The following is a 245,415-nucleotide window of genomic DNA, read 5'->3' as shown; positions in this document are numbered from 1 at the left end:
CACTAAATAATTGCGTGAATTTATATAATATTAGATAGATTTTAATATTCCTACAGAAGAAATCTTTTTTTAAATTTTGACATACAATTACTTAGATAATTCTTATGAATTAACTCGCAACATTTCCTGAACTTGTAGATAATAAAAGCTTTACCTTTAAATAAACCATCGATTTAGAATGTAAACGCGGCACGATTTATAGCTTATGAGTTACGATCCAAATACACATAACAACAAATATACGACTACAACATCCATTCATATAAAAATATTTTGATACGTGCTGAAATATTAAATAGTAGGTCATGAAAATACATTCTGTCTTCAGATAATCTTATAAACTAGGTAGTCATATTTATTCATTTAGTTCGAATGATAAGCTTTGACGATATTGGAAATAGTGCTTAGAGTGGAAATAATGAGAAATGGACGATAAAGTACCTACCTAATTAAAGAAAAGGCAATTTGAACAACATGTAGGTAATGATCTTCGAAACTCACTGGTACGGGGTTCTATAACAAAATATGAAGTTTTCTACCGCCTTCACAAAAAATGTACCGAGACGTGATTTGGGGACTGTCCAGACTGATATTCGGTCGTTGGTTTTCTAAGGAGGTTAACGTTCATAGTTTAAAATAGTATGCGCTTGCAATCTATTCCTTCGGTAGGCACGGCAATCCGATACAACTGCAGGATCAACGGCTTAATGTAGCCTTCGAGACATGCGTGTATCGCTTCCAACTTTCAAACTCAGGGTTACTTTGTGAAAGTTTTACAAACCCTTAAAGCCGGGGCGATTCCGGGGCGACCTCGGAATGGAACCCGAGATCTCTTCTACAATAGTAGCGTTTGGGACTCGAAGTGGTAAAATATTTATGTTCTTTCAGTCCTACGAACTCTTTGGACAAATTTACAGTAGGTATATTTATATGATTGGGTCATTTCATATACACACAATCAGTCATGTAATAACGTATTTCCTCAAAATTAATTAATTAATCTGATAATAGAGTCTACTTGGATTAACTTGCCTATGCAAATTGCAAGGCAGGCAAACATTAATATCGTTCTAATTCAATTACATTAAGTAATTGATTTTTGATAGAAACACATTCATGACACATTTGTTTGTTCGTAAGTACCTATATTAAATAGGTCATTAAGAAAGATTAAGTTACAAAAGCCTTAAACCCCTTTTGGGCCGAAATTAAAAGATTATTTTGTCTCAGCCTGCGGTTCTTCTAAAATACTCAAAATTAACTTTCACAGATCAAAGATGTTTCCCCATTTCCTGTGTTAACGATTGTAACATCTTTATAAACATCAGAAAAAAGTTCTTACAAATAAAGATTTTATAATTTTACCAGCAGTATGGTCTGTAGAGTAACAGAGGTTTAATAAATTGGTACCTACATTATGGTTTTCCAACATTGTTCCCGATACGTAAAGCCTTACATGCCACCCTATCGTCAGCTGTTTCTTCCCATGGTACTTTGTTATCGAATGTAGACAAAACATGTAATAACGAAAATTTTCATTAATGTTGCACAGGTAATAATATCCAATAGCAACAAGTCGATCGATCGATCTTTGCCCTCATCAATTTATTATCTGCTTATGGGCTTATCGGTCTCTCTTTTAAATGGATAGGTATTTTATTACAGCTATTTACCTTGAACGAGAGATTCGGTATTTTATGTGATGAAATATTAAAAGCTATACGGAGATTATCTGTTAATCTACTTGGGTATATCACAAATATTAAATTGTATTGGGAAGGTATCGTTGTCTTATGAATATAAGTGGGTAAGGAAGACTTATAGTCGCCTCATCATCTACCGAGCCTTTTTCCAACTTATAGTCGCCTATTTACTTAGTCTTATTTTAGCTCTTAGTTAATAGGTAAGTACATAGGCAACTACTAACCTGTCAAGTTACCTATGATATAATCGCAAGATCATAATTAGGTACTTAAGTATAACGGTAATAAGTGCATGTAATCTGTACTCGCATACCTGGCTATCGGTTACCTCAGAATGACCTTCGGCTTACAGCCAACTATAGTTTTGCACTGGCATTTATATCCAATACGGACGACTTAACAACGGCCGGGAGTAGGCGCTGAATTCAGGCAAAATTAACTGGTCCTTCTGAAAAACGTAGGAGGAGTTTTTTGTTGCCATCTGTTGAGTATCATGCTATGGCCCTCAGGAATAGGTACTTTTACCGCAGAAGATATGTATCAAGTCTTAGGTCCAAAATTAAATAGCTATACTGAAAGTGCCGAGATGGGCAATTTTTCAGGAAGACGAAGAACGAGAAACACCCCGTAATGAACAGAGTACCGTTTAAATCGTTTCAACTCGAAAACCTCTACGCACTTACTAAAGTCATGTTCTTGGTTATTGACGACTTTGAACTGTAGTTTGACCAGGGCCCCGATTCTCCTAATTTTACTTAAGCGACATAGGATTCACATTCGACTGCGATTCAATCCCGACTCGATTACGATTGAAGCGTATGTGGCATTCCGCTATTTTATGTCTGAAATAAACGTTTTTATCCTTTTCTCTTCTTCAATAATGAATCATTTTGGCTACAAATGATTTACGATTGCAATATGATTGTGGAACAAACTACCATATAGACCAAAATTACCAAAATAGCAGACCAATCGCAAACCAATCGAATGTCGTTGGAATACGATTGGTCTTATATTCGTAGCAGAATGCCCGATATGGTTAAAACTGCTATTACGATCATATTGCGATTCGATTTCTATTCAATTTTGACATTATTAACTTAGGAGAATCGGGCCCCAGCAAGTACCTAACATAAAACTGTGTGCTCAATGCCTACCATCAGTAGCGGCGTAAGTTGGCGGTCCGCCCCGGGTGCCACATCTCGGGGGGTGCCATCTTGGTCGACACATATCTGCACGACCAGGATGGCGCGGGCAGAAGGGACAAGTCACTAAGGGTGACATTCTTATCTGCGAAGCCTAGGTTCACTACCATTTACTGTTTCATTTTATTTAATAACAAAGCTCAAAAGGAACTAAACATCATTGGCCTCCCAAGGTTCAAACTGAAACATACAGTAATAGAATGGTTGTTGAAACAAAATTATAGTAAAACGGAATCACTTTTGACATACCTAACCTAATAACCACACTATGTGATCAAGAGTTGTTTTCACACATTGTTGGGGACTCCAACTTCTACAACACACTACAAATGTACACTTATTGCAATCTGTTTTTTACATAACAAACTCACAAACATACTATCACACACAAACGTATTACTCACAAACTCACTCACACATCACACTAAAACAAAGGTTTACCACAACTTGAAACTTCACCCTTTTGACACAGTCCACTTGCACTCCTACAGCAATACATTTATTTTATAAACGTACCTGTATAGCCGGATACTGCCCCCTAAGATACAGGTCTAGCCTAGTTTAGGGGACAGGGTCGACCTAATTGTATTTTAGCCTAGCTTAAATTATTATTAAGAACTTTATTTGTAAGAATGTGCAATGTACCTAAATTCTTGTGGTAATAAATACATTTATTATTATCATTTGTATGTCTCTTTCTGACCTCGGGACTACAGAGTCCCGGATTTTTGGAAGGCGAACGTGGGGCCGAAGCCAACACGCTGAAGCCCTTTTGAGACAACTTTAATGAAATGGTAACACAAAACCGACGATTATCCCTATAGTATACACTAGTAGTAGTAGTATACACTATAGAAATGTACCCAAGGACAATCCCCGGTTCTGTGCTAAACTATTGCTAACTATGGATGAAAACTACTTAGGCTATTGTGATGGGATGCTAATGGACTAGGAATGGGGAAACTACGGGAACTATGGCACCTGCCGATGACAATGTATTAAATACATGTTAAAATGGCAGGTGGAGACTCGCCAACTCACTTACTGGGCCCCCGGGAATCAGTCACTGAAAAGCAACAAGAGGGCAACAGGGACATGAGCGGCTGAGAAGGGTGAGGATACCTCGGCGGACTTTAAACACAGATCACGCGCTCCCTGTGGGTCCAGCATCACCGGCCCACTCGCCACTTACCACGAGGCACCTACCCTCCGAGCAGGACTAACCTTGCTCTAGCGACTCCACTCTGACCGGCCGATGAAGGCAAGCCAAGAGGCGGGAGACCTATCCCCCGTCATGCTTCACTCCGGCAAGCCGGAGGTGGGGGACAGTATACTCTCCCTGGAGCACTCGGATATATAGCCCCGCGGGGTCGCTACTCCCCGTCATCCGCCTCAGATGCCCTGCGGGGCATTATTATTATTCTCTACCAGACCTCGGGACTATAGAGTCCCGGATTTTTGGGAGGCGAACGTGGGGCCGAAGCCAACACGCTGAAGCCCTTTTGAGACAACTTTAATGAAATGGTGACACAAAACCGACGATTATCCCTGTATACACTATAGAAATGTACCCAAGGACAATCCCCGGTTCTGTGCTAAACTATTGCTAACTATGGATGAAAACTACTTGGGCTATTGTGATGGGATGCTAGTGGACTAGGAATGGGGAAACTACGGGAACTATGGCACCTGCCGATAACAATGTAATAAATACACGTAAAAATGGCAGGTGGCGACTCGCCAACTCACTTACTGGGCCCCCGGGAATCAGTCGCTAAATCGCAACAAGGGGGCAACAGGTACATGAGCGGCTGAAGGGTGAGGATACCTCGGCGGACTTTAAACGCAGATCACGCGCTCCCTGTGGGTCCAGCATCACCGGCCCACTCGCCACTTACCACGAGGCACCTACCCTCCGAGTGGGCTGTTAACCCTGCTCTAGCGACTCCACTCTGACCGGCCGATGAAGGCAAGCCAAGAGGCGGGAGACCTATCCCCCGTCATGCTTCACTCCGGCAGGCCGGAGATGGGGGACAGTATACTCTCCCTGGAGCACTCGGATATATAGCCCCGCGGGGTCGCTACTCCCCGTCATCCGCCTCAGATGCCCTGCGGGGCTTATTATTATTATTTATATTCAAATTTTAAACTTGTGCTTTCTAAGTATGTCTTGGACACCAATGGCTGATAAAAAGGTGAAGGAAAACATCTTGAGGAAACCTGGACTATATATAGTCTGAAATCACCAACCCGCATTGAGCAAGCGTGGTGATTAATGCTCAATCCTTCTCCGTGTGAGAGGAGGCCTGTGCCCAGCAGTGGGACGATAAAAAGGCTGTAACAGTAACAGTAAATTTTAAACAAACAACAACAAAACTACGACAGTGTATGCGCGAGACATCGAGGCGGTCACCCCTCTCTGATTACTTAAATTAATTCCTCAAAGTTAGAAAAAAAAAATTCGCTCGCTTCGCTCGCGGTTCTTTCTTAATTTCTATTTTGTTCTGCCCTTGCTTTTTAAATCCTCAATCTAACAAAAATTTAAAGCACCGAAGTAGCAAAAACAACTGTCGCTCGCTTGAGTCACGGTTTCTTTTTATTTGTGCTTAATTCAGAGTTAAATGAGAGTCCTCAAAAATAACAATTAAAAAAAATCACTTTACTGTGGTTATTTTTAAGTTGTTCAGGCGCTATTTGTAAGCGGAGGTGGAGGACTTTTGTGTCCCACATCTCAAACAATTTTGAGCTCGCTACGCTCGCAGCTGCTTCACTTTCCGGTGGTTTTTCTTCAAACTTGTTTGAGTACTTTTGTGTTCCAAAACTCTAAAATTTCGCGCTCGCTGCGCTCGCGCCTTACTCTTTACACTAGTTTTCTCGCATTACTTTAGATATCTTTTTGCGTCCCAAAAATCAAAAATTTCGCGCTCGCTACGCTCGCGGCTTCTTCACTGTACAGTGCCTTTTTCAAACTTGTGTGGGTACTTTTGCGTTAACAAACTAAAAATTTCGCGTCCGCTATGCTCGCGGATTAATTTACCGTTTCTTTTTTTTAAATTTGGGTTCTTTTGTGTCCTTAATCTCGAAAATTTCTGGGCTCACTGTAGGATTTTGTTTACTACGTGATTATATTCTGTCGTTTTTTTTGGGGTGCTCAATAAGTAGGACTGTCCGCCCCGGGTGCCATCCGATGCTACGCCGCCACTGCTTACAATTTTAGATTAGAAAAACAGATAACTACCTATAAATAAAAATTTGACCGCAATTGTTAGTGGGTGTCTTCCTATATTTAAAAATGATCTCTTGATCTTTGTTTCCGAGAAAGCGGTAGGTGTTTAAGCCCGTTCCTGACGCCTTTGTACACTTCTTGGTATTAATAAGATGAGACAAGTGTCGCACAATTATATTCACGGATCAATGAACCATCACATTCGATTTGATAAAGCTACGTAGGTTAGCATGGTTTACAAACAAAATTATGTTATTTTGTATGTCATCATAATTAAGATAAATTCTGAATAGAAATTGTTGATATTTACTTAACGAAAATATTCAATTAGCTATTGTTTGAATGTGGGTGTAGGGTTTCCTAATATCGCTTTTAATATGGTCATCGTCGCTAGATAAATTAATAATAAATATGAATACATCTAATATAGCTTGTTTTTTACATTAATTGTTTTCTTAATTTCAGACATGATCCTACATTACTTACCTACTTATAATACTTATCCGTTATGTAGTTTAACGCATACAATTATGTAGGTATGTTTGGATTATAAAAGAGACTATGACCCTTGAGTTTGTTTCAGTGTTTCGTCTCTAAAATGAACGTTTGAAAGTGTTGTTATTTGCTACTTGCTAAATAAATATCATTTATCATTTGATGAAACATGGCATGGCAGTAAATCAGCAGCATTAAGTCGCATAGCCCGTCTGCTGTGCACGAGGTTCTATTCCAGGGTCAGGCCGAAATGGCTTTGAGGTTTTAGAAACTAGGTAACAAAGCAGGCCGGAGTCTTAAAGTCGGCGGTATTATATCTTCATTCCTGGAAAGGCACGTATAGCCGGCGTCGCCGAATTCCTACGCGGCCTCTTCAGTAGCAGTCGTTGTTCTTATGTAATAATTCCAGGTCAGAGGCCATCAGGCATCTGAACTTGAAAATTCGTACTAAACAGTTGTTATAAGATAACTGATGTTAATGTTATCGGTGAACTTGGGCCTAAGTCGATTAAAACCTGCAGATCACGCGATGAGAGGAAGAATAGGCAGTAATTGATATTGCTTAATAAATAATACATAATGTGGGTATAATCGCTATTATTTATATTTTAGGTAGATACCTAGGATACATTTTGAATATTTTCGTCGTTACGGGTAGTCAGAAGCCAGTAAGTCTGACACCAGTCTAACCAAGGGGTATCGGGTTGCCCGGGTAACTGGGTTGAGGAGGTCAGATAGGCAGTCGCTTCTTGTAAAGCACTGGTACTCAGCTGAATCCGGTTAGACTGGAAGCCGACCCCAACAGGATTGGGAAAAGGCTCGGAGGATGATGACCTAGGATACATTTTCCATACAGAACTATGATAGAAAAGCATAGTTACAGTCATTTTGTTGCCACGGCTGACTGAGGGGCTAACACCACCATTATCTGCTTAGTCTTTAGTCCTTACTTAACTCTTGCTAAAATGGAACGTATTATAATTTCACGTCAACGTCAGTAGTGACAGTGACAGAAGTGACTGCCACTCTGACATTGACACTGCACAGCTCAGCTGCGATTTTTTTGTGAACGTTGATGAACGTTCACGTTTAGAGTATAAATAAATAGAAATTGGTTATAAAATTAAGATGACGCCGGAGGAAACTATAGAGAGATTTAAGCTTTTAGGCCTTAATGAACAAAAGGCAAAAGAAACATTGAAAAACGCCAACGTAACCAAGTATTTACTTGCCGCATTAAATGAGGTTAGAACTTTCAAATTCTTTACTATTACAATACTTTTACTTTTAACGACGATGAATGATAATTAAGTTAATCTTCGTCAGTTAAACGTTTACATGCACAAGTGAAGCTATGTTAATTGATTTCTTAGGTGGACGTAGCGAAATTGCCAGCTGGCGCCGGAATGTTGATATACCATCTGGCAACGAAGATTAAGCCGCAAGTTGCTGATAAACTAGCATTTGTTTGCGACTTCATCGCTAAAGGCAAGCTTGACTCGACTCTAAGAGTTGATGCAGCCTTAGAGTACCTGATCAGTCATGTGAACGAGGGCAATGTAGACATCAGTGCGTTTGAACAAGCCTGCGGTGTTGGTGTCGTGGTCACGCCGGAGCAAGTCGAGCAGGCTGTGGAGAAGCACATGGCTCAGTACAAAGCAGAGTTGTTGGAGAAAAGGTACAGGTTTAACTCTGGTATTATTATGCAAGCAGTGCGAGCAGACCTACCTTGGGCTGATGGAAAAGCCATAAAGAATGAAGTTGATGTTCAGGTGAGATAAATAAATTCAAAGTATGTCCTTAAATATTAAAAAATAATTAATTAAGTCTTAATTATTTCCTTAATTATAAAGTATAGAGTAAAATGAATTGTAAATTGTTTAAAGATTTTAGATCTGTTGGGCCCTAAAACAGAAGCAGATCTAGCTCCTCCACCAAAAGCAGAAAAGAAACCTAAAGGTGATGCCAAGAAATCCGCCAAGAAAACAGATGATAAAGGTATGTTTCTTTTGTGTATTATTATTATAAATGCTAGATAAACTCAATCTTTATTTAATTCATGATGAAATAAGATTTTGTCATGTATTTTCTTGTGTTGAACAAGGTAGTGGCATCTGTGATATATACCTATTAGAAAGATGCTTAGTGTAGGTAATCTAAGCCTAAAATATTATAGCATTAAATACTGATGGTTACCTCCCTCTAAATCCAGCAACAAAATCAGCAGAAAAACCTGAATCATTGGATGACATTGGTGGTGCTACATCTATCTCAGAGTTGATGAAAAAGCTGCCCTTCCATGCTCCTGGCGAGAACTTCAAGTCTGATGGCTATGTAGTTACAAATGATACTAAACGATTACTTGAGGAGCACCTTAAAATCACTGGTGGAAAAGTGAGGACTAGGTTCCCTCCGGAACCAAATGGTATTTTACATATTGGACATGCGAAAGCGATTAATATAAATTTTGGTTATGCGGCTGCTCATGATGGTATCTGCTTCTTAAGGTATGATGATACCAACCCTGAGAAAGAGGAAGAAAAGTTCTTTGTGGGCATCAAAGACATGGTGGAGTGGTTAGGTAAGTAATTCAATATTAAAGTTTTTAGTTGATATGACCAATTAAAAGTAGCCTATGTGTTTATATTGAGGGTACCACTTATCTACATACCAAAGGAGATGGCCAAATTTTCATAGTAAAAAAACCCAGAATCGACAGCAACGAAAGGGGTACCAATGGGTTCATTATGATAGACCTTTGATGGTACCAAAAAATCCAGCCTGAAATCCATGGGGTATAGGAGCTATATCATATTTTCACAAAATAGGTTATGTTGAATTTATGTTGATTTTGAGGATCATTTACATCAAGGCACATAAAAACAAGGTATACTAACATTATACAAGCCAATATTAATATCTCCATAGTTACAGACTTTGCCTGGAGATTAAAAGATCTTGATTTTGACCCCTACCCATTGCACTATTGACATGAACCACTCCAGAAAAGATTAAACACCGACCTTATCTACTTGGAGAGGTTTCCCAGCTATGTGCAACCTTCATAAACTGGCAAAGGTAAATAATAAAAATTAAAAAAAAACTATTATTAGGTGCATCGGCCCAGAAGTCAGTGTTTTTATAAAAAGTAGTTTAGCATATTCAGTCATTGAGTTCCCTCGATCTTCTCTTCTCTCCATCATCAAGTCAACTTAAAACCTCCACTCTTGTATAGTGCTTATAGACATACAGCTGAGTGACAAGTTTTTACCCTATGCACGCCTACAACTTCGTAAGTTGTCCTCGATTTCTCAGGGTTTCCATCATCAGATCCTGACCTGACGACTATGGGAACATCTGGGAAGTATACCCTATCAAACAAAAAAATAATTTTGCAAATCCCAAACGTCTAAAGAACAGCAAATAGTAAAGGCAAACTTTTTCATAACCTAAATTCTTGATCGAAAAACCGTTATAAAAAGAGAACCCCATGGTTTTCGGATGATATGAAATACTTTTTTAAATCCACACATTATACTGAATCCAATGATACATGTAAAGTTTCTGTTGACTCTGGGTTTTTTTTGGCCATCTCCTTTCAACCATGAAAGAATAAGAAACATACATTCATACATTCTCCTCTCAAAATTTCACATTTTATAATATTAGTAGGATTAAACTTTGTCTTTATGATGGTGTTTCCAGGTTACACCCCATACAAAATCACCCACTCATCAGACTACTTTGACCAGCTGTATGAATGGGCGGTCCAGTTGATTACCAAGGATCTTGCCTATGTGTGCCATCAAAAGTCTGAGGAGATCAAGGGTTTCAATCCACCACCTTCACCATGGAGGAACAGGCCTGTTGAAGAAAGTTTGCAGCTGTTTGAGGTATGTTATACATACAATATTAAGTTTTAAACATTTGAATCATAATGTTGTTCTATGCAATATGCAAGCGCAGCGTAGGACGTCCACCAAGGTGGGCAGATGACCTTATAAAGGTCGCCGGAAGACGCTGGATGCAGGTCGCCTCCAACAGGTATCTGTGGAGATCTAAGGGGGAGGCCTATGTTCAGCAGTGGACGTCCTATGGCTGAGATGATGATGATGCAATATGTATGTGATACCTAACACTTTTCTTTGAAAAAAAATTGATTCTGATGGAATGTTTAATAACACATAAGTTTGCAGAGATGAGGCGTCATAAATGCATACAATTTAGGTATCACATTTATAGCGCCTAAATGGTTAACATTTATATCTAAATGGTAAATATTACTTTTTTCTAGGATATGAAAAATGGTAAAATTGATGAAGGAGATGCTACCTTACGAATGAAGATTACTCTTGAAGAAGGTAAACAAGACCCTGTGGCCTACAGGATAAGGTTCAAGCCTCATCACCGTACTGGGAACAAGTGGTGCATTTACCCCACCTATGACTACACCCACTGTTTATGTGACAGTATAGAGCATATCACCCATTCTTTGTGCACCAAGGAGTTCCAATCAAGGAGGTTAGTAGTATTAATATTATTCATCCTTTCTTAATTCAAAATCTTAACCAGCTAAACTAAAACAATAGTATTCATAGAAAGGTGTACATACATAGATGGTCTAAGCTGAAATGATATGCCCCACTGCAGCATTGTAAGAGCGTCGAGCACTGTAAATATGGTAGGTAGGTATAGTAAGTTCAACTCAGTCTTGCGCGCGGCCTTATGTGTGGGTAACCCTTGTACATACACAGTGACTTTGTGTGCGTGACAAGAGGTACAGTCGGGTACAAATACAGTTATTTAGGGGTTACGGCTGTTTAAAGAAAAACAGTTATTACGTAATTTAATGTTTATTTATTTATAATGATTCTGAATCGCTACTTGAAAAATCAAATGATGAATTTTCGGATTCGCTACTCTCACCGAGATAAATTATAAATTTTGACTCCATGTCAAAATGTCTATAGTATTTTTCTTTTTTCTTTTGTACATGTCGACAAGTATTACCCAACATCCCTTCATCAATATGACTTAAACGTTCATTTATGAGTTTCATTATTTCCGTCTTATTTTGGTCGACATTATGCGAAGCAATATTATTTTTTAAAATTCCCCACACATTTTGTTTACATTATTATACTAGATTATACGTCTTTTTACATTCTTAGTCCACACTTTTATTTATTGTCCGCGTACCCCGAGATCTAGAAAATATGTAAGGAGTATTTAATTCATCTTAGATATTTCACCTCATTTATTTCTTAGATACTGTCAACGTCAATTTGAAAAACTTATGAGAAAATAATGAAAAACTGTAAAATGTAATAATAAAAAGCTTTGAATGTTGTTTCATTTTTTGAAACGCTACCTGACTCCTTAAACATTTTCTCCGTGAAGAACTAGACATTTTCGTAAACGACTGTACCCATAACAAAAAGCGATAAGAACACGTCATGCTCGGACGACGTCACTGTCACACGAATGAAAGTTGTATATTTACAAGCCGACGCACACATAGGGCCGCGCGCAAATCTGAGTTAAACTATCTAGTCATTTCAGCTATATAGGTAGTTTAATGGATTTCAGATTGTTTTAGTTTTTTCTGCCTAACCCTTGACAAACATGGTCTTGACAATAAATAAAATAAAAAAAATAACACATAGTTTATTTCTAAACCTCTTTTACAGATCATCCTATTACTGGTTGTGCAATGCTTTGGGCATCTACTGCCCTGTGCAATGGGAGTACGGCCGTCTCAACGTAAACTACACTGTGGTATCTAAGAGGAAAATTGCTAAACTTATTGATGAAAAGATTGTTAACGGTAATTGTATTTATTTGCATTCTATTTTACTTGTGATATTTCTGAGAATGTTATAGTAGAATCATGCCATTGTGTCCTAGACCAGTGATTCCATAGTTGTTAAGGCGCCTGCAATAAAATAATAGTTCCCACTCGATAACTTGCAGTTACTAATTTGACTAGCATTAGTAATTTCGAAGTTTTCGCTCGGAGCGCAGTCTGTTTATTGTGGATAATGTATTGCAAATCTATTTGATCCGCAATACCTTTCGACAACATGCGTTGTACAACTATGGTTACAGCTCCACAATATAAGATGTATTACTCTATAATACAATTTGTATAGTTCTCTCAAATATTTTTTTATATTTTGACATGTAGGTATTATTAGGTGACCAGTTTGAGTGCGTTTGAGATTCAGAGAACTCAAGATTTTTAATCCTTTTGCTTTTCTTGTGTAGACTGGGACGACCCAAGACTGTACACTCTGACGGCGCTGCGTCGCCGCGGTGTGCCGGCGTCGGCCATCAACTCGTTCTGCGCCGCGCTGGGCGTGACGGGCGCGGTGGGCGCGGTGGACCCCGCCATGCTGGACGCCAGCATTAGAGATGTGCTTAATAGTACCGCGCCTAGGTAAGTTATTAATATTTTGAAATGCCATGTATAATTAATGCATAATGGCTCTACAGGCTTGTATCTAACTATAGCATTGGGTCCACTTTATCAATGGTTAAACAATGTAAAGCAAGTGTACAAATTGGACATATCGTTGGCAGTTTTAACGGCTGTTATAATCCAGAAAGTCGTACAAATAGTCTCACCAAGGCGTATTGTGTGTTACCCGGGTAACTTAGTACCTAAAGAGGAGGCGGGACCAACAGTCGTCCGTCCAAAAAAAGCATACTTATATTTAGATTAAAATGTTTCGAAAGGGTAGGCTGTACAAATTACAATGATGATTTATTTTTGTAAAGAACTTAACTAATCCTAAAAACAGCTGACTATGAACAAATGAATTCATCTATCTATTTAGGTCATCGATGCTATTTTGTAGTTTTCATGAATATAGCCGGACACGCCCACGTACTGCAGAAGACTCATGTGCACTGACATTTACGTAACACAAAGTCATTTTAAAAGGACCGACATAAATATTCCATTATCCTTGCAATGTTATCGCGAACACGCGAACAGTTTTACATGTCATTCAATTTCAAGGGTAGCTGATAAAATGTTGCAGTACTCTAGTTGTACCAAAGGTTTAGAATATTTAGGATGTCATTAAGGCGTGCAATACACGTGACATCTTTCTGCTTTGTGCTTTTATTTAGTTTAACAAAGTAACTTACGAACAGTAAGTAACAAAGTATGCAATGTCCACTTACAATGTTACTTATTCTTTGTTCCTAGAATTTAGTTGTACGTAAATGTGTCATGGCAATTGCTTGACAAGGTATTACTTATATTTGCTTCGGGGAAAGCGAATAGGTATTGGTTTTTTTTTTTCAAATTATGGGGTAGACCCCGGAATACTTATCTGATAAGCACAAACCTTTACATAATTATCTAGACACACGGCAGTGTGTCCGCCAAGTTCGAGCAAAAAAAGCGACACACCAGCCGTGGGTTATATTACACGAACCATTTCGGGCCAAATTCGACCCCCCTGTAACTCAAAATCTATTTTATTTACGCATATCAAATTTCTAGTATCTGTTGAGACCCCCTCACTTATCTAAAATACAAAATTTCATTAATATACCTATTGTAGGTCTTGAGATATTGACGTCAGAAAATCGCTATTTTTACTATACACTCACTGATTGACTGACTGACTCACTGACTCACTCATCAAAAACCTAGACCACTTCCAATGGTCGTATTGACTTGAAATTTGGCATGGAGGTAGGTCTTTATGTCAAGGTAAAGGGAAAAATCTGAAAATGGCAAAGTGTGAGTCGGTTTCAAAATAATGAAGGTGTAAATTTATACCCCGCGTAAATTTATACCCCTAAGGAACTAAAACGAACTAAATTTATCTATATTTATATAATATATCTTCATTTCTTTGTAAGAAGCATAGTGCATATTCAAAAATCTGAAAGATAGTATAAATGAGACATTTCCTTAACTAACTTAATAATAAGAAAAAAATAAAATAAACAACCTTACAAAAATAAATGAAATCCCACCCAAAACAAAAACGTGAAAGACTGCCAAGTTCGATAATATGGGAATGCTTCGCCTATAAAAGAAGTGAGATCTGAATAAGTACCAAGTTCCATACACATACCTCAGTTAAAAATAGTTACTTTTTAATGATGTTACTTGGCAAGTTTTAATATAAAATTAAATAATTTATAACAAGGTGTGTGAAAACTTGCCAAGTAACATCACTAAAAAGTAACTATTTTTAACTGAGGTATGTGTACCCACTGAAATAACTTGGCAGTCTTTCACATTTTTGTTTTGGGTGGGATTCCTACTTACTATATTAGATTTTATTTTTTTTACTCTAACTAATATAACAAAAGTGAGGTAATCGATAGTTTGTATAATTTATCTGTGGAGGCTTGTAATTAGCAATCTGACTATCTAGTTTAAGTTTAAATAAGAAAATGTTATTAGTATGTAAGCCTTTTCTAAGAAAAAATAAAAAAGGCAAAAAACAAAACAATTTCAATTGTGATTTTGTTTCAGAGTCATGGTAACATTAGAGCCGTTGAAAATAACAATAACGAACTTCCCAAGCGACAAACCCATACAAGTAACAGTACCAGACTTCCCCAACGAGCCTGACAAAGGCACTCACACAGTGACACTTAGTAAAGTCCTTTACATTGAGGCCACGGACTTTAAGGAAGAACCCGAGAAGGGGTACCGGCGACTCACGCCGAAACAAACGGTCGGGTTGCGACATGCAGGCTATGTTATTAAGGTAAAATAAACAACATTTTCTAATATCTACATTTATGTTTAATTTTTTTTTAACTCTGCTAAATAGGTAAAATTAAAAATACCTACATTTACCTCTCGCTCATACACTATAGCACATGAGCGAGAGTTGAATACAGCTGTCGCAATTTCTAATCCCATTCTTTATCGGCACGGGTTGTACATTTATATTTTAGAAAATGTTTTAACTTTAGCATAAGATGTTACGCAAAATGTTACTTTTAAAGTACGCAAAATGTTCTGCTGACGTAGCCAAAAGTAGGTAGCTTCTATTTTCGTTTCGGAAAAATTTACGCAACAGAAGTTGACTAAAGCGAAAACTTGTCCCTAGTTAGGTTTTAATTTAAATTAACCTAAATACTACCTAAAACTTTGAAAGTGCTAATGGAAATGTCAAGTAATTCAAAATAATATTTTTTCTTTATTTAGGTGTCTAAAGTAATCAAGAGCGCAGACGGAAAGGTTACCGAAGTAGAATGTACCGCGGAAACGTCTGAATCAGCTGAGAAACCGAAAGCTTTCATTCACTGGGTGTCCGAACCAGTCACCGTCGAAGTCAGATTATATGAACCTCTGTAAGTATATTACATGTATTTTATGTTATCAGTTTAAATGAACAAAGCATTTCGTCCGTCCGTCCATATAAGAAAGATAAGAATATTTTCTTTGAAATATATTCGTTGTCATTCTAAAAACGGTCCACTGCTGGATAGAGGCATCCCCTGAGCTAGGAGATTTCGGGATTTGCCCATATTCACCGCGCTGGGCATGCAGTTTACAATAGCTGGAATGGGGACAAATGGAAAGTTGAAATTTTTTATTGAAAACTACGACCTAACCCTTAACAGACACGATTTCGACGCTCATACGTCAAATCATAATAGTAGTTTCCAAAAATAAATCCAAATGTTTTGTATCTAGATTCAAACATAAAAACCCGGAGGATCCAAGCGAGGTGCCGGGCGGGTTCCTGTCAGATTGCCGTGAAGACACGCTGAAGATCGTCAACGCCTATGCCGATGCCTCTCTCAAAGGAGCCAAGGTCTACGACAAGTTCCAGTTCGAGAGGATCGGCTTTTTCTCCGTAGACCCTGATACTACTGCTAATCATGTGAGTCTTTATACATATAACTACATAATTATGTTCATCATTTTGAGATTTTGAGTTCGCATTTTTTAATTATGTTGTATTTAGCAGTTCCTTCCATATTCACCCGGTTCCCAGCAGTAGCACTTGCCGTAACTACTTAGATAAAAACTGCTTTTAGAGTAACACTCAGCTGTATACTTACTAAAATTCGTCACAATCGGTTCACCAGTTTTACCGTGAATCATTAAATATCCATCCATCCAAACAAACTTTCGCGTTTATAATAAATGTTTGTGTGATAATTGTTTTCCCTATTCAACAAACAAGAAACGTAATAAGCTGTCTTAATTTGATTGATGTTGCCCTCAAACAAAATAATGAAGTTGGGACTGTCGATTAACACTAAATACCCTCACCCCACAAATAGCCAGGGACAGTATTGATCAATTTTATTTGCCAATTAATAGTTACATCACCAACAAGAAAGTCGCCAGTGTACTAGTAAGTACCTATTTCGGTACCATTTATGTAAGATACATTTCATTGTAGGTAGATCTTATTTTTTCTGTTTAACATCCGTATTTTTATGAACAAATTCAACATCAATTTTTTTTTCTTATTTGTTACAGATGGTGTTCAACAGAACCGTTTCCCTCAAAGAAGATACAGGAAAATAAATGTTTTTAAATCTAATGAAATTATTAACCATTTTCTATTTAATAAATTTTTAATATTGATTAAGAAACTTGTTTCATTAAAAAATACTCTAAAATTGAATCATCCAATTAGCTAAACATTAACTAGCTAAGCTAACACCTGAAATCTACAAGTGTCTCATAAAATACGATAAATGTCATCAGCTGCAATAGTCGACCAACCGTAACCAATCCCTTCGACATTACATACCCGTACACATAGCTAAACCTGAAAAGACATTTTCTTAATAGATTAAACTACATTGAATTTTCCGACACACTACCCGTGAAAAATTGCCGTTGTTGTTCAAAGTGGTGGCGCAATGGATTGTTAAGTTATTGTGAGAGTAGTATGAGGTAGCGAGTAGACGGGTGGGCAGGACCGCGCAAGTCGGCGCGGCGGGCGACGGCGCGGCGCGTATCGAGCGTGGGCGGCCGCGCATGGCACTCCACTCGCCTCCGCCATCCCGCGATATGCACTACTACGCGGTTACATCTCGTACTCAAAACCGACACGCACGATATCACGTTATTGCGCGCGACGTGCTTACCATGTAGAAACTATACAACCTCACGTAAACTTAAGGTAAGCCCTAGTTTCACTACTGCTTCCATAGTTTTGTGTTCCCCTTTACAACCCCGAGATTTTCTGGTTTGCTTAACGATGTTCATTACCACTGACCGGTGGAAAGTGGTTCAAGTGCGTCATGTTGACGTGTGTCTGACGTAACCCACTGAAATAACTACTGAAAAAAATTAATCTATATTGTGATTGTACTGCACTCATCACTTTTACATATAATGGGTAGGTGAAGTTACTGGTCACCTTGAGTAACGTACTACCTTACAATGCTTATGTATGTTCGCTATTTTCCTTGATTTTGCTATTGTATGTCTTTAAATTCTTCATGAGGTACTCGGTAACTTGTAGTAGTATAGCATCCTTTGCCAGTGTAGTAGGTATACTCAATGTTTATATAAGTACGTATAGGTAGGTATGTCAGTTTCGATCTGAAGGAGCGGTCTTTCATACATAACAATGATGTGTATAGGTTTAAAAGGTACCTACAATACTTAGGTTTGCTTTAGATATATAACTGCTAGTGAATCGAGGATATAACCATGTCTCGTTAACTCGTATTTGAATTAGGAACATACTAATTGTCAATTAGATCTTTAGACAAGCCTTTTCAGTTTGAACGTCCGTGTTCCTATTTATTTCATTTCTGATCGAATCATAAAATGTTAACACTTTATAATATGTGATTACAAATTTTTGACCACAATTTCGCAGCAGAAATATAATTAAAGTTTTTAATTATATCAGTACAACGCACACAATTTTATATATTATTTCCTCTTCGACTTATTTCCAAAAGAGTAAATTAACAGTGACAGTAAAACCTCTGTATATATACATTGGTACTTAGGTACAAACAAGTACTATAGTACGACAACTACTGTATAGTAGTAACAAAAACTAAAATACAACATCCCACAACTATATTATTGTTTGCGTCGCGAGCCACCAGAGCTTATCTCGCGTTATCAGCTGTAACAGCATTCGCTTGAAAACCGAAATGCTGGTGCGATTACTTAAATGGAGCGCGATTTGCATATCTACGAGTACTATATGGAACATACGTTACACACCATCGATTGTTTAAAAACGCCGTATTTCACAACCAGGTAATGCGATACGGGCAATACCATTAACTACATATTTAATGGCCGGTTCCAAGAACGATTCATTTTAGTTAGTTAGTAGGTATTTGGTAGATTTTTTGAAAAAGGCTCATAGAATAAACTCCAAAAGAAAGCAAAACATTTTTTTATATTAACCTGGTATAAAACTACTCCAGTTACGATAAATACATGGGTAAATAGATGGAGTTAGCGTGTTCCCAGCTAGCTTGTCAAGTATGTATTCATTGAATACCAGTTATTTCTAATGAAACGTCGGCATCGTATTGTTTCATGGAAGCCAAGCCACAATGAATCTGCGAAATGCACCCCTCTCAAAGAGAATTAGGTTTGATGCACTTCTGTGTATATTCTGTAGCTTTTACAGTTAACTTGGTAATGTAAAGTAAAAGCCACGCTTAACTGCTTTGTTAAGAGCTTTCAAGGTTCAAAGTAAATGGGTAGATGCATGTTTGTTACGTTAAAATCTTCTGTCTCGTGTTTTGATATTACTTTAACATAACCTATTTATAACGTCTTACTATAAAGCAGAGAATAAATTGGTTGGAAGAATGTTTTGGGTATTGCGTAGTTACTTTAAATCCACAGACGCCAATAAATATCAAAATATTGGCGTAAACAGGAATAAAATAATAGCTATACACGTATGTACTGGTTATACAATTGCTTGAATCTTTTACCTTATTGATCTGTGCGATCCGACCCTACTCAATTACGATCGTGGCAGGCGTCCTAGAATAATAAAAGACGATACATTTTAATGTTATCTTGATTAAGTAACACTGAAATGGCTACAAAATCATAATACGTAGTAATATATTTATTGGCCTCGTAGTAGACGATTAATAATTAATCTATTAAATTGACTCTAATAGGGATGACAAACAAATTTCTCAAATTCAACTGACTATCGATCACTTAAAGACAACTTGGCACAATAAGGGACAAGATATTGCCTATCTTATCAAATCAATGCACAAATACATATACCGGTTACGACGCCTACGCCGTAGCAGCTCTATGACGTAGCAATTGTCTAGTTTACGTAGCATTTTTGTTGGCGTAGTATTTTCGTAGTCCTCTGCCGTTTGCACGCGTGGCTTTATTTGGTATGCCATGGTAGGAGAAAATTTAATTCATTTGCACAGTTGGGCCCGTTTCACAGGAAGGAATAATTTAATTATGAACGCTTTTAAGTCTTTTACGCCTGCTGCTGTGTAGGTACTTTATTTAAACAGGCGGAAGTAGAAAATAAGTATGATATATCACTATCTCTAAAATACTTAATTTTAAATTAGGTATCACTGGTATTAATAATTTGAATAGTATTAGTAACTTGAAATAGCTTTTTTTATTAATACTACAATAATTTCAAAGGTTGTGCAAGTGTCAAAGTGGCGCAACGTTGCGTCACTCGCAATTCCAATTACGGAATCGAGCGGCTTAGAAAAATATTTCCAGAATAGGTCTCTTGATTAGTTCCATTCAATGAAAGTCCTCCGTCCTACTCTCATTTATCGTGCAATACCCTTTCACAATAGCCTGAGCCCTTCCCTTTCAAATGTAGGAAATTATATTTTGCGTAGTACCTACCCTGATAATATTATTTTTTCCGCAAATTATTATCTTAGGAAAAGGTTGCAAAATGAAATGAAAGGCTTAGTTTTTAATTAAGACCTTTTGGCTGTACTGAAGTTGATTAAAAAACGTTAATGTTAGCTAAAGTGTTAAACATCATAAACGTCACATTAAAACTAATTTATGAACATTTCTGGCTTAATTTATGATCTTTGAAGGGAACTGTTAATTCATTAAAGCCAATGTAGCCTTATTTCCATGAAAATATGTGTGGGGTGTGGTCCCAAGAGAATCGCCTGTCGTAGAGACGACCCTTATCGCAAACTGTGGCGTATTGTAACCTCGCTTTAATTTAGGGATCAAGGGCGCACGTGATGGTCGTAATAATATGACAGATGATGAATGTGTCCAATCCCATGTTGTTTTTGCAGTTGCGTTAATACGAAATCTTGATGGATTTTTACAATTGTGGGCGATTTACGAACTTGTTGTGAATGACCGCAGATGGGGTCACTATTAAGTTTAGGTTTTAAGTAAAGATCGTAAAGATAAGATTCCCACCTTCTGAAAACTTGCTAGAAAACAACAATAGTTAGATGTATAAGGTAGATATAAACGCGTAGTTCAAACATTCTTTTCATTTCATTACTTAATATTGAGCAATAAGAAACCGTAATCGATGTTCCTAGCCCAGTTGGCCGAGTTCCCCGAAAATTAATCTAGATGCTGAAATATTCCGCTCGTCGGAACAGCGCTTATAGATATTATATTGGCACAACCCCAATTAGGTTTTATATCTGCTCGAGGGAAGCCTACTTCTTATATTTCAGTATGTACACTTATGTACTTGGAAATGCCATTCTGTTTGTTAACAGGCAAATTAAAAAAAAATACAATATATAATAGGTACTCATTCGCCCATTGGCCATTTAAGGAACGCTCAACATTTCGTTTTGGAAATATGTACAATGTTTGTATAAATAGGCTGTTTGGAGGACTGCTTTAGTCCAAGCAAAGCGCGGGAAAAGAAAAACAAAATTCAGCCATAGTTTATAGCCATAGCTTCATTGTAAATTATTATTATTTATTGTTGAAGTTGCCAAATGAAATCGGATTTATCTGGTATGCCTACTTATCTTGTTTCTTAGTAATTTTATTGAAATTAATAGCTGGTTCTTGTTTAGGTCAATCATTAGGTACTTTTCTTAAAGTTTGATCATATTTGAGGCAAAAAGTTTATTATCCGTATTTTAGATTGGTGAGTTAGCAAGTTGTTTGCCGTTTGCGATAAGTTATAGGTAATCATAAAATTGAGGATTTTCAACATTAATTTCTTCATCCATTCTTATTCTACTCATCTAAATAATTTTGCGTCTAATTTGTTGTCTTACGATTACGCCTGAAAATATCGATATCATCCAGTATTTTACACGACGCACAGAAATTATTATGTTCTTATGATACATTTGTGGTCATGAAACAGCGACTATTTCGTATTTATAGACCATTTTATTATAAGCAGTAAATGTATCTAAGCGTATTTTATTACTTGTTGTTTAATATCAAAGGCCACAGGGTATTAACCCCGTAGTGCAAACAACAAAGTTCGTCCTTCTTGTATCCAATTTGTTTCATGAGCATTTTATTTAATTGTCTTTTGCCAAAGTTTTGGTGCCCTTTAAATCTCGTTAAGCTATTTTACTCGTAGCAAACACAAACTTTCGTTAGTTTATCCCTTAAGTTACGTTTAATCAGAAAGAATTTAAGTTGGGTTGTATACTTTTAACGTTGTTGATAATTTGTAGTAGTTTGGCGGCTTAGCTGCTGTGACCCTTCCAAAATAAAGTCCGAGTGACATTATTATCTTTATGCGTAGGTTTATACATATTGTGATACGTATATTTATCGTGATTGCCACCTACGACTGCCGCCGATGACGTAACATGATACGCAGACGGAGCCGCAATTATCCGAGCTCGTTATGTCAATGCATTAAATGGATTCCCGGAGCACAAGTTACTTGAATGATTGAAGTGCACATTTAAATGGGCTGACGTAACTGAAATCAATATGCAGTAGGTTTCTGAAGCGTTTAGAGAAATTATGTAAAAGTTATCACGCGTATGTTGACCATGTAGTCACATTTTAAACTCATAATAGATAGAATTTACATTAAAATTGGTTAGGCCAAAATCCTCCCCTATACATTTGGGAAAGTAATATTTAAGAGCAAAAACGGAACAGAAATAACCTTTACAAAAATTGGTAAAATAAAGTTAGGGCATGACCTTTCTAGCTCATCCCTCGAACGATTATCCCCATATACAGGCAGATAAATTTGTGAAGCGTAACAACATGTTTAGCGTGTTTGATCATAAAGTATGTGCCCTGAATAACATCAAATACCTGACATATAACAACAGGGAAGCTCGGTGTTACATAAAGTAAATGGAGCTCGGAAAATATTCCAATACGTTAAAAGCTATTTCTGCATTATACCGCGATGCTTTCAAGGCTTCATCTACCCACACGTTAGAGTACTCGCGTCCTTGATTTAACTATCATACTGTGCACTATATAGCATTGTGTTTGTACCTCTATATTATGAACTGCATATTGTTACTAATAAACTTAGGATTTCATAGAGCAATAACATTTTACCGCTTGTGTGATATTTTATGGCGGTTGTTTGCACTTATATATTATCTGCATTTTTATGGGATGAACAAATTGTGGTTATAAAAGCTACGATATTATGTAGCATCCGAAACAAGCTTTGTTATTTTTTAACTGCTGGGCAAACTTGCTTTTATTTATTTAGCTTATACCTAAGATCTACTACGGATATAGAGGATATAACAAAGGCCACCACACTTGGGTACCAATAACATATTGTGACCAGCTTGATAACAATCCTATTTTATTTCGGAACCTAGATATAACACTCATCTATGTACCTTTCTACCGGGTACTTTCATGCGTGTAACCTCGCTCCCTCTTATATTAATCTTCCTGTTCATTAAGTCTTTTGATGAACAAACTTTATGAAGGCTCTTAAGTGATGTGGTTTATAGGCAACTGGGATTGTAAAGTTTTGCTACCTGCCATCAGGCTGCGAGCGAGCGTCCCTCAGAAGCGTGTCAAGGCAATAAATGGGTCAAGGGGGCCTGAGCTCACAACGCCGCTACATACAGGCTATCTTAAATCAATAAGTGTACGTTGAATCGGATTGTGTTTTAAGGGGATTGAATTCAATCTGTGATTGTAGATATTAGTCGTGTGAAACATTAGGTTCTTCGTTGGATAAGTACTTTTTTGTGCGTTTAGTATTTAGGGCAGGTACCTAATCATTTTCAGAACATGTGTTTTGTAATCGATAAGTAAAAATAGAATTTGTAAGTGGATTTTATTGTGACAGAAAATTGAGAAATTATTTTCTTTCCTCCAAACTGGAAATCTTACTCTTCGTAATCGGACCCTCGAAGTTCGAAGGTCTTACCTGTTGATATCTTTCGGCTTAATTTTAAGTACCTTCGTGAGTACAGGCATAAATATAACAAACAAAGGGTTTACAAGAAATTGTAGTTTTGTTACTACTTTGTTGATATTAAGACATTATTCAATTTTTGTTTCAGACATATTAATAAAAAGTGATAATTATGACAAGCAATATATTTTTTAATTATAATGGGTTCGAAAAGGCTCTCTTATAAAAGAAATCGATTGAGCCCCCTACCAATATGGACATTCAGAAGCAACACTTGTGTCCGCGACTGGTGGATTATTTGACTATCGTCGGAGCAAAACCGTACACTTCGGGAAAAGGCCTCGCTCCCGTACAGGTATGAAGTTATTTTTTAAACTTTATTTATTTATTTATAAATAGTAATTCATTACAAGAAAAAAGTCTTCCTACTATTTGACGAATAAAGGAAGCAATCATTCTTCTTAATATTATTCCGACCCCCAGATATCTTTCCCAAAAACGGATTTACCCGTGTTTGTGGACATAATGGATGACTCAAGGGATTTACGAAGGGCGAAGATTTTGATAGCCTTGAGGCGTCCTTTATTAACTTGATAAGGGATCTATTATATGAAACGATTGTGTTAGGAAGTATATTTGGTATGTTTTTATTTTGTTTAGGCTCCTGAGCTGCTCCGACGCTATCCGTTGACCAATCACGATGATTTTCCCCTGCCGTTGGACATGGTGTATTTCTGCCAGCCGGAGGGGTGCGTGTCCGTGGGGCCTCGCCGGGCCCCTGGGCACCTCGCCTCCAGAGATACCACCTCTTTTGTCTTTCAACTCACCGATAAAGACTCAGGTGAATAAAAATAAAACTATATTATAAAGCTTTTATTTTGCTCATTTACCATTGCTTATATCAGTAAATCAGTTTCGAATATCAGTGACTATTAATCTTAACGTTGTCTCAGGCAAGACTCGTTTCGGCATCTGCGTCAACTTCTACAGAGCGGTGGAGCGTGCTCAAGTGCCGGGCCCTCGGGAACGAAGCATGCTGCGCCGCGAGTCATGGCGCAAGTCCATGGAGAAAAGTTCCGACTCCGCATTTTCCAGGTGAACATAAACTACTTCTGTTGTCTGTGTAAATAGAAAATCTCCTTTTTATTATTTACTAGCTTCCGCCTGCGGCTTCGTCCGCGTCGAGTTCGGTTACTTATATCGCGTTTCCAAGAGGACTCTTCAAAAGTACAGGATAAAAACTATCCTACGTTCTTTCTCAAGGTCAACTCTATCTCTGTACCAAATTTTATTAAAATCAGTTCAGTGGTTTAGAAGTGAAAGCATAACAGTGACAGAGTTACTTTCGCATTTATTATGTACTAGCTTCCGCCAGCGGCTTCGCCCGCGTGGTGTGTCGATAAAAAGTAGCCTATGTGTTAATCCGGGGTTTCACCTATCTACATACCAAATTTCAATCAAATCGGTCCAGCCGTTTTTGCGTGATTGAATAACAAACATACATCCATACATTCTCACAAACTTTCACATTTATAATATATGTAGGATGTAGGATATTAATAATATAGTAACAATTTTCAAAATTCAATTTTTTTTTATTCTTGTGGAGTGTTTCATTAGCTCCAGTACTTAGACTAAGACGTAGCGAATGTTCCAGTGACTATAGGAGCAGTAACGTGGCGCCGAGTGACTCGGAGCGCGACTGCAGCGCGACGCTGGCGCCGCGACTTGCGCCCGCGCCGGACTCCGAGAGCGGCGGCTCGCATTCCCATTCACCTAGCCCTAGGGCTACGAGGAAGCGGCAGGTATGAAACCAAAGCTTTTATCAGGTACCTAGTGTTACTGTTTCTCATATAGAGGAAGAGGACCACCGAAGAAACGATGGATGGATTGTGTGAAAGTAGATATGATTAAAACGAATGTTACTTGCGAGATGACGGCAGATAGAGGAGTATGGAAGGAGAAAACATGCTGCGCCGACCCCAAATAAAATTGGGATAAAATAAGGGCAGAAGGATGATGTTACTGTTTCTCATAAAAAAATAGTCCTAAGCGGCACATCCGTAAGTTAGACTTACTAAAAACGTTAAGTAGGTACTGTTTAAAGCACATGTATTGTTATGCTTTTTAGGTGGTACGATAATTTTAATTGAAAGTAATATTTTTCATTTAAACTCCTTGTGCACACATTAATGACGGATTTTCTTCTTTTTTTTGTTACAGAGAGTTCGGAACCATTCCCTAACCTCCCTCTGCCTGCTTTCACATCACCCATTCTTCTCCACATTCCGAGAGTGCCTATTTATCCTAAAGAAATTGATAGATGCATGCAACGAGTCTTCCAGTCCACGGCGCGTAGGCGCTTCAAGACAAATCCTTAGGTAAGTTACTTGTAGGTACTAATGGCTTATTGGTAATGTTGGTTTGAGAATTTTGAATCTCACAGGTTATGTGTAGTTAATATAGGTGTAATGTTTGTTAGCACATTCGCTCACTATAAATATCACAATTATTTTCAACAAAGAATGTAGGTATTTTAATATTCTCCTAGTATAGTATGTGCCCTTGGCTACCTAAATATTTCAAGCAAAGTATAGCATTAATGAAATAATTTTAACTTATTATATAAATATAAATTAAATTAAAATTTTCCTCTCCTTTGATCCAAACATTGCCTCTAGCATTATTATAATTCTTTAACTTAATTGTGTACTTTATTCAGAACCAGTGCCCTTCACAAGCTTTTTAACAAGCTCCTTTACCATTTAAATATTTTTTAACCTTTACTATTAGGCCTTTATTTACTATTTAAAAACATACACAATATTACGTAAACTCGTTTTTTTTTATTACAATTTTTTATAAAAAAAATGTATTTTTATTTATTTTATTAATATTGTAGAGATACAGTATGGTCAGTGTTAACCGGGCAAGCTTACGACAACACCCCTACGATCGTATTGCACGACGTCAAAGAGATCGAGACGTGGATACTGCGACTTCTGTCCGCGCCTGTACCCGTGCCCGGCAAGACGAGGCTCGAGTTAGAAGTACTGTCGCCGACAGCGCACTCACCGCTGCTCTTCGCGTTGCCCGATCATACGAGATTCACACTCGTTGATTTTCCTCTGCATCTGCCTTTGGAACTTTTAGGCAAGTATCTTTCTTATTTGGGTAAAAAATACATCGGTTAGGTTTGATTAGGTTTGATTAGGTTAGGTTTGAACAGAAAAGTGCTCTTTTAGTTTTCTTAATTTAGAGTGTACCTATAATTTTATATCCATAAAGGCAACAGGAGGAACGCTGCAATCCAAAAAAAAACCATAAGAGCCTGTGCAAACACGACTTATTCTTTTTATAGGACAAACAATAAAGCTTTTGAGCTTTCACACACTAAACTATTGACAGCTTTAAATTTTTGTCTAAATATTGCAATGAATCTAAGGTCCACTATTTTCCTACAGGTGTGGACACCTGCCTCAAAGTCCTGACGCTGATCCTACTGGAGAACAAAGTAGTGGTGCAGTCACGTGACTACAACGCGCTGTCCATGTCCGTAATGGCGCTGGTCGCCATGTTGTACCCTCTCGAGTACATGTTCCCCGCGATACCTCTGCTGCCCAGTTGTATGAGCTGTGCCGAACAACTGCTCCTAGCTCCGACGCCTTTCCTTATTGGAATACCAGCCACTTTCCTCACTTATAAGAAGAATTTTAGGTAAGTTTTAGACTTAGGCCCTGTTTCATTGCTAATAATTTCTTCCAAATATTGCTATCTAAGGCTGTCATTTGAACATTTTTGGCAGTCGTTTCGGGTAGTCAGAAGCCAGTAAGTCAGATAATCAGTCTTACCTAGGGGTAAATGGGCGGAGGAGGTTAGATAGGCAGTTGCTCCTTGTAAAACACTGTTACTTAGCTGCAACCAGTTGGACTGGACGCCGACCCCAGCATAGTTGGGAAAAAGCAAGGCACATGATGAGGTTGCTATCCGAGACCTGTGAAACCAAAAGTTATAGTTTATCTGTCAGACTTTATCAGTAACCGGTAAAACTACTGAAACTGGTCATTAGTGTTTTGTCCCTCGTTTCTATAATACTGTTGTTTGGTAATCCGGGTCAAGGCTGACCCGTGTATCGAATATCGATATCCGCTTAGCCGTTAAGGCTTGATTGATTGACAAACATCCGTGTACTCAATCGTTAGGGAAGTTGACAGTTATATTTATGTCATATTTTTCCTAGAATGCCCGACGACATATGGCTTGTGGATCTCGATGCCACTAAATTGATCTGCCCATCGGGGACTGACCAAGATTTACCGCCGCTACCCGAGCCAGAAGGATCTGTCCTTAAGAACCATCTAAAACAGGTATTTATGACTCATATATTTTTTTTTATATTTACACGTTTTTCTATGAATGTTTTCTTCCATGTCTACATAGTACATTTTCTCCTATCACCTAAACTTTTCTAATACTTTGCACTTGTGAGCGCATTTCTATCGATGTCGCTAAGCTGTTGTGACTATTCATTGTTATTGTTTTATGATGATGTTTCTAAATGTGATACACTATTCCTCAAAACTTCTCAATATTATAATGTTTTCGTCTCTCAATTTAGACATAAGATATTAATTTCAATAAATATAATAAAAAAAAACAACACTCAAACTTTGAAAGCATGTTTGTGTTTTAAAACATCAAAAAAAAATGGAATACAATAAAATAGAAACGATATGCAATACTGTACTAATTTGTGTTTCAGTATGTTTGTGACACTTGTGTCGTTCGATCTATCACTAACACGCACTCACTTCTTCTTCACATTAGGCCGTGCAACTCATGTCCAGTGCCGGGAGTGGTGTAAATATCTATACTCTTTTTACATTGCACACTTTGACTTATTCACAACATATTTACTATATCATATTTATGTATGTGCCGATACAGTATTTTACAGCTAACTTGCACATGACACAGAAGTTAGTATGTATTTGTTATATAATTTATGAAATATTAAGTTATCTACTTAAGTTGAGGGTCAGTTTTTCTTATCTTTGTCATTAGATCAGAATTCACATGATTACAGGCTGAAAACTACAATAATCATCCACTACATCTCCCCAGCTCTTCTCTTTATTCAAGAATTCATTTTTGGAAACCCAACAAAATAATTAGATAAGAAAAGCTGCTGAAAATAGAGGCACACATAAATATTCGACTGAAATACGTGTTACTGTCTATAACTAAACACTGCTCACAAAAGTTCGGAATATAAAATTCATTTCTGTTTCAAATCTGACATCACCTAGAATGGGCTGGTTGTTTTAACACACTACAGATTATACTTTATTTATTTTTTCCCGACCACATAACATTAAGGGTACTTCCGTTTCGCACTTCTGCGGTTTTTTAGACTGTAACACTGTTTCAGCGTGTTGTGTTCGTGTGCGGCATGTTTTGTCTGACTTGTTGTGATTGTGCTAACGCCGATTGTGAAACAGTGCAGCTTCTAATAAATACACATTATTATCTATCTATAACGTAGTGTTTGAATGATAAAACCACTAAGCTAAATTGTAGCTATGATAAAATTTACAATCCGAGTAGATGAACTGCAAATGAATTAACATGATTTTTGGTTTGTGCTACTTAACGAACAAGATTTTGCTTAGATTTCGAACACTAACGATTTTGAACTAATCTGCTATTTATTACAGCCCACAAGTTTTTGAGGCGGCATTTGCTTTTTAATTTATTTTAACTTTTGTACAGAAATTGAGTGATTTTGTTTGGTAAGATGAAATTATTGGCAGTTCATTTGACGCATATATTTCTCGACAGGCCCTCAACAGCTTGACTAGTAGTACGGCTGAACAGGCAGCCGCCCCCCTCCTACCTTCAAGACGAGACAGCGTGGGCGGGGCCACACTCAAGTAAGCTATACTTATTTGAGTACATACCTAATTACATACATACATATCTATATTTATGTAAATATAGATTTAGTTCTTTTTAAATGTTATGTACAGGTTTAAAATTGTAAATAACGTTCCAGTATTTAATATGGAAAAAAAAGTACATACCCTCTTTCTTTGTTATTTTAGAAAATTTTGAGTACCCTTTGACCAATTTCTTTTAAGTCATCTGTCTGCATCACTGTCATGATACAACGTTACTATAGCTAAGGTTGCTTACCAAATGCAATTGAAATAAATTGTCTGCGCTATCTAATAACATCTTACGAATTTCTGTAACTTATCTTTGCGGTAAGAGACTGAGTTTTCACAAAACCTCCATATAAATTATGTCCCATCTCTAATCGCAACAGGAATTTTATATACCTTTATGCTATTGACGTCGCGGTTAGTTGTGTACCTATATAAAGTCTACAAATACCTCATGATATGTCCAGGGTCCAACCCGCCTCGTACCGTTACGGCGACGGTGCTCAGTCAGCGCCGCACAGCACGCCGGAGTCGCGGCGCGTGTCGGTGTCAGGCGCGGCGAGCGCGGGACACACGCCGCAGCGACACTCCCTCGCCTCGCCGCACACGCAGCAGCCCTTCAACCCGCTCATATACGGACATGATGTCGACTCTGTTGATGTCGCTACTAGAGTCGCTATGGTAAGTACGACCCGCCTCGTACCGTTACGGCGACCATGTAGTTTTCTGAGACTGCTGAGGTCGCCTTACCACAAGCACATTAATACGCATCTACATATGTATAACAACACAACGATCTTGAAGTCTCGGCTAAGGACTTTGAGTGGAAATTCAAACAAACACTTTATTGAAATCTAATTAACATTACTTTCATTGCGTCTACCTTATTGGATCTTACATTTAAAATAAATTGTCCTTACAGGTTCGATTTTTCAATTCGCAAAACATCCTGGCGAACTTTATGGAGCATACACGAACGTTACGTCTATACCCGAGGCCAGTCGTGGCCTTCCAGATCAACAGCTTTCTTCGTTCGCGACCTAGAACCACATCCTTCTTGAACAAATTTGCCAGAACACAGGTAAGTTGACCACAAAGCTTTCTTGAAATATACATATAGTTTTTTTTTAATGACTTACTAATTTTCCTCGTGTTTCTTTAGGCAGTAGAATTCCTAGCAGAGTGGTCGCTAACTCCAGGCAACGTGGCATTCCTTCGGGTACAGACAGGGTTGTTCGATCCGAGGCAAGTCGGCGACAAACCCAAGTGGTTCGCAGAACAACTGCAGCCCATCCGCTTTCCAGTGTGGGATGACGGTAGCTCCCTCAACGGTGCACTCCGACAGTTACAGCGACAGGAAAATCAACCCACAGGTTGGTAACACCTGCCTTTTGAAATGACATACATACTCATTAAAATACACCCTTATGTCACCATTAAGCAGAAGGTTATTGTAGCCAGTGGCCAAATAATGTAATTGTTTAAATTGGTAATTTCTTTGTAGATGAGAGTGGATCCGATTCTGAGGCTGCGGAAAGTACGAGTTCGTCATACTCATCATTGAGTGACTTTGTGTCAGAAATGGCTTCATCTGACTTGTCTCCAGGTAAACCACTTTCATGTAGCAATTTATATTATTTATTTATTTCACCTTTCAATCTTAACATGTATTTTATATATTTTCATTATGTATCTTAGGTGGAAACCCGCATCAACAGCACGTCATTGGAGAGACTTACAGCGCCGTAGTGCAAGTTCCGATGACTCTTTCGTCGTCTTTAGATCCTAAAACGGTAAAAAGTACAATTATTAGAAACACTTCCCTTACATGTGATTGAAGTGAAAATCCTCTTTTTTGCCCCCTATTCGATCAATTAAATATTCCTATGTGCAAAATTACAGACCGCTATATGTTAAGAACTATCAAACTAGTGCAGTTACTTCACACGTCACGTCGAATTTAATTTACTAACCACCCTTTTTACCGACATCAGGTATACAGCCCCCCATCATCACTAATGTTCGGTAACGTGGACGAAGCCCCAGATCGGGAGCCGGGACGTGCTTCCACGTCACCCTCAGCGTCCAGCTCCGACCACTCCGACTTGTCGGACGACGAGCCCGCCGGTGACGTCATCGCGGAGCCTGATGCAGCTCATGCACCGCCTGTTAAGAAGAGCGTAAGTTTTGAATTTGGAATAGTGTTGGTTTCTTCTAGGGGTTTTGTGAGTGTGTGTGTGTGTGTGTGTGAATTGTGGAGTCTTTGAGATGGGCACCATCACTTGCAAGTCAATTTAGTACCTACAATGTAGTGCGTGATGTCACAAAGAAATATTGCAAAATGGCGGATATCGGAAGAGATAATTTTTGCATAGTTATTTCAATAAATAATAGGGATACATGATCGTGATAGATGCTCTTCTTTAAGTTCCCCCATATGTGCACCAGCTGTTAGAATGAACATCAGTAGAGAAGATAGCAGTAGGATATTAGTAGAATAGTTTATAGTAAGCTAAATTAGGAACTATTCTTCGATATCACATCACCGATGTTAGAAATCATCTTAGCACTTACACTCCGACAACGGCAGCTACGATTCAAGTCCAAAAAGTAATGGTGTTGATCAACGAGGACAGTCTCGGTTAAGAGGGAAAAAATCATATAAGCTACGGCCTTTAGAAGTTCCTGTAGTGAGGTATATTTCATTAGGAAATTAATTTAGAAGCTAGAAACCCCACCGTAGCTAACACCACACGTTATTAGGACACGGATAGCGGCAGTTTCGGCCGCGAGTCGGACTCGAACTCGACGACGACGAAGACGGTGGTGAGCCGGCAGCGCGCGGCCGACAGCGCGTCCACCAGCGACTCCGAGCGGGCCCTCACGCCCTCGCACCACTCGCACCGCGACCTGCCGCCTCCGCACGCTAAAGTACGCACCTAGCTCCTACACAAATATAGTGTTGATGACCCCATACAATAATGACGGGCTTTTTACACGCAAATTAACACAAGACACACTCAATTCTGTTGTTATGTCATGAAAAAATAAGACATCCTTACATCTAGGAAAATTTATTACAGGCGAAAATTCACAAGCCTAGCACTTTATTTAAGTAGAGTGATTGACTTTTTTACTTTTTGCTTTTTTAAAGAAGACATCTTTCGCCGCACTTACATACGCTTCACAATATTGCAAAAACGTAGCTACACCAGTAGCGTGAGAGCTGGATCTAACCCTGAACAATTTACATATTCATTTATATAAAAAAACGACTTATTTAATTTGTTTTTGTTAATGAAATGACGCAATTATAACCTTTAGGAAATAAATCATATTTTTACATTTTAGAGCGTAAGTAGCGGTGTATCGCGACAAGCGTCACAATCATCCCTCTTGGAGCAATTTGCCGCACAAGCGAAAGAGTTGGTGAGGGAGACCACACGGCAAAGCAGTCAGGAAGGACTTCTCGCACACATGGATAAGGTAACGCAAAAATATAGAAAACATTTAATATTTAATGCACCTTTTAGTTTATTAATTTCTGTGTTTATTAACGTTTATAATTTATTTATGACAATATGTGTTACTTACTCAAACCAATAAAGAAGAAAGGAAAAGTAGCAGATGGAGAGGATAAGAAAATATTTGCGCCATTCGGTCAGGTACAGATCACCGTGTGGAGATAAACATCGACAACTTGTAGAAGCCGCATAGCATACACACTTTGTAGTCAGTAATATTTAGTAGCTTAGCCGGTCATTAAAATTTACTTAAAATTGCAGAACGCTAGTGAGAAAAAGTCACGTCATTTATTAAATCATTGCCTAGAATACTCCCTTATTCATTTACCAAAAAACCTGAGCTTGATTTGAGCTAGAAGTCGCTAACCGAATCTACATTTTATAGCATAGTGTGACAAGTTATCGAACTCACTACTTACAATAAAAACTGCTTGCTCATTCTATCACGGATACTTCTGATTAAACCAACAATATTTTTCATAGCTGAGTTTTTAACCATATTTGGAAATAAGTAACACCTGTAGTATAGAAACAATTCTTAAAAATTATTTTGGTTATCGACAGCTAACATTGCACGCGAAAAAGGCGGCAGAGGAAGCTTCGAAGAGTATGCATGAGGCATCTAAATCTGCGTTAGAAGCCAGTAAAACGGCCACTGCTGTGAGCAAGAACACTTTCGAAGACCTCACCTATGTCGGCAAGTCGACGTTGGGAGATCTTACTAAGAGTGCGAAGGAAGCTGCCGCTAAAAAAGGATTGTTGATGAAGGTTGGAACTCCATTTTCTTTATTTTTCAACACTAGAATTAAAAAAATATATAAAATAGTATTATTTGTTTTTTAAGTCTCTTCAGACCACTGCAGAACACTACATAATTGTTTTGTATGACTATATTTTCCATGTTTTTGCAAACAGGGTGAAAGCCAAGACTCGAACGGTAGCTCGAGTGCTCGCCGTGACTCCACAGCACTACAGACCACCAACTTGCTGACCGCTACGCATCGAGACTTCTTCTCTAACATTAGTTCTGATCTCAATGGGTTGGCTGCTTCCACTTCTAGCATGTTTAGCGACTTCTTTGGGAATAAAGGTAAGAAAATCAGAAATTGTTACCCAAATGGAAGTGAATTGATAACAACAAAAATTTTACAATTGTTGTAATATCCTGCTTAATTTGTGATTTCATTAGTAACTGTTCATCCGAAACACCCCATGTAGTTTAATTAATGGCGTCTTGGCCGATTGTCGGCCACTGCTGCTGTTCTCACAGCGTTTGTACAGACACAGGTGCACTCCCTTTTCCTTCACTGTCGTAGCCCGATGGGGCAGCGAGCCGAAACCGATCGACCGGAGAGAGATCAGGTGCAGGACCGACATTAACGTGCACTTCCTAGTCGTATATAATCTAAACAGTAACATAATCATTGACAAGAAGATCAATCTACTCCGCTATAAAACTGTTCCCATTCACCAGGCACCAAGCAACCTAAACCAGGCGAACAGGGTCGTGGTCCCGTCGGGTCAGGTGGGGCGGGTGGGGCGAGCGGGGCGACTGGGGGCGCGGCACTGGGGGCGTCGTTCGGTCCGTTCTCGCAGGGGGCGCGGGGGCTGGTGGCGCGGTCGCCGCTCATCCGCCACGCGCCGCCTGCGCCGCCGCCCGCGCCTCCGCATTCTCGGCCCTCTGCCAACACTGAGAACCAGGCCTTCCTTAATGATGTACGTATTGCAACACCACTGACTTTCAGGCCCAACTGCACGAATAGCATAAACTTCAGTCTTTCATAATACAACTTTTTACTTAACTTATGTACGTTGTACAGTTTCTTTGCAAACTTACTTTTTATGTAATTAACCAAGTTATTAATTTGTAACGGCGCAAGTTCACACTTGGTTAAATACTTTATGGAAACACAATTATGTCGGTAACACATAAGTTTCCAAGTTGAAAAATTGTCTTAAAGTAAACGACTTATAGGACTCAACGGCCTATAGGAATCTAGTTATAAGATTTAATATCCTATAGGAGAAATCCAATAGACGCTTTGATTAAGATTACTGGTCTCATAGCAGAATCTCCTAAGATCTTCTGCGCTAGAAGTATTTTCGATCCTATTATCTCTTTTTGTAAACAGGATAACTAGATACAATATCAATAACCTTTCAATGAACAATTGGGTATTACAGTTGGTTCAACACGTCCTGGAAGGCGAGGGCGTAGGGTGGCTGAAGTTAAACCGCCTCAAGAAGTTGATGGAAGACGAGTCCTACAGGAACATGGTGCTCAGCAAACTGAACAGGAACTTTAATAGGAAGGCCACTCCCAACGACAAAGTCGATGATGTGGTAAGTTTTTTATGTCTGCAGAAAAAATAAAATTTTATTTTTTCCACTTCGAATAGTATGTGTTATAAAAATTACAAACTCATATAGCAAAGGCATACTTTTTGACACCAAAGATAATATTATTCCAATTTTCCTTGTAGTTCGTGAGCAAGCCAGTGTGGAAAGGCATGCTGAAAGTGCTACAGGCAGTCGTCCACGGTCTCGAGCACACATACTCGAACTTCGGCCTCGGCGGTATGGCTTCAGTGTTCCAACTAGCTGAGATGGCACACACACACTACTGGAGCAAGGAGATCGCGGGCCTAGAACATGGGGGCATGGCTGGCTCCGCACTTATGGACCACTATGGACGACAAGACCTGGAAACCCCATCTTCCTCACCATCATCAAGGAAAAGCTCACAATCGGGTGCGTCCCAAAATTATCAGATTTTGTTCTGTCACTAAACCTGTCAAATTGTCTCTGGTCCTTTTATCCGCAAAGTAATTTCGTGTCTTGTTGTCATTAGATGTCCCGGTGGTAAACTATCCTGAAATGGATTCTTCTGAAGCGCAGAGTACTACAGAAATGTTTAAAGATATGCTGAACCAAAAGAGGAATTTACTTTTCAGTAAATTAACGTCGTTTGACTCAGATGTAAGTGTTTAATCGATGTTGGTGTTTTAATAAGTGTTGCTAAACTGTTGCATGTTCTTGTCGCTCTCAACTTAACTATGTCAAAACTATATCTATCTATTTGCATACAAAGAAGAAATACATAAAAACTCTTCAGCATGTCAGCAGTCAATGGTGTTATATAAAATCCCTTTGGTACTTATGTTTGATTTAAAATTATAAACTTCACCTTGTTTATGCTTAGAGCGATGGTGTGTTGCTATACTTCTATTTTCAGCTCCAGTGTTACTTCATACAAAATATACTTTTATTCATTATATAAATATTTGATACACTTACACAATCATCCCAATATAATTTTCTTGTACCAACTGGTCTTTAACTGACTTAAATGAGCAAGGTATGTTACTTCCAGCATGATTGTGATACGTATACTAAACTACTGTATTTATGTCGTAGAATAATGTAAATACAAATTGTTAGTAAATATTAAGCTAGTCTGTTGGAGTTGTAAGTAAAATGTAACATGTTTCTCGTCACCTCACTTCTAATCAAACAGCAGGCCCAAATTATTTTTTGCGCACGATATTTTTGCGAGTATTAGAAGAGAATTCAATTATTCAATTATCGAGGCCTTCTTGCTCGAGTTAGTCGGTTAGTCGGCAGCTGTTGATTAGTGTGCGTGTGCCATGCGACATGGTACAGGCGGGTTGTTTGTGTGCGTGGCAGGCCCCTCCCTCGTCGGACTGCTCGGCCGACGAGAGCGGCTCGATCACCACCAACCGAGCCAATATCTACGACCATCGCGCCTCCTTTAAGTCCAACCTCTCTGACACTGACGTCATGTTCCTCAATGTAAGTCCTAGAGCGATTTGTAGTGACCCGTCTTACACGCTTACTGAGCTTCAATACAGCGAACAAATAGCCGAAATATTGGAACATTTTACTCGAAATTTAATGAAACGGCTATCAAAGCTGCAGTATTTAGATTTGCATGATACGTGTCTATTAAAAGTATAATAAGTTGGTAGACATTTCGTATTCTTCGAAACCTAACTCAGACTACTAGTCAGTCTACTTAGAAATTAGTATATATCATTTCCTCATATTTTATTTTTAGGTGCAGAAATTAAGTACTAGCTGAATTTCTTACACTAGGCCTAATACTAGGCTAAGAGTATCAGATGAACATTTATACGCACAGTGTTAGATTGTTAAAACTGTAGAATCACTGCGCCACGGAATAATATAAATGGAGAGTGCCAATATTAGAAACATGCGGCTAGATGACAAAAACGAACAGAGATTTGACGGACATCTTTTAAATCGATGCATGCGCATTTTTTTATTACGAATATATTAGAAGTGTTATCGAAAGCTATAAGATTGTGGTCTGATATAGGTGAACCGTGGTACGAGTGGGCAGGCGTCGGGCAAGCCCCGCGCGGCTAGCGTGTTCTCGTCCAAGTCGTCCGTGAGCGGCTACCGGCCGCCCGTCGGTGTGCCCGTCACCTCGCCCATCACGTCGCCCGATACCACCCGCACGTACCTCTACCAGGGACTTATTGGTAAATCTACATTATCTATTAATAGTAACGCTGCTATGGCAATGATAAACTATCGGCTGATCTGTCCTTAGTTGACACCATCACCTAAATGGAAGTTTTTCGAACACGGGGAGTGTTCGAAACACAATTTAACAAGCAATGTGTTCGTTGAAAAGTAAATGCAAAAATACCTAAATTCTTCAAATTTTTTGTATAACATAATAATTGCAATCTAATAGCTATCTTCTTCATTCAAGGCAAAGAAAGATCAAATCTCTGGGACCAAATGCAATTCTGGGAGGACGCGTTCTTAGACGCGGTCAGCCAGGAACGCGACATGATCGGCATGGACCAAGGTGCTAACGAGATGATGGAACGCTACAAATGCTTGAGTGAAACGGAACGCAAGAGACTCGAACATGAGGAAGATCGACTTCTGTCAACAGCACTTTATAATCTTACGGCAGCAATGGTATTGTTAGGCGTGGTGCCTGATACCGTGCGCGGGAAAGTGCGCCGTCTACTCGCAAAGAGTCACATTGGACTCGTGTACAGCCAGGAGGTTAATCATCTACTCGACGTCGTACATACACTGGTGAGTATGTTTTACTGTTATTCTTTAGGATTTTAAGGCAAATAGGTGTGGCATAAACAATTTTGAAAATTGCTCTCAATTATTGCTCAGCCTGAGTGCACAGAGATTCATTCCGATTTTCAAAAACAACCCTATTCTGTCATTTAGCGAGTACTGGCAATAAACATATCGATTCACCAAAATTTGAAATAGGAACGCACACATTGTAGATGATTTTTTTACAATGATATAGCACGGCAACGACATCGAACTGAAGCCGCTGGGGTCGCGGCTGCTGCGGCGCGCGTCGTTCACCGTGCACGAGGCCGACGCCGCCGGCGAGCTGCGCTTCATGGAGGTGCGGGACGACGGGCTCGTACTGCGCTCCACGCAAGGTAACTCAGTCCGTGATAGCACTCATCGCATAACTAAGTAGTAAGAAAGTCCCTCAGAAGTAAGTCAGGAACCTCGCGCTTGCGCAGTAGTGTTTTGTACGTCACTATATGTTAACATGTGCAAACGTTGTTGGGGCAAGTTATTTAAGGCAGTGTCGCGGTTCTCGAGAAGTGTCGGAAGACTCTTGAGGCGCGAGACTTTAGCTACTCTTCATTTGTGAGATGACCTCACAAGTACCTACCCCCTGAATATAAACTGCAGCCTACTTCTCAACGAAATAATGCCGTCTTCCAAAAATTTTTTTTTTCTTCTTACAACATACATTTTTATTCATACACATTTGTATATAAATAAACACACATACCAACAGATAAATACTTCGTTTTCAGGTACCATCGTGGAGAGATGGTGGTATGAGAGGCTGGTCAACATGACCTACAGTCCGAAGATACGAGTCTTGTGCCTTTGGAGGAAGAACGGCGGTCAGACGCAGCTACATAAGTACTACACCAAGAAGGTATGTGAATCTATATATATATGCAATTTGAAGATACTCTACCAAAGTATTGTAGAGTTAAACTTAATTGATCTTAGCACGAAGTTTGCCATATATTATAAAATATAAGTAAAAAGAAATCACAATTTTTTTCGGTGGGTGGTATGGTACACTATATTAAATAACTCTACCAGTATACATTATGAAATACATATATGTGTATACGGAATGGGCCCATTATTTTACATGTTCTAACATAGAACGAACGTTATATTTGCAGTGCAAAGCGCTGTACTACTGCATCAAAGAAGCGATGGAGAAGAGCGGTCGGCGACAGGACGCAGCCGAGTTAGGTGGCGAATTCCCCATACAGGACTGCGCCACCGGGGAGGGCGGCCTTATACAGGTGACGTCACTATACTGAACACACGTTTTTGGTATCCCTAGTTTTTTTATTTCTTGGTAAAAATTCTAGCTCCTTTTTGTAAGTGCTTAGTCAGTACCCTTAAAAAGTTAAGGACCGACGGTTTTGATCACATTAATTAAGAGGATATTCTAAATACGTTACAATGAAATCAAAGCCAAATAACAGCCAATGTCAACCAACTTCATAAGTATAAGGGGACGAAGTAAAACTCTTCAATATATTAAAAATCTGTATTTTTATAATAATTTTTGATTGCAAGGTGTGCATGGAAGGCGTCGGGCTTCTGTTCCACCACAGCAAGGTACGTATCTACGCTTTTTGTGTGTCCGTCTCTTTTTGTCAGCTTATTTATGTTATAATCATATATAAGTCAATGATAATGTACCAAAACCTCCGAGTCGGAGTATTTGCAACTAGTTTTGGTTATTATCATGTTTGTTCGACCAGGTAAGATATTTGTCAGTGTGTATGCTTGAATTGGGAAGTGTCGATACAACTGAGTGATTACGACATAGAATGTTGTACAAGCCGCTGTACGACAGTCTATAGTACATCAGCGTGCGCCAATGCTTCATTGTATCAATATTGTATCGGTGCCGTTAGCGCGTTGTTTATCGTACCTTATTATGAAGCTTCTCTATCCAACAAGACAAGTTTACCTTCTAGTATTATACAGGCACAGAACGAGTTAATAGTAGAATTAATATTTACTAAAAGTATCGTAAAAGAACTTAATCCATCATTTTTCAGTCGATGCCCCACATAATTATGCCTAGTTTTAAAGTTCTCATCCTCATAAAACTTATCCGAACGCAAGGACCACTCAAACTTTCCTATTTGAATTTCACTTCGTTTTTTTCTCTGAATATTTTTTCTCATAATATATTTATATAATATCTATATATCTATTTTATTTGAAATTCAGGTGATTTTGCATTTACTAATTCCGTATTATTGTCGACAAAGCTTAGGTCTAATTAAGACCCAGTATTTTTGCCCTTAAATATCCTTATCTACTATTCGATGTAATAGTTTAGATTATTTTTTTACATTTAAGAGTTCCCGTTGTCCATCTGATATACGTTCTATACGTCCATACGACTTGTGCATGTGCTATTTGTCTGCAACACCCGTACATCGCTGGAGTGTGGGCCGGCGTCGCTCCGCTAGGAACTTTTGAGATGGTCCTTGACACGCGCTCGGCCTCAACTAATCTCATGTTTTTGTCTGTTCTACTCTCTCCGGACACCGAACACGCGCCGCTGCGCAAAAGGATTTCGAGGTACACAGTGGTTCATTCATAGTAATGGCTGGCTCTTACGATGATCGACACGACCTTTATGACCTTAAACATTTAGTCACGGTCACGTGAGAATCGCATCTAGCGATGATCGTTCGAGGTCGTAGGGCTTTACTTGTAGTTTTGAGGCTTACAGATTGTTTTTAGCCGTTGTTAGCGTTGTATTAGTTCTCCCGAGTGCGGCGAGCGCCGAAGCGCTGTCGTGCATGCACATAGACGCCCTTTGTTTATTATCTGTTTATATTAACGCACCCGACAGCTTGCATTCGTATCGTGGATCGTCCGGCGAGCGGTCTCGATCTTTCGCTCTCGCACATTGTGTCGAGATTTAGTTCGTTCGTCCCCTATCACCCGGAACCATAGCGAGCGTCCCGTCAGCGCTAAAGCTTAACGGACGCGAGTCACGAGGTCAGTCGTAGAGCATTCGCCATCTCACAAGTTCCGGTGCGGCCCGGGCTGCCTGCACCCGCACCCGCCCGCACCCGCCCGCACCCGCCCGCACCCGCCCTCACCGCACCTGACCTCGCACCGCACTCCCGCCGCCTCCCGACCCTCGCTCTGCTCGATGTCTCTACCTGCAGGAACTTACTCAAGCCACTTCCATTCCGCATTACTAGATTGTCACGCCATGTTTGTGCTCCAGATCAGCTGCGGGACAATTTAGTAATAAGGAATCGATGAAGATGCATGCGTTATAGTATTTTACGACCAATATATACGATACACTAACCGTTTGGTAGACGAAGTCAGGTTTAATTATCGACGTTAGTGTATTGGTCTCCGATCCGCGTATTGCATGGATGCGCGCATGTTTTGTTTTTCCTTTGAAGATATTTTCTTTTACGATTAATCAATGTATCCTAAAAATCCAAAGGAAAAGCATATGCTTCTTTATTTTATCGAGATGTAGATGATGCTTGTAAGCAATGTGTTTACCCAATGCATGTTTGATTTAAGTTTATTTTACTGTTGTGTAGATTTGCATTGATTGTGTGTGATAGTTATGTAATTAATAGAAGTTTGTTTGGAGATAGTGTAGGTTTTTAAACCGGAATGAAAGGAAAATAATTATAATAAATAAATAATATTACAAGCTGATATGACTTATGCATCGTGATTTTCATACCACTCGCGTTACCTAATCAGAAGGGTAGTTGCATAAAAATGTAGGTATTACCTACTAATAAATTAAGAAAAAAATCATAACAATGTTCACCTTACCTAGACGACCTTATAATAAACTCCCTTGGTAAGTTCAATAGCCATGGTTTTAAGTGAAATGCCATGAAACAATGAATAAAGTGTGTGAAGGAAGAACTGTGCCAAGAACTAAAATTGTATAAAACTATTGCTCATCACTATATCGCTTTCCTTAGCCTTACGCCACCTAGATGTGCACGACTGTTCCAACGTTTGATATATCTCATAGGTTATTGCAAAAGTTTTTATAACACTGGGAATATCTGTGTTGCAGTTTTTCGTGCGGCTGGATCACATTCGCAAGTGCTTCACTCAGAATGGCGGTATCTTCGTTTTAGAAGAATTTAGTAAGTTTCTAGTAGTTTATACAAGCTGTTGATATGCATCCGTGCCATAGTCAAGGACGTAATTATACTAATGATTCTCAACCCAAATCAACAAAAAAATTGGTACGAAAATTTTTGATTTTAATTTTTTTTTCGGAAATTCGTCAATGCCACCTACCCGTTTTCAAACTCGGCGCGTGTGTTACTGGTCTCAAAACTGTGCTGCGCCCTCACACAAACGCAAACACAAAGCATACCTACGCAACGATCACTCGTGAATTTCATTCATAAAATTGGATTATTTCTGAAATACTATGACATTACAATGACATAAAAAGCAGCGCATATTAACTATTTCCCGTTAACTGTAATTCCAATCGATTATTTCTGTATTTTATGTCCTCCTCCTGAAGTATGGCACAAATGCAAATCAACACCTTGTATAGTACTTAATAAGCATTCTTTAAAATTATTTATGTTCTAATCTCATGCATAAATAGCATCTTAAGAAATAGAACTGGCTCTTGGTAATTGTGCTGAAGAATGTTAAATATATTTTTGCTATTCAGTATATTTATCACTCTCAGTATTGACTTGTACGTATACACTACCCATAGGTAACGATTTATTAAATAACTTTCCTCTTAGTTACTTAAAATCAAAATTCCTAACAGTGATAAGTATTGGTATAATTTGTACCAATGTCAATAAGTTTTTCTTATTTGTGCTGAAGACATACTCTTTACGTTTCAGATCCCAAAACAAGGCAAATTATACAAAGGAAATATAAATCAGTAATGGTAAGCACGTTTCAGTATTATGTATTTATTGAGTAGTTATTGTTCTTCAATCCACTTTCCGTTTGTTTTTATTCATTGATTATGTTTGTGTTGATGTTATGTTTTAGGCTGAAAAAGTAGTGCTTGATCTTCATCGTTTCTTCTCCTTGTGGCTTTCCCGTTACTTTGTTGAGAGCAGTGGATATGAATTAAATGTTACACCTTGCGTCTCATAGCTCATACCTACCGTTCACAATCACCGATGTACGTACCAACGACACGTGTTTGTTTTTTTATTTGAAACTATTTTTTTTCCGCACATCATTGTTTTAACCTCGCACGCTATATCGGTAAGGCTATGCATGCAAATTATAACTTAATTATATTTCAGGGCCGTACCAAGTGTAGGTAAGTATTTACTTGCTATACATTAACTTGCCTTGCCAGTACCGCTACACTCTCTCCGCTATAAATGACACCCTTTGGCTCAAGAGTAGGTGGCTCAGCAACACTTCAGTATTAATTCTGCAATGACAAGTGCTGACCACTCAATGCCCATAGATTACAAAGCTGCTCTTAGGATATGCAACTCCGATTTATCCGGGCATATTATCAATTTATCAAGTTATTTTTTTCAGTGTGATAAGTATGATAACTTAATAAAATTGTTTGCTATATAATTACAGGCGGATCAAATATGTTACGCGGTGCTTTGTGTATTCTCGTACTTCGCGGCGGGTCAGGAACAAAAGAAAGCGATATTAGAGCAAGCGGCCCGCGTGCCGCCCGCCGCGCACGAGTGCCTCGCGCCCGCCGCCGCCACTAAGCATGACGCCGACGCGCGGAGGAAAACCAGCCCACAGGTTACTGTTTAAGTCTTATTTTATTATGCACCAATGTTTTAAAAATACATATATAGTTACAGTTTATATTATTATGTAAGTATTCATACATCTTTATGACTCTTTCAGGCGGAGAAACGTTCTCCAGTGAGACGAGCTGGTGAGGCCAGGTCTCCGGGTAAGGCCGAGCCTACCGATTTTAGAGAAATGGCAGAGCGGCAGCAGATTCGAAGTGGAGGTGCTGTTCCTCATTCCACTGATCGCGTGGGAACGGAGAAGGGTCCAGGAGAGCGTGCCGGTGGCGAGCGCGGGGCTGACGCGCGGCCCACCCGCGCCGACACGTCGCCCGCGCCGCGCCGGCCGCCGCCGCCCGCGCTGCCCGCGCCGGCCGCGCCGCCGCCGCGCCTCGCCCGCGCGCACTCGCACGCGGCGCCGGCGCGACCGCCCGACCCGCCACTCGTCAGTATCATTATAACTTTTCAACTATTTCATGGCGAGACTTTTCCGTATGTTAAACGATAAAATTTAAAAACAAAAAAACACGCTTTAAAAAATTACAAAATAATTCGGATATTTAGCTTGATGATAGAAAGCGAGGAGCGTATTCTGTTTACGTGTTTTTTAGTTTTTCAACTATTATTTTAATACTTTTGTAGATTTAAGTCACGTGGCACGTGGAGAGTAAACCCTTTCTTTTGATACCCACATCATGCGGGTGCATTTCACACAGCCAGTCCGCCATCTTGGGGAGGCCGCCATATTGGATTTGTAGTGACATTTCTTAGCTAGTCATGTATTGTCATCAGAACACAGAGCGTGTGCAAAATTTTATCCTAATCGAAGACCGAGAAGTAGGTCAAATTAAGAATCCAAGATTTTCTTACCTAATGGATATAAGCGCGTTTAAAAATAGAAGTACCTACAATATTTAAATTTACCATTACCATTTTGGAATTTGCACATTGCTCTAGTTCTGTGGTCATGTCGTCAGTGTGTCCCTGTGTAAAGAAAATGAAAACTGAAAAAGATTTCGAGAGTTAACTGAGATTTAGGACTGTTTTTCCTAAGCCATTTCATATTAGTTATGTGCGAAGCGTGTTAGCGTGTGATAGACGAAGATCGCAGCGCGGAACGTGGCAAAAAATTTAAGTTAATCTGGATGAATTGTCTTGCACAGTGTAAAAATAACAAACATAAAATAATAAAGCATACCTACATGCAATAATACATAGTTGATAGTCTCCAAAAAATTCCAATGCCTCCATTCGTAGATTTAGCTCAATAATGGTTGAATACAAAATTTACTCACTTTTACTGTTTGTTTACAGATTCCACCTCGTGTTGGAACAACGGGTACGCGGCCTGTGGGCCCGCCGCCGGCTCTGCCGCCGCGCCAGCTGTCTGCAGCAGCAGACGTTGGTTCTGCGCCAAGGTGAGCGTCCTCGCTCCTTCAGTTACGTACGGAGACCTGTACTCGTCTGCCGTACAGCGATATTATCTTTTAGTACTAGAAAGGATTCGTGCGGACCTAAAAGCGCTGATCACGCTTGTCGCAGAGGCGCAGCGCGTGGGAGCGAGCCGGCGGGAATGAGCAGCGGGGCGGGCGGCGGGGCTGGTGGCGCGGGCGGCGGCAGCGGGGCTGGTGGCGCGGGCGGCGGCGGCGGGACGCGGCGAGCCCCGCCTCAGAGACAGGGCTCAGTGACGGCACCTTTCGCGTCGACGAATCCTTTCACTTCCCCGCGCCACGCCGAGTTCGTGATACCGCAGCGGAACAACGTGCGACGCTCCTCTACTACTGATAAAAGTTAACTACATCAGAGGATCCGTTGTTTTGTCCTTAGAAGTGTGTCCGTACTAAAAACCCATCCTTCCCTGTTTCAAACTAGCCAGTAGCATTTCGTGTATAGCCCGCTGTTGTACTACGTCAGTGACTTTATGTAAACTGGTAGAGCTTGAAAAATATATGTATTAAAAACCGACACGAAGCAATAATTTGTATTTCTCAGGATTTGTAAATATTAACCGTTTTTTGGTACCCGCAAAATCAAAAGTCCTAATAAAGAAAAGAGTAATTGGCGGGAAAGTGCTGTGAGATGTACAAAGTTATTATTATATTGCGTTGTAATGCCGCTTATTAAAGCTGTCCTGATATGAATGATAACCATATCTATATATTGTTACTAAAATATTGAGTCATTGTTACTCGATACAGATATATAAAATTAAAATAAATTTAATTATGCACGGCAAACTTTGTTTCTTTTCCCTATAATAATGTGGATTAATTAACACAGTAGTCACATGCTTCTTTGTAAATATGGAAGGCTTCTAAACCGTAGAGCCTTCTTAGAAAAAAAAAACAGAATTGTCAAGTTTTGCTTCGCTTAAGCCTTTACAATCTTGTGACTTATTATGAATGTCAGAAATAATTAATGCCGCAAAAACAGCTGTAGGTATGTATATTCCGTATAAGTAATCAGAAAGGAACGGATAAGTGAAGGAAATGAAACTGCGATTAACAGCGAGTGTAGTTTTGTATTCTGCATTTAACACTAGATACTTTAAGGTACAATCATTATCGACATTTACCTAATTAGCAGATAGGTATCAATGATTTAATAAGGTACAAAATCGCTTCAGACTTTCAGGAAATAAAAGCAACTCCTTCGCTCCAAGTTGTTAATTTTGTATTATCACAGATAAATAATTAGTATTCTTAGCAATAACAAAATAAGACATTTAACTACGACCTTATTCTAGTATGACAATTATTTGGTCACGAATAGTTAAAACTGTTGAATTTATTCTTTAGGTACCTATTCTTTGACCCATATCGATAAAAGGTCCTTTTCTTATTACCATTATGTACAACCTTATTTTTAGCGCACATGACGACATAAACTAGCACTGAACGATAAAGGACAATAACCATAATTTTGAGTTATTCGTCAAGTCGCCACACTAGACTTACCACGAATGTGTCCAGTTGGTGAAACTTAAAATTTGTACATTTATCATTTCGCCAACCGGATTTTTAGCATTTTACCCGAATTAAAAATAAAAGTACAGTCGAGCACATTGATTTTTTGTGTCACACATTCGTGAAGAGTCTAGCGTGGCGAGATGACGAATAACCCATATTTTCAAGCACACCTACCGATACTTTAATAAGTCTTATCATAAAACATTTGTAACTAAACTAGTCTAGCTATTTACTTAGAATCTAAACATTTGGGTAAGCAGGTATAACTATAAATCGGATAGGTTACCATTTACCTAACTATAGTAACAAGAAAAGAATACGCTGTGAGCACAAGGCTCTGATAAGGTGGTATATTTGCGTTTGGTACCCACAAAAAAGATAATAAATTACACAATGACAGTTTCTACAATAGTAGAATTTAGTGAAACTATAGGTAGGTAGGTAGGTACTGAGCAAATAGGCAGTAGCCACTTAGGCAGCAGATAATCTGCAGCTAGGTACTTACATTTAAATCACGAAATTTTAACAATATTTTCTTAACTGAAACGAAGTAAGTCAGTACCTAGGTAGGGTAGGTAAGTATAAAAAATACAACTTATCGTTATGATAGATAATCTAAATAAAACTACTTACAGAAATCAGTCATGTTTCAATTTGTGTGTTGGTACCTAACAAGGTACTTTGTTACAAAATAAAATGTTTTATTCAAACAACCTTCAATTATTTTAGCTCGAGCAGGAATGTCAAAACGCATTCGGGTGTTAAGTTAATGATGAACTTCGCCTGTCTTCCTGGGTTCTTCGATTTGTTTCAACAAGTTAATCTAAAAATAATAATTATCATTTAGTATTAAGAGAAATAAAACCGCAAACCGAGGCATCCCAATACCACATATCACCAATAAGCACATCCACCAACCATCACCAATAAATAGCTGGTAACGCGCCAAAAGTTAGTTTACATGAGCGCAAAACGGTTAGTAGAGCTTTCAATTTTGAAAATTTACCGATCTCAATTGTTAGTCACGTGCACGACTTATGAACTAGATTAGTACCTAGTTAAATTCGATTATAGTTCGAAGCTGAAAGCGTGAGACGGGATGATTGTTGATATGTAATACCTTGCCGATTTCACTCGGGGATGCGGAACCACGAGCGTTGCCCTTCAAATTTGTTTTGGAATAGGTTTTAAGATTGTCCTTATTACTTTTTATTATATCACTGGTGTGCAACAGCCCTTCTTGTGTAAGTATCTGAAGAAAATGTGATTCGTTAATAAAATAGCCATCAATTTTATTACAGTAGAGTTGTGTGGCTATAAAACACAGTTCTTATGTAGAAAATGGCTGTGAGTGGAACTGGTGTTCCTATATAATAGGTATTTCAATATAAAATCAGACCATGAAAGGATCTTTAACATAACCGTTGTGTTAAGTATGCCATAAAACCTGACGTTTTGGCAGTCAAATGGGGATCTCTGACAGTTCTTGTTTGTCCATTAGTTGATTTGGGGAGTTATAATAACACTGACCAACAGCATTTTTGTTTAAAAGTGAAATATACAGTTTCTTGTAGAATATTAGATAGGCAATCGAAGTCCAGAACATAAAGTTGCGCTAGCACGTCGGGATTGAAAGATATAGCCGTCTTAAAATACTAAAAACGCGATTTTTAACGCTATTTGCCAATTTTTTTAAGGACAGCATTTTTTTTGGTAATTTCTAAGGATTACATAGTACTACTCCTCTTCCCGATTCGAATGCATTTTTAACCGACTTCCCAAAAAGGAGGAGGTTCTTAATTTTCATTTTCATGAAATATGTTTTCTGCTACGGTGGTAGTTCGATCTTCCCTATATTTAATTTGCCTGTTAGTATGAACAAACTCCATATAACTGTAGAATGGTGTATCTTGAGAAAGAACTCGCAAAAATATAACTTTTAGAACGGGGCACACGGGCCACCGGCCACAGCCACAAAACGCTGCCACTGGCATATTTCCTATAATTTTTATACATCTTATATGGACTAGCCGCACACGATCGGCGCCGGTGGCTGCCACACGCTACAAATCGCCGCAGCTTGCTTCTTGTGGCCCGCACCGACCACTATACGGCTGTAAACACTAAACAAGTGGCTGTCGCGTGCTTCAGCTTCTTCTGTGGCCGTTTCTTGCCTCTTGTGGCGGCCTTTGTAGCTGTCGCGTGTGGCCCATGTGCGGCAACACAAAATGGGTTTAATGCGGGGAAAGAGTACCTACTATATGATGCTTTAGTTAGAAATTATCAGATAGTTGTGCCGTCCTCAAAAAAATATTTTATAGAAGATCGCATTTTAGAACTTATTAATAGGAGTATATCTTGAAATCCCGACGTGCTAGTGCAATTTTATGTTCTGGACTTCGATTACGTATCAAATATATACTACAAAAACCTTTGTAACAAAAAAAAATATAATAATTTGTAGACCAGTGTATAGTATATACATACGAAGTTGGGCAAGGCAGGTGATCACATAGACATAAAATCATGTGCGCGTCATCACTTATCACTCTACTTCCCACTTTCTTGCTTGAGTCGCACACTTCAATGATCATAAAGTTGAAATAAGACTGTACCCATAATTATGTTTAAGGTGCATAATCTCTACTTACATAATCTGGATACAAATGCTCAGGGTTAATTTCGGTTCCTTCAAATTTGTCACTTGACTCGTTAACTTTCCATTGCAATGTTATATTCATTGAAGTATTTATCCTTTTAGACAATTCTCTGAAATAAAATTAGAAAAACAAAATAATATCTAATTATATTCGTATATTTCACGACTCGACATGATGAGGTAAGTTTGTATCTTTATTAATAGATTCTTGTGATTTCAAATTTTTGGTTTAATGGTTGACTATTTAATTGAAAAAAACTAATTTCTGAATTATTGATAGCTGTGATAAATAGGGGCAAATATCATGAAATTGTCGTGTCACAAATTCGTCGTGTCAACGTGTCACATAATGTATAATGTCCAAAAGTGAAAATATGGAATGTACTTACAAGTTTATTTCGGCAAAAGCTTTTTCTTCCGGATAAAATTCTGAATATTCAGATCCAGGTAATTTAAAGCTGAGTAAATTATGAAAATTCTTTATTCCTGGTATCCAGCCTAGGCTTGGAACATTTGTACATTCTATGCAAACGTCCGTCCATAGTTGTCCGTTATCTTCAGTTTCACACTGATCTATAGTTTCACTAGTTCTTTCATTTTCTTCATCTGATAAGACGTATACATTAACATCATCGGCATTCCAATCTGTTGACTCGGACATTATGTTATAATTATTCGAATCCAAGAATATACTCTTAGACTTATTATTGAATTCATACTTATTCCTAGAAGCCGATGTCACTTCAGCCATCAATTCATTTTGTATAACTTTTCTATTTATTTCTTCAGGTTTTAAAATAAACATTCCTCTATCTTTACTGGTGACTGGTGGTTTAATGGGATTAGAAACAGAAGGTTCATTTTGTGTTGAATATACGGAGGATATTTTTATTTGAGAGATTGCTTCAGTAACCGGCTCTTGTGAAGTTGTCAATAATGAAGTCACTTCATTAACATTATTATCAATGCCTGTTTTACATATTTGTATCAATGATCTGGTACTATCCATAACACAATCTCCCACATTTATACGTGTGATAACAGGTTTTGGTGCGATTTTAGGGTATTTTAAAGATATTTTTTTTAAAACGCCGTCGGATGCCAGGTGGTAGAAGCCATTCGTTTTGCGTATTTTTATTGGTTTCACAACTTTTATATCTCTTTTGCTAGGAGAACACTCTTTTGATTCTTCATTTTGATTTGTCTCTACACTTTCCGGTAATTTAGTATTCTCTTGTTGGTTTATATTAGTTTCGAGATTGGTACAAAGATGCGCTTCTAAAGGAATTTCACTATTATTTTGGGTATTCGTTGGAGGAACAAATGATAAAGGATTTTCTACAACTTTCAGATTATCGATCTTGTTTGTTGTAATCCAAAACCCTCTTGTTCTTTTCACCCTTACGTTTCTTACGTCTAAAATAGTCTTAATAGTTTCTATCCCCAAAGTATCTTCGATTTCATACGGTCCAACAAAAACACAATATTCGTTGTTGTTGGGAATTGCATATATGCCGAACTGGGGAACTTCAGGTTGTTCCATACATTTCTTAGAAGATAGTCGAACAGTTTTACCGGATAGACGTGCAACGCTAATGGCATTTATAATGCTTTCATATTTAACAAAAAATCCTTTTCTAAAAAATCTTATTTCACTAAAATCATTTTCTATTGTCATAACAAACCATTTTGATGACCCAACATAGTCCACACAGCTTTTACTTTCAGACTCTTTTCTTTGCAAAGGCGAAGTTTGTATTTCGGTTTGTTCCGTATTTTCTGTCAACGATTCCTCAGACACTGCATTGTTTTGATTAAAATCAGCTGACATGTCCGTGTCGCTTTCATCTTGCGGATTCATATTTATTTTTGGGGAAGCATCATGTTCCGCACCTGATCCATCACTCTCGCTTACTTTAGTCACAGAGCCTATTAATTCCCAGCAAAAAGACAAACCTCGTAAAATACAAAAATTGTCTTTTAGATCAGTTGCATTTATAAGTAAGTTTTTTACGGTTTGGGGATATTTGTGTAACTCCGCAAATCGGATATCATTTATATTAATGCAATTTGCAAAAAAAGAATTGTTGGTATTTACTGCCATAAAAATTCGGAAAGGCTTTTGACGTGATACTAAAAATAGGTTTTTGCGTTCTCGATATCTGGTTAGAATAAATTCCCAGGAGTGTAACGCTACTTTACCTAATTGTGGCGGTTCTAAGGCATTTTTTAAAAAACCTCGATCGTTTCGCTGTTTATATATTTTGTAGTTCGATTCTAACCACGACACGAGTTTGGTCTCACTTAGTAAACGCTTTCTGCTTTTTTTATCAATTTCTGACAGATTTTCTGAGTCATTGGCAGTTTTAACAGTTGTTTTAGTCTTTTCACTATCAATTTTTAAATTAATTGAATCCAATCTCTCTTGAAGTTTTTTATCGTGCTTTTCCATTTCCAATATTTTACTATTTGTATTTTTATAATATCCATTAGTGTATTTTCTTCCAACGTATGCACTCGTCCTTGAACATGTATTTGTTTCTTCATCCATAAAATCCAAAGAATTGCTATCATCAGAATAAAATGATTTTTCACTGCTTTTGTCCGTATCTCTATTGAAATTTGTCATTTTTAATTGTCTTAGAGTATATCTTGAGTTCTTATTCCTTTGTATACCCGTTGTCTCTGCATTACTTTGACTTTTAATTTCATTCTCAGAGTCGTAATTATTTTCTTCAGTATTACTGTAATATTTAAGTTTATCAAAACTTCTTGATTTGTTTACTTTCTTTGGTATACTTTCAAAAATTTTCGATTTTCTGACTGAATTTGTCCATTCTGTAGGTTTCTGTTGCTCTTTCATTCGTGCTGAAGGACATTCCTCGATTCCAGTATCATCATTCGCTCCTTTAAGGTTTTCTAAATCCTCAACATCATTAGTTGTTTCTTTGGACAGTGATTCTTTACCGATGTCCTCACTTATATTTGTTTCGGTAAATTTGCCTTTACAAAAACACTTATATAGGTTATGAACCATACACCATGGTTCTATATTATTACAATCAAATTTTATTGCTACAACCGAAGCATCTAGTCTTTTGTGCTGTTCTTGTTTTGAGGTCACATTGCTGTAAAAATCGGCATATTTTTTGGATGGTTTGCTATTCCTTTTTTCTGTCTTTAATAAAATTCTTTTTTTTCCAGCTACTATAACAGTTTGATGAAATTTTTGCTCTTCTTTCGCTAAATGTAAATCAAACTCATTATTTAGTTTTATGAGTCCAGGAAGCAGATCTGAGCATTCTGCATGTAATGGATCATCTTTGTACATGTCATAGCCACATTTGCAATCAAAAATGCATTCGATACGACCACAATGCTGCCTCAAATTGTATTTGCCTTGCAATGAAGCGCAAACACAACCCAAAGAACAGTGCTTATTGTTGCAGCTTTTTGTTATTTGTGGTTCTTCAATTTCAGGAAGTGTTATCACCCTAACAGCAAGTCTGTCTAGTTCGCCAAATTTTCTTTTGAGCTTGTCTTTTGCGTTTGTTACATCCATGGAGTTCAAATCAGTTAATGGTTCCGTCTCTTTTTCTTGAGTAAATAATGTATCTTGAGTTAAGTTTATTTCTACAGAATCTATCATTTTATTTATAATATCTAGTATTTCAGTTTTTAATCCTGTTCTTGCTGTTCGCCTGTCTCTCTCTGTAGCTCTCAATCCAGAATATTCGGAGGTGTTCAAAATATTATCAGCACCACGGCGCATTAGTAATTTATTTTGATTATATTTGTAAGCTAAATCAAATGTAATGCAATCTTTGTTTATTTGTACAGCATTTGATTTTTTAATAGTACCTAAAACAGAAACTGCAAATTCAGCCCATTTTCCGGTTATAGTGCCATCCCCAGGACGGAGATTATTAAGATACTGTGTTATTATAGGCTCTGAAGCAGTACCATAAGTAGGTTTGATGTCCAGTCCTGGTTTTGGAAGATGTATGAGTTCGGTATTACCTATGTGGTATTTTTGAGGCGAATCATCAAGAAATTGTTTCTTACAAAGAGGGCCTGGTTTAAATTGAACGACTAACGAATTTCTTAATAGTCCTCTTTTTCTTATTCCAAAATTGTTCTTTAATATGTGTTTCTTTGTATTTTGTTGTGGTGGTGACTTAAATGATAAATCATAGTTATTTATTATTTGCTTCCTACCACCTAAACTTCCGTTCACTTGAATATATTTCCCATTCCATTTAACAAATTGGCGTGGATTTTTGTGATGTTCTGGATTCAGATTAATTAACATCTGCCAAGTTGACCTTGTAATAGGAGAGTCACCTCTTAACAGCTTTGTAGCCAAATTTTTCGTTATCTCATCACTTGAAGAACCATGTCGTATTTTTTTTAATAAAGTATTTTGCTGCGTTTCCAGTTCATTCAATAAATAAGAAAATGTATCTAGTTCAAACAATTTTCTGATATCTCGAACAGTTTTCACTTTCAGTCGCGATTTTCTTTTCGGTGTATAATATTTACCAGTTTTTGGGATGTAATCGCAAGTGTACTTCTTTGTTTCATTAACTTTAAGAGGTTTAGCGGGAACAATGTTCAAAAGGTCGTATAAATTATTTTTGTGGTGATTCCCAACCCTCGTTATTTTGGAGGTAAAAACAGTAGTGCTGCTGTCCATCTTTAAATATCTGCAACAAAATTAGAATATTTTTCATTGGGTTGGACGTTGGACATCTGTCGGATCAGATATATTTAACTATTAGCACAGATACCTTAATAGTATTATGACTGGGCCACACATTGAAGATACCCAAACAACCACCAACCAACGTAACCACCACCACACGTTGGTTTTGCACCAACGCCAACGTAACGTTTTGCGCCCACCAATGTGTGTATCGGTACTTTGACACAATGTAGACGGATGTGATGGATGCAATGCCAATCACTGTCCAATGCCCAAAACCGACGCGCTCAGTGTCAGTTTTTGATACAAGTTCAAAGGAGAGAGGAATTAAAGGGGAGTGCGCGGGGACATCTTGGACACAACGCTACGCTCGCACCACACAATGGTGTCTGTCACTTGTCTTCTTGAGATGTTATGTGATGTATATGTGAGACTCTACAGAAATGTTTTTAGCTTACCCACCTATACGACGTCACTAATGCTGAAAAAGCAGTCGTTAATGACGTTATCGCTCCTCTGCAGCTGGGGCTGGCCCAATGAGCTCGTCCGTTTCTGTTGTTTGGTTACAAAGTTTTTCATTGAAGCCAATGTACTATGCAGTAGTTTGCATTATTTCAAATTATAGCTAATATTGGACGCAAAGTTGAATCCAATCGCTTTACACAGATAAACCACTCCATACAAAAAAAATACATACCTCTCTAATGTTATAAGAACGTACAAATTCCGCAAGTTATATGTATAGGATAGCTACGTTAGAAACTGAACCTAAAAAGCTCGAGCGCTCGATTAGTGTTCCAATGCGAAAGCAATGCAATAACGCACAGAGCAGTGTCCGCGACCGTGCCGCGACCGTGCCGTGGCCGTGCGTAGGGAAGGGTTGCTTCTTATAATATTTTAAGTTACACTTATTTTAAGATATATTTTTTATTACAAAAACTAATATCATGATTATTTTCTTTAGATAGGTCTTACTCAAATGAAGTATAGGCACAGATTACTAAATATTAAGTAATACGTAAGTATAGATACTTTTTTTTATCGACGCCAAAAATCATCCAATTACCCCGAAAAGTTGCATTGATACTTGCCTGACCTGGGATCAAACCCGCGCCCTCATACTTGAGAGGTTAGGTAGAGAGTTTATGTAAAGAAGCGCTAAAAATAATTTTAATAATTCTAGAATGAAAAAATTAATTAAAATCTTCTCATAATGCCAGAGTTATTAGCTTCTAAAATTCGAGGGGATATCGCTATCCTTTTCTCGCTAGAAGTTTGACGGTACTGAGACGCCACGGCAAAATAATGCCTCCATTTTCATTTTTTTTTCATTCGATATTTTTTTTTGCATATTAAATATTTCGATGCTTACCCTATTCGGTTCATTTCCGTGCGATCTATTTCATAAAAAGTGTAACTATCGGTACCTAGGTAGGTATACTTTTTGTGAAATACATTTCTTGATGATGAGAGACTTTGAGCTTGTGAGGTAAAGACTAATTATTTTGTTTTTTTTTAGTTACTTATGAATATTTAAGACCGCACCGCGGATTTTTTGATTTTAGATAGCTCCGCCCACTACACTTCCGCGTCTATCGCGTCGCGCAAGCTATACTCTTCACTCAATGTGTAAAATTTGAATTTCGCGCCAATCGCACACGCCGAGGTCAGCGCGGGGTCAGGAGAACCGAACAGGGAAGATAGGGAGCCGCAACTTACCTAAGTTTTTTATTTTTTGATCGGATTTTTTTTTTGTTGTACTTACAAAAATTATTTGTAATGAAAACTTTTTATGAAGAGTAATATGATAATTTGGACGCGTATGGTTGTGTGTATGTATGTGTGGTGTGTCGTGTATGTGTGTTTGTATATCCAGAACGGATGAATCGATATGTATTTAGGTTTTTTTGTTTGAAATGAAATTAATCGGGAGTGTTCCTAGCTTTATTTGGTGAATATCGGCCCAAGATGGCCGCCGCCACAAAATGGCGAATAAAATATTTTTTTTACAATTCCTTCAGTATGGATATCAAATGAAAGGGCTTGATTAGTATGTAGAATCATGTATAATATTATTTAAAGTCCAAGATAGCCACCGCCAGAAAATGCTGAATTGCATTGTTTTTTTATAGGTCTCTCAATATGGGTATCAAATGAAAGCGTTTGACCAGTGTTAAATAATTTATACTAATGTTATAAAGAGGGAAGATTTGACTGTTTGTTTCTGTGGATTGTATAAGCTCTGAAACTGCTTAACTGATTTGATTTGCTTTCACAATTAGAGATTTACACTATCCCCAGTGAATGTAGGCCATATTTTATCCGGGCACAGGAAGAAGTTCCCCGGGAATGCGGCTAAAATCGCGTTAAACAGCTAGTAAAAATTAAGTGGTTAAGGAATAAAAGCGTCGCAGATCTTGTGTGTTATGTATGCTATAAATGTATGTAGTGAAGCTGTAAGGTATCAAAGAAGTAATGAAGCTAAGTAATTCATTTTTAAACATATTTATTAAAACTGAAATATAAATAATAATATAATGTAAAAAAAAAGAATTTATAGTATAACACGGTCTCATAGATTTTTTGTTCTCAGAGTGCTTATAGTAAGTTCAACTCAGTCTTGCGCGCGGTTATGTGTGGGTAACCCTTGTATATATACAGTGACTTTGTGTGCGTGACAAGAGGTACAGTCGGGTACAAATACAGTTATTTAGGGGTTACGGCTGTTTAAGGAAAAACAGTTATTACGTAATTTAATGTTTATTTATCTGTGTAAATATCTATTGAAATTATTAAGTTAGTTTTTGATTTGTTTAATACCCAATAAAAATATTTATTTATTTATAATGATTCTGAATCGCTACTTGAAAAATCAAGTCCACACTTTTATTTATTGTCCTCGTACCCCGAGCTAGAAAATATGTAAGGAGTATTTAATTCATCTTAGATATTTCACCTCATTTATTTCTTAGATACTGTCAATGTCAATTTGAAAAAACTTATGAGAAAATAATGAAAAACTGTAAGATGTAATAATAAAAAGCTTTGGATGTTGTTTCATTTTTTGAAACGCTACCTGACTCCTTAAACATTTTCTTCGTGAACAACTAGACATTTTTGTAAACGACTGTACCCATAACAAAAAGCGATAAGAACACGTCATGCTCGGACGACGTCACTGTCACACGAGCGAAAGTTGTATATTTACAAGCCGACGCACACATAGGGCCGCGCGCAAATCTGAGTTATCGTCACAAATTATTATACCTACGGCCGGAGCGACAACATGCGCAGGTCCGACCTCGACGAGGGCTATCGCCGGACTGGCTCGTCTCCGTACACATTGTGTATCAATCGCTAGAGCACGGACATAAGGTTCAGAATTGCGTAGCGTCTATCATGATCGCTGCCGCTCAAAAAATCCAATATCTTAAAACTTTAATTAAAAATGTTTGGTAATAGTTATGGAAAAATGACTTTGACAGAACGTTAATATTGATGTTAAGAATATATCAGAGTAATTTTGAAACATAAAGATAGTGTAACTTCCTTGTAATTTCAAAAATAGTACTTTTTTAGACGTGTTTTCGGAATTAATTATGATCGAGTAAAATTATCAGTATCGTGTTTTCGTTCTGGCAGAATCTAGATAAAGATATCAATTTACCTATATCAAAATTTCAGATCCATTGGTAAGCGGGTAGTCCTATAATTTGGCATGGCAAACGGCTATCAAAATCACGGTGGCGTCTTAATTTTGTTTTGTTTAGTTATCAGATTTCTTTAGTTGATTTAAAAATCTCAAACACAATTACGAGTACTTGCGATTGATTTGACTTAATAAACCACTTTGTACCTAAAAATGTTTTATTTCCTGACTTTAGAAATGTATCTAATGAGGCAACCCTGGCACTTTTAAATTGCTATAGGTACAGCGATTGTATGGAGAAGGGAAAAATATCAGGGTAAGATTGCCCATCCACGTTAATAGGAAAATATTCATGATATGGCGTAACTTTCTTTAGCTATCGCTTGTTTACATTGCCAGAAAGCTTAAGCTAGTTTTTATGGCATTGAAATAAAGGTTATAATTCCACTAAAATCATGGTGGGTAAAAGTCCAGATAATATTGCCCGCCTCAAAAATTGTTTATATGATCAAGAAAGCGATGTTAGATTTTAATTTATTGGCTAACCAACGCATGCGTTTAATCTTAGCGTTGCCACAGATAAAAAATATGTATAAAAAAATGGGGATAATGTTGGCGTATTTCACGGTAAGTGTTCTTCTTTTTTAAAATAACTTTAGAATGAAAATTAAATCATCATCACTACATAGTTGATAGGTATAACTGTAGTAGGGTGCGTCTACACGGTCCAAGTAGCTTGCGCAATGCGCATGTTGAGGCACATGCACAGGTTACATGCATTTCAAAAGCGGGCATCATCTGCTGGGAGCGCGGTGGTCACATGCACTATGTAGACCCTTAGACAAAGTCGCTTTCTCTGTCCCCCTATCCGTATGTATCTTTAAAAATACGCAACGGTTTTTGATGCGGTTTTTTAATAGATATAGAGTTATTGCAGAGGAAGGTTTATAATGTATTTAGTATCGGCTTAGACCCGTGCGAAGCCGAGGCGGATTGCTAGTAAAAGTTTAAATGCGGTACCTATATTGTTAGTAAATAAGTAATATTTTGTTCGTTGCATATTTAATCTAATTTAAATATGGGAGATAGGTACATCATTTAATTCGAAATTTACATCATAGATGGACTGCAACGTCTGCAACTGCAATTTTGTAACATTTTTATTGTTTACCTAGAAAAGTATGTTTGGGACTTTTCATACTTACTGGTAATGGGAAATGTGCAATGGGCTGAGGAATATTAGGTTAGGTTATCCATTATAACCAAACAAACAAAGTTTTCCTCTTTGTAATATTAGTATAGATATAAATCTTTATTTAATTCAGGCATCAAGGTCCATATCAATATATCGGGAGTGGCGTACCTAATCATATGAAAAAAAAAATACGTTAATATACTGGTTAATATAATGTCGATTAGCACAAAGAAAAAAATAAATAAAATACGTAAAAACAAAAAAAAATATTTTTTAAACAAAGTAAATATAATAAAAATATGCGAGAATTAGAACACGGTGTGTCGTTCACAATCACATTAAATCCTATCGCATATACTTTATGATATGGTTAGTCATTAGAAATTCTCCCTTGAAAACTGAGCTGTCAACTAGTCAAAACATTGAATGCTCCTATCTATATGGATCTCTCATTACTCCTCTTTACATTTATGATGTTGTAAATTATGAAAACAAAAAATGACTCCTGTGGCTGTACCACTGAATGGATTAGGTTAACTTTTTACAATTCACCATAGAATATCATAGAGTACATGTATCATAGAGTACAAGATAGGATTTAATGTGATTATTAGGTACAACACACCCGATATACTTACAATACTATTTATCTACCTATAAAAAACTTAAACATACTATAAATATAAAACCTAAATATTCTTACAATTAATGCACACGAAGTGTCGGCGTTTTGTTTCGCTGACTAGTGTCACGTAGCCGGCCACGTAATAGGGTATTTTAGTCTAGATGAGAAAAAAATTAAAAGTGTATTACAATGATTGTTTAGAGGAAAAGCAATCGGGAAATGTTAGTTTCACTTCGTAAGGTACATAAATATATTTTTTATTGCTGTTTAAAGTTTTTAGGTTTTTTTATCTGTCTTTGAACACTACGAAATGTCGCCGCCATGCTAATGACGTCATTACGGTAGGTACTCATTATTAAAATTTTCAATACATATCAAAATATGTATTACTGACAGCTGTAGTACTAACGTAATGACGTCATGACCAAAAAACAATCATGGCGTCCGTTGTGTGCCGCGTTTTCGCGAAATACGCGCGAAATTTGAAATTATGATAAAACAATTAATTTATATTCGTACATAACGTGAGAAAAAAAATATTTTTAATTTTTTAGAGATATATTAAGACTAAAGAATTTATTTAAGATATATTTCAAAAATGCATGTAATACCCTATTGGCGGTACACTAACACAACACCTTTAGGCCAGAAATCTTCCTTGAGGACCCTTTCAATTTCAAGACTTGTCTCGGCACATGCACCACGAAAGTCTTAAAATTAGTGTTGCGGTGCAGTTACCACCTCTCGACTCTCAAGTTCCAGCCGGTCTTGACGCGCAGATATTCCACGACCTCATCAACCTTCGTGGAATGGTGCAGTCTGGGGCCCGATTCTCCTAAGTTACCTAATAATGTCAAAATTGAATAGAAATCGAATAGCAATATGATCGCAATAGCAGTTTTAACCATATCGGGCATTCTGCTACTAATATAAGACCAATCGTATTCCAACGACATTCGATTGGTTTGAGATTGGTCTGCTATTTTGGTGATTTTGGTATATACTGTAGTTTGCTCTACAATCATATTTCAATCGTAAATCATTTGCAGACAAATGATTTATTATTGAATGACAGAAAAGGATAAAAACGTTTATTTTAATGAAAAAATAGCGGAATGCCATATACGCTTCAATCGTAATCGAGTCGTGATTGGATCGCACTCAAATGTGAATCATATGTCGCTTAAGTAAAATTAGGAGAATCGGGCCCCTGGACACGTACAGAAGCGTCGGCAGCAGAATATTGGGCCCTGCCAGCGCTGCGCTAAATACGACAAGGTTTTTTATTCTTCCTTTTCTCCACCTTGACGAAATCAGCCCAGTCTTCTTTAATAAACCTGCATCGCGGTGTTTAGAGTTTCCGACATCTGATTTTCTCGGTTTTCGGGGAATTGGGGATTTCGTATTTATTTCAATAGTGTTTCTTCGTATTAAATTGCGTTAAAGTCCCGATTGTTTATAAATGTGTATGTGTACAAATCGCGAAAGTTTAAAAATATTGGCATTATATGCATTAAAGGTAAAGCTTATGAAGATGATGCCTATAGGTGATATCCTGTAAACGATTATACGTTATTTTCTATCCTAGTTAGAAGTTCCCTTAACGCAAGGGTAAAAAATCTGAGCTTTGTACTCAACTAAAGGTTTTTAACTAAACTTCCGCAACTTGTGCAAATATAGATAGGTACCTTATCGGGATTTCATCGGGATGTGTTGCGGTCCTGGGGCCCGATTCTCCTAAGTTAATAATGTCAAAATCGAATCGCAATATGATCGCAATAGCAGTTTTAACCATATCGGGCATTCTACTACTAATAAAAGACCAACCGTATTCGATTGACATTTGATTGGTGTGCGATTGGTCTGCTATTTTGGTGATTTTGGTCTATACGGTAGTTTGCTCTACAATCATATTGCAATCGTAAATCATTTGCAGACAAAATTATTCATTATTGAATGACAGAAAAGGATAAAAACGTTTATTTCAAAGAAAAAATAGCGGAATGCCACATACGCTTCAATCGAAATCGAGTCGGGATTAGATATCAGTCGAATCGAGCCGAACGTGAATCGTATGTTGCTTAAGTAAAATTAGGAGAATCGGGCCCCAGGACGATAAAAAGGCTGTAACAGTGTTGCGGTGTAGTTCAGCCCCAATGTCGGGTAAAGGAAAAGGTATCTTTATAGTACATCGCTCATGGTGCTGATTATGTAAAAATATTTGTACTTTATTGTACTTTAACTTTGTTTGGCCGTAGTCTATCTCGTCAAAGCCGCTGCGGATCGATCGATCATAAGGTTAGGTTAGGTTAGGTTGGTCCGTGGATTGGTTTCACTCATCGACTCTTGCGAATACCACGGCGGCAAGCGAATTACGTGGCGGTTTTCCGCGCTGTCAGCTGGAGTTTGCGTTATAGATTTCATCGCGGTTGGTGTTAAAGCATCTCATATTTTTCTAACATAAGATTGGCTTTACCGACCGCGGCGGTGCCCGGTACCGTGTTTGAATATCTTTACGGATAGTCGGATTATAGAGCCAAAATATGACAAATACTGGGCCCATTTGGATGGTATGGTATCCTGTTATACACTGAAAAATACTCGGATATTCGGAAAAAGATAAGGTGGATGATGATTAAATACTTAAGTTCATAATTTAACAGTACCTACTACTCTGTATATAATTTAACTTAACTAGTTCTTAGTATGTATCTTGTTTGACATTTGAAAGTTGGATAAAATTACTATCTTTAAAGTATTTGTGTGTTTTGGTTTTCTTGTGTACCAATGTCGGTAAATCACTCATTAAACCTTACCATAAGGTTTGATGGTTTGTTTGAACTCGCTAGTCTCAGAAATCGCTGGTTCGATTTGAAAAATAGTAATATTTTAGTGATAAATATAGCCCATATATCAAGGGAGGATATTGGCTAGATTATTTTTACGTGCGTGCGTGCATAAGTATATTCATGGGCCGGGGGGAAACAGAAGCTATTTAAAAGATATTAATTGGCTAGGCCTCAGTAGTTAAGGCTTTTTTTGTAGGAATTCATTGGCTATGTTTTTGTATTCATTCTTAATGTTATTTGCTACGTGGTAACGGTAACACGTGTTAAACAACAAGTACCTGGATACTTAATCGATGCACACAGGTGCCTTCTTATGCAACCTGCCACGTGCTCCCGCCCGCGCGCACTTCACACGAGCGTAGTGTTTGTGCTAAGAATTTAGTAACCTGCCGCCAATAAGTTTGGCGAGAGAGTCAATTTTAAGACATCAACGTTCGGTGCGAAATATTTATTGAATTCCATAGCCATGCGACTCATATTCAGGTAATTAACGTAACAAGGATCAGTCTGGCAAATCTACACCAGAGATTTAACTCATCAGAATAGGTATGTCCCACTTGGCTACCCGTAGATGCCTAGTACCTCGCCTTAAGCCATTTTCTTGGAACTTCCACACATATATGTACTACACATATATGTATACATGTGATAAAAAGATAAGGCAGTTTACATTTTTGTACCTAGGTATGTATAATTCTTAAACGAGCAGTAGAGATTTACTATGTGGTAGGGGTTTTAAATGGTATGTATAAAATAATAATAACATACCTCTAAATGGAGTCCGTAGACACGCACTTTAACAAGATGGCCGCCGTTGCACCTTGTATATAAGAAAATACTAACTTGTTAAAATCATCGGAATCTCAGTAGTCGGTATATTGTTTTGGTGTTCTTTTTGCTCTTACTTGATTCAATTTTATGAAAAAACTAATATTTTAATATAAATTTGTCTCATTTTAGGTTATGTTATCAGGAGTCACTCGCACAAATTGACCACAGATTATTAAGAAAACCAGTTTGTGCAACGTTCAGAAATATGCTGATTAGTTAAGTGATCCAACTTTTTATTTTCAAATAAATACTAGTAATTGTAACATATTAAGAGCATTGTTATTTTGCATTTCTGCTGTGATATTATTTTAAAGCATGAAACAAGTGAATAAATAGGTATTAAAAGGTAAGTGGTAACCTTCACCCATAAGTGATGAATAGCTTGTAACGTTCTTTTATAGTAAGGACACAGGTTTTTCAGATTTTCTTTCACTTTACAAGTTTAATTTCTTTAAAATTCTAAAAAACTATCAACCTAACCTCAAATCGTTCAGCTACCATTACTAATACAACAAAGATTGAAGTGATTAGGTACGTTATTGGCACAGACATATTTATTATTTTAAATTACTAGGTATAAGTATTTTTGATTACCTACTTAAGGATCGAAAATATTAAAAAAATAAAATTTGCTCTAAATAAATAATAGGTAGGTAATACCTACATTATGAAACACCTGCGTTCCAAATCTGTCATTTGTATACTTAACCTCTTGCAGACTCGGACTTGCTAAAACTTTTTCTACAATGACGAAATTTTGTACCTGAAGTGATGGAGAAGGTAGTCAGGTATATGTGACGAATTTTCGAATTCATTGACTGATTAATGATTAATGTTCGCTCAATGGATAGGTATGTGCAAGTAAAATATGTAGGTAAACTTAATTTCGGAAGGCATGATAAGCTGTCATTTGAACATCTTTGGCACTCGTTACGGGTAGTCAGAAGCTAGAAAGTCTGACAACCAACCTTACCCAAGGGTATCGGGTTGCCCAGGTAACTGGGTCAGATAGGAAGTCGCTCCAAGTAAGACAATGGTACTCAGCTGTATCTGGTTAGACTAGAAGCCGACCCCAACGTAGCTGAGAAAAGGCTAGGCATATGATGATTGCTTTTGCATGAGAAATCAAGACACGGCCGAGAGTGTATTGATTTGTTTTCTACATGGAAATAGTAGGTACTTACCAAACATTTTACCTACTGACTAACTTGAGAACCACACCAAGTGCAGGAAGGTAGGTAGGTACTTATTTACTTACTAGTTTTTTAAATATTTATCTTCTTAGAGGCGGTCATCCGTCAGCTTAGTTAATTCCGTTCTTGAACGTTAGAGCGCTTTCAAACCGCTCACGATACATTCAAAAAAACAGAAGCCTGTCGCGCGGTTTCTTGTATCGTTGTTTGAACCAGTAGTTGTCAATTGTTTATTATCGCGCGATATACGTACGATCCGCTTGGAAAATTTCTTGACAGGGCTGTTGTCTCTTCTTCATCTTATTTTTATAGTAACCGTGTCTAAATCTCGGATGTTGTACTGCAGCCTTGATATCTTGCGCCCTATTCACGTATAACGCGTACTTTACCTTTAAAACGAATTAAGGTTCTGTATCAGGTACATACATACTTACGTTACTAGTCTCATACGAACCTATCCCCTTCATAAGCATTAGTACCTGTCTAGGTATTATTCAGATTCATTTTCATTCAGCGAAGCTATAACTCGTGGCAGGTTAACTTATAGTTACCAGTACAAATTCTGTAGATTGATTCCATCCGGATATATCGTTGACGTAGACATCTTACCTAAGTGGAGTCATGAATCAAGGTTCCTCAATAACAGGGGCTTGATTCTGCTTATGTAATGTGACACTTGGATAACAATTTGATTCTCAATAGCAGTTTTAACATTAGCGGCAATTCTGGTCCTAATATAAGACCAATGAAATTCCATTGGTTTGCCATTGGTCTATCTATAGGGTAGTCTGCTCTACAATCGTAAATAATTTGCAGACAATATGATTCATTATTGAATCACAGAAAAGGATAAAAACGTTCTTTGAAAACAAAATAATAGTTCATATTAGCGGGATGCCCCATAAGCTTTAATCGTAATTGAATTTTAGTTGGATATCAATCTTGCCCCAGGGGCCCTTGAATTTTGGATTCAATAAAGTTTTTCTTCACTTTTTACAGACTTGAGATGTCCCCGATATGAATAATTTTAGTTTAAGCGCATTTTATATTTATATAAATGCGTTGATCCTTGCTTAAATAATAATGTACAGTTTGTTGTGTCTAAATAAAACTAAAGAGTTGTTTAATATTTTATTCTTAATGAAATCGTACCACAATTTTATTCTCATCTTCAATCCTTTTGTTTGCGTCGGTATTTATCTTCTTATTTTTGATTCATTCGATCGTCTAGTAAACATGTGTTAAGGCAATCCAATTTATGTAATAATGTAGAATATTATAATAAAAAAAAAGGATGAAGCCCTTTGGAAAGGGAAAAGAATACGACAAAAATGATAGAAAAAATAATTTACGATTAAAAAATATATATATATATCACAAAGGGTAATAGTGATATCGCTGGCGGAAGTTAGTGTTGATAATTAGATTTGAATACAGTTACCTATATGCACATTATGAACTTCATTTTAAAATAAAGTTACTGTTGTTACCTCAAGGAACATAAATCAGTTTTTGTTAATTCTACAGCCAACTAAATATACATGAAGTTGCTGCATGTGTAGTCGGCAGTTAGGTTTCAAAACTTACCTTAAGTAGGTACCGAAATTTGTAGCAAAAAGTGTTTTAAAACTATTAAAAAGGATATTGTTTATTATCTCTTGGTTCTTCGTGTGAACGATCTCGGAAGGGTGATTTCTCCTGTGGATACAGAATACACAATTATTTATATCCAGATACTACCCGTGCAGATGAAGAATGGGATTAGAGAATCGCCTGATCTATTTACTTCTCACTCGCACGCTATTGGGTCTATATTTACACATGTCTGTACTGACCGCGGAACAAGGAAGGATGAACGAAGATGCCATAATGCAGGTGGGTCAGGTACCTTCTCCCAGGTCAAATACATACGGTGGGCAGGACCAAAACGATCAAATCAAACATAGAACCCCCCCTATATTGGAAGTGGGTTGATAACTAAATGTTATCACATGTGTGTAGCTCACTGCATCTGTCTGTTCTATCGTAGCTCCAAAATGGATAAGTGTTTGCACTGATGATACAGACTTTACGGACAGATGACATTGACAGATATAGTAATGGATTTACTGTAGTGGGCACTGAGGACAAGCCCACCTGCCTGAAACTTAGCACTAGTGCCTTCTCCTGATGAGCTGTTGCGGTATTGTGGTGAAACTAATGAAAATAAAAGTTAGAAAGAAAGTGGAAAAGTTGTTTTGAATTTTGATTTTGATTAGTAGTGTTGTTACATTAATCCCTACTAATATTATAAATGTGAAAATAACTCTGCCTGTCTGTCTGTTACGCTTTCACGTCTAAAAGACTGAACTGATTTTAATGAAATTTGGTACAGAGATAGAGTTGACCTTGAGAAGAACAAAGGATAGTTTTTATCCCGGACTTTTGAAGAATTCTCTTGGAAACGCGATATAATCGAACTCAAGGGCGGATCCAGCTTCGGCACCAGGGGGGGGTCACACAGTCGTGGTCAAGTCACAAAAAATATTATATTGTAGCGTATAGATCTGTTAATATTAAAAGTAGTAGTATAAATACAATAAGCGCGATCGTAGCGAGCTCGAAATTTTTACGAATGTGAAGAAAAGTGTTTTCATGTAGAAAATGGCCCGAGCAGAATGAGCGCAATTTCTCGTATTTATAGTACACACACGTGCTAAACAAAAAAGCGCGAGCGAAGCGAGCGCGAAAATTTTTGTTCAGGTCGAGGACTAAGGTTAAAAAAGTGTTTTTATGTAGAAAATGGTTCGAGCTGAGCGAACGCGATTTCTTGGATAGAATCACAGACGTGAAATTGAAAAAAGCGCGAGCAAAGCGAGCGCGAAAATTTTTTTTTCAGTTCGAGGACTAAAAGTAGATGAAAACGCTTTCTTGCTGTATAACAAATAGACAGCACAAATACAAGAAAGTGCGATCATAGCAAGCGCGAGAATTTTTTCAGGTTGAAGACTAAACATTTGCAAAGTATTGTGTACGTAGAAAAGGGCGCGTACGTTTTTTTTATTGCAGCAACAGTAAAACATTTTCTGTGAAAACTTCAATTGTCTTACTATTGGTAAGGGTTCATGAGATCAGGGCCGTCTCTAGCTCATGTAGCGCCTCGGTGCAATCATCACCCAAGCGCCACCTATGTATCTATTGAAAGGAATATAAATAAGAACGTTCGAACGAAAGTCACTTTTTTGGTAGGTAAAGGACTTATAAAAATGTTTCCGAATCATTGTAGGCTCAAACTGTTGGCCAGATTTAAGTTATGAAAGTCGAGACAGGACTACGTTATTGTAAAAATTAGCGCGAGCGAAGCGAGCGCGCAAATTTTTTAATTTTGGGACACAAAAAGTTCATAAGTTTTAAAAAGCGCTGTAAAGTAACAAGCAGTCGGAAGCGCAAACTGTTTTGTTTTTGAGGACTCCATTAATATTTTTTTTTGTTATATTTGACTTATGAAGTTATCATGGCAAGGTATATATGATATTGCGCGAGCGAAGCGAGCGCGAAATTTTTTGAGCCTACGACACAAAAGCACCTGATTAAATACATTGTAAAGCAACAAGTAGCCGCGACCGCAGCGAGCGCTCTTTTAAATTATTTTTTTAACTTTTTTAAATTATTTGTTTGAAGACTCACAAATCAGACTGGGAATTACGTACAAATAAAAAGGAACCGTGATTAGAGCGAGTGCCATTTATGTTGGTTGATTCGGTGCGTCATTAAAAATAATAAATAATCAGAAATACAGTACAGACATAGTCATTTACTCGCGAGCGTAGCGAGCTAGAATTTTTTCACTTAGTTGGAGGATGTTAAAAGTTAAAAATAATCAAAATGATCGATCCAACAAATCGAAGGCGACTTTTTTGTCAGTATCATGATACAATGTGGAACTTCCTTATCAAACGGGTGTAATTTCTTCGAAATTTCCTGGTGGTGGGGCGTCCCGCGGCGCCCCTGAGACTGAGGCGCCCGGGTTATTCGCACACCCTGCACCATAGGTTAAGACGGCCCTGCATGAGATACAGCATGTAATGTAGACAACCCGGACAGCGGATTCTTAGTAACAGGGTCCCGTTTCCTCCTTTTGGGTACGGATAAAGAGTAAATAAAGAATAGAGAGCGAGCGTTGCGAGCACGAATTCTTCAGCAAAACTACTCTACCTGTAACTATGTAGGTATCTACCTATTCACTCGGAATAAAAATTATCTTATACTTATAACTAAAACTGAAAACATCGTGTTTAACCATTTCAATTATTGGTCCTCTTAGGTCCTGAACCTGGCCCAGGGGGGGGTCATGACCTTGTGACCTACCCCCTGGATCCGCCGTTGATCGAACTCTACGTGGGCGAAGCCGCGGGCGGGAGCTAGCAATTAATAATCGTAAAAAAGATTAAATTTGCCATGCACAACACAAACACGTCTTACCCTTTTGTGGTATTTCTCATAGTGATGATCTTCTTGAGAACCATTTTGATGGCTTCCCATTTTGATGACTGCTAAAATAACATCAGTTTATTAGTATCTGGTTTTATCACGACATTATTGACTAAGCTATCGATAGATATTGCCCATAAAATGCTGTGTTAAATATGAAAAAAGTCTATAAAGCAACATACCTTTCTGTTCATCACGCCGCCTTTTTTGCTCCAAAATCACGGATTCCTCTGCTCTATCCTGCAAGATAATATCATATCTTTTAAACCATTTTTATCTGATATGTAAGTAAGTAGAACCGTTTCGTAAAACTTTTTAGAGGTACATAAACATACGATCATTCTTATGAATGCGTGCTAATATTTGGGTCGTATCTAGTTTTTATCTTATACGTTTGTGTGTATTGAGCCTTATACATACATCAGAATAACATATAGGCTAGTTTTGCTGCGAGAAGAAGTTACCTCAATAAGCGGCTGAAACCGCCGACGGAATATAAATAAATGAACCGAACTAGAATATTACAAACTTTCACCCACTTCCCAAAATTAACATTAGTAATAGCTCCTCTGATAAATTCTGAATGACTTCTAGTTTACATTTCAAGTCAGATAATCAAAATCATAGTAGAAGCTAGCAGAATATTAAGTCTCCAAAGATATATTGGCATTCATAGCAGTGTGGACTAAAACAATAAAAAATAGGTACTTGATTCATCTGCAAGCAGCACAAAAATTAAGTAATAGTCGGTGAGTGTATGTGATCAAAGTTTAATAATTAGAAAAGGTATATTTTTATTAGTTTTTGCGTTACTTACCCTTTTGCGATTCATCTTACGTTCTTTGCGTTCATCACCCCTTAATTTGGCCTTTCGTTTTTCCTTCTCTGGAGAACGTTCTTCTATCTCTTTGCTACCCTGCTTTTGCAGAAAATTAATATTATAGTTCGGCCATTCAGAGAATGCGTTCCTGACACGTCGCGATTGAACTGACGACGTAACTTTGCAATGGCGTTGCAGTTACGATAAAAATATTTTTGCTGGTTGTTTACCGTTTTAACAATTGAGGAGCATTAAAACAACATTATTATATCAATAATCAATGAATGTTATTACGTCGTCAGTTCAATCGCGACGTGTCAGGAACGCATTCTCTGAATGGCCGAACTATAACTTTTGACACAGTAGACAAAAATGAGTACTAAAATACAATCTGCACTTCGATTTACTTTACAAAGCTTTATTATAATTAGTTATTTCTAAAATAATATTGTCAGTCAAAAGGGACTATGAATAAAGAAATCTTCCACTCTCTTTCACTGCAACTCCAGCGTGATCTTAATCCTTTTCAACACGTTCCGTTTTATTTATTTATGTCCAGTTTGGCAGCAACAGGAGTTTATAACTACTAAGAGTTCTTTGCTTCAAATCTTTCAATTGGTGAGATTCTTCATTGTTCTGCGTAATCATGATCCATTCATTAGATGTTATCCATTGAACTGTTTTCTTGGTTTCAACTTGTACTTGGGAAGGTGAAGTACAGTCCTTAAATTTTTTTGTGTTTACGATGATTTCTTTACTTGTTCCTTCCATGTTCAAATTTCTTGTTTGGTAACTACCAGCATATCGTCAAGAGTTTCCTTGTTTTGAGATATTTTTGTTTAACATTCTTTATAGAATTTTATCAGTTTCAAATTACATTCTTTATTCACAGGACCTTTAGACTGAAATTCTAGAACATAATTCCTTACCGTATTTCATCGGACTGGGCTGAGTGGACTTACGATACACACGATGTTTTTTCCTTCGGTTTTAATTTGTATCTTGCATGTTAATTTGTATTTTAGAGCACTAAATCTTGAACTTTTACTGAGATTTTTATTATTATAATTTTATCTTCCACTTGATGAATTATAAGATTTGGATCTTGCACTCCCCTCCTTTGTTCCTCGCGTAATTTTCATAGATATTAATGGTCCTCTTCTTGGCAGGATCGCCAGTTTCTTAGACGAAGGTAAGGTCGTTACTATATTACTTTGATTGTAAATCCGTTAACTTAGCAATTTGCATTCCATAAGTGATAAGTATTGCTTCTATTATATTGCAGACTCCTTGTTTAGTTGCAAAAAATATTCAGTCTTCTATAGTTCACACGACGCTAAAATCCTCTTCTTATTCATGCAGCGATTCAAATTTTAGATGACTATATTCGAAGTAAATTTTTCACAGGTTATATTTTTATTTGTTTAGTTTTATTGATTTTTATGTATTATTATTATTTTATAGGCACTTTAAAAGTCTATAGTCTATATTGCACTGGATTTCACATAGTCCCGATGATCTTGATGAACACTGATTTTATTTTTGATTTTAGTAGATCGTGCGGCACATCGTGGTCGGTCCAGCCCAATCCTCAGTCCGGTGCGAGCGCGATGCAAGGTCGGTTTATTACAACAATACTCACCTTGCCATTGCCGCTGTTCTCTACTTTACGACGTTTCACATCTGAAAAAAGATCAGTTCATTTATTTATTTCATACAAAGTGATCGTCACGTAAGGCGCTTGAATTTATTTATTTGTTTACCTCGTTCTATATCATCAGGAGCACTGCGATGATCATGTGGCGGTGATATTGTTTCCAGATAACGTTCCTCCTGAATAAATTGTATTCTTATTAATAAAAAAAAAAAATGTTTAATTATTTTACCGTATCCACTACAGCTTGCGTCCTACAGTGAGACAATAAAGCTCAGTTATTAACTTACCCTATGAGAGCGTTCCCGGGGAGATCTATCTTTGCTTCTGATTTCTTCTTTGCCCCTTTCCTTAAGAGATCTAGAATATTAAATGATGCGTTAGTTTTTTTAATTGAATTTATTTAATTTAATTAACTGTTTTCGAAATCGTAATTAACAGTAGAACAATACATACGATCGTGACTCCCGTTTTGACTCCTTTTCCCGCTCAGGGTCTTCTCGACGTCTGTCACTGGACCTAGACTCTTTTTTTTCAGCATCTAAGGTACAAAACATAATTTTGTTGAATATTTAATGATAAATTTCGATATAAACATTATCCTATTCCATTTTAGAAAAACTCTTAAATTAACAAGTCCCACCAATGTCACTTTCCATTTATGATACGTTAACGAGCTTCAGATAGCGAATATTAATAATATTATAAAGAGGAAAGATTTGATTGTTTTACACGAATAGGCTCCGAAACTACGGAAAAAATCTTTCACTTTTGTTTGGGTCGCTCGACTATCCCCGAGTAACATAAGACTGTATTTTTACAACAACTAATGATATAGATAAGTTACCGAGTGGCTGCGGCGGAGAGGCGGCAGTGTCCTGGTCGGGCTTGGCGGCGACGGGCTCGTCCTTGGCGGCGGCGGGCGGCGCCGCGGCGCCCGGCAGCTTGTGCTTGTCGCCCACCTGCAGCACCACGCACTTAGCTCTGTATTATATACTGCCTGCCTAATTCACAACGCGACCACCACAAAGAAGGGTTGCGGGGACAAGATGCACACTTATGTATAATCAGCAACAAAGTCCAACTCAGTTAAAGTAACTAAATACCTACACATACATAATGCCTTCTTGGTATAGAACTGTAACAACTATTGCTACTCTAACGTAACAGATGACTACTTCCATAAGTACTATACATACTTTTGTTGCTGACTATATCAACAACAAAAGTCCAACTCAGTTAAAGTAACAAAATACCTAAGCACACATAACGGCTTCTTGCTAAACGGAATTGTAACGATTGCTTCTCTAACGTTACAGATTATTTATCGGGCCTTCTTATGGGGTTTGATAATATAAAGAAAAAGGTTGATCTGTTGAACCTTAAAGTTAATAAATCAATACCGCTCGACTTGTAACAATATCAGAAAATTTAAGCTAGACGTGACTGAATGGCGTTGGTCAGACAAAGACATAGCTGTGATCAATTCGCTGCGAAACTTTTCAACCAAACATAAGTGATTCTTACCTGATGAAAATCACTTTCCCGCATCATATTAGGTCCTTTTTGGCGCAACTGGCCACTGTAACCCGTTGCAAGCACATAAAGATCTTGCCGCTGCGTCTTCTCCTCTTCTTTAACCTGAAAGTAAATATAAAATACAATATTATTTATTCACACATAGGGAAGTTATATACAAATTAATATTCTATGTTATTACTCACTTTGTCGATTTTTCGTTCGATGATTTGAGCCAGTTTGGCCAGCACGGGGAAATGCGGTAAGACTCTTATGAGCACGATGAGTGCGTTTCGTATCTGCACGTAATCACCCGAGTCCAGACATACAACCATGGCTTTAGTGATCTTGTAATGCCACTTGTGGCACACGTGTCTGAAAATCAATTATGACACATCATGACTTCCCGAGAAGTGAAGAAATTACAAACTGACATTTTTTGTTTCGACATTATTATCATCTGCCTAGTTTTCCCAACTTTGTTAGGGTTGCCACACAGTCTACCCGGGTGCTGCTGTGTACTGTTTTACAAGGAGCGATTGCCTACCTGACTTCCTAAACCTGTAATTTTTTATTTTGCATAGTTAAATATTTGGTGGGTCGCCAACCAGCTGCAAAATTAAAAGTTGTGATATGTTTATACAAGTTTAAATGATTGTCTTCTCTAGTAGTTTTTTAATACATACATACGTAAAAAGAAACCTAGATATCTTAAACTTGTGTTGTCTCATTTAACTGTGAAAAAAGTCTCAAAAATCTATCAAACCATACAATTATTTATATGTAATTTTCAAAAAAACCGTCATACCTATAATTCTCGTATCCAACATGATCATTCGCCTCAGTGAACTGGTTGGAGACGCGGTACTTGGTGACGAAGCCGGGGTAGTGTGCACACTCGCGGTGGAACGCCTCCTTGTCGCCGTGCCAGCGCATCGCCGTGCCTAGCACCTTGTTATATATGTACCACATTATATTATAAATACTTCATATTAATTTATTGAACATATAAGAACATTTTTAAATATTTATATGTATTTTTGTATGTCTCGACCAGAACATGGGACCAGAGAGTACCAGATTTTTGGAAGGCGTACGTGGGACCGAAGCCAACACGCTGAAGCCCTTTTGAGACATGTTTTAGTGCAATGGTGACACAAAAACCGACGATTATACCCGTATACACTATAGAAATGTACCCCAGGACAATCCCCTGTTCTGCGCTAAACTATTGCTTGCTATGGAATAAAATTACTGGGCTATTGTGATGGGATGCTAATGGACTGGGTATAGGGTTATATGTATTAATATTATTATACCTTGCACAGGAACGTGCCGTACCGTGCCGCCTCCCCTTCCGTGCATGACATCACCGAGTATGTGATGTCGCAAAATAGCTGCAACATATTAAACTCAATATAATATATAGTTTCTTTGTTCCCTTGTTGGTTGGTTTCTTCTTATGCAAAGATCGTATTAGAATTATTTAAAACTTAAATCTCAAATGTTCAATATTAGCCAAAAGTGACCATACATATAAAACGTAAAGTTGATATATGAAAGTGCACAGACATACAAAGATCGTCAATTTATTTCCAACATATTTGTTTATGATGTCTTTTTTCTGACGTAAAAGTCGATATCGTTCCGTAGGTAAATTTCTTTGACCTTTGACTTGGTTTCGTTTCAGCCACTCGCGCAATCCTCTGTGACGTGAAAAAGATTGTCGCGAAGTACACTCACTCTATCGTAGCACAGGAGCGTGGAGAAGTTGGGCGTCCGCAGCGAGTGCACGGTGTGCACGAACTCGGCGCAGTAGAGCGCGTCGGCGGCCGTGAAGACGCAGCGCGGGAACAGGCACAGCTGCATGAGGCGCGTGACGGTCTCGTTCTTGGCGGACTTGGCGGCGCGCGCGGGGAACCAGCCGCCGCACTCCCGCGCCAGCCGCGCCACCACGCGCCGCACGTGCTCCTGCTGCCGCCGCCGCTCCTCCTGACGCGCAACGAACATTCCTCACTATACTAATGTAGTATCAACTCACTAAAGATACTTTCTTTATTGACTCTTTCCATCATTGACATAATTTCTCGTAAAACTTGATGTCTTTCCGAAAGTAAATTCCGAGCACAAGTATACGTAGCACCCATAGGCTCCTCTCGCAACACACTGATACCCAGAATTTGTTTCTGAACAGCGATTCAAACGACATTCCGTGAACAAAAAGGTCGACAAGAAGTAGACTATTGCTGACGTCTCTTTCAATTTATGGTTAAACCATAACAAACAAATAGAAATACAAAGTGAAAGCGAATGAATTAGAACCGCACCTGGAGTTTGTCAATAAGCGCGTTGAATCGCTCCTGTTCCTTCTTCCCTTTTGTGCCTTGCGAGGAGTCCTTTGTTGCGTTGGCCGCCGCAATTTTGAGGCGACCGATTTCTCTATCGTAACTTTCCTCCGGAACCCGAAGGTCATACATTGACAGCGACCTACAAAATGATTTCATATTTTAGGCTTATCGATCCTGATTCCTTGTATCTCGTGCATTTTATCTGACTAGTTGTGTCACTCACCAAAAAGTTACATAAAACTCAGGAGAAATATCCTCCCAAACCTTATTGGGTAATATAGGAGTTACGGACAGAACAATAGGTTCTAATGCCTCCTGTGCAGCCTGAGTGTATCTTTCAATACTTTTCTCTAAAGACTCTGTCTTGCTATCTGATTGTTTTCGTAGAGCTTCAACTCTGGCGGCAATTTTCTGAGCCAATACAGGACGGTGCAGGAAAAATGCTACATCTGCATCCACATGATAATCTCGAAGTAATTCCTGAACAATAATGTTATTGTTAATAGATTTTGAATCATAAAATTACACAGTATTCAAATGCCACAAAATGAAAAGTAACAAAAAAGCTTTTGCAAAAAAGGTTGTACCTGCAAAGGCGGTAATCTCGCGGCATATTCGTCAGGGGCATGAGATGATGCCAAGAAGGTACCAAGTTGTACTAAAGCATCTTGACATTGATCGGCTAATCTGCCGACAACTTTTAGCTGTGACCCTGGTGGCTCACCACTTGAGGAAAGGTCTTCGTCATATTCTGTTAAAAGAAAGTACAGTATTTAGACCTCAATTCAATTCATAATCAAACATAATCTCAAGGTGTTAGAACAAACCTTTCCAAACACAACAATGACGCTGTTGTGCAGCTAGTATACACAACGAAATGTCCAAATTATTTCCGACGATAGCTTCTTTTAATCTGGCTGACGATCGTTTCGTGTTCCTCACTTGAGAAAAGTATCCAGCCTGTCAAAAAATGTGTATGTAATTATATTTTCGTTCTTTACCGAGGTGCATTATTTTGATACTGTTGTTAAATTAATTACCTCCCCTTTCAAGAGTTCGCCTCCAGCCATTGCCTCTAACTGTTCAGGTGTCATTTCTTCAGCGGCCTCTATACCGGCCATCTTCTGTACAATTTCTTTGAGGATCAGCAGGTCTTGACTGAAACAATTCATATACATGCAATTCTGATCTCGTAAACTAACAAATGTTTTGTATCTTACAATATTCCTAGAATTGGAGAACTTGATTTGATCATAGAATCTTGTGGTGGCTACGCGCTTTTCCAGGATATTTCATGTACATCATTTTTTTCTTCGAGAAGCTTTAATTATATTTGTAGCCAAATAAAATCCAGCAAGAATACAAACCTCTGCTGCGCCTTAAGCCTGTTAGCAACGAACTGCAGCAAGGCCGTGAGCTCGATGTTGTGCTTCTTGAAGGCGGCGCCGGCGAAGGCGGCGAGCGCCTGCAGCCACGCGGGGTGCGCCGCGCCGCCGCCCGCGCGCCCGCCGCACAGCGCCTCCAGCACGCAGTAGCCCAGCACGTCCAGCGACAGCGACGTCAGGTACTTCAGCGACTCCACCACCGGACCGATCAGGTTGTCGTATGTTTGGATCTGATACACGGAAATGGGAAAAAATATGGGTACTGTTTCGTCACTACATCCATGCTGTTAACTACAGCTTGTGTCAAATAACTTTGCCCCTTTAAAGTGGGAGAAAAAAAATACTGACTGAACTGATGAGAGCTTATGATGCTCAAATTTCAACTTAATGGAATGCAAAAGTACAAAATGAAACTGTTGTTTACCTGTAGCAGCATATAGTCAAAAATTAAAGTAGGAGCAGCATGCGACAGTTTTCCAATCAGACGACCCTGAGGTTTTATATTTTCTTTGGAAACACGTTTCATTATGTGCTTAATTCTCTGCAAGGAGTTACCCCGCACACGCATCAGAGAGGGTATTCTTTCGGCAGCTTCGTTTTTCCAGCGAGAGTATAGGCAATACCTTTTAAAATTAAAATATAAGGAGTTAATAACTCTTTTAATAAACATCATTGAGAATCCGCACTTTAATCAGCTTACCTGCACTGATACGGGTATAACTTCAACAAGGTATAGACTTCTTCAGCCATACAACAGTTACCATCCATCAAAGTCAAAGCTGGCAATATGGCGGCATCCAAAACTGTAAGCGCTTCATGATGTAATGGATCCTCTTTCATAGACCGCGCAGTTCTTAGGATACGAATTATCTACAATGGGCAAAATGGCGATAATATTTATCTTTTCAACATATGTACAGTGCTCATGTTCACATGACTACAAAATGTAATTTACTTACTTTGTACATTAAAATAGGATCATAATGAAGAGACGGCCCTAGCAGGATCAAAGCTGGAATGACAGTCTCTTTCATGTCTTCAAATGTCTTGCAAGCTGGAGGTGCCAGACTTGACTTTAGAGGTGGGATAGGTTTGCCTATTATTTTTGGAGCAACTCGACAATTACTGAAAGATAAAGAGATAATATAAATTCATCTAATTCTGACCTACATTGACTTACATTACAATGAACAAAATAATGCTAGTTAAAATTTTAATGCTATTCATAAGGCGCAAAATTTTCCTTGTTTGTTCACGAATTGCATAGGATAAATTATTTAGTCTCGAGTCAGAAATTCAGTACCTATTTGTACAATTGTGATGAGTTGTGTAAATATTTCAATACAAAACAAAAAAAATATGTTACATAAAAAGAAACCTTATTATAAATGGTGATAAATTGATACTTACGATCTGTATATAGGCTCAACAAGAGCGTGAAGCATGTTACATAAGGCCACGGCAGGCCGCTGAGGCATGATGTTGGTCGGCAAGCGAGCGGATAGGGCCGCGAATTCACGCCAAGCAGTCACCTTTAGCAAAGCTTCACATAGCACCAACTTCTGATTACCCCAATATTCCTAGTAAATACAGTAAAAAAAAAACATAAACATCACTTTTCTCTAGCATAAATGGCCAACTTATTTAATTAGCATAACATACCTGAGGATCAGCTGCGGCTTCAACATATTCAGTTGGCCCATTGGGTTGAGGTCCCTTAGTTGACACAATGCTTAGTTTACGAATGTAGTCCTGTACAGTTTTCAATTCTTTTTCTGCTTCTTTGGCCATTATGGAGTCATCAGGACGTAACTATACAGAGAGTAGCATTATCATTACTGATTTTCTTTATAAAATTTAGAAATATTATATTCAAATATGCATACATACCCATGGATATATGTCATCAAGAGATATGACCTGATGTTGCAAAAGCAAAGCTATTACAGTCATCAGGGGTGGTGGTTCTTTATAATTTTCAAGTACTTCCATGTTTCCAAGCTTGAAGCCCAAAACCTCAGAAATGACTTGGGGATCACCCATGTAGTTCTTTATTAGTGGTATAAATAATTGATCTGAATGTGTTCTTGACTCAAAAGATTCTAAAATTATATCTAGTGCCCTGTTGGGGTCCAAGTTGAAACAACCTGAAATTATTATTAAAATGTTATTGGTCAACATGTTTGATTGAATGATAATGATGATGCTACAATTTAATAACACTTGTGCATACCTATTAGTGACTGAATGATTTCTAATAAATTCTTCCATTCTGTCTTCTCAATTATTTCCTGATTTAATTCAACAATTAACTTAGCATATCCTTCACTTTCTTCTCTAAATAAATTAAACTTACGTTGTTTATAACTGAAAATGCAATCACATGTTAGAAAGTAATAATATTTTATGAGCAAAATTGAAAATACATAAATGTACCAAGAATACTCACTACAACTTAGTCTTGATTTTTATAAACTTAGTATAAAAGAGTTTATTTTTCAGAGTGCCAGCATCTTGTAGGGTGTCAATTTCCAACCTCTCTTTTAGGAGTTTATCTGATATGAATGGCTCTAATTCCCTAATAATGTGGCAGAAATTAGTGCGCTCTTCACTTTGCACATCTGTGCAGGTCTCTGCATCAAGCACACTGACTACATCTAGTATTATTGATGGGATATCTGCATGCAATACCTGCAAAATATTTCACCTTATATTTGAGCAATTTTTTTATACTTTACATTGTCTGAGCATGTATTACAAAAATAGATGCTTAAATAACATTATTTAAAACATAAACTCAGAACCACATCATAGGTATAGAGGTAAAAACTTTTAACTTACAGATATCTCCTTAAGGGCAGAGAGAACAGCTTCTTTCTTAAGATTCCCTCGAAGACCGCTGAGCAATAAGTCATATATTGTCTGAGATAATCCAGAAACTTTACCTGACTTTGTAAATAGTGGACTTCTTTCGTCATCTTTGATAAATTGAGTCACATGTTTCACACTGAAAGTAAACATTTAATCAACATGACCCATTTTTCAATTTAACTATTGTTACAACTAAACTAAGACAGTAATAATTAATAAATACTGAAGAACAAGTTTAACATAATAACTGATATGTTTCTCTAAATTCAACAGGTACCATAATTTTAATCGATAGTGATTTGATTGTGAAGAGTTTAACTGAAATTAATTTATATTTTTATATAGCTGTCTGCTTAAATTGCATTTAATAGCGACCCATACATTGTATTGAAGATGTACCAAGAATCAATAAATGTTACCCATAACCACAACTTCAGACATGTTTTTAACAAAGGTGTGTAATTACCATAGCCTTCTTGATCATGTGATACTTAAACAATTCAATTGATTTTCAGTATCAGATCTAAGTAGTTTACTAAGAGGTAATATCATATATTCATCTATTAGAGGTCATCAAGTGATGAGAAATAAGCCAAACACCATATTTTTCAATGTTATGTTGTGGATGAGTAAAAAATACAAAAGTTGTGTATGTTTGTACAGTATGAATTCAATAGTATTATTACTGATCTATTCATAATCCATTGCATGTAATTAAATATATAGCTAGGAGTTGATAATATTCACATCATAACTGGCTGGCTGACTAGAGGCAGAATACAAATCACTATTATACCGTGGTTCATAACATAGAAATTTTAAACTTACAATTGCTCCTTTCCGGATTTGTCCCAAGTTTTACAGTAATCGGAAACAAATTTCGCATGTGATCCCATGGTTAGAATCAGCCGAAAAGATTTCCTTCCGATATTGTCAATTTACTATTTCATTCACCAAAGCATAGCACACGCTGTCGCCATGATTGATTTGCTTAGTGTGTTTTTTTTTAATTCTTGCGTTTGCGTTCGCGTCATTTACAGTATGCTCAAAACGTTTTGAGTTCTTGATATTTTTCATGAAACCGAAGACTGAATGGAGAGGCAGACGATAATGCTATATTAATATAAAGAGTCAGGGGTCTAATAAAATATGCAAGATCAATTCAAGTAGTTTTTTATTTCTTGAGAAAGAGCATTATCCTGTTTAGAGGCATAGACCACATAGACTCAACACCCATCACCTTATGTCAAACTCAAATGAAATTGTCAAATGTCACCTGAAACTGTAATTCCATCAACATAACCTCTGCTTCTTCTTATTTCCTGAATTCCAAAATATATATTTATCATGCCTACCTACGAGCTAGCTCTCATGTTACGTGCGATGCCTAAACCAGAACTTAAAACTACTCTCAAAAGAATTTCTCAAGCAATTTTCGATCGAGGAGGTATCATAAGGAATATAGATAACCTGGGCTTCAGACCTATGCCTTACAAAACTACTGCTCATGGTATAGTTCACAAGGAAGCCAATTATTTTGTTTTCAAAATTGATACTGCGACCAAAGCAGTCTGGGATTTGAAAGAAGAATACAGCAGAGACGTGGATGTGATAAGGCGACGAATTTTTAAGAGTGAAGAAACTTGTGACAATAATTGCACTTTAGAAGAAGAACTTCTGCCACCGGCATACAGAGAAGAAGTCCAGAAAATGATCGAAGTTGGAAAAACACAAGTAAATCGATTCACACATAAATTCAAATACAATTCTGGCCTTGATTACTATCCTTTCCAAAAGTAAATAAAACCTTTTCAGTAAGAAAAACATTAAGTTTAATTATAATGCAACAGTTAAAAAGTGTGAATAGTGTATAATATTTTAGGACCTACTTTAGTGATAATTAGTTTCAATAAATGTTTGTTAAATTAATTGATTTCTTTTAAATTCAAAGCCAAAACTATGTCTCTTTAAAAAATCACTTTATCACTAATACTCCAAAACCCAGTCCAGTCAAAAATCCAAGAGTTATGTTGAACCAACACAACACTGCAGATATCCTGGACACTGGACATCTGCCCATATAAGATCAGAATAGCATATAGCTTAACGTCATTTGGCATTTGGGGACTATGAGAAAACCTATTTGATCGGAATCGGCAGATGGGCATTTCTCAATCCATCTCTCAAATTAATTATCGGGACACTAAATCATTGAGATTTTGTCAATTCTAGTATGAGAGCATTTGTAAAATTTTTAAAACATACAAAGGGCTCTGGAAGGGTCATTGGTTGGTTTTAGTCACAAAAAATCGGACACTCCCCTCTGACTACTGAATGAATTTATAAAAAAATCAAGACTTATGTCAAAAACTTCCGTCCGTTAGGCTTAGCACGCACAGCGATTAAACGCCCGCATTTAAGCCCTGGTTTAGGTCTGAACCAGCAAAACTGCACGCATTACTGATTTTTTTCAGTGACTGATTAAAAAAATGTAACTTGTTACATTTTTGCCGCGGTTTGTTTGTGTCCCAGGAGGCGCATGTACGGCGCTTAATCGCATTCGGTTTTTATTCAATTTGATCTGAGGTGAAATTAAACAAATGTAGGCAAAACGCTAGCCGCAGTGCGTACATACTGATGCGCGTTGTTGCGTTTTTAGCTGTTCATAAACCACGCGCGTTTAATCGCAGTGCGTCCTAAGCTTTAGCTGGACAAGTCGTTACGTTTGCGTTTTGTATGTCGTTTTGAACCGGGCGAAAATGCCTACTAGAGTAGGGCGAAATGTCAATGTCTTGTATTTTTATTTACTATCAGACCTCAATGTATCTGACCAAAATACCTAGTGTTTAATAAACTATCGAAATTCAACAGATGTTTTCGAAAAAAAATGTGTTCCTTTTTGAATTTTATGTTTGTAGAAAACAGTTTCCTATAATTTTATTAAATAGAAAAAACACATACTACAAGAGTAACTACAGCTCAAAAATTGAGGAATCAGTGAACAAACAAATTAAGGCGGAGCAGCAAGCTGGGCAGGATTATCTAAACATAGCTGTGACATTTCTTCATCCTTCGAAATCACAGTTTGGTGCTGGTGCATTTTTTATGAAAATGTATAAAGAAGAATTAGATCACATGCAGAAATTCATAAATTATCAGATATTGCGAGGAGGAACACCTTTGATACCTGGATTGGAACCACCAACCCCGAACAAGGATCTAACACTTCTTGACGCATTTAAACAAGGACTTTGTATGGAGAAAGAAATTACTGTGGTAAGATTTTTTTCGGTGTTTATTCTTATATCAATTTATAGTATTGAAAGGCTTAGTCAGTGGGTTTCTTTCCAGCTTTTAGAAAATGGAGTTAAACTAGCTGAGGAACTCAAAGATTTTCACTATGCAGATTTCGTCACATCTCAATTTTTGACGGATCAAGTAAAATCTATTAATGAAATGGCTACCCACATAACAAAACTAATGGCAATTGGCGATAATACCCATGCCCTTTACCATTATGATTTAGAACTTGAAAGAATACATACACAAACAAGACAGTAGTTAAATGAAACACCTTAAATATATTTATGTCAAAACAAATATACTTCTTTAATAATTTACAAGACCATTTTAAGGCACGATGCAACATTTAGAACTCTTGTAAAGATGAAGAATTGCTAGAAAGTATTTTGTATACATCATCCAGTCGGTATTCAGTTAGAGCAGCTCGTAATTTAGAAGTTTCATTACTGTTGTTCTCATGTAGACTTAATGCCCGTAAATCCGAGTACCACTGCAAAACCGCCTCTGTGAAGACATAAACAATTTTATGTGCCGAACAGCATCAAAAACTGACGAAGTCCTGGCAGAAATCGATAGTTGTTTAGGTTCGCGGTTATTGCGTTTAAAACCGAGCGAATATTTCTATAATGTAAAGTGCTTTTACAAGAGCAATTTCCTATTTCTTACAGGTCTTACCTACGAGCTCATTGAATTGGTTTTCATTGATACTCTCCCTGGAATCCCATACTCGAGCATATTCTTGACACATTATAGGGCCTTCCTCATTCATTGAACTGTCCAAGTCCAACATACTGTAATACATAATTTTAATGTTATCTGACAATGCCATTAGTTATATATTTATTAGGTATTCGTAAGTAGTCGTAATCGTAAATGTTCTTTGTAGTCCAACGGTCGAATTGGAGTCGCGTTAAAATCATTACATAGGTAGGTACCTACCTGCATTACATAGGCTCTGGCGACCAACCCTTGGCGGTATAACCAATACCACTACTATAGTTCGGCCATTCAGAGAATGCGTTCCTGACACGTCGCGATTGAACTGACGACGTAACTTTGCAATGGCGTTGCAGTTACGATAAAAATATTTTTGCTGGTTGTTTACCGTTTTAACAATTGAGGAGCATTAAAACAACATTATTATATCAATAATCAATGAATGTAGTTACGTCGTCAGTTCAATCGCGACGTGTCAGGAACGCATTCTCTGAATGGCCGAACTATAGTGGGTTATTTACTCGGAGTCCAGCAGCATATTCGAAAATATTTTTTTTTCAGATAGCGTTCATCAGCGAGCGCTAGACGTTTATTTGAACACGCATTCCAGGTGCTAAAATTGCTCGGACACAAATATGCCTCCTTGGCACTTCTACTTTTTAGATTTATATGGTAACTCCTACCTACTAAACATTTCCCCTCCCTCATAAATTTAATGAGTAGGTAACTAGGTGTCCTCACCACAACCTTTGTTAAGTGGTGTCTCCGAAGAATTTTGCCGGGAAAATACCAAATGGAACTCACCTGATAGCATTTTTCAAAATAAGATCTTTGTTCTTTTGATACTCTTGCTTGAATTTATTTTCCAAATTTTTAAATGCCCTTATACAACAATAATCTGGAATGTCTGTAAATGTGAAATTAAAATGATTAGAGCCTATACATATAGTACCGATATCGAGTCTAAAACATTATTTCTTCATGCTTAGGTACCTACCGCAAGATATTTCCACGCGAATGCTCTTCTCCACTGAACAGTTCGACATTATATTTCGAATTGTTGCTATAGTAGATACGTTGTCAGATTTGAAAATTGCCAGCCCTCGTCTGCCGAAAGCCGAAACAGATAAGAATGAATCACAAAATATGATTAAGATATTGAGCTATACCTAGATACTATTCAAAGTTAACTTACTGATATTGACAAATTAAGACAGTTTCTAGAAGAGTGTGTGATCTGGTAAATGTTACATTCGCCGCCGGCCTAGGAAGTTCACCAGGCAAAGCTTCCGTAAGCCAAGAAGTAATTTCAGCTACAGAAAAGCTTCCTGAGACTTCTAGTTGACACCAAATTCTGCAAAAATTTTAGGGGGTCATCTACAATATCTACTGGACACTGATCTTCTAGATAAAAATCTGGTCAGTGGGTCGTCTTAGGAATCTTGGTCAGGATCACATTTTGTAGGTAGAATTTATATTACAATCTACATAATGACTTCCTTACCTTTCCTTTTCGTGATCCTTTTCCGATGCTTCATGGCCAGAATAATAAGGTAGAGCTGGTAATTTAAGGGTAACTAGCCGAGCTACTCTCGGTGCGCCTGCGGGTAGCGCGTAAATAAGGACACGTTTTCCCTGAAATCTTGATTCCGTAGAACAATCAAGCATATCTCTCATTTTTACCCAAACTCTTCGCGTTCCAGCTTGACATCTTACAGAAGCAAGTAAATCGGACCCGTTATCCTAAGAAACAATACAAAATATGAATGAATGTAATTACCAGAGTACTAAATAAGATACAAAATAAATTACCTTTGACGAACAGATACTCAAAACGGCTGCTGTGTCCGTTTGCATTTCCAGCTTCGTGTTACAATAAATAAAAAGCATATCCAACGGAACTGCAGATGTAATTCTCACCTCTTGCCACCCGTCGCTTGTTGCTCCTAACAACTGTTAAGATTAAACAGTAATTATTTTTGGGAAAGATCCCAAATAAGGGGACAAAAAAAAATCATCATCATCATCAGCCTATCGCAGTCCACTGCTGGACATAGGCCTCTCCAAGTGCACGCCACTGAGATCGATTTTCCGCTTCTCGCATCCAGCTCCTGCCAGCCGTCTTGCGCAAGTCATCACTCCACCGTGCCTGATGATTATCAAAAAAATTTAAGTTAGTACCTAATTAGTTGGGAGTTGTGTATTTACCTCATATTGAATATCCAGCAGCGGTGGTGTGGACAACCCAGCGTGCAGAGACCGAGTGTTTCTTTGATATTTTTCCCTCTCATTTGCAGTTTGTTTCTCTAAACGTGCAACTTCTACCCTGATAGATATAAAATGAATACACTTATTTACCTATTCGAAAATAGGAAAATCGATGAAATGTGAAAAATGAGTGACTAACTACGCGCAGCGCTGTAAGGTGAAGTGGTCATAAAAAAACCTTTAACTAACGTACTCAAGTTTTCCTCGTCTTGCTGCTAAGTTGTCTTGTGGAATCTTAGCCCCAGTCACTAAGTGGCTGGACCTTAGAGCAAAAACTCTTCCCGAAAAAGTTGCCACGAGTAATTCAGGTTCATCGATACCCACGCACCCGCCAGTAACCGAAGTCACAGGTTCTCCGCAGAACTAAAAGAAAATATATAGGTAGACTGAGGTGATCTTCTGAGAACATAGAATTGAAATATTGCTGAAGTTCTATGAACCAATACAAACATAAGTGTACTTCAGACGTGGTTTTTCACCAAAATTCTCCATGTCGACGAGATACAACTGGATGGAGCCATCGTGACGACCAACACTTAAATGGAAGTTACCATTATTGAAGTACCAGCCGAGACATACTACCGAGCCCAATCCTCTTCCTTCCACTAAGCATTTACTTGATAGTGTAAATCTGTAAAAAATATATCTTGGGATTATAAGTGGTATGTATTTATCTACATCAAAAGCTTAAGTAAGCACTTAGTTATAAATGACACTTGCTCTTCATAAGAAATGAGGCCTATAGACCCATCTCCAGCTCCGTAGAAAGCGACTATATCTGTTGCATGTGTTGAAGGCGGAACAGCTAATCGGGATGGACCCGATGAAATTACCGTTCGAGATATAAGTTTTCCATTTTCTAGGAGAATTGCTCCTTTGTTAGCGATTAAAACCAACAGTCGAATTCTTGTGTTCTGTAATCACAGTTATGCAAAATTCAGCCGGTGAGACTTTTATTACGATAAGCAATCAAATAAATAATTCTGACATTAGGTACCGCAAATGCTGCTATGTCGAGAACTCTGTCGTCACAAATATACGAATGATACTCCCGAAGATCTCTATAGTAAGTAACCGTTCGACCGCTGCATAATATCAAATCACTTCCAATAATGCACCTGAAAAGTAGTTGTGATCGAAGAACTAAAAAAAAGTAGATACCTATTACCTACAGAAAGGTATCTACGTGGGCATTTAACAGATTTGGATATGTGATAAGAAAATAACTTGCATTGAAGTGATCGTTTCCGTGAGAGAAGTTTCGATGCTGAGGAACACCTTTCCTTTTCTTGTATATCCTTTGACTTCATTACCTGAAGCTGTGAATATCTTATCTGCTTGAGTTCCTACAATAAAAACATAGGTTTTATACAAATACCAGGGTACTACTATAAAAGACCAGAGATGTAGGTATACAAACAAGAAAGAAACCGTTAAATACCTATTTATATGGAACACGTATTTATGTATGTATATTATCATGATTAGGTAATCGTCATGTGCTTATAGTGCATATCTTTATATTTATTTTACTAGATTCTTTCAGCGTTTTCACCCGTGTGGGAACTACTACGTGAATTTGGATATAAGTAAACTCAAGTAAAATAGATTTTCTTGATCTCTTCTGAAGAATTTGACTTACCCAAACTACTTGCTAGTTGGACAGACGTTATTGGTTTGCCCGGTAATGTTTTGAATTGAACCACAGGCTCTTCATCTTTTATGGTCAAACATTGCAAGACTCCATTTTTATCACCAACTGCAAACTAATTATGAACTATTCTATTTTCACCTGTATTATCAAGTGAGCTTTCAATGGAGGACTCTGTAGAAGCGACTATGAACGTGGTAGGTATGTTCTATAAATACCTACATTGGAACTCTAATGATAAAGATGATCATCTGTACACTTCACCTAAATTAGAACGTCGTATTCTTTCGCGACCTTAAAAAAGTGGTAACAAACGTACCTTTTGTTCAAGTTTTTGTCCAGAAGGAGGTAATATTTTCAGTGTGTCCGGATATGTGATGCCACATATCGTGTAATCTATTCGTGATAAATCATAATCCATGTTATATCTATTCTTCACGTAGATTTTCAATGCTCTGCAATTAAGGATATTCTACGAGACAATTAAATATTACCTATACTAGATTCAGTTGATATTTCCTAGGTTACGCGATACCAACAAATGTTCAGTATTTTTTATTTTCCAGACAAATTTTCAGTTCCGCTAAAATTCTTTGTAAGGTAAAGGTACTTTAGATTAAAGATGTAATTAAAAAAAAGGGATAAATGACTGAACTACACGCGTAGATCCAGTTTCGATTATATCTATTACCTAAGGGATTTATGGTGTCTTATTCCATATAATAATACGACTAAGACTAACGGCCTAGGATAGTAGCTCTGCAATGAATCGCTAACCATCGCATCGCATCGATGTGACTATAAGACTAATATGCAGAACAAGGCTTTATCATGAGCTATATCTTTATCATTTGCTACAAAAATAAAAAAAAGCCTTTTAGCACACCGCTTCTATTTGTCAGTGTCAAAAATTGACAACGTCAAATTGTCGTAAAAGTGGGTTCGTGTTCAGTTCAGGTGCAAAGCAAGTAAGCCGTACGCGATTATTATTGTGGAAAATTAATAAGAATTATATAGGATTACATTACTAAATTAAAATGGAGATAGATAAGGAAAATATTGTCCAGGCGGTGGTTATAATGGATACATTTAATAAACATTTTAATCCAATTTGTGATAACAAACCAATGGTGAGCTAATTTTTATATTTTTTTCGTAATATATTGATAATACATTGGTGGAAATTAAATGACGATTTTGTATTACAGGGCTTACTAACAGTTGCAGGAGTACCTCTTATTGATTATGTACTAGAATCTCTTTCGCGTGGTGGAGTAGGAGAAGTAATTTTATTTTGCAGTCAAGATGGCCAAAAAATCAAGGATCACATTAGGTAACTTTATTAAATTACAATAATTATTAAACGAAGTGATTGCCTGTTTCTTTTATTAACTAAATATAAAAGTGTGAAACATTAATTAAAGAAAATGTTTATGCTTTTCAGGAACTGCATTGAAAATAAAGCAATATGGAATGTTTCAATGGATGTTCAAGTAATGATGTCTGACACATGCCAGACTATGGGTGATGTGATGAGGGAAATTGATGCTGCTGCTCTTGTTAAGGGTAATTTTGTGTTAATGGGAGTCAACAGTGTGACAAATATTCATTTTGCATCTTTATTGGAACAACACAAGTAAGTCATCTTTGTTGTATGGTTTTTATAAAATTATAATAAATATTGCTTTCAATAAAATCCTCTTGACAATAATGTTGTCTTTCAGACAACTATGTAAGAAGGATAAAGGTGCAGCAATGACACTTGTATACAAAAAGGTGTCTTGGGAACATCCATTAATCAGCTCAGATAAGCCAATTTTCTTAGCAGCTGATGCCAATACAAACAAAGTATTGATGCACCAAAAGTACAAACCTAAATCAGCTGAGAAGACCATAAGCCTTCCATTGGTAAGAACATTGTTTATTGAAATAAGTCTTCTGTGATATGTAAATAAATTGTGATTTTAGATAAAACTGCTGACACTGTATTTGTTTCAGGAAATAGTTTTAAACCATTCAGAGGTAAAATTGCACCATAATTTAGCTGATGTAGGCATAGCACTCTGTTCCGCATCTGTGCCACCACTATTCTCAGACAACTTTGACTTTCAAACAAGAGATGATTTCATACATGGTATTTTAATAAATGAAGAGATTATGGCCAGCTCCTTATACTACACACTTTTGAAAGGAAATCAATATGGTGCAGCTGTTACTAATTGGAAAACTTATCAGACAGTGTGGTATGTTCAGCTTTTGTATAAAACAAATACCATATCAATTTTTATGGTTTTATACTGATACATTGTCATTGTTTACATTACAGTCGGGATGTCTTACACAATTGGACACACCCATTAACCATTGAGACTGGTTCATTTTACCAGAACAATTTTATCATCATTGGTAATCATATCTTCAAAGAAAAGTCATCAACTCTCAGCAGGTAAGAGAATATCTTTTCAAATTTCAATTTGTAAAATTAAAAAAAAGTTTATATTCACATCTGTTTTGGTGAATATTTTTCAGGTCCTGTTCACTGATTGAAGATGTTCTAATTGGTGAACGAACCAATATTAATGATAATACAGTTTTATCAAAATCAATGATTGGAAAGAACTGTGTGATTGGCAATAATGTAACAATCAAAGGGAGTCATATAATGAACAACGTTGTTATAAAAGATAATTGTACTGTTGTAAACAGTTTTATTGATGATAATTGTACAATAGAAGAAAACTCTGTTGTTGAAAATGGCACGATCATAGCAGCAAACGTTGTTGTCAAAGCTGGCAGTCAATTGAAGGGAAATATATTGGAGAGCATTGATGTTGAGAATGGTATGTACAAATGGATATTTATAGAAGTTTATTTATTTAGTCAGTATTTTCTTGTTGATAATTTGAAACATTTATATTTCAGAAAAAACTTTGATGAAATCAACATCAGAAAGTACAGAATGGGAAAATGAGTCATCAGGCTCTGGTGGTGATGATTTCATTGGCTTTGAGAAATCATGGAGTGACAGTGAGTCTTGTTACTCGTCTGACGGCAGTGATGATTCTTCATTACCTGATTCTCCTATTCCTGATGATACCAACAGTATGTTTTGTTTATCTAAAATCTAATTTTGATTCTCAATGTGTTTCAACAACGACTTGTTTTTAAATAAAATTGTTTTCTTTCCAGTATTCTTGCAAGAAGTTATTGACAGCTTGGCAAGAGGGTATGAAGAAAAACTGAAGAATGATTATCTCATTTTGGAAATTAATTCATCTAGATATGCATACAACATCCAATTAAATGAAGTTAACTTCTTTGTTGTTAGAGCTCTGCTCAGTATTCCTGTTCTGGCTGAAAATAAGAATGTACTCAGTACCGTCAAGGATATATTGAAATATTTCAGACCTGTGTTGTCAAACTATATTAAAACAAAGTCTTCAATTATGGACTGTTTGAGGGCTGTGGAGGTACTTTTAATAATTTTTTAAATTAGTAAGATGTCTGAAAACTTTTTATTTTTATTTCTACCCCACTATTTTGTTTTCAGGACAGTTGTTTAAAATGTGAGTGGCTAGATGGCAAGTGTGGCCAAATCTTACATTTACTGTATGAAGCTGATGTTGTTGACGAGGATTCATTACTGGAGTGGCACCAAAACTTGGAAGAAAATGAGAGTCCTATTGCAAACCAGCCTTCACTTGTCAAGTTTTTCGACTGGCTTGAAGAAGCTAGTGAAGAAAGTGAATCAGACTAATTTGTAAATTAAACAATTTTTCTCATATATTTTTATTTGGCATGAATTTTCCTTTTACATTTATATACTACAGCAAGAATATTAAAATAAGCATCAGACACATTTATTTGTTAATGTTGATAATGGTCAACATGCAAACCTTATTCCTAACCATAATAAACCTGTTCATGTTGCAGCATCTCCAATCATAATCTAATTTAACGAATAGTAGCATATTGCTGAAATTGTACAGTAGAAAAATTCCTAAATTTATTGATATCAAATGATGTTGGTTCACAAGGAGAATGTATTTTTATTTGGCGCATATGTGTATCTCGTCCATTCTGATGATTGCTGAGTACTGCTATTTGTATCATGTAAGTCCTGATAGGCCTGTCATGGATATCTTTAATTGGGATCATTTCCCACCCTAAAACAATTCAAAATGTAAATTAACATGATCATAGAAATAAGTATGTAACATGGGTAGTAGAGTAGCACAAAAAGTACATACCACTAGGTTCAATCAATTCAATAACTTCTATTTCTTGCAAATCATTGAAATGTGTGCCAGCTCGAATAGATATTCTACTTGGTGTGTAGCTTTCATCCAGTTTATAGTCTGTGTAAATGTAGATGTGGGAAACCATTGTTTTCCTTTGAAATTGAATGTTGACCAAGTGTGGCAGTTGTCCATCAGACTGCCAGTACGTGTCCATGCAGTCATCTCTTAACTGATCGATACCGAATCCTGAATAGAAATTTTAAATACTAGTAAACAAATCTTATATGAAATGAGACACACTTTATGGTCAATACTGATTATTTAGCTGTAGGTTTATGAACCATAGTTAGCTTAGGATGTATTAGAAATGTTACTGACCTGGCTTGCAAGATGATAAGCTCCATATTGCATGATTTCCAACTTCGCGAACCGTTCCTGATCGCTCGCTAACAAGGGGATCCTTTTCTGAAGCCATGTTTTGTAAACAAAATAATCAAGTTTTATGAACCTACTTGATAATAATTGCGTTTTTAGTTATTGTTAGAACAACGTTATCGTGGCGTAGATTTTTCTTGTACGTTAGGTCTTCGATATCTCTCTAGAATCCACTTATTTATTTACACATTAACAAAAAACCGTCAGAAACGAGAAGTAGGAAGTAGAAGACATTAGACAATATTATAGACATTTGTTGACAGATACTGTCAAGTGTCAACTCAGCTCAGTTGTCATTTGTCACTTTTAATTGTGAGCATAGATATAATATTACTAAACAAGATTGCGCACGCTCAAAATATATATTTACGAAAATGAACTCTATTCTAACGCAATAAGGTACTAAATTGGTTGCATAATACACAGAGGCAAATCCGAGCCGAGAGGGATAGTTCGAACGGAGGCTGTTTGTCTCTTTCTAACACCTTGCCAGTATAAAAAAATGTTGTGATCAAAAGTTTTGTCTTCCCAAAAACAATTGAATCACTTATATTTTTATCTTATTTTAACAATTGTAAGTCAACAAATTAATAACAATCGCATTAATTTATTCGTATTTATTATTAAAACATAAACAACATAAATTTTTATTTTGATTTTTTTTATTTTCTAGCGGTAACCCTGAACATTCTTGGCGCGTAATCAGCATTTAAAATTTTGTTTATATTTTTTTGTATTAAATCAATTTAAACTATTAAAATGGTGAAAAAGTGTTGCGTTTCTACTTGCAAAAGTGAATGCTATGGTGGTTGCAATATATCGTTCCACAGGTTAGCTAATAATAACATTTTCGTAAACCAAACAACTAGGGTGCCCATGAATTCTTGTAACGAGTCAAAATATGGGTGATGGATTTTAAAACTGTTGTACTATTGTTATAGCTTCCCAAAACCTGAAGAAAGGCGACATAAATGGCTCAGCAGTCTATATATGAAGTAGAAATACAAAAAAAACAGTCTTCACTTCGAATCTTCCTGCTTTTATACTGCTAATTTCCGCTAATTATTAAAAGCCTTTATTAGTATCTTAAGGTCACAAACTGCGTAAGTTAAAACTTCAATACTAATCTGTGTTTAATAATCTTAGCAAATTCGGATTTGTCTCACATAGCTTAATCTCATAGTCACCCTATTAGAAAGGGACAGACAGCCTCCGTACTAACTGTTTCACTCGGCTCGTTTTTTGGGTTTATATGCGCAGTCCTGTTTACTAATATTATGTCTATGATTGTGAGTAACAGTCTTTTGCAAAACTGTCTGTACTTTCCATACTATTAAAATAAAGAGGAAACGTTTTTTATTTGTTTGTTGTTACCTTTAAGTTCCCAAAAGTACTGAACCGATTTGAAAAGTTCTTTAACTGTTAGAAAGCTGTATTCTTCGCGAGTAACATATGCTATATTTTATCCCGGTTCAGGCAGTAGGTAGTCCCCAATGGACGCGGGTGAAATCGTGGGAAAACGGCTGGTATGAAATGAAGTCATACCAAGTCTCATAGTTTCCCATTCTGGTCAACAGAAATTGATAATATCAAAATAATGACTGAATTGTATTTTGTATCTAAAGAAAGTTAAACTTTAGACTACGGTAAACACGTCTTAATTCGCGTCTTAATTACGCGTCCTGGCTAGGCAGTTGGTAAGTAGCGACATGAATTTATATGGCCAAAGACTGCCCTTGTCCCATAATTTTATGCTGCTTAGGTACCTATTGATTAATGACCGACATCTAAAAAAACTTATATGTATAGTTCCTCGCAGACTATAACAAGCAAGATTACAAATTGTAGGTACCTACGTAGGTAGGTACCCTATTAGAAGGTAAGTAAGCCTAATATAGATTGTTGATAAACGAGTAATTTGAATGTGAGGAGCCTTGTATAAGTAGGTAGTTATTCTCGTTTACATGAACTGAGCTTCCAAGCGGTTTAAAGGGTACCTTTGTATTTTGTAACAATAGATTTCTGGGGCATAAGTAAACCATAAGGGGTGTAGGCTTAGTATGCAAATCCTTATTCTGCACAAGATGCACAGATGACAATAAAATTAAGTTAGACTTTATACGAATAGACGCATATCATCTAACATCCGAAACGTCGAAATTCCATAGCATCAAAGTTTTTATCAACTGCAAATTTGAATAACCACTAGATGGAACATTCGTTCCGTTGAAAAGCCTTCGCAATGATAGGTATCTTTCATACAGGCATTTTGATATTTTCTCTGTGATAATTATTATACTAAGTATCTAATTATAGTTGGTACCTAAGTATTCCTAATCCTATGTATTTTCATGAGAATAAAAAAATCAATAGTAGGTACCTATACCTATACAATTTTAAGATAATGCAAACACTTCGTGAAAAAAGAGCAGGGCCTTCCTTGTAGACGAGATGGGAACGAGTTGTCAAACAAATTGATAGCATTTTAATTAGTGGTCAGAGTGCGGTCTAATTTGACTATAGCATGTGGTGCGATGAGCGAGTAACACCGCGGGAACTGTCCACTCGGAGAATCCCAGACGGACACCAAATGTTCATACAGTTCCGGCTGTGCACACGGACATTAAGTATTTGTTATCAAAAATAACAGAAATGCGTAGGTACTTTTCAAATGTATACTTACGTACCTAAATGCAAAAGTGTGAATTAAAAAATATATGTTAGGTTTCTTGGACCATGTAGGTACATTGTTACCTACTACTTAGGTAGGTATACTAATTCATGCACTACCTCGGTGTAGGTAAAATGAAATAACAATGAAAATCAATGCAAAAAGTTAAGAGAAAATGTAAAAGTGCAGGCATAGTACCTACCTTGTTTTTATACTACTAAACTTTTTAAATCATAATAAGCTTAGCTGGAAAAAATGGCATTAATGACACTTATATTTGACAGCGATGTTTTAAAACGAATATAACTGTGATTACTGGTGATTACTCATTAACCAAGAATAGAATAGAATAACTGTGATTACTACTAAATCGCTGTTCAATATAGTAAAAAATAGTTCGAAATGGGTTTAGGGAAAAAGCAAATGGAGCAGCTCTCAGGATTTTCTCAGACGATAGCAGCATATACCGTGGGTACAATAATATCAACGATATACCTCACGGAATGGAAGGCTGTATGTCAATATATCCCGTTCTTTAACATGCAAGAGAAATTCCAAGGTCCCAAAAAGAACGACGAGTAAAGAACATACTTAAGATACACAACAGTCAATACATGGCAGGTGGTGAAAATGTATTTAATGTTTTTAAAGCTAGTTATTCAAATTAAGAGAGGGCAAAATAAGAGCACGCGCTCAAAATAATACAATAGTAATCTTGAAAAAGATTGGAATTATAATAATGAGTGGCGTTGGCATCAGGTGTGCTCGGATTTGTAATAAAATGTCAACCGGATCGTGCGCAGCCGGCGGTGGCGCACGCGCAGCTGTCGGCCCTCCTCCGTGCCTCCACTGAGGTGTGCCCAGTGCCCTCCGAATAAACATTACCTCCTTTGTAGTGTATTGTAATTTTTTCATTGTATTTTACTAATAATAATTCATAAATTACAATAAAAAGTTACTACAAATTCAGGTATTATTATTTTATTTCAAGATATTGAATTAATTTTTATTGCTCGGAGATGACCAGCGGCATCTTCCAAGTTAAAAGTATGCCACACTGCGATCACCAACACTTTTGCCCAACGTGGTACATAAGCAAGTGAAACTTAATGCTATGTGCAATATCTGTGCAGCAGCTAAGGCCACTGAATGAATATTTCTTTCGAAATGCGACTGTAATTTTTCAAAATTAATCAGTGTGTTCAGAATCACGGAAAACTTCGAATGTTGCTATCACATGACTAAGTCGTAGTCGCGGTGTATTCGAAGCGAACCTTCATAATTTTTCAAAATTGACATAAGAACTAAATAAACCCAATGTATGTGGTTAGCGTTTTTATGTTTAAACTATATTAATTTCTTCACTGGTTTAATGCTTGCAAATAATCTGCTTCAGCAATAGCGTGCTGAAATCAATTGATTCCCGGGTCAGGCAGACCATTATTAGGATTTCTGTTTTACATCCTTATTTAATTGGGGCTCATCTTTTATTGCATGTTTTATACATTTATAATCTTTGTATGTACATAATATGGCAATGGAAATGTAACTGATAATTTTCAGTCACATTTTTATTCCAGAAAATGGAAAATTGCTTCTTAATTAAGCTACGAATACCTACCTAAAGTCTAGATTTTTATTAACATTTGTCTATGTTTAAAAAAACAACAGTGCATTTATTTCCGATAGGTAGTTGAAATTGGATTTAATTAATGAATGTGAGATGACCCCGAATTCAGGTCTTCTGACAGCTAATAACTTAATGAAATGCGAGCTTCTGCTTATACAGTAATGACTGCACTGTATCTGATACGGCAGTACCGTTTTTTTTGTAAACTGGAATGGTTTGTACTATGAATAAGACCCAGACGCGTCAAGGACCAAGGGCCACAATAGGGAGATCAAAAGTGGGGTGAGGTGCGGTGTGGAGCCGCGTTCCGACACAGCCCTATTTACTTTGTCTGTAGGCCGCTCCAAGAGCGGCTGTGTACGGTGCGCGTGCGTTCACTTCCCTTGCGTTACGAACACATTTTGTAAACAAACTTGGTACCGCAGTGCGATTTTCGAAAAAATATTTGCTTTAACTACCGATAAATATTAAAAACAATTTGTGAAGACTTGAGTGTTGAATAATTTGTGTACACAATGGATTTGTCCTGTGGCGAGAACATGCAGAATTCTGGAAACAACAGTGGAAGTGGAAGGATGGTCGACATGTGCGTCGCTGGTCCAGATCGGGCCTTAGATCGCGATCCTCGGCTGCTTCTCAACTTGCTGGCTCTGGAGAGGGCTCACGCTCTTCACACGGACTATTTCCAAAATGTACAAATTGATATCCAGCCGTTCATGAGAAAAGTTGTCACCACCTGGATGTTGGAGGTAAGTCAAGCACAATTAACTAGAACTATTCAATGATTCTTATATTAACGGAGTTATTAAACAAATCAAAAGAGATTGATGACCAATGAGACATATCGTAAGTATAGGGTCGCGACTAACAGCTGATTGAAGTGAATGACCTGAATATTTGAGTATTGAGAATATGCGTACTTTGTCGCTTTAATGATGTGTTGCGTGAATAAATGGCTGATATTGAAGTGAATTATCTGTTTCTAATTTAGTGACACAATAGATAGTTCTAGATCTAGATATATTAGTCATAAAAATGTTAATTAGGATATATGTGCTGAGGGTAGATAGAAAATAATATTGCGCGCCTTAGATGTGACTACAATGAAGTTTTTAATTGATTTGTGATTGTTTTTTTTGAGAGGTATTTATATTAAAACTGGTTTTTTATTATTTTATTTCTTTATTCAGGCCATTAGGGCCCATGGAAATACAAATACACATATATCGTACATTGTATTGTAAAAACTAGACTAATATAAATATTCAAAACTTAATGTGGTATCAACATAATGTTGTCTCGTTTCTGGAGTTCCTCGGGCGTCTTCTAATTTACGCACCGATGACAATGACCCCGTCCCGTCACTCCGATGCACTGTGACGTAACTGAGGGAGCCTAATCTATCGTACAAGAAAAACAAAATTACTGTCTTATTTTAGAGAAAGCCAATTTTATGTTGTCATGATGGTAATATTATGTGTTCTCCAGGTTTGCGAGGAACAACAATGCGAGGAGCAGGTGTTTCCCCTGGCAGTGAGCTACATGGACCGGTTCCTGGCGCAGCGAGCCATTTCACGGCAGCAGCTGCAACTCCTGGCCGTCACCGCTATGTTGCTCGCCTCCAAGTTCCGTCAATGTCACCCGCTGTCTGTCGACCTGCTCTGCGCTTACACTGATAACACCGTGTATCCTCATGAAGTCAGGGTAAGTACTCCGAATACTATACATAATAATAATTACTTAGGAACTACAAATGACACTTCAAGCTGGCTTGAAGCTTACCACGTGGCGGCTATTTCAAATATTTATGACTAATGGGGCGATAAAAAATTGACGTATCTCAAAAAATATGATTCTATAGAAATGTTATGAAACTACAATGATTTTAAGAAACACGATTTTATCATTTCAGAGTAGTGTGTCACCACTTCTTTTTACAAAATCTTAAATAAAAAATCTAAGTAGCTCTATCGCTTTCTACGTCCGGCACGGCACATCCTGTGACACAACTTAATTGTTGTTTTGATTCCATAGTGAATAAACTTCGATTAGCCAAGTCAAATGTCACTCCTTCACCCCAAAGCGACATTTCCTTACACCACGCCAGTTTCCGGCAATTACACCTTCCTCGAGAAAGTCAAGAGTGCTTATAAGACTGTCACCCTTCCGAAGCCACAGCCTGTGACGAAGTAAGGCACCGAATTGGTCGTTCACTTGTTTCCGACGGAAATGTGGGCCAAAAGAATACGATAGGTACATGGCCAGTTAAATTAGAACTAATTTAAGTAGCCGTCATTTCACTTCTTTAATGAGCTAAGGTTGTTGCACTCTATTTTTCGTTTATGAAGTTCAAGGGAGAAGGGTTCAAAAATTGTCACACTGAAGTTCTCACTCTAAATGTGTTATTGAATAAATTCCCACAGCTAAGCGTAATGACAAAATTGTCATAATCGTTCACACCCGCACGGACAGGTGCGATTGTTGGTCGCTCATGAGCTTGCCCTTTGTAATCAATTTTGACTTTGTCACCGCATTCACACGCTACTAGTTCAATGGCCAAACAACATTCAAGCTGCAATAGTTTTTCTTGCTGTTGTGAACATAAAAAAAACTTCTGCTAAGGGTAGACTTCTAAAACTAACTTTATAAGGCAATACGCACATACACCATATGTTCTAGTTAAATATAATTTGGATACCGTGAGAACGTTTCGTCACTCCTTCAGAGCGTATGACACCGTGGAATGCTTCGTATTTCCTTGCTATTAATTCGTGCGATGATCGCGATATGCCTGCAACGCGCATACTTAATGCTGTCATATGGTGCGGGCGATCCCACTTTCCCATACTAAAGGACTATTACTTACATATTCACCAATTTCATTATAATGGTATGTTACTGCATAATTATACGATAGTACTTTGTATAAAATTCAATTGATCGTTTTGATGTTGTTTCTTGGAGCGTTTTTTAATAAGACATCATTGTTGTAGCATCTTAACTATGAATGCCCTCATAAATCATAGTTATCTCATTGGTGCTACGGTTTATTGAACTCAAAACTCACTCAAGATGACTGAAGTTTGGATAGCGTTTACCCTGCCTTTATCTAAATTAGAACATTTGTTGTGAATGTAAACAAGGCATCACTTGACCCTCATTATATCAGTGACCATGTGAAAATATCAGCAGCGAAGGGTTCCATTGTCTCTTGTGTTTTCTTATGACATTTCTACAGTAATTGTAACGTGATTCGCTACTTTTTGCGGTTTCCGCCTAACCCATCAAGTATGACGGTTACGTATCAACTGTTAAGAATATAAGAATAGGTCGCACATCCCTTCCTTTAACTACAAGAACAGGGAATTAGTTTCAAATGTACGAAAGTATACTGTTATTCACACGGGGTCGTGCCCTTTGGAAATAATTAAATTCAAAAGCGAAACGACCGTCGTTTAAATTGCATTCTTTTTGTTATAGCAATGGGAAGTGATGCTTCTCCAACGATTGAACTGGCAGTTGTCTATTGCAACGGCGTTCGACTTCGTGGAGCCGTTCTTGGCGCGAGTGCCGTGGGGTCGCGCCAACCCGCTGGTGAGGACGCACGCGCTCACGCTCACCTCCGTCTGTTATACCGGTATGTACACAATCTTTATTACTTACTTACAAGTATGTACTTAGCTGCTGACGCGTACTTTATTTTTCAGCACCGATAAATCTCTTGCGAAACTTGGTTTCATGCGGGTCGAACAGTCTTCCTACGGTGATAGTAATTAACTTTAATCGATAAATGTCGTTTTGCATTTTTTTCACTAATTTGTTCAGGTTTTAGCTTAATGATTATGTGGGACGTTCCTTTTGTTTTCGAATGTGATTGTCGGGTGTTAGCCGGGGTAGCAATGTAATATGGGGTGCCGGGAGTGGACGCGTGTATCGGAACGCGCACATGCCGTTTGCGCCGTGATAACGCGCACACCTTGCGTTCGCGCACCCCTCAGCCACTGACCCTCTCGCACTCCCATTATACACGAATGACCTCACTACATTTTTAAATTTCAAATTATGCCATTACATTTCAATACGCAATAGAACAACAAATGGTAAACCTGTTAGAGTATTAAACCTTAGAATCGTAAAAAAATCATAAAGAGGGAGGACACGTGGCTGGAGAATTATGTATATTTGGAGTATGTACTCATATCTTTATTTATTAGGTACTTGTAAAGTCGTTAAACAACAAAGGATTACGGCCTCACTTCATGCTTGATTTAAAATGAGTTCAGAGTTTTACTTTTAACTATCAGCTTCACTCGTAGCTTCACACTTAGAGTTACTGAACTTAATACGTAGGTACCTGGGTATGTAATACATACTATGTACAAATGTTGTTCGCGCCCTCCACTCACGTTAACTACCAATGCCCTCTGACATTACCTCCACGCGAGGGCTGCGCTTTTCCGATCACTGAACACAGTAAAAAAACTAGTGGAAATTACTTACAAATTCATATTAAGCTTTTTGCTTGGCTAAACACCTGACCTTTATTTAGCACCTTCGTAGTTTTTATATTTATAAAAAAATGCAACTATTTTGTTTCTATTTTCAGTTATGATAATAACGAGTCAGTTTCATGATTGAATACCATATTCTTTAAAAAATATTGTAATATTTCTTACCCGAAATCTTACGGGTAAATAATTAAATTAGATATAATGTTACTAATAATCTTCTCGCTTCACATTAGTAAATTCCATTATAGTAGATAAAAAACATACCTAATTATAAATTGTCCTTTTGAATCTCTGTATTGCTGAAAACTAATAAATATGTAGTACAGAAATCTAGTTATTCCATTAGCGGGAGCGACTTTGTTAAGCATTGCTATGTAAAGATAAAAGTTGGGACATGCGCCATTATTGTTTTAATTATTCTTTAAACTCGTAGTTAACCAAAATGTGTAAAAGGATATCACGATACTTAACCCCGTCCGCCCCTATGGTCCATCGAATCCTGATAACAGTTATTTATAGCCACCATTCGTTCACCGTCTATCACCTTTCATTGGTCCAGCTTTGTTTTACTTTTTCATGGCTTATTCGGTATGCCAAAATGCGTGATTTTTAGGATGCAATGAGTAAAAGGCAGGCAATCATGTGGTAATAGGCAAGCTTTTTAAATATGACATGGAGAAACCGAAGTGTTCCTGTTCGTTACGAGTTTAGTTGAAAGTTTGTAATGGGCGATACTATTGTGCGATTCATGAATATTATTTGCGTAAACGTGACACCAGGTCAACTATCAGTTGCATCTATTAAGTAGTATTGTAAACAGAAACGTTTCGTGTAGCGGGGCGTCAAGTTTTGTCGGTGTCGCCGGAAGTAGCATAATTGCCGGTAACTGATCGTGCATTACCCGAGGTGTGAAAGGGTTAATAACATTACTTGACCCCCAAACTTCCTTCATCTTCTTTTACAAGGCATTTTAATTAGTACAATCATAATTGCTAAGAAAGCAATATTCGAAATTGGATCCAATCTCATAACCGTAAAACTTTTTACGGCAACATGGTATTATTAGTTCAGGCAAAACGATTTGTAAAGAGCAGTATGTGCAGTTTGACCGGACTAATTTCTTGGCGTAGTGTCACGGTTACAGTGACTTATGAGACTAGTCGGCGCGTACGCAGGGGAGCGCCTGGCGACCGCGCCAGCTGACTCGGGGACAATACACGAAGACGTCCCGCGGCCATTGTTCCGCGCCAGAATCCCTGTCCCAAAGTCTCGACAAAAGCTTCGCGACAAAGAGCCGTCTCGGCGCGCACCTGGCGGTATACCACCCTATCTAACCCGATAAGCCGTACATCTCCTTCCAACACAATTTTAACGTTTACCTTGCGAGATTTGGGCTTCCGTTTTCAACATCCGATCCAAATGCCTTATAATAGCTTGATTCCTATTGTTAACAAAACGGATATAATAAATTAAGTGCCTTATAATGTTAGTAAAAATATTATGAATTCAGATTACATGTTAAAAATCATTGATATTTGATCAAACCTGAAACATATTTAAATAAGCCATAAAATCTGTCATGCATTTGCAAAATGATAACTTACCATAAACCAGTTTAACGCACAATTAGACAAAACTATTTGCAACCCCTGCATTTTTGCATTCTATTTGTGTTAGGTTTGGCAGGATTCACTATTAGGGTGGGACTGACGGGTTTCTCAAACGGAACTTAACGGTCCTCGATGTCTGTTGAGTACGGTCTATGTCAATGCAGTTGTGGTAATTAGAAGGGTAAGACGCGGGGGTGTAAAGTCTTCGGGTCGCTGGCAGTCGCGTGGGCTGCTCAGCAGATGTCGGCGCGCCAACTGACAGGCAACCTGTCGCGCAACGGATCGTGACGCACCGCTGCTCACGCTGACCAGATCAGACCTGATACCCGACTCGCGAACCATTTTGATTTTTAATAAGCCACTGGTCCATAGAAATGTACATTAAACAACGACCTTTCTGTTTACACACGTATGCAACGTGCACCGTTGCGTGTTCATGTATTATAGTGATTAACAAGCGCTAGGTGACATGCACGGTGCTCAGGAAGTGTAACGTCTGCAACGGACCTAAAGTTCATTCCTAGCTTGGATTCATTGACCTGCTAGTAATAAGCTAGTGAGCTTGAGTTACATTAATAAAGTGTGGGCACTTTTTCTGATTAAAATTATGACGCGCTCGCGTGTAGCGATATTGTTTTTCTTAAGGAATGGTCACGACGTGTATAAGGGCACGATAGAGTAAAGAAGGGTGCATGTAGTAGGTGGCCACTGACCCGGCGGTGGCGGCGTGGTTCGCGGAGGTGCGAGCGGAAGGGTCGCGCCAGGTGTCCTCACATCTGCCGTCTTGGCTGACGTCGTACGTACACCCAAAGCAACTTGAAGTTTATACTGTATTGACTTGTGACGCTCCAATGACTAACACCGTTAGGAATATGTTAATCATTATACAAATGTTTAATAATTTATACTGCGATTGATTGAGCAATTCGTACCGTTTGTGCAAAATGGAAGGGCGTAATCGGCAGCAAATAATATTGATTAGTCGCCTTGTGATCGAAGTTACATTTTCAAATCGCACAATAGAGTCCCTCCTTCGTAGCGAAATGCAGCTGCGCCCTTAGCTAGACGACTTAAGATGTAAATTACCATTATTCCCGAGCTATTGTCCCGGAGTAGGTACACACAAAGATGCAGACGGGGACGCAATGCACAAATCGGGCAGCTGTTCTCCTTCCTTATTCTCAACTATAACAAAAGAGTTCTGGTATTGTGCAAAATGTAACACGACTTTTTTTTTACTTCGACGACGAAGGTCGAAACTTTTTTTTGCTTATATTGTTACTTATAAGTTATCTTGTTTGACTTCACTAGTTTTATTTTTAGATAGGTATGCTTGATCTTGGTCGATATGTAGGTTAAGTTATAAGATGCTAATAATGTACGCCATATAGCGGATGGTCGGACTGAGATGCAAGGTGTCCGAGCCACCTGTCCGCACTCCGCGGCAATTATCTCGCAACAGATGTGCATGTTCTACCTGCGCCTGCGTCCTCACTAGAAGCTTAATTTCGATATAAAAAGTTGTAAACAAGAAACCTGTTTGAAAATCAACCTTATTAAAAGTCTGCTTGCGTGTATGTTGTTAAGTTTGCATTCGAACAACACTCAATATTATTGAGAGCCTGTGATTGGATTGAAAATAAAGTCTGTATTATTTGTCAACAGAGACGGAGTTTCTGCTTGTGCCGCCATCGTTGATAGCTGCTGCGTGCATCACGGCGGCGGCGCGGGGGCTGCGAGTGCGCATGTCTGTGAGCGAGCTGTGCGCGCTGACGCGCACGCCGTCCGCCGCCGCCGAGCTGGTGGCGCGCCACGTGGAGCGCGTGCTGGCGCGCGAGACGCAGCCGCAGGAGCCCCGCGCCCGGCACCCGCACCCCTACAAGCAGACCACTCCCGAGCAGACGCAACTACCGAACACACCCACAGACGTGCAAGACGTACATTTCTAACAACAAAATACATTACTTTGTATTTTTTGCAAACAGTTTATTCTGCATTTAAGGAGCACTATAACCTGTGAAGAAAATAGTACAAAAATTAACAACCAAAACCAAACGATCTCAGAGCAGTGTTTATGAAAGTATGGATTGCATTGTTACGAACATTTTTTACTTCGTGCACCTGGATTCACAAAAGAAGATCCCGTCGATAAGCAAAAAAAGAGCCTTCATCCAAAAGAAGTGATGTCAATTCTTATACAATATCGATGAAAACTTATGTAGAAGAAATTATTGTTCATTGATCTCAAATTATTTATGTAAAATATTAACATTAGAGTAGATTAATGTTATTTATTGTAAAATAGAATCATTTATGCGAGTTGCTTAAGGTTTTTTTCGTTCGGCCGAACGTTATAATAGAAATATTTTGCTTTTTGATCTCCATTGATTCCAAATGTTTGTGAAAGACTGAACATATTGAAATCACTTTTTTACAATAAACAAACGAACTCCATTAGCAAATTGTGTGAAATGTTAGAACTTAATTAAGCAAGATCAAATCGAAGAAGAATAGAAATTCGATGTATATATTATTTTGTATTTATAATTTTGTGTGTCACTGTGTACTAACTAGTAAGATCTCATTTTGTAATCAATTTGATTTAGTCCCTCTTCGCGGAGGGAGGTGTGTTTAGTATTTGCTGATAATGAGTGAAAATGTTAAATGTTGTAATATTTATTTAGGTCGATGTTAAGTTTTAGTAAATTCTAGTCAAACGTTTTACACATTCCTGTTTTCGACCAAACTTAATATTTAGATGTATAGATTTAATTTGTATAAGTATTATTGTTAAGGTAATTAGTATGTTTTAGTTTGTTTGGAAAATTGTTACAAAAGGCGTTAGAATACTCATCACTGGAGCGGGAGAAGTTCCACAGTTAGTTAATGTATAGACAATTAAATTTCCTCGCTTGTAATTAGTATGTAACTGTATTTATTGGGTGGCGGGAGTGAGGGAGAGACTTGCACCTCCAGCACACAGTAAGATGGAGCGCGGGTACGCGGCGCGCTCTCGACGACCGGAGCGTTACGTTACGCAATGTTAATTTTACTAATTGTAATAAATTAATGGGTGAGCTTTCAAGTCTCTCTATTTATTCCGTGTCGACTCAATGTAACTTTCACATATAAGTTAAAAAAATGAGTGTTCATGCAACCATTAACATTAAGATCACTGTGAATTTAAATTAGGCAAGCAGCTTAGGAATGTTTGAAAGAAATGCACATGTAAAATTGTGAAGTATGGTTTACATACATGCCACGTTTACTATTTCGACATTTGTAGATACGTCATTTGTCATTGTTATTTAAATTAATTTATTGTTTATATTTTACTTGGTTATAATAGCATTTAATCAGTGTATGAATATGCACCTAAACACAAAATATATTACAACTTAAAGAGGCCAGGAGCCTGTGAAGAAACGACGGACTATAGATACACAAAATTGTATTCATGCTTGGCATGTTATCGTTTCATCATGAACATGTTCAACAGATTAATCAATTTTATTATAGTTTCTACCTTAAAAAGTTTTAATTATGAGAAAGTTTTGATATACAGTCGCTTGTATAGCTATTGTTCATTTGTAGCTAAGATTTCGTTTTAAACATTGATTGTGTTAGGTACGTATGATTATTATGCCTATTGTGTAGATGTGTATGGTGCAGCTTAATTTATAGGTTGGCCATATATAATAATGTATAGTTTTAAAATAAAAACAAACCCCAAAAACATTTCTGCATTTTAATTTAGAAAATGAGGAAAACCTAGATTCTGGGTATCCTTGTCATTATATTAGTAATCAGATTTCATAACTTCTAGCTGAAAAGTCCATCACGGTAGAAACGCTGTTTCATCTTGATACCTCATCCTTGCAAACCATAATCCTTAAGGTAATATGGTGTCTATATTATACTTACTAAGAAAATAAACCAAACTGTACTAGGACAGACCTACAATTAGGTGTTTGATGAAAGATTTCTTAAAGCTCTAATGTAGAATTTATTCGTATTAAAACTATGAACGCTAAAGAAGTAGGTACTTACCTAACAGAACAGTAATATTTCAGTGCCGATTTCAGTGCTCGTAATATATTTTCTGTAAAAAAAAATGAAGAAAAAGAAGAAAAAGTTAAAAATAGGCAAACAATAATGTCCATCATTAAATTTAAAAGTAGATACTAGATAGGTATGTATAATAAATAACAAATTAAAAGTTCACAATTTCAAATACTTACGTCTTTAACAGGGACAGGTCGAGTTGGCTACCTGCTTGGAGAATATTTACTTTCAGGTAGAAGTGAAGCAACGCTTTTTTTCTGTGCCTACTATATCCGCAGTTCTTTATCAAACTTCAAACAGAGCTTTAATGCATTGCACTGTATTTTACAGAAATGAAAAGTATAACTTAAATTGTATTACTGAAAACCGCGTGTTAGTTATGACTATAATTTTCAATATTCTATACTTCTCGCTGAAGCTTTATTCCAAACAGCATTACTTACATACATTAACAAATGCATTAAAAGCTACCACGTGCACATTGAAAGCTTTAAAAGTTCATCAAAAATGCGTGGCAGTGGCGCCCTCTATACGGGAACACGAAAATTATTAAAGCTCTCGAGTTCCCGAGGGATAGCTTTTGCTTCTCATACAGTTTGGCTCGTTCGTAGTGTTCCTATCTATAGATTTTAGTTTAGTGCCGCGTCCACAGAGGGCAGCAGTGAAGAATTTGTTTATTTTTAACACTCGCCATAGCAGACTATGTTTGTTTGTGATAATGTTCAACAAACATAAATAGTGAATGTGAATTCGTCTGCGTTTATTTTTACCGTGCGATAGTTGATGTCTAGGAAAATAGATTTTATGTTGATATCGATGAAATGTTAAGGTGTAACTTGATACCCAGGGGATATTGTAAAATTAGGTATCTATTATTATTGGATAGAAGTAACGTATCATGTGGGAAATCGTTACTAAAACGGTTTGATGATATTTAATTACTGATTACCTAATTAATCAGTTATGGTAACTGACGAGAGCTTTCAAATAGAATAAAACTTGTGCTCATAATTTATTTTGATGACGAATTACTGTCACGGATAGGCTAAAATTTTAATTGTTCTAACGTTTTGTGTATATTTCGATCTGTATTAAATATTATTCGTATATTCAAGTGATGATAATAGATATAAATATCTGAGTAGACATCTGAAATAAAACTTGGAGGATAATAAATAGTTTTATACATATAGATGACCAGTTTTCTGTGTTCACGAAATAAAAATCTATAAGATTCATCAGACAATATCAGTGTTCATACGCGGTATTTCGCACATTGTTGTTTGTACATACAAAGGTGCGACGATTTACCTGATACTTGATCCCTTATGTACGTAGGTTTATCTACAAATTTCCAATTTACACTCGAAAGTCCGATACGACACCGAGTGGCGAGCAAACAAGGAGTGTGCCGTGAGGGCAGTGGGGGGAGAGACCTCGGCAAACCCAGGCGTTTGTACGAAAAACCCAGGCGAGCGCTTGGGGCGTTTCGGGGCAAACACGCCGTCTCCCGGGAGCCGCTCATTAGTTGTTCAAACACGCCGGCGGCCACTTTGACAAGCAGCGCGGCAGGACCTGCTCCGTCCCGGCAAGGACCAATCTTCCCCTTCACTGATCTAACGCTAACTATAAAGAGCTATCGGGACTGCAGATAGTAAACACGCGGTTTGTTTTATTAGACAAACGACGGATCTTTGCATTGGCGTTTACGTAAATCTGCCAGAATTAACAAACTGTTTCATGTGGAGATCTTTTGATGTACATAACTAAACATATCTTTGGTTATCACTCCCCATCTCCCGAGCCTTTTCCAACCAAACTTTTTTGAACCAAAGATTGGTTATCACTACATCTACGTACGTAAGTAAGTATTGATAAAAATCCAAAAAATCTTAATTTTCTGGGAATACGCAATTACCAGTGATTGTCACACCATGTCTTAAGGTAGTACACAAGTACATTCGTCACGTGATCTTTGTTAATGGCGGCGTCAGCTCGCAATCATGGCGATGGGTGAGGCTCATCAATCACGGGCTCAGGTGCACTACACCCCGTCCCCCGCGCGCCTCACCGCCTCTCCGGACCCTGCCCTCGTCTGCACTGCAGTCAAAGGCCTTGCTCAGAGTCTTCAATTATAGCTGTCGTGAATACAGAATTATCTCATGTGTGGTTAAAGTTTGTTCCATAAGTTGCAATGTTGAAGGGTCTTGTACTTATAGAAAATCTTCATACGGATAAAATAACCGCATCTTTTCTTCGGAAGAGCAGTTATAAGCATCGTTTATTTTCAGACCTGCCTCAATAACGTAAACTACCTATCCAGCCTCCTCATAAATGGAATGAGATGACCGGAATTGATGCCTCATTGAACAAAACCTGATAAGGTCTTGGCAAACTTTATTTAGGGACAGTCTGAAAAAAATACAGAATAAGTAGTTCTTGTTTTCTGAAAATAAACTCAATGACATTTCCCAAATAGAACTAATTTAATTTGGGTCGTTATCTTAAAATTTCTAAAGTTTTGATCATTAATATTAGTTACAGCATTTTGTAGTTGAAATAGTTTTTGATGCGACGGCTCGGTTGTTATATTGTTTACATTTTGTGGTCCCACACAGTTTTACAGTCTATCTACATCACTACTCATTATAAACCAAATTCTCCGACTGTCTTTCTGTTTATGTTAAGTTTGAAAACTACTGAATGTTTTTTTGGTTACAATTCACCACTACATAGGGATTCCTGAGTATGTCATCCTCTCGCTTCAGAATCTCTGAGTTCAGATGAGCCGTAAGATGAATAAAATCTGTTTCAAAAAGCGTATGCTTTCGGTTTACCTGTAGCTTGCCCATAAACCATCCATATTTCAGCAACGAAAATGTTAATTAAAAATATGTACGCGTGTGTACGGGGACAGTCGCGATGCAGCTCGGCATGTGGCCGGGAGGGCGCAAATCGAATTAGCCGAGGGTAAGTGGAGAGTGACGCACGCACACCGCCCATAGCCGACGCATTATCAGATTAGATGCCGCGGCCTCAGACTGCGAGCCACGACAAGTCCACAAATACATGCAATGTTTAGCTAAGGCTGTTTGTCTTCAACTGATTTGGTGTGTCAAGGTCGAAATTGTATTTACATTGTTTAGTTTTGGTTTTGGGATTATGATTTTGGATTTAATTGGGTTATGTTGAAATATTGACGCTGTTTAGATGATGCTATTTTTCACTACTTAGGTGTCAACTGTTTCGCAGCTGGGTTAAAGTTTTTGTTTGGAACATCTTCTGTTCCAACGAGATTTGATCGATATAGAAGATATAGGCGAAGCTTATTTATAACGTGTTTTGTTGGTTCCAAAGTTGTTTTAGAAAAGTCATGTAATGAAACGTAAATTCAATGGACGTAAGTACCTATGTAGGTACTTTATGCTTCTCTTACAAGTTCTGAGAAACTACGCTAAGCACATTTTTGAGAGAATCTACTAGCAAAAAGACACAAACAAACGAAAAAGGCATTCGTCGACAGCAAAGGAGAAAAACTAAGCGGCAGTCGTTGTTTGATTGCAGGTCGCTAAGTGATCACATATATTACCGCGGAGCCTTGTTGTTTTTCATCCCGCGAGACGCGACAAGCGCAGAATGCCCGCCATTTGCGTTACCCCTGTCTACGCACTTTGCTTGCCGTAATGATAAAGTGTTCCTGGAGTGTGGCTTTCTTTAACGTGGGAATTGAACAAACAAAAAGTCTTGGTGATAGCTGGTTCATTTATGGCCTGGAAAATTGCATGCGATTGTGCTGTTCATAGAGGTCGTGGTCCTATTGTTGGGATATGTCGCTTATAGAGTAAGTACGGGTATGTCTCAACAGTATTTAAGTCAAATTATATTAGTTAGGTTCAGTAATTATGAATGGATTAATTAGGTCCATGTTAACTTTACTGACTTCTCATTAATGTCAAAAACAAATCCCTTACACACAAATAAAAGTTAACCCTTATTTAAAATTCCCTTCAACAATATCTTTCTTAAGGGAACATTTTTTCTTAAGGGTTATGTAGAAAGGTTTCATTGATACATAGAAGATATTTATGTGTACCTAATTTAAGACAAAATAGCTATTAATTATTTATGAAATAGTGTTCCTTGCTTTGCTATAAAAAATAAAATCCGGTAACTATGCTACAAATCATTAGTATAAATAGGTAACATTGCAAACAATAATCACCACATACCACACCAAAACAAAAAAAAAAAAAACAGCCAGCAGCAACAATGTAATTAATATAAATAATAAATAAGGCAGCGGGCTGAGTGTCGCAAGCGCGGCCGCGTGCGCCGTCCCTAAGGACTTGACTCGCAGTAATTTCAATATTGTGAATATTATACGCGTCATTTTCTCACACGATCCCCTGCTTGTAAGCCCACCCGCTGCTCCTGGTATGTATGTAGGAACATGTAGGTGCAGGATATATTGGACAGTTTATTTTTCTAAAAACTGTATAAAGTCATAAGGTAGTTTTAAGTAAAAGGAATTGGGTCAATTGCTTGTTACGTATATTTTACCATTGATAGTACTTAAAAGATTTTACTTCTGCAATAAGCGATTAAACTTAAAATTGTTTTATGTGGACATGGGCAAATTGTGCTATTATGAGCAAAAAAGTTAGAGTAATAAAGTACAGGAGATTTACTTTAATAATTAATTTTGTTAACATAATAGTATAATTATAGTGTAGTACAAGAAATTACACTTAATTCAAAACTGCATCGATGTCTCATTGATAATAATAACATAGCATTGTAGCACCAAGCATTCCGCCAATGCTTATTTATCGATATATGTATGTACTTACATCATCTTCCTACCACAGGATGCCATCGCCAATTTCAAGGCATCGGCAGTTTTAAAAACAAATTAAGATAATCATGATATCATCAGTGGTCAGTTATATTATGTTTTCACACACTTACCAATCTATACTTAGGTACCTTAGGAGCTGTCCAATTTAAAATTAAACGACGGTAATTAATAGACCTAGTGCCAGTTTCAAAACTTTCCCTTTCAAATATTTTGTCTATAAAACTAAATTAAAATTAAAAACCTAGAAAGTAGAAAGGTCACATTAGCATTTCTTGTCTTTTCTTATTCAGCGCGCAGTCGTAGTCTCGGTTCGGCCGGGTCTTACCACGCGGGGAGTTCCCTTAAAGAACTTTATCAGTTATCGAGTTATCCCTCAGGAACCGAAATCAGGATTTTTTCAATGTATTACAAATTAAGATCATAAGTGTTCAATTATATTTTTTTTTCACACACACACACCAATCTATACTTAGGTACTTTAGAAGCAGTCCAATTAAAAATACGGAGGTAATTAATAGACCTAAGTATGTGCCAGTTTCAAAACTTTCCCTTTCAAATATTTTGTCTATAAAACTAAATTAGAATTAAAAACGTAAAGGCTAGAAAGGTCACATTAGCATTTCTTGTCTTTACTTATTCAGCGCGCAGTCGTAGTCTCGGCCGGGTCTTACCACGCGGGGAGTTCCCTTGAAGAACTTTATCAGTTATCGAGTTATCCCAAAGGAACCGAAACTAAATGAAATGATTCCGTTTTATTACGCTGGCTGGTTCCAGATTTATATAATTGGTGTGTTTGGCTTCTGGAATGTTTTTAAGGTAAATATGTTGGTGTTATAAACAAAAATATTTGCTAATTAATTTAATTTCCGATTACTGTGATCATTATTCTCTTATCATACATTCATATAACTGTATAAAAAATGTCCGTACAACTTAAAAGTTTAATAAGTAATGCGAAAAACAAAACATGCTTAAAAAATGCGAAACGAGGCTTTCTAAAAATATAAGTGTGGTAAATATATATTTTTTAAATGTGGTTATTTTTTGTATAAATATTTAATTAATGAATGATACTTTGGCTTCGTTACTTTTTTATTAATTAACTAAATATTATTCTATGAAACAAAGTTGCAGATTAAATACCTACCTACAGTCATTCGTTAAGTAGGTACCTACCTGGATCGTTAATTACAACTTTTTTATTTTCCTCAATGACAAAGGAACTGTCGGCGAAAAGAAAAGTAGACAAGTGTCGTGACACGCACCCCCGAGTCACGGCGCGGAGAGGGGGTACGGCGCCGACCAATCAGGTGGCTGCTCTGCGCCGCTGGCACCGACCATTGGCCGGCCGCCGGGGGTGCGCGCCCCGCCCCGTCCTCGAGGATCGTCCTTATTGAATTAGGCTTATCATTCGATTTCAAGTGGGGCGAGCGCGCGGTCCTCCGCGCCGGCAAAAACTATCGTTGGGATCCGATACCATCTGTAATCGGCATAATTCGATATAGTCGCGGCTCATCCAATTATGCGGCTGTGAGCCTTCGCGTGGCTCCCTCCGACACAAGACGCACGCGCCCCGCGCGGCGCGGCGCTTTCGCACCACTATATTGTTATTTTACGCAAAATTTTAATTCCGGGTCTTGTTGGAGCACATGTCAGGGTGTTTGGGTAGATAGCCGGTGTTGTTGCTGAACGCCATGGAGTACGGATACCTGAGCGGCGCCGGCGGCGGCTTCGAAGGAGGATGTTTGGGCTCGGGCGGCGGCGAGCTGTCCTGGGGCGAGCTGGCTTCGTGCGGCCAGATGTCTCAGGCGGCCTACCGATACCAAGGCATGCGCTACCAGCCTCCGCCACCACAGTGTGCGCGCCCGCAGGACGCTGCCATGCGAAACCATCACATCTTCCCGCCATCCATGAATTTGCAACGTAAGTACTCAAAAAAGTTTGACCGACGGCATCATTCTTTCTTCGTTTACTTGACATTTCGATATAATGCCTATTATAATCGTAAAATCCTGTATATTTAAGCCACATTTGAGTGTTAAACGGTACTTAAATACTTAACCGTTCAAGAAACATGAATAAATCTGTGCGAGCATATTGTCGTAGCGCTACGAGGTTACGACTCCGTAAAACTTACGTAGCGGTTACGGCTACGACGCGGCGGGCGTAGCGCTCAATGTAGAGGTTGTTCTCAATCTTAAGATTATTAAAATTATTTGCTTAAAGCTGTTTTTATGTTTTTTTTTTAACTGATTTGTACAAAATAATGGGTTCTGTAAATATTTTCTTATTTAATACTGATAAAAGAAATGAAGAAAATAAAAAAGACTATTTATTATTAAAATTGATAATTTTCGAGTCATTCACTGATTATTACTCATTTTGTAGTGTATGTAGTACATGTTTAGTTTTATAAAACAAAAAAAAAGAATATGATATTGTTTTTTACTTATGTAAAAAATAAATGAAGAGAGCGTAAGCAGAGTTTTACGTTGTTTACATTTAGAATATATCAGGTAAATATGAACGAGTTTGAAATGTCAAAAATAAAGTGCAATAGACGCTGTTGAAGAATAGTATCTTCTATGCGATGACGTTATACTTACAAATAAATAAAGGTATTGAGAATGAATTGGCTAAATGAGCATATAATGATCAAGTCTTAGAAAACTGTCGATGAGCAACAAAGAACCAATATCTATCGGAGGAATACAAATATGGGCATATACAAGTTGTTGATTTGCATTTGTGCCATACTTCAGGAGGAGGACATACAATACGTAAATAATCGATTGGAACTACAGTAGACGGGAAGTAACTAATATGCACTGCTTTTTTTGTCATTGTAATGTCGAAGTATTTCAGAAATAATCCAATTTTATGAATGAAATTTATGAATAAACGTTGCGTATGCTTTGTGTTTGCGTTTGTGTGAGGGCGCAGCACGGTTTTAAGGCCAGTAACACACGCGCCAAGTTTAAATACGGCTAGATGACATTGACGGAATTCCGAAAAAAATAATTAAAAAAAAAAATTACGTACCAATTTTTTTGTTGATTTGGGGCGACAATCATTAGCATAATTACGTCCTTGAATATGGCACGGATGCAAATCAACAGCTTGTATAAAAGCACACTGAAAACTTAGTAATGTCTTGTTTTCCTTAGGTAATAAACCATCATTGATTTCCACGCTGACCATCGCAAATTGTGGAATTATTATAGTCACTAATTTCCCACGAAGGCTATGTAACAATCCCACAGGACAATTGTTCACAGGTTAAGCAGCGCTGGGCACACCGGTTCAGCATGGGTCATTTTCTTTATAATTAAACTAGTTCCAGCTTGTTCCGATGGCTAATTTAAATGATAGGTCCTGATTTTCAAATTGAATGTGTCTGGCAGTTTTTAGGGGTAGTAGGAAGCGAGAAAATCTGTCTTGTCATATATATATACCGAATTTATAACCCGGATAACTGGACCCAGTTGCATCCAGTTGGACTGGAAGCCAATCCCAACCTATTAGGCAAAGGCTAGGCTTATGACTTGGTAGCTGACGCATTAGCCTTAGATCATGATGATGAGAAGTTCAGAGCGGACTCTTGGCTTTGATGACAACCTAGCAGATATCAAATAGTTGACTATTTATTACGTACGTTTCAGTACCTACACAAATACTCATGTAAGGGAGTATTCTGTTGTTAAATTACTCGTATAAGCTATTTGTCTTTTCGGAAAGAACAAGAAAAAAGTAAAAAGCATTTCTTGCCACTAAATCAATTATGATGATGCTACCAGTTTTGGCGAAGTAGGTACTTCTTTTTCTAGAATAAATAAACCCAAGGAGCATATTACTTCCTATTGTAAAATTACACTTTTGCAGTAATGCCTACATTATTCTAATTTACGGGACAAGTAACTGCATGGACTTGTATCCTGATACACAAACGCTTACTTAACAGTATAATATCTCAAGATCATTGTTCGGATTAAAAGGCTTTAAAAGTTTTTCCTTTGTTGTCAATACACAGAAGTTACTGAGGTTTCAGGAAACCTTAGAAAAAGGTTAGAACTAGAGTTTTACTTCTTAAACGTTTAAGATAGAACTTCAACTGAAAATATCTGGCTTTAGAAATGTGTTTATCGCAACCGTAATAACAGACCTTTGTAAAGACCAAATAATACCAAAATTATCAGGTCTTCAGGGTCTACGACATGAATGCAATATTTTACCGGTTTTGAAATATTATCTAGAATTCATGTTTTTTCAAAATTCCCTCTTCCGTTTATTCTTGAGTTGTGCGGATTTACTTTTTTAGTTCATTATAAGTTGATCGCCATAGAAAGCGAAGGTAGGTATATCCTTCGAAGTACATAAATCAATATTTAGCTGATGAAAGTGGGACATAAAACTGCAATGCAGTAACTGTTTAACTTTAAAAGGCGAAAAAAAGATACCTATGGTCTAAATTGTAAAAATAGTCCGGTCAAACCTTTATATGAAAGGTTTGACCAGACTATTATTATATGCAAAGTACCTAATATTAATGTGAGTAACGTCTAAGTGATATAATACATTCTTCTATTTTGATTTGAATAATAATTTTAAAATGCTCATTTGTAGCAAACTGCAGAGTAGACAGTCGGCCGACTATCAGTGAACATAAGTTGATTCATAAAGTAATTTAAAAATTAAGTTATTTTGCTTTGTTCTTGCAAATCCATTCAAGAATAATTGATACTGAACTCAAGCTTTTGCAATGGACATTAAGCCTTGGCACAGTTTAATAAAGTCTAGCATCCAACATCCAGACTATGAGCAAATGAATTACAAATGAAAAATGCATGGAAACGGAATCAGTGGTTCTCACGATGTAAGTGCAACAACGGACAGGCGGACCGAGAGAACTTGCATCCCGTAATACATAAGGATGCTTTCCGAAATACAATTAAATTCATAATTAATTGAAGAATGTTGTGGAATATGAGATGCGAAACCCGGTTATGAATCTTGTTAGGCCCTGCAATAATATGCTGGTTAAACTTTATTGTGTTTTCATAGATTCGTTTTATAAAATCGCTTGTAAAATTAGCGGTATGGACTTACATATTACTTTAGACAATTCTCTTTGGTTTTGTACACTTGTAGTTGACATTATTTAAATGGAGCATCATGACCAAAATCTAAGCAACTCTTGCTTTAACTTAAATATACTGGTATGAATTCATAATAATTAAGTTAATTAAACGAATGTTATGTTTGAGTTTAGATATTTCTTCTTCTGATAGCTCTCTGCTACCGGAGGGAAGCAAGGGTGTATCTATATTTCTTCGAGAATTTCTCATACATTATGTCTTTGTTTTGTTAATTTTAATGCTCGCACATGCTAAACGTCACAGCATTATAGAGCATCGATTTATTTTCCAAATCATCAAGGGACTTCCTCAAGTTAATTGAGAAGTTTATGATTCGATCGGTTCCTTACCCGTATCTTACGGATAAAACATAATTATAACTCGATTAGTCGATATAAATTATTTTGAATAATAAATAGAACAAGATGTTAGGCGTCTGTCAGCAAAATAATAATTTAATTGACTCCATTGTTAAAATGGTTCTCAATCAGTAAAACAGAGTCATGATCTTTTGGCTTTTTAGAAGTGGTTTTTGAATTAAATATTTATCTATTCAGAAAACTGCTAAAAATAATAAGAATATGTTTTTATGTCACTTTCATCGCAAAAATATAATGTGATTAATACGTTGTTACACATTTAATGGTAAATGTATTCCTAAACCTTCGGACACTGAAATTTTCTTTTAAGATGCGATATTGAAATAACTTCGTTTTAAAGTCTGACTTAAAATATTTTAAAAAATACGTGGATGACCGAGCATGAACCGGCATTCTTTCTTAAAATCCAGCACGACCGATTTTGCTCCTGATCCCTGGAGCATACGAATTATCATAAAATCGAAACAAAAATTGCTCGTTCTAAGGAATTAGATGGATTCCATATCGCTTCATCAACAGCTTCTTTTGCACTCCTTAATACGATGATTAGATATTTCTTAACAATAAATCGAAACACAAATGTGTAAAATACAATTTTGGTTACATACTGGATGAGTCAATATTAAAATCAGTGACTACTTCAACCAGAAAACCTCGTATTGTTTCAAAGAGAAACTTTCTATTACTATCATTTATAAAATGTCACGGTAAAAGGCGAAATAAACTTTGGAAACCAAAGCGGAAAAAGGTGGAAAACCTTGCTTAAACTTTATCTTTATTGCTTTTACTCTTAGTAATACCAAAGTGAAACCGTTTTCATTTGGTGAACAAGTGGCGGGACGGGAGGTTGCGACGACGCCGACGTCGGTCACGAAACAAAGACTAGTGCACAGGGTGGGGCGGGCCCGGGCGGGGAGGCTCCTCGCCGCGTGAGCGATTGCGTCCCTAATTGGCAACGGCGTCCGCGAGAATCTTAAGGGGAGGACAGCGAAGCTGGAGCGAGTCTTCTCTGCATCTTGCGGCTCGAGGCTCTGCGTGGACCTATCCTCCCTTCTCCACCCCGCCGCGCCCCTGCGACGCCCACGCAACACAATAACTTACCTCGCGCGGCAACTCTCACGTAATCTCGAGTAACTCCGGATTATGCCCGTTAATCACTCTGAAATTAATTACAAGTTTGTGTATTAATTGTAGTACAATTACAAGAATTACGGGGTTAAGATTACGCTGATTCCATTTGCATTCTGTGTAGACTTATTATATGACAACATTCTGAATAGTCTAATCAGAAACTTTAGAGTTGGAGTTCTTGTTTACATTTTTAGATTTGGTATTAACATTTAACTTATATCAGGGCATAGATTCGAGAATGCGAAAGAAACGTTTTATTGCAATGCGTTTTAGGTAAAACACCAATATTTTTATTTTTGTGTTTCATAGATAAGGAACAAAGGTATTTAAATGGAAACTTTTATACAGTTGAATTCTGTTTCTAACTGGAGTAGTTTTAATAAGTTTTATTTTCCATTTAATTTGCTGAGAAAGCTAAAAGAATAAGACATTAAACATCAAATATTAAATTATTATCAAAGCTAACATACCTACATGACGACGATTCCCGGCAGTAAGTAAAGGAACTAAGCGATGTCTTTTAAAAATCTTGATTCAGAATATTTTCGCGTAAAGCAAACATTTTATGTGTTCGTCCCACGTCCACAAAACTGAGCATTGCGGAGGGAAAACAGGTCGCTATCCTAACTCGATATCGCCATTTCTATTCTCATGTCGCCTTTGTATGCAAGTGGACGGGTTAATTCGATTTGGTGCGAGGACCGAGGGCAATATTTTATCGTATCATGTGATCTATTCTGTCCCAGTATAGTATAGTATAGTAGAGTGGGTCATAAAAAAGGCAATATCTCACAGTTGAGCTGAGCCGGAGCCGCGATCGTAACTTCTACAATGTTACTGCGCCGCACTCGACGAGGGACGTTGACTTTTATTTTTAGAAAAGAAATTATTGTTTTCTTGCAAATGTGAATATGTTAAACCCATACCTACAAACTTTTGTCAGCTTATCACTCGGTCTTGGTTGAATATTGCCAAGTCGTTGAACTGCCTTGGGAGTTGTTTTTCGTTTCGCACATGAGAGAGTTTTTTTAAGTTACTTAAGGCGCATGGGACTGAAAGTACAGGATCCATTTTCGTTTTCTTTTAATATATATTCTGTGCCTTTCATCAACACTGCGAAACAAAAAAAATTTTAACATAAAAATATGTACACACATGTAGAAATCTATTATAATTCTATGTAAATGGTAACGATAGGCGGCGCGTCTCCCACCCCGCGCAATTTTATTTAGCTCCACGAAAAGTGTTCCGTTTTACTGCTGCCATTACGCAAATTTACCCACATGTTTATTTGTAATATAAAATATATTGCTTTACATATTACACAGTACACATTACTCTTATTCCATTTTATTATAGTCTCGAAACAGGTTTGAAGATTTTTTGACTTATGTAACAGAATGAAAGTTTAAGTCTCCAGTGGGTGATATATGGAGGCGTGAAGGCGTCAGGAAGCCGTGTAACACGGTCGCGGGGCAGTATTCATTAATCTAAGCTGTAACCCTTGCCGAGCGGGGTGCGCGGGGGTGCGCGGCGCGCGGGGGCGGTGGCGCAATATGCCGCGATGACGCGCCGACATCGCCTGCATTATGGATGTTGGCGAACTTTTCGCGTGACGCGAGAAAAATGAACCACGGCTCACATAGAGATGGATCGCGATATAATTCACTCGGTAAATCCCAACTCGAGGGATTATAGCCTTCATAGAAGAGTATTCAAACGTATTTCCACATTAATTGTGTTAGTTACTATGGCTTGTTGCTCATGGGACATAGAAATAGCCATATCCATTTTATCAATTCAAATAGATTAGCGCAAACTTGACCATATCATCGGTTAATATGAAGTCTGAAAGGAAGCAATCAAACTGGTTGCGATCCAAACTTCATATATTCAGGAACTTGCAAGAATATTCCAAAACGTAAGATTCCCAAGTGCAAATATGGTTCTGATAAAGTCCTTAGCGCCCTTCAAGCAGTCTCGCCGTCTTGTAATTAACTGGCGGAGTGTCGGGGAGAGGGGGGGGGGGGGGAGTGGGGCCACGGATCATATCACCTGTGAATTAATCGCCGCGTGACGATTCATTAGCGCCACGTGCTCGCACGCACCTAAGCCTCGTCACACCACGTGACTCGCCTGCTAATTGCCCACATTAACGTTCAATAATTTATGGATATTGTCTAATGAAAGCCTTAATATTTTAGGCTAGTGTTACGAGGATTATAAGTCAGTGAACATTTTTTAACTTCGAAAGGATGTAACGTCCACGTTCCAACCATGAATATTAAAGAGTGAAAAGGTACAAAAACTGGAGCAGTAAAAGCTCGCTCTTCAGGCTCCAGTAAAACATAACGTTCGCAATAACAATGAGCGGCCCTGCCTGACCCACGAACTGCAAACTCAAATTAAACATCTTATGAACAGAAACATCTTGCAAAGATCCTCTTCATTAGATCCCGCAAATTGCGCGGGGGGTGCGGGTTGCGGGGGCAGTGACACGAGGTCCCCCCCCCGCCCGTGCTCCACCCCGCAGCCTCTATTAATAATGCAAATGAGACCGCAGCTCGGCCAAGAAGCGAGTCTCGATTAATTCCGGTTCATTTGAGGTAATTGTCGCTGCGCGCGTGCGGTCTGTGGTCTGCTGAGCCTGCCGCAGCTAATGTCTAAGCCGGTTAGGGTTATGCTTTCATAGGATCATATTTTATGGTTACAGCCTATTCCATTGTTTGGTAAATAAAACGGAGGAGGATGATTTTCTGACTATTGCGAAATGGTCCCTTAAGAGATGCTTAATATAGATTAGTTACAGCATAGTTAATCTACGTCTATATAGGATATCTGCGTGTAGGCTATGAAGAAAAAAATGATAAGATTTGTACCTACATTTCACGGAATGAAGTCGTTTACGTCAAATTTTATTATAATCAGACTATAGACGTAACTTTCGATAAGTAGGTAAATAATACAAACGTAGTTGCGCAAATATTAACATTGAATTCCATGAATTTACTTTAATTTAAGTTGCACAAAGTTGCACGCGACGCTAAATAAAAAGGAGTCCATTGCCTCACGTAGCACCGGGCTACGGCGTAGCGCTACAACGATCGATACTTATGCCACGCGACAACCTAACGCTACGAGTTTTTCTACGTTTTCGTAGCATTTACTGTGGTTGAAAATTTGGAGCAAGCGTTTTTTAAAAGATAATAAATTATATTATTTGCAGTATTAGTACATTCAAGTATGTATATTTGATTTAAATTTTCATCAAATTCATTGCAATATAAATACCCTTATTTAAGAAAAAAATCCGTAAAATTAAATGAAGAAGACAAAAAAGGTGGAAAGAAAATGCATGAAAGCTGTCCAATAAGATATCTTTATTGTATGTTCAGACAGAATACACTTTTAACCCAATATGTTTATGCATTATTCTACTTTAGGAATAATTTGTCTGTAAAAAATCTGACGTAAAAAATCCTTTTATGAGAAATAATTTTGATCATTTTACTTTTGTCTATCTCTCCTAATAGGTAAAAACAACAATAATGTGGCGAACAAAGTCCCGGGAACAGTACTAGCTATAACTGTATTCGTAGGTATTGAGAGGAGAGGGAGCGTCTCCGAGGGGGACACAAAAATGGCCGCCAGCCGTGCACCTTGCTCTTACCTACTTGTAACACTCATTAAATTACATGCTATATACTGAGCCTCATTGCAGTTCAAGAAGATTTTAATTTGTGGCGAATTTGTTTAATGTAAATAATGTGTAATTAATAGGACCTAAAATAAGTCGCATTTTTTTGATTGAGTTAGGCAACTAAAGCAAATTATACCTACAGTTTAGATGTATAAAGTAGTAAATGCTTTAAGATATTTTTCTTAACAGCTTCTATACAAGTAAATTTTTAAAGTCAAACTTAACAAAATATTTACTAAAAGCTTTGACCATTTTATTTGTTGTATCTCTGTATCTAGCTACTTGCCACATTATATTTTTAAATCACTTATCAAATCACAAATCTAGGTACAAAATAATAATTTACAACCGTATTAACCGTAATTATGTCTATAACATGTATTCAATACCACATCTTTTTTTTAATATGTATTTTTCAGAGCAATGATTTTCCAATATATTACAATGTACATTATCTTCCACAGCCGGCCTCCCGTACAAAGTGTACGGCGGTCACGAGGGTTCGCTGACGGAGAAGCGCAAGCAGAGAAGAATAAGGACCACATTCACGTCAGCTCAGCTCAAGGAGCTGGAGCGAGCCTTCCAGGAGACGCACTACCCTGACATCTACACGCGAGAAGAGATCGCCATGAAGATAGACCTTACCGAAGCTAGGGTGCAGGTTCGTGAACTCATGTCATATGTAACTTCCTTGTACTTTTGATTCAACTGGCTTGTATTACGGTTGGGAGCTTCCTGGGTGAAAGAATTTTAGGTATGTCTCTAGTAGCTGTTGAGGTTACATTAAAAATGATGTTTGTTTAGTTAGTTATTGCAATTACTCTTAAATTCAGAGTTACATACTAATTGAACCTCTGAAAATCAGTATTTCGAATCGAATCAGTGTTTTTGTCCGATATTATAAAGATGTGAGTTAAAATTATCAAGGAATTCGATAAAAATGGAACATGTTTTATGTATTGAGCACTATTTAATTTCAAACCAATTTTTAACCATTTATTGAACTGGAATTATAATTTGTATTCGTCGACGTATTTCATATTTTGAACAAATTATTCTTTGATTCCTCATGCGGTGAAACCAAAATGAAGATAATACAAAAAATAGGGATTTAGGGAGATTATTGCTAAAGGCGCGGTAGGCTTGAAAAAAATATATGGTTTCCCGCGCCGTCCGTCACATTTCCACAGTCCAATTAGCGTCCAGTAATTCGAGTGCGGCTGACGGGCGGTGCCTACGAAAAAAAGCGAGCAGACATCGTGCGGTTGCTCTAGTTAATTTCATAATAAGCGCTCATTTTTATGTGAGTCAGATATGCGACGTGTGCTGCTCCTGAATGTTTAATGCAATTCAGAATCGGGAGAGTGCTGCGCCGTCTTATAGTTATCTGATCACGTATAACGCGCGGTGACTCGCGACCTGATCACGTATTCCGGGATATGACGCCCTCGGCGCAACCGACACTCTTATTGTGCCCAACGACACAAACCTACATTTTGTTTCATTTATTTTCATGAAACTTGTTTTTGTATTTTCGATTCGGTTACCACTGTACTAACGACATAACACAGTAGGTATATTTCAGTATATAGGCTCTGTGTAATGGATAAACAATCGCGTTGTTGTATACATAAGCGGGTGGCACCCTCCCGCGGCAACGAGCGCTCATTACGTTAAAAAGTGTATTGGAATGGTGGGGTGCCGCCATAAATATTGCGGGCGGTCGCGTAACTCAAGCGCGCGCGACTCCTGATAATTAAAACTCGCCTGGAAAATACGAATTCACATATTACAATTAAAACCGGATAACTGCAACGAGCGGGTTGTTTTTCGGTAAATAAACAAATATCAATTTAATGCTGCATCGTATTTTATATCTATAATTAAGCAGCGGCGTGTTTTAAATTATGAATATTAATTAATTTTGTTTGGTAACAGTATTAACGGTATTTATAGTTTTGTTTGAAGTTTAATTTGAAACAAAAGATTTGAATTATGCTGGCTTAATGTAATTAGGTGTCCAAACAATCACGGAAACCGTGGTCAGCAATGAATTTACATAAAAAAAATATGCACGTCAAGAGCGGCGTGTCCTAATTCAACACGCGGTTCCTACCCAAATTCATCAGAGGCTGTTGGCAAACAGTGCTCGTGGGCGAAAGCGTTAAGCAAACGCACAATTTGCCATAAGCCCCCGTCCGGTGGAAACAAAAAGTCGGCCAACTGTTCTGTTAGAGCAAAAGGAATCACTTGAAAAATGACCAGCTGCTTTTTAATACACAGCGTATTTTTTCTGTGCCAACGTTGTCATAGGGATAGGGCAATTTAATCCATCAAGCGGTGTTGCACGGTGGTGTCCGAGTCAATAAATTCTATATTATCACAGACGATTTTGGTTTTATTGTTATCCCCGTGCGGTGCGAGAGATTAGTTCGAGTTGAGACAAGGGATTGTGTTTACTGTTCATGTTTCATTAATGAACACATTGGCTATCATGCTCTGTTTTTATCCTACGCCCGATACGTTTCGATTACCTATAACAAAAAATATCACATATAAAAGTGCAAAACCTCGTAAAGTTATTATTTTTCAATAGTTTCCAAATCTTTACTATACTTTCTGATAATTAAACTTATGAAATTATATCATCATGATATAAATGCCCATGAATAATAGAAATACCAGCCACTATAGTTCGGCCATTCAGAGAATGCGTTCCTGACACGTCGCGATTGAACTGACGACGTAACTTTGCAATGGCGTTGCAGTTACGATAAAAATATTTTTGCTGGTTGTTTACCGTTTTAACAATTGAGGAGCATTAAAACAACATTATTATATCAATAATCAATGAATGTTATTACGTCGTCAGTTCAATCGCGACGTGTCAGGAACGCATTCTCTGAATGGCCGAACTATAATGAACAACAAGATACCGTTTATTTTATTCATCTTCAGTGAGGATGCAAGCATCATTGTTATTACAAGTCTGGTGGCCGTGGTCACCTGGCACGTGACAGGGGCTCTCCCTGGCCCGTGAGGCAGCAATAAAGATTGACATGCAACCCGCCGGGATCCGCCAACAAAATGTCAATCCAGCTCTCGATCTAAGATCTTGCGCCTGCAGTCCACCGGGACCGGCGGGGCTGATGCACCGTCTGCCATAGCTTTCTCGTAATTGGTTTTACGCCCTTGTGGAAACTCGCAGAGAGACTTTCAATTTAAGAATGAAAGTTAAACAGTGATGCAAACTTTGTTTTGATCATTTTAATGTTAGAACGTTCTAATGTCCCCCGCATAATTATATTTTGACTTTCTCTAAATCTTGGCATTGCATTATATTTATTGCGGTCATTATTTATGTGTAGTAAAAAAAGACCTTCTCAGAATATTGTTTTAAATCATCCGATACTGTCCTCAAAGACTTTGAGTTCGTCCAAGGGCGTCTAAAATCAGTAGTTGTTATTTCAACACAGATTCGCATCGGGATCGGTTTCGGGCAGATTGTGACCCTGCGTGCGCGCAGGTGCGACACGCGCGCGTCACGTGGCCCGCACGCGCCGCCTCTCGGCCGCCGCTCGCCTGATTAGATACACTTGCCACAAATGTTTGTCGCTCGCTGCACTTCAAATGGGGAATAAAACTGCCATTGTCTACTCCAATTGAGTTTTATGGGCCGACAGAACCATAATAATATTATTATCGGGTACGGAAGGAAAATTATTATCTAGTGTTGAAAGTACGCGTTAGGTTGCACGTTGTTTATAGCTGTATAATCAAAATTAATTACCTGATTGAAACACATTTTTCTCCGTGTACCATTTTCTTTGGATAGTTAGGTACATTCATTGTGTAATTACAGAAAAAATCTTTTTCAGAAATACCTTACCTTACTTTACCTGTTACATGTTTACAATAGTTTTCATCCCAAATCTGAGTTTACAATATCATATATTAAGTGGTTAGAATCTAAATGAAACAACAGCGTTAAGTAATGGTACGGTTTAGTGTTAACCCTTAGTTAATCGCGTTGATTGCCGTCGGTTCGGCTAACGATAAAAGCGGATTAAGTAATCACTTAGTGGCGGGACGCTGTTGTCTAGTGATTCCTGCTTTTGTCAGTAGGGTAGCGCATAAACTTATGGGGCTTGATCCCATATCACTATTGTATTATCTTGTGAACAAGTTTTGTAAATTTTATTTGTTTCATAAGAGATACTGACCATTTTACTACAAATAATTTGTGAAACTACCACCTTTTTTGACGATATTAATAATATCAATTAATGGTCTAGTAGTTTTTGGAAATAACGAAAAAGTTTAAATATTTTAGTTTGTCAGTTCTGAAGAACCAATAAAATGAACCTATAAAATGAACAGTCAAATTAAGCGATTATAACACAACAACTTTATAAAGCGCTGAACAAGCGTACCAGATAACGATCATCAGAGGTATTGTCTCCATTAAACTGCATACAATCCGTGACATTTGTTTGACACGGTACCAACGAGGGCCGATGAGAGAAGCTCGGCACTTTCCGTGGGAAGATCGGAGATGTTCGGCCGATTGCTCCAGCGCACCGTGTCCAGTCACTCCCATGGCTCTGATGTGACGATAATCTGCCTTGCTTAATTGATTAACATCTCTCGTATTTTCACACGATTTGCAAAATAGGATATGTTTATTATTTTCGGAATATGGACAAATATATGAAACTGTTACAATGAATACTATTTCTTCGTCCATCTAAAACTGAATGACGGTATCATTCTCATAAATCTTTAAAACAATACTGTTTATAGGAGATTATTTTTGAGGGACAGGCAATGTTTTACGACTATCTAAAATATGACTCCAGATTAAATTGGCTTTCTACCTCCGAGCGAACAATAGTATTATTCCCACATAAAACACCATTCTTCTTCTTTAGCTATTCACGATAAATAAGTGTTGGAAATCCTTGCAAGCACTTAAAGCGATTAAAAAGTGCCTCGAGGTCGTAGGTATGTAGAGGAGCTACGGAGGGTGTGCTACGCGCTACGGGCTACGGAAAATGCTACGAAATACGTCATAAGCTATAATAATGATTTGTTTTCATAAACGGACGTGATCATTTTGAACATGGAAAGCTTTTTATTACAGTCCAAGTATGCTATATATATTTTGGCAAGTTTAACATGGGAACTATAAACTAGATGGGAAAGCATTAAAGGATATCAATCGAATGGGAACGCGTAAAAATATAACTCATATGAAAATTGATGATCCCATTAATGTCATTGCCAAAAATCAGGGTTAAAGTACATCCCACGAACACGCAAACGTGTGAAAGTAATTCTTTCCGTGGTTCTCACATCAGACGTCCCAAAGGTATCGAAGTTTGCCCACTAACAATTACCGAAGCGTTTATACCAAGTTCAGATTATACAACTCTAACTAGCTTACGAGGAGCTTACGAACATATTTCCATCCCTTTCTAACCTGTCTGGCGCAGGGTTTTCTATCTCTGTCTGTCTATGTCACCCTTTGGCCGGTTCGCGCAATTATTTTTCATTTAGCTAGCGACTTGTTGTAATGTCCTATGGGATTCGTGGGATCAAGTGCAACTATCCCGTCTCTATGGGATAGTAATACAATTCGAATAGCAGAAAATTGCTCTGTGAAACCCCATGTATGGAAATGTCTTGGGTATTGTAATTTGGTTTTTCCCATGGTGTGGGTGACAGGAATACGGGGTGATAGGCCATTTAGTGTTTATTGGTTTATTGTATCTTTATTTCCCACGATATAGTAAGTTTGAAAAAGAAGCTGCCGTTATGAAATGTGGTTTAATGAAGCTTCAGCTAGTTTCGTTTTTGACAAACAGTAACTTCACCTTTAAACAATAGCTTTGATGTCACTAAAATATATGTTTCACTATTTCAGACCATTACAAGTCACAAAACACCATTAGCATTTTTTCATTCTTTCCCATATCAGAAACATTCCGAATCACATTTATGACATATCTTCGTAAAAGTTATAAGTCATTGCAATTCTAAACAGCAAGTTCATTGTTCTACGATTGTGTCGCAAGTTCGGCAGGGGACATAGGCGGCTGTCACAAAGTATCGTACGTCGGGAATATATGAGCGTCATAACCGATGCTCCGCGACGGAGGGATATGACCAATATGACCAATGTGGGGGACTCCTCGTGTAGTGTTTTATATGTTGGTTGGATGTAGATAGCTTTTGGACGAAGACTTTTTTAATAAATGGTTTGTTTTAATAAATGGTATATTGGGCATGATGCCGACCTCTGAATTATGCGGCATTTTATATTTTTACCTTGTATTGTACGTTATGGAACACAAGAATACGAATATGTAGCTTTCCAATATGGAAAGATAATTTCCAAAATAAAAATAATTACATAATATTGGTTTAATTTATTTTGCAGCTGTACATCACATAAGATTTATTTACCACCAATTTATATATTTTCGGCTAAATTACTAAATCTATGTTGCCTATAAAACTACAATCTACAATACTTTCAAGTAATGACGGAATAGTAGGATCAATGAATTCAATGATACATTTGGTCCTCACCGCCCCACATTTATTTGGCGGTGGCAATCACAAAAGTTACTAAGCTCACGAACCATTTAACAACGACAGAGGGACAAGTGACTCTATTGTCCGTGCATTAACTCTAGTTTATTCATTTTTTCTTGCCCCTTCCTCATAACATTTATCATTATAAAAATCGCAACTCATTTACCCTATTTATTTTATAGAGTGTTACTTGTATCTTGCACATCATTGTAATTTTAACGCACATGGTATGTCGAGGTTGGAGTATCTGATTAAAAAAAATGTTGGTTCTAATTTTTTCAGCCTTTGCAAGTCTGTTGTTATTTGTTCGGAATTTAAATCACAAAAATGACAAATCATTAGAGTCATTGTATTTCAAAATAGGTGAAAACTGGTGCAGCCTCTTTGTCCAAAAAATTAATGACTGGCCAGTTTGTTTTTCATTTCTTAAATGTTAAATGGTAACAGAGCAACTCAACATTTTTTAGCGTCTACATATTTATTTAGTTTTTGGGTAATTTTCATACTTCTTGGATTCCGGCATTTTTTTTTTTATAATGATTAAAACATTCAATTGCAGCAAAAGTGCTTGACCACAAATTCAATTACACAATGCTAAAATTTATTTCTACCTATTACAAATATTCATAACATTTTATACCTCGCGAAATATGACATCAGTTTACGGCTAAGGTATGATGTTTATTGGGTCTTCAAAATACTGGCATTAAACGGAAAAATATTATAAACACCAGTGGGGTCAATCAAACGTATTGGTTTCATAGTCATATAGGAATATGTCAATAATGTCCTTAACTTTATGTTCGTTTATATTTGACTGTGCAATATTGAATTGTATGTTTTGTTGTAGATGATAAATTCAAAGTTCAATCAACAAAGTAAATTCGGGAGACAGTCCTAACTAAACATCTGCCGATCAGTATCGGCTATTTGTCGTGTCGCGTGCCATGATCAAACTGATTACAGGCATTGTCTCGCGGAAGCAACTCGGACCAATCACGGTGATTCGTCAAAATCGATTCAAATCTGTTACATTTTTAATTGAAAAACCCAGAGGGAGGCGATCGAATGGTTTAGGGAAGTCAGATATCGATTAGTTACGAATGATTAATTGTTTTGCTGTTATCTCGGCTTGTGATTTCGATATTGTTGGCTGCAACTTATTTGTACTTACTCAGCTTACTATATTCTTTTTCCAAAATTATCACAGTATTTTCATAAAAAGTAGAACTAAATATTTTGCAATTATCTACTCCTGTTATTCAGTTGGTCATCAAAAGAAATCCCACTGCAGGTTAAGTTTACTCCTATCAATATTATTTATGAACTTTGGACACAAAAGTGTATGAAAACGTCATACATTTCTAGTTAATAGTTAATCCAATGTTTATTTACTAAGCACTGGATAATAGGGGTGACAAGTAATGGACCGTACGCTTCGCTCACATCTGTCGCGAACTGTGACGTCACTATGACCATTATATTGCTAGCTTATTTTATGATCATGTGGAAGTATACTATATAAACACTAGAATATTTAAAAAATGCTTACGATGTCAAAGGACACACATACCAACAACTATCTATTCAATGGCAGTAAAAACACATTTCATAAAGTATGACCAGGTACAATCTCCTGGTTTTGCCTGTAATGAGATAATTTTAACTACAAGCTAATATGTGGTGTCTAGTTGGCACTAGCTTTGCAGTTACTTTTACAGACAAAAAGGCTTGTCTATTTGTTATCTTCTATATGATAACAAATAGACATAATCTTAGAGCATAAATATAGTTCAGGGCAAAAAAAGGCTTGTCTATTTGTTATCATATCGAAGATAACAAATAGACAAGCCTTTTTTTGCCCTGAACTATATTTATGCTCTAAGAACTTATCGACTTAGAACATGATAGCTTTTCCATAAGTTTTGTTTTTCACTTTTATTTAATGTTTGTTAAGCTACTTAACATAACCAAATCCGCAGTCATCCCAACAACAACTATTAAACACGCATCACACCAATATAATTAATGCAAAATCTTTAGCGACCTAGTTAAATCCAATCCAATCAAATAAGATGAGTTGCGTCAGCACACCTGTCATTCACTAAACGCTGTCGAATGGCGCCGACATACGGCCTGAATAAACGATGCATTCATCTCTTTATTATGATGTGTTAATCCTGGATTATCATCAAATGTTAACACATGTTACCAGTTAGTAAAAAAATAATGCCTCACCAAAACGTCGTAGGAATATCATCCCTACATTTAAAATTGAACTGTAATGTTCGCAGCATAGAGTTGCCTTTCGTGGTGCGAGCTTTCAGTTGATAGATTTCAATGGCTTATTGAGGGTAGCTAATATTATTCCGGGGCGTTCGGTGTTGCCTTTTCATCCGCTAAGTATAAACAGTGGGGTGTGTTCGCGATGTTTGGCCGCTCGACCGCGTCGGCCTGACGATTGATTTATTTTGTATTAACTTTACGCAGACCCACTTTGTTTTCAGTGAGATTGGTAGCTAATTATTTTTAGCTCACGATGTTTAGATTAAGTACCATTATTTGAGGATACATTGTGTTGTGAATAAATTAGGTACCTCTTTTATGTTGGCTAGGTATAGCTGAATATACATACACTGGGTTCATAGTCGTGTCAAAATTAAAATCTTTTATTTACCTGTAGGTAAGATTTAGGCTCACATTTAAGAAGTCCAAGTGAGCATTTTTATTTTTATTTAGGTAGTTCGTATAAGTGATGAGCATCACTACAAAATACCTTTTATCCCTGCTTCAATCCCAAAACGGTGTAATTTAACTTTAACGCTTTAATTCATTTTATTTCATGTGAACTGCGAGATCCATGTAACAAGTTCTCTACATATCACCTCTCGACCTGACTATCGGTTATGATCAAAGCGTTGCTGGGGCTCCCGGGCCCGAGCCCCCGGTCCGAGGCCGCGTCCCGCTCGTGTCAATATTTGCGCGGCCTGGCCCGGCTAATGAATACAATTAGATCATTCCGCGCGGCCTCACGTTTTTCATACGCCTCGAGGGCTCGTGCCCTCTCTGACAACGTGTCAAATAAAGACGGCCGTGTCGACTCCAACCTTTGCACATAACGCTAGTTGAATGCGCAAACACCGACACATGGCGAGCCTTTATTTATTACTCATAGCTTTAACTTGCCAATTAGTGACGCTCCTAGCCATTTCTATTCGTAGGTTTATAGTTTCAGTAAATAAATATCCCACCCAAAACAAAAATGTGAAAGACTGCCAAGTTCAGAGGGCTCGTGCCCTCTCTGACAACGTGTCAAATAAAGACGGCCGTGTCGACTCCAACCTTTGCACATAACGCTAGTTGAATGCGCAAACACCGACACATGGCGAGCCTTTATTTATTACTCATAGCTTTAACTTGCCAATTAGTGACGCTCCTAGCCATTTCTATTCGTAGGTTTATAGTTTCAGTAAATAAATATCCCACCCAAAACAAAAATGTGAAAGACTGCCAAGTTCGATAATATGGGAATGCTTCGCCTATAAAAGAAGTGAGATCTGAATAAGTACCAAGTTCCATACACATACCTCAGTTAAAAATAGTTACTTTTTAATGATGTTACTTGGCAAGTTTTCATACACCTTGTTATAAACCTACTAAACGCAATGAATCAAGTATTTAATTTTCTATTAAAACTTGCCAAGTAATCATCATTAAAAAGTAACTATTTTTAACTGAGGTATGTGTATGGAACTTGGTACTTATTCAGATCTCACTTCTTTTATAGGCGAAGCATTCCCATATTATCGAACTTGGCAGTCTTTCACATTTTTGTTTTGGGTGGGATTTCATTTATTTTTGTAAGGTTGTTTATTTTATTTTTTTCTTATGATGAAGTTAGATAAAGAAATGTCTCATTTATACTATTTTTTAGATTTTTTAATATGCACTATGTTTCTTACAAAGAAATGAACTAGATTAACTATGACTAGATTTACCAACTGACTGACATGACATGTTATCATATATTATGTTCGTGGATCAAATTTACACATTTGTTATTTTCGAAAGTGATTCACACTTGGCCGTTTTCAGATTTTTACGTTACTTTGACTAAATACAAACCTTTGTACCATTCGAAGATATATTATATAAATATAGATAAATTTAGTTCGTTTTAGTTCCTTAGGGGTATAAATTTACACCGGGTATAAAACACCTTCATTATTTTGAAACCGACTCACACTTGGCCATTTTCAGATTTTTCCCTTTACCTTGACATAAAGACCTACCTCCATGCCAAATTTCAAGTCAATACGACCATTGGAAGTGGTCTAGGTTTTTGATGAGTGAGTCAGTGAATAAGTGAATCAGTGTATAGTAAAAATAGCGATTTTCTGACGTCAATATCTCAAGACCTACAATAGGTATATTAATGAAATTTTGTATTTTAGATAAGTGAGGGGGTCTCAACAGATACTAGAAATTTGATATGCGTAAATAAAATAGATTTTGAGTTACAGGGGGGTCGAATTTGGCCCGAAATGGTTCGTGTAATATAACCCACGGCCGGTGTGTCGCCTTTTTTGCTCGAACTTGGCGGACACACTGCCGTGTGTCTAGATGTGTTATTTATTTATTAAGGGTTTCGATCCGTTACCTACCTATATACACGGTCAAAGTAATTTGGAAAGGTTGTTTGCAGAACTATTTGCTCTAGGAAAGCTTTTATGTTCAGTAAAAATAGTGATCTATGCACTTGACAAGTAAGTTTTATTCACATTTTGATCAATGCATATGTTTATAAGCAGGATCCATGAAGTAGCACTTAATCGTTTTAGTTTCCACTACGTTTAGCGCGCTCATATTTTTTACATTGAAGCGCCAAATAATGGGCTGAACAGATGACTCCGGGCTCCCCCTAGCTAATTTGATGAAAAATGATGTACCATCTACATGTTATAAGCGCAAGCATTTGATTGTGATGTTGTTGCAAGTGGAGTTATGCAAGTCATAGGTTAATTAGTAAATCAAAGTGAAGTTGTAGGCGAGGAGGCGGCGCCGGGCGCGCGCGTTGTATGTGCAGCCTGTGAATACATTAGTCTGTGTTGTGTTTGCTCGCCACGACCGAGCCACATGGCGACGCGCCGCTCTGTTTATTTTAATACTCAACCATTGTTGCTTGCCACTGTTTGCTGAGGGAACTGTATTAAACTACCCCTTACGGATTTGAATGAGGCGAGCTGCTATATGCGAGAATTTACTTAAATCTTACCAAGATTTTTTTTTATCTTCGTAGCTTTCTCGATTTCTTAAGAAAACTTATTAATTTTTAATGGATAAGAGAAAGGGGAATTTAGTTCATACTTATTAGTTTTTAGTAATTGTTCTGCAGCGCTTTAAGACATAGGTATAATATATTTCATTTACTTTACTCTGTTTGTTTTCATCATTTTATCTGTTCTGCTGACGTTAAAGAGTAATTAAATTAACGATGTGTTAAAAGACTGACTTATTGCCAAGAAGAAGTAAACTTCAGACTTGTGCAATGTCTCAAGGTTACTAGGATGTAGTGATTGTTGATTTATATTGATGTTCGCTAGAAAATTATGGATGCGTAAAATAAAAGGGCTATAAAGCTAATTGCTTTGGCATCACTCAAGACTGTAGTGTCTAGTTTATCAATCGCACTCGGAGACGAACTAATGGCATGTGACAGGTCCCTGGACATTCGGCGACGTATTCACCCTGGATTCATAATTTTATACGTGCATTTCCTATTTAGCTTCAGTCATATCCTCAGACTATGTTTTATACCTCTAATTCAAAACAGTTATGCTTTAATCAGAAAACTACAAAGTTTACACAACACATAATACAGATTAGGCTTGACAACACCATTGTTTCTTTTCATTTCCATATTCACTATGCTACGAATACTCAACCAAATCGAACAGTCATTGTATTGATTTCACGATAATTACAATTGAATTGTACGTATCTTATGGGTCGAGCATCTGCAGCGCGTGAGCACTTGTGTTTAATTACATTTGCCGGGTCCTCACCTCGCGCCGCCCTCGCCGCCCAATTCGGTTCATTTGCAAAGTGCATTTCGATGCTGCGCTCGATTGTCCCAACAACCCTGCTCTTAATTGCCCATCCGATATTTATTATTGCCGTTTGTTTGTACATTTATGTGCCACTATAGATCGAAAGCCATTCGATTTACGACTACAAACTTCCACTCGTTAATTCGCTTCGAGGGATCACCTTCACAAAATGATTTTATGGCCCATATCGGTAGGAAAATTCAGCAAAGTATTTACATTAGGGGCACGCATCACATTCGATAAACATCGCAACGAATTCCTACAAACACATCGGCGGACGTTTATTTGCCTCGGGCATACGCTCGGCTTCACTTCGACTTCGCATTCCGCTCGCCGTCGTATCGGTACTCATTTGTATTGGCGGTGGCTTTTGTATTATTTGTTTGTTTGCGGATGCCGCATACGTTGTGGGAGCTTTGATTTTTTCCAATTCGGAAATAATGCGGAAGGCGTGGTCCTGGGGGCGATCAGGCTCGCCGTGACTCCGGCTCCAATCAGGCGAGCGCGTGTGTTCGTTAGTCGCCGGCGCCGGCGAGCTTGCCGCTTGGCTAAGCCGGGCACGTACCTACGTAGGACCTTTCCACTCGGCAGCACTGATTTTCTCTTAGATCCAACGAAATGATGAACTTCAGCAATCTTCGACTTCATTTGTTCAACAAATCTACCGCGAAATACTATATACACTTTTGATTTTAGTTTCGTCATCGTAGCTTCAATATTTGTCTTCTCAATTTTTGTATTTGAAATAAGTTGCTATTTAAAAATCGTATGTTTTACTTTACATAAAATTGATGTGAATAAATGAATATTAACGATTTGAGAATATTTAGGTGCACAAGGAATGGTAGTATAAAACATGCTCATAGGTACATTGCGTTTCGAATTGTAACCAAAACTACGTGTACGTAGTTATAACAGGTCAGGGTTTCTTCCCACACAAGAAATACTCCTTGCATTTTTTGCCGCAGCATGTTTTCAGTAATTCCAGGGTAAGATATTTACAAGTAGTAAATTACAAAATTAATTCTTTGGTACACTGCATTTCAAACGTGTTTAAAACTATAGAGTTTCTGCATCGACGGCGAGCGTCGAGGTCTTTAGTATGAGTAATCGACAATACCGCGAAGTCTAACAATGACCTGAATTCGAAACGATTTGTAACAGAAGTAGGTGCAATGCAACAAATTATATTTGGAACAGTGTTATGAAAATAATTAACCATTAATACCCACATTTGTCAGTGGATTATCATTAGTTGTTAACTTTAGGGAACGCGGTGAACCTTCTCGAGCGTAGTGTTGGCGCGAACATCTTGTAAATCACGGTGATGTGTATGGAAGTAAGTCACGTTCGTCGAGTGGGCCGCATCACTGCATTAGCGTGCTATAACGAGATCAAGGGCCATCAATATGTCATATCTGACGTGACGCGGCCGTTAGGCGCGATGACACGTATGCGGATGCAGCTCCAGCCAGCACCTGTGCACGCATTGACATACGACTAACTGCCTACACACGACTAAACTAGCATCAATATATTTTATGTTTCAATGTCATCTACACGTTTAGCGTTTAGTCACACCACATGTGCATCTTCACATAATTCCATACTCATACGAAAACTGTCACATTATACACCTAAATATTTATAGATCATCAGACCAGCTTTGGGAATCTTCCGACAACTGTTCATGTGGAATAGTAATAAAGCATTCGACATGTTCTAGAACACAAGCAGGTCATTAACGTTTGTCATGATCACTGCCAAGGAGAATTTACGTAGAAATATGTAGGCGGCGAGTAATAATTAATATTTGTTTGTGTTCATCATAATAAACCAATTAGCAAGTACCAAGTTTATGTCGGCTTGTGATGTCACTTTAGTCGACTAAACTTTGAAGTCGCTGAAAATCAGCTCAAATCACTCAACTCTACTTAGCCATAACGACTACCTCTATATTATAAACTTACACAAGAGACTCATTACGTTCTATACTCACTCTGAAAAGCTTACAATTCATGTAATTATATTGTATGATTCTGTTGACGGTAAAGTAACTAATTAAGAGCGTTAACGTATTAGCAGATAATTACGAATTCCACGTGGATCTCAATGATGGCAGTGAAATGAAGAAATATGTATAAAGGCGAGCAAACATCATCAGCGAACTGCGATGTTCAAACAATGGTGCGTGTGATTGTGCAGGTCACAGAGTAGGGAGGCGGAGCGCGGCCGCGTATGTCGACCGAGCATTTTTTACTCTGTGCTCAATCAGAGCCAGTGGCAGTTGCAATTATCTTTCGCACCAAATCGAATTATGATCAATTCGGATTTGCGCGCATCCGAACGAATATAAAACGGTTTGCATTAAAATTTGGCGCTCGATGCATGGGATGCGTTCCCATTAGTCCGGTCGAGCGCTAACTTTGTTTGCTCATTCGGGTCCACGTCCGTTTCTGGCGTTTTCATTATATTTTTTATTGTACGTACTCGCTTTTGTTTACGATGCTTTCCGCTTCATTGGTATTCGGATTTAAATATACCTGTTACCGTGGGTAAAAGCAGCTATATCTTCATTCGTTTATTTGAGAGACTTATTACGTGCGGCTTTGGTTTAACAGAATTAATGTCCTTAGGTACTTTATAATAAAAACTATATACTGTAATTGAAGGGCAGTGCGTTTACCATAATGAGTGTTTAGTACAGAATATTCTCTTGTGTAAACTGTAGGAATTTCAAAGTTGATCTACGGCTAGACACACGAAGGCAGTTTGTGTAATTCAAAATTCCAATCAGAACCTAAGAGATTTCTTTCCATTTCCAGGTGTGGTTCCAAAACCGGCGTGCGAAATTCCGCAAGCAGGAGCGCCTTGCTCAGCAGAAGGCAGGCGAGGCACCCGTGAAGGCGGAAGGCAAGCGAGACAAGCCGACGTCACCGGCTGCCTCGCCTCACCCACCATCTGCGCCGGCGCCGCAGCCCGCGCACCACGCGCTGCCTCATCTCTCCCCGCCAGACCTCAAGCCTATCACCTCGGCAGGTAGATATCGTAAGTGAAGCATAAAATGTTAGGTTGATTAATTAAGAGGAACGTGAAATCTCTTTGCCAAAGTAAATGATGACAGCTTTGGACATCCGTCATGTCAATAGGTACCTACATTTGGTCATGAAAAATGAATAGTCACAGAAAATCGTAAGAATATTGGCAAAACAATAATTTTGACAAACAACAACAATACAGTTTGTTTGCCAATATTCTTCATACTAGGTTGGTTTTGAGATGACAAGAATTAGGAATTAGTACCGTGTTCGGGAACCCTAGAAAAGTAGGTATATTTGGGATTTTTTATAGGTACTTTACAGTTAATGGGAAATGGGCAATAGGCTGAAGAATATTACATACCTATACATTATGCTATGTATTTGCACTATATGTCTATGTACGTACTTTATAAGTTTAACTTTAAATGATCAAGGTTTTTGTAGTACCTTGTTTTTGCGTAGCGCGTAGCACATAACTTTCTCGTAGCACTTATTCTGAAGGCTTTGCACTTCATGTATATTGCAGTTTCTTCTAATTTTGAAGTATAGGCCGTGTTTTTTGTAAAAAAACATCTAGTTTTTAATTCGCATACCAGTGGTAGTGATGCGAACGCAGTGTTTACCTTATTCCCGGAGTTGTAGACGTCATCGCCCGATTTAGCGGGTTACAACATTAAGTCACATTTGATCAACTATTTGTGTAGGGGTATGGCGACGGAAATACTTTAACGACGTATTTTCTTAACGTTGCTCAACGTCGAGATTACCTTGTTAGTTAATCGTTTGTCTAGTTTGGGCTTTAGCATTCCCTTTCATCAAATCAACACTACCTCTAGAATCTAGAAATGTACTACGTCACGATCCTGATAATGAAGATTACAAGTAGTTGAGTTTTCTTTATAAAAACCACTAGCAAAATAATGACTTGGGTTGAAGATGATTCATAATTTTATTATTTTACTAAATTGAAACTGACACTAGATAAATTAAATATTTTGCTATGATTTAATATTTTCGCCTGACGTTTAGTATCTACATAATGTACAGAGTAATATGTTGGTTTTAAATTAACAATTACGCAAATATTTCTCCCAGTGTCATGTTTTGAGTCAATATTTAGAATTTTGTTTCATTTTGTTGGCAACTGTATGCGATGGAAATTGAGAAATAGTATTTTTTTGCTAATACAGTAATTAAAATTATTTTCGTGGCGTAGAGAAGTGTCAACTTGGAGACTAATTGATGGCGGGTCTGAAATTAATGATACTATTCTTGAGATTTAAGCGGTGAAGTAATTTCACGGGAAACGATAAAAAATATTTCAGACGTCTGTACTTTGTTTTACTTTGAAAAGATTAATTAGTTCCAGTTGAGTGTAGGCAACATTGTAGAGAAAATGTATTTAGTAATTACAGAACTTTACGAAGTAAAACGTAGCCAGACAGAGGGAGAGAAACATACACAATAATAGAGACAGAGAGCTATATAAAAGTTTCTTATTTTTCTGCGTTCCAATCGGATATTTTCGTTCCAATAGTGATGTCACGAAATATTTTTAGGCTACATATCTTATCAATGTTACATTGATCGCTGAAATTATAGCCGAGTGAGTCATGGCGGCCGACCAATCAGAGAGCCGGACGCACTATTTCAGCTCACATGTTTACGTGGGCGAATACAACAAGGCTGCTTTCGACAAAATATATACAGCACTTCGAATTTGTGGATCCTAAATATAGAAGTATGATTGTATTGTATGGTATATTAATACAATGCTGCATGCCTTAGGAATTCGTGATACTTCTCTCCTACACAAAAGTTTTCATGAACTACGACGTTGTTAATGAAAAAGCTTTTTGTAATTTAATGTGTTCAAGATTCCGTCTTATTAAAGAAGTAGATTTTCTATACAAAAATATCCAAAATAAAATATAACAAAAATGAATTGCTGTTGATTAGTTTCACTAAAACTCGATATTGGATGGGCCGATTTAGATTATTTTGGTTTTAAAATATTTTTAGAGGTCCAGGTTTAAACGATACGAAATATGCGGAATCAGCTAGTAAATAATATTTATAATAGTCGCCTGGATTAAAACTTTCAGTTTAGTCTTTGCTGGCTTGTACATAAAAATGATTACCACTTCGATTTATGTTATTTATTTAGTTTAAGTTGTTGTCTGTTTTCTTGGTACTTATCTCCTCTTGCTGAAGCAGACTAGTCTCAATACAAGACGTATTTTCCGTGAACTTGGTACTGGTTTAGATAAACAAGTCTGTTCCGTTTCTGCCAGAAATAGGAACTAATGTAATATCGAGAATGATATTTACAAATACACAATTTCATCACTAGCATAAATCAACAATTGGCACAAAACAAACACAACACTAACACACTTTTGTTACGTCCCAAAATGATTTGAAAGAGTAAAATAGATAAGAACTCCTTATTATTTGATATATGCAGATACCTAACAATAAATAATGAAATATTTCCAGACTGAAAAATTCGAATTATTTTTCCCAAACGGTAAAAGGGGTGTCAAGTAGGGCATGCAATACCGGTTAACCGGTTTCGTTTTAACCGGTAAATCGCCCATTTTTGCGAGTTTTAAATTACCGGTAAAAATAATATGAAACCGGTAATTTACCGGTTTTTACGTTTTTCTGATAAAATATAGCAATTGTTCATTTAACGTCAAATCTTTGTTATGTAGCCTGAATATAATGTAATGTTGCATACATTACGTATTGTAAGAGTGTTAAAGTTGCTGTTTTTTAGAAAAGTAAACTTGTGTGTCCTTAACTATCTCTAGGTAAGATACAAATCTTCTTTCTCATCTTAATTTATAAAATCTAAACAAATTGTATTCATTCGGTTATTCTGTTTTTCCTCATAGCTGTCAGCTCATACAAGGTACACATGCTTATTGCTTATTTTACCTACTCTATGACCTTACTGAGCAAGGGCTTTTACTTCACCACCATGCGGACAGCTCTGAGGACACGGTGGAGCACACAGTCCAGGTGTGCACTGCCTGGGAAAGGTACCGCGGTGTTGTCGTCGAGGCAATAGGCAGCGGCGACCTTTCGCGTCCTTCCCTGGTTCAAGCTATGGTCCGGAGCTAGAGGGAATGGGAAGCCGTCGCCCCTTCTGCGAAGCAGTCATGCTCGAGAAGGAGACGGCGGAGCGACTGCGAGTAGCACCTCTCATCCCAGCCGCTGTAGTGGACCAGGAAGACACCACGGGCGCCAAGGGTCGAGAGACGACTCCCGGCCACCGTAGGCGTCGGTCTGTGGGCGGTGAGTTCGGGTGGCTCATCGTTCCACCGTGTGCATAGACAACAGACCCGTGTCAGCAGCGCGCGTTGTTCCACAGGCTCCTCAGGGAGATGTCAGCAAACCCAGTGGGGCCCAGCAGGGCCAAGGCCTGCCGGGGCCGCGGGATTGTTCGAAAGAGTTACCTCTACCCTGGTCCATAAAACACCTACTAAAAACATGGGTTTTAGACAGAAAGAGTCTGTCATTTGATGATTTACCATAAAAAAGGGCTTTCCCTTCAATGAAAAATATATTTTTTACGGTAATTCTTAGCGTTTATCCCGTCTTGTGACGGGGTCGGCTTTCCGTATCTTCCTTCTTCCACTTCGCTCTATCCTCCTGAATAGACATCTTCCTCTTCGAGTTCGCAGATTTTCATGTCATTCATTACGACATTCAACCACCACGGTTTCAGCCTGCCTTTGCGCCTTTGACCGGGTATATTGAGATTGAGTATCACATTCACACTGCCGATGTCCTCAGGTGTCACTCCTTTTTACATGTCCGTACCATCGCAGCCGTTTTTCTTGCATTTTGTCGGCGACATCGCGTACGGATGGTACTGACATGTTTTTTGTTACGGCCCACGACACAAAAAACGTTTACCACCTTATACTTTGCATATTTATTTAGTTTTTGCTTTAAGACTACCCAATCTTATTGTTATAATATCACATTTTTAAAAAATTACAAAAATTACCGTTTTACCGGTTTACCGGTAAAAATATTTTTATTACCGAATTTTTACCGGTAATTTTTGTTTTACCGAAATTGCATGTCCTAGTGTCAAGTTACTTCTTAAAACTTAAGATGTTACGCATTGATTTATTTCTCATCCACCATGGTTGCATAAAAAAATGCCGCTTGATCAGTGTATGCTATTCTCATGACCCTACCATCAATGTAGCCTCTAACATCGTCCTGGCTCCTTTGTTGTAGCGTAGGTTGCTATGTTTGGGTAGGTAGGTATGTCAGTTGTACAAAATTATTTTGAGGGTTTATTTTTGAATTTGTTAAATTCCAAATACATATTTTTCTGTTATTGCCAGATTTAATTAATTCTAGACTTCGGTAAAAGTCGAATTTCAAAGAATTGAAAACTGGAATAAAAATATCTAGAAGTCTTTTGACGTTTTAGAAAATAAATAAAGGCTATCATTTATATACATATGCTGAACTAGGCCCGGTGGTTCACCGGCTAATGGCGGACTTGTGGTCGTATTAATCACATTACGGCCGCCACGCCGCCACCGCGCCAGATTTTCACTTCGGCTCATTTGCGCTAATTGTGCGCGCGATTGTCACTCAGGCTTGAATAAACAACGGAGCCGCGCAGCAAGGATTAGGTGATTAGCGCTTAATTGTGTTACCACGATTATTTCATATTCGCCCGTCGAGCTGCAGTCTGATTTCATATTCGAGCAGATTTGTGTGCACAAGTTTTGCTTGTTTGGACTTAGTTGTGAGAATATCTCCATGAACATACTTGTGTGGGATGTAGGTACTTATCGTAATCTCCCTAAGACATAATGTTTAATGGGCCTGAAAATATTGTATATTTATTATAGTCTGGGGGACCTTGGAATAGTATACTGATATTGTTTATGTGTTGTGCAGCGAACAAATTATGCGAGGAGCTGAACGGCGTGGGAGGTGACGTGGGCCTGCCGCCGGTGAGCGGCAGCGGAGGCGGCAAGTGGACCGGCGGCTGCGGCCTGCTGCGCCAGCCCTCCGGGTTCCCACTCCTCGGCGTGGCGCCCCCCAACTATCTGCTGTCCGACCACCTGGGCACGCTCGCCAAAACGAACAACCATCTTTTCTAATGGGCGTAACAGCGTCGCCTTGAGCCACCGTCCGTGCCGCGACGAGCCCGCGGGGAGCGCGCCGCTGTCACTCCTGCACCGCGACACACCTGCTCTCCTCCGTACCTCTTGCATTCCCATAACATTCCACGTTACATTGTGCCAAGTGAAAACTTTCTAAAGTGATAACCTTATCGACGAGATACGATATTAATTTCGATTGCGCGTAAACATTCCAAGTGCCAATTCGTGTCCATTATAGTATTATTGTCGCAATAATGAACTGTCTAAATAATTTTTAGATATATTTATTGTAACAAAGCAGTTGAACGTACAAGTTGCCTGTTATTATGTACACGGGTGTTTAGTTTTAGATAGTTTACGATAATGAAGTTTTGTGTGATACGACTGTAAATAACATTCCCATTGTATACGTTTAATAAAGGTATACTTATTCAATGAAGAATTGAAGTGAACGGATAATATAAATTAATTTTAAATGTTGTCCTATAAAAGTATGATGTATTTTATTCGTCGATGCCTAAATGGAATATAAAGTGTATTTATCCAAATGAATCTTAAAATAATTCCGCAAACTGTAACGGTTTTGTGTCAATGTACTTCTAGTCACCGGAACATTAGGATTATGTTAAAGAAATTATTATTTATTGATTAAGTGCATAGATTAATAGTTTGATAACATAGCCAACATACCGGAGTTGGCGACAAGCGATGTAAATATGTAATAAATAAACGATTTGTAAATACTAGTCAATAATAGTGGTGTACCCGAGTGTATGTAATTATTGATGAGTTTGTGGAGGGTGTTTTAATAAAGCAAACAATAAATCGTCTGTTTTGTTTATGTTCACTGTGACCTTTTGGCTAATAATATATGAAGCAAGTGATCTAAAATTAATGTTTGGCTGTGCTGAAGTAAAAAATCTAAGTATGTACCTAAATATTCTAAAGACATTTTGAAAGCGAAAATGAAGTTCCTTTGCAAACTTGCAAATATTATTATAACAATGCACAAATGCATACAGATTCTATATTTAAAATTAGGGCACGACACGAGATGTTGTAAGTATTTAATGCAAGCGATTTCAGCACCGACATATTTCGAATGATGATCATTTCCGTTTTCAGTTTCGTTTCAGTATGCTGCAATTCTACATGCACACAAACTCTCTAAGCTAAGAAGAATACTTGAAAGAACAAAGACTTTGAATCAAGTCAAGTAAAAATAATGTAATATCTAGTGAAAAAATACTATGCTATCTTGCCAATTTTATTTATTTGTAAAAAGCTCAGTTAGAAACAAAGCGCCCTTGGTTTCCAAAACACGAGAGGTCGATGGCGCTCAGGCTGACCTTCTAAACTCGAGAATTAAGAACACTGATCTAGAATACATAAAAAGGACAAATATTTATCTGGCGTGTCATAACCACGAGTGATGTGCGCCTTGAGTCCGATTATAGGCCATCACGACCTTGTTCGCCGCGAAGGGCCGACGCACTCTCACCACTAAAATGAAGATGACATTGTTTTCGTGTCTGTAGACAGTTCTAGGTAAAATATTATTCTGTGAATACGTAAACACGAAAAAAAGCCGCTTCGGATGTCTGCGTAGATTTTGAGTAATTACGAAATGATTTATGTCGGTATTTATAGTTTAATGTTCTATTTGCGTACAATGTTCACGTGGTCGTACATGTTGTTTAGGATTCCGCGAGCAGAATGTAAAACTGAAATAAACTCGTTTGTTAGATTAACTCCGTAGTTGATAAGTACTGTTTTATAGGTTGGAATGTTGTGACAGCTAATTCTAAATGACTTCTACATTAGCTCAATGGATACTCAAACATTTTACAAAAACCTGAGGAAAATTGATTTAATAAATAGTTTAATGTGTTTTATATTTTAAGAATTTAGGACATTTAGGAATCATGGTTGATCTGTAAGAAGAGTATCCATGTAGCGTAATGTTTCTCAGCAATCAAAATATTATTGGATGGTATAAAACAGCTATATAATTACTACCGAAGTATCTACTCTACAAAATCAGCTATCCAGACATAGGTAAGTGTAGCAACATGATGATGAATAGTAATACCAGATTTCAGCTACAGCACCAAACGAGATTGACCTGACGATGAACGAGATAAACTTGATTATGTTACAATGCGTCATACAAGGAATTAGTATAAACACAACATATACTATACGTACACAACTCTATTACCTCTATAAAATGTTTAATGCGAACCTTTGGAATCTTTTTGAAAAGCACAGTTTCCACTGATGCCTGTAAAACTGTTTACAATGGGCGATGACTACAAAAGCACAACATGTACATCGCAAATAATTATCGCGATAGGCTCTCTCTACGTATGTAGGGATAGTAACGTACGCAGGTAGGTAGGTATACAAGAGAACAAGTTAGTAGATCCAAAGGCAAATCTTAGTGGTGTGACTTATCATTCCTACAATTTACTCTAAGTTAGTGAAGTGCTTTGAACGTTTGCCCACTTCAATAAGGAAATGTTAAGTAGGTGTGATAGTTCAAGTATGTAGGTACCTAGGTGCTTCCGTTACGGGACTTACGAAATGTAAATACCGTATCTTGTCTTTAAAATAAAACATTCACACTGCAAACTTTTAGTCGGTCGATAGTTTGTTGCTCATAAATCAGTATGAAGATGAATGGTAGTACCTGCGTACATAACAGACATTATAGTTCGGCCATTCAGAGAATGCGTTCCTGACACGTCGCGATTGAACTGACGACGTAACTTTGCAATGGCGTTGCAGTTACGATAAAAATATTTTTGCTGGTTGTTTACCGTTTTAACAATTGAGGAGCATTAAAACAACATTATTATATCAATAATCAATGAATGTTATTACGTCGTCAGTTCAATCGCGACGTGTCAGGAACGCATTCTCTGAATGGCCGAACTATAGGTATTTAGCCGGTAAAAGACCGACTGAAAACTTTGCTTGTAGACAAGATTTTCTTTAAAAAAATTACAGCCATCAAGTTCAACTGTCGGCAGACTATTTAGTCTGAAGTATGCGGGAAAGTTGTAGAAATAATCGTACTCGTAGTTTTCAAATACTGTGAACGAAACACACACGGGTAAGTATCGATCATAAAAAAGGCTTGCAAAATTGTATCTTAATGTAATCAGATTTTATTACGACACAGGCGATGTTGTTAATTCATAAACTGACATCGCATAAATAAAATAGGTGTCACATTAATTACCTACTCTAAAGTGAAGAATCTACACACGTGGTAGATAGTAAGTGGTTAGTAATAAATTGTCGATTATCATACAGTTTGGAGTATTTAGATGCAGTTCAAAGTTTCGAGATAAAAGTGGACACTGGTGTTAACTGTTATAGTACTAAATTGCGTCATCTCTAGGGTTCAAATCCCGAAACGAGAATATGAGATGAATGATACAAAAGGTTACAGGTAAAGAAATATCTTAGTAATAATCTGCAACGTATCTTTTACGAAACCAAATAATTTTCTGATGCAAAAAAAATGCATAGTAGCAACTGTATCTATGGAATATACTTAGGTAGATACGTATTATCTCTACCCACGTGCTTTTAGTGATTTAGAGTCGAGATGACATCTAATCGTAACTGTTTCTTTACGATATTATATTTGATAGCTTGATGTTTCAATAAATTAAAATGGTAAGTGGATACGTGAAGCGCGTGAGTCCTACGTGTAGAATGAGCTCATACGAGAATGTTTTTGGTCTTCGATGGAAGAAGTTTATTTATAACTGACTCTTAGTATCAGAAACTGTAAAAGGTATGATTGAACGAATTTAAATGATATATACCAGATGTTCTACAACTCTTAGGTAGTTTATAAAGAGAAAACTCATAGATGAAAAGAAATAGATTTGAATTTCGTTGGATTACTTGCAATATCTCATATTATTTCGTAATTTAGAGAGTTGGTTGTACCAGAAGTGAGGGATATATAATTATAATGGTCACATATTCAATATCCTATAGCTACATACATATTTATCATATATCTGAAAAATGTATGTACAATAAGTAAGTACTAGGTATATAGGATAGAGGTGTCTATACAATGAAATCCATTTATCATCAACCCTATAATAAATTGACGAAAGTTTTATGCAAATGTAAGTGCATATAAAACTGTCATATCTTGAGGACTATTTTCTTTATTTTTTGAATATCTGTTATGTATTTTTTAAATAACATGAGGTGCTTATGACATTAGTAACTCTACAGGTTTACTACGTGGTAAACCTGAACCACAGAAGCACTGAAAATAAAATGCATTTTCAAAGTAAAGACGCTGGAAGTATCTACGTCTAGTTAATAAAGCGCATGACGAGTGCCACAAAACACAGCAATGAATCATTTCACATGTAAGGCTGATTAGTTGACACCGAAAAAAGCGTCAATGACGTTTTCGCTAATTACAGTACACGCAGACGAAACTTTTTCAGAGAAAAATCATTTTCACACGTAAAGAATTTAGTTTTTTTCGCGTGGGCTACGGCGACAATGATAACTCAGCGGGTTCTCATCTGGATGCGTGCGCGCGAGTGGGCGGCGCCCGCGCAGGCGTAGCGCCCGCCCACGATATGCATTAGTGCCTTATAAGGACTTCCATGAAGCTTTCGAGCTGAGCTTTTATGAAAGGATTTGTGGAAAGTTTTTTTTGCTATGATAAAACAGGCTTTGTATGTGATTTTGTTTAGGTAAGCGTGTTTTAGTATGATTGTCTTTTCGGGTTTAAAGAAAACTATGAATATGTCTATTACTGCCTGTCTTGGTATTTTTTTACATTTTTTTTGTTTCATTAAAACAACCACGAATACAAGAAAAAATCTTAGGCAAGCAAGCAAGGCAAAATATAATTTTGAATTTTGAAATAGACACCAATGTGTGCTATGTACCTACTTTATGTGTTAAATTAAAATTTAAAAGAGCCATTTATAACTGCTCGCTGATAGTTATTATCAAATGAATAGATTTTTTATCATCAAGATTCAAATTTTTCAACGCTTGGAAATTAATAGCACTCATCAGTTAACATCAAATATCAAAAGGAAATTTTAAATCGTCATCTAAGTATAAAGTAAAATAAAAATAATTCATAAAAACTGAGGTTAATGTCCCTGGAACGAACTAGCGTTGAAAATATAGGTACAATTTATCGAGTGTGATTAAGAATCGTAAATTGCGTAGACTTATTTTAAATTAAGGTTTACGTAGCTTTTCCACACACTATTTGTTCATGTAGCTACTAAACAAAAAAATGAATAAAGAGATAGAATTTGCGCTTCATTTTTAAATATGTTATTTCTAACTAATTTTTTTCGACTGAGTACTTATACAAACTGGAATTCCGTTCATAATTAGATGGAAAAATGATTTTTCTCATTAAAAATGTGAAATTTTCAATAAAGTAAGACAAAGGCTGTTGTTGAGTCAGATGACTATTCGTATCGGCTGGTCATCGGGTGGCGAGCGCTGCGTACGAGTTTTCCAGAAGGGCGCATCTTGTGGGCGCTATAAATACTCGGACTCAGCTTTCAGGAGTTCAGTCTAGCGGTGCTTTCTACAGCGCACTAACTCCTCATCTCCGCAGCCACACACACACAACACACAACATGTCTCTGGAACGTCAAGTCCGCGCTAAGGTTAGAAAAAAAAAATCATAATACATTTTCATTTCACACAATTTTTATCCCCCTAAAATATATTTAAAAATTTTTTCAATATAGTTTTAAAAGTCTTATTCTCCAATATTGTTTTTATAATAGTTACATTTAAAATAAATAAAAGTATTTTTAACAAATATGGTGACATTCGTTATATTGTTCTGAAACACTTTATTCTATTTTATTTCTTAGAAACTTGTGATTTTAATTACATTGTTGATATTTTTTACTACTTGACTATTTTGACACCGATAGAATGATTATGAACAAACACAGGACATAGCAAAAAAAACCTAACACACTCAGATTTCTCACAATATTTTTCGTTTCTAATGAATCTTTTGTTCTCTATAGTTGGCTTCCAAGCGTAGCCCCGAGCAGGAGAAGGAAGCCCAGGAGTGGATCGAAGCCATCCTTGGCGCCAAATTCCCCCCTGGTGAACTCTTCGAGGATGTCATCAAGGACGGCACGGTCCTCTGCCAGCTCATCAACAAGATCAAGCCTGGCTCCATTGCCAAGATCAACACCTCCGGCGGACAATTCAAGATGATGGAGAACATTACCAAGTAAGTAGAAAAGTGATGATAAATTACAATATAACGCAATCAAATCAAAGCTATCTCGATAAAAACAAAAGTTTTTAATCCGAGGCGAGGGCTAGAAAAGAAATATATATAAAAAGTTAGAAGTACGCACTATTTCGAGCAAAAGAAACACCGAATTTTAATGCAAGTAGTAAAAAATGCGAGACAAATTGCTAATGTTTTTTTCCCTTTTAGCTTCCAGGCGGCCATTAAGGCGTACGGTGTCCCCGACATCGACGTGTTCCAGACCGTCGACCTATGGGAGAAGAAGGACATCGCCCAGGTCACCAACACACTGTTCGCTCTCGGCCGTGAGGTGAGCATCCAACACTTAACAGCCCGTAACATTCCAAATGCCATCACTGCACTTCCCAAAGCAATATCGCAGGCCCCTCATATAAGTATTCCGAGATTAACGAGTATTACGCAATAGATTTTATAATCTTGTAAACATGCAGATGTTTATCGCACCCAATTTAAAATCATTATAATAAACACTTTTATAAGGCATCTCACACATGCAATCTATAAACAAGTGAGATCGACGTAAGAAAATTTTAAATTCACCAACCATTGAATTAAATAATGTGTTCACAGATTGTTTGGTTTAAGATACGTTTAGAATTTAAGGAGTTGGCGCTGTGCCAAGTTCAACCAAATTTTACGAGCATCTTGCAACATTACCTCAGTTTTCATAAATATCCAAGGTCGCTCGGTGTATTTGAGGCCGAGTGGGCAATACTCGAATCTTACACGTTTACAAGTTCTTTACTCAAGTGTTGCTAATTCTTCCATAACTCAACACTTAGGAAGATAAAATGGTAGTCTAACACGTTGTTGATGCATCATTTCCTTTGTTTGCAGACCTACAGGCACGCTGAATGGAGCGGCCCCTACCTGGGACCCAAGCCCTCTGAGGAGTGCAAGCGCGACTTCTCCGAAGAGGTCCTGAACGCCGGTAAGACCGTGATCGGTCTCCAGGCTGGCTCCAACAAGGGCGCCACCCAGGCCGGCCAGAACTTGGGCGCTGGCCGCAAGATCTTGCTCGGCAAGTGAGCACCTCGTCCATCCAGTGATATTATTTATAAGATATTTTTGTACAAAACTGAGAAGTATGGACGCTTATGTGAGACTGTTAGCCTTATGAATCTAGTCAAGCGTGATGTGGAATATAATCTGCTGTAATGTAGCAATGTAGTACCTTGCAAACTTTGCATACCTTGGGTTCATGATATACACTCCATGTAGCGCCAAAATGATTTTGTACATAAGTGCCTAGTATTTAAGATACATTATTTATTTCCATTTTATTATATGGTTTTATAATAAAATACAAAACTAACGTTTAAATTTTATTTGAATACAAATATTTCTATTGATTGAACAATTTACCCTACACATCCTTGTAGGTACCTACCGCTAAGAAACATCAACGTTTCTATACAATTATGATGAACAGGTAAGAGATTCTTAGTAAAATAAAATATTGATGCCAGAATTTAAGGAGTTTTGATAGATTCCCATGTTTTGAACAAACCATGTTTTATTGACTATCCATTGACAAAACATTTTAGTTCATGGTCTATACAAAAATTATAGCTTTTCTGCTACACTAATAAAACACTTCATAAACTTCAAAATTTTACTACCGTGCCATTGCCATAGCATAAAGCTGGTAAAACGGATCAAGGCTGAGGATTAATTTTCATGGATTGAAGAAGAGTGCTCTAAATCATGTTAAATAGGGCATCGACCTTCTGCAAACAACGACAGGGTGACTTCTGAAACGTGCACAGTACTCAGGACTGCTTTTTTAGGGAAAATTCACACACATACCTACGACTATGAACGGGCCGATTTTGCTCTTTAGTTTTTACCTTTGTCAATCGGACCCCAGAAGGGACGTAGATACTAGATATGAGAGATAGGATGCTAGAAGTCGTGCATTTAACTTCTGTCCATTCTTTCTATGATTCCATATAAACATCGGTAAGCTATTGTAATAGTAGTCCATCGTAGGGTGCACTCTTTATTCCCCTACTCTCATTAGCTTGTTCTTCCTGTCATATTTTATAACCCAAATGGTGCTGAAGTCCTAGAAGAACGTACTTTTTTGTTATCCTTCAATTCGCTTTATAATTCTCATTGTCAGTTTTAACAGGATCAAGAGCTTACCGTACTTCTTCTAGGCACAAAGATCTTAAACGGTCATCCATTCATGGATAAGCTGGGTGGTATGCTAAGAGCCTTTGATTCTCCCGTTATTTTATGTACATTGGTTACTTTTTGAACTGCTTCCAAACAGATATTTGTTTTTGACGGCTAACCGACTGTTTTCATAGAGAAAGTAATTCATAACGTGTACAGTTTATTATGAAAAAAGTAGTTGCATCATTAGCAACTATCGCGAATACATTGATTTATTGGAGATGCGCCAGGAATGTAACAGCTGCATACTTTGCATCAGTGACTTTTATTCAATGTTAATGTCATGCATTTTATTTATTTTAACCTTAATTAAGCGGGGTAAGCCAATTTGTTGCAGTTGTGTATTAATTTTAAAGAGTACATGTACGTTTCTTAGGGTACCTAAATGACAATAGCTCTTGTATGAGTTATTCTTATCTGTACTTCTATACTCCATATCTTTAACTTAATTAAATAAGAAAATGCTAAAAAGACATTGAACATTTGCTTGTCGCACAAGGTATGGACATATGTATAGAATTTATTTAATACTTACTTATATACCTAAGTATAGATCTGCAAGCTTTCTGACAGTGGTACGAAATCCTCAAGCAATAGGTAAGTAAAATAACCAAGTTGGTATAACCTTTACATACGTCAATAGAATTAATCTGGGTCGCGATTCTCCTAATTTTACTTAAGCGTCATACGATTCACGTTCGACTCGATTCGACTGAGATCCGATCCCGACTCGATTACGATTGAAGGGTATGTGGCATTCCGCTATTTTTTCTTTGAAATAAACGTTTTTATCCTTTTCTGTCATTCAATAATGAATCATTTTGTCTGCAAATGATTTACGATTGCAAAATGATTGTACAGCAAACTACCGTATGGACCAAAATCACCAAAATAGCAGACCAATCGCACACCAATCAAATGTCAATCGAATGCGATTGGTCTTTTATTAGTAGCAGAATGCCCGATATGGTTAAAACTGCTATTGCGATTCGATTTCTACTCGATTTAGACATTATTAACTTAGGAGAATCGGGCCCCTGGTAGCTATTAAAAACAATAAACGCATATTTTTTTTTTTACCAATTTAGCAAGTCTTGATAAATCAGCATTATATTTTCGAATCGGATCTTCTTTAGATTTAGAATTCTAAATAAAAATTACAAAAAAATTTAGACGAAAACTCATAGCTTATTGTTTCATATGGCTATGAAGTATCCAGCCTTTAAAACTTTCGATAATAATGAAATCGAAATGTTAAGGGCATCTGCACATACGAGACTTATGTGCCTAGTGCTGCCATCTATTGAGAATTTAGGTAAATAAAAAGAGTGGAATAAAGTTCAGGTTAAAAGTTCTGATCAACAAATAATATAAATACGCTTGCAGCCTACTTGAAATTATTCAAGGTTTTCACCAAATGTTACCTAAATAATATTGATTAGAACACCTATGTTTGCCCAGCAGCTTAACTTTCGTTCAGAAAACTTTGGGATACTACTGAAAAACCGCTAGAGTTACTGAAAAGCTCATCTCGGGGGGTTGGTCTGCGTCAGGATCGCTGTCACAACTATTCGATCCTCTCGTAATAGAGACTTGCTACCTAATTGCTACCAGCTACCATTAGTTGCTAGCAATTGCTACCCTCGTGGTTTTGAAGATACCTATTCAGCATCTAAAGGTTTCCAGCCATTCTGATATCAGGATGGCTGTCACTTTTCCCAGTGTAAAGAAACGGCACAAAAGTATTGAGTTTTTTCTTCACCCAGAGTTGCTACCTAATTGCTACCCTCCGGAATTAAATTTTGGACCACATCGATTCCGTGGATAAAAAGATATAAAAAAATGAGTTTTTGCGCCTAGCAAAAATAAATTAGCAAGTTTTTTACTACTAAGATTAATTTGTTGATTTAACTTAATAAACTGTTGGACAATATAAGCTAAACCTATCTATTTTTAACCCTATTCAATGAAATTATTCGAATTTAATGGTATTTGGCTTGAGACAGATTTCTAATAAAATACGTCAGCTATCTATTACCAATGTCATTGACATCATTAGGCCTGGCTATCGCTATTGCTTTGTTTTAATCTAAGTCTCTCACAGTTGACGTTTGTCAATAGTAGCGGTAGAAGTAAATGTGTGTTAAATGCAGTGATCGGGGGGTAGAAAAGTAATCATGTTTAAGTTAATTGATAGTTCGTGCGAGTTATTGTGCAGTGAAAGTAAAATAATATTTGGGAGACAACTTATTTTGCATTTAAGGTAGGTTATCTTAGTATTTTTTTCCTTTATGGATTGATATAAATCTATTATCCTGCTACCATCCTTTACTAGCAAGTAACTGTAATGTGCTGTGTAGTTAAGCACATTACACAAATCACGTAGCGAATATAGAAAAAATATATGTACATAATACAAATATAACACTTAATAAAAGATGGTAGGGCCTAATAATTAATCAGTTACTCGAAATTTTTTTATCACGTTGTTCTTAAAAAAAATGGAGATAGGATTTAATTTTATGCAATATTATATTATATTTAATTTAGGCATTTAATTTGTTTAATTAAAATTAACACTCCCCTTTTTGGACAGATAACTAATGACCACGTAATAATCTCCAACAAACAACATGAGGTCCACATATGATATCGTTAAATGAATGCACAGGTAATTTGATAATTGCCAGAACTTTTAAACGAACGCAAAATTAGAACAACGACCCACTAAGCGGCCTAACTATATAAAGAGATATTGCGTCGTTATAACGACTAACGCCGCTACGCCGAAAATAGTTGGCCATCTGTTTATCAGCAACGGCCGTGTGCAAAATACGTGATCGTAACGACCAACGAAAATAACGACCAACCAGCGTCGTAACGGATAACGAGGCAATACGAAAATAGGCTCGACTGGTTGCCGATTTCGTTAGAGCGAAGGTTCAGTCGGGCGGCGGGCGCGGAGCCTTAAGCACCGCTGTCCGCTGCACCGACACCAGATGGCGTTGTTGTGTTATACTTAGTTCGGTTAGGCTCCACTAGATGGAGCAAGTAGCACGTAGGGCTATGGCGACCCGCTTAGTTTATACCCTTTTAGTATAGATAGAGCTACGTGGAACTGAAAGACTGATAATTTTATGGTGAGTTTTATGCATGATACTTTAGTTTATATGACCTAATCCGTGAGTATTATGAGTCTTCTTCGCCCTTCTTTAATTATCTGATCTAACAATATTTCCTGTTCAGTCTTTTAAGTAATCCTTTCTTACAAAACTATTCCTGAAAACTTACGTAATGTAGGCAATTTTGAGACATATTAAGATCAGCACTTTCCTCAAATAAGCTCTTCGTGAAAATAGACCGGAGATATCCAGATATATTTAGAGTTTACCTGCTACCTACCTGTTCAACACCGGTCTTTCTGTAAATCCTTAATTTATAACAGGCATAGGTTCTCTATGTGAATATTTCAAACAAAATAGATAAATAAATAGGAATATAGGAATCATAAAGAAGAACTTTATCTAGAGTTTTAATTTAAATTAAAACATGATCAAGTAACTAGGTATGATTCATTTATTTCTATTGATGACATAACTAATTTATCAAACTAAATATAGAACCGCAGTCTCTCAAACAATCTCTCATACTTACTTACTACTAAAACATCGGTAAATGAGGTCCCGTACTGAGTATTAGGTTTCAAAACACTATGTTTCTTAGAAAGCTTTATTACATGATCCTGCCAACTTTATTCTATATTCTACTATTCGTCGAATACTGTAGATTGGTATATTCTTTGAAATTTCTTTGAAATCATTACTCACAAGTAGAATAGTTATAAATGTTCTGCTTTTAGCGTTTATTCATCAATGCCACATCCCTACCATAGCATATTTACAAACTTATTTTTCAGCCATTTTCCTCGTCTTTGTCCAGAGAATTGAAATGACTATAACTAGTCCTTTATAATCATCAAGAAAAATCAAAACAATTGATGTTTTTCCGACATATTGTTTTTTTCCATTGTTTCTTTAGCCAATACCTACTAGCTGTTTCCCTCGGTGTAAATCGCGTCCTGTAGTACCCGGAGAAAATATAGCCAATGCTGTAGGTATGTGTGTATTGTGCCTAGTGAAAGAATTTTTCAGTTGGATCAGTAGTTTCGGAGCCTTTAAGGTTAAAGCTAAAATGTTTCCTCTTTATTACATATTTAGGAATTGGCTCTAATTTAGGAACCCAAATAAAATTGTTCTAACTTTCTTCTCCCTCTTTCTCAAAGATCTTTCGGAGATACCTACCAAGAATTATTTTCAATCAATTTAGCCGTTCACCCTACAAACATAACAAACACTACATTCTACAGTAATTTTTGGCCAGTATACGCCTTTTTCACCGCTGCCTTTGTTTTCAGTTTAATTTATTTCTGGCTTCGATACAACAAATATTTATATATGGTTGCTATACTTAAAGTATTTTCGGCGCGGTTGAGTAAGATGTTTTCCTGGCGATACGAAACACACTTACCTACATAAAATAATCATGTCGGTATAATCAGCTTTCAACAGTTTCGCGGATCTAGAATCTCACCTTGAACAATGTTAGATATAAACTTTTAAACACTGAAATAGTTGAATTCTTTTTTTTGACTAGCTTTCTGTTAGCGGTTTCACCTGTGTACTGTGAGAGCTACTCCTTGCAGTCGGATAAAAAAGAGCCTACAGCATTCGTCAACAAATGGGCTAATTATCTAAAACTGAAATATTTTTTCAGATCAGTTCAGTTATTTCTGAGATACAAATCTTTCAGCTTCATAATATTAGAATAGATAACTATGGATAGTTCTGTAAAACATATGTTTATATTATATTGTTGTTTACGTTAGAGTGGAAGATTTACCTGTTTTACATATTTCAGTTCATGCTGCAATTATCTATGATGTTTACTTAACCTCAGATTACTCATACAGACATTATTATGTAAATCAAAATATCAATACATACTTAGATGCAATATGTACTTATTCGGTTACATCAGAATTCGATCAGAAATAGTATATCTATTGTAAAACGAAAGTATTTTAACGAAAGTACAGCATGCAGTTTACCACAGTACACTAGGCACATAAATAATGTAGTAGATTATAAAATCGAAATCGATTACAATTTAATGATCGTAAGTAGGTATGTAACTTACGATCATTGAATTGGCGATAGAAACAATAGTATTGACAGTGTTTAAAAAGTGCAAAGAATTTACAAATTTTGACCGATAAATATATCTTTAACTCTTCGATACAAAACATTTTACACGTGTATTTATATACCTATTTTTATTTCTTTGACTTCGACATTATTTACATTTTGAAGTTGTGACTCTGCTTAAAGATTGAAAATATATTTTTTTTGCATGTGAACAAAATTAAGGTAGGTTTATAATGCGATAAAACTATTTTGGTAATACTGTTTAGTAACAGTTAAATCAAACCATCAACATGTAGATAGCCAGATTGATTGCACATCTTGCATTTTGGTACATGTAAAGCACATACAAACCACAATGAAATCATCGGTGTGAGTAGGTAGGTAACTTATTGTTGGCTCGGTTTCCAACGCAAATAGTTTTGCTATTCGTCTAATGGTTAAGTCAAATTTTGGCGATGACGCACTCGGCAGGCATCCAGCTGCGTCATTCAGGTGCTGTCAACGAACCCGTCTGGGTTCCGCTGAACCTGTGAACTTTCCATGACGGCACCCTGTCAAAATCTACACATTTCTAATATTATGTTATGATTACAACATAGGAAAATTCCTGCTGGATTGAGAGCCATTCCGTTTTATTGCGCGGTCTATTTCGACTGAAATAGAGCGGTCGACCAAAACGGGAGAATAACAAGTTGGGTATCGTAATCCTGATTTGGAAACTGCGGCGACTCGGTAAGTGAAGTTAATTTGAGCACGCATCGTTTGCAAATGCTGTGGATATACTGAAATAATTCTGATGACCATCATTAAATATACGTATATTTCAGAGGACTTCCTCTATAAAATGTAGAAGAACAAAGAATAGTCGGCTTGAAATAATGGGTTAATGTTTTTACAAGTTTCAATTATATTATTCGGCACTCTTACCAAATTACGTGATGTTCTATAATCTGGATTTTCCGAGAAACGATCGGACTCCAGTGGCAGGCCGCCGCCCGCGCATTCTGTCGACAGAAATAGAGTCGGTCGGCAGGCACGTCCATGGTGCGAGAGCCGAGCTTTTCGGACGATGCAGGAAACACGCTTTTTTATTTTCTTTTCCTATTCCAATTCCAACGGAGGATTTAGAAAGTCGGCTAATGTTCCCCTATTATATTACCGCATTCTCGCTGAATAAAATAAAGACAATTTTCGGCTCTGTATTAATTAAAGCCGTAAATAACTCAATAGTAATCCTAAACGGACATTTGAAGAGATTGGTTATAGTATAGGCATTGCAACATACAGGAAAAGTTTGTGGCTTGATATTCAATTCTAATTTACGAGAAGACAGAAATAACTGTTTTATTTGTTGTTTTCGTTAGTTACCCATGGCAACGTCCATCCTAACTACACAACGAGGGTTTTACTGATGTTCATTCTATAGTTTATATTGCGAATTTGTGTGTTCTTCAAACCGATACATTAAAGCAATTTAGTATAAAACAAATTCTATAAATATATTTCGATTTAATTGATGTCGCCAATAGGAATGTTAATTTTAGTGAATAGGACTCGGTTTTGTTAGTTAAAGGAAAGTTGTATTGGTATCAGCCGCCATTTGAAGATTATAAATGGATTGCTGGGTGTCAGAAGCCTCATACTTTCAGCGGGCTGGTCCAAGAGTGACAACCAAAGGGACGGACGAGATAACTGTGGGATATGGAATTGATCGATGTATGTGTTTGTTTATAATGGGAATGCAACCCACTATCTTGGTAAACACTGGTCTTGGTAAATGCTATATTATGATAGCTTTCAGTGACACGCGTAAGCTAGTCCTAGTTTTTATAGTGGCACGTTGTTTTTATAAATTGCTAGTTTCACCTTGAGGTATAACTAGGATGATCTTACGTACCGAATTCATAAGACGTCTTATCATAAAATGCGGTGTAAAAATAAAAAAAAGTAATTTAAGAGATTGTGCGACATTTTCGCGTGCCAACTACATACATACGTTAGTCTTGTTCTATATGGTGGGTAGATGTAGTTAGGTATATGCGTTTTTTTTAGATTTGATGAATCTTATGTTTGATCTTGAAAATAGTGAATGCTGTAATGCTTTTTCGTTTGTAACATTGCATCTGCCAAGTAGGTTATTATTCTAGTTCACTAAGAGTAATTTATGCGTCGACTCATAATAAATTGTAGTTTCAACATTAGAAAAAAGATGCACAAAATGTATTTGTTAGAAAATTAGTGGCTTCGGTATTATTTGTTATTAGACTGACGCCAAATCATAACACCACGTTAATTATTATTTCATAACAAATTGAATGAAAATGCTAGTTTTCATGCAGAAAAAATAATAAATTAATATTGAGCCTCATTATTATTCTACGTCAACAGTAGGTACAGCTATTTATGATTTGTTTCCCAACTTAAAACTACATATTTTACTGGACAATTAAACTGATTTAATTATTTTGGTTAATACAACAGACTATGTTTCAAGACTATGCGGTCGCGGTATATGGCCGACTGGATGAAGGCACTCAAGACTAGGATGCCACGATTAGTTTCTGGCCAGATCGCAAATGGTCCATGTTCCTACTGTAATACACGCACATTGTATATATGCCTAGGTCCATGAACTCGTTTGCTTCATATCTATCACCAAAAGCTGAACTCTTTATAAAAAAAAAAGAATTTTGCAACATGCACCAGCTTGCTTGTACTCAAGCTGCTTCTTTGAAGTTATTTACAAACCCCGCACCAATCTGTCTGTAGGTGCTTTTACATGCGTTCATACTCAGTAACAACTAATGGCTCATTTAAATTTAGCATCACAGTTAGCGTAATCTTCAGAAATAGTTACCTAAATATAAAATAACTCTAGCTCTAGAAACTAATGATCCACGAAACATCAAATCTGTTGCATATTCAAGAAAAAATAAACAGACGAGAACTCCGAATGAAAGTAAACATACTTACTTGACAACATAATTAATTTGTTGTTTACAATTTAACACCGCCCATTGACAAAGTTTTGTCAGATGTTTAATTGTTTCAGCTATTATTTATTATTACTTTGACAAAAATGTTTGCAGACTCAACCCTCAATGGATAGTGTCAATTTGTTTTATGGAACAATTAAAACGAGAATTAATTAGAAATGAGCAATATACGTATGCAGAGAGCACGCAAATTAGAACTGGTCTTAAACGCGAACTCTGGTGCAAAGGCAGACTGGTTGTTAAGATTGTGTTTCAGTAGAAGTAACGTCTAAAACTGTTCGTACCTATGAAATTTTGATATGGCGTGGGAGTGCGCCTGCCCACAGCAGCATGAGTAATGCTCGGGCCAGCGATGACTTCTGTAGCGTGAGTAACGCGAGGTGCTTGCTGCTTCCATTTTATTTTCGCGTCGGCCCACACGCGCTCCATGGAGAGCCACCACACCTGCCACCGCCGATTGACTCATAGGCACCTGAACGTTATACAATCCCGAATTCATAACATTCCAACTTACAAAAACATTCCTATTACATAAATACACAATTGTATTGAACAATACCTAGTGAAGCATCTCATCTGCGAGACGAGTCTAATGTCTTGCCAGATAGTGATAAATCCATAGTTGTAGCTTTCTTTGTTTCGAAACAACAATTTTATCAGATATGCAGGTGCTTAAATAGATTTTCTTGACATGAACAGAATGTTAATTCTGTAGAATTTTCTGAATTCCTTCACTAATTTAGTACCTAACAGTGGTACTTTATGTAGGGTGTCACCTATTCATTAACTCAAGGTATTTGTGAAGCAATTAAGATCTGTCGTAAATATTATGAGTTAATTACGTTTGACAGGTGTTTACCTCAGTCGATAAACCATGACGAGTCACAAAGGGGGTGCGATCGAGATATAGACAGGTTTGAAGAAGTGCCAACATAGAATTTCACGTAACACATTTTTTGGAGACCATTTCACGGCCATAAAATTTATGTCGCATGCGATAAAACTGCGCGAAAATAGCTCTGTTCTCAGACTTACGTTTGAAATATTAGAAAACTTGATACGTGCGTCAAGAGCACTGATACATGTACAAAAATTACACGTACAAAAATTCTACCAAAATAATAAAAGTCATCATTATGGTTTATTATTTTGGTAGAATTTAAAAGGTAATGACATTACCTTTATCGTAAGGTCTGTTTAATAACAGTACTGATGTGGCTTAAGCATCACTCAACATATGGTCGCTTGCAATGGAATGACCCAATCTCCGCATATGGACACGACCATGACCATTCATTGCCAACAACCTTTAGCAGAAAGTATAGACTTAACTACAGATACCAACAAAGTAAAAAAAACAAATCTCTAATTTGACAATCGATGATTTCGAGTATCAATAAATACTATTTTACCGTCGTCAAAAGGGATAATATAAGCTCGACGAAAAGCTAAACAGTAAATTACATTTACGTTAGAATATATTAGTAGTTACCACATGGTAAATCTTCTTGTCTAGGTACTCATAACAATGTGCCAAGTAACAGTACTTGAAGACTAAATGGACAACTCCATTTAGATTTTCACCTCGGTCGTAAACAGCAAATGTGTTATATGAAGGATAACTGCATTGACGTAATTACTGGCTTTGTAACACTGAGTTCCTCGCTGTCTATGGTGCGGTGAATACTTTTAATGAATGTTAATAGTTCCTTATAAAGTTTTCATTGTAACACCATATACGAATAAGTCTTCGTAGGTGTTATTGACTGTTTTTCTTTGCATCTTGCTGTTCTGATGGTGTTAAGGAAATTAATTTCTATCATGAAAATAGTGAAGTTGCTTGGTTCTACGACACTGTCATTTAGCTACCTTTCCCATTACTCATACAATGTTTACAAGAAACCCTTAGAAAGGGTTTTGTTTATGTTTGATTAGAAATTCATTTTGATGCTCGTCCAAATACGTCAATGATCTCGCACTTAGCAATGTTTGATAGATGTCCCCCAATGACATCATAATCTATAAACAATACACATTATTCATTAACACGTGAGGATTAAATCATTGCACAGGAGTTTAAATTTGAGCAAAGTTATTTTTATTAAAAAATATTAATAGATGGGCAGGTGCGAGTGCAAGTTGGCAAGAGCAATATTATGCCACAATGTGACACGGTACTGGACTAATTGTAAACATAATAAACAGTAGGTATATTTGTTGTTATTTCTGTCGCTATGAGACCGCGGAGAGGGCTCCCTGTGGCCACGGTGTCCGAGACTCTTAGTACTATGTTCTGGCCATCTGTTTACACTTCAATATTAGCACTTTGTTCGTCCGCGCGGCCCTCACTCATTGCCGACGTTGTTATGGACAGATGTTGCTTGCCAAATTCATGATTCACATTCTTATATTTATGTCCAATGATGCCCGATTCGGAATGTTCCTGAGAGTTCATATATCATTGACATAGTACCAGCTATTTCCGACTAGATCTTTATTATTCTAGACAGGTGTTAAATCCCTACAGTGTATGTTTTTAAAAAGCGAAATGCGATAATGCGTTTCGAGAACATTTGGTTATTTGAAAAGCGGCTGAAGTTGCAGCCGAATGAAAACATGGGTGGGGAGTTTGTGATCATTCGAAATACTGCTATAAACAAATTTTCCAGCAGAGTCTGGTTTAAGAATGAAAGCTGATCCAAAAATAGAGGATGATGCTGCCCACACTATTGTTTTTATACTCAATCAGGATGGGCATAAATAATATCGGATCTGTACTCAGATATCCATTTCACTTGAAATTTCTTCAGTCGTCATCGGTTTAGACAAAAATATCAGGCGAAGAATTCTTAATTCTGCAATTAACGAAACATTATGTAGAGATTATTATAAGCATAGTTACCTTATTTATAAAGTTTTTTTTAACAAATGAATACTTCGTTCTGCCTCTGAATCTCTGGTATCTCTTGCTAAATACCGAGGTTAATAGGTACAGGTGCCGAGGGTTAGGCAACCGGTTGGCACCTTGTCATAACTTGGTACAATTAATCAACTATTAACTCATCACATTTACTTATGCCAAACTGATGTTTTAAATCAGTTTACTTCTCAGATTACAATGCTTACGTCACGAGGGCAAATAGGACGGAGAGGTAATCTCTTCTCGAAACTATTCTCAATGTATATTTGCAATGTACGCTAGACCGACAATAATTTATATATATGTGTAGTGACTAATATGAAAACAAATCAATATACAACAGCATAATCAATATCTATTTGCTAAATTTGCAGCGGTGCAGTAATACACTAACCTAATATATTTCCTTTATTGAACCTTGCGCAGGTCGTGGGCAGAAGAAGTTCGTAAACCACACTTGAATATCGCAATTACGCATTATTTATTATAAAATGTGACATAAATTGAACACATTAATTGGCAGATGATATTTCCGTAGCATACGAACTTATTTTAATTACTTGGTTGAACATGTTTCATGGTACGTCAGAAGCTTAAAGATTAATCGCTACTCTGGTTAACCCGACAACATTATTTTCTTGTCACTTGGAAAACTAATGGTAAATCACGGAGTTTTCTCTAATATCTACATAGGAATAGGACAACAGCCAAATGGATTCCGAAACAAGTTTTGTATTTGCGAGCCGTAATCCAAATATGCTTAGGTTCTCAGAATCCTATCTTGCAGCGACTAGATTACCTTCTGTTTAATTACAAAATGAGCAGATTTTTTTTGTGGCAAAGACTAAAATTGATCACTTAAAAGAATGCATGAATCAGGTAAACTGACTAATTAAACATGGTTGGTACCTATGTGGAGCTACTTCCTACTTATAATCCTCACCATGAAATTATGAGTCCAAGTACATATCTAAAATGATCTCTTTACACGTGTTTCAATGTTTTCCACCAACGCAACTAATGCTGTTGGGCTGTTACCCTTTATGTTTTGTCTTCGTGTATGAGTAACGAGCATAGCCAGACTTTCCTTTGCGATGATGAAATAATATGAGTGACAAATGAATGATTCCTTCTGCTTATTTTAAACATTCTGCCGTATATGGGGTGCCAAGATCTATTTATTTATTAAGATTTATTTGTTTATTTTGGGTAATCCATCATCTGCCTACGTACAAAGTAAAAAAAGTATGTCCATTAGGTATAATTTTTTTTCTTCATTAAAAAAAACACTAATAACGTGGTCATAAACGAATGGTACCTAAAGCTCATACCTATTGTCGTGTTTAACTAATGTAATCTATACCAATGTTATAAAGAGGAAAACTTTGTTTGTTTGGTTGTAATGGATAAACTCAAAAACTACTGGACCGATTTAAAATATTCCTTCACCATTAGAAAGCTATATTATTTGCGAGTAACATAGGCTATATTTTGTCCCGGTGCGGGTAGTAGCTCCCACGGGACGTGGGTGAAACCGCGGGAAAACGGCTAGTAAAGAATATAATCAATTTAAAACAAACAAACTTTTATATGGTGTTATATAATGCAACTGTTCAAGTTGGGTATAGGTCAGTAACGTATTTAAAGTAGACCTCTTTCTATAGCAGAAAATTAACTGCTGCGAGATTAGATAAGGTAAATAATCAATATTTTCTTGATTAATTAAGCTCCAATATACTTACATATAATTGGATTCAAACAACAATTCTCTCTCACTCTTAGGGTCTTAATAAGAACTTATATTATAAATTAAAATAAAATTGGGTTTAAATTATTGAGCTAAATCAAGAAACCTATGCAATCATTCCTGAAGTCTAGAAAGTGGAAAGGTATGTGAGGGGGTTGTGCGTAAGGTAGCCGAGGGTGTACCTCGCGCAGGTAGTGGCGAGGGCGGTGCTGCCCCCCCCCCCCCACTGGGGCCGTGTGCAACTCGCGCATAGACTACGGTCGCCCGCTGCCCTCGCGCATCATTCGAACATCGCGCACCGCAGTCTCGGCATCTACGCCCTGAACTGTATACGCGTCCGGGAGATCATCCCGCAGCGACTTCGACGAACAGGTCCTTATTCCAGTGAAAGTGACATATAACCTTTTCTTTGTTGCATAACCTAACATAACCGCGAGTGAAACATAGTAATAGCCTTCCCTATGTGAACTATTATTAGAGTTGCATCGGCACGCTCCAGCGACGTAACTTTACCTGAACGCCCCAAATTAGGAGCGCAGGCGCATCGGCCCACGCGCCGCCCGCCCTACGTTCCATATTTCGCTACATTCTTTAAACCGAGCGACCGCAGGAAGCCCGCGCGGCTAATACTTCGCCCAATATATGTGCTTGTTGAGCAATAAAGTGTCAGTTCAGATGAGATCGAAGTGGTGCAGGCGAGTTGGATTTCGGCCAACGACTGTTGCATTAAGAATAAAATTGGTTAACGTATTCAAAAAATGTTTTAATGTGTTAACTAGATGTGATACTACTTAAACAGTGACAAGTGGATCTTAATGAACCGAGGACTTTGTGCTGGATTATAAAGTGTAATTGGGATTTCATCTGCACAGTTGTGAAGCCAACTTTCAAGTCGCCACACATTTGGTCTCGATCCTGTAAAAGACACTCTTTGTGAACCGTTGTTTGAACTAGACATATTTTGTTTCAGGATAAGTTAAGCGAGCACAATGCCTTTCAAACCAGCAGATAACCCTAAGTGCCCTAAGTGTGGCAAATCAGTATACGCAGCTGAGGAGAGAGTCGCCGGAGGACTCAAATGGCACAAAATGTGCTTCAAGTGCGGTAAGTTCCGATTGAATACTCAATGAATTAAAAAAAAAAAACAAGACATTTCAGAATGATGAGCAGAACAACTATAAGTAATGTTTTAAAAATTTGAAATCAAGATTACCAACCATTCATGCTTGGCATTATCATTAAAAGGGGACAGTGAATAATTGGACCCGTTTAGTCTCAATTAAGAATATTTAACATAACATGTGTTATTATAAACATCCCCCTAGGTAGCAGTAGGTATTAGCTGTGGTCGTTTAATAGGCTGCGACGAAGACTTGTAATCTTTCCTTGAATGTTTATTTATGCGTGCCCACTGTTGTTTGGATTTCTGAGTTTTCACCTATGACTTCACAATATTCGATGTTTCATGAAGCCATAGGTTTTTTTTTTAATAATTAGAATGTCGGGACACCTTTTCACACTCTGTCTGCTACTGTCTCATGTAAAAACTGCTGAGCTGGTTATGATGCAATTTGGTTCGGCAACAGATTAAAATCTTGGAAGGGTTTCAATATAGTACTCATCTTTTCTCAATTTATGTTCTATCAGAATGTTAGTGTTCATTCACTGTAAACCCCAATATTTACTTATAACTAGGTACCTACTAAAATGAAACATTGTTATACGTGTAAGTCGGATGACGTCATCATATTCACTATTTATGTTGTCCAGGCCTGTGCCAGAAGTTGCTGGACTCCACCAACTGCTCAGAACACGAAGGTGAACTGTACTGCAAAGTGTGCCATGCACGTAAATTCGGACCAAAAGGCTACGGCTTCGGCGGTGGTGCTGGCTGCCTGTCCATGGACACTGGTGACCACCTGAAGGCTGAGAATGCGTAAGTTTCAAATTTTCTTAGCACTCCCGCCGCCCGCGCCACTGAGGGCCTTTCCTTATCTAAGGTCGCAACGACGGCCGGCCTCCGGGCCCGTGCGTAACCACATTAACCGCGTGTATATATACTCATACTATACAGTAGAAAGCGCGCGCTGGCTGTACATTACGCGCCGCCTGACACGTGCATGACCAGTCTCCGTTTATGTCGCAACAGGAATTGAGCGAGCAGCCCTCCAGCAGAACTAGCGGGTCGCCGACACACATCTCGGCCCACCAGCGACGCCTCGCGAACGCACGCCATACTGTACTTTAAATTACTCTAGTTAGGATTATTTATTCGCTATCGCTTAATTTAATTTGTTCATCGGTATTATTTATTATTTATAAAAAACACAAATAAATAAAACAGTCGACTACCAACCCTGAGTTAGTAATGTTTACGTGAGCGCGGTCGAGGCGCGCGCGCGCCCGCGACGTTGCCGCAGCGGGCGCGCGCCGGCTCGAGCGCGCTCCTGCCCTGTCGATCCCTTCCTCCCCAACGGGGCGTACCCCAACACGAAGGAGCCACGGTGAGAAACCAATATGTAGCCTTGGCTTAGCAACGCTCCAGACGCACCTAGATGGCATGCACCGAGACAATCTTATGTTGAATAACTTTCCTCGCTACTCACACTCTGTCTAACCCTCAGCTAACGCTTCCGTCTTAGCTTTAACTGATAGTCAATAATGTGATGGGATAAGGAAAGCGCCCTCTATGTCGATATATAATGTAGTGCTGTAGCGAGGCCGATGCGGAGCGGGCGGCCGGGAGCCCTTACCTTCTCCCATTACGGCGGAGGTGCGCCGCCGGCATCAACTGCTTAGCCGCAATCCGTGTGGCCGATACTAGAATGTAGGGGCAGACGGATTCTACCGTTGCCTGAGAGGCTTTTAACTACTCTTCTGTCACCTGTTGCTTGGTCTGACCATTATCGAACATTGATTGATTTGCGGCATGTATACAGGGGCGTAAGGACTAACGGAGCTTGTCTGGAACCACGTGTTATCGCCAAGGCGCCCCCCGGGGAAGGTTGTCCCCGATGCGGTGGCTACGTTTACGCCGCCGAACAGATGTTAGCTAGAGGACGGGTAAGATGCCGATTTATACGATACACTTCTTTGATAATAACCATGTAAAATTACAGTTACATTCAAATTCCATAACCCGTACAGAAAAAGCTTTCCCTGCTTTTAGATGCTTATTCAACATAATGAACATTTATGACGAGTTAATTGTCTATTTATTATAAGAAAATATAAATTTAACTAAAATGTTGTGCCGTAGGGCTATCACAGGCGATGCTTCAAATGCTTAAATTGCAACAGGACCCTTGATTCAATGATGCATTGTGATGGGCCAGATGGTGACATTTACTGTAGAGGTATCTGATCGATTAATTTATGTGCCACATGTCAATTAAATGTCCCACCCATAATTATGTATGTGCCATAACATCATGTATCATTGTAATAACGCGCGTGATCCTATAGGGTAGAATGGTCCCAGCATGCCCTGATGTATCCTCATTGTTCACTGTATGTCCAGGCGTGGCACAAGGAGTGCTTCAAATGCGGAGACTGCTTAAAACGGCTGGACTCTACTAACTGTTGCGAGGGCCCAGACAAAGACATTTACTGCAAAGGTTTGTTTATTCTCCACATTTCCTTACAATTTGAATTCAAGTGACATATTCTAAATTAATAAAAATATTCATAACAACAAGTTTCCAAGTCCCTACACACCGACATAAGTATTCCAATAATATTGTGAGTGACGATTCAATCTATTAACGTTATTGCATGTTCATTTTCCCTTTTTGTGGTTTTAATTAAATGTTTTTCTCTATAGTATGTTATGGGAAGAAGTTTGGTCCTAAGGGATATGGTTACGGAAAAGGAGCCGGTGTCTTGCAGAGTGACCCTTACGCCAATGGGTAAGAACCGCTTGTGGATCGGACGTGTGACTTATCTGGCGAGGGCACAGCTTTTGACACTACTTATGCAAAATTTCTACAAATCATCCAAAAATACAAATTAATATTGGAGCGTGGATGGCTGTGTGCTCATCAGATGCAATAATAACGCTTATTTGCTTTTGCTGTAGGATGCTACGCACAAAGATTTGGTCCAAGAGGTATAGGACATGGAGGAATGTCAAGCCTGGGCCTTATGTGTGATATTAAGGACCTGGAATGGCAAAGGTATAACATTACATTGTCACCAAGACCCTGATGTATCCCGAAGGACAGTCCATAGGACATATAAAGTCCAAATTTTTCATGATTAACCAAGTCATCTAACACGCTATTTGCTTATAGACTGCTTTAGCAAACTGGTTTTTATTGTTTTAAGTCCCAAGTGTTGGAATAATCATCGTTCATAACTTTCATTGCTTAACACCACATGTTTCACTTTACGCAATCTATTTTCGCCAGAAGCTTCGGTAACATTACGTATACTTCTCAGGTTACATGACAGGTTTAGGTTATTTCCATCGCATAGTCACTTTCATAAAAACAGCTTATAATACAAACAAGAGATGGCAACGTGCCAGTGTTAAAATAGAACGCGCTCTCCGCTCTCGATCGGACTAATTTTAATATCGGCGAGACTAGCCGCAAGTTTTAAGCTTACAACGTGTAATCTGTGGCAGATTGGCTAAACATCTTCATTAATATGAGTAGGTCATAGGCCCAGTGGTAATACAGGAGAGTTCATGACTAGAGGTACAGGCGCGATTGGTTTTAATCTCTGGTTTTAATTAAATACCTTGCAGTGCTTATGTAAGCATTCAAGATTTGAACATCGAAGATTTACACACGGAGATCTTTTGAATTAAATACCTTCATATTAGAATTTATAACTTGCATCACATAGGCATAGGTATTTAGTTAGCTTTAAGTAGTAAGTATCTGCTGAGGAGAAATGCTGCCCTATGCCTATGCCTAAATGCTGCCCTATGCCTACTTGCATATGTGTCTAGAAAATGCAACAGGTTAACGTCTATAGATACGGTAGTAAGCCTACCTAAAACCATGGGCCCGATTCTCCTAAGTTAATAATGTCAAAATCGAATAGAAATCGAATCGCAATATGATCGCAATAGCAGGGGCCCGATTCTCCTAAGTTAATAATGTCAAAATCGAATAGAAATCGAATCGCAATATGATCGCAATAGTAGTTTTAACCATATCGGGCATTCTGCTACTAATATAAGACCAATCGTATTCCAACGACATTCGATTGGTTTGCGATTGGTCTGCTATTTTAGTGATTTTGGTCTATACGGTAGTTTGCTCTACAATCATATTGCAATCGTAAATCATTTGCAGACAAAATGATTAATTATTGAATGACAGAAAAGGATAAAAACGTTTATTTCAAAGAAAAAATAGTGGAATGCCACTACGCTTCAATCGTAATCGAGTCGTAATTGGATCGCAGTCGAACGTGAATCGTACGACGCTTAAGTAAAATTAGGAGAATCGGGCCCCAGTTTTAACCATATCGGGCATTCTGCTACTAATGTAAGACCAATCGTATTCCAACGACATTCGATTGGTTTGCGATTGGTCTGCTATTTTGGTGATTTTTCTCTATACGGTAGTTTGCTCTACATTCATATTGCAATATATCATATCAATATATCATCTGCAGTAAAAATGATTCATTATTGAATGACAGAAAAGGATAAAAACGTTTATTTCAAAGAAAAAATAGTGGAATGCCACATACGTTTCAATCGTAACCGAGTCGGGATTGGATCGCAGTCGAACGTGAATCGTATGTTGCTTAAGTAAAATTAGGAGAATCGGGCCCCATGTCAAGTAACATATATCCGGCATTTTAATGATGGTAGGTAAGTATAGATACCTAGGTGATGTGTATGTTTAAATTTAAACGTAAAAACATAAATTCGTTGCTACGCATCACAAACAGTAGTAGAAACTTACAGCACAGATTACTATAATAGTTACTAGGCGGGTAATGCAACCATTGTTAAACGTATATCTTCTGCTAGTCTTCAGAACTTCATTGCGAAATTTCATAATCACAACAACTAACAAAGTCAAGGAAAATATTATGTAGCGAAATAAAATCATGTGCTAATCTAGACATATTATTATTTCCTCGTTCAATTCAGTCAATTATACATACCCACATAGTAATGTAGAAACAATGTTAACACCTATTTGAAAGTATGATGACTAAGATGACTTACCCAGCATTTCATTTGTTTTGCAGTGACCAAGCACCAAAGACTACGGTGATTGATACCGCTTCCATTCAGGCGCCACCTGGCAAAGGTTGCCCCAGATGTGGAGGCGTGGTATTTGCTGCCGAACAAGTGCTGGCCAAGGGCCGCGAATGGCATCGCAAATGCTTCAAGTGCCGTGACTGCTCCAAAACTTTGGACTCGATCATCGCTTGCGACGGACCTGAATCTGAGGTTTACTGCAAGACCTGCTACGGCAAAAAATGGGGCCCTCACGGCTACGGATTCGCTTGCGGCTCCGGTTTCCTGCAGACAGATGGCTTGACGTAAGTTAATGAAGGCCGAGACTAGATTTTGGAGATTGATAACGCTGCCATGAAGTCTGAGCTATAACATTGCAATGTTCTTTTACAGCGAGGAGGAGATTTCCGCCAGTCGTCCTTATTACAACCCTGACACTACGTCCATCAAAGCGCCCAAGGGCCAGGGCTGCCCGCGTTGCGGTGGCATGGTATTCGCCGCTGAACAACAACTGGCGAAGGGCACGGTAAGTTTTGATGTTTTTTTTTTACTCTCATGAGATAGCAATCATTTGAGTAGATAATATTCTTAAGAACTATGCTGCCAAGATATATAGAAAGAGAGATTTCTTTGCCTATTACTGATTTGAAGAGCTTAGTTGGGGAATGGTTCCATGTATTAAACTGCATTCAGATTGTTATTCTGAAAACCGACGAAATGTTCATCATATAATAACTACTTATTGCTTACAGATGTGGCACAAGAAATGTTTCAACTGCGCGGAGTGCCACCGGCCTCTGGACTCGATGCTGGCATGCGACGGCCCTGACAAGGAGATCCACTGCCGCGCCTGCTACGCCAAGCTCTTCGGACCCAGAGGATTCGGTTACGGCCACGCCCCCACCCTCGTCTCGTGCGACACTGAGCCCGCTATCACATAGTGAGTATCAATTGCCAATATTTAATACCATTGCAATTGTAAATTAGTATTGGCGATTTGGAATCAGAATATTTGCAACATGTCCATTAAAGTTCATGAAAACCTTGGAAGTTATCAAGACTAATTGTTCCATTGATAAGTGATTTGATTTCATATTGAAGACTATTAGGTACTAAAGAAAACATAATTTCACAGCATGGAGCAGCTACCTTTCACTGGCCAGAAAGCAGCCAAAGGCCAGGGCTGCCCTCGCTGTGGATTCCCCGTCTACGCAGCTGAACAGATGCACTCCAAGAATGGCACATGGCACAAACGGTGCTTCTCATGTGCGGAATGCCATAGATCTCTTGTAAGTATCTATTATGAAATTTATTACAATACATAAATGTTAGGATAAAAAAGAAACACAAAATAGCTTAAGAACTAAATTTATTAAATAGTAAAAGTATTTATATTCTATTGGTCTTCAAATAATCGTGTTCATCATCCTCTTCATTTTCGAGATGAGCCTTTAAGAATTCCTCCACTGAGTCTGTATTCCATTTTTCTATAGCCACAGTATCTTTAACTATACCATCTTTATCCAACAACTTGATGATCGGGTCTAGGCCTCGGACATACTTGATTTGTAGATTAGGGAATTTGGCAGGCCTGTCACTCTTCACAAACGCCTGTATTTGCGGATAAGCGGGGAACTTGCATGTGCACACTTCTAGTATGGCTCGAGCGTATTTCTTCTCTTTCGGCGCAGTTTCATCTTGATGACAGCATTCTTTACAATGAGACATAAGTTGTTCTAAACCAAAATCTTTCAATTGGTCACAAGAAGAGCATAACAGGTTAGCTTTGATGAACCCAAGGGAAGCACAATCTTCAGTTGTAAACTCAGCATTGCTAATTTGAACTAAAAATGTTGCAATGCAAACAAGTAGCGCAGTTGATAACATTCTCGATTTTAACGTTATCATCTCATAGAATAGTTTAACAAAAGGGAAAAAAGTTAATTATTTCCCGAAAAATAGTTCGTACAAACACTGACGTGTGACAAACGAACCGGGCTTTGACAATGTCAATATCAGACACTAACGTCAGATTATGGAAAACTGTGACGTTGACATTTATGAAGAATTGTCTATTGTTGACCCTGTTTTGCACGCTATAACCGAAAGAAATAGAGAAACCGAGGCGTAACATGCAACGAATCACAAAATGGTGGAATGGAACGCATCCTCATTTTTTTACCTTCTTGGATAAGTGGCTTTTAAGAACGAAACAATAACATTAGGCAAAGAATACACAATAACAATAACATAGCAGCCATATTCTGCCTTCTTGTTTTAAATATTTATTTGTTTTTTTTTTCAGGATTCTACCAACTTAAACGACGGACCAAATGGAGAAATTTACTGCCGAAGTTGTTATGGCAGGAATTTCGGGCCTAAGGGTGTAGGATTCGGTATGGGCGCAGGCACATTGACCATGGCATAATAGACTATGAAGCTGGTCTTTATAGGAACCATTTAGTTATTAAAGTGGTAGCATGAAAGGAATCTAATCTACTGTGAATTGCTACCTAGCTTGACGGACTATCATACCATGTATTAAACTGGTTTTAATAATGGTTGATAACTTATTTCTATGAGACTAATAAAGTAAATGGTAATAGAACCTTTGAGGACACATATTTTGTTACGAAAGTATAAATTAAAGGTTACATTCCTTTCATATGATATTGTACAAATTGGGATGAATGTGTCTGTGCCCTTAGTTTACATATTCGTTATAAAATATTGTAGTAAATAAGGTAATAGACTTAATGTAGGTATGTAAGATGTATAAATAATTTGTTATACAGCAAGAAAAAAAAACTTAAAAAATCCTAAAAAAAATTAACGGCATTGTGATTACACATACCTTATAATTATCACATTGTGATATAAAGGTATGTGCAAAACAAAAACTATCCTGTAAACGCGGACAAGATTGCAAATAATTGTAATCGTTTCGACCGACCAGATCTTGATGTATAAGATCTGAAGTGTCTATACAATATTTTTATACACCAAAGATTTTTGTACATAATTTAGTAATTTACTAAATGCACATTTTCTGTGCTACAGTAAATTCTAACCACTTACGTGTATTACGCTTTTGGAGCTTTTGCTATATATATCTAACGAACACATATTATGAGGATAATGTAAAGATTAAAGCAGCTTTTTGCATATTATTATATTAAACAAAATTTGTATAAGTTATAATTTTTATTAAATAAATATACGACATCTAGTGTTTTCTTTAAGTATCCAAAAATAAAACATACAACATAAAAAAAGATCAATTTAATTGTTCGAAGTTTCAAGATATAAACACACATTGTATTAAAAATCTTAAATTATTACGTTAGTCTAAAATTAATTTATAGCTATAATAAAGACAGTTAAAGGTACACAATAGACGGCGATTTTCATTAGACTTGATAATTAACTTAGGCTGCTAGACTTATCACAATGTGTAATTCTTTTTTAATCGGTATCACTTCAATATTTTGTGATGCTTAGTAAAATGAGGTAGAGGGGGACAATTAATTTTAAAATTAATAATTATACTAAATAATATAACAACGTAAAAATAAAAACAAAATGCAATTAGAACTTATTAAATTAAATTTAACAATCTTATTCTCAGGTAAAATAATAATAACGAACATTATCTATCATGCACAACATGATACACAAACCTCATTTCCAATGTAACAAGTAATTACATTACAGGCAGTTAACATTGGGCATTTTCTTATGTTATGAACTATCATGCATTTAGTTGTAATTTTAAAATTAATAAAAGAGTGTAATTAATTTTATCATGATTTTTTCTTCACAACCAATCTTGGTCCTTTAGATTTTTTTGTAGTTTCTGACGTGCTAGGGTCCTCAAACCCGTATTTATTCTTTAGACGTTCACGAATCAACAAGCCCTTAATCAACCTCTTCCAGTTACCATAAACCCTTGTTTCGATTTTTTCTAATTCTTTACGTTCTTGTTCTTCTTGATCCTAAACAAGACAGGTTAGGTCACTTTAGTATATTACTTCAAAAGGTGAATAAAAAAAAAATAAAAAAAAAATCTTACCTTTACCCACGCCTCAGTAATGATTTCCTCAAATTCTTCGCAAACCACGAATCCGTCGTATACAGGGTGGGACCATCCACCGTTGAAATCGAACCCGGTCATCGCGGGCGCACAATCTATGTTCAGTTTCTTGGCTACTCTGTTCAAGCCCGGCACTGTAGAGTGAAAATAAAGATGGTATTGAATTTAATTTGTCTGAAGTTTTATGATTAAAAAAATCCCATCGATTTTACTGTAGGTACATGCCTACTTTATAACTGTGATTAATGAAAAGAAAATAAGCAATTATTAAAGTCCACTACTTACACTTTATATGAACAGTCTTCTTAGGCAGCATGCATTCTTTGAACAGTTCAACATTGCCGTAAGCATTGCGAGGTACTATGCCGTTTTCTGCAGTTGGTGGTTCGTAATCTTGTACTTGCCAAGGTCCAAATATTTCCAGAGGTTTATCAGTTATCAGTTTATTTGAAAGCTGGAAAATATATTACAGAATAATTAACATTATAAATATTAAAAAATAAAATAACTATTACATTTTAATGGAAAATTTGATGGGCAAGACGTAAAATGTGCTAATGGTGAGGAACTTACCCTATCCCATTTAGGGCGTGCTTTAACGATTTTATAAGGTTTTTCTCCCAGTTTCACAACTTTAGCTTCCTTAAGCCATATGTCTCTGGAGTGAAGTGTGTATACGCACTCTCGCGCATACACTGGTTCGTTGCGAACAAACCCGAGCACAGCAGCGTCAGGCGGGTACAGAGCTTCGAACTTAAGCAAATGCCGCTTTAACACGTACAACGGATGGTTTTTATATCTGAAATTAATAAAGTAAATTATTATTACGACACTAGGTTATTTCAATTTCTAGTAATAGAATCTTGTTCTTTTTCTATGGATGTTTTATGTAAAATGCGGTACAAATTTATTGAGTAGTTTTTGTTACTTACTCAGCAATACTCTTGGGCAACGGCGCTTCTAACTGCATTCTATCCAGGTATTCATCCTCTTCCTTATCCCTCGCAGTCTTTGGTCCAAGCCAGGGCGTGATGGCCTTGTTCCACCAAGGAGTTTCAGCGCGAACCTTACGAGTAACTGTGTTCCAATGAGGTACGTATCTACGTGTCAAATCCTTTAAGTAGTTGTTGTTGTCCCAGCCAACTATGTAGCACACAGGATGTGTGGCATGACTCTGTGGAAAATAAATTATATGTGCTGTATACATCTAGCCAGATGATTGACTACTGAGTTTCTAGCAGTGAATTGAGGTTAATAAGCTCGTCCTCTTTGAAGTATCACTTTTTATACTTACATAAAGGTCACCAGAAGAGTGAACTTTCCCTTTGATAACATCAACAGAGATCCACTGTTCAAGTTCTTCAACAAATATTTCGCACCACACGTCAGTTCGGTTCTTCTTGGTATCTTCGCTGGAAACTGATGATAGGACTCGTCGGTCTATGCGGCGACTTGTGCTCGGCTTGGGGCTAATTTTGGTGGGCTTGAAATCATCATCACTCTCAGAGTTACGTCGTTTAGGATCCTCAATTGGTAAATAATCACTGTCTTCATCAGATTCTTTCTTGATTTTTCCTGAAGATAATTTATGATTTTCGTCATTATACGTCAAACTCACAAGATTGGTGGGTTAAAAGCAGTAACATATAAAATAAGCTATTAAGTATATGAACGAATATTCTATGTCTAGCAGTGAACTAACATAACCTGATGATGATGAATATGATAACATACCTTTAACCAATCCTTTCTTTGATTCCAATTTTGCATCTTTGACCCGGCCTTTGATGATATTTACCAAATCCTTAGTAACATCATCTTTTCCTTTCGCAGGTTTTGCAAGATCCCTATGGCTGACCCTTTGGCTATCTTCTTCTTTAATTTCTTTTTTTATTTGTCTTGAAGTTCTTTTAGGAGTACATTCTTTTGACATTTGTCCTTCAAAATATTTGCTTTTTTCCATTGCTGCACTAGGAGCGCTCTTTGTTCGGCCTTTAGCTGCAACTTTACCCTTACTTTTATCATCAACTTTACTAACAGTTTTGGAAGCATCAGGATTAGTGGTTTGTGAACGTTTTCTTGATAAACGACTAGTTTTAGCTGCCGGTTTTGTCTCTTCAAAGTATTTACTTGCCACATCTTCTGCATTCTCATTAGTTACTGATATTTTAGGAACAATAATGTCATTATCAGTGTTAGCATTCGTAGTTTTATTATTTCTTTGCACCCTACTTCTGGTGTTAGTTGATTTCTTTTCAGGACTTTTTTCTTTGTTTTCCAATGAACTGTCAATATTTTCAGCTTTTATTTTTTGTCCACGTGTTAAGCTTTTGACAGGTGTTTTAACTTTTGTATTATCTTTCTCAACGATTGCTTCTCCAGTATTCTTTATTGCCTGTTTTTTAACAGGTGTTTTAACTTTTGTTTCGTCTTTATTTTCCACTAAAGCTGTTTTATTTTTTCCTTTCTGAGGCTTGCTTTCAATAGGTGGTTTATCAACAGCATTAACTTTCTCTACAATAGCTTCTTTAGTATTTTTTCCTTTCAGTGATAATTTTTTTGAAGTAACTTTTTCTTCAACTTTTTTTGTATCCTGTTTTGAAGGTGCAACGCGACCTGCTCGAGTTTTAGCTACTTTTGCTGGTGATACATCTTCATTGTCAGACTTTTCTGTATTCGAGTTAGATGCTTTTGCTCGTTTATTATCTCTAGCTTTTCTAGCATTCACGGTATCATCACTACCGTCAACTTGCATTATATTTTCATCATCACTATAAAGAAAGCTGTCGTCATTTCCATCTACTTGAGCAATTTTTTGTTTTTTGGCTTTGGGCTTTGATGGACCAGCTTCTAGCTTATCTTTTTCATCTTTCTTATTCTCGTTTTTTACGGATGGGGACTTGGGCTGCTCAGCGTTATTGGGCTTATCAGCCTTTTCTTTTTTTGGCTTTGTAGCAAGAGAACAAAGTTCAGAACTCGGTGGTTTTAGGGGCAGTACAACAAAGTTAAACATAACACGACATTGTAGTCCCAATGCTCGTAACATGATAACAAATATGAAAACTAAATATTTTTTTGCAGATACAACTCTACTTTTTATTTGTTCTAATAATAAAGTTTTAAGAGGTGGGGCTTTTGGTTTGAATTTATCTTCATGTTTGTCTTGTTTTAGTGTTAGTTTGTCTTTGTACCAAGTTGTGATTTGTTCAACATATTTCATGTCTACTCTCTCTCCAGGATAGCAATCTTTCGATGGGACTAGAGTTAATACTGCTGCCATGAGCTCCTGGTCATTCAAAACACCGCTCACATAATTTCCGTGGCCTAACCAACATAAAACATGTACCTTATGCATGTAAACTTGATATTCTTTTTTAACGCGATTTATTTTCCTTTTCATCATCATTTCAACGTCCATTTTTTTTCTTGCTTTCCTGCTCGCAGCATCAGGGAACTCGACAAAAAGTTGTATGCCTTGTTGAGGTATTTCTTTTGATTCTGAAATAAATGAAATAGCAATGTTGTAGTTCAATTATATTTATATGTAGACTTGCCATAATTTTATTAATATACAAAATTTGTTCCAACATTTTTATATAATTATTTGAAACTACATAATTGAGATAAAATTGTCAAAGACATACATTAAAATATTTACCTTTCACTTCTTCCCAATCCTCTATTTCAGATTCGCTGTCATCTTTACGTTTTCTAACCTTGGGTTTCTTTGTTACAATTTTTTCTTCAGGTTCTTCAGGTAAAACTTCTTCTCCCATTGCAAGAAGGTCCTTCACGTCTGATTCCTTTTCCGAGTTTAGCTTTAAGGTATACTTCTGAAGTGAAGCTTTAGTCTCTTCAATTTTTGCCTTGTGCTTTTCAAGCTCCAAAAAAGCTTTCTGTGCAATTTCTTCACTGTTTTCTTGGATGTTATTTGACCATACCTGTTCATGACCCCATGATTTAAGTAAGCGTAAAATAATTACGAAAATTCGGGTTTTCGGTATTTAGTCATCAGGTATATTTTACTGATAGCCTTCAAATTATTGTAGTGAAATTTATTTTAAAGAACAGTAAAGATGACATGACTAATTATTAAATAATTAATTTATAACTTTTTTCAAAATTTTATATTTTGTGTGATGAACAAAAAGGGTTCAGAAAGAATTAAAATATCAACATGACTGGTTTCGATCTAGTAAAATAATTATGAAAAGTGTACACACTAAAACACTAGTGTGTGCTATTTTCACTGATAAGTCTAAAGCCTTTGATTATGTTGATCATGACACACTACTAAACAAACTTGTATGGCATATGGGGTTCCACAAGGCAACATCCTGGGACCACTGTTATTTCTACTCTACATAAACGATTTGCAGATTCAGATTCCCAATCCCATGATACTATTTGCTGATGGAAGCACAACATTAGTAAAATGTCAAAAAAGAATACGAAATAGTTGTAAATAATGCTCTCAAAACTATTATTAACTTGTTCAACAGCAATAATTTATTAATAAATATAAAATAATATACCATAGTTATGCACTTTTACCAAAGAAAAAAATCACAATGAGGAAATTGTAGAAGAAACACATGTAACCAAATTTTTAGGAATCCTTATCCTTAACTGACATTGAAGCCACAAGCAGCAGAGGTTTGTAAAATTTTAGGAACCTCAGCTTACTTCGTAATCTGTCAAAAAAAATAAATATTGAAACTCTAATAGTGGCTTATCATGGTTTAGGTTGGTATAATTTGGCGCAATGAGGGATTTTTTAAACTCTTTTCCTAGCTGATGCCTAGATAGCGCTGATCTTGGTACGTTACTGGAAGGAACGGAGCGTCATATCTCATCAACGTCATCTTATTTTGAGGTCGAATATCGACGAAACGTACTTGCCATCAACAATAAAAAAAAATAGGAAACAGGGAATAAAAATTGAATAAAAGGAGAAAAGTCAGTCAGATTTTTATCTGAATGTCCCAAAAGATTTTGAAAACAATTTATCCAGAAATCTGACTTTCTTCTTAAACCAAGCCTGCCAAACGGTAGAATACACCTGGACCACTATTCTTGTAACAACATACATTCTAATTAAAAATATCCTATACTATTCTATTATTGTATAATATATTTCTGTCAACAATCATCTCATTCAATAATAGAAACAGAAGCATTTTTTGTATACTCACATATTGACACTGCATACCATCATTGTCATTGCTTGAATCTTGGCTAACTTCAGCGGATGGTTCGGAGGTACTAGTGGTTCTATTAGAAGCATTAGGAGATTCATTGTCACTGGAATCTGAAGCAGGAAAAAAATTGATTAAATTTTTTTATGTTATTAAGATAAGGTCCTGAGTCAAGGTCGGCTATCGCTGAAAACCAGTGCTGGGACTCAGCCGGAGGGGTTGTTTGATGATTTTTGATGTCGTTAAAAAAAACCCCTCTGTTATGATAATATGTATTTTCTTTATTCAAATTCCTAATATCACATTTTGCACAGGCTGCCAATTTTTTTGACTATGAAAATATGCATTTTTTAAAATTTTGTACCATATTGAATATTTCTATTGAAAATAATAGAATAAACATTTATTATCTCCAGTATTACAGCTTTAGTATGAGCCACATAGTACAATGTGAGGTGTCACTGCAAACCGTACATTCTTGGATTATTTACTTGACCAGTAGTATGACTTTAATGATTTTAAGTGTTAATAAAGGTTAACAGCTTAAACCTGTGGCTCCTGTTTACAATAAAAAGGGCATATTTACATATGTTTATACAGTTACCTAAACCACTCCCATTTAAAGGCTACAAGAGTTACAGAATATCATATATGTATAATAATATTATTACTCTTCATTGCACAATTAATTCATCTATGAAACACAAAAATTAAATAAAAGAAAAATAATCATAAACACAGAAAGAATAGAAAAATGGACATTAAGTACCTATCACCCCTAAGACGACCCACTGACCTATGTCAGTTTCAGGGAACAAAAAGGACAGATAAAAATGGCACACTTTATTATAGTTTTTTATAACATAATTAAGACAAGGGATTGTAATTATCTAACACAACCCGAAGGTCCTATGGGATCCCTATTGTTGACATATCGCAATAAAGTTCCACTTCTAACTCATAACCCAGTGACCTTGTGAAGCATTTTTGGCTATTGCACAATGTTTATGTGAGCCAAGACAGGTCCAAACTTGTTGATAACCTGATTTGAACAAAATTGTACATAGCGCCAAAAGTCCATGAATAAAAAAACATAAATGAACTTACCACTTTCTGACAAATTAAGAATTGGTAGCAATTTCTCTGCATCTTTCAGATCTTTTACACAAAAATGTGAAGAGGGAATGTCGGCGTCTTCTTCCTTGCCGGCGTTCGTCGTTCGACGTTCTTGTTTTTTTATTTGTCTCAATAAGCTTTTCGTAAACTTGGGTTTCACAACAATGATCTTAGTTTTTTTAGATTTAGATTTTTTGTTCTTTTTATCGAACTCGTCGTCTTCAGCATCTTCGTCGGAGCTAGATTCACCGTCTGCAGAAATCTTCGCGTCTGATCCCGAATCACTGAAATCACCACCCTCAGCTTCGCTTTCTTCATCTTTGTATACTGTTTTAATCACTTTCTTTCTTGTAGTCGGCATTTCGGTTTCACTTTAATTTATCCTTGAAACATTCCAATGGATCCTATTTAAAAACTGCGTTATTTTATTTTGAAGGTAAGCAAGCGGTACAAAAAATAATCCATGTGTATCTGACAGTGACAACTGACATGATCTTTGACACTGACACTGACAGTGCCAGTGACACTAGCACTGTATTACTATATTTAAAAAAAATATTCGCGCGCTTTCCTGTTTATATAGTTTATGTTAGAATATTACAGATGTCGGTATAAGTGTCGAGTTCAGTGAGTTATAGTTCGGCCATTCAGAGAATGCGTTCCTGACACGTCGCGATTGAACTGACGACGTAACTTTGCAATGGCGTTGCAGTTACGATAAAAATATTTTTGCTGGTTGTTTACCGTTTTAACAATTGAGGAGCATTAAAACAACATTATTATATCAATAATCAATGAATGTAGTTACGTCGTCAGTTCAATCGCGACGTGTCAGGAACGCATTCTCTGAATGGCCGAACTATAAATAAGAATTAATTCGGGATTTCAGAAGTTGTGGTTCGATGGCTGAAGAAATCAGCGGATTGATTTTATTCATGATGATGTTTATTGTTCATATTGCGATTCAAAAGCTTTTGAACATGGGCGGTTTTATTTAACTTTACCAAAATTAATAATTATCTTCAGGCGTAGGTTCAAGTACATACCTATTCAATATAGTTATTACAAATAAAAATCTACATATTTACAAAAATAATTTACAAAATTATCTTCAATACGATTTGGCGTTATGAAAAAAGGTCATCGGAATTTTGCATTCTCCACAACCTATTGCAGATAGGTATTTTTATTTACTCAAATTTTATTTTCTGTTTTCAGTTTCTAAGGACAGTTGGTCGTATAACGCATTTAAAAAGTTATAATCAAGATCGGAGGGAGGTGATGAAAATTGTTGTGATTGCACGCTGCTGGCTGTTCTACAGTTTATCTGTTAACTGCAGCCGTTTTCTGGTTATGCTGGCCTGTTAGTAACATATAAGTTCATAACTACAATATGGGTACCACCTAATCTAGCTAGTCTTATTATATTACTTCGTTACAATATGTTTTAAAACCACAAAATATAAAGTGAATCTTACCGAATTCAAACTTACGAAATGAATTCACCGCTAGATACCAAACCTATTTAAATAATAATATCCAATAGCGTCAAAGCAGACCGCTCCTTTTTCTTCGATTTCGATTTGCTAAAAGGTTTTATAATTTACCATAATGGAAAGGTTGTGTTTGTTTATAGAATGGTAAATGGTCTGAATCAATCCTGTTAAGTGCTTTTCAACAGAGCTTTATTGCCTGTATAGCGACGTCGAATGGATCAGTCCTCGACGCGGCTCATCTCCTAATACTTTACTGAAATAAAGGTTTAGCTTCATCACTTGTGGAGTTTGAAAAGTCGTGGTGGCCTAATGGGTAAAGAACCAACCTCTCAAGTATGAGTGTGCGGGTTCGATTCCAGGTCAGGCAATTCCCAATGTAAACTTTTTTTAAGTTTGTACCTACCTATGTACTTTCTAAGCACGTACCTATATATTGGACACCAATGACTGAGCTTCGGAGGGCATGTTTAACTTTAGGTCGCTTCTGTCATTTAAAATCCTTGGCGGTCGTAACGGGTAGTCAGAAGCCAGTAAGTCTGAAACCAGTCTTACCAAGGGCTATTTGGTTGCCCGGGTAACTAACTGGGGCCCGATTCTCCTAAGTTAATAATGTCAAAATCGAATATAAATCGAATCGCAATATGATCGCAATAGCAGTTTTAACCATATCAAATCAAAATCAAATCAAAAGCATTTATTCGCGTTCATGACGCATATCGAACACAAACAGTAGCATACATAATCATAAAAAAAAAAAAAACACAAAAATAAAATAAAAACATCAATAAAAAGAAAACACAAGAATAATAAGAATATGCGTCACAAGCACGCGAAATGGCCCTCGCTCAGCATTATGCATATATCGGGCATTCTGCTACTGATAAAAGACCAATCGTATTCGATTGACATTTGATTGGTGTGCGATTGGTCTGCTATTTTGGTGATTTTAGTCTATACGGTAGTTTGTTGTACAATCATTTTGCAATCGTAAATGATTTGCAGACAAAATGATTCATTATTCATCATCATCATCATCTCAGCCATAGGACGTCCACTGCTGAACATAGGCCTCCCCCTTTGATCTCCACAGATACCTGTTGGAAGCGACCTGCATCCAGCGTCTTCCGGCGACCTTTATAAGGTCGTCTGTCCACCTCGTTGGTGGACGTCCTACGCTGCGCTTGCTAGTCCGTGGTCTCCACTCCAGCACTTTTCGGCCCCATCTGCCATCTGCTCTGCGAGCAATATGGCCTGCCCATTGCCACTTCAACTTGCTAATCCGGTGGGCTATATCGGTCACTTTGGTTCGTCTACGGATCTCCTCGTTTCGGATTCGATCACGTAGAGAAACACCGAGCATAGCCCTCTCCATAGCTCGTTGAGCGACTTTGAGCTTTGAGATGAGGCCGATAGTGAGAGACCACGTTTCGGTGCCGTAAGTCATCACTGGTAACACACATTGGTTGAAGACTTTCGTCTTGAGGCACTGAGGTATGTCGGACGAAAAGACATTGCGTAGTTTCCCGAACGCTGCCCAGCCGAGTTGGATTCGGCGGTTGACCTCTTTCTCGAAGTTGGACCTACCTAATTGGACTACTTGTCCTAGGTAGATATATGAGTCAACAACTTCGAGTACCGAGCTTCCAACAGAGACTGGGGTGGGCTGAACATGGACATTTGACATAATTTTCGTCTTGTCCATGTTCATTTTCAGGCCCACCCGTTGTGAAACTCGGTCGAGGCCCTCGAGCATCATACTGAGTTCCTCCATCGACTTTGCCATGACTACGATGTCGTCGGCAAACCGAAGGTGAGTGATGTATTCGCCGTTGATGTTGATGCCAAGTCCTTGCCATTCCAGGAGCTTGAAGGCGTCTTCCATTGCGGCAGTAAACAGTTTCGGGGAGATTACGTCCCCCTGTCTTACGCCTCTTCTCAATGGAATCGGCTTCGTGCTATGCTCCTGTACTCGGACCGACATGGTGGCGTTATTATACAAACACTTCAACACCTCGATGTACCGATAGTCAATATGGCATCGTTGGAGTGACTCAAGTACCGCCCATGTTTCCACCGAATCGAAGGCTTTCTCATAGTCCACAAACGCTAAGCATAATGGCAAGTTATACTCCTCGGTCTTCTGTATAACTTGCCGCAGCGTATGGATGTGGTCTATGGTACTAAAGCCTCTTCGGAAACCGGCTTGTTCGGGAGGCTGGAAGTCATCAAGCCTGTGCTCGAGACGGTTCGTGATAACCCTTGAAAACAGCTTATAAACATGGCTTAGAAGTGTGATGGGTCTGTAGTTCTTCAATAGGCTGTTGTCACCTTTTTTGAAGAACAACACCACCACACCCCTGCTCCATGCTTCAGGCGTTTTGCCCTCGGACAGGACGCAGTTAAAGAGCTTCTGGAGGACTTTAAGTGCCGGTGTTCCACCCGCTCTCAGAAGCTCTGATGTGATTCCGTCCTCACCCGGCGCCTTGTTGTTCTTAAGCTGCTTCAGGGCCATCCTAATCTCGTACAGACTGATGTCCGGGATATCTTCGGTATAATGTCGGGACAGCTTGGCTCTTGGATCTCCTGCCAAGCTGTCAACGGACTTTGCGACCGAAGTGTATAACTGTCCATAGAACCTCTCGATCTCGCCTAAAACCTCTGCCTTGGTCGACGCTATGCTGCCATCCTCCCGTTTCAGCTTAGTCATCTGGCTTTGCCCAATAGACTTGTCCTTTGCGAACACTTTGGAGCCTTGGTTTCGCTGTATGGTCTCTTTAACATGATTCGTATTAAAGAGACGCAGATCGTGTGGCAAGGATTTGGATATTCGTCTATTGAGCTGCCTATATGACTTCGCATCATGGGAAGACTGCAACTGTAGCAAGCGTCGTTCAGCCATGAGGTTTAAGGTTTGCTCGGTTAGTTTTTGAGGCCTATTTTTACGGCAGGGTCTAAAAAACTTAGACCCTACCGTGCGGACAGTTTCCACTAGTCCGTCGTTGATCTCGTCCACTGACACTAAGTTCTCAAGGCAAGCAAAGCGATTAGAGAGCTCGAGTTGAAAGCTTTCCGGGTTTTGAATATGGGACCGAGTCGGTCGGAGCGTAGACTTCATCAGACTGGACCTTTCAAGTTTAACATTGATATTCAGTGAGGCTCTTACGATTCGGTGATCGCTTCCGGTTTTTACCCTGTTGATCACAGAGACATCACTGAATATCCGTCTCTTGTCGGTCATGAAGAAGTCTATCTCGTTTCTCGTGAAACCATCGGGACTCAACCAGGTCCATTTCCTGTGAGGCGGCTTCTGGAAGAAAGAGTTCATCATGAAGAGTTCCTCTTTCTCCAGAAAGTCAGCCAGCCTCTGTCCCCTATGGTTCCGTTGCCCATATCCAAATTGCCCCACTCTCAACTCATCACCGCTTTTCTTGCCCAACCTAGCGTTAAAATCCCCCATAACAACAGTGAAGTGGGTTTTGGAACTATGTATGGCCCTACTTACGTCCTCATACATAGTCTCCACCTCATCATCGGAGTGTGACGAGGTCGGTGCGTATACCTGAATGACCTTCAGCGAATATCTTTCGGATATTCTGAGTATTAGGTATATCACCCTGTTCGACACACTGTCGATGGTTGTTATGTTGCTTACGAGGGACTTGTGAACGAGAAACCCGACACCACCTTGGGACTTTTGGTCGCCCTCCCGGTAGTAGAGCAAGTTACCAGACTTCAGGGTTACGGTGTCCTCTCCCTCTCTACGGACTTCGCATAACCCCATAATGTCCCAATGTAACTTGCTCAACTCCTCTTCCAGCTCGCAGATCTTTTCGTCAGTCCTCAATGTGCGTATGTTGTGTGTTACCAGGGCCAGTCGTCGTGGGGGTGGGTAGCCGGATCTCTTCCGGAGATTCTTAGCACCCCCTGCTCCGCCGTTACCTTGACCGCTACCCGCGCCAGGGATAGCGGAGCTGCCGGGGACTGGGGGCCTGGTTTCTGTGCTTCTCATTGGGGGGTAATTGCCTTTAATCGCCACGCTTGGCAGGCGGGTTGGCGATCGCAGTGAGGGTATGCAGTACGCGGAGGACGCTGCTGCCCGACCTCCGGTTTGTCCCTTAGTCGCCTCTTACAACACCCACGGGATGATTTGGGGGGAGCGCAATTCTAAGCCGGCGTCCCACGGCAAACATTCATTATTTCATTCATTCATTATTGAATGACAGAAAAGGATAAAACGTTTCAATCGTAATCGAGTCGGGATTGGATCGCAGTCGAACGTGAATCGTACGTTGCTTAAGTAAAATTAGGAGAATCGGACCCCTGGGTTGAAGAGGTCAGATAGGCAGTCCACTCGTACTCAGCTGGATACGGTTAGACTGGGAGCCGACCCCAACGTAGTTGGGAAAAGGCTTGGGAGATGATGATAACTTGTACATCATCATATATAGGTAAGGAACTGTAATGAGCCTGGCAGGCATAAGTAGTTTTTTCATCAAAAATATTGATGTACCAAGACGTGGAAAGAATGCAATTAAGAAACCTGAGTTTGCTGCGCAATGTTTTCTCATTATAAATATTATAAACTCCCATATCATCAAGTGGTATTCGATATAATACATACGTATCTAAAGCTAAAGACGTAACAATGGAAGTCAGCATATTCAACTCAGCTCTTGAGTAAATCGCATTTCCAACGTAGCAGTACTCGCCATAAAGCATAAACTAACATAAATAACTTCAATTGTTTGCTGCCTTATTGTTAACTTTAATTACATTTTGAATTAATTTTGTAATTAAAACGGAAGCTAGGAGCGCGCCGCGTGAAGTTTAAGTGGCTGGAAACGGATCGACCCCGGGTGGAGACGGGGTGCGCGGGGGCAGCGGGCTTTTAGATGCAATCTCTGAGTGGATTAATTAATTCTGAGGTGCCGGTTATCTCCTGTTATCATTTAATAAAGTTACGTAAGGATATAGAAATTTCGCTTTACGGCAAAGAGTGATTCCTGCTTCCAGCTCGACCCGTTTCAATCCTGCAAATCCTATTATGACTTATCTTTTTGTGTTCACTGCACAATGCAGATGTTTAATGCCCGAATTTCAAGAATAAAGGCTCGTTTACTGTTTAATATTTTCTGATTAGGTAGATACTAACGTTACTGAACACGATGGTGTCAGATGCTTTCCTTAGGATTGCGATTGTGTCGCACACAATTAAACTTTTATTTTGCACAGGAGAATAATTACCTAATAAAAGCCACAAAAAGCATATCGGAAAATAAGCAAAGCGCGCTGATAGTATAGTGGTTCAGAGATTGTTAGTGCGGTATGCAACGTGTATGTAAGATAAGTACATATGTGGACATATTATTATCATTTACGTAAAGTCTATACGGCACAGGACTAATTCAATAGCTACAGGTAGGAATTTTTGCCCTTAAAACATTTTGTTCCACTCCTAAAATAGGTTAACATCTATTTAATTGAATACGTGATCGGGAAATGTTTGTCTTAAGCATGATATTTGTCCTGCAACAACTCGCTCGTTACATATAGCGTATTATGTACATTGAATTTTTACGAAACAACCTATACAGCGTTAGGTACTTATAAAAGTCTCTAATTAAAAATCTAATCAAATCAAAAATAAAATTTTAACTAACTTAACTTTTAACACTTTAACTTAGTTAAGACATGCTTAAGCTACGTTTATAGGTAAGTAAGAATTTTCTTAAACAGCCCTTAAGTATTACTTATTATTTAATTCACGTAATAAGTATAATCATAAGTAAGGCTGTTAGTGATTAGGTACAATTCAAAATGACACCCACATTCAAAATTGCTGATGGTGCCAGAAAGTGCACCATGGAGCGGAATCTTCATAAAGGGTGTCGAACAAACAACATTATGTACATCGATATGTCGTTAAATGTTTCATGAGGTGCCTGGGCATCACCTGGTGTGACGAAAATAACAAATTCAGAACGCTTTTCAAAACAACACTCAGCCTGCGCTACATTATGCATGAAGCACTCCATTTGCTGATCCGCTCAGGAGTCCCGCTCGCGGCTCGTTAAGCGCTTACATTAGCTACAAACACTTATTGATTTTGAGAGATTGATATAATTTGTAAGAAATGTACGCTACGTCTTTTAAAGGAGTTACACCGTGCTGTATATTTTGCCATGTATGGATGAAACACGAGAACCTTGCGATTCGCCTTCATGTGTTATGCCGTTATATTTAGTGCTTTTGATTTTAGAGCGTGTCGTGATAAACAGCCAGCAGATGTTTCTAAATGGTTGCTTATAAAATAACCAAGATGATGTTACATCTCCAAACATACTCATTCATTGAGCAATCAGCCATAAAAACCCAAAAAGCTTGTCACTTAGGTACGATACATTTGTAAATTAATATTCGTGCGATATGTAAAACGCTGTCCATTAGCTTTGTTCCTGAAAACCTGCCCAAGTAAATGTCCATCGAGGGCTTGCAATCGTGGGGGTTTGGGGCAGCAGGGAGGAGTTAGAAATGCAATATTAATGCAGTGCCGAGTGGCGGCCAGAGTGCATTTACTTAATGGATCGTAGGCAAAATGTTTACACTGTCGTCGAACACGAAAAAAACAAGTGGGCCGAAGTCGGATAGAGAGAAGCTCTTTGGCAGGATTATTGCAAGCAACGGGGACGAGCTGAGTCGCATAAATAAAAAAGTTGCTTACTTCATCTATCTACTTAGTAAAAAAAACTTATACGACATCTCCACTACAGACGTAGGAAAGTGTGGGATACATTACCGGAGTGGAAAAGTTAAAAAGCTTAAATGTATCTCCGGCGCGGCTAAAAGTGTCTGACAAAAGTTCGACTTCCATTTTAAAAAGCTCCATTACAAAACATCGAGATTCGCTTCCGCCACGCCCGCCGCCGCGAGCGCGAACTGATGGCGGCTTGAGGAACGGAATTAAACTCGAAAACTTTTCAATTTATTTTATATGAAATCGAGCATAGCCGCGTATTCGTGACCTGAAGAAAGCAACTTGGTGTCGTTCGATTTGTGGCTTTTAAAAGAAAGAGAGGGTTAATGTTGGATGTTTGTGGGGCAATGCGAGTCTGAGGGTAGGAGATTTAACCCGAAGCAACCCGCGTAAGCGTGGCGATACTGCGGTTTGTCCGCCGGTCAATTGCAACCACGGCTCTACGGTCTCAGCCCTGTGCGACACTAAACTTGAATTCGTTACGTGTGTTGTGTCCGTATACTATGACTAAACATGATTGATATTTTACCTCATAGACTAAATCGAGATTGAATATTGTGGCCATAAAATCAAGGTATACCGGATAGTCTTCAGTTTTTAGATTACAATAAATATTTGGTAAATTAACAGTAAATTACAGCTGCATGCATTCTTGTAGGTTTTTTTTAATTATAATAATTTGTCGCCATACATAACATATTAGCCACAATGTAAATGTTAGATCGGTCAGGCTGATCTGTTAAAACAAACGATCACTAATCGGAATCGTAACGTTACCGCCATAACGTCGCCTCAGGACAATATTAGGTGATGCGGGCGATACGGTTACGATCCGTTTCCGATTCGAAAACGGTGCTATGATTTTTATTTAATTCAAATAAGTAAGAGGTGTTAAAATATTCTTTATTTAATTTTTATCTGTATTTATCCTCATAAGAAATAACAGAGAAACGATTTTAACATTAAGTAAAAATATTTTTCCATAAAGCAAACTGTATTCAATCTGTGATTATGTCAATAAGAATAATTCAAACCATTTAAATATAAATAAAGTTTCGTTCACATTTATTTTATTCTGTAAGTATCAAGATTGTTTGTACAGTACAAAACATCCATACGAGCACCTCCACACAGAGCAAAGTAAGTTGAATTTGAGAAGAGTTGTAAGGCTTTGGCTCCGAGATAGTGCTTTTAGGCCCTAACCCCGGGGGTGATGCAGTGGGTCCGTGGAGCTTCTTAAAATGTTTTCACTTATGTATATATGGGAATACATTACCCCTGCCTCCGGGTTACTTGAGGCGCGCACACTTACTTTTAACACAAAATTGAAGTGACGTAAAGCCTTCACTCTGCTCTCATGTGTATCTTCACTTAAATTACATTTTATTGGAAAGCATCCCACTCGTAGTGGTAAAAAAATCAAAATTTGGAATATATATTCTCAATCGTAAGTAATGTTGAAAGCTTGGACTAGAATTAGGAGAATGAATTGCGCATTGTGAAGACGTTGGGCAAACATTTCACTATCAGATGTACAGATTCCAACGAAGATGGCTCAATGAGTGGTTATGACGACTGCATCCATCGTTTTGCGCTCATAGTTACTAATAATCACTTAGCTTAATTGCGGCCGTTAATTACCACCGATCTCGACGGTTCAAATTACGTACTCTAAAACGCATTAGCGGCTGACAGCTGGAGATTATCCGTCTAAGCGGCGTCGGACCGGCAGTCGGCCGCCCGCCCCGCGCCACCACTCGCGGGACCGTTCCACTAATGAAATTTAATGAGGCTTAATTGTTGACGACTTAATGCAGGAACTGTAAAGATAAGTGCTTACTTACGGCCCTCGCTAAGTGTCTGAAACAAAACGACTACGTTTTGTGCCTAAGTAACATCTTAATTTTGTAGGTGTTGGCAGGTAAGCAGCAACTCATCCGGGTCCATTATGGACTGCGATAGCAAATAAACAATTTGAAGATTTGGTACATTGTGTTGCGTTTACCCAATTTCCGTCAGGACATGAAAGTCTGTTCTCATTTATTTGTAAGTAGCGTGAGGTTGTAGGCCCTCGTGCGGGAACACAATCAAGAGGTTCAAGTTCGTCGTGACGTGTGGCATGTGATTACAGATCACAATGGTGTACACTGAGTTTCTTGTTAACTGATTAGAGGCAGCCGAGTGGTGTCATCTCAGAACGTTCCAATTACTAGAGCGGGGAGGGGTGCGCAGGGGGAGATTGCCGGGGTGTGAATGATCCATTTCGAAAACTAATTTAGAGTTAGCAACTAAACAAAGAGCACTCCTCGCAGATAATAATTAACGCTTGCGGTAAAGTTCCACTTAGTCTGTATTGGTTAAACCTCACTATACCATTGGCAACGTTAATTAAATGTTTTTCCGGCCCTTTTAATTTGTTCAAATAAGATTGAACGTTGAGCTGATAAGGCAAGTATTAAAAGTCAAAGAGTTTTTCCTTATCTTCACTAATTGTTTGTGTGAAACGTTTATTAAATGTTTTACTGATATCAGTCAAAATTCACGAGTTTGTTTTGTTGTAAATTAACACGGATCTACATAAGCGGACGATGTTAGCTTAACTACCAGAAACTTTGACCCACCTATACGTAAACATTAAGTATTGTATACAGTGGTACCTACTTAATTACTGCATTTTATTACTTTAATTAGGTGGAATGCTCTTTATTTTGCGACTTGAGAAAAAATGCAAATCATTTTTTTTAAATAGGACTAAATTAGAAAAACGTAGTAGCTATTAACAATATTTTTGCATTTATTTCCTCGTTACGTGATAGTAATTATGTTTTATTTTTAAACAGTGATAATATTGGTCTATAGGTCATCTTAACCACCAGCGATGATACAATGATGTAATTTGAAAACATAATTAAAGTTGAATGAAAGTCCGAAGTGTCCTCCCCGAGCGGGACAGATGAACGTTTTATGTTTAAGTGAATGTCTCTGTCGTGTGACTGTTTGTGCTGCCACCCGACCGTTGTCCAGATAAAAGCTTCTCCATAGCACGAAAAAGCACTCACTCCAAATATTGATTTGTTACTTCGCCGCTCCTAAAATGGGAGAGATATGTCTTGGCTTTCATGTTCGTTCCTATATTTAAAACAAGTAGAAGTTATTGTCTCTTAGGAAATAACTGTAACTTAGATCCAACTTGACCTACTTATATTTCCATATTTTGCTAGATCCGAGAATATCCTTAGAAACAGCACAGTTAACAAACAACTAATAAATATGGAATTAATTTATCCAAAACTAAAAGATTACCGGTACATGGAGTGTAATATTCTAATTTATTTTGTAGAACGTTAATTTGATCATTATGAAAATGTCGGTAAGTAGCGCGCAGGGCCGGACCGGGCGCCGCCGCCCGCGCTAAATCCTAATTAACTGCTTGATTACAAGTGGAATAAAAAGCTCGTAATCTTAATTGGTATTTTTAATCAAAGCTCTCTGAGCGTCGGAGGGAATCTCCTGCAAAGGTATTTAGACGAGCTCTTCTGTAATACCTTATACATAACTGAAAATACCATTAAGTACCTATTTTAATTTATCATTTATCTAACATCTTTGTAAAATAAATAAAGATACCTTATATAAGCGTATTAATAACGCCAGGCAAGGAAAACTGAGTTATGCTAATGAATTTTCCCGGCATCAAATACGTTAAGAATTTCTTTTATTAAGGAAGAATTAAGGGATTTCTTTATTAATACCGTAAAGCACTAATTGCACGGTAGGCAACCTTAATTTCGCCGTGAAGCCTGCTCGGGGGACAACCTAGTGACGTATTTTGGAGTCGATATTTCTAGCAATATTACGAAATTGATCTGTTAGCCATTTATGTGTTGGTATTAGGGGTAGTGGTAGCCAAGTGTCTGAATTTACTTACGAGTAGACAACAGTTTCAGAGTCAACAACACTATGTTTCAAAATTGGTTTTAATTACCATTATAATATTTAAGGACCATTATAACTATTTGATACTGCCCGATATTGTTAGGTTAGGTTAGTAATAAATTAAAGTTTACATTCGAAACTGACTGGCTTTCAAAAAAAATCTTTTTTTTTTACTTTTGTACTTCACGCAAGATCAAATAATAATTATAAATTTATCAATCCAATTAAAATTGTATAGTTTTGGACTTAAAATAAATGCATGGGGTAGCTCCAATCCGTCCCTGGCAAGCAATTACAGCACCTATTACTTATTAACTTTCAACCACCCGTAATGGTTTCCGTATTACTTACAGCTTGAGTGAATTGTTGATTCAGAAATTCGTCTGTTTTAATTAATATGAATTATATTTTATAGCTTATGCTTATACTAAGAAATTTAATAAATAGTAATTACGGAATTTCGATCATTTAGACTCCGTGGGATGTACATCCTCCGAGCCTTTTTCCCAATCATGTTGGGGTCGGCTTCCAGTCTAACCGGATTCAGCTGAGTACCAGTGCTTTACAAGAAGCGACTGCCTATCTGACCTCCTCAACCCAGTTACCCGGGCAACCCGATACCCCTTGGTTAGACTGGTGTCAGACTTACTGGCTTCTGACTACCCGTAACGACTGCCAAGGATGTTCAATGACAGCCGGGACGTAGGTCCCGGCTGTCATTGAAACGCTGGCACGTTAAACTGTAGAGTTTAACGTGCCATCCGAAACACAGTCGCCGTGGGATGTAATGTAAAACTATTTTATTTCAACTGTTATATGTAGGTGCCTATGGGTGACCTATTGTGTAGTGGTGATGCTTATTCAATTAAAGTCATTTAATTTTATTCGATCAAATCTGAACATAGTATAGTAGGGTGTTACTTTTTGCATTAAAAGTAATAACGAGACGACAATAGTGTAGTACAACTAGTTGGAGTTGCAGTGCGCTGGCCGTAAGTGGCTACAATAAAGCTCTCGGTACATTAAGCTTCCGCTAGTGCGCCGTTAGCGAGATAACGAGACCCACTGCCCGCACCACACATAATTTATATCGTCCGAGCTCGTTAAAAACTTATAAAGACGCACATTGTTAGTGCGGCCAATATTCGCGGTTATCCGAGGATATACGACCGCCCTAACGACTCCTTGCTCGGTTCGTGCGAACCATTGCACAAACGACCCCGTCCCGAGTCCGCGAAACGCCACTAGCCGATGCCCGACCATTATGTACTTTGTGAACATTTTATATTATAATGTATTGCAATTGATTGTAAGCGTGGGCTAGTTTAGAACCATTCGATATAGCCATAATATTTTGTTGACTGGGTATCTAGAGTTTAATGGGTAAACTTTACGGTCTCAATTTAATTAAAATAGCCTGTTAAAGCATCGACCTTAACTTGGTTCTCGAGGCTCGTAATAAAGAACTAGCGCGTAATGGAAAATCCGTGTGCTGATGCAATCTACCGCGAAGCTTTTAGGCTGGCTGGCGAGCTTCGTTTTTCACTTAGTCGATGTGCGCGCAATTACTCGCTTCGCACGAAATGAAAACAAATTCTAAATGCTACCTATACCTACTTAATAACATAATACCCTAAAGTTACTTGATTATTAGGAAATGTCCGGTTGTCACAAACAATTACAACGTTATCCGAAATCTACCTTATATTGAAGTATTCGTAACCCAATTTGGACATGCCTGTAGTGATCTTTTAAATTATATATTGCTTGTTTGAAGTCCAAAAATACGTTGACACAACAATAGTATTAACTGAAGTTAAGCTCCAAAGAAACCTTCGCAATGCTAACGTTAATTTGACAAGGCTCTCAATAGCGGAATTGGTAGAGTATGTTGACACGTGGGCACGGCACGGCGGCGTGACGGCCGCGGGACGGCGACGCGACGGGGCGTGGGCCGCGCGGATCACGGACGCGTGCTCGGCTAAACACAAATCAACACCGATTCTCCATTTGTTAGACACGGGAATGTAATTATGGCCGGAACACTTGGCGGGGGGAGGGGCTGCAGTGAGGGCTTCACGTCATTCAAGCTTTTAGTTCGTTGCTCGACAACGATCGTTACTTTGGATTCGTAATGTACGTTTCGGAAAACACCAGATTTTCCTATATTTAGTCGAACCTATGATTAATATGTATAGTATTATCATGACTAATATGGGTTTCAAAGATAACATAGGTACAACATAACTTTGACGACAGCAAGCGCCCTATTAATAACTCTAATCTGGTCAAGCGATAGTATTCTGAGGCAAATCATTCTTTATATGTATACAAAAGCGTAATTACGCCAGTAAACGCTGATATAATATGTTGAAGTTCTAAAAGAGACTTATAAAACAATATAGTATGTAGTAGTTGAGCGTTAAATTAAAAAGTATGGTTATAGCGTGCGGGCCAGCGCTAGGGCGGGCATTCCGTGGGCCGGTGCCGTGACACGAGTTAAACTAAATTAATAAACTTGCACCAGTCTCCAGCTTTATTAAAAAACACTCATTAAAGCAAAGGAAAAGTAGGTGAAGTCGCTGGCGGGCGGCGGGGACAGCGCCGCTAATTGCGCCGCCTTTATTGCTTAAATAAAGTTTTAGTGGGGGAACACAAGTTTTAATTAAAAATGTGAGAATAGTTTTTAATAAAGGACGGGCTCGGTGCGCGTATATTGCGAAACTTTAAGCGATGCGATACGCTCAGCTTACAGGAAGTCCGGCGATATCCTCACAGCTATCTTGCGCGCGGCCGCGTCCATCACCCGCAGCCCCAGCACTGCTCCAGCTTACCCACCCATTGTTTGTTGCGAGATCAATCGCCGCCCGCCTGATACCCTCATTCCTGCTTTAATAACTTCAGATACATGTTGTTGCCTTGCGTGTTACTAATAAGCGGCCGTGTATGGACAGGCCCACCCACACATTTCCACTCCTTTTCAGACGATCGCTTACACTGATCGATTATCCCAGCTTAAGTGAGAACATTATCAACTTTGATTTACAGTTATCGGCGTACAGCTTTAATGTTTTATGAACTTTTTTCGAAAACGGTATTCCCGCATCAATATAAAGTGACAAATGGCACGAATAACAAGAGAAACTAATAATGCTAGTGATTTACGCCCGCCCTTGTTATTACGACTCATGTGAAATGTAATTTCGGCATACTGCGTGTAGAGTCGCACGCACACATGGCCACTGGGCGAGTGTGCAATACGTTTAATAAAGGAGGGACGCGGAGTAAATCCTTCAATTTCGCCGGCACACAACGGCGTATTCTCGTTAACCGTGGCAATAAGTTAAACGGGCGGGCAGCCCGCGCCGGCCGCCGCGCCCGCACCCGCGCCCGCTACAGGAAATTAAAAAAACTCTTGGCCCACCACGTCATATTTGCCACTTCGATGTTTTCACTCATTATTATGCAATGACACTCACAAATGACTTACGCTTTCTTTTAGTTGACAATCTTTAACCAAGCACCTGTTAAACATTCTTCAGTTCCACGTTGAGTCTCTGGTACTTTTAGTTCAATTCACCGATTATAAATGATAAATACTAATACCAAGCAAGATGCGATTTAATAACATCAGTTTTTTAATAATATCCGATTTCAACAAGATAGGATAGACAACCAGTATCAGCTTCTTATAAAGCTTTATTGAGTTTAACTTAATATTAAACACAAGGCTGTATCGACAACATGTCTGAGCACCATGTTATGACCGCAATGTTAAGACATTACCTACATTTAAATTGTTACTTTAGCGGCAGTGCAAGCGGTCGATTTTAATCAAAGTTCGTTCATTTCGAACTTAGCTGGGGAGGCAGTGCTTCGCGGTGTAATATAGGCCGAGTGTAATATCTGTGGAACAAAGAATACACACGTTCCCACCCCGGCACGGCTCGACTGCACTCCTAATTAGATGTTCGATGAAAGTGTAATCAGACGTTGGCCGGATCCGGGACGTAATTAAACGGCGGAGGCGAAGAGTGATTTATTAATAGAAAAGCTCGAGCCGTAATGAAATACTGGGCGGACAATGGCGACGAGGGCGGGCGGGCCGTGGAAATTAAATTCTCAGCGACGGCGCGGCCGCTGGACATACACTTGCCGTTTCTTTGCGGGTCACCTCGGCCGGTGCTGCTTAATAATGTACGGCGCGGCCAGCAACGTCGCCGACGCCGCCAGCGCACCGCCGCCGCCACCCATTACCCACGATGTATGGAGGTGTATAAATTTGTCGGCGAGGGAATGTAAAGAAGATTGGTTTCCTAGTCGAACGGGCGCGGAGAAAAGGGGTGGAATTGAATTTAGGCCGGAATTCACTAGCGAGGTTGTGTTTGTGATATTTCTTACCTATGTAGCAGTAGTGGGACGTGACGCACTTGCCGATTACATTTTATTAGGTATCGATTTCCACGAACATTTATATGATATCACCGTACGATATTATGTACCCATGTGTATTAGGTGTGGATAGGATGGCAATATAATCACATGTAATTAGGTTTAGTTTTTGCAAATCCTCATTGCAGGAGATAAATTAAACATTTTAGGGAACACAATTTCACGACTATAAGAGTACCTGGCACTTTTTCGTTCAGGAAAGAAAATCTTCTGCTCACGTCACCCAGATCGATAATTGCAACTTGATTAATAAGTGTTTCTTACAATTTGTATCATATTACCCTACCTTACACCTCTTTCTGTTTACGTCAGATCAAAACTGATCAAAACTTCATTTGTTGTTTTATTCTAACTTGATTTTACTTGTATTTCTTTATTTTTTCTCTGATGCGACTTGACATTTATTAAACATGTATGTTAATATTTAAACAATTATACTGTATTCTTTGTTAAATTTGAATTCCAAATTATGTATTCATTAGATATTCTCCATTTTATTTTTAAAATGTATTATTGTATTACATCTTCGAGCCGATGAATTGCGAATGTTATGTACGCCATTATTGTCACATGCATCAGGCCATAAACTAAAATAGTAGTTTAAGTTATCGAATGTTACATGTTTGTGATGTGGCAGTACTTTTTTAAATAAATAAATAAAACTGAAAATTTTGAAAAAATATAAAACGGCTTTAAGATGAATAAATACATAAACAAAATAATTTTATTTTCCAGAAAATCTATCTCTTATGAAATTTCGTCTCTAAGCAAAAAGAAAAGCAATAAGTACAGACGATCTAAACAAAGAGAATCGACAAAGAATCAGCATTTTCTAGTCAGTAAAGTCGCAATGTGGAAGCGTAACCTTAATTACACTTAAAAGCTGTCGGAGTATACTTTTTCAATTAGAGTATTAAAGTGTTCCGACCCTGTCATTATATTAGAGTGTTGTTCCATGCCACCCCGGGCCGGAGCCTGCCGATGCCGCCCGACACAGTCGCGCTCGCCTCACTTCGCCGCGAGTCCTCCTCGACACGCTACGTGCCGGCTTGCCTCCCGCAGTTTCAAACTTTACACGAGCTGCCGACCACCTCGTACAAACGTTCCTTGTCGTTTAATTACAAGTTTAATAAATCATTTTAATTGGCCACCGCTACTCTAAGGATAATATCTCTGGGTCGACTGCGTTACCGGCGACTTGCAGGTGTTGGACATTAACTTAGAAAAGCGAATTTTCCGTAAACCTATCTGAAGTGACAATAATTGTTTGTGGACAAGTATTGTATCAATTTATTTTGGTGCTCTATATTTTGACTGTGGATTTGTTTTTCGTGGTTCCTGTTAAGATTTGTTGGAAAATACATGTTTTGTTTGCTGTTTTCATCGGAAAATACAGTTTAAAGGTAAGCTACTTATCACATTTTTCTGGCTTTAACATAATTTACACTGCTTGTTAGGTACATGTTTTACAAAAATAACTTGTTTGTTATCTTTGGGTTTAAAATGTTTTTATTTTCTTTTATTATGTTAAATTAAATAATTTTCGCAATAGGAAGGCGAAATTTTAAAATAATGAATATTTACATCATAATGTAAATATTCATTATTTTAAATTATCTCAAACGAAATTAAATTCGTTTTGCTGACATTATAAATTACTCATATGATTCTGACAGTTATTATCTAATTCAGCGACCAATTAGGTAGAGTGCGCTTTCAAATGAGAAAGTTAACTCATTCACGTTAATGTTTACATGTGTGCGATACGATAACACACGTTGTGATATAATTTGGGCATGTGTGCGTGTCCATTCAGTATAATTGGAAGATCCGGTGCTTCAGATAATTGCTTAATTACGTTTTTGTAAAAGTGCGACGTTTAAGAAGAATTGCGTAAAGCCAATTGAGTTGAAGCAGATAATGTTATAAAAACTTTAAGTGGCTGTTTCCATTGTTTCGTGTGATTTCGCACATATTTTGCACGTTATCTATATTTTATGACATATTAGGTTCACGATATTATGTTACAATGAAGAGGCTTACTAACAAATTAAATAGAGATGTTTGAATTAATAAACTATGTTTATGCAATGATTTGTTTTCATAACACGATCACGTGACCTTCGGTGCGAACTGTAGCAATATCAGCGCGAACATGATTGAAGCGTCAGCGTCAAGCCGGGGGGGTCCACAGCTCTACACAATAGCTGGCAAGAGCGAGTGTGTGTCCGGTGGATTAGTGTCGTGTCGTATGCGGCCCCACGAGCCCACGGGCCCACGAGTTCGCATACTGATGCGCCACCACGCCCGCCGCTTGTTATTTTAATTATTGTGTCTTAATTAAAGTTGGTGGAGCCCCCAACCCTTGCCCACCCCCCTGGCTCCTCGACTCAGTATAACATGATACAATATGTACCTCTACCTACCTTACTTGCAAGTTTTCACGCTGAAATTATGAAGAAAAGTTTCCTTTCTCTGCACGTGTATTAAAACTGATTTAATTAATAGTAAGTAAACCTTGTTAACTAGACAGTAAAATATGTTATCCAAATGTCACAGATGCAACATAGAAGATGCAGAGGTCATTACACTACTTAGTGTTATCTCAGCTTTTATCGTAGAATTTGATTTCTAACATCATAAATATGTAAAGTGGTAACCTTATTCAATAGATAAGTTACTTAACAAGATTTAAATGTTAAGATATTTATGATGCTGACCGAATATAAATTACGTTATTTTAATTTTACACTTTAGATTAAATGGAATGCCTATATTTTATATTAATTAAGCACCTGAATTTTATTTAACTTTGAACATTACAACTTGTTTTTATTAATAACATCACGATCATATCTTAATTGCAAATTCCGCCTGTTGCGATGATTTGTCTCAAAAACTTTCTAAGGAATATTTGAGAGCTGTTTCTGTATATTTTGTAGGAATACTGGGATGATATACCACATATTTTGTTATAACTTTTCAGGAGTCATGAAAAAAGTTAAAAAAATGAACATGTATCATGCACTATGCTAGAAATCACTGAGCAAGCACTGAAATTATTCTGAAGTCCTACCTATCACTAGTAGCATTCAATGCAATATTATTAATAACTTTCACAAATTAACATTCAATTAAACCTGTTTACGTAAATGCATTGTTATTACAATTGGAATTAAACAGTAACTTGGTCGGTATAGTAGCACCATTAATTAGTTCATTAACCGCCTCCAGAGCAGCCTAGGAAATGTCGATTAGGATTATTATTAGGCGCACAAGAGATACTCATTAGAGGCATCCGTAATGATTCGCTGACGGCCTACGTAATGCCGAACTCTACATAATGAAGACAACAATATCTACTCAACCGACGCATGAAATGAACACCCGACGTTATTCGTTTGTTTATCATTATCCCGAACCCCTACAGTATTGTGAAACATTCTTATTTATTCCTCCATTATTGTTTGTATGAAAACACAGAAAATTAGTTAATGAAATCGATTGTTCCTTCAGCTCAAATAGAATTCATTTCATTGTGTCCCAATTATAATTGATTTCATTAACAAAGCTTGGCCCATAATTGAAAGTAGGTATACAGTTTCAGCAAAAGGGAGGGTAAGGTAATTACAAGATCCAATTTAGAATTGCCAAGTCTACACTTTGCTGTTAGTTTCAAACAAAAGCTTAATTAATTAAGTCGAGAACAATTAAGTTCACTGCCGTAATATTCTCAGCAATTACGCGGAATTCGACGTATTTTGTAGTCGTCCGTAATTGCCGACGAGTCTCGAATCAGATTGTATCCGACGCTAATACAGCACACATCCATTAATTATACAGCGAACACTAATTGGGAAATCTATTAATTAAATTACCTATTAGTGCATCACGAAATCCCTGAGAATGCTAAATGAACTAATGGTATTACGCGTTCAATTGATATTAATTGTCGTCAGAACTAAACACAGCCAATTAGCTTTCAACCACTGCACACAGATTTATGTTTTTATGACATTGTATATGTGCGTAAACTTAACAAAAGAAGTTAAATTTATCTTAGGTACTTAATGTTTCTTAACCTTTTATGTGAAAATCGAGAAAGTATCGCCCACATCCGCCACAGGGCGAGACGCAAATGTCACAACAATTAGCATGCGGTAAACTGGTCATAACATTTAAATGTCTTTCAAATTAGTGCAAGGCAATTTTAGTGAATAAAACCTTAACGACCTAACGGAGATTGAAGCAATTAGATAGCACCACCTGGTATGGTGCCGAAAGGTAAGTGCGGTGGGAATGTGTGGCGGGATGCGGTGCCATAGTTGTCGGGTTTCGCTGAAGTTTCGGCTGACAATTTGAATGTATTGGCTGAGATAAATCAGAGGTGTCGTGTCGGTGAGGCGCTTGTCGCGGACGGCAGGTAGGCGCCGTGTGTAACGAGACACATTTCCGGACGTATCCTTCCAATTAGCGCGGTGCGGGCTCTGCAGGCCCGCTGGTCACCGCCCCGCGCCCGTCGCGCGCTCGTTACGCTCCCGCCTCGTTAGGAGAATTGTTTGTTCGAGTATGTAAAAATGTGTTTATTTGCACGTACGCTTCAGGGTAAAAAATATATGAAAAGACCCTTTTAAGACTTTTAATGATTTCCCGGCAAAGGGAAATTGGGTTAGTTATTTTCCCCGGGGTTGCCCCTCGTTAAGTTTTAATGGGGTAGCTAGCTACGACGTAATCAAACGTACTTATTTAAGTTAACGACGTTTACCAGCGATGTATACTTTGTTGTCAATAGCAGTTATTTAAAGGCGCTCTTGGCACGATCGCCATACGGCTCACAAACAACTCTGATTCGCGGTACGACACTGCGGTCCGGTATCCTCGTACGTGATACGATACCAATAGGCAATGGCTTCTCAACATCACTTTCCAGGAAAATCGCTTAAGCAGCTAACACGTTAGAAACAGGGGCCTTCCGGGGCGCAACTGAGGATACCAATCTTGCCGTATAGGTACAACGCCTAATTAATCTTCAGTAAAATGTCGACGGTGCTTGTTTTTGCCAGGAACTCGACTCATTAGGCCGACGAAGCATGTTGATTACATTCTGCAGTGCTTATTAGCGCAAACTCTCATTAGGGACCACTATTGTTGTAATTAAACAAGAAGCTGCATCAGTACGGGTCGCTAAGCGCGGCTTGTGCTGAAATCACCTCTATGCGGGCGCGATAGCGACCCGCTCGTGTCGGATTGCGAGTGGCCATTATGTTGTGCGAATTTAATTAACAACTCAATAGTTACACAGTAGAAGAATAGAATGGAGGGGTGTTCTTGTGGTGTCTGACATGATTCCATTGTTAGCGTCGGTGCAAAAAAGCGGAGGTTTGTTTTTGAAGTGGCTTACGCAATTACGAGGTGGTACTCGGTTCCGGCGGCGTCGGCGGGTGCGCCGTCGTCAGCAACGAGAGTGAGTTTAATTGGACAGCCGAGGGGCGCGGGGCACCTCCTAACACTTCTAATTGGCTCGCCTACACTAACAGGAGCGTTCCTCTAAAATGTATACTCATTGTCATTACGTGTAATAGGCTTCGACTCCACAGGAACACCTGACGCTTTGCCAATTTCTTTACTTTAATAAGTGACAATATTTTGTTGTTAAGATCCAATTTCTTCAGAGTCATGTGTCGCGGAATTGCTTCCCTGGTTTTCAGAGAATCTATTACGCTAATGATTCTTACATCCTTTAGAAATATACGTACCTAAAGTGGCGAAATCCAATAAATAACTCGAAGATTTTCTGAGCCAACTATTTAACTAATAATTCTCACTTTTCTATCCCTAAAAAAACTTAAATATCGTTACATTATGACTACATAGTGAAACCCGGATATGGACCTGTTACATAGTCCGTTGTGACATGCATGTCTCCCCCAAATCTCAACGAGTCCGTATCACTGTTTCATAATTTATTTATCGAAATTAATTACTGAGGTTATCAGTGTCAAACGTAGAACACTGCTGTCTACATCTATCTGATTATAATTACTAGTAGGTATGTTCGTTGCTATACTTACTTACATACTTTATGAATGTTATTAGAAAAACATGTTATCTCGATTCAACGTTATGGAAAAAACACAAAGGTTATTTTTGCCATAGAAAACCAATAAAATACTTGTTATGCATTAAATGATAACGCTTATGCTTAATTAATAACTTTATCTGGGCTCAATAATTAAAGTTTTATCATTGTTTATATTTTTGCTCACGAAACTAATAACTGGGTGTGCATAATTAGTCCAATTAAGAAAGAATAGTGTTTTATATTAGCATACGTTTGAATTGATTGTGGTGTACCGGGTGATTGGCAGCGCACGGGTGAAGCGCATGCGTGTGTTGTGAGCCGCGCGACCATGCGGCTCAGGCGATAGCGGACTAACCGCATATTATGATAACAATCCCTAATTAATATTTTACGAGTGCCTGCCAGCTTAGGGTTAGTCGACAATCGTCAGTTTTGCCTTTAAAGTTATTCTTTACCCTTCATTTTACCTATTCTAAGGTTTAAATAATTCAACAGCACTGTTAACAAATGTTTAAAATAGAACTCATAATATCTTTGTTTTCTTTAGTTTTATAATAAGTTTTTGTATTCACGTTATAGGTTATATCCCTTTCTTCTCCTAGGACTGATGTAGCTATATTATTAACATATCCTTCTTCACTATAAGTCCTCGTTTAGTTTTCAAATCAAGTGTCATATAGGCTGTAATAACTGTTAAGCGAGGTTAGATGCGAAAAGGAGAAAATTGCAGTCGTCGAATAAAGATTTTAATAAAAATCATCCTGAATGACTCACGATCGAATTGCGATTGCTCGCTGATCACAATTGATCAGTTTTCAATTTAAAGGCAGACATTGAATATCTTGTAGCGAATGAAGTTCATTCGCCTTAAACGCTATAAAACAAATGCAATGAGTGACTGACTTTAACAGTCTTTTCACACTGGCGGATTTTCACAGCGGAAAAACCGAACAATTGCCAACTGCTGGTGCTAAAGTGACGTAAAAACCGCGCGTACGGCCCGTAAAAAATCGCTCGGAAAAACCTGAGCGAAAAATCTGCCAATCTGTAAAGCTGTTACTACGAATAATTATCCAGTGTAAAAATAGCAGGATCATATAAAGTTGATCCTTTGTGCTCACCGTGAGTATCGGAGCAAGTGGGTGCATGGTGGCTGTCTGAACACGGGCCCGACACGACACTTCAACGCCCGGATATGAGCGGCTATTTAATTTCCGCGCTTTCAATGATCGTTTCACATTCAACTATATAACTCTTGTCAGTTGCCAGCTTTGCACCTGAGCGTACTTTGAAGCTTCATGTGCTTATATGATGGATTGATGCTAAAGGAACTGCGGTGTTCTATATCAACTTCAGCGTGAAACGAGGTATAAGTGTTACGCTCTGGAAGGAATTTTTAAGGGGTTCGAAAATTGAAAACAAACTCAAAGATTAATTTGCTGAAAAATATAATAATACTGGCCACAATGACAGAATGTTATGTTTAGCCCGGTCAAAATAGACATTTGAAATAACAAAAATTCCCGGAGAGCTGATTTTTGGTGGAGAGCTAGATTTGATCATTCTAAATAAAATACTAAAAGTCCCCATCGATCCCATGTGTGCGTCAAAAGTTATTCGAGGTCAAATGTCAAAATTTTTGGTTTTTTGTGTTTTTTTCGAAAACGGTAAGTTTTATCAAAAAAATACATCAGACCAAAATTGTAGATTATAAAATTTTCTACAAAAATGGCATTAACAGTTTTCTCCTAAATCTTACCATTCCCGAGATATCGTGATTCAAAGAGTCACACTACACATGATATACACATATAAGCCACGTATTTACGACGGCTGCCTTTAAGTTGTGTCGTTTGAAATAAGTATAGACAATCTAATAGGTTAATACCATTTATTGTTTTTCAAAGAATTCTCCGCGATATTTAATGCACTTTTGCATGCATTAAACCCAGTTCTTGAAATATTTATTCCATTCTGAAGTGGGGGTAGTCAAATTGGCCGATTTGTATGAGTCAACAACTTTTTCAGGTGTGCTGAAACGTTTACCATTAAGACTTTACTTAATTTTGGGGAATGTAAAACAATCGTAATGCCCACGGATCCATGTCACGGTATGTTACATGTTGGTCTGCGACAATTAACTGCCGCATAGCCTCGATATTATCTTGATATATTCCTGAGATATCGCGCTTCAAAGTATATTCCATACATGACATGCACACATTTTCACGCCACCTGTGAGGTAGTGTACTCGGCGCGTTTTTTTATCGTGGTTTCCCCTGTAGGCCTACTCCACTAACTGTCATGACAATTTTAGGATAGTTTAAGGGAATAATTGCCGTCAAGTTCTAATATGATGTCATTATTGATATTAACTATTGGTCAGGTCAGGCAAGTACCAATGCAACTTTTCTAAGTTTGTATGTACTTTCTAAGTATATCTTAGACACCAATGACTGTGTTTCGGATGGCACGTTAAACTGTAGGTCCCGGCTGTCATTGAACATCCTTGGCAGTCGTTACGGGTAGTCAGAAGCCAGTAAGTCTGACACCAGTCTAACCAAGGGGTATCGGGTTGCCCGGGTAACTGGGTTGAGGAGGTCAGATAGGCAGTCGCTTCTTGTAAAGCACTGGTACTCAGCTGAATCCGGTTAGACTGGAAGCCGACCCCAACATAGTTTGGGAAAAGGCTCGGAGGATGATGATTGATATTAACTATTGGGTTAACTATTATAGTGATTGTTTTAGATTTATCAGATTCATACAAAAACTCGTGGTGGCCTAGTGGGTAAAGAACCAGCCTCTCAAGTATGAGTGGGTTCGATTCCAGGTCAGACAAGTACCAATGCAACTTTTCTAAGTTTGTATGTACTTTCTAAGCATATCTTGGACACCAATGACTGTGTTTCTGATGGCACGTTAAACTGTAGGTTCTGGCTGTCATTGAACATCCTTGGCAGCCATTATGGGTAGTCAGAAGCCAGTAAGTCTGACACCAGTCTAACCAAGGGGTATTGGGTTGCCCGGGTAACTGGGTAAAGGGGGTCAGATAGGGCAGTCGCTCCTTGTAAAGGACTGGTACTTAGCTACATCCGGTTAAACTGGAAGCCGACCCCAACATAGTTGGGAAAAGGGCTCGGAGGATGATTTGATACTACAATCATTTTTGCAATTGCAAAAAATAATGTCAGGAGTTTTTCTGGCGCAGGTGGGAGTAAAGTTTTAATAGGGTCCAGATATTATGTATCAATTTCCAACCCCAGTCTTCTGGATAAAAATGGAAATGTCGAAGAAAAATTAGCGTGCGATAATTTTCTACAACTTTAAAAGTGGATTGTCGCGACCTCAGAGGTTTAAAAAATTTTGTTCTGTGTTTAGTGATGCAGAACCATGCCTTAGGACTGCAGTACGCTGATATTTAGGTTTTAAAAGTGGGCAATCTAGCCTTAGCGACAAGCCACGTGAAGGTAATTTAAAACCCGATATGACCCAAGATAATATCGAGGCTATGCGGCAGTTAATTGTCGCAGACCAACATGTAACATACCGTGACATGGATCCGTGGGCATTACGATTGTTTTACATTCCCCAAAATTAAGTAAAGTCTTAATGGTAAACGTTTCAGCACACCTGAAAAAGTTGTTGACTCATACAAATCGGCCAATTTGACTACCCCCACTTCAGAATGGAATAAATATTTCAAGAACTGGGTTTAATGCATGCAAAAGTGCATTAAATATAGCGGAGAATTCTTTGAAAAACAATAAATGGTATTAACCTATTAGATTGTCTATACTTATTTCAAACGACACAACTTAAAGGCAGCCGTCGTAAATACGTGGCTTATATGTGTATATCATGTGTAGTGTGACTCTTTGAATCGCGATATCTCAGGAATGGTAAGATTTAGGAGAAAACTGTTAATGCCATTTTCGTAGAAAATTTAAAGATCTACAACTTTGGTCTGATGTCTTTTTTTGATCAAACTTACCGTTTTCGAAAAAAAAACAAAAAACCTAAAATTTTGACATTTGACCTCGAATAACTTTTGACGCACACATGGGATCGAAGGGGACTTTTAGTATTTTATTTATAATGATCAAATCTAGCTCTCCACCAAAAATCAGCTTTGTGGGAATTTTTGTTATTTGACTACTACTTTTATGTCTATTTTGACCGGGCTAGTTCTTAAAATGAAAAACATAAAAGAACATATAAACAGGTATACGAGTATACCTACATATTGCAGTTTAACTTCATGAGTTCACCACTATTGTTCCCTCGTCAGAGTAATTTCCAGCGCCTTTCAGTGATCCACTCAGTTTAGGCAATTAAATGCATTCGTAACGTCTGGAAATTGTTACTGAGCCTGCATTATTTCTGATTGTTCACGCAGATTACATTGTCTCGGCTCTTATAACGGTGGTTGATCAGTCAGTGAAGAAAGACTGCTTATGTCTAATTCAGCTTAACATTTCTTCAAAATCACAGAAACTTTTTTAAATGTATAAGGAGATTATTTTGAATTGTCTTTTTCCTTCTAACGCAAAACTATTTATTATAAGATTACTGTTATATGAATCTTAATTATCTTTACGTGGAAAGCGTGCATGTTCCGGAAACATATCGAAACGAATGCTTCGTTAAGGTTCGTTTTGTGAAACAAATGTAATAAGCATAACTAACTGCTCATCTTTCATGAAGATAAAGATCCGTTTTTGCCTTGTAAAAGTATTTGATTCCAATTTAATTAAGAGTTCATTTGTTCACGTACAATTTACTTATTACTAATAAAAGCAAGTCAGGCGAAGAAGTGCATACCAAGGGGTGTATACATACGGTCCAATCCATCTTGTGCGATAGCAATCAGTGCGTCACACACTAATAGAAGCCACTGTATGTTTGTTTGCCATTAATTTCGTGACTCCAGCCACGTAGCGGCTTGTTGACACGCTTGCAACGATAGATACAGAAAAAGAACATTAATTAAATGTAAACAAGATATTATTATCGTATTCATGAATTTTGTTTGTGTCTTATTATGAAGGAAACTCGTTATGGAATAACTTATTTTTACGAGCATTTTTTATATTAAGAATCCAAATAATACCTATGTCGAGTTTAAAAACAAATCTCATTTGTTTAGTTGGGAACCGAATAGAAACAAACATTTTTAATACCCTCAGAACACATGGTGTGGTTACAATATTTATTTTGCACTAGTATAGAGGGGGATGTGTGTAGGGGGCTCGGCGTGGCTGTGTGTCAGCGATAGCGCACTGTCATCACTGTTATCTTGGATCGAGAGGTATCCGCCACCGCACGCGCCCGCGCCGCCGTAAATAACGTCTACGCTGACGGACCGATTAGTGATTACAGTCTACGTTGTAACACCCTTGTAATCTTTATTTAACACGCTTTAAAACACATAAGATTTTCGTAAATAATATCCCACCGTTTACCTATTTATCTCTAGTTTACCTATTGAAATAATTTTAAACAACGATACGAAATTGACGGATGTACCTATACTTCTATCTCCTTAACTGTCACCCAGTTAAAGGGTTAAAATTGATAAGTTATTTTTATACATACCAGTATACGCCAAGGTTCAAATAAACCGATACATTCATATCAAAACTGATAACCTTATGTTTTGAGTGACAAACCAATTTTATTCTTGACTGCCCCTCTCAGGCGGGCCGCCCCTCGGACCGATCAGACCTTATCCAAATTGGATCTTGAATAATAAAGAATCGGGGCGATTGGATTTTATTCCTTAAATTCAATTAGCACACAAGGGTCGTGTGTGACTGCAGACGAAAGATAGAGGCATATTATCGTATTAAAAAGGATCGAGAGGGTATATTTGGTCGGAAAGAAAGTGTTTTAATCTTCTTACACATGGAAATTTAAATTGCGTCTCCATCGTCTGGTTTAGTGTTAGTTTAATACATTTATGTAAAGGGTTAATGCATAGAATTTGATGTGTGTTCTTTGTAACTAAGTAGGTATGTGAACTTTTAACTTTGGCAAGTAATTACTCATCACATTTGTTAAGATGGGTAATTAATTCAATACCTACATAATTGTTGGGGAGTAAGAGTTCATAAGTTAAGAATTTATAGCTAGAGATCCAAGTTAACCCCACATCGCCGGCGCCACGGTTAACATTAAGTGAAACAAGTCTGCATGAGCCACATTTATGTAAATTACAGCACTTGCACTACTCCGATATTACAGCTTTGATTTAACGGCGGATAAACTGCAGTGCTTTTGCTAACAAACTATATCGACATGATATAATCTCTTACTTACTTTACACTCGATACGTATAGCCCCGATTTAATCGTGAGAATGGACGTAGAAATTTAAAGCGATATATTTATTGTTTAAATCCGGTCTGCAGCGAGTGTGGGCAGCGATTCCGTAAATAATGTATTATAAAATATGGATGCGGAGAAACTTTTGAGAGTCTGTTGTAATATATTGCTAAATAGTCTCGAGATTAGGCAGAAACGCTTTTACGCAGCTTATTTGTGATGAGATATTAAAATTTGCATAATTATGTATTAGAATAATTACGTGGGCATTGAAATTTAATTGGTATTGAATACTCCATTAAAGAACTGCTATAAATTAATTTATAGTTATAATCCATTTTTTTTTCTTTGACACCGAACAACGATTCGAACCATTAGCATAAGTAGGGGAAAAAAGCGTGGACACCTTCTGTGAAATGTTAATTCTTTTGCTTACATTCTTTACCCACATAAAATTGTGCAGCCGTCAGAAATGCATTAATAATAATTAATATGTCATCTATTATAATTTAATCCGTGCGAGTATCCGACCTGCTCCCCATTAGAGTGAATGTGTTAATAAAATAAATTGCGATATTATCGTTGCCGCGTTTGACATAAACATCGAATTCTACTTAAAGTAATGGAAACGATTTAATGCAGCCGAATCAGGGCGAGCGATAAGACCAGTTTCCTTACTAATGTTCACAAATAGATATTGATTTTCAAATTGTTCACCTTATCTGAGTATGTTTAAGTTAATATGGGAAATAAAAAGCTTAATGTAAATTTTATTTTTCAAGTTCATTTTGTGCTTGTTCGAGTTTACAAAAATGCTGTGAATGTGTTCTATGTTTGCAAAGTTGGTGACATTAAATATATGTACTAGCTTTAAACCAACACACTGTAGATATTTAATGTTCGCAATAAAATGTAATTGCTTTATAAAGTTTCGTAATACCCGGCTCTAATTGAAACCGCATGCTTATCCGTAAGTACCTATATATTTTATCTAGTACACAATACAATGTTCCAAAGTTTTTGTCTATTAACTCGACGCTTTAATGTACTCGTACCATATGGTAATCGTTAATGGTGGGAAAAAAATTATAACACGAAACGTACATTAGGCATTTTAATATATTCACACGTCATAAAATTTAATTTAGTTTTTCGTACGACAAATCAACAAATTACTGTGAATTAATAATGCCCTGTGGTCATTTTGAATGTTAAATGATGTAAGATTATACGAAGATGTTTGATTACCTACTACTTAGTTTGGGCAATCATGTTTAATATTATGCTTAACGGATGAGTTAATAAGAGGCAAATCAGTCAATGTTTGTGTCACAATTTTAAGTGGAATCGTTGATTTTAGAATCTTGTATTGTGTAACATAGGTCAATCAGTTTGTTGTTCCTAGTAAATATTGTAGTATATATATTTTTTATTATTTGAATACGGTAGTCTCTTCTAACTTGTGAAGAAATGTAAAAAATACATTTAAAGATACATATATTATGTAATTATTCTTTTAGTCAGAATATAAAGCATAAACTTGTAGATTCATTAGTCAGGATGTTAGGTAAAAACATGACTAAGATAATTAGCGCTCTATTAATTAACTCCAAATTTGCAAATAATTTGCAAATATTGCGAAAATTGTTTTAATCGAAAAAGTATAAAAATAATTCTAAGAAATTAAGTTTCGGAGAATTATCTTGCTACGAAAATATTGAATATCGTGCTTACATTAAATTGTTACAGAGAATCTCGATATATAAGGTAGATACTTTATTGCCCTTTTCCCAAAGGTCTGAATATGAGAAAGATCAATGTATTCTGCGTGAAATACAAACAAAATTTCAAAGTAATGGTACTGTAACGTTATCCAATATTCATAAGCATGTCGGCATAAAGGTGAGTATAGAACATAATTAATAAAGCACATGTGACGCCCGCCGTCGTGAAGGTGCCAGGAAGAGATTGCGTCGTCGCCAGCTGCTCAATATCAACCAGATTAATGTTTTTGCTCTTAAAATTCTAGATATGGTAGATTCCATTATTGAACAAATGTGGCCAGCACCTCGCACAGTTCCAATTAGCTAGGATTATAGCTCAGCTTCTAATACAATTCCTACTTTTCGATTGTGTTAATGTTTAAAATGTCATTGTCCTTCAGTTGACATTTAAGTATTTACACGTGAAGTTTAAGAACGACATTGAGGTTAAATTAATGAATGCCATTTACGTAAAAGATGTAATATTCGTAAATATTTAAGAGTTGTATAAAAAATAAATTGGCTTTAAACACTCCATTTCAATAATTACCACGTATTTTCCCATTGCAACGGTAACACGCGTGTTTATACGCTCTCGGTCGGTTCTCGTGTAAATGAAAGCGCACACAGTCGCCGGTCCGGCATCGCTCTTAAATTGACTGTCCATCAAATCGCATATCCTCCGGGACGCGGCTGTCGGGAATGGGATCCGAAGCACTCGCCCTACGCTTTCCGCAACTGAACTGGCCACTATGCACTCGCGTGATATTGCTTAATTAAACTTTAAGCTTAAGGGAAAATTTAATTTCCGGAGCGGCTCCAAGGGATTATGTTTCTCGTATTTTTATTTGTAATGATGCCGACGCTCTTAATGCAGCTCTTGTAAAGCTTCTGATCGTTCATTTGTACGTCTTAAATTAATTCCAATTTCATGGCGGCTTACAACAGCTTTTTGATATTAATTTTGGGGAAACTTTGTTCTAAAAATAGAGGTCTTACAGATGACATACAGAATGTAGGCACAAAGTTAGTCATGGTTTAATTAAAGCGTTGGTGTGATGCTGGGCGGCGGCAGTGGGTAGCGCGTGGCGGAGCGTAGAGCGTGGCGGGTAACGCGCGCGTGTGAATGCGAGCGATGGCGTGCGGCGCAACCTTAAAAGCAATATCCGGCGCCGCGCGCGCCGCCCGGAAATGAACCGGAAACGGCGGTGTATTAAGCCGCAGGTACCAGCCCTTCAATTTATAAACGCTTGCGGGCACACTCCAGCCTTTAGCCGCCTCTATTGGCGCTCTACTCTCTTCTCGCGGATATATCCGGATCGGTTAATTTGTAACTAGCACTTTTTGCAAAGAGTAGGTACTGCGTTTATTCTAAATCGAAGTCGACTTGGAAATTTTTAATAAAATCTTCTACTTCGTGGAAAACAAATATACAAGAGACTTATTCAAAACATAGACGAGGACAATATCTAAAATTACATTCTCTCGGCCTGAACTAACAGTGAAATGAAATAAAGTCCGCAAACAAAAGTTTGCAAATCCAATATGATTTGGCGCGTCGGTAAACATCGGCAGCATCCCGGTGATATCGCGAACGAATAACATTAAACTTTGTATGGATTGAATGTAGAAAACCAATTTCGGTGCTCGGCGAGTGCGAGCCGACGGGATGAGGGTGTCAGAATGCTTTGACAGCTCTCTGATTGAAAAATACGGAAACCTGTTTATGGAGCAAGTGAGCTCCCGTGCGAGGCTCCGACTGGCGACCGATCACGTGGCGACACGCACTACATTTGCAATTATATCGAACCCTGGAGCGGCATATCGCTCTCTGTGGGACCAGACAATCAACCAATTATTTACTTAATAACAGCTGTTTGTGTGCTGTTGGTAGCACTCTAACAATTTTCACATGGCTGTCAAAAGCCGGTGGCGCGGCGTGTTCATACTTTTTGCCGAAACTGTTTCATTAGCGACATCACAACGCTTTGTATGGGCCATTAGCACATGGTTAGGAAATATTTTCTTGTCCGTGTTAATAGCGTCAGGTGATATTTTGAGAAACTTATATACCTAGACGTGCGTGGTTACGTTTATTTTACGCGTAATTCTTGTGCGATTCGTTCTTTCTGACCGTAATTGTCTGCGCTACTAAACTATTAGCCCCTTAGTTTGCAAAAATCTTACTTACTATGCAGTCTTCCCTCAAGGAGTAGAGCCCTCAATATAAAATCAGTGATGATAAATGATCGAAGAACTGTGCACGTTATGAAATATCTCATAAACAGGCGCTCAGAAACGGCCTGAGCCACGATATATCACGATTTTGGACATCAGCAACCAGCTATTGGAATTCTGCAGATGATTTTCCTTAAGAATTTATACGCGCGGTCGGACGAACCAATCGCAGTAAGGATTTCGGGATATGAGATCTGCGATTCATTTAAAATGGCGAAATTAAACGTCTAGGAGATTACCAGTTGGGTCGTTTGGGGATTACACCGAGATAACTAAGACGTTTATTGAACTACTTTGAGAAACTTTTATTAAATTTATATCTTATCAGTTCTCTCAGATCATTTAATAGGAAATATAATTTACAATCGTTTCGAAAGGCAGTTGGGAGTTTGCTGAGTTGGGATTTAGTTTAATAATCTAACTGGAATTTCAGTATTATTTGCTTCGGTCTGGTTGAAGTATACTCATAAATGGGATAAAATATAAGTGCGGTAATTTAAAAAAAAAACTTAAATTAGCCCTGTTTTATAAAGGTGGCCTGTGTTAGAAACCTAAATTAACACGCTCGTTACAAAACACGAATTCCCTCAAAAACCCCTGACGAGTTCGGTCATGTAATAAAGCTATTTATAATAAATTAAGGTATTGTGTAGAGCGTCGTTCGCGAGTAATGTGCATGCATTTAAATTACGCTCAAATGCGGCATATGAGATGGCGCACAGGAGTTACACTGACACGTGAAAAGATTTTGTACAACTAAGACCAGATCACTTATACGAACGACTAAAACATTCATTAAACAATTATGAATTCAGAGCCTCTAAGCTTCTTGGAGAACACAATGAATGTAGCGATGAGACATTTATTTATGTTCAACAAATGTAAGATTTTTTAAAGTAAGTATTAATTGGCCAACACGAAAGCGGTAAGTAAAACATTCATATATGTATCAGTTTGTGAGCAAGCATTAAATTAAAACGTTAAAGCTGTCTCCGGTTTCTTTGGAAAGCGCCGCACGAAACTCCATTGTACTCAATTGAATCGCGTCTTAATTACAAAACGGGTGAATATTTAATTAAAAACTTTCCGCACGCGAGTAATTCCTTATTCCATGTATACGAGATTGAGTCAGCGTCGATTCCTCTTTTCTGCGAAGCCGTCGACATTCGACAAGGGTTTTTAATTGAACGTCGACCCATTGTGCTCGTTAAAGCGATTCTGAGTTAATCACCACGTTTTTCGTTCGGCGTAATGGAAGAAAGTAATTATCAATTAACTGCTCGATAATGGATTGCGGCCGCTTATCCGCCGGCTTATCTCGACGTGTAACGACCCACTCCCCGTTTTATCTTTTTAATAATGAATTTAAATCATCAATCATTTCCACGGGTTGTGTCAATATCGGATATTATGTTGTTGGGCGTCGTTGCGGCCCATTTGCACGCGCTTGGTGCTTTGCCAATAATGTAATTAAGTTGGATATTGCAAAAAAGTAGTGGATAGTAAAATGTCGTGGTGACATTAGTTGGATATCTGGGTGCGGCAGCGGCGGCTCGGCGGCGCATGCTACGGCGCTGGGTGTGTGTCAGCGCGATTGTGAAACGTGAAGCGCGGCAGCAGATGACGTGATATTGTGCCGTGAATTAGCATTGTAAATGCAATCACAGGTGTCAACCCGACACTCGCTCGTCGAATTTATGCGCCTTCCGCTCCGACCACTATGAATATAACAATTTATTGTCTATAAATAACGATTAGCATCCAACGCCGCCCCTCTAATGAAGCCATTAAATTATTCAGTTATTTCAGAGATTTCAGTGAAGGTAGCTTGTATTTAGCGCTAACGCCGTGATGTAAATGATACTGCTTCGCATCGCTCAATGCTCGGTGAAGGTAAAATGTCTGTCTCTCGTTCCGTTTAATAGCCTATTTGCCTAATGACTGGAATGTCTAGTGACAAGTGTATAAAGTTTCACATCAATCAGAATTATCTGCGTAGAAACCGGATTTTGTTATTGTATGTTGTCCGACAAAACAACCATTAAGCGGATTAAACATGTACGGAATCAATTAAGGCCTTAAAAGCCGAGTGCGTTGCTTGTGAGCTTGCTGAGCCGCTGGCGGGCTTGCTGGCGGCTGACAGACCGCCGCTATTAAATCTCATTAAAATACCTAGTGGACGACGATCACGAACACTTATTTACTGCACTCGAGCTAAGTTATTGCAGCTTAAGTCAACGTAACAGCGCTGCAGCGCCACAATCAGCCTCGCTCGTCTGAGCGTTAATTAGCTACATTATCGCTGAATCTACAGCGACGTGTTACAATGACAATTATGTGGGGGAACTGTACCGCAAGCGATATATAGCTACGCTTAGCTGTGTGAGTATTCACTACTAGTAACTTGCCTATTGTGTAGTGTTTAAATGGGAAGAGAGTGAGGGCCGTAGCACCTAATACCTGTGTAACATTTTTACTTTACTATTGATGTTTATATTAACTGTTTGTTGACTTGAATGCATATCCAGTGTAAGCATTTAATTCACTCGGTTAGAGCTTTTAACAAAAATATCAGACAATCATGCTTATACTACTTACTTTATGTATTAATGAACATTAAGTTGACAGCCACTTCAGACATGTGCTGTTGATATGTAAAGATTACGGATACAAGCAACATTAATTAAGCACTACCCTTTTAAAATGTGTCCATTATTACGGACATAATTACATTACTTTTGATTGAATGGTTTCTCAATGCCTGAGTCATTTTAAATAATTACATGAATAATCAAGTTTGCTTCAACAGTGCCCTGCCTACATATCTACTTAAACAACAATATATTCATTAAACAAGTTCTAGGAAATCAACCAATTAATTTAATTATCAATAATGCTCTTACATTTTTTAAATATCAGCGTTTTTGTAAGATGTACGCGTAGTTCCAGTCAGAAATTATTGGAAACGATACGTATGTATCTAGTTATTCATGCAGATTAATTAGTAAGCAACTGGATCCTGTCCCCTGTACTTATTGACAGCGTAACAGAACACCCTTTACGTGAGTCGTTCTTTTTTAATACTAGTGGTCACAATCGCTAAGCATGATGTACAGTTGACGCGAGGGTTTCCACGAAGAAGAGAAATTCAAAGTAAAAAAGTTGCAAAGGTATTTCGACGAAAAGTGTACGAGTTAACATCGCAGAAAAGGAAAAAAATATGTTGCAGCCACCCTCACAATTATTTATAGGTACATTAAGTAACATTTTTGATGCACAATCCAGGAGAAAGTATAATGAACAACAATTAAATTCATAAAGGGTTAAGAAAATAAAGTATTCTAAAATTCATAAACACGAATTTCAAAGGCATCAATGGCGACATCTACACAAGTTGTGTGTCGTGTCATGAGTGAATTGATGGCGTGAAACACCATACATAACGTCCGGTACACTTAATTATAAGAGCACGGCTTATGGCGGCGAGTTTTATGTGCTAAATTATGCAGACTGTCTGGCTTAATTTGCGCAAATTACATTTCAACCGGCGGTTTCGCGCCTCGCCCGCCTCGTGGGTAGATTAAAGGAACTTCGATTTGATACACCTCTATGTAGCTATTTATACTAATTGAAGCTCATGAACGATGTGGTGTACAAGAAATCGCTTACAATATTGCAGGGCTTAAATAAGTAAAATAGAAACGTAATCTTGAATGTTGCATTTTAATATTTCGTTCAACAATAAAGACCATTTTCATGATGGACATACACATTACGAATAATACCAAGAACGACCTAATAAATGCGCATAAAAAATAACAATAGCAAATAACTAGGTCAACTAGAAATGTCTGTAAAATATTTTTTTCATTGAAGCACTTTTAATTAGACATAGACGATGTAAATAAGGCGTAATAAACATGAACATAACAAGTGCATAACAGACAATGATGAATATTGCATTAAAATCTTACTCTTTGCTATCGGCTTCATGAATAACGAATTAGAGTTCAAGTCGAATAACATTTAGAAACATTGAATAATACGCAAATAATCGTAGATACGATCAAATCGGGCACGCAACGTCGCGAGGCAATAAAGGTAATGTAGGCAAGGTATTTGCCAATATCCTCGTGGAGTGGCCCTCCCAAATATCTTGAGATTGTATTCCCCCTACATAAAAATTGTTCCGGAATAGAGATACTACCCGGATAAATATTCAATTTCACTACGGACGAAAAAGATTTGATACCTTTGGTACCTACCAGGTTTATTGGATGATAGCCTTTGGAATGGTGTGGATAATCATATTCATAGTTTTTCGACAAAATATAGATGAGTTTTTAGATGAAAATAGTTTTTGTGCGCCGATGGTGACCCCCGATAGTGATCTAAATTCCATCACGGGCCTACAGGCGACAGCTATGCCGTACAAACGCGATTCCTGATCGAATTTGCAGACAAATCATTTATAATAAAATCGACAATCAATACCTGGCTATTAGAGCTTTAGTTAGGAAGTTAACGTCTGCATTACGCATAACAAAGAACTACATTATTTCTTACCAATTGATAACAAGGAACCAATTTTGTAAAACCAAGTCTTATTTTGTGATTTAATATTGTTCCAAAAATATAATGTTGTAAAGAAATAGCGAACTTTGTAAGAAATGTTGGTCTGTCCGCGGCATATCCACTATTCGCGCGACCCTCTTGAGAGGTAAAGAGAGAACGACATGTAGATGAAAAGGGCAGCTGAATCTAATACAATCGGGGAAAGCGATACTCGCTACTATGTTAGGGTTGACGATGTTCGTCGTTTCTGAGAATCATATTGTATATTATTCCGAATATTCTGAAAGGTTATTGAAAAAGTTTTCGTTGTGAGATTTCTTTGAATGTATATCTACATAATCTCAAGCGGGTCGATAAAACGTATCCCGTTTGGCTTTATAAAGGGATAGTTAAGCAATAATGGAAAGAGAAACAAACTATGTAATGGCTTGTTTAAGTTAATCGAATTACGTTCAGCCCCTATTAAGTTGGCTAGAACAAATTCAAACAACAAACAATTCTGTATTTATGCCCCATTTCGTATCACACGCTGATAACTACAGGAAAGTAGTTAAAGAGGAATGTAAAGTTTTATTGCGTTCCGTGATACGGGCGCGGGCGCGCACAAAGTATCGCATTGTTAGCAACCCTAGGCGCACAGGGGCCGAGGGGTGGGGCGGCCGGGTATTGAATGAGATTGCTTCTTACTTCGGCAAATGGATCACGTAGTGGATGAGATGTCACAGTGTTTTAAGATCCCAATTCGACCGATCCGTTGGATAGTTATACCCTCTACTTATATGTATAACGCTAACAGGCTGCTTTGACAAAATCTCCATAATAGGATACGCTAGGTAGATCTAATAGCTTAACTTGATTTAAACGAAATAGATAGGTACATGTTTTCAAGTCACTCTGTTTACTTTGGTGGGTGCGTTTCAAATTAGTTATAGAGCATATAGTCAGTCGTCAAGAACATTGTGCAATTAACAAGTTGGTACAACACTATAATACTTGAGCGTTCCAAGTTAGGTGTTTAAAGTATCCATTACGTAATCAAGTAGATACATTCACACCCAGTAATTGGGAAATTCCCGAGCCGGGCCGCCGCCGTAGCCGCGTCGGCGCGGGCGGCCGGGTGCTGAAAAACAATTTCACGCCAAATCTTAGCTTGTGTTTTCCTATTTCCTTTTTATTTATCTTTTAGTCTTTCCTTTTCTCGAGAATCAATTTCACGGATGAGCGTCGCGATGATCTCAGTTCAAAAAGCGCGAGGGTAGCGGCGCTGGATGGGTGCACGCGTGCAGTCCGCTGGCCGGCCGGGCGTCCCGTGTCCGCCCGGGAGGAGCGCGTCTCGCTCTCCTCATTACCCGGGTGACGCAACGCCGCGTCTCGATAATAAGCTTTCTGCTCGCTGCTCCTTGTGATTGGATGGGTTATGCGTGTGTTATCTGCGTGTGCTACTCATGATATATCTCGCCCAATTTTCTTTTACATCACTCCCTAACGCTTTTAACCATTTTTCAATCTACGTTCTATCTGATGGCTCTGTGTACCGACAGTTGGATGTAATTAAATTTTAATCGCGAAATCGCTGAATTAATGACTGTGAAACAATGTTGTGTAATTTACTGTATCGTACAGCTAAGTACACTGAATAACAGTGATTGTTTTGGCGCACACCCAGATGGCAATGCGCATTTTGCTGACGTGTAGAGCATGAGCTGCAATACTCGTACGTACTCTACATTTATTTACTTGAATCTTTTTAATTCCAATCTCAAAAGAAGAGATGGATGGGCTACTTGCCCGTTTGTAAACTAGCTACTTAAATAATAAAGATGTAATGGAGTCAAAATAAAATGCTGACATGAGATGCCTTTTAAACATTGAAACGGGCCGGAGCTCAGCGGGCCGGTTGAACCGCACGCTTCAAAATTGTCGAGCCCAGGCGCCGGCGCTCCCTCGGAATTGACAATTTTACGGGCGGTTTATTTCCGGACACCGAACTTCCTTGGTCAGAGCCGCTCCCTCCGGCCGCCTCCCCAGACACCCCACAACCCCTTCGCTTAGCGCTGTTTGTCTGCAGATACACACTTCTAAAACAAACAAAATTAGCGATAGCACCACTTTGTCTAAGTCCTGATTGAAATTTCACTTCGTATTAGAACATTAAACAAAAGTACTTTTTTAAAAGTTGCTTAAGATACTCACACAAGGTAGCTATCTACATAAAATTTACATTGTATGTAAGTGTCTTAAGCGAAAGCTTCCCACTTAAAAGCTCTACAAATGCACTGAAAGCTCTTTCGCGCACTAATCCCAAACCTTTTAGCTGCAATCAAAAGCCCCGAGCGCTGTGTGCGGGGCGCGCGGCGGCCCGGCGACGTCATGCTTGTGGAAGCGACTAGGAATTTAATTTACATTTTTAATTAAGTTAAATTTTGTTCGAAAAGCTTTCACAGAATAGGAGTTTTCTTGATTAGAGTTCAGCTCAGCCTGAAGTTTGAGATTGATTAGTGGAGCTTTAATTGCTCTCCTCCGGTGAATAATGAATTCGATCAGCGGAGTCAGAGGGAGTGTCAAACAGATTACATTGATGCTAATGTATCAAAACGATTTTCTTTCCTTTGATAGCTTCTTTGTTGTATACATCTAGAGCAGTATTAAAATATAGTACAGCCTACTAAATGCAGCGGCGGGTAGGTCCACGTTGCGCCTCGCGCGGTGTTTGACGACGCGCCGGCCGGCTGCCACGTAATTGATGGCGGGGGTGAATTTTAACGTAATGCTGCTTAATTGATCGTGTTGATAACATAATCATAATGGACCTACCAGATTGTAGTCAAGTATCTACTTGCTTGGCGCCATTCTACTTTGTATAATGCACATCAGGAGTTCGTTTTGTAGGTTACCCCTTCAGTAATAACTTTTATCCTCCTCTTGAAACTCTCTCAATTTTTTTGTTATGATTTTATGATAATAGTGTATAAGCATTGTTATTTATTGTATAATGGCGTACATTTTTCAACATCCGCCTGTCGTTGATCTGACAAATGGCCGAATAAAGTTAGCTACTTTAAGGTGTGGTGTAGCTTTCTCTCGTATTATAAAACACTCCGATTGGCGCATATAAATCGGAAAGGGCACAAAAGAGCCGTATTATAGCTGACGTAAAAGCGAATAAATAATCGACTTCCGCGAAGTACTCTCGGCGAGAACAAGTCGAGAGCCAGTGACGTACGATTTGACGTAGAATATTTTATCCGGTACTGCGACGCCCGTCATCCATTCCACTTATCCCGGCACTCTGTTGAATTTTTGACACGCCGATGGAGTACTGCCCTTTTCTTCAGGTGGTTTAGTGGGGCAAAGTCCTTTAAATTCGCATTATGTGTGGGGCTCCGCTGCGAAGATCGTTTGTCAGTCTCACACTACAAGTAGCGACAGATTACCGCAGGGGACGCTACATTCTTTGTGTGATTGTTGTCACGTAAGTCGACAAGACGCGATTGTTTGCGATGTAATAAAGAAGGGCTTTTACGTGGGTGCTTAAACTCAAGGTATTGTTAAAAAGATATACGGAGCATTACTGATTGGCGAGGCCCGAGCGCGGCGCAGCTGTCCGTCCCCACCCGCCGATCGGACCGAATCCGGCGCACAGCAATCCATATTAGATTTGCCCGCTCTCTCATATCCATTCTGAGATGTTCATATTTTATTGGGGCCAATAAAACGGATTCATGAATATGAGAAATGCATAACGAATACCGTATTTATGGATGGAGGCGTGCTCGCTCCGGCGCGCTCCGCGGATATGTCGCGGGTAATTTGATAGCCGCCTTTGTAACAGGTGCTGATGGGAATTTCGATGCGGTTATAAAATTTTTTCATTCCACTCAAGTTTGATAGCATATTCTGTTTTATTTTATACTTGTACTTGATGTTATTCTTCACATATGATGTTATTTACAGTGTTTCGGTATTTTAAAAGCCAATTGTATACAATTGAAACAAGTTAAATACGGGTTAAGTGCAGTGCCTTCCAATTGTTTCTGAATGTATTTTACAAATCACAAACAAAACAATTTTTGAACTGTCAGAGTAATGTTATTAAAACAGAGATAAAAACATATATAATACTGAGTAGCTCAAGAAGAAGGTACACTACTATAAAAATCCATACATGTCGATTAAATTATCGAAGTGTGCAATTTTTTTGAAATTTGAGTACATTTCAAGCTCTACTCTATCTAGCTTGTTTCTGGATTACGAACATGGCGTAAAATATCTGCTACGTATGTTTATAATAGATAGATCAGTATCGTACATTAAATAGACCAAAGATAGTAGTAAGTTGCGCCCGCGCCGGCGCCGGAAGCCTATAAATCGTTTCAAAGTATTCCAAAGATGGATCGCTTCATTGCAACCAGTGGCCCAGATGATAAAGAAGGGTCTTCCGACGTTGAGAGCATTCTTAGTTCATTTAGTTTATTTACGAGATGATTCTCCTTTGGTGGGCGCTTTGTAGTCTCTAGGCAGGATGATTCAATAGCAGTCTATGGTCGCAAACACGGAGAAGTTATTCATGGTGAAATTTTTTTAATGTCTCTAAAATAGTGGTACTTCTGGTCAATGTTATTTTAGATATGAGTTTGAAATGAACCTTTGAATCGATTTACTATCTTGCTCAATTTCAAATTGAAACACTCTCAACGCAAGACAGCTTTGTTATTTTTATCATCGAGAAGACAATCAATTATGTCAATGCAAGTGTAGTATATGAAAAAAAAATATCGTGTCCCAACCATTTATGGCGTAAGAAAATTGATGACATCCAATATGCACACGAGACAAGCCGCAAGAGATATTAGTGCCTCCCCAAGTTTCAATTTACAGCTTTGCTTGGACGTCTCAACCTTCACGGAATAATACTACCAGATAGTGCGTTTGTTATTCATGTTACATTTGAAATTGGACTCTAAAGCGTATTTCTAAGACAGAAAATTATGTGAAGCCTCAGTTGTGTTTGGATATTGAAAAGGAGACCGTAGTGTGTAGTTTATAAAGTTCATTTCATGTAGGATGATCGCCCTGGCTGGTACCGTTTGACGGCAGTTTGTCGGAGTAATAAGGTCTCGCGGAGTGGACGTAAGGAGAGGATATCGTTTATTCTAATGAGGTTTCGTAGCTAGACGCGTGCTGCTGGGGTTCGCTCTCAGCGTATTACCTTCCTTCCAGCACTGGGTGGAATTCTTTGTAAATAAGGACATCTTTCGCATACAACATCGATGTAGAGGTATACGTATACAATTTGGATTTAAGTGCTTTGCATTCTGGCTTTGTGAATTTGATTTTCGGTCTCTGATGGCGTTGTGAATTTTATATTCGTCTTTGGTGATAAAAAAGTAGCTGTATTATTTTTATTGGCCTTTAAATAAGGAGTCCAAAGCGTTAAATCTCAAAACAGCGCAATAAGCATAATTATTGTTAGAAGAACATAACAATAAATATGCGTACTAAAACAATCAATATCATTTTTTTATACATATATACGAATAGTTAATCTTAAATAGGTATTCGAAAATACTGAAGAACATAATGTTTTAACTATTAATATGATACTGCATAAAATGTTTCTTAGTAAATAAGTACTTCCTAAGGAAACCCCAGCTATTTTAAACAAGATCAAAACTGGAACATTCTCTATGATGAAGAGCATTTAGTTTGTCAAATATTTCATGTGTTATTGACAATAACTTACTATTGTTTCAGGATAGAAGATTTGTTGTGTGATGCGCGAGTAACGACCTCGCCATGATTCGAGATCCCCCGGCCATGCATAAGCCCGACAGTGCCAACAGTGAGTACTATTGACCAACTAGAAATCCTACAAATCATAAACTCGAAAGTTTGTATGCTTGATTGTTTGTTCATCTTTTACGTAAAAACCACTGAATGGATACTGGCTGTAATATAGCTTAAATATCAGAATAATTTGTAGGCTATTTTTTATCCGGGAAGCTATTTTTTATAATACTGGGTGCTAAACTATTTATACAGCTTAGTTACTCAAGAGAGGCGTAATATATGTCGGTGACAAAAAACATGTAGCCGGATGGCCTTAATTCCGTGTAAACAAACCCTTACAATGTTCTTGATAATTTATATTCGCCCACCTTTAAGGTGAACGTGCACTGGAAAGGTCAAGAGCTAAGATCTCTTTCGTAATTAAAACCTATTTTAATACAATTTGCGACCGATGCAAGCTTGATAACCTGTCATGTTTACGTAAAGGATTCATTTGTTAAAACAATGCATGCATAAATAGCGCTGTAATTATCGAGTATATATTTATTAACATACAATACGATTTTAAATTTAAAGACGAGTGTTTACGAGCTGTTAACGGTCTTGTAAACATTGAACACACGATATGAATATTTAAGGAATGGAATTATACTTAGGTACCTACGTGTAAATAAACAATAGGCACTAGTAAGCAAACAGAAAGTAAATCAAGGAACAAAAAATATAAGCAGGGACGTTTTCGTTTTGCCGACGTCAATTTTTTCATAATATTAGGACAAACAGGTCGCGAATAAAACGCGGGAAGGGTTGTGCCATAAACCGCCCAGTACCGTCCGTCGCGATATTAAAAAGGGGACGAACGATATTGCAATATCACATTTATGCGAAATGTCCGACACCCAGATCGTATTGATAAAAATAAGCGATTTTTTATTGTGCCCCACAAACTTGTACGGAGTATGTTTTTCTACGGTATTGCTGATTGTAGTCTGTATTCTTGAACGGCTGATGGCTGATATAAAATGGTAAAGATTTTTTGATATGACGTCCGTAAACGAAATCTTGTATCCGTAGGCAAATGGAGCTGTATGATTTACAGAAAATATTTCAGATTGAAAATTATTCAGTAGACGCTATAGGGAAGTTCAATGAGAAAACTAATTTTAAAGAGATATTAGACGTTCAGCTTTTATTAAAGCTGAGGTTACTTAAAATTTTATCCGATAGTAAACACTTTAAGTTTCCACTTCTTTCAAGCCCTTGTATTAAATGTAATACTACCTAAATAGCGTGAACGTAATCACAGCTCGTCGATTTACTAGCGCCTGTGCTGGAGAGGAGACTGGCGCATTGGCCAATTTCGTACACGTGGTTATTACCTCATATTTCACGATAACGTAGTTATCCATGAGGAAGATTTCAATTTCTTCAGAGAGAACAAAACAAATTCACATGAGCATCAAATGCAGCACGAGCACGGGCGGAAAATTGCGGAGACAGTGCGGGTGCGAGGCGGCGCAGCAGCGTGGCGTAGCGTGGCGGCAGCGGCGCCCGCGGCTGCTCTGGGCGGCCCTGATAAAATTTATGGCCACTTCCCCTTTAAAACAATATTGAGGGCTCAGTTGGGATTTATGTCTCGCCGCTGCTGCAGCGACTCAATTTATTCTTCAATTTTTCATACAATAACTCACACACGTATTACGAGTGATGGATGAAAAGGACTAACTTTCGGGCTTTAATAAGAGCCTCCAGATGCGAATCTCCAAATTGGTTGAAGTTTATTGCCCACTTATGTCAGGCTTAAGTTTCGCCCGGAGCCTTTCTCTGAGAAAATAATTTATGACGTAGATTGTCTCGACTTTGTATACGTTTGATTGTCGTTTTGGGATACGATGTATCATCTAGTGATGTGCATCACAAACTTTCTTTTTCATGCCGACATACTTTAGGATTTTAGATCAAGTGTATTGCAAAAGTTGATGAAAATTAAATAAATGTGCACATAATGTTTTTGAAAAATCCAAACACACCAGATGTAGCTGAGTTGTAATGAATAGCCCATAACAAACTTCATAGCTTATCTTATATTTATAGTTATCAAACTGCACATTAAGCTACATACTTAATATGCAGTTTGCTAATATTTAGACCATATAGCTAACGATTATTAAAGAAACGATAATACCCAATATTTATTTTATTCCCTTATCGATGTCTTTCCTTAGGCCCAACACTACGAGTGGTAGCAGAAGTAAAGAATGAGTGCTGAATATAAACAAGAAGTTATTATAACTGTATGTTATTACGCAACAAGAATTAAATGCCTCTTCATATCGCTTTCAGAACGAAGTTAAGGGAATTCTTTCTTTAGTTTTCTTGAAACTAATCGAAATCAGAGGATGTGTCCCCTGCCACTTCTGCCGTGGGTACGAGATTAAAACATTCTTACTTGTTCATTTAAAATGTAGAGTGAAGATCTGTTAACAAGGGGAAATTATTAGAAAAGAAAACACAATTCTTCATGCGTTACCGTGTTTTTATGTTAGATAACAAATACGCACTCTTTGTGGTCGGATGCATAAATCATTAATGGAAACTATGCACACTCATAATCATTTATTTCCATAATTAAATATATTTGTTTAGACAACAATTTCCTGTTCAAGTTGAAGCTGATTAATCTTTCCAAATTGCTAAGCCGGTCTCTTTTTATACCAGTAATGAAAAGCAATTAAGATACGGTTTTCTGCCATCAAATAATTGAAATTTTAATTGCTGAAAACTCTTTCCTTAGAAATCGTTTACCACTGCCATTAGGCTTAATTCAAAAATTAATTTAAACTTTCACAAGGTTGAGCTGGGAAGCGAGCACCGGCGTAAAAGCAATATCAATTTCATAATTTTAATTAAAAAAAAAACTAACTTCTGTGATGACAAAGTCTCGTACTTTTTTAATAACGGAAATGTTAACGATGGCGGCAACAGGGGAGGGTGGGGCGTGTTGCAGGGTGCGTTGCCATAGGTCAGTTGGAATTTTAATAAGGCGCCTGCACCTTCACCTTTGCACCTCGTTATTTACCGCTTTACGGGCAACTCGGGAGATTTACTTGGAACATTATTCTCTGCTAATTTCCATAACGAGTTCGATTACGATTAAGGTTATGATAAAGTTCGGGGTGTTTAATATATTGCTTAGAGATTAGATTTGATATTTAGCTTTGTGGTTTGCTGGTCGTTCCTTAGGAGTTAGTGTAGGTTGGTTGTCACAAACAATACAGACAATAGTCCTAATTAACACCAAACTAAGTTTAACAGTCGATTCAAATAAATAACAATTAAAAAGTGTCGCAATACTCATGTAAGACGATCGAACATACAAGTACAAACATACTGTAAAAACCTAATGCAATAGATGCTATCGCCGTTACGTGTGTAACGTTATTCAGGGCGAACATCCTGCTAGTTATTTTTTACATTTTAATCGCTATTAATGCAAAACCCGCATTTGGTTAAATCTAATTACAGCCCGCATAATGGATATCGCAACAACGCAATCAACTCCATTGTTTAATGAGTGACCGGCGACTAAAACTAAATAAACTGAACGACCATTTAGAATAGCTGCAACCACAATCATTATACAAATCCATTAGTATCGTACTTTAGATTATACCGTATGATTATGTATTTGTTTTAGTAATTAAATTGAATAAGCGGTTTCTGCTAAAGCTATAGCCTTTGTGTTAGATGAAATTTTAATTAATTATGTTTGTTTATTTTATTAATTGAATGCATTATGGTCGGTAATTGTTAGTTTCTTCAAAGTTCGCTTTGTTTTTTCGCTTTGACAAATCGTTGCCAAGAGCCGACGGAAAAGAAATATTCATGTGGCGCGCACTTTTGAGTAAACAGTAGGTTAGCTACCTTAGTCTGACACTGCGTTTATCTGTGATTTCTAGAAATGAAAATATTTAAAGAAAGTTTAATTGAGAAAAGCTGAAGCTCTTTCAGCACTATAGCAAGTCTTCAGATCTCGTATATTTTGTTATAATGTCCTAATGTGTCAGTATGCACAAAACACATCGCACAAAGCCTTCGTAACGATGCAATTTGGCATCTTATAGTACTAACATAGTTAACAACGCGAGTGCAACTCTTCTGTGCAATGTCAACATGCTAATAAGTCCGACAGTATATTCCTAAATGTAGATTGCATACAATTTCGATGGTTTATTTCTTAGAAAATGCTAAAGCCGGAACTTTATTGCGGCTATACGTGCCTATTACTGGCATCGAAGTTAATTGTTACAGTAAGCTGTTGTGATACATTAGCAACATTTTATGATTTCATGCAGAAACCACTTTATTGAAGTAGAAACGTATTCCGATCATTTACCACAAAACCTTGTAGAAATCTTGTTCCAAGAATGATGCATAGTCAATGTAGGCATGTTACGTTAGAATATAGGGATGGCCAACTAATTGCAAAATGTAATGAACGATTGTAAATTACGCGGAATGTCGGTGTGCTCGTGATTCTTACTAATTACAATAATAACCTGGCATTAATTAATTCCGAGGAATGTGTTTTATGGAGCATTGCTAAGAACAAGCATTTTGAAAATATGGCTGTAAATAACAATTTTGTAGACTTGCATTTTTGTTCGACTAAAACCAACTAGTCTGCAGACTGAAAAGTTAGATTTGCTTTTGATTAGAATCGAAGTTTTTAACAAGATTTTAGTTTAAAGCTAACATTAAATTATCGATTTAAAAGTGTAGAAGGTAGTTTTTCCGATACGCAAGCACTGCTTAAACTAGTTGTATGCTTCAATAGAGCTCGATCTAACCAATAAAGAACTGGAGTTAAAAGTTATGTCCCTGTTTTCTTTGTCTGCAATTCAGTTGGCAATACATACGTATAGTGACATGTATAATAGCTGAAATTCATGTGAAGTAAAACCGGTAATAACTTACTGTTCGCATTCTACTCGCGCTTCCAAAACAAACGGAAATGAGTTTCGTCGCTAAGAAAGGATTTTCTGAACGAAAGTCCATTACGGATTCCAATTAGATCCCATGTTTAGATGTAATTTCGTGGTGAAATTACAAAATTAATATTGTGGTACCGGAGGTAGGGGGGACTGACAGAGGGGCTGGGTCGGCAGACGGAACTTGTAGACCTAGCCTTAGTAGTGAGGAGCCAGAATTAAAAATAAGCACTTTTTGTACCAGTTTTTGTAACTTCCGTTTGTTCTTCGCAACAAGTTCGCAAGTCGCAAATCAAACTTTGTAGGCGCAGGTACACAAAACTTAATTTGCAGATTACTCCGCATCCTATTAATCTTAGTATCAGCTTGTGCACCTTTGTCACCCTACTCGTGCTAAAATAAATTACTTTTCATCCATTTCCGGGTTTCTTTTCATTTCGGCGCCTTAATACGTTGGCGGCGGCCAACCGGCTGTGTCGGCGAAATTATACTGCCGGCCCAATACGGTAGCCAAGTCTCTATCAAATTCTCGAGCCGAAGGTAATAAAACGAAAATAATACGAAACGCCTTCCCACCAGCGGATATTTATGTACAGTCCATGTTACTAACGCGCCTTTTATTGTTTCTTGATGGTAGTAACTTCGACACCAGTGTATTTGTAAGCTAATAGACATGACTTGGTACAGCCCCACGATTCTTTATTATTGATATTACACGTTTTCCATTTTTTTTATTCTACCTATATCTGCAGATACAGCTTTTTTAAAGCAGTCTAATTGAAATCCGATTAATTTATTAGTACAACTTACAACACTAACCATAAGTAATTGAGGTATGATAAACGAGGTAAAAACCATGTGCTACAGATGGACATACCATTACCAAAGTAAATGGTATAAATCGATCCAGCTATTAGAACGATGCGCGGTGCACGTAATTACGGCACTAACAACATGCATACAACCTGGAATGGTCAAAACACGCCAGTAACCGCACGCCCGGCTGTCGCCTCCACGCACCATTCCAAAGAAAAATACCGAGATTTTTGAATCGCTCCCGGTAAAACCAACATTACATACTAAATGTTTTTACCGTGAAGTAAACTAACCGCACTCGTACATACCTTCTGAGAATATTAAAGGAACCACATTGAATTGATTAGCTTTTAACGTTTCGCGTGAGCGCGTTTCGGTAATGGTATATAGTGGAAATCACCTATAATCCTTTTACCGCCCATTACTACAAAGTCGCCTTTTGAAAAGGAGTTTTAATATTTTTTTTTAACCAGGGTATAATGAGCTCAACCTATTTACTTGTAGAGTAATTAGACAACATCTCGCCCCTTCGGGCGCCTGCGTTGCTCTACGACTACCCCTTGCGGCGTCATACCGTACAGCTAATTGTGAATAACGACGCCCGGAGGCCGCACGTCATCTTTATTATTTTATTAGTAAAGAGCCGTCATTAATATACCCCAATTAACTTTATTGTCGCGACGTCGGCTCCAATAAACGAGACGTATCGGCGGCAACGGCGGCGATGCGCAAGTGATCGATTGCGATGAGTTATGTCCACCTAGTTACCCCTTCAATTGGATCCTTGATTGGTTTGACGTACGCACTATTATTATGTGGACCGTATGCCGATAAATTGGAATTGATTGTCTGCTAAATGTCTAAAGCTTTATTTATTTGTAATATGATGACAATTATAAAATGCGATACTGTCCGTAAAATATGTTCACGTAACTATTTATTGGTTTAAAAGGAAATAAAAATTGTAGCTTAGCCTTTTATAGCTCGAATGCTTCATAAAGTTTTATTGGGTGCTGTTAATGCACATAATGAGTCCGCATGTTACAATGTTGCAGTTTTTTTATGGTGTGAGAAAAATGCGTATGCGCATCTTAATGACGTCAGCGAGCAACGACTGCATGTCACGCGGCGCGTCTTTGCTCGAATTAATTGACGCAATTACAAAGTAGAAAACAATCGAGCTAGCTTAATGCCATAACGAGGCGTATTACGAGCAATTACTGGCGTGTACCAGCACCGTAGCGAATCATTAAATCAAACCATTACTTTTTCCATTTCTGTCTAATATGCATACCTGCATAACATAGGTATTGACTTTCCGTGTAGCATGTTTAATGATAATTCTTATGCTTTGTTAACAGGTCAACAGGATGACAATAAATACGGGCTCACAGTTAACAGCACGGTCACCGGTAGCACAGGGGGCGCGAGACTATGCGCTCAATGCGGGAAAGTCATTACCGAGAGGTTCCTCCTCAAGGCGATGGAGAGGTTTTGGCATGAAGACTGCCTCAAGTGCGGCTGCTGTGACTGCCGCCTTGGAGAAGTCGGCTCCAAACTATACTACAAGGCAGACCTAATGCTCTGCAAAAGAGACTACCTTAGGTAATTGACCTTACATAACTTATATCAACATAAAATTATTGCACATAAATGATTTTAATGTAAAGAGCTTTCAGTGTTTTATTAGCGGTAATTACTTTATATTTATAGCTTGATTATTTTTAACAGGTTATTTGGTGCCACAGGCAACTGTGTGGCCTGCAACAAAGTCATTCCCGCCTTCGAAATGGTCATGCGAGCAAAGAGTTTCGTTTACCACTTAGAATGCTTTGCTTGTCAACAGTGCAATCACAGGTAAGAATAAAATCCGCGAACAATTAATTTAAAAATAAGACAACAAATTTTGAAACTGTTAATAAACAAAAAGTTGACAAAGTCTTTAGATGACCGCTTGTTGCAGGTTTTGCGTTGGCGACAGATTCTACTTGTGCGACAACAAGATTCTGTGCGAGTACGACTACGAAGAGAGGCTGGTGTTCGCCAGCATGGCCGCCAATCCCAGCGGGCTAGCACACATTCGCCGCCAAGTCAGCGGACTACAGGTGAATATTTACAGAACGACTATTTCAGCAACGTCTAGACTGCTTTCATTATGAACGGATTTATCTACAACAACGTATGCTTATTGATTGACCCCATTCATTGAAGTCAATAGCTCCATTTAGCTGTTTGTGAGTACGGCACTCACGTATTCCAAGTGTAGTCGTTCTCGTGTCTCAAATAAACTGGACAGGCATGTCATGTTCCGAGTGTATAATTATCTAAATCGGCCGTATTGTCAGTTCCCACCGGAGGTGGTTTACGTGGCTCAGCTCGAGTTCGCTACGTTGCACGTCGGGCCGGGACAGCTGACGTGGACCAATGCGGAGTGTGGGACCATACTTACGCCTGAACCGCCACTTGCTTCTCAGCTATTAAAATATTACTCACTTAATGGCCACAAACTAGCACGTAAATCGTCATTAGATGCAGAGTTATAAAGTGATAAATATTTATCACTATTCGTGCAGTACGTGCCTATGTAAGAACTTGCATAAAATCCCATCATACATAATGCTTGACAAGATATTTAGTACTCTTATAGCCTAGCTAGACCTTTAAACCCTGATTGTAGTGAGCATAACAAATGTTTGCATTGTACTTTAGTCAAACGAATATTTTTTTCAAACGTCTCCATTCGGAATAAAGGGCACGTGAAAAAGTCGACTCGGCGGAGTAAATAACTCCCACAAGGACACTGTTAGTGGGAGATTCTATCTCCACTTTATTATGTTTCTTTTGTGATCATTAATCTTTCTCGTACGAACGCTTGTCGGAATGCGAATGTGGGGGAATCTATTTCATTTTATGAGTCGCGCGAGTGGAGGAACCCATTCAGCCGCGCGACATTTCTAATCGACTTTTTGATTGCGTGCACGGTCTACTGTTGGAAGTGTAAGTGAATTATAAAACTGATTATAAGCAGTCTTACGATATTTAACCCTGTGCGTCACTTTGCAATCACGGTTCGACTATTGGTTATTTTACTGCTTTGGCTGGCTATACTATGAGTATTACCAAGTATACGATCTCCGACTTGCACCTTGGTCACAAATCGGGCGGCTGCAAGGACAATTACTGAACACATCTTGTCTTGAATATGTGTCTGAGGATGGCGATGTAGTATTGGACTCTTCCTTGCGTAATTTTCATTTGTTCGGACGTATAGAATAATAGATTGGTACCTGTTACCCATATGGGGGACAACTTAATAAATACGTTAATGTATTATATGTTTTGTGCAGTCACCCACAAGTGGTGGTTACGTGGCCGGAGTGGGGGGTTGCGGCGGCGGTGCAGCGGCCGGTGGAGCGATGGTCGACAAGGACGGCGGCGGCTGCGCGGGCGCGGATGACGCGTCCAGTGGCTACGGCAGCCCGCCCGACCCCGACGTGTGTGACGCCGCGCGATGACCGACCCTGCAGCGCCGACATCTCGCCTCGGTAAGCTGCTTATGTTTGTGATGTGTTTCTGATTTACTCCAGTAAAATATACTTCGCTTAACATCAAATAAATATGTACTCAACATTCCGATTACTTGGTTTATGTACTCTTGTACAGCCAGGTATGGAATCAGTGATATTTGCAATCTACTTATAAGCTTAATATAAAACCAATGTTACACCCAACACACTAAGATACACCCACTGATCTCAACAACACTTTATTATGTCGATTGTAGACAAGTAGTAGGCCTCTCGCTTTTGTTGTATGTTTTCTTGAAGCTAAAATATTGTTATGTCTGCAGGTAAAGCCTCATTGAGTGTTGGCGAGGCGCGCAGGCTGCCTGCGAGCCCTGGGCGTTAGGGCGAGCATCTTCGGCATTGACGAACGTCTTTCTAACGACACAGTTATAGACACTAGCATGACGTTCCGTTCCTTCACCCCACATACAAACTAGCCATCACCCTACAAAACTACCTTACATAGAAAATAGAGTAGTCTGTAATGCTTTATTTTTATATTTAGTTCATAATGAAGTCTTGTGAACCTAAAATCTGTAATGAAATCTCGAAATATTCTTGATATTAAGGTGATAATAAACAGTGAGGTGGCCAGGTATTCAATGTTGTAAGCCGACTAAGTGCAGATCTACGGGCAGATGTCGGGAATATATTAGTGAGCGGTGCGCGCGAGTACATTAGACTGGAGGGCGCGAGGCGCGGGCGGCGGCCGACGACTCGGCTCGTGGATATGTGGCCACTTTACAAAGTGTCCGGGATGAGTCGCGATAACGTTGTTAGAACACGATATTTCCATTATGTATACGATTTGAGCACTTGTTTACATGTTAAGATAGCAGCGTTGCGTGGGTAGGGCGCGCGCTCTCGCTTCTACTTTATTGTACCTTCAGTACCACATCTTGCGCTTAGCCAATTTAGACATGCCCCGTACCAATAAATAAGACAGTGGAAAAAATGCTCATTACGTGCCCACAACCTTAGGTCTTTATTTGAAGACATTATTTTGAATTTTACTTAGGGAATAGAGTATTATCAGTAATATATTCCGTTCGATGTAGCGGCTGGTTCACCCTCGCTGCGGAACGAGCGGATTGTTTATCGATTGTACTTTTTATCGTGATACAACGATTCAGGTCCAGACACTAAAATATTAATTGATAAAATCGATCTCATTGTTATGGATTGTATGTATGTACATGTACTAAACATAAATATTGTTATCATACAAGGTATGAAGTTTTATTGATCGTAATTTCTTACTTTTATTTACTTTTGATTGGTTATGTATATTAATGTTATTTTTTACCAAAGATAAGTTTCCGTAGAAGGGTTTTCTAAATAAGAGAGTCTACAAAAATGAGCTAAGATTGTAGATGTATAGTGATATATTTGGTACTCTGAAGTGGTGCAATGGTTAGTTAGGTACCTCTGTATGAATATTAACGTTTAACTGTTTAACATTTTTGTGAGCAGCCATCTTATTTATAAGCGATTCTTGAGGTGATTGTTTGTAATAAGAGTCACTTATTTTTGAGAGACAGCTTGCGCTCTCCGCGGCAGTTATTGAGCGTGTACGATTATGAATAAGATGGTATGTTTTCCTTTCCGCCACAGAGCTTCAGTGAATGTTGATCGCGCATTAAATTGTAACAATCTTGAAATACAGATGATTATGCTAAAACTTTATTTTGTTTAATAATAAAACAAGTTGAAACCTCTATGTAGATAAATGCTAAAATTTTCTAAGATAGAATACCTAATGTAAAATAAAGATTTCTACGATAAATATGTATTTATGTAAAAAAATTGAACTGTCGTTACTTAGTACCTACTATTGGCTATTGTAAAATGTTCCATGAATTTTTAATACTACTTACCATAAAACCGATTTAATAATATTTTTCAACTTCATAAACATCGACAGAATATTATTTCAATTTGCCGTTAACGTGTAAATAAATATATTTATTTAATGATTAAAATTGTTGTTTTACTAACTTCCTGTATACTCAAGTCAAATTATATAAGGTTCCCGGATATTTATTATTGTTTAACTTTCACACAAAATGTGTGTTCTGCCTTGGTTAAACTTATTCTTATTCGAAGGCTTTTGCAAAGTCGGGAAATACAAAAATCACCATACTATTCTTTCATCAAACTAAGATGCTAAAGATGTAAAAAAAGGAAAATGTTTAATTTCTGCGAAAGCTTTCCCAATTTTAATGAGTCAACAATCACAACAAATATTACACAAACCCCACATGTATACTGACTTCGAAAAAAGTCAGTGTACATTATTATATTACAAAAGCTTTTAAGTCGATTGCCGATCAAATATTACAGCCCCGTTCGTGAAAAGCACTTAAAACGATTCTCATGCGCAGTGCTGAGGCGTTCGAGCACTCCACAGGTACTCCGAGGGTGCTACTTTGTGCTAATTGGCCAGAGGCCTTTACACCAAGACAAACATCTTTTTAAATTCGTTTAAAAATACATTACGCTGTCAAATAAAAACTAACAATAAACGCGTATGGACACGCCATTTTAATTCTCTTTGACGAACCGATTATTACAAAGTCTTTTTATGTATTCTAGACATCAATGTACAGTAATTACTGTAAAAAGTTTTTATTGAGCTATGGATAATGACTCTGTTTCTTTTAGTCAAAGCTATTGTTGAATGGTAAATTATATACTTCGTGGTTACTGAACACACATGTTGTTTACCACGCTAATTACTCAATTCAAGAGAATTCAGTTTACCAAAGAATTATAACTATCTAAAGGTCTAGTAAATAAAAATGCCGATAAAAGCTAAATAGGTAGGTACTTCTAGTGCTATATTAACTTAACTGTCGCAAAAGAAATGTACCTACTTAGTCATTACAGACAACATATTTACTTGAAATAAACACAATCAATTATTTCTTAACATTATTTTTTTGTTTAAAAAAATATTTTTTTGCAATAACTAATTATGGGTACCCATTAAGTTCATAATAAACTTTCTCCCGACAATTATTAATCGAGTGTATAACAAGCTGAATGTTTTAGTGTTTGCGCGGGGTGGGATTGTCCATAAAATTCTCAACGACGAGACGCATTAACGAGCGTCGTTTAGTTGTTTGCTGTTTAAATAAGAGCTGTAATGTAATTTTAATGAGCTCACAAAAATGTGTGCGGGTTCCGAGTATTCACGGACGTCGCATCGGCGCAAGCGCAGTAATGACTGACGCCGCGCTCGTCTTGTCGCACACGCTTATCTTAACATTTAAGAGGATTATCATACTTTATTACACGTATATTTTATTGAAAAAATATTTTAAGTATCTTTATGCACGCATCTCCAAGAAGTTTTAAGGATTTAATGTCAGCGTTGTGTTGCGCTGTGTAGGCTGACACATAACATCTTTTTTACATCCTGGTTCTTTAATGGTAAAGTATTTCAATTAGGATATTGTCACAAGCTCCGTATTAGGGGGGATAAAAGGTTAATTACAGTTCATAGGCAACCCCAAAAGAATTTGGGTGCAGAAAGAATAGAATTTGCCTAAATTATTGAGAGCTGCGGGCGAACGCTCGCTCGTGAAAACTCACTTAAACTTTTTTAATTAAATTTTGGATTTTTCTCGTCGACGCCGTAAGGAATCTTATCCCGAAGCTTTAGTCAAAACGTTGTATTAATTAGTCGGCGCACTGAAGACTAATGACCATCGTAATCGACTTTTACGGAGCGGTGCACTGTGACGCGGTGACAGCGACGATCCCAAACTCTAATGTGTTCAATGAACGTGAGTTTACTTTGTATACGTATTTACACACGCTGGGTACAATTTGGGTCAACACAAGTACGTATGTTGCAAGAAAAAGCTTTGAGAACTCCACATAATGGATTAAAACTAGGTCCCGTCTGAGTAAATACATTATAAAAGCAATGAATTCAAGCAAGATCTGGTTCGAGGAAATATAGTAGCTATAAGTGAGAGCAAATCCCCGCTAATGTGTTTGATCATAACTAAGTGAAGTCAGCCGTCTTTGTTTGCGTTTAATTAACGAAAACGCCGCGCCACGGCTGGTCATTAAGCCGACCGATGGATTATTATAAAGTTCATGCCACGAACGTTGGCTGCCCTCATATAATTAACTAAACATTAGCCAAGTCATTAAAACATTTCCTTAAACACATATTAAATAAAGGATCGTGATAGCTACAAACTTAAACATAGATCCTGTGAGAATATTTATTGCTCTAACTAACTGTATGGTATTTCCAACATAATAAATAGGTAATCCATAAAAGATTAGATTTCGTACTGAAAATGTCAGACTAATTAAGAACGTGAAGGTACAATCTTCCATGTTTTATAAATGGTGTCCTTATGTTTACGTCTTTACTAACCAAGAATTAATTTTGAGATCCACGCCTACTTATTTATTCACTGGGTTAATTATGACACTGAATCACGTTTTTAGCTATAAATGTCACTTATCATACCGGCAAAAAGTACGTTGAATATGCACTTAACACTTGGAGATCTAAAACATATAAGATAGTCGAGTCGACGCTTGATAAATTGATTCTATTTATGGATGCATTGCTTTTACACGGCGTGATGTGTACAATCGATCAATAATAAATATGTGCAAGCAGAACGTTCCAGCAACCAATTAATTGGTACACTTGTGGAGTAAATTGAGAATGATGTTTATTTTACTCTTTTTATGATCTCTCAATATCCGTTCGACTATATTAATTAAAATGTCTTGGACTCAAATACAGAAACCACTTTGAAGTAAAATCAATTACAAAAATTAAATTAACAAGTAACACTATTCGACTTTCAACCTTTATACGTGAGTCGTGAATGGGCCATTAACCCTTGATTTATTTAAGAAACAACTAGGTACAAGTGTATTGTGAGGCGCAAGAAGTTTCCGTCGAATCATTTAAATAAACGAACTCGCATCATTATGTCAGATCTAAGGATCGAACAAATTGCCAATTAGTGGCGCCGTGGCGCGCTGGTGCGGGCCTCGAGGCGCGGGACGAGGCGGCGACGACGACGACACGTGATCGCAGCGGCACCGTGGCGACCGCTCGAGACAGCGCTACGCGACTGAACGTAACGCCTACGACGCGGCTACGAGCTGGTTACGAAACTGCTACGAGCCTGCTACGTGCTACGGATATGTAGAAAACAATATAATGTGATTTGAAAAAAAAATGTTATTATATTACGTTCCTTCGTACTTGGTTGTCGCTCCGTTCTCGTTGCGTGCACGAATCACGTCACTCTGTTCACATCGCACTACGATAGCTCTTAAATATAACGACCATTAATGCTTTAATTTCCTTGAAAGCAGTTTTAAAAGACTTTTCCGTTCTAAAACTTTCACATGAAAGACGATGACAAAAGAACAATGATGTAGATAGAGACGATGAATATCAAACTATCGAATGCATAGCAATATTAAAGAAATAGTCATGTTTCTATAGACTTTTATAGTCATGAACGATAAAAGGCTTGAATGAATATATTTCCTTGATGCTTTGTTTCTCTATTATAACAATTTCCAACAAAAGATACTGACCTAAGCCAAATGGTAAGGCATTGCTAAAGTACACAAAGCTATAAGGAACGTTTATTTAATTTGTAGAATAATCCAAACAATATCTGGGTTTATTAATACCACTCCACTTGAATCGTTGTGCCACCCGGGGGTGGAGCGAGGTGGAGGGGGGCGTCCAAGAGCGCTCAGTATTCAGAGTATCGCAAATGTAACTTTCGGTTCTTTTCATGGCTAAAGTATGTTGGCGGCAATCCATAATGGGATCGCCATTATTCTTGCCATTAATTCGCATGGCCCGGCTTCCGTGCATTAGCGGCCAGCGACGAGGCTGCCAATCCACGAAAAGGGTCATTTCAGTACAACGTCAACGCGTTCTGTTGTGCAACTTCGTTCATGAAAACAACTTCACTTGGATTTCTTCACTTGAGCTGCACTTTTGTTTTAAGTATCTAACTATTTGTTCTTGACTTTTTATTATGATAGATATCTCTTTAAATACTTACATGTTACAAGATTTTTTAAACAAATCGTGTATGGTATGCCTAACATGAATTAATTATATATTGTGTAAAGATGCTTATTAACTTTATTCTGGTCGACATTTTTCCATTTTTTTAAGGTGTTGGTATGTGCTTTTGTAACGAATCGCAACTACATAAAAAAAAACTGTAGCTAATAAACTGGGCACAAAACATTCCAGACTTTGTAAAATTAATTAGCAGCGAACGCATGCGGGAAATAAATCCTTCATTTTCCCGCGCAGATTGCATAAAAATAATCAAATAAGTGGCATGGACATTACTCAAAGCGTTGCACCTCGCCAGACAGGGATGCAGACATGCACCTGTCTCGCTCGCACGCGCCTCCACATCCCCCTTCCTGAAAGAAAAACTCTCGAAAAACTAATTACAAGTTGTAATTGAAATTTTGCGTGTTATATAATCGGATACTTGAGCCGAGAGTAATGTATAAATGCGCTGGGGAGATGAATGGACGCCGCCGTGGGTGGCCCGGACGAGATAGGCGGGCCTCCTCAATTTTTGGATTAACCAACTTTTATACAATAATTCGCAACAAGACGTTACAATTTGCAACTTTCTTAGAACATATTTTAAAACCAGCAAACATTCTAATAAGCATTTATGGCGCTGAAAACACTTCCCTTAATTGGGGCTTAACTGTATCATAAACGATTACTTGGAACTCGTTAGCGCAGCTTGCTAGCTATTGTACACAATATAATAATACGATAGTAAAGTACGTCTAATTGTACATAAACAACCACAAACGAAAGAAACCATTGAGGCTCTCTCGACAAACATTTTTAATTAAAACCCCCTTCAAAACCGCGCCAACAAAAAACGCTATCACAATAGCAACAATCTAGAAAGCGATCTAACTGTATAAACACGCGAATAATGCGCAATCAAAAGGGCAGCGGGCAACCACTGGAGGGCTATGCAACCAGGGAGGTACACCCCTCACCCCTTCATTCCCTTTGTCTCTTTTTGCGAATTACAGTTTTGATTGCTTTGCTACACAACTACTACTTTTCATTTGCGTTATTACCACCCGAATGCCGCCAGGTGCTAAACGGTGCAAAAACAAAAATATGAATAAACTTCATTTATATTTAGGAACTCAATTTCAACATGTCATGCTGAAATCATATGAAGCTTTCGGTCAAACTATTATACGAAATGTGAGAGGGTGGGTGGTGGTGACGGGGAAATGGAAAAAGCATTAACGGATATGTCAGTGACGCATCAACGGAGAGTGGATGCTTTCTAATGCTGAATAAATACCATCCACCTCCCCATTCAGAGCCGTCAACACAGCCAAAGATTCACACAACAAAGCTTCGAGTAAGTAATGGTCTTTTTGGAGCACTTAAGCTCAGTTTCTTCGAATAGTTTGATATTGTGTCTATATTAGTGCGAGCTTGCGTGTTTAAAACGTTCCTTATTTTTCTCCTGTATCTTACGAACTTTTAGCGAAAATGTATTCAAGAGTTTTGTTTACAAGAATACCGTTATAATTGCAAAAGTCTGAATGCCACACACTTTTATTTAACTTACGGGTCTTAAAGACTTGTTTTCAATGTTGAAACGTAATTAACCTCACTGCTTGTAGGTATAGATTAAGAGCCGACATGCAAAACCGATTAAGCATTCTGGAAATGAACATGTTTACGGTGGAACATGTTAATAAACAATATACATGTCAGTCTGTTGTTAATTCAAAACGCTCTTTCGTCGAACGACAATGCAACGTTATTAGCAAATGTAGGGTAGACATAACAGGGCGGCACATCCATTTCCTGTGAACTGGGAGTCGGACACTGAACCAAAATGTTTCAGTTAAATCGACTCGCGGATTAGATGGATATTTTTAAACCATCGCGCCTCGTCTGATCCATTAGCAAGATTTCATAAGTTCAGCCAAAATACTGTTTTCAGGATTAAGCGGCGCTTAGTGTTCAGTTCTTAGCTGTTTATGGTTCCTTGTATCAAATATTGGAGTATATCGGTTGATAAAATTCGGAGTTCTATATTATATTCTGTTTTACTAGTCATAAATTAATCAAATAAATATCAAATTAGCACAATAATGACTGATGATTGAAGGGACGTGTATAAATATTTACTTATTTTTGGTTATCAGAAAGTTGTAACCTATTCCAATCAAGAATATGTACAAGTAGTATGGGGTTATTATATAAAATAGAGTTTGTTGAATCAATTTCTTTCCAGCCAAACTTTCTTACGTACAAAAGCGTACTATCAAAACAGCATTTGCTCAACGTTTTCCTTACGTATCTCTTCAAAACATTACATGTAAAATTATTCCACATATGTCCATTTTACAACAATCCAGTAAAAGGAATTCTATTAAATACCCCATTTGCGTTTATTGGAAAACTTAGTTAGTGCCGGTATTATTGCGTAGTTTTAAGCGCATAACACTATCTGGTGTAATTACAAGGCTGGTAACAGTGTCGGCCAGAATTTATATACGCCCCCAACTTATGTTATTAACTTACCTAGCAGTTTCATGCATACTTTTGCTGTCAGTACCATGTTTTATCACATATAAGTACGTACCTACATCTACAATACTCTGTAGCTTCTTGCATGCTGAACGATACTGGTGAGAAATAAACATTCGGAATGACATGGTTCCATATTCAAAATTATAAAAAAATGATAATCGACTTTAACGTTATTTATTGATTTATTTTTGTATGACTTTTGAGTTGGTGAAACGATTATTCACCGAAGAGAATGTATTCAAATTCAAAATTACTTATCTATAAAAATCTAAATTCAAAAGCTATCGTTTTCAATATTTTTTATTCTGATCCGTTAGGTACATTGACATTAAAATATCTATTTCAATGTTTAAAAAAATGTGGCTTTGTGTCAATCTGTCATTTTATCCGCAACAACAACCGTCTGTGACCCAATTAGTGTGAGATATTTTGAGTTTAGGGTTAGCGGTGCTAATGGTTACAAACACTGATTATTTTTTTAGGTAAAACTTAATGACACAGCAGCAACGAAAAAAAATTGACATTCCTCTTCATTTTTTAAACAATCGCGGCTACAACAAAATTCAAAACCTCAGTATGACTTTAGTTTAACATCGCACGGAGATTTTTCTTACAAAAATAAGTATTTTTATTATGTTCAACGAGATAATAATACCCATTAAAGACGACAGACATAATAAATGTTCAAAACATTACATTAAAAACGTTCTCCTTAATCGGATTACGGCTTTTGCTTGTCGTTAAATGTGTAATGCGCTCACGCACTCCTTCCATTTTATATAGATGCTTCATATCAGCACTCTTTTATGGCCTGCATCAATTATATTTTACTGAAAATCTTATATACCTCTACACTAAAAAAGAAATTTCTTCGAAGTTGAAACATTTTATCAATATAAACGCGGGTTTGCAGTACACTGTAACTGGGGCATTACATAAAAAACTTAATAAACAATTGCTATGAACGGCATATAAAACATCAGTAACAAGAATGGATTGTTGTTACTGACTTAGCTTAATTAAACAAGCCGGTAGTCGACACTCAGACGCATAATACTGCTAATTAAACGGGGGTTTACAGAGATCCGAAAAAGAGCCACTCAAACACGCTTAGCCGGTATTATTACAGTGTATTCAGGAGGCTCGGCAAACAGGCCCTCGTCGCCGAGGGTGCTACTCTCAAGTTTCGCGTTTAATTAGACAGATAGAGGCGCGGACGGGCCTTATTAGTATTGTCTACGGGGGCCCAATTAACACTCGGGAGGCGCCGCCGTGGGTGGCTCCAAGTTCGTTTTAATAATCAAGGGATACCCTTGGCTTCGTTAGCCGAATAATAGGATCGGGTGGCTCCGGCGCTCCCGTGTCGCCATGTATTTGTGACTGATTTCGCGGCGAATGTGCCTGCGTGTTAATTACCTACAGCTACAGGTGTGAAGTGGCCATTTATTTTGTCAGTTCACTAATCGAACATTATATATTCCTCTCTGATTGCGTAAGACGACTTGTTCGACTCGTGTCTCTGCACTCATTTTTGTTTTAATTTATTGTAACTAAATAAACTCTACCATTATTGTTATCCACTTTGATTTAATGATTATTGCTTTATTCGAGCCCGTGTATAGTCGACTAATTCTAACCGTAGGCAATTAAACGCACTACGGGAATACTCTATATTTAACTGAATGTTTGCTTTCAGTTATAAACGAATAAACCTATTTTATTAATTAATTTAATTGCTAAGGTTTGTTTTCCGCGTTTGAAGTATTTCCCCTTTCAATTCGTATACCTACTTATAATAATGACTTTGGTATGTCATTACCTAAATAGCTAATGCCCATAATATTGTTATTACTTAATGTCGTTTTTCTTCCGTAGATACAGGTTTTAATACAATATTTGATAATATTTTTGTTAATTACTACGAAACCTTAGTAATGTAGCAAAAATGTTGTATAACTTAGGAAAGTATAGAACCAAACACCTTGTTATTAAATACTTCTTAAATTAAAAAAAAAAATACAAAGCAAATTAAGTCGAGAACAAAAACAAATCATGCTTAATTTCCAAGGAAGGAGGCGTGAATATAAAGCTTGAATAATTCCATTAAAAAGAACAAAAGGCCCGTGTAATTATTTGTATGTAGGATGTAGGTATTAATTAATTAGGAGCTAGCTCAACACGGACAGCAAATTGCGCTATGAGTCTTGCAGCTTCCCCGCCAGTATCCCGCTGGCCATAAAACTCTCATTACAGAACGAGCAATTTCTCTCGTTAATTAACGCTGCACAACCATGTTGTCAATTAATGAAACGGTCAAGTTCTTCGTTAAAAATTGTTTCTTTACATTTTTAAAAGGCTATTCTTCATTATAATACCTTCAAGAAACATCTCATTTTAATTTATAATGTAAAAATTTCAACCAGAATTAAACAATAGACATTCTTTACCAGCGTGCAGGTTAAACAGGTTCGTTTAATTTTATACGAATTAATTTGGTCATCACGTTTCAATCATCATTTTGTATTGGTCAGTAACGAGGGCCTTGTGAACTAAATGTAAATTCATTGCATCTGCATTTTGATCCAGAAAATTGCGGAGAAAAATGCAAACGCATGCGCACCGCCGCCTCGCATGACTTGTCGCCACTAATAACTTTTTCTCAAAACACTAATGAATAACTTGGTCCTTATTACTGGGCACGTTTTGCCACTTGGGGGCTCTTTGAGCGGACGAGACGGACGCGGCTCAGGGCCGGCTCCCGAGCGAACCCTCCACGCCCGCTACTACGTTCCGCCGTTGGCGCCA

The 245,415-nt window shown here is 37.8% G+C and overlaps 16 protein-coding genes and 1 long non-coding RNA gene across 36 annotated transcripts; 11 read left to right on the top strand and 6 right to left on the bottom strand.

Annotated features, from left to right (window-relative positions):
* Nucleotides 1-7,657: 7,657 nt before the first annotated feature.
* LOC124632527 (probable glutamine--tRNA ligase) lies at nt 7,658-17,221 on the top strand. Its single transcript, XM_047167390.1, has 12 exons — nt 7,658-7,874; nt 8,003-8,401; nt 8,516-8,627; nt 8,842-9,210; nt 10,335-10,522; nt 10,924-11,150; nt 12,320-12,456; nt 12,897-13,068; nt 15,136-15,373; nt 15,820-15,965; nt 16,312-16,501; nt 17,110-17,221. The coding sequence occupies exons 1-12, from the start codon at nt 7,758-7,760 to the stop codon at nt 17,155-17,157; spliced, it is 2,343 nt and encodes a 780-aa protein (XP_047023346.1). The 5' UTR covers nt 7,658-7,757; the 3' UTR covers nt 17,158-17,221.
* A 398-nt stretch (nt 17,222-17,619) lies between these two features.
* LOC124632486 (MAP kinase-activating death domain protein) lies at nt 17,620-46,509 on the top strand. The gene is made up of 40 exons (XM_047167337.1): nt 17,620-17,761; nt 24,093-24,299; nt 24,605-24,785; nt 24,898-25,039; nt 25,602-25,749; nt 26,168-26,325; nt 26,847-27,097; nt 27,409-27,661; nt 28,185-28,311; nt 28,772-28,804; nt 29,786-29,877; nt 30,357-30,570; nt 30,812-30,970; nt 31,052-31,262; nt 31,394-31,495; nt 31,588-31,682; nt 31,884-32,069; nt 32,653-32,820; nt 33,241-33,375; nt 33,498-33,554; nt 33,978-34,181; nt 34,329-34,503; nt 34,888-35,129; nt 35,598-35,756; nt 35,897-36,164; nt 36,265-36,392; nt 37,101-37,226; nt 37,774-37,939; nt 38,176-38,513; nt 38,746-38,887; nt 39,278-39,405; nt 39,665-39,790; nt 40,071-40,112; nt 41,085-41,093; nt 42,586-42,658; nt 43,391-43,437; nt 44,103-44,279; nt 44,388-44,717; nt 45,587-45,690; nt 45,815-46,509. The coding sequence occupies exons 2-40, from the start codon at nt 24,198-24,200 to the stop codon at nt 46,065-46,067; spliced, it is 6,051 nt and encodes a 2,016-aa protein (XP_047023293.1). The 5' UTR covers nt 17,620-17,761; nt 24,093-24,197; the 3' UTR covers nt 46,068-46,509.
* A 264-nt stretch (nt 46,510-46,773) lies between these two features.
* Nucleotides 46,774-63,896, bottom strand: LOC124632357. Of its 4 annotated transcripts, none has more exons than XM_047167172.1 (5): nt 63,767-63,896; nt 50,290-54,606; nt 49,893-50,010; nt 48,362-48,493; nt 46,774-48,064 (listed from the first exon to the last, which is right to left on the bottom strand). In XM_047167172.1, exons 2-5 carry the CDS (start codon nt 54,594-54,596, stop codon nt 48,008-48,010), a joined length of 4,614 nt encoding a protein of 1,537 aa, XP_047023128.1. In that variant the 5' UTR covers nt 54,597-54,606; nt 63,767-63,896; the 3' UTR covers nt 46,774-48,007. The 4 variants fall into 4 exon arrangements, with proteins under 4 accessions (XP_047023128.1, XP_047023126.1, XP_047023129.1 ...); XM_047167170.1 differs by having other exon boundaries at nt 63,692-63,819; XM_047167173.1 differs by lacking the exon at nt 48,362-48,493 and having other exon boundaries at nt 63,692-63,819.
* On the top strand, nt 63,185-64,043 carry LOC124632358. Of its 2 annotated transcripts, none has more exons than XR_006984615.1 (2): nt 63,185-63,406; nt 63,884-64,043. It is a non-coding gene; the product is annotated as an uncharacterized LOC124632358 (long non-coding RNA). The 2 variants fall into 2 exon arrangements; XR_006984614.1 differs by lacking the exon at nt 63,185-63,406 and adding an exon at nt 63,703-63,792.
* Nucleotides 64,044-66,065: 2,022 nt separating this feature from the next.
* On the bottom strand, nt 66,066-81,085 carry LOC124632643 (THO complex subunit 2). Of its 8 annotated transcripts, none has more exons than XR_006984652.1 (31): nt 80,842-81,085; nt 79,984-80,149; nt 79,592-79,833; nt 79,376-79,509; nt 79,033-79,289; nt 78,805-78,954; nt 78,553-78,722; nt 78,102-78,267; nt 77,843-78,012; nt 77,567-77,765; nt 77,125-77,372; nt 76,798-76,915; nt 76,585-76,717; nt 76,345-76,508; nt 75,981-76,237; nt 75,737-75,896; nt 75,153-75,401; nt 74,729-74,806; nt 74,218-74,360; nt 73,616-73,784; nt 73,419-73,532; nt 72,739-72,868; nt 72,348-72,432; nt 72,182-72,251; nt 72,001-72,070; nt 70,587-71,920; nt 70,235-70,357; nt 69,600-69,657; nt 69,409-69,479; nt 66,593-66,645; nt 66,066-66,177 (listed from the first exon to the last, which is right to left on the bottom strand). XR_006984652.1 is itself a non-coding variant. In XM_047167541.1 (31 exons), the coding sequence occupies exons 1-31, from the start codon at nt 80,907-80,909 to the stop codon at nt 66,144-66,146; spliced, it is 4,266 nt and encodes a 1,421-aa protein (XP_047023497.1). In that variant the 5' UTR covers nt 80,910-81,075; the 3' UTR covers nt 66,066-66,143. The 8 variants fall into 8 exon arrangements, 6 of the variants coding, with proteins under 6 accessions (XP_047023497.1, XP_047023496.1, XP_047023494.1 ...); XR_006984653.1 differs by having other exon boundaries at nt 72,739-72,853; XM_047167541.1 differs by having other exon boundaries at nt 69,409-69,476; nt 70,235-70,336; nt 71,880-71,920; nt 80,842-81,075.
* A 176-nt stretch (nt 81,086-81,261) lies between these two features.
* LOC124632649 (probable 28S ribosomal protein S6, mitochondrial) lies at nt 81,262-81,942 on the top strand. The gene has a single exon (XM_047167553.1). The coding sequence runs from the start codon at nt 81,361-81,363 to the stop codon at nt 81,811-81,813; it is 453 nt and encodes a 150-aa protein (XP_047023509.1). The 5' UTR covers nt 81,262-81,360; the 3' UTR covers nt 81,814-81,942.
* A 152-nt stretch (nt 81,943-82,094) lies between these two features.
* Nucleotides 82,095-83,613, top strand: LOC124632647 (ferritin heavy chain-like). Its single transcript, XM_047167551.1, has 2 exons — nt 82,095-83,289; nt 83,365-83,613. The coding sequence occupies exons 1-2, from the start codon at nt 82,885-82,887 to the stop codon at nt 83,572-83,574; spliced, it is 615 nt and encodes a 204-aa protein (XP_047023507.1). The 5' UTR covers nt 82,095-82,884; the 3' UTR covers nt 83,575-83,613.
* On the bottom strand, nt 83,594-88,453 carry LOC124632645 (Bardet-Biedl syndrome 7 protein homolog). 5 transcript variants are annotated; one of them, XM_047167544.1, is made up of 15 exons: nt 88,272-88,453; nt 87,944-88,067; nt 87,533-87,647; nt 87,290-87,419; nt 87,022-87,215; nt 86,752-86,932; nt 86,495-86,664; nt 86,242-86,359; nt 85,846-85,986; nt 85,538-85,776; nt 85,229-85,387; nt 85,031-85,140; nt 84,838-84,940; nt 83,992-84,107; nt 83,594-83,820 (listed from the first exon to the last, which is right to left on the bottom strand). In XM_047167544.1, the coding sequence occupies exons 1-15, from the start codon at nt 88,371-88,373 to the stop codon at nt 83,663-83,665; spliced, it is 2,160 nt and encodes a 719-aa protein (XP_047023500.1). In that variant the 5' UTR covers nt 88,374-88,453; the 3' UTR covers nt 83,594-83,662. The 5 variants fall into 5 exon arrangements, with proteins under 5 accessions (XP_047023500.1, XP_047023503.1, XP_047023501.1 ...); XM_047167547.1 differs by having other exon boundaries at nt 85,954-85,986; XM_047167545.1 differs by having other exon boundaries at nt 87,299-87,419.
* A 419-nt stretch (nt 88,454-88,872) lies between these two features.
* LOC124632646 (translation initiation factor eIF-2B subunit epsilon) lies at nt 88,873-91,736 on the top strand. Its single transcript, XM_047167550.1, has 10 exons — nt 88,873-89,082; nt 89,161-89,285; nt 89,397-89,588; nt 89,677-89,860; nt 89,951-90,195; nt 90,279-90,398; nt 90,482-90,792; nt 90,875-91,054; nt 91,142-91,422; nt 91,503-91,736. Exons 1-10 carry the CDS (start codon nt 88,990-88,992, stop codon nt 91,707-91,709), a joined length of 1,938 nt encoding a protein of 645 aa, XP_047023506.1. The 5' UTR covers nt 88,873-88,989; the 3' UTR covers nt 91,710-91,736.
* On the bottom strand, nt 91,726-92,876 carry LOC124632648 (anaphase-promoting complex subunit 10). The gene is made up of 3 exons (XM_047167552.1): nt 92,572-92,876; nt 92,203-92,439; nt 91,726-92,118 (listed from the first exon to the last, which is right to left on the bottom strand). The coding sequence occupies exons 1-3, from the start codon at nt 92,666-92,668 to the stop codon at nt 91,907-91,909; spliced, it is 546 nt and encodes a 181-aa protein (XP_047023508.1). The 5' UTR covers nt 92,669-92,876; the 3' UTR covers nt 91,726-91,906.
* Nucleotides 92,877-97,215: 4,339 nt separating this feature from the next.
* On the top strand, nt 97,216-106,788 carry LOC124632828 (G1/S-specific cyclin-D2-like). Its single transcript, XM_047167802.1, has 4 exons — nt 97,216-97,678; nt 98,418-98,633; nt 100,410-100,566; nt 104,716-106,788. The coding sequence occupies exons 1-4, from the start codon at nt 97,445-97,447 to the stop codon at nt 104,997-104,999; spliced, it is 891 nt and encodes a 296-aa protein (XP_047023758.1). The 5' UTR covers nt 97,216-97,444; the 3' UTR covers nt 105,000-106,788.
* Nucleotides 106,789-113,661: 6,873 nt separating this feature from the next.
* LOC124632446 (paired mesoderm homeobox protein 2A-like) lies at nt 113,662-144,047 on the top strand. 2 transcript variants are annotated; one of them, XM_047167295.1, is made up of 4 exons: nt 113,662-113,896; nt 122,784-122,980; nt 137,855-138,068; nt 143,009-144,047. In XM_047167295.1, exons 1-4 carry the CDS (start codon nt 113,668-113,670, stop codon nt 143,212-143,214), a joined length of 846 nt encoding a protein of 281 aa, XP_047023251.1. In that variant the 5' UTR covers nt 113,662-113,667; the 3' UTR covers nt 143,215-144,047. The 2 variants fall into 2 exon arrangements, 1 of the variants encoding a protein (XP_047023251.1); XR_006984626.1 differs by lacking the exons at nt 113,662-113,896; nt 122,784-122,980 and having other exon boundaries at nt 137,560-138,077.
* A 4,700-nt stretch (nt 144,048-148,747) lies between these two features.
* LOC124632587 (muscle-specific protein 20) lies at nt 148,748-150,854 on the top strand. Its single transcript, XM_047167479.1, has 4 exons — nt 148,748-148,907; nt 149,283-149,494; nt 149,708-149,828; nt 150,377-150,854. Exons 1-4 carry the CDS (start codon nt 148,878-148,880, stop codon nt 150,566-150,568), a joined length of 555 nt encoding a protein of 184 aa, XP_047023435.1. The 5' UTR covers nt 148,748-148,877; the 3' UTR covers nt 150,569-150,854.
* A 13,950-nt stretch (nt 150,855-164,804) lies between these two features.
* LOC124632624 (muscle LIM protein 1) lies at nt 164,805-174,023 on the top strand. Of its 4 annotated transcripts, none has more exons than XM_047167518.1 (11): nt 164,805-164,959; nt 165,558-165,691; nt 166,358-166,523; nt 167,527-167,650; nt 168,108-168,204; nt 168,411-168,495; nt 170,807-171,103; nt 171,192-171,324; nt 171,551-171,738; nt 171,934-172,087; nt 173,104-174,023. In XM_047167518.1, exons 2-11 carry the CDS (start codon nt 165,577-165,579, stop codon nt 173,224-173,226), a joined length of 1,482 nt encoding a protein of 493 aa, XP_047023474.1. In that variant the 5' UTR covers nt 164,805-164,959; nt 165,558-165,576; the 3' UTR covers nt 173,227-174,023. The 4 variants fall into 4 exon arrangements, with proteins under 4 accessions (XP_047023474.1, XP_047023476.1, XP_047023477.1 ...); XM_047167519.1 differs by lacking the exon at nt 164,805-164,959 and adding an exon at nt 165,122-165,252; XM_047167520.1 differs by lacking the exons at nt 168,108-168,204; nt 168,411-168,495; nt 170,807-171,103; ... (2 more) ...; nt 171,934-172,087; nt 173,104-174,023 and adding exons at nt 167,847-167,943; nt 168,666-168,808.
* On the bottom strand, nt 172,151-172,831 carry LOC124632625 (selenoprotein F). Its single transcript, XM_047167522.1, has one exon. The coding sequence runs from the start codon at nt 172,704-172,706 to the stop codon at nt 172,188-172,190; it is 519 nt and encodes a 172-aa protein (XP_047023478.1). The 5' UTR covers nt 172,707-172,831; the 3' UTR covers nt 172,151-172,187.
* A 42-nt stretch (nt 174,024-174,065) lies between the features above and the next one.
* LOC124632623 (DNA repair protein complementing XP-C cells homolog) lies at nt 174,066-181,681 on the bottom strand. Its single transcript, XM_047167517.1, has 10 exons — nt 181,197-181,681; nt 180,087-180,202; nt 178,550-178,832; nt 176,626-178,389; nt 176,186-176,466; nt 175,824-176,065; nt 175,465-175,690; nt 175,177-175,345; nt 174,871-175,025; nt 174,066-174,793 (listed from the first exon to the last, which is right to left on the bottom strand). Exons 1-10 carry the CDS (start codon nt 181,564-181,566, stop codon nt 174,602-174,604), a joined length of 3,798 nt encoding a protein of 1,265 aa, XP_047023473.1. The 5' UTR covers nt 181,567-181,681; the 3' UTR covers nt 174,066-174,601.
* Nucleotides 181,682-198,856: 17,175 nt separating this feature from the next.
* LOC124632685 (LIM domain only protein 3-like) lies at nt 198,857-235,969 on the top strand. The gene is made up of 7 exons (XM_047167625.1): nt 198,857-199,246; nt 224,579-224,666; nt 231,783-232,026; nt 232,153-232,278; nt 232,385-232,526; nt 233,769-233,966; nt 234,272-235,969. The coding sequence occupies exons 2-6, from the start codon at nt 224,621-224,623 to the stop codon at nt 233,934-233,936; spliced, it is 726 nt and encodes a 241-aa protein (XP_047023581.1). The 5' UTR covers nt 198,857-199,246; nt 224,579-224,620; the 3' UTR covers nt 233,937-233,966; nt 234,272-235,969.
* The last annotated feature ends 9,446 nt before the right edge of the window (nt 235,970-245,415 follow it).

This window comes from Helicoverpa zea, chromosome 8 (genome assembly GCF_022581195.2).
Source record: "Helicoverpa zea isolate HzStark_Cry1AcR chromosome 8, ilHelZeax1.1, whole genome shotgun sequence".
Classification (NCBI taxonomy): Eukaryota; Metazoa; Arthropoda; class Insecta; order Lepidoptera; family Noctuidae; genus Helicoverpa; species Helicoverpa zea.
Note: the sequence above shows the minus strand (reverse complement) of the source record. Positions and strands in the feature narration are given on the sequence as shown.

Coding starts and splice junctions, on each gene's coding strand:
- LOC124632648 (XM_047167552.1), bottom strand. CDS start 92,668: ATGGCTTCAGAAAAGGATCCCCTTGTTAGCGAGCGATCAGGAACGGTT. Junction 92,440..92,571: donor CTTATCATCTTGCAAGCCAG/GTCAGTAACATT, acceptor ATTTCTATTCAG/GATTCGGTATCGATCAGTTA. Junction 92,119..92,202: donor TGAATTGATTGAACCTAGTG/GTATGTACTTTT, acceptor GAATTGTTTTAG/GGTGGGAAATGATCCCAATT.
- LOC124632685 (XM_047167625.1), top strand. CDS start 224,621: ATGATTCGAGATCCCCCGGCCATGCATAAGCCCGACAGTGCCAACA. Junction 232,027..232,152: donor TGCAAAAGAGACTACCTTAG/GTAATTGACCTT, acceptor TATTTTTAACAG/GTTATTTGGTGCCACAGGCA. Junction 232,279..232,384: donor TGTCAACAGTGCAATCACAG/GTAAGAATAAAA, acceptor CGCTTGTTGCAG/GTTTTGCGTTGGCGACAGAT.
- LOC124632357 (XM_047167172.1), bottom strand. CDS start 54,596: ATGGACAGCAGCACTACTGTTTTTACCTCCAAAATAACGAGGGTTGGG. Junction 50,011..50,289: donor GCTTTTGCCGAAATAAACTT/GTAAGTACATTC, acceptor ATTTTATTTCAG/AGAATTGTCTAAAAGGATAA. Junction 48,065..48,361: donor CCCCGAGTGAAATCGGCAAG/GTATTACATATC, acceptor TATTATTTTTAG/ATTAACTTGTTGAAACAAAT.
- LOC124632647 (XM_047167551.1), top strand. CDS start 82,885: ATGTTTTCGAAAAAAAATGTGTTCCTTTTTGAATTTTATGTTTGTAGA. Junction 83,290..83,364: donor TGGAGAAAGAAATTACTGTG/GTAAGATTTTTT, acceptor GTTTCTTTCCAG/CTTTTAGAAAATGGAGTTAA.
- LOC124632625 (XM_047167522.1), bottom strand. CDS start 172,706: ATGATAACGTTAAAATCGAGAATGTTATCAACTGCGCTACTTGTTTGC.
- LOC124632527 (XM_047167390.1), top strand. CDS start 7,758: ATGACGCCGGAGGAAACTATAGAGAGATTTAAGCTTTTAGGCCTTAAT. Junction 10,523..10,923: donor AAAGTTTGCAGCTGTTTGAG/GTATGTTATACA, acceptor ACTTTTTTCTAG/GATATGAAAAATGGTAAAAT. Junction 15,374..15,819: donor ATGCAGGCTATGTTATTAAG/GTAAAATAAACA, acceptor TTCTTTATTTAG/GTGTCTAAAGTAATCAAGAG.
- LOC124632624 (XM_047167518.1), top strand. CDS start 165,577: ATGCCTTTCAAACCAGCAGATAACCCTAAGTGCCCTAAGTGTGGCAAA. Junction 168,496..170,806: donor AGTGACCCTTACGCCAATGG/GTAAGAACCGCT, acceptor TTTGTTTTGCAG/TGACCAAGCACCAAAGACTA. Junction 171,739..171,933: donor ACTGAGCCCGCTATCACATA/GTGAGTATCAAT, acceptor ATAATTTCACAG/CATGGAGCAGCTACCTTTCA.
- LOC124632646 (XM_047167550.1), top strand. CDS start 88,990: ATGGAGATAGATAAGGAAAATATTGTCCAGGCGGTGGTTATAATGGAT. Junction 89,083..89,160: donor TTTGTGATAACAAACCAATG/GTGAGCTAATTT, acceptor TTTGTATTACAG/GGCTTACTAACAGTTGCAGG. Junction 91,055..91,141: donor TATTCCTGATGATACCAACA/GTATGTTTTGTT, acceptor TTTTCTTTCCAG/TATTCTTGCAAGAAGTTATT.
- LOC124632649 (XM_047167553.1), top strand. CDS start 81,361: ATGCCTACCTACGAGCTAGCTCTCATGTTACGTGCGATGCCTAAACCA.
- LOC124632645 (XM_047167544.1), bottom strand. CDS start 88,373: ATGGATTATGATTTATCACGAATAGATTACACGATATGTGGCATCACA. Junction 85,987..86,241: donor TGCTGGATATTCAATATGAG/GTAAATACACAA, acceptor TAATCTTAACAG/TTGTTAGGAGCAACAAGCGA. Junction 84,108..84,837: donor ATTTTGAAAAATGCTATCAG/GTGAGTTCCATT, acceptor TATGTATTACAG/TATGTTGGACTTGGACAGTT.
- LOC124632828 (XM_047167802.1), top strand. CDS start 97,445: ATGGATTTGTCCTGTGGCGAGAACATGCAGAATTCTGGAAACAACAGT. Junction 97,679..98,417: donor TCACCACCTGGATGTTGGAG/GTAAGTCAAGCA, acceptor TGTGTTCTCCAG/GTTTGCGAGGAACAACAATG. Junction 98,634..100,409: donor TGTATCCTCATGAAGTCAGG/GTAAGTACTCCG, acceptor TTTTTGTTATAG/CAATGGGAAGTGATGCTTCT.
- LOC124632446 (XM_047167295.1), top strand. CDS start 113,668: ATGGAGTACGGATACCTGAGCGGCGCCGGCGGCGGCTTCGAAGGAGGA. Junction 113,897..122,783: donor GCCATCCATGAATTTGCAAC/GTAAGTACTCAA, acceptor TATCTTCCACAG/CCGGCCTCCCGTACAAAGTG. Junction 138,069..143,008: donor CAAGCCTATCACCTCGGCAG/GTAGATATCGTA, acceptor TGTGTTGTGCAG/CGAACAAATTATGCGAGGAG.
- LOC124632486 (XM_047167337.1), top strand. CDS start 24,198: ATGGACATTCAGAAGCAACACTTGTGTCCGCGACTGGTGGATTATTTG. Junction 24,786..24,897: donor ACTCACCGATAAAGACTCAG/GTGAATAAAAAT, acceptor ACGTTGTCTCAG/GCAAGACTCGTTTCGGCATC. Junction 31,496..31,587: donor TTCATCTGACTTGTCTCCAG/GTAAACCACTTT, acceptor TATGTATCTTAG/GTGGAAACCCGCATCAACAG.
- LOC124632623 (XM_047167517.1), bottom strand. CDS start 181,566: ATGCCGACTACAAGAAAGAAAGTGATTAAAACAGTATACAAAGATGAA. Junction 180,203..181,196: donor TCTTAATTTGTCAGAAAGTG/GTAAGTTCATTT, acceptor TTCCTGCTTCAG/ATTCCAGTGACAATGAATCT. Junction 178,833..180,086: donor ATGGTATGCAGTGTCAATAT/GTGAGTATACAA, acceptor GGTCATGAACAG/GTATGGTCAAATAACATCCA.
- LOC124632587 (XM_047167479.1), top strand. CDS start 148,878: ATGTCTCTGGAACGTCAAGTCCGCGCTAAG. Junction 148,908..149,282: donor AACGTCAAGTCCGCGCTAAG/GTTAGAAAAAAA, acceptor TGTTCTCTATAG/TTGGCTTCCAAGCGTAGCCC. Junction 149,829..150,376: donor TGTTCGCTCTCGGCCGTGAG/GTGAGCATCCAA, acceptor CTTTGTTTGCAG/ACCTACAGGCACGCTGAATG.
- LOC124632643 (XM_047167538.1), bottom strand. CDS start 80,909: ATGGGATCACATGCGAAATTTGTTTCCGATTACTGTAAAACTTGGGAC. Junction 77,766..77,842: donor TTATACCCGTATCAGTGCAG/GTAAGCTGATTA, acceptor TAATTTTAAAAG/GTATTGCCTATACTCTCGCT. Junction 73,785..74,217: donor GTTGGATACGAGAATTATAG/GTATGACGGTTT, acceptor ATTGATTTTCAG/ACACGTGTGCCACAAGTGGC.